Source organism: Rhea pennata, chromosome 15, assembly GCF_028389875.1.
Source record: "Rhea pennata isolate bPtePen1 chromosome 15, bPtePen1.pri, whole genome shotgun sequence".
NCBI classification, from domain to species: Eukaryota; Metazoa; Chordata; class Aves; order Rheiformes; family Rheidae; genus Rhea; species Rhea pennata.
The window spans coordinates 15750518-16032802 of record NC_084677.1 but is presented as its reverse complement, the minus strand read 5'-3'; the positions used below and the strand labels follow the sequence as shown (position 1 = coordinate 16032802).

The 282285-nt window shown below is 44.4% G+C and overlaps 10 protein-coding genes and 1 pseudogene across 21 annotated transcripts; 6 read left to right on the top strand and 5 right to left on the bottom strand.

The window, feature by feature from the left end:
- The first annotated feature begins 33109 nt into the window (after positions 1 to 33109).
- Positions 33110 to 35015, top strand: ATP5MF (ATP synthase membrane subunit f). Its single transcript, XM_062587816.1, has 4 exons — positions 33110 to 33210; positions 33300 to 33407; positions 34330 to 34446; positions 34839 to 35015. The coding sequence occupies exons 1-4, from the start codon at positions 33195 to 33197 to the stop codon at positions 34865 to 34867; spliced, it is 270 nt and encodes an 89-aa protein (XP_062443800.1). The 5' UTR covers positions 33110 to 33194; the 3' UTR covers positions 34868 to 35015.
- Positions 35016 to 36206: 1191 nt separating this feature from the next.
- Positions 36207 to 43420, bottom strand: CPSF4 (cleavage and polyadenylation specific factor 4). Of its 4 annotated transcripts, none has more exons than XM_062587808.1 (8): positions 43233 to 43420; positions 42357 to 42407; positions 41693 to 41845; positions 40798 to 40893; positions 40552 to 40645; positions 40009 to 40081; positions 39041 to 39133; positions 36207 to 37389 (listed from the first exon to the last, which is right to left on the bottom strand). In XM_062587808.1, exons 1-8 carry the CDS (start codon positions 43333 to 43335, stop codon positions 37321 to 37323), a joined length of 732 nt encoding a protein of 243 aa, XP_062443792.1. In that variant the 5' UTR covers positions 43336 to 43420; the 3' UTR covers positions 36207 to 37320. The 4 variants fall into 4 exon arrangements, with proteins under 4 accessions (XP_062443792.1, XP_062443793.1, XP_062443794.1 ...); XM_062587809.1 differs by having other exon boundaries at positions 42896 to 43314; XM_062587810.1 differs by having other exon boundaries at positions 42972 to 43314.
- A 418-nt stretch (positions 43421 to 43838) lies between these two features.
- On the top strand, positions 43839 to 47275 carry PTCD1 (pentatricopeptide repeat domain 1). The gene is made up of 6 exons (XM_062587807.1): positions 43839 to 44019; positions 44513 to 44653; positions 44868 to 45086; positions 45739 to 45840; positions 46313 to 47074; positions 47179 to 47275. Exons 1-6 carry the CDS (start codon positions 43927 to 43929, stop codon positions 47188 to 47190), a joined length of 1329 nt encoding a protein of 442 aa, XP_062443791.1. The 5' UTR covers positions 43839 to 43926; the 3' UTR covers positions 47191 to 47275.
- A 1829-nt stretch (positions 47276 to 49104) lies between these two features.
- Positions 49105 to 51520, bottom strand: BUD31 (BUD31 homolog). Of its 4 annotated transcripts, none has more exons than XM_062587812.1 (5): positions 51416 to 51520; positions 50805 to 50991; positions 50065 to 50187; positions 49693 to 49859; positions 49105 to 49355 (listed from the first exon to the last, which is right to left on the bottom strand). In XM_062587812.1, the coding sequence occupies exons 2-5, from the start codon at positions 50896 to 50898 to the stop codon at positions 49305 to 49307; spliced, it is 435 nt and encodes a 144-aa protein (XP_062443796.1). In that variant the 5' UTR covers positions 50899 to 50991; positions 51416 to 51520; the 3' UTR covers positions 49105 to 49304. The 4 variants fall into 4 exon arrangements, with proteins under 4 accessions (XP_062443796.1, XP_062443798.1, XP_062443797.1 ...); XM_062587814.1 differs by having other exon boundaries at positions 50805 to 50917; positions 51416 to 51432; XM_062587813.1 differs by lacking the exon at positions 51416 to 51520 and adding an exon at positions 51306 to 51409.
- A 231-nt stretch (positions 51521 to 51751) lies between these two features.
- PDAP1 (PDGFA associated protein 1) lies at positions 51752 to 62831 on the top strand. The gene is made up of 6 exons (XM_062588052.1): positions 51752 to 51824; positions 56016 to 56107; positions 58045 to 58152; positions 58545 to 58666; positions 59573 to 59724; positions 60470 to 62831. Exons 1-6 carry the CDS (start codon positions 51812 to 51814, stop codon positions 60526 to 60528), a joined length of 546 nt encoding a protein of 181 aa, XP_062444036.1. The 5' UTR covers positions 51752 to 51811; the 3' UTR covers positions 60529 to 62831.
- Positions 62832 to 62922: 91 nt separating this feature from the next.
- On the bottom strand, positions 62923 to 67843 carry ARPC1B (actin related protein 2/3 complex subunit 1B). The gene is made up of 10 exons (XM_062588051.1): positions 67708 to 67843; positions 66153 to 66226; positions 65863 to 65967; positions 65437 to 65659; positions 64919 to 65026; positions 64619 to 64825; positions 64362 to 64437; positions 64088 to 64284; positions 63788 to 63878; positions 62923 to 63256 (listed from the first exon to the last, which is right to left on the bottom strand). Exons 2-10 carry the CDS (start codon positions 66214 to 66216, stop codon positions 63218 to 63220), a joined length of 1110 nt encoding a protein of 369 aa, XP_062444035.1. The 5' UTR covers positions 66217 to 66226; positions 67708 to 67843; the 3' UTR covers positions 62923 to 63217.
- A 4113-nt stretch (positions 67844 to 71956) lies between these two features.
- ARPC1A (actin related protein 2/3 complex subunit 1A) lies at positions 71957 to 88209 on the bottom strand. 3 transcript variants are annotated; one of them, XM_062588416.1, is made up of 11 exons: positions 88081 to 88209; positions 86579 to 86723; positions 84858 to 84963; positions 84157 to 84261; positions 80897 to 81119; positions 79006 to 79113; positions 75457 to 75669; positions 74336 to 74411; positions 73941 to 74134; positions 73225 to 73315; positions 71957 to 72360 (listed from the first exon to the last, which is right to left on the bottom strand). In XM_062588416.1, exons 3-11 carry the CDS (start codon positions 84919 to 84921, stop codon positions 72322 to 72324), a joined length of 1113 nt encoding a protein of 370 aa, XP_062444400.1. In that variant the 5' UTR covers positions 84922 to 84963; positions 86579 to 86723; positions 88081 to 88209; the 3' UTR covers positions 71957 to 72321. The 3 variants fall into 3 exon arrangements, with proteins under 3 accessions (XP_062444400.1, XP_062444399.1, XP_062444401.1); XM_062588415.1 differs by lacking the exon at positions 86579 to 86723; XM_062588417.1 differs by lacking the exons at positions 86579 to 86723; positions 88081 to 88209 and having other exon boundaries at positions 84157 to 84283; positions 84858 to 84961.
- Positions 88210 to 92974: 4765 nt separating this feature from the next.
- Positions 92975 to 125493, bottom strand: LOC134147473 (putative uncharacterized protein MYH16; annotated as a pseudogene).
- A 3421-nt stretch (positions 125494 to 128914) lies between these two features.
- Positions 128915 to 145407, top strand: KPNA7 (karyopherin subunit alpha 7). The gene is made up of 13 exons (XM_062587932.1): positions 128915 to 128998; positions 129661 to 129790; positions 134639 to 134799; positions 136829 to 136937; positions 137574 to 137711; positions 138280 to 138365; positions 139963 to 140231; positions 140756 to 140838; positions 142061 to 142324; positions 142702 to 142935; positions 143281 to 143463; positions 144193 to 144342; positions 145240 to 145407. The coding sequence occupies exons 4-13, from the start codon at positions 136872 to 136874 to the stop codon at positions 145321 to 145323; spliced, it is 1557 nt and encodes a 518-aa protein (XP_062443916.1). The 5' UTR covers positions 128915 to 128998; positions 129661 to 129790; positions 134639 to 134799; positions 136829 to 136871; the 3' UTR covers positions 145324 to 145407.
- Positions 145408 to 149195: 3788 nt separating this feature from the next.
- Positions 149196 to 194594, top strand: SMURF1 (SMAD specific E3 ubiquitin protein ligase 1). 4 transcript variants are annotated; one of them, XM_062588088.1, is made up of 18 exons: positions 149196 to 149333; positions 175287 to 175325; positions 176044 to 176152; positions 176699 to 176832; positions 176954 to 177019; positions 177915 to 177990; positions 178358 to 178596; positions 179395 to 179479; positions 181593 to 181739; positions 183014 to 183218; positions 184026 to 184129; positions 185689 to 185803; positions 186555 to 186733; positions 187639 to 187776; positions 188204 to 188324; positions 189077 to 189278; positions 190086 to 190161; positions 190921 to 194594. In XM_062588088.1, exons 1-18 carry the CDS (start codon positions 149279 to 149281, stop codon positions 191018 to 191020), a joined length of 2190 nt encoding a protein of 729 aa, XP_062444072.1. In that variant the 5' UTR covers positions 149196 to 149278; the 3' UTR covers positions 191021 to 194594. The 4 variants fall into 4 exon arrangements, with proteins under 4 accessions (XP_062444072.1, XP_062444071.1, XP_062444070.1 ...); XM_062588087.1 differs by having other exon boundaries at positions 190077 to 190161; XM_062588086.1 differs by having other exon boundaries at positions 178343 to 178596.
- Positions 194595 to 198745: 4151 nt separating this feature from the next.
- RNF216 (ring finger protein 216) lies at positions 198746 to 282069 on the top strand. Its single transcript, XM_062588423.1, has 17 exons — positions 198746 to 198820; positions 215545 to 215673; positions 216894 to 217024; positions 218502 to 219350; positions 221074 to 221150; positions 224712 to 224814; positions 225755 to 225919; positions 226911 to 227025; positions 227304 to 227443; positions 228188 to 228238; positions 229314 to 229451; positions 230585 to 230733; positions 231226 to 231304; positions 265961 to 266058; positions 268572 to 268794; positions 277117 to 277186; positions 277832 to 282069. Exons 2-17 carry the CDS (start codon positions 215607 to 215609, stop codon positions 278149 to 278151), a joined length of 2775 nt encoding a protein of 924 aa, XP_062444407.1. The 5' UTR covers positions 198746 to 198820; positions 215545 to 215606; the 3' UTR covers positions 278152 to 282069.
- Positions 282070 to 282285: the final 216 nt, after the last annotated feature.

The following is a 282285-nucleotide window of genomic DNA, read 5'->3' as shown; positions in this document are numbered from 1 at the left end:
GGGAAGTGGGGAGGAGGGAAGAGAGTGGAAGAAGAGAAAGAGAGAGGCTGGAGAGCTGTTATCCCCTGTCCTTTTTCACTCTTTGACATGCAAATTACATTTCCCTTTCAAGGAGCAATGAAAAACCTCTACATCTTGGCAGCAACCAGAGCTAAGTCAGATCCATGGAGTAACTGCCCCCTGCAGCCAGCCTGAGATTGTACCCTACAGCGTATCACACACATTCACAGCCAAGTCCCCAGCAACCCCCATTTTAAACTCAATCAGCACAGAGATTTCTTTGCAACCACAGGATATGCAATAGGTTGCTGGGAGAGAGGGATGCCAAGGGAGAAAGGTTAAACAGACATTGCACTTTGAGGGAAAACAAGGATCCAATTCAGCACTGCAGTTCCTAAAACAGTCTCATTAGATCCTGACTGAAGTGTGTGCAAGCAGTTTTGGCAAGGAGAAACAAAAGACCTGAGAGAAGTGAAAGAAAGGATAAATGAACAAAAGACAGGAAGGCTGCACAGGTTTTCAATCCCTTAAGTTCACTCTTTTAATTTTGTCTCTACTTTAATGTCCAAGCACTTTTTATCATGAGGTACCTCTGGGAAAGGTAGGAAATGGGAGTGGGAGATTTACTACTACCGGTTTTCTCAATAGATCCCATTAAATAAAAAGAATGGAAGCAAGAAGAAATTCCCAAAGCGAGAAAAAATCCATCAGTAATTGATGGGCCCCCAGGGGGCTGCAGCGGAGATGTTGAGCTGAATTCAATTACAGTCCCGGTCAGAATCAGGCAGGAAGATGTGGCTTCTTTCACTGTGTCAATTAAAGAAGTGACTGGGAACGATAGACTTCTCTGCAGAGTCTCTGACCCATGAGTCAAAATGTGCTTTTATCCGGTACTGCCTGATGGCTCTGTGGCTCCCACTGGGAACATATGGGCTCATGGATGGTAGAGATGCCAGAAGGCATTTTACAGACTGAGTTCTCTATAAAAACCAAGCCTTGTGCCCTCTATAGAAATTGCTGTGCTCCACAGGAAGGTGGCATCATTAACAATAATTAATTTACAGCCACAGTCCTTTTCCTTTGTGTTACCTGAGCACAGCTGAGTGCACTGCATAACTGCATTACTGATTACAGTGCAGCACAGTGCCTGCGGATTACTGCACACTGTGGGATTTGCGTACATAATTTCTTAGATCTCCGTTCAGCATTTCCCACAAGGAACTAAGAAATAGCTGGCCACATTCCCCTACAGCTATGTGGAAAGAGAAAGGGTGGAGAAGAAATTTTCATATGGTATTTGAGGACTAAAAACATAGCATCAAATCACACACATGTACCCCTTCCTGGCTGATGGAAGCAGGTACAGCTCCATTCCCATCAGCTGGGTGCTGTTCTGCTTGTATTGGGTTTCACCTGCAAGGTCCAAGAGCGAGAAGCATGTGACAGGGAATATCACATCCTTCAGCCTTCTCTGTCCTCCACCTGAGGCTAGGTGTGGGTATCCCCAGATTTCAGCCTTCCATTATTTCCTTGCAAGACCATTATGCAGCTTAAGAGCTCCTAGACATGCAAAGCTGTCCTGGCTAATCCACTTACCGTCTCTCTTCCTGCCCCTATAGTTCACCTACAGCATTAGGAAAACAGATATTGATAGAATACAATAAAATAGCAAGGTGTGTGTAGCTCAAAAAATGCGAAACCAAAGCACACGGATGTGCCCACAAACGGGCAGAGAGCATCTGGTAAGCGATGTTTTAAATGCAAGAGTGCATGTGTGTCAAGGGAGAGAAACAGGAGAAACCAGGGAATGGGGAGAAAAGCAGCAAGGAAATTCCAAGCTCAGCACGGCAAGACTCTGAGAGCAGGGCCAGGAGAAGAGACAGGGGTCAGGGATGTCTGTACTGAGCACTGACAACACACGGTAGAGGTGTGAGCATGGCCACGTCCCCTGCTTCCAATTCCTGCTATGTTCAGTGAGTCCCTTCTTTGTAGGGAACCAGAACACATCAAAGGAACCTCCACTCTGTCGCTTCTTTCTCCTCTTACCTGGAATGACCTGCAAGTCCTCCCATTTTCAGCAAACAGCTGTGATCAAAAGCAGTAACAATACTATGTTCCTACTGGCACCATTTTACAGTTTAAAAGTATCTCTTTCTTCAGATTCCCCTTCAAGGATTGAAATAATCCTTTCTTCTACTAGCTCCTACTACTTTACTCCTTTGAAAACATTTCTGTTATTGAACAGGCTCCATCGCTGCACATGGGATTTATCTCATCCCATTCTGGATCCATAATAACTGGCCAGGTCATACAATGCTAGAGGCTGTTTCGAAGCTTTCCAGTCATCCTTAAACAGTCCCTCTAACAAAAACATGGAAACTGATGCCAGAAAGGTCTGATTCCTTTTGCCTGCATGGCCCACAGCACAGGACTTGCAGCAGTAAGAATGATACAGGACAATCCTGAGCTCTCTATGGACTAGCTGAAACTAGGAGCACCATAAAGTTAGCAAGATCAGAAGCCCTAAACACACATATGTGTATATATGGCTCTTGAGTGCTCCTTTCTGGTTGGTGCTCAGTTGGCATTGCCAGCACCTGGGGGAGGGGAGCTAATAAATGCTCAAGAGCTGTGAATAAGTGATGGAATTATTGATCACTAGTTAATGGATAATTGCTGATTGGTGGAAGAAGCTGAGCAGGGTGGTACTTTGTTGGAAGAACTCTGAGGCCTTGGAAGGAAGAAAGAAGCTAAGAACAAAGGATCTGTGCAGTGTCAGGCAGAGCTTGGAACGCCAGGAATTTCTACTTCTCATGCTCTTGGCTTATTTACAGAGATTCCCAAAACTCCTGTAACGAATGGATGAGTTGGATGAGCAATGCTTCTTTCCTGGCCCCAGCGCATGGACCCAGCAACCGAGGGAGAGGTCTGTTACAGTCAACAAAACCCAACAGGGTGTAGGGAAAAAGAGCTTTTCTGCTACGGCTCCAAACATTACCTCCAGTCCTACCTTTACAGCGACCTAAGCCAGACCCTCAGCTTGGAGATAGCTGAGGCTGTGGGGAACACGACTCGAGCTCTGTGAATTCCTCTGACTCGCGTTGCCACTGAAATGGAAAGGGCAGGCTGTAGCCATAACACAGAGCTCTGGAAAAGCGGGGAGGGAAAGCGTCATGCCCCTCTCTGCCTGGAAGCATTTCAGTTCATGTCTGAACCACTTCTTCTTCCAGTAGAGCATCCCTATGTTTTAAGACATTTCTAGTGTCTTTCCCCCTCTTTTCCTGCCTTACTCAGCTTCCTTGGCACTCTGGGGGTATCAAGGCAGCCTGGAAGCAAAAGGTAAGAAGAGTCCCATTTGAGACACTAAGAAATGCTCTCCTGCCCTGGTTAATAGGCCTGTTCCCGAAGAGCTGCTCCTGACCCGAGCACACACCAGGTGTTTGAGGGAATTGCCTACAGGAATGAAAGGAGGGGAGAGAAAGAGAGAGGCGTGTGCTCTACCCACTGGTCCTGACTAAACCCTGGGACTCTGTTTGCTTGGGCTCTCTATTAAAGTGAAATGAGCTTTTCAGCTCAGAGTCTAGGGGAACAGAGAGGGCTGGGATAAGTGAGGCCATTACCTTCTACCTGAGCCATTTCAGTCCTTTGCTCTTACAGAAATACCTTGTTCTTGGGCTCCTTCTTTTGCAAGTTTCTCCCTCTAGGAGCAATTCAATAAGGCCACAAAAACGTCTGCCAAAACCCAGATGTCCCAAGAGATTATGGAGAGTAGTGAACTTCTGATGAGCCCAGACTGAAGCTGAGCAGGGCCCTAGGACCAGCAGAGAGAGGAAGGCAACCTCACCAGCTCCATCACTTGACCCTTCCCTCTGCCTCCCCCCCAAGGCGTGCGGCAGGACCGACCGGCAAGGCGGAGGACGGCTGCCCATGACAATGGAGAGTTTCGGAGCAACGGGGCAGAGAGCACAAACTTTTGCAAAGACGTTCTGCCAGCCTGGGAACCAGAACGGCAGCAACAGAAGCAGCGATTTCCCCTGGCAGGAAGGAGTGAAGGAGGGAGGATTGCTTGGCAGAGAGGTGTAAACGGAAATTTTATTTTACAAGGGCCCAGTCAGTCCCGCCTGTACCAAGTGACAGACCTGACAGGAGCATTTAACGACAAAACACAAACAGTATCTGCAGGTACAAAACAACTGCAGGGACTCAGCAATCCTGCCCCACCAGGTATTCGGATGCTGAGAGACAGCTCCCAGGTAACACGTGGGGCTTTTTATTTGAAAACTGCTCCTTTTATTATCATCTTTCCTCCCACTGCAAAAGGCAAAGAGAAAAGAGACAGGGAGAAGGAGAGTTGTTTGACAAGCTGAAAACTTTTATGGGGAAAAAATGAATAAGTGAAAAAAAATGAATAAGTGGGGAAAAAAAAGAATTAGAAGTACAAGTCACTTTGTAAGGAAGGAAAAACACAGTCAAAGGGCTCAGAGCTGAGTCAGTGTGTTGCAGGGTTCGTGAGGGAGACTGTGTCTTTTGGAAATCAGTAATCCAAAGGGCGCTCTGTGTGTGCATAAAGTTATTGACTGACTGCATTATATCCACTTATCCCCCATTAAGCAGCAGGCTTCAGTTTGATCCCAAACAGCAAGGAATTAGAGTAACTCTACCCTGCATTGGTAGAAAGGTTTCCATCTCTGAGGAATCCAAAGTGCTTCAGCAGCCCTCTGGGGAATGCGGGACTGACATGTACACGCTCCTGCAGCGGAGGCTGGCAGTGGGACAGTGCTGCGTACAGTGGTGATGGGGGGGCAGAGGACTGGAGGGAAACCCGTGTATTTATGTAAAAAGCTACACGATCTGTATTATGCAAGCAGAGCAGAAAAGATTTGGCTTCCAAGGACAGAGAATACACTTTGGTTATCTCAGAACAAGTCGCAATTTCCCTTCTGCTAAGCTTCCCCTAGTTCAAACAAATCATCTTTCCTCTGCTTTATTCTCCTGGATGTTTCCCCACGTACGAAAATCAGATAGTCTTTCTAGTCTGGAAGGGACAAGGAGCTATAGGTCCTGGTACAGTTACAGAAATTTTTCAGCAGTAGAACTGATTAGAAAGTTTTTGTTCCTTTCTGCCCTCACTTCAGTTTTCCACCCCCTCAGCAATACTGAGGCATCTGCTTCTGGATCTGTGGGGAAATCAGACCACAGAAATGATTTTTTTTTTTTTTAATCACTTTTTGTGTTTTTAAGACACATTCACTTGCATCAGTTCAGCAGTATAGGTTCATTGCAGCCCCGTTCTCGGAGCAACACAAAGTTTAGCGGAGCGGTGGGAAGAAGCACCGAGGCGTGAGAAGAAAAGGAAAGGGGGCCTCAGGATGCCCTCTCTGCCTCGCTGCTACCCCGAGGTGCTCTGCTACGGAGCCCACCCTTGACGCATTACCCTGGTGACCTCCGCAGTCTCTGCCAAGCCAGCCCCATCCAGATGTCCCTGCAGCTGGCACAGGGAGACACTTACACTCTCTTGTTTTAAAGATGCTTTGCTTTGTGTCCCTGGCTTCACTGCCATGCCCCAGCTGACTTGCAGTACTGTAAAGCCGCTTTGTAACAGCTACCACTGAAACTGCTGTTTCTCACGGAGCTAAAAAATAACTGGGCAGCTCTACAGGAAGAGCAGGCTGCAGCTTCCCCTGCACCAAGGGAAACGGAGGCAACTGAACGTACAGGATTTTCAAGGCACCCCAAACCTCTAGGGCAGAACTGAGAAAACAATTTGAAGGAGCAGATAAAATCAAATCATTTAACTCCTGCTGTGATAGGAGCCCTATAGGTCTCACATTATGCACACTCTGTGCCTTAATTGCCTCCTCCCATAACAACCCAGGGATGCTTTGCTTCTGCTGCAACATACAACAGTGATCCTTGACTGCACTGCATCTGTCCTGCACCGCTCTCCAATTCCTCCAGATGGGAGTTGGGGACGATTATGTTTCTTGCCTTGAAAAGAGATGGTGTCCCAGCACCAACTAGTGAAGCAGGGAACCGTCAAATTTCCCTGGATGCCCTTATGCACCTTCCACACAGCAGATCTAAGAAGCACCTTGTTTATGGGCTTGACCCGGAGTTTGACAAAATAAGCTGTGACAGGGGTGATCTTATTTAGAGGAGGAACTCCTAATGCCTCTCATTCAAATGTCATGTTGGAGACAAAGTAAAAAATGAAATAGAAATGACCCTTGAGTTTCTACTTTCGATAATGGAAATTTCAGCTGATGACCTGGCCAGGATGGGCAGCATTTGGCCAGTTTCCTCAAGGTCACCCTGAAGTTCACATCACAGTCCAACTTTCCATCTTTGAATCTCCTTCCCTTCCCAGCTTAGCACTCCTGAAGCATTTCAAGTCTGGAGCCCCCATTTTGGGGCACCCCAGAACTCCAACCCAGACCCAGCTCAGTTCATTATGAGAGATATGTGAGGTGATGAAGTCCCGGAGTTACCACTCGAAGTTGCAGAAACACTCTGCTAAAGGCCCTGAACACAGGTCAAGGAACAGCCAACTAACCACCTTTATTCCTCCAGCAGCCAGTTCCCCCATTTACACCAAGTACTATGGCAGAGACCTGCAAATGAGCCTTGTCTTTTTCCTGTGTTTTTTCCCTAGCATCTCAAGGGATGGCTGGCCACTCATTCTAGAAACTCTCATTTGGACACCACTGCTAGCCATCAACTCCTGCCCTGCAGGGCAGCAGCCAGAAACCAGCGCATGTGCATTGTTGTGTGCTGAGCTGTGTCAGGAGATGGAACGTGTGCAAGGCATCTTGAGCTCCAGGCGGCTAGGATGAGTCAGAGCCAGTCGCCTTTTTCCCTGCGGTGCAATTGTACCAGGCCCTGACAGCATCAGCTGGCTTTTATCACCATTCCACATCAGAGCTGTCAGTCCTGAAGACAATGGAAGGTGTGCGGAGGGGGAGGAATTGAGCATCTCTGAGCTCTGTTGGCTTTCCAGAATGATGCCAAGGTGGCGAGCAAAGAGTTTTTGATTAGCAGCCTGCTGCCGCAAGAGGATTAGCGAGGACGTCAGTGACTGGTGGCAGCACTGAAATTAAAACGTGATACTTCTTGAGCTTCCTCCACTACTGCTTTGCAGGGAAAAGCTTGATTGATGGTGACGAGAGCACTGGAGGGCACATGGCCACTGGAAGTTTCACCCATGCTCGTGCCCCCACGCATGGAGAGCACCTGTCTTTAGATGTACTCGTGCCAGTGGGGTCTGTGAAGGGCTGGCACCACTCATGATTCGCATCACCTCCTCAGTGCAAACTCATTGTTCCCTGCATGTAATGTGGGGTGAGAGAGCCTCTTCTCAAACTCACATTTTGCTTTGACAGTGACAAAGAGAAGGAAAACAGACTTGATAAATAAGGCCCAGAGGCATTTAGAGAACAAACAGAAACACTTAAGTGAGTGAAAACATCAACTTTTGGCAGCTGAGCTCTCTGCTAAGGAGAGGGCAGGTGTTTGTGCTCCCTGCAGGCATATCCTGGGTCGCCTGTCCACCAGGCTCGCTGAGAAGATCATCCACACAGATTCTCCAACCTCCACCTCTGTGTGTTGTCCCATGCTTCTCCCTCATGCTTAGGGGTAGCTTCCTGTGAACACCCCCTGAGAGCGATTCAATCGCTTCCTTCACATCCCTCCCCGACTAGATGCTTATGGAAATGTTGACGGCAGCTAGGCACCTGATGGGCAATGCCCAGGGTCTGTTTGGCAATCTGCTCTACCTTGTCTCATTGCTTCTCAGCAGACTTGCACCTGCCTGTTGTTTCTATATTGCACTTAAGCAGTGCCATCCCTCCAGGGCAGAGATCACCATTCTGTTTGTAAAGCACATAACACAGGCACTCCGATGCGTCCTAGATCCTATGTTTATCCCTCTATCACAAGAGCTAGGGAGTGTTGTTATGTTGATTATTTTCCAGAGAGAGAAGTTAGATTCAGAGCAGAGTAAGTGACTAGACAAAGGTCTCAGGAAATCTGTGGATACTGTTAGAACAGGATCCATTTCTCTGGAATCTCAAGCCTAAGTCCATCCCTCCCCTCAGAAAGGAATTAAAACAAGTGTGTTTCCTTAAAGTGCATGGTGCTGAAGTATTATGCGAAATAAATTGGTTTGGTCTGTGCAGGGCTAGGCACAATGGATTTCTAAATTTAAGCCTTCTAAATGGAAATGCTAAGACAGATGTGCGAGAAGATACCTACAGGCTGGAAAGCTTAATCAGAAATGAAAGTTGCTGAATGGGCTGCACAGAGTGATTTTTAGCAAGAATTGCATGGTGTTGCTCCAAAACAGCAATAAAATGGTTATTTCCTTAACGATCCCTTGCAAGCTGCACTGGCAATGTTCCTGAGGGATCCACGCACTATGTCACTGTCAGCATGTTCCTGTGGGCAGCTGCAGCAACAGAAGTGGTCTGCTGTCCTAGGGCCCTACATAGTTTCAGCCCATAACTTTCCAGCCAGCCCCTACAGGTAAATGGTCTGTGATGACTGAGTGGCATTTCACCTCAACAGTGCTTCTCTAGAAGTGACACATGGAGGAAAGAATATATTCAGCATCCGGCCAAAAGCTACAAAATTAGCAGAAAGGGAAGAAGTTTAAAAATTAATCAGAGCTCAAAGTGCTGTCAAGTTTCTTCTCTTCCCTCTCTGTATGGACACACAGCTATCACCAAAGATTAAAGCTGATCAGCAGATCAGGTCAGGGCAGAGAAGGTGTAGTAATAAAGTACTTTTCCAGAAACCAGCGCAGGCTAAGAAAAATCCTAAAGTCCAGCATCCAGGGAAAGGAACAGATAGAATATATTTATCATCTGCTGTGCTGGGATCAGGCTAGCTGAATGCAAACTCCCAGTAGAGGACAGTCAGAATGCAGACTTTGACTACCTTTGACGAAGCTGTGTAAAGCCAAATCTGACCAGTTTTCAGAGCATGGTGTTAGACTCCCCTAGAAGGCCCCCCAACCCTTTCTAATTCATTCCCGTTTCCATGCTATGAAGTTTGGTTGTCATCGTCTTTTTCTGTCTGAATCGTTCCACAGCAGTTAGCTGCCATGGTGATAGAAGTTACAGAAATTAGTAAGAAGAAAAGTCATAATTAACAATTGACTGACAGTCCCATCTGACCTGAGACAGTAGCTGAAAGCTGCCTCCCACTTCAATCTGCTTGCCACAAAACAGCCAGGAACATACAGATTTGCTAGCCAAGGTGGTTTGGCTATTTGGCTAAATTCTTCTAGTGGCTGTCCTCAGTTGATGTCATGCTCAGAACATCAGTGAGGATGTGTCACCATTGCCCTCTTCTGGATCCATAACCAAGTCTGCTCCAAAGTTTGGGAGATGTCACTGTCTAGTGATGGCAACACACAGTGACTCCAGTGGGACTGTTTCATACATCACCACTGGTACCTCATGCAGGTGCTCTGCAGTTTTAATTTAAAGGGCTTCAAGTTCTTTCCTTTTCTCTTCCCAGCATGGTGACCACACTTCAGTACAAATTTACAACAGATGGTGGATTCAAATAGATGGCAAATGCAAAAAGGCTTTACCACTAAATGCAAGGCTAATTCAAGATCTCTGCGAATGTGTTCCACTGCTAGCTAAAAGTCTGGTAGCTCAAAACCTGCTGCGAACAGGGTGGGTTCAGGTTCAAATGAAAGGAGCTGTGTGGTTAAGCTGGGGAATTCCTTGCCACAGGACATTGCAGAGGCTGAAAACATATATGCAGAGGAGACTGCAAAAGTTTGTGGAAAAGAAATCCACTGAGGGTTACCAAATACATAGACCTTTTAAGCATTTATGTAAGTCGTATTTCCAAATGAAATAAATATTTATGAAAGAAGATTCTTATAATCCTTCCTAGGCACCCTCTTTTGGGCTATGTATAAGACAGGATACTAAACCAGATGGCCCATTGCTGATCTAGTACAAGCACGCTTCTGTTTTTATCAATATAGAAAGTACACAGATCTAATCAAGGGTGAGGTCCTCAGCTTCTGATTCAAGATTTTATTCAGCTTGTGTCAGGCAGAGACTTAATAATTGCTTAGTGTGGTGAGGTCTGGCCCACCACAAAGCTCTCGAGATCCAATGCTTCTGTAATGCACAAAATTATGCAAAAACCACACTGTTTTAATGGAGGAGAGAATTAGCTAGACTCAGGGAAGTACATTACTTATGGACCGAACGAGGCAAATTTTCACATTCAGATGGAAAGTAGTTCTCCACTTTGCCTATCTTTTGAAGTACAAGCAATGTGGTAACATGGAGCACCAAACCTAATTGACACCAGAAATTCAGGGCTGTTGTGAGCATCAAAGGGCTGAAAGTGAGGAGGCAGAATCAGGGTACAGAGCCTCAGGAAACTGGTGAGGAGTCTCAGCAGCTTGACCCAGCTCCATAACTGACTTTGAGTCAAGAGAAGGTTGATGGTAGCTGTTAATCCATTCTAGCACAACCTATTCTTCCTGTCAGCTTTGCCTGTTGTTCCTGACTGTTTGAATAAAATACCTCCCAAACAGGAGGAAAATGGGAGTGTTATATCCCCCCTGGCATGGAGAAAAGGAAAGATAAGGGGAATGGTGAGCCCCTGACAGAGGGGAAAAAGCAGAGAGAACGAAGAGTGAGAGAGAGAGGGGACGCATGGAGTCCCTAGCACAAAGAAGGAAAAGGGGGATGCTGTATGAATGGGGACCCATTCATATGGTAAAAGGACCCATGCAAATGATACAAAAGGAGAGGGTAGTACACAGACCTCTTATTTCAAGGGATGGATCAGAAGATTGTAGGGTGCTCCTTACATAGATGTGGTAGGCAGGGGCTATCCAGAAAAGTAAAAGGCTGTCTGTCAGGCTTACACTGCATTATCAGACCTACTCTCAGCCCAGGCATCCTTTGTCAGCACTAGTCCAATGCACTCAGCCCCAGCATGAAGTTTTAAGTGTGCACAGTGGGCCAGAAAGGGTCAAACCCACAGCTAGGGTATGTCAACATCATCTCCTGTGGTCTCTACCAAATGAAGACCCCAATGTTGTTCTGCAGAGCTCTAGAGAGGAATCTGTGAGATGAAGCTCTTCTGTGTCTTGTTCTAGGGTGATGAGATACAGTATAATTTAAACATAACATACATAAATTACCTTCTTTAATGTCTACATGACAGAGTGACAGCGAATCAAGATTCTGGGGCTTTGTTTAGGTCTTGGCAAATGCAAATTTACACTGGGTGGAAGACATGCTCTGTTCCAGTTCCCTGCTCTCCAGCAAGCGTAACAGTCATTGCCTGCCCTAGCAAAATAGCATTCTCCATTCATATTTGGAGAGCTCCTGGATAGCAGAAACTGTGCAAGTACAGAGCATTAGCATCTTTTCAGCATGCTGCAAGAACATCCCAGCAACATTTAACCTCTCTTCAAATCTGGTGGCAGGTCCCAGCTATTGGCGGGTCTTGCATGTATGTGACTGTGAGTCACTGAGTATTACTGATCTTCACATTAATCTATTGTTGTAAATGACTTGGAGCTGCCTACAGACAATCCTTCAGAATATGGAACAATGGAGAACCTGCACATCTGAAGAAAACCTCCTCTGCATGGCAACTTATTGCCATCGTAACCAGCATAAACAAGAGCAATTAAGACAATTTCAGAGCATCACCTCCTCCCTCTAGGGTCTTAATGAGAGCACGCTCAGAAGGGGGCTGGAGCAGAAGCAGGCAAGGGCTGGGAGTTAACTTGTGTGGGAAAAGAAGGGTAGGAGAGTTGAAGATTCAGAGGATTGCCTCCCCTCCACCCCGTAGCATAATGCAAAGGGCAAGTGGGGGGGGGGAGAGATTCAAGCAACTCTGTGGTAGATAAAAAAGGCTTAGACAAGCAGAGTATTTCTGCTGCCTCACCCTCACACCAGGTGTCAGGACCCTGCGTAGCAAGGCAGAGGATTTTGCTGACACACTTAGGTAGCTAGATGTAGCTAGAATGCATTACTGTCACAGGCACCACTTCAGGAACGTAACAGGAATTTGAGCTATAGCTCCTGGTGAAAAAAACATGATCAGACCGGATTGATGGCTATTTAGTAGCAAGGGGTTATGGAAGAAGCTCTTCTAAAGCCGATGATTATTTATTCCAGAAAATAAGGACAAGTCTCTGCATGGTGCTTTTGAGTAGTGTATGGGCTCTTTGTCCATGCTCCCTAAAGTTTTGCTATATGCTAGTGATCTACAAGCATTCAGATAACTGGAGTTCCTCTAATCAGCTACTGAAAAGCTGCTTGTGGGTGGTTGCACAGGGAGGAAAGCGCGGAGGTTGGGAAGCTTTCCTAAGGGGAAATTGCCAGGAGATGTGAGTGTATGTATTGGAGGGACTGACCTGTATAAACTCGCCAGGGAAGGAGAGGAGATAGCTCGTATCAGCTTGGTGATCACAGCTCTTCTTTTGGCAACGCGGTCCCCTGCAGTGGAGAGGAAATGGATGGAGCTATAGAGGAGAGCTTTTCTAAGGTTTCCATATGATCTAATACTGCAAGAACAATATGACTTTCAATAGACTCTTCTCAGAATTAAGGCAGAAGTCCGAAACTTGAAACAAATAGCCTTGATGGAAGCATAACAGGAGCTCAGTTAGGTTTCACCCAGTAGAGCAAATGATATATCATGGACTTACATCTTTTGAGGCCAGACAGGATCATTGAATCATCCATCTGGTCTGACAGCCTGTAAATTAAAATGTTGGAGGATTTCATCCAGCTAGTCCTGCAACAAGCTCAGTAACTTGTGTTTGACTAATATATGTGGAATGACAGCCACACGTCTTGGGTGGATCGCAAAACTCACCACAAAGCCAAAATGGTTTCTTCCATTCTCTGCAGAGACAATCTTTTCCTTTTAACTTAAAATTCACTATCTCAGACCTCATTGTCCGCTTTAAAAAAAAAAGAGAGAGAGAGAGAGAGAAAAGAGGCACATTAGCTTGCAGAGAGAAGAGAGGAGCTAAATCTGAGATCTCTTATCTGAATCTTCTTGAATGCTGAATAATTGGAATTGCTGTCTGAACCATAAATGCTGTTTTGCTCATATGTTGCTAACCTCTTGTAGTCTATTCCTTTCTGCTTTTCTAGCACAGCAGAATTCTGGATCTCAGGAGATACCTGAAATCTTATGATCTTCAATGCAGAGAGATCCTGCAGAAACTTATCAGTCACCAGGAGATTAGTGCTTTGCAAAATGAGAAACACCCTTTCTGGGGTTAGGAGCTGTTTAGAAGCAAAACTTGCAGCAGCCAAACCATGTGGACCAACTTCCCCTTAGCTAAACCTTTTGGCAACCACAGTTCAAACCCTCTCAGCCAAAGGACTTTCTATCACCATATAGGTCTTTAGGAGGGATGTGTGAAATAGTTACATTGTTGTTCATAGCAAGTCAGGAGGTTGGAGCTATCTGCTGTGATCCTCCATGTCTTGTGCTGGTTTTGTGTGTATCAGAGTAGATCAGTGTGCATAGCTGAGGTTCACCTGCAAAAGCATAGTGAGTGCACCAAGGGGAATAACAATTAGCAGTTGCTGATGTTCAAGACACGACAGCTTCCTGCAAGGATATCTTGTTTAAGTACTGCCTGGAGGGAACTAGTGAGTACTCAGCAATTTTGAATACCAGGTTACATATTTAAGAATCTCATTTTAAATGCCTTCTAAAATAGAGCAAACGGGCCAGAGAATAGAGAAAATGAGATGTGAACAGCTGAATCTCCTCTCTGCCTCACTAACAAAGATGGAGCAAGTCGTCATGACTCAAGGACTCCTTTGTAAAATGAGGCCAAAAGAAGAGCATGTACAGAACTTTCTGAAGTGTCTTGGTCTCTACCCACTGATGCGTGTGTCTGGATGCACTGGGTTGCACAAGAATTTTCAGTACAGAAGAAAGGCCTGTAAAGAGACATCAGTGTTAGTTAACCAGTGCTTTATAATGTTCTGATATCTGGAAGGGCAGAGCAGTATTGTTATTGTTAGGATGATGGTCACTGTCTTGGTCATTAAGAGGCAAGAAAAAGTAAGTGGTTATAATTATCATTTTGGACATCATTCCAATGGCATGATTCTCAATATGGGGTCGAGATTATAATGCAATAGCAAAGTGAATGTCATCCTACAATTCTTTTATTCCCTGCAGCACAAGTGTGAGCCGTAAGATCCCTGCTACCTCCTTCCCTGACATCCAGCTGTGCATTTCCCACCATGGCAAGCTCCCTCTTTCTGAGGTCCACTGCGACACTAACAAAGGCAGCCAAGCTGTATTGTTAACATCCAAATAAAGGAAGGGGATGTAGAATTCCTACCCCCCCACACTCAGCATCTCTGGAGGTGAAAACAGTCACTTTGCATCATTCCAGAGAGGAAGAGAAAAAATTACCAGACACAAATTTGTCACCACCACCATCTCCTGCTCTGAGCTGAAGTACCGCCTGTTCTTTTGCTCACTGCTCCATTCAAGGAAAAGTGCCTGCCTCTGGAATCTGCTAACCTTTTCCTGCACTGAAAATCAAATGAACACATTTGGTTTGGGGAAGGCTTGTGCAGGGTTTCATAAAAAGTCGTTGTTGACGTGACAGAGCTTGTTATTGACTTGGAGCCAAATCTTGAGGTCTCTGCCTGAAGTATCAGAAGGATTTGACCCCAGGACTGTTATTAGCCTTGACATCATCAGCTCCTGACATGAGATAGTTTTCCAGTGAACTTGCTTGAGAATGTTTAGAAATGTCAAGTGGCTGAGCCACGAGGACACAAGAACGAGAAGGTGTCAAATTCGCCCAATTAAATGGGAGAATTTCAGTCCTCCCCTTTGCTCTCATTGGTGATAGCAGTGGTGCTGACAACGTATGTCAGGCTTACACTGCATTATCAGACCTACTCTCAGCCCAGGCATCCTTTGTCAGCACAGTCCAAGTGTGAGATCCCTGCTAAGTGACAGTAGTGGGCTCCCTACTTAGCCTCAGAGACCTGTGAGAGCATGTTTTCAGCACTATTTGCAGTGTGGTGGATGAAGCTTGTACCAAATCTGTTTAAGCAAGAGATGAACCCTGCATCAGTTGGAGAAGAGCCTGCAAGTTCTGGTTGCGGTGTGATAAAACTTTGCCAAAACATCTGGTGTCACAACACACTAACTGACAGCTTCCCTTTTGAGGGTGCAGAAAGAGAAGGCAGAGGAGACTAAAGAAGACAAATAGCTATATGAATCAACATACTGCTCCAATGTGCAGCAATCCCCTCACATTTATTCTTACTTGACTGAGGTAAGACTTCTGTGTTTGAACTCTAGCTGACAGAAGACTGTGCGTTCAAGTTAAAACCTTCTGACCAAACTGTTCACATTTTGACCAGTTACTGCATTGTCTCTAGTGCCCAGTATTTGGGGAACACCTCAGCTCACCAGAGTTCAAGCCAATCTCCCCAACAACGTTTTCTGTTCTCCATTGCCTCCACTGTTTTCAAGCTGCCATCTTCCCTTGGGCACATCCACAATCTGAGTTCAGCAGTAGATCTTCTCACTCCTAATCTCATGGACTCAAATTGCCATTCTAGTTGTTGACATCAGTCATGGTCTAACAAGATCATGCCTCCAAAACACTTACACCATGTAGATGCTATTATCTAGTGACACTCAAGTCATTTCACACAGCTAAAATCAGTTTTACTAACAGCAATGATAAGGGGTAAGAATAGTTTTGTATTGATCATATATCCACTTATCTGTCTCACCATCTCGCCATAATATCCACAATACTTGAGAGTAGAGCTTGTTGATACGCTGGAAGAACTCATTCAAGATGCTTTAAGGTCCTTAAATTAATAATGGAGGATTCACCTTCCTTTTTATCAGGGAAAATAAAAGCTTGAAATTCAAGGGGAGGGCTAAAATCTACTGAGCTGATTGGCTGGAAGGTGCCTTCTCCCCCGCACGTCCCAGTTGGTAACATTTCCAAATATTTTTGAGCAAGCCGAAAACAACCGTGTTGGAGGGGAAGAGAGGGCCTGCTAATACCCTATCGGTTTCACATTCTTAGGAGAGTTCCCAGCCCACCAATCTGCTGTCCTATATCAGGCAACGAGCCTTCAGCTGGAAACTTTACCCTGCTCTACCTATTGTCCAATGTTTTCCTTCCTGCCAGATGATTGGAATCGCACCAGTTGTTAATTTTACACCTGCTGTTTGTGAATATCCCTGAGCGACCTTTCCAACAACAGCTAGCAGAGGGTATTTCTTGGTGGAGAGATGCACACACAGGCACGCAGCAGCAGATAGAAAGGGAACAGGAAGGGGCCTCCCGATGAACGATGAGGGATTAAAATAGCTCTTGCAGGGGCCATTGTGGGATACCGGGCAGCAGGAATGATGAAGCGGATGTTTAAAACAGATTGAAGCGTTGATCTCAGCACAGAGGGCAAAACAGTGTTATTAGATCCTTTCCTCTTTCCAGCTCCCTCCTTCTGCCCAGCTCGCTAAGCGATGTCACCTCTGGAGCTTTGAGGCTTAAAGAAACAGATGTACAAAAGAATACATCTCACTGAGATGCTGAACCAAGGTCTGGGAAGTCAGAAAACTTTTTCACTTGGAAATTAGAAAGAAATACCTGCCCCAAAGCCCCGTTCATCTCTTCCTTATCTTGCTGTAACTGGTCTTAAAGACACCTCTGGAAGGCATTAGTCACCGAGAAGAGGGATGTGTCAGTACAGCACAGATAGGAAAAGCCATTGGCTTCACAGTCCTGAATTCTAGTTGGTACTCAGGTATCACTGTGACTAGCTTTAATACTCAGATTAAATTAAATAGATCTAGCCCACATTAGAACTGCTGCATTAAATGCACTCTGGTTATTAAAAATGACTTATGGGACCAGAGATGGATCAGCAGAGAAACTGGCCATGGACCATAGCCATGTCATCTCAAGACTTCCTACAGCAAACAGACTCAGGCCTGGCCAGTATTTGGTGTAGGAAGTGGAGTTAGCATATGCAGGAGCAAGAGATGGCACATTTCCTTTTGAGGGAATATTGAATAAATGTCTCAATACAGTGGTAGATTTCTGTCGAGTGGTAACAAATGTTTGGGGACAGGCAAGCCTGACCCTCATGGAGAAGAAATCACTGATGTATCAACATGATTCAGTGCATACGCTGCTCAGTCACAAGCTTCCATTCTTTCTGGTTCAGCAGTGATCAGTGTGCCAAACAGCCCCTCTCCCAGGGATCTCAGCTCACCTTTTTTTTTTCTTCAGAGAATGATTGGCTCAAGAACAGACTATTCAGAGACAGCAAATCTTGCTGTTCACACAGCTCCTCTGCCCTCTAACCTGGCTGAGCACAGCTCAAACTGAAAAAGCCTTCTCGGGCATGAACCCCAGGTGCAAAGCAAGCTGCAAGAACGTAGTGCAGCAGCCCTCAACTCATGTCACCTGTCACAGTAACAGGATCCGGGGGTCTTGCATTGTTTTACATGCAAACTTGCAAGTGAAGCTTTAACTGCATCTTGGTTAATTATCAGCCCCATTATATCTTCAGCAAAAGTGGAACTTTGGAAGTTGGCCACTTGTCAACCTGAAGAACAACATCTTGATAATTTTAATTCCCGCTCTGGTTCTAACCCCAGAAATCACTGCTCATTATCTTCTCCTAACCAAGTGTGGAAGACAGAACTATGCTCAGAAATCCTATCCATAAGCACCAGGTAGGTGATCTCAACAGAGGCTTGTAACATGTAGCTCCTCAGAAGAAAGGAGCTCTAATCACTGTGCCATAGAGTTCTTGCAATTTCTTCTCTTCCCACTTTCATGCTAGCAAGCCATCACTTGCTGCCAGCCAGAAGCTCACTGAAGTGCACAGGCAGCTGCAAACAGTACAATGCAGCACAGGCAGTATTGGAAGGAGTCTCTGAGTTGAGTTCCTCCAAACCTGAGTTGCAAACCAGTGGAACAGTAGTTATCTGAGAAAAACAGTATCTCAGCTAAGTGAAAGCCATCTTTGAAGATGAGGGATGACAGATGAACTTCTCTATGCAGCCCCACAGACATGCGAACAGCCATCTGCATCTCTGCATTTGGTTCTGTTCTTGGCCAAGTCAGTTTAGAAAAGCTTTTGTTTTTCTTGGTCTGTTTTTGTTTACAGCCGCTTGACCGAGGCAGAGAGTTCACCAACAGCTGAACATAACTCAGGGTCTCTCAAGTGTAAGTGCTCCAGTGAAACATCTGGTTAAAAGGCAAGGTCAAACAGGCCTGAAATGGATAAGGGGCACAGACTCTTTCCACAGAACTGCAGCCAGCTGGAAAAAGAAGCTTTTCTGGGTATGTTTCAGCATTAGGCTGGGAAAAGAGGGGGAAAAAAAAGGAGAGAGAGAGAGAGAAAGAAATAGATACTGCAAAAAAGCCTGAGATCAGCAAGTTGGTTCTTTTGTTGGTTAAAAGTCAAGACCACCCTAGTTGCCATACGAACTGCTGAGTCTTATTTAGCAGGAATTCTATTTGTTCCAGATAGACAGAAGGTCTCTTCAAGTCCCTCATTTATATGTATTTGCTAGTGTGTATGAATTTCTCTCTTTCCCATCATCCTGCTATTGCCTCGGATATGTATCTCAAGCAGAAGACCTTCCCACTCTCTGTCTCTATTATTTTCTTTTCATGATTGCATTAGAGCTGGAAGGATAAAGAAAGACCTGAACTCACACACAGCAAACCTTGATCTCCTTTTTCTTTTGACCAGAAATTCCTTAGGACTGGACCATTGTCTGTACAGCACGTAGTACACTAGAGCCCAAATCAATGTCTGGTTACAGTACTGACAAAAATAGTAACAACATTCTTCATGAATTGGTGGAGAGCTGCTGAGAACGAAATAAATCATTCTGGAAGCCTAAAGAAGGGATCCTTCCATAAAGCCCAGGAAATGTTAATAGAAATCTAAAATTTAGTACGTCCTTGTTTTTTAAAAAGCCTCATTCCTCTGCGCAAGGATTAGGAAAACCCCATGTGAACCTAATAACTAATCAAATACATGGAACGCTTACCAAGAGACAGAGATCTTATCAAGAAGACACAGCAGGAACTGTTTGGTGAGCAAGGATTAATGGACCAAGAAAAATTAGTGGAAAAGTTTAAATTCACATTATAATGTTTCTACTACACAAGCTGTTCAGCCCTAATAATACTGATTCCTAGTACATGACTTTTCAGAGAAAAACAGGTGAAGAACAATTACCCGAGCACTGTCTGAGCATGGGACCGAGCACTGCCTCTGAGCTCTGACACTTCCTTCTTCAGTGACCTTGACTAAATCTTTTAGCCTTTTTGTGCTTGAGCATCCTTCTCTAAAAGGATAAGGACTACAGCAGACACTCACCTACTTCATGGGATAATGAATGATTCAGATAGCTCTCATCGACTTCTTCAAATCCTATACACAATATCCGATGTGTCATGCAGCAGCTCGCCTCAGCCAGAAAGCTACTGTCTCTTAATGGGATGGAGTTGCAAGGGTGATGGACAGGGCAAAGGCTGTGGAAGGACCTGGCCTCTGAAACCTTTTCCTCTGGTAGGGACTCATTTGCAGCAGGATCCATTTACTTGTGACAAGAGGCAAAAGGGGGGGGGGGTTATACTGAATGTAAGACTTGTGTAGGGTCATGCTGGAATCCAGACATCAGGGCAGAAGCATTGTTTGAGGCACAGCACATCAGCTGCTGCCTTCAGGCACCAGAAATAAAGGACTCCAAATCCAAACTTGGAAGCCACCCAAAATACCAAAAGATTGTTGTGCTTCTCACGTGCATAATCTAATGTCTAATTTGCATGCACTACTTGTGTATCTTAATCCCAGTTTTCCAGAGTATGCTGTCTCATTCCTGATCCTATCAGCAGATGGACTACATCTGCACAAATGAAAGCCACAGTTTCCCCCCTACTCAGATTTTTTCCCACCAAACTGTTAGATGCAGCTGTTACCCAAGTCTCTGCCTTATGCGTGCTTTGGTCTGGATGCACAGATTTTCTTTCACAAGCTTGTTCCCACTTCAGTTGCCCTTCAGGCTGCCTGGACATGAGCAAGCTCTAATTTGGAATCACTGTGCTCCAGCAAATACAGTAAGTGCTGCTGAGCACATAATACTGGCTCACTTTTGTCGCTCTTTGAGCATAGATACTGAACAAAACCCCACACATCTGGATTGAGACTTTACTCAGACATTATATTCGAGAGTGTAAATGGAGGCTCTTGTTCACTTAAACGCAGACTTCACGTTCAAGTACATCTTTGCAATCCTATTCAAAGCCAGCCATGCGAATTTGCAACTTTCAGCGCCCCTCATCCTACAGGTAGGATTCAATGAAAAGATTTGCTCTGACTTTCTCATACTTTAAATAGAATTGGAGGGTAAAATGGAACTTGATCCCATGCTTTTTCCAGAAAGTCCTGGGAACAACCCCATACACGTATTCCATCCCCCAAATAACAAATAACTACAGAGACTCACACACTCATTGCTGATTTAGCTTCCCCTCAAACTGAGCCAGTGGTATTAGGAAAATGTGTATTTGAAAGCCCTCAGGCTTAGATTTCCTAGGGCAAACTGAATAAAGACAGGTAAATGCAATTTAGAGCACTACATGTGCACATTTTGGAACCCCTTGTAGAAACTGGGCTTGAAAAGCAACAGAGCAAAATTTTGATTCATCCTCGCCTCTTTCCTTTTCTTTTGTCTTTTCTCTCTGACAGGGGGAGTCCCTCTAGCAAATCTCATCCTGTACCTTTCAACTCCAATACAAAAATACCCTTTCAGCTGTCCAAACTTATACATCCATGCATTGAGAGTGGGCTTTTCTCATAACATAAAGGGTCAAACAGCTTCCCTTTCCCTCTACTTACTTTCTGATATATTCTGATACTCATGTCATTCTCAACCTTTCCTGGGCAAGAGGACTTCTTTCCCTGTTAAAGCTGTACCAAAGCAACTAGCCAAGTTTGGCAAGGCTCTCCTCCCTGCTGCCAGGAGGGAGTGAACTGCATGAACAAACTGTCTGGGATTTGGGCATTTCTTTTTCCTCTTCCTTTAAAGCATAAAATGTTTTGGTTACACTAGTAAAGCTGATCATTTTCTTTTGTATTCCTTAACTTTATTTCTGTTACTTCTGACCTGCTTGAAATATCCTCTCCCATGCAACATTTACTGCACCAGCCTCCGAAGCCAAACCTGCTGCCTCCCCATACCTAAGCAACACATAACGTACGTTCTTGGGCAGTCAGATCCAGTATCATCTGGGGAGCAGCACTGAACTTGTCCATGCCCCATTCTCTGCTCCCTCTGGACCCAGGACGCGGCATCTGCCAGCACTGCATCCCTGCTGGGACAAGTCCCTGACCTGCTCCCTGTGGGTCTCATTTAGCAGGCACCACCAACTACTGCTGAGAACGGGGAGGTGCCTGCAGATACACCTCCGTCACCTACCCATATCAATGGTTTAAGGGTGCTGACTGAAAGCATCCTTTGTGGCTGGGCAGTTGTCCAAGTAAATTAGTTGAATGCAAGCTCAGTTGCATTTCCACGGGTAGGATCACACTCCTGGATCACAGTGTAGCCAACCCTTATATTGCACTGGGAAAAATCCATAGCCAGGGAAATATGCCTCACAAGCTTGTACCCTCTCTGGTTATTCACAGCAGGGATAAGCAAGGCTTCATCTATAATCACCTAAAAACATCACATGATTCATGCTCTCACAGTACAACAGCTGAGCACACTGCAGGATACACAGCAACATACATTGGTGATGCACCATTACACACTACCCCACTGCAGGCCCTGTTGAAATGGTGTCATCAAATTATTTCAGCTGATCAAAGTAGGAAAAAAATAGAATTTTAAAGCCCCAGATATCAAATTAATAAGAATAAAAGCATGTAGGTGAGAATTAAGAAGGCATTAACATTCTGATGGCATCTGCTGCCTAAATTAAACTACATGAAAAAAAAAAAAAAAAAAAAAAAAAAAACGAGTTCAGCTGATGCTCTGGATCAGGACAAATAGTTCTCAAATGGAAATTACAGTTTTGAAAATTATGCACCAAAAAAGGAACCAAATTAGGACATTTCTGATTTGCAAAGTTCCTTCTCCAGGTGGGGATCTCAGGCTTGGCTGGAGGGCGGGCAACATGATTTGGCAAGATGCTACTGTTGCTCAGTTCCTACATCGCCCAGCAGGACCAAACTGGCCCACTGCCCAACTGGGGCAGTGCCTTGTCATGCCTTCCATCCCTGTGGGGCTCCATTCCCTTCTGGAGTGGGACCACGAGGATTTGGTGTGCAAAGTGTGTGTTTCATTCCTGAAGACACCAATATGGAAAAGGAGGAGGAATCAGGCCTCGATTTTCAAAGAAGCTCAATGCTAAATTATGTGGATAACTTCATTCGTAATCTACACGAGCAGTTACTGTGACAACTAATAGTGAACGTCATAAGTAGCCAGCTGAGCATGTAACGACCTGAGCTATATGCATCATCATGTCTCTTTGGCACACCAAATTAGGTGTGCATACACATTTTGCATGCCCCAACGGACTCCTCCTTCAGCAAAGAACCTTAATTTCACAGCACAAGCCTGATCTCAGCAACCCAGCACAGTACAGACAGTTTATGCAATGCAAAAAGCTGGCACGAGCTCCGAGGCCCGGGTCAGAATGGATCCTCAGACAGCTAATTAATTTTTACTGCTCCTTTGTGAACTGTAAATTACCCTTCATTTCCTAGATTTCTGTCCCATTTTTTCCCTGCCTTTCTCTAGCAAAGCAGTAAAAAGAGAAAAGTGCCAATAATGGGCTCTCGTTGTGATAAAAGCAGCCGCGATTCACTCACACTTTGAACAATGCTCTGCTTATGACCAGAATACAAAAGGCAAATGGGTTTCAAGAAACTGTCCTGAGATAATGACTTTTCCTGGAGATGGAAGGATCTAAGGAATACTTAAAAAAAAAAAAAAGGAAAAAGAAAGAGGGGAATGTGGCAGGAAGGTGTCTGTTTCTGCAGAACAAACACCACCAACTTACTCTCTTGCATAGGCTTAAAAACAAGATAAATAATCTTCACTTAGAGACCAAGTTCATCAGTATTGTCTGCACAAGAACAAAGGGAAACTACTTAAAATGCTGAACCACTAAAGGCCTCCCCTTCTCCCTCAAACAGGAAAGAAGAGCTTCTCTCCCAGAAAGAGTGACCTTCAGACCACACACACACGCTGCAGTCTTTAGAGACCAGGCCCTGAGCAAATGGTGCCGGAACAAGGATGGGCAGTTCTTTTCACTACTGCTGTGACCCTGTTCAAAGACCAAAGCTGCTGACTTCCCTGTTGAATTCAGATAGCAACACTCTGTCAAGAGAAGATCTAACAGTACATACAAATCCTCCAAGACATGGTTCCAGTGTATTTTCTTTGCTGAAGTCACTGTTATCCAAAGCTGTTACCTTCAGTCACGTATCTATCAATCAGAGGCAGAAGTAGCTGTAAGGTAAAAAAATCAAAATACATACGAGATGAACTTTGCTCAGGCTCTGTTAAAATTCAGCACAGCTTCAGTGTGCTGAGAATCACTTCACTCTAGTGTCAGGACACCAGTATTTGCACTAAATCTGCTGAAAACATAAAGGGTTGCCTGGAGTTTTCATGTGGTTCCATCTACCAAATGCGCTTTGAAAGGCCATGGCCATTACAACATGAAGAAGATCTCTGGGTCCAAGATGTTGGGATGCAGCAAGAATGAGAACATAGCATTGCTGGGGTACATTTATGGGGCCTTCAGTATATTAGATACTTCTATTGCAAAACACCACATTCCTCAGCTCTGACAGAGCCTCTTTTATCTCAGCTGCAGATTCCTAAGTCAAAATCGCTGCCAGATGACTGTGCACAGTGAGTTAATGGCCACAAAAACAGAGTGTCTCTTGCCTCAAATCATTTACCCATAGCATCAATGACGTTACCATGCTCAGCCCATATTTACTACAGCTACAAACTGATTCAGAGAAACCTGGAGTACAGGATTAATCATTACTCTTGGGATGTTGAAAATGGATACCAGAACGGACTTCCAAATTAGGTATCTAAAAGTCCTGCATCTCCCAGGAGAGCCCAATTACATCTCCGTACTCGTTCTAATGGAATCTATAGTATGTGAGCACAGCTTTGCCTCCTACAAGCCCTCCCTGCATAATTAGACCCAGCTCAGATTGCTACTTTCTGTAACGGCTGGAGAACCACTTTCTTCAGACTACTGAGATGCGAAGAGGAAATGTTTATTGCAAAATGCAAGTCAACCACAGCCGGGTCTGGACCATGGTGGAGGGATACAGAAATTTCTTTTTTTTTTTCTTTCTTTCTTTTTTTTTTTTTTTTTTTTTGCCTCAGAAATAGAACTCACTAAAAATAGCAGTTCCTCAGGAACAAGACTGCCTGAAAATAGCTGTTTCTCAGGAGCAGGGCTGGCTGTTTCTGAAAGAAGTAGCTATTAATGTATAATTGTCCCTGAGGCTGGTTTCTGAGAAAATGCTGTATATACAGAGGGGTGTAATGAGATACGGTCACAGGCAGGAAAACATAGGCACTCCTCTCTTGTCAGAGGTCCTGTAAACTCCCAACAGTTCACTTAAGTGCAGTTGGTTCACTGATCTGAGGCACAATCAGATTCACAACACCATTGAGCGGCATTTTCTCCTGTGCTGTTTCAAGCAGTGCTGTGATTCTCTTATCTGACCAGTAAAAAACAAAGCTGGGGAATGCTGCTGCCATCAGCTCTAAATAAGCCTACACTGGTTCTTCTCCCAGGACTAGGAAAGCCTTACCAAGCTAAAGCAGGATTTGAAACTTCAGCACTCTTCTTCCACAGCAGATCCAGGAACTCTGTTGATCTGGAGATTGTGCAATCTACCTCCACTTTCCTGCTCTACTCAGTGCTTAAAGTTTTCTCATGTAGATGATACAATGCAATGAAGTTGAAGAATGGCCCTATATTTTTACCACTATGGTGTTGCCTTACAATGAGGAAACAGTAATTGCTTGCGAGATTGGTTAACTGAGTGGTCAGCCCCTAGAATTTCTCACTCACTCCTTTCTTCTTGTCACAGCTTCAACAGTCTTTTCTTGTGTCTTCTTTCTTCCTTCCCAGCACAGCCACCCAATACCTTTACAGAGGCCATTCTCCTCTTCTTCTCTAGAGGAAAAACTCCAGTTGACCAAAAGTAAATGAGATTAGAAAAAGTCTCCTCTGGAAGAGGAGAATCTTGCAAAGCAGCAGCTTTAAAGAAACAATAGGTCAGATGAAGTGCAGTGAACTATGACTCTTATTGCAGCCATCATTTCAATCCCACATCACCAGGGCCAGAAGCCATAGCATCCTCTGTTGAGAGAATCATTCGATCCCAAAGGTTGAGTAGGACTGGGCTGTGTCATTACTGGATGGAGATCTACAGATTGCCGCTTCCAGGCTGTGATATTAGTGTTTCTTCGTGTAGTACCTTTCCTCTCTAGCCACTGGTGATCTGATGCTTTAGCATGCCGGTAACAGTAGAAGCAGCCTTCTGGAAGAAAAACAGGACTGCAGTTCTGGCCATTGAGTAGCCCATGGCAGTTTTTAGCTCAAAAAATTACTCTCTTCGTCCTGATCAAATTCCAAACCAAGAAATGGCACTCTGCTTGTAGTTATTGCAGACTGCAATAATTTCACTATGGAAGTGTCTTTACTTCTGTGGGTAGGTTTACATCACAGTGTGCAGCAAAAACAGACATTCCCAGACTTGATTTTAGTCTAGTTTCCTTAGGAGGGAGTAGCAGGCACACTGACTTCACATACTTGCGGCTGTGGGAAACGTGTAAAACACAAATTCTGTGTTGCTGAAACTTTGGTGCCTGACATAAGCAGGCAAAACAAGAGCAGGTATACGTACATCTGCCACGCATCCACGACTTCTGACCTCACAGTTAACTGATCTTGCCCTTCCTTATTGCTAATATTGCTAATAATGTTAAAAATATATAATAAAAATAATACATAATGCTAAACTACATACATTAAGGGGAAGACATACAATATGTTTCTGTATACGTACAGTCCTTGCCTGTTTATTTTGTTAGAATTTTCAAATACCTCTTGGGACCCTCACACCAAATTGCCAACAAAAGACAGACTGCTCGACACCATTTCTGTTTGCTACCAGCAGGGTGTGGACCTTTTGCAGCTCAGATCGGTTTGATTAAAAAAGCATTTCATTGCAGCCATCATACAGTGCTCATTAAAAAGTACTCTACATCTGAATAGCATTTATCATCCAGCACTCTCACCATGTTTTACAAAATGTAATTAATTAAACTTTACAGCTCCCCTTGGAGAGAGATACAGAAAATGGAGTTGCCTTAATCCATCACTGAAATGCAGCAAACATGGGTTAGAGGAAAGCAGCTGTTCAACAGCATGCAGCAGCTCTAGGACAAGAAGAGAAGCTCTCCAGGCAAAATCACCCAGGGGATGTAGTACACACTTTGTGTTTGCCTGAATTGTATAGTTACTTTCACTACGGGTTAAATCACTATTCTTGCAGAAAACTGTGAATTTTCTTTTCCCCCCAATTTATATCTGAGACATCTGGCAGTACAGCATGACTTGTCTCCACAAGAAGTTTGCCACCTATTGAATCCCCGGCACTGCTAAAGGCCAGGGGCAGCCACAGACCTGACCAGAACCGACTGAGGCAGAAGATATAAAACCATACAGCCACAAACTGCATCACACAGTACTGGAATGCTGTGCAAGCTAATGCTTAAAGGGGAGGGAGGGTAAAGTCCCCTTAATCCCTCGCCTACTTCCCTCTCCCCTCCCCTTTGGTAAATCCACACCTGTTAAAGGTCACCCTGAAACGAATACATTTGAGTATTTCCTGCTCCAGCTCAGCTCCTCTGTCCCAATAGCACGCAGTCCTGACCAGTTCACGCTGCAGAGCAGGAGAGGGAAAGGAGGTGCCCACGTGACCTGCTTGAATGTCAAAGTCGCATGGCTGAAATCCCACCGGACTCTTAGCTGATCTTTAGAGAGGAATCTCTTTCTCACCCTGGCTTTAAGCTCCTTTCTTGCCAAGCGTATACGATAACATGGCCACTGGGCAAACCTGATTAAACAGATCTGTTATGCTACTTTCATTACCTTGCAAAAAGCTAGAATTTGATCTAGTGCAAGTTGTGGGGGGAGGGAGGGCGATGCATCCCTGACTCATGAGTGAAGTACCACAGTGAAAACCCAGAGATATGTGTGGGGAGGGAATGATGCAAAGAAACGTGTGTATCCACGCTGTGCCAAAGAAAAGCACTAAGAAAAGGGAGAACAGATGGAGGAGGAGGTATCTTACCAACTCACTCACCAACTAATTGAACACAACTGTGAATCCTGTAATGGAGATTGCATGTATTGATTGGAGAAAGATGCATGGTATAACTCTCTGGGTGTGCAAGTGCTAAACTGGAAGGCCTGGGCTATATATGTAGAGACAATTTGCTGCTGGGAGCTGTGGCTCTCCCACTGCAACCCTATAAATCTCCTGATTTCTTGGCGTCTTTTAAGAAGATATTTACATCATCCACCAGTGAAAGAATATGAATGAGCTCTAAATGAAACGCTAATGCTTCTTCTCTCCTAAAGACTTATTTCAATCTGATGTCTTCCCACTATTGCAGGTTAAGTGGCTACAGCCATCAGGAAGAAAGAATAACTCCGGGATAAAAGCACTTCCTGAAGCACAATTGAGAGATGCACTGAGTTAAACCTGAAATCATCTCTGCTCTGAGATCTGCAGAAAGCAACAGCAATGGACATCTCCATGGAGCAGCAGAAGTGGTAACATACCAGGCTCACCAGTGCAATAGACCTTCTACCAAGATGCACGCTAGCAGAGTGAGAATAGCCACCGACTACTTCACCTGGGAAGGCCAGTTAGGTAACATCCACGCAAGGCCATGCAAATGCTGAGTATTTTCATCAGACGTAAAGGTGAGAAGGGAGGAAAAAGAGGAAAGCTACAAGGATTGTGCTGGAGGAACAGACAGTGGATTCAAAGTTAGTAACAAACATGGTGATTTTTGAAGTCTCTGCTGTGCTATTTGATTGGTCTCTAAATCCTCCCCACAGGGGATTTAGGCCCAGCTGTACACCCCTCCTGCTGAAGCACTCACACTTAGCTGAACAGGCATGTTTTTAGGATGGGAGACATTGCACAAACCTCCATGATCATGAATACAGATCTGCTTGAACACACGGAAGGTATGTTCAGCCCTGCCCCTCTGGACTGATCCCACCACGGTTTTCCCCGTGGCTGCCTGTCTTTCCTCTTTTTAGCACGAAGAAATTAGTTTTTACTAGCTCCTAGTCTTATTTGCCTGTTTGTTAATGGGGAGCAGGCAGTCCCAGTTACAGCTGTTGCTGCAGCAGATTTATCTTAGTAAAAATTCCTGCTTGGGTTTTGCAAGTGTTTTAATTAATGTAAATTATTTTACTACATTTTACTACTGATAGCATATAATTATCTCCCCACAGGTATATATTTAGCTAACCAGAAGGCTGATCCTAGAGCTACAAAATAAGATACTTTTGCAACTGGCACTAGACACAAGCAGAGATCAGCATGATGGGACCAAAAGTGAGGGGGGGGAGTTCCCCCTCCGCAGTCCTAAACATCAGTGCCCAAATTTCCTCATTTGAAATGATTATCACAACATTAGTTTACACATCTTATCACAGAAGCATGAAGATGCATGAATAATTAAATGCTGTGAAGGAGAAATGAACCATGTAGATGCTAAACAATTAATTACTGGTAAACAATCTCCTTTGTAAAGTTTTTTTTGAGGTTGACTAAGGAAAACGACTCTGTAATAACACAGAGCAAGCAATCCGATTACAGTCATAGGTTAATTCTCTCAACTGATTTTGCTGGGTCAATCCCTATGTATTATTATCTACGTGAGGGCAATCACCATTTTCCTGAGGAAGTTTGACCATGGAAGAGATTCCAAACTCCACACCCCTTTCTGATCATATTCAGCTCAGGACCCCTGGTTTCCACTGCAAATGTATTTTTAGATGAGTAAGTTTGAGACCTGCTGCACTGCTCTCACCACCTCAAACTGTTCACACAATCAAAAATAACAGATAGGATCAAGCTATCTGGGACTGCCCACCCTTTTCTCCAAATTACTGGATGATAAAACATGCATCTCTACATTTTGCTTCTGGAAGTGCTTGTACGCCAGGGTCGCTCTTTCTCCTTAATGGCTGCAGCCTCTTAACCTGTGATAGGGGGAAAACATCGGACTGAAATAAGTGTTTAGGAGCCCTAAAGCACCCTATGCCAAACCACATGTTTCAGATTTTATCTGTCCACCTGTGTAGGATCCTTTATTAAAGGTTAGATCCCTTATTAAAAAATGAGTGGTTCGTCATCATTTTCAGTGGGCACAGGATCAGATAGGCAAATTCTCATCTCTTGACCTTCTTTAAGGCCACTCCGCTACTTTACACACCCATGAATACTGTGTCTGCTCTTTACTGTAGTGTCACTGAGCACCAGTCCCAGGCAAGATCACGAGTATTCAAGATGTGGCACATAAAACAAAAAAAATGGTCCCAGCCTCTAACATCTTACAATCTGAGGGAGGTTGTATGTGACTCTCTGCTTCTCCTTTTAAGTAACTTTAATGAAAAGTGTTACTTAACTCTTCAGCTGAGTCTGAGTCTTTACACTAAAAGCTACAGTATTTTGTGCTATGGCTGCTACTGGAATAAGAAAACTTCTTTCATGTTTATTGACGTCTTTTGCAAAATACTCTGGTTTGCTGAATGACGTACTCCCTATTATTTCCATGCCATTACTTATAAACTTCATAACATTTTCTAGAGGGGTCCTCAGCAAGATGAAGCCCTCAGGGCAACACTCCATTAGGCTTTCATTTTTATAGATTGGGTTAAACCTTCTTCAAACTGGTAATATAACTGTTTTCCTTTATTTAGGGTAGCTGAAGGAGACATTAAGTCTGTATTTCCACCCAAAATGCAACATTGCTCAGATATCTGAAAGCTCTGAGGGGATGGTCTCGGTAGGTACAAAGTGGAAAGAAGATTGTGCATGGATGGACAATACAGTTCAGGTGAAGGAGGAGAGAGAAAGGGAGCATATTCTAACAGGCAGGGAACGGAAGCTTCAAACATCCTGAACAAGCATTGATATAAAACCTGGACTGAATACAAGAAATAGAGGGATCTGGGGTCACACTGTTGCCTGGAACAGGTTGGGAGTTGTGAGCAAGGAAACTGTCTCTCAGCTGCATGATTTCTTCTGTGTTCAGGAAAAGAGGGCTGTGTGCATTCTTTTAAGTAAACAGAAATATATCAGAAATACCTTTCTTCATCACTCCTCCTCCAATCTGGATCAACCAACAAGACCTTGATTTTTGGCCAACAACAGGGGTCAAAGGGAGGAAATATGTGCTAGAGAACCTCCCACACATCTGTACCAGTTAACTCGTCCTGTTTGGTTCAGGATTAAGATGGCATAAGGACCGCAGTACTATTCCCCCCTTACTCTGTACTAGTGTAGGCAGTCTGTGCCAAGGTTTAAGTCGCTGCTGGCTGCAACTGCACTGGAGATGTATCCTTTTTACGGACTTCCACTCCTACCCTAACAACTCAGACTTCCTCAAACCCTGCTATAAGCAGTTTGTGCAACTCTAGGTGCTCTTCCACTCTGCAGGAAACTCTTTAAAATGAGGACCTGCCTTTGCCTTTTTCCCTGTAGGTAAATTAATCTGCCTTTCGTGAACAAGCCTCTTTTAAACAATAGGTTGCCTTGCAACCTACGAAGCATGCTTTTATGCAAGTTTGAAGCATGCTTTTATCCAAGTACAGTAAAAAGGCCACAGAATAGTTCATCAGGGTACACTTCTGCAATAAAAAGACAGTTACTGGTAAAGTGCAATAATAAAATAGAGAATAATTTAATAAAGGGAGTTTTAACTCATTTTAGAGAGAACAGAGTCAGAACCATTTCTTTAAGTGAGCAGGCATGCTGTATCTTCCTAATCCTAGTTTCTGCTAATAAGTAAGAGGTAGTAATTTGTTCCTTCTGCTTTTACCTTTATACAAAGGGAGAGCACCATTCAATATAAATATATTGATTTCAGGAAAACGGAAGCTGAAGATACAAGCCAGACCTCTAGATCAGCCTCTGAGTATGATGAATTACAGAGCAGCACAGTCTCTTGAGATGAAGAGGTCCCACACCTCAGGTCACTTAATACCAGGTAACACAAACCCTTCATGGCAAGAATCCTGCAATGGCAGGAGGAAAGCATGTAGAACAGGATTCTGTGATCTAAGAGAAGTAGAAACTACAGAGATGTAGTTCAGTGTTTATGTAGGAGCCCTGTGGGCCCTCTTCAGTGTTCTTAATTTAGTCTTCATCATCTCTGATCTGTTCTAACAGTCCTCTGTGGGATGGAGATTTAATATAGAGGAAATCTGGGGTCCTGGCTGACCTGTCAGAAGCAGTAGTGGATGGCTGCTCCCGGTTTGCTACTGCATCATTTTGCTTTTCAGATTCAGCACAATGAACGGCAACACAACCTGACACTGTTTTATGAACCTGAATTATACGATATAAAACCTCTAGAGGTCAGGCTAATTTAGAGCATCTTTCCAGCAGCAGCATTTTGCTAAGTGTGAGTGACATCTGCTGGAATCTTCTCCCCTTTAAACCATTCTCCATCCCATCACAGCTAGTTCTGCAGGTGTTTATCTGCCCAGGGTGGCTCTCTTGGGTGCCTATCTGCATTAAAGCCCCCAGAAAGAAAAGTGGGCAATATGAAATAAATTCGGGTGCCTCTTCCCTATTGCAAGAGGCAAGAGTAGTCCTCATCCACACATCCTCATGTATTACCTCTTTTCCACTGCTCTGGTTAGGCAATTGTACTTCCAGGAGATATGGAGGCCCAGCCTCTCCTTCTGATGTTGACATCCTTTGAGAACAACTACGGTAAAACATGGCATGTTCCCATGTGGAAAAATCCTGCCTGGCCACTGAAAAGGGACCACACAAAACATTACTCCTCTATCACTTGTCTCCACGAAAAAACGTGGTCAGTGTTCCTCCTCTAGTCTTCAAGCCATCTAAGAAGGCTGTAGGAAAGGGCAGTTTGTCCTCTCCTTGGGGGACGGTGCTCCTGGCTCGGGGATGGGGTCCCTCTCACGGGGGCAGGCCGCCCCGCGCGCCCTCGGCCTCGCTTGCGCTGTAACTGCCGTAAACATCGCTTATTGCTGCTGGTTTCCTCCCCTAAGGAGAGATCTGAAAGTCCCTAACTTCTTATGTTACAATATAGCTTAATCTATTAAATATCTGTTACAGTATATAACATTACTAATAAACGTTTATGCACAAGTCACAGTTTTTCAGGCTAAGCATGCAAGAAAAGGTTCATTTTGGGGACGTCAACAACCCCTAAACCAATACTGAAGGGAAGATGCAGATGCACGAACGTTTTCTCTCGTGACCTGCCACAGCTTCCACCGCTCCACGCAGAAGGGCTGGTAGTCGCGCTCAGGGCTGGAGGCCGCTCAGGGCTGCAGAGGGGCCGTGTCTCGGTGCCCTGCAGGTTTCCGCTCCTCGCTGAGGCCCGCGAAGGGACCTCCTCGAGCAGCACAGGAAGGGGAAACCCTGCGGGCACCAGGCCCTGAGCCCCGACGGCACCCGGACCGACCCTCTCCACACAGGCGGCCACAGCTGGGGGGCTGGCAGGGCCACCAGGCCGCAACCCAGAGGCTGGGGCAACCGAAGCAGTGCGTGCAGCCCCTGCAGGGCCCGGATGCCCGCCACGGGGAGGCGGGAAGGGGGCAGGGAGGACGGCCAGGCCTTTCCCCTCCCCAGCGGGCTCAGCCTGCGGGTGGGGTGCGGAGAAGGGAGGCCGACCCGCCCAGCATGGCGCCACGCCTGCGCCACCCCCGGCATCCGGGTGCCCACCTGACCTTCCTCCCGTGAGTCTCGGCGGCGCGCTCCTTCCCGGCCTCCCCCGCGGCGGCGGCCAGCAGCAGGAGCGGCAAGATGGCGCAGCCGCCGGGTGAGTGCGGCGGGCCCGCAAGGTGACCGCCGCGCCGCGCCGCGCCGCGCCTGCTGACCGCGCTCTGTCTCTCTCTCTCTGTGCCGCAGTTCCCCTGAAGGACACCAGGCTGATGGACGTGAAGCTGGGCCAGCTGACCTCCTGGCTGGCGATGAGGGACTTCACCCCCGGCGGCATCGCGGGGGCCCTGCGCAGAGGTGAGGGGCCCCGAGGGGCCGCGGCCCCTCAGCAGCGCGGGCTGGGCCCGCCCTCGCCTCGGGGGACGGTGCTCCTGGCTCGGGGATGGGGTCCCCTCGCACGGGGGCAGGCCGCCCCGCGCGCCCTCGGCCTCGCGTGTGCTGTAACTGCCGTAAGCATCGCTCATTGCTGCTGGTTTCCCCCGGCAGGCAGGAGCCTGCCTACAAGGAGGGCTTAAAGGCAGTTTTTGCCTCCCCCAAACAGCGCCTCCCTTCTGTAAATTTGTTTGTCCCATGGGCTTTATCCATCAGAGGTTTGTTTTCAATATCCCCTCTTGTGCAAAGAGGAAATAATTATCTTAAAAGTACTACTGGGATGACCTGCTTATTCCTGACCAACTTCTGCTGCACTTATCTGCTGAAAATCTTGAACCTTCCCAAGATAACAAGTAAATATAAAAATGTAATCAATCCCTGAAGATGATGAAAAAGAAAATATGACTTTTAGAGATTACTTAGCAAAAGTTTTGACCAAAGTCCTTTGCTGTAGGTACAGATACAGCATTCAAGTAGACTTAAACACAAAACATCAAATGAAAATGCATGTATAATGCATATATTCTAGTATTAAGAAATTAGGTAATGCCAAATCAACTTGAACTCAGTGAAGTTACAGAAATACTGGGAATTGAAAGATAAATAGCTTTTGTTTGTTCTTAAGCTTATGGCTGATACTAACTTCAGAATTCACCTTGCTTAACTAACTCATGGGTTGCCTTCTGTTAAACTTGTTTCTTAAATTAATGAAATATTTGAAGGCCTCAAAGGCAACTTCCTGATGTTCTATGAAATGAAGATGCAGTAAGTAGCCATGTGCGCTTCTTTCTGACACAAAAATGTGCAAATCACCTGGCTGCTATGAAATAACTTTTCTCCTACACAGGTTATGACAGGTATTACAATAAATACATCAATGTGAAGAAAGGGGGCCTTGGTGGTATCACTATGGTGCTTGCTGGTTATGTTCTCGTCAGCTACATTTGGAGCTATGACCACTTGAGTAAGTAAATGCAGTATGGCTGACTGTATGGCTTGAATTTATATCAATGCATAGAAGATTGCTTGGGGCAGTAAAAACAATGAATCTGCTACTGTTTTTAGGAACAAGATGGAAGACTATGCTAATCATTGCCACTTGGCTCTGCCAAGAGACTCTGCCTATGGGCAGATTAACATTTTTTTTTAAGCTGTAGAGAACTTATATATTTTTAGTAAGTTAACAGATGGGCAATATTTTCTCGGTGGTGAAAAAGCATAAACTTTGCTATTCTAACCTGGCAGGACTTGGGAACTATGTGCTCAGATTTCTTGCAAAGTACTTTCTTTCCTGTAACTTAAACATTTCTTTTGTGACTTCAGCAAAATTAACTTGCTTTACTTTGAATGATACAGAGCATGACCGTCACAGGAAGTATCACTGAAGCACAAATTTCAGAAAGTGAAGGTGCAGATCTTGAACAGATTCAGCTGCTGGAACAAGCATCCTGATGAAGTCATCAGAACTGTTCATATTAAAACTATACTACTGTTATGACCAACAATAAAGTGTATGCACTTTGCATTCTCTGAGCTGAGACTCTGGTAGCTTTACTTGGTAATATGTGGGTGAGTTTCTCTTCCCTGAATTTCCCACCTCAAGGATAAGTTCAGAGATGGTTGAAAAAGCTTTCACTACTTACCTGGTGTTATTAACTGGGAAAATTACTAAAATCCTTTCATCTGACTCTTTGATAAGAAGCAGCCCACTGCTATCTTTACTTTTAATGCCCTAAATGTTGCAGGCTGGACAACTGGCTGAGAAGATACAATATTTTGATCTGAATGAAGAATATTTGGGCGTTAAGGGACTCAGTGGTATGGCCATGTTTCTGATTCTCAGTCAGGCTGCCACCTGGGTACTGTGTCTGGGCAATTTTCCATCACAAAGCACTGCTTGAAGAGAGATCCCTGTTTGCCTTTGAGGAGGTACACTCCCTGCGATTGGAACTAAGATGTTTAACATTAGTAGCCCATTTCTGTCAAAACTACAGCTGTTTCTATTACTGAGAAAAGCCCAAAAATTGTGTGTAGGGATGTAAGTGTAAGACTAAAAGGTCTTTAGTACCGCAAGGGTACATGAAATGAAAGTGTTGCTTACTGACTTAAACATGATGGTGATGTTAAGTTTGATAGTTGTTACATGCACAGATGCCATTTAAAGGAGCATCTGTGGATTTGACCCCTTTGCCTTCCTAATGCACTTCACTAAGCAACTGCATCCTAGTGTTACAGCACTATCTGCTGATGCTTGCAACTGTGCCTGGGTTTTGCAGGTACAAGTTGCAGTATGGTTTTCTTAATATTGAAGAGAATGAAAGGCAGTTAAGAGATGCACAGAATCTGTCAATAGCTTTAGCTGTAACAGGAAAGCTGTTCAGTTTCAGAAAACATCCCATTTAGGTAATGAAGATCTTAAATTTCCCTGAACTATATGGGGAAGGTGGCCAGACACTAAAGTGTGTTCTAGTTTCCAGGTGCCTAGTTATATCCAGGCAATACATTTAATACTTTGGCCACTGTTTAACGCAATGTTGTGCTCCTAAAGGTTATGAGAAGTGTCTGATGTCCTCTTTTACTACAGTCAGAATTGAAACTTCTATTTTAACTGACTCTGAATATCCACAGTGAAATAAGTACAGTCACTCAAACCAACATAGGTTCTTCTCTTAATCTAGCCAAGTGTTACCTTGTTCTTAGAAAGGAGGAAAAAAAAAAAGCATATGTCACAACCAACTTTTTGCAACAGTACATTTCAATAAAAACAAAGTATAATGCAACCAGCAAATTAGAGATGGGTTAGAATCAATAAGGCTCACATTGTAGGTGCAATTTTTTTTAATTCACATTTTATCATTGGCCCTTTTGAAATAGTCTTCTCAAAAAATTAATGGATTTTGGCTTGCAGGAGTATGCTCTCAGAAGGACACTCTACCACTTTTAAAAGCAGCATTCCATAAGAATATCAGCTCCACTTCTTGGTGTTCTCTAGGCTATAGGAATACCTCGTCAGTGCGAGCTGAATGACTGAGGGGAGACTGAGACAAGTATCTTTTATTCCTGTGCTTCAAACCATGTTCATTTCCTTACTTGCTTCTTCCAAATCGAAAACAAGCACAAATACAGCTTTCCTACAGTCATCGCTCCTCGTACCTTTGACTAACCATGGAGATGCCAATTTATTCTCCCCTCTCCATCCTGATCGGTTCTCAGGCAGAAGATTAATTCCTAACCTTCAGGATAGTAAGACGCAGAGAAACTAAGCAAGTGGATGGGAGGCTTACGTCCTGGTTTATGTGACGTGTTGAGTTAGCTACCAGGACAAGCTCACCGACTACAACAGACTGGACCTAGGAACATGAGCTTGCTTTTTAAGAGCTATAAGACAGCCAGATTGCTGCTTCCTCACTGAAGGGAAGGCATTTCAAATATTAGTTCTCCCAGTCAGTCTTCCTGCTTCCACAGGGAGGGCTGAAAGGCTGCAGGTTCCCCGAAGAGCAGTGGTAGACGGAAAACATTTTAAAGAAACCTGGAGTAAGATGCGTTTATGTAGAATGCTGCAATGATGAGGGGTTTGCATATCTATCTGCTTTTCAATCTACCTTTCAGCAGGGCTCAATGAAAGTAGGCGGAGGCCAAAATCTATTTTAAAAAGGTTAAAACATAAAAAAAGTTGTGGACAATTACAAAAATGTTGCTTAGCAGCAGCCAGCCTCTGACCAGTTCTTTCAGTAATGGCATTAAAAAAAAACAACCTGATCAATAGTTCAAGAAATAGTGCTAGGCAGAAACCTTTTCTCAGTGTTAATAGCTCCCTTGCACTCTCCTCTCTGCTCTTTCATTGTCCACTGAGAAAGGCCAGATGTCCTTTGGTGCATCTGTTGGCATAATGACCTTTTTCACCACACTAGAAGAGAGAAAGACAGAAAGAGAGGTTATTACACAGTTGACAGCTTTTTCCTGTAGCCGCCTTTAATAATGTAACCAGCAACTGTTCTAATTAGGAAGCTTTTCCATTTATGGAAGATGCAGTGTTCAGCAGGAGAAGTGAAACATGCTGTCACAAGGGACATAACTTAAGCTATTTTCACTAGTTAGAACAAAAGCAGCTTCCGTGCTGGCATCAGCATGATGCCATGTTACTATAACGTACTACCAAGGACAGAGTGCTCAGTACATTACTACAAATAGAAAAGGGCTGCAACACACAATTTGAGACCCCAAGGAGAATTTCTATGTTCAAGTCTTGGAAGACTACCTCATCTGAAACAGACTGCGACAGAGATGTATACAGGGCACTTTCCTGATCAGCTATCCTGGATTAGGCATAGGAAAGTCTGAACAAGAGATTCATGACTTTACAACTTAGGGCTATTCAAACACAGCAAGAAATGCTGACATCTGATTTTCTGCTTTCTCCAGATATGTAATTTACTTGCTTCCTTAAATCCTAGCTGTATAGTGCTCATTTACCAGTCTGGAAGCAGAATAAGGAAGCTTTGGGTAAAAATGTGACTTTCGAAAGCTCCAGTTGGGTGGGGGGGAGAAGGTGAGATCCAAATAAACTGTGCTGTCTTATTTGCTGTAACATATGGCTATCTCCAGTTACAGGAGTTTCTGCCCTGAGGAGGCCACTATCATCAAATGACTTCACTGGAGTGGGTTTACATTGCTAACATTTAGTAAAACTTCATTTTGGAAGTGAATAAGCAGTTAAAGGTTTTCCATGAAATGGATACTTAACATTCCATCACAATCACAGTAACTTTTAAACCACAGATTAACCAGTGAAACCCAAACAAGCACCTCAGCTACAAAGTTGGTGCATACCGTGATGCAGCTGTCCAAGCTGATGGGGAAGGAAGATTCTTTGTCCTTCTCTGTAGTGGCTATGACTGTTTTTTTTTTTTTTTTTTTTTTGAAAAATAAACAAGAGATGGAAACTCAACTGCATCAAGGTTCTGTCTATGCGCCTCACTAAGCAACCAAAGTGAACAGCACACTCCTTGGTTTGACAACTGACAGCCTTTGTATATTTGATTTCCATTACTTGCCTGGACCTTCTACACACTAATAGAGGAGAAGAAAATTCTTCCACAATCATGAAGCGTAACTAAATGAACTCATGAGCACAAAACTCATTTTAACTCTTACTTTGAAACGCAGTTTGACCATCTCCTTTAACTGACACTGTGGCAGGGCTTCTTGTTATTAGCAGACGAGCACAACCTGTGACAGCAGCCGTAAGTGGGCCACAGCAAGCCCATGGGCTGACAAACCAACAACCTAGAGGTATCAAACCTCAATACTAATTCCCACAGCTGTACCCACTCACAAAAATGTAGTGTTTAATGAGCAAAGCGTATATTTCACAAACGTTTTCACTATGAAAAAGAAACTTTGCAGGACCAATGCCACACATCGCAACTTTACTTGTTCCTGTACTTGTGACAAGTAACCAGCAGCAAAACTGCAGCACGGTGTAGTCCAGGCGATGTACACTCTGTCCTTCTTAAATGAAACCCTCTCTGCTTCCCTATCCCATCCCTGTGAATTACCTTGTAACAGGTGACCTGCTCCAGCGGCCGGGGCCCTCTGTTCCCGGTGTTGTTATTTTGAGATTGCATGACTCCAATGACTTGAGGTGTCCTCTGTTGGTTAGGAAAAAAGTTTTGACTTGTTAAGTGCATCATGGAGGAAGACCTTTGCAGTGGTTATTTTGTTAAGAAGGGGAAAGAACACCCCACATATCAAATGATCAATTTTCCTCCAAATTTACGCGTGGGAGATCTGCCAGCTGGAGCACCAGAGAGAAGAAATCAAACATTGAGGCATACAAAGCCCAGTAGTCCTGCTTTTCGCTGAAAAGCAGATTTAGAGAGTTGGTTTAGGCTGCTAAAATATCACTGCCATCAGAGAGATGTCATGCAGATTACAAAAACTGGCAGATAGCTGCACAACCACATATAATGTGCTTCTGCGTACGTGGGAGTGTTCTGTGACTAGATCTTTATGTAAGCCGGAGTAACCATAGGACTTTTGCACCTCGCTATATTGTCACACGGGGTGCTTGCTGCTTAATTCTTGCATAGTACCCCCCATCCAGGCAGCCAAGGAAACAACTGCCACTGCTGGCCTCTGAGTTGGAGGAAGGTAGCAATGATTGAGGAAGTTAAACAAGGTGCTGCAAAGGGAGAAACCAAACAAAGCAAAACACCATGGTCCCAGGATGAAGGCAGCAGCAATATGTTGTGAACAGGTGGTGGACATTACAGGGCTGGGAGAAGGGCAGAGAAGGGACAAAGCTTTGAAGTTTATTAGTATTTTCCTCAAAGTTCTTTACAAGGAAAGAATATCTTGTCCAGATACAAAATAAGTAAAGTTTTCCCTCATTTAATGGGTGTTCCAGCAAGTCAGATCCAAGAGCCCAGGTGTCCTGTTTTGAGCATTAGGCAATACACCTTGTAAAGCACTGTGGGCAGTGCTTTGAGTGTGGGTCTATAGGAGAGGGAAGGGAATTGTGTACCTTTTGTTGTGTTTGTGTTGGCTGAGGCAGTGGTGGTTGCTCTGTAGTTCCCATAGGCAGTTCAAACCGAGGGCTGGTTTAGACAGACAGACAAGAAAATTGATTCTTGAATCATATGCCAATATTTCACCATCAGCTCAGTCAAGTAACTCCGGAAAACAAAGCAAACATTCAGCTAATTAAATTTCACTCAAAAGAAACAGACCTCCCTTCCCACTTCTCTTTGCATTCTGCTGCTCAGCATTACATAAACTAAAATGATAGTCCAGTAGGTTGCATCTCCCTCTAGCTGTGAAGTCTTCTGGATTATAAACCCACGTAACCCCCCTGCACAGATGGTATCTGATCACCACCCCGGAGGCTGTTTGGTAACTCTCTGAGGAGCGCCTGCCCCATGTCCTCAAACTGGAAATATACTGTGCAACAAAGTAAACATCTGCCAGCTTTCCAAGAGCACTGGGCAGCACCAGACCACCCTGATTTGCTATATAGAAGATTATAGAGGAAACAAAGATTACAGGACAAGCCTGGAAACATACTCACTGCATGAATTTACAGGTAGGCCCCTCTGGACAGAATCCTACTAGGTAATTCACACAAATGACTCTTCGAGTATGTCGGTGCCTGCAGAGGGGACCTGCAACACAAAGCTCAATAGTTCACTCTTCACATATATTTACCCCAGCACTCACTAGCAGCAGGCACACAGGCAGATCATGCAATGGAAGAATAGCATCACCCTACCCTTGCTTTATAGGCACATAAGCAGCAACTGTGTGACATACATACCATGTTTACAGAAGCCTCTGTCATACCAGGGACAGTCTTTGATCTTAGACTCCGGGTCAATGTGCAAGAATGGACACTCTTTGTTACTGCATTCCCCTGTACCAAAGGCAAACACACTTTTCAGCAAATGGTGCAGGCACAAGATCAGATCATTCTCAAAACATTACCTGGATCATGTAGCTTCCACAAAGCTGCTACCAACATTTATAAGTTCAAGCACAGAAACCTTATTGCCTGCCTTGACCTAGATGATAAACACCAAGCACTCGCCCCAGGTGGGTAAAACTCTACCAGACTGGACTATTTATGTGTGCTTTTAAAACAATGCAGAAACTGAATTTGAAAGAGCAGTCATGGTAACAAAAACCAAACATTTAGTGCACCAAAAGTGTGGAGAAACTACAAATTGCACACTAACCTCAATCCAAGGAAACCTACAAGACTGTAAGTTTCTGACAGCAAGTTGCCTCATTATGTCCAGATCTCCAGAGCTGGAAAGCAAGTGCATAAAAGTTTTGCACCCCCATACCCTCTGCTGCTCACCAACTTCCCAAAATAAAAGTCATGCAAGGACCACCTGCTTAGCTTACTCATCTCATACCCAAAACAGAACATTAGGTACAAAACCCAGACTTGAACTTCCCCCCTCTTCCCCCAAGGGACAAGCTCTCTCTCAAAAAGATACCTACAACACATCTACAACAAAGAATTTAGGGGGATAAAATAAGGTGAAGAGCTAAAGAGATCTGATAAACTACAATCTAACGGTATCAGCAGACACAGAAGAGTTGTTCTGAAGATGGATGAGACAGGGTGAGAAGGACGTATCAGGATCCTCTTCACCAGATTCCCACACTTGCAAGGAACGTCAAGTAGGAGCTACAATGCCCCTTACCAAATTTGGAGTAGAAGTAACACTCAGGCATCTTGGTCATGTCATACTCATGCAGAAACTCGCACTGGTCTCCCTTTTTGCACAGTCCACGTAGCCAGTGTTTGCAAACAACTGTCTTTTCCCCGCTGATGTGTCGGAAGGGGCACATGCCTCCTGCAGAATGATGGGGTAAGGAGAAGGCAAAAAGAGCATTTAAAATCTGCAGCACAAGCAGCTATGTACAGGGCAGAAGCAACACTTGATTCACCTCTGCAAGAGCAGTTTTCAGAATACTTCACTTTTTCTTAAGAGTTTATCCTTTAGTGGCAACGGTAGGACAGGGAGTTCTGGATAACAACGTCTTCTTTTACTCTCTAATGAGAGGAGCAATGCAGTCTCCTGCTCTTAATCCTGGTAGCCACAACCCAGTTACTAACACAGGCATGTCCATGTCCAGAGCAAGGTCTGTTTGTGGTCAGTTCAAGCCTACCTTTGCAGACAGCCTTGCTTATTCACCCCACACTTCTAAAACACAACATTTCACAATTGTTGCAGCTAATTCAGTCTCAGTTATCCTCCCTGTGTTTACAATATAGTATGAGCGTTCTATACAGTGATCCGCTAGCAAATCTCGTGCTTTTCTCCCCACCTGTAAGAGTGTAACTGTATTGGGAATATTACTTGCCTTTTCCACAGGCCGCTTTTAAAAAAAATTCACAGACAGCAGCACCTGATTCTGTAGAAAGAACAGCCAAAGAAACATAATTAATTTTTGTGACAAGTTGGGGCAATTTTTTAAACATTTCCTTTCCCACAAAGACAACTCTGTTCTCAGCATCAAAGGAGTAGTATTTTGGTTTGGGGAATTTACTTTACAGTGCAAGCTCCTTTTTCAAGTATGGCCCTCACAAATATATGTAATCTTTTCAGCAAAATACACACCAAAGGAATTTGCAGAAGCTTGGTAGTGCCTATTTGGCCTTTCAGAGATTCAGTTTTTGTTGACCTGGCTTTCTTTAGCTGTTAACAACTCAATTACATTAGTGAAACCTGCATTTACAGCCAGGGGAACTGAGGTTTTGAATTCTTTTGACCAGAAAGATCTGAGACAACAATTATGATATTATCCCTTGCTGATTCAGACCTACAGGGATCACAATACTTAAGGGCATTGAAACACTAATTTAATAGTCCAAGATGAGTTCTCCCTGGTCCTTAAAATACCTCATCCATGGAAGGGGAATAAAGAAACTGAAGTGCTGTGGAGGGAAGTCAAATTTATTCAGGGTGATGCCTCAACCTTCATTTTCTAGCCCGGTCTGGCGCTAACTACGGCTCCCACCAAGGAAGGAGAAGAGACGTCTGGGTCGAGACCAAAGCCGCAGAGGGAAGAGCAGAACTGGGCTTGATTTAGTCAAGGCCGAGAAAGGGTCTCAGGCCCCCGGGAGCCACCGCCCCCGCCCGGGGCTTCAGGCGAAGCCGGGCCCACCCCCGGGGCAGCCCCCGCCGGCGGCGCAGGGCGGGAAGGGCTCGGCCCGCAGGCCCCGGCGCCCGCACGCACTGTCCATGCCGGGGAAGGGCAGCGGCTGCGCGCCCAGCTGCTGCTCCACAGCCAGCTCCAGGTCGAACTTGATGTGGTCCACGCTTGCGATGAGCTCCTGCATGATGGCGGCGGCGGAGGGGCGGCGGCGGCGGGAAGGGGTCGGGGGGTCCCGGCGTGGCCCGCGGCGGCGGCGTGTGGCGAGCGGCGCCCGCGGAACGCCGGGAGTCACCTCTGACCCCGCCTCCCGTCAGGCCGCGCGCGCGCGCGCGCGCGCCTCCGCCAATGGCGCCGCGCCGCCACGCCCCTTCCGCCCGCCGAGCCCCGTTCCGCGCGGTCGCCTAGCAACGGCGGCGGGAGGCTCCGCCCCCCGGCCGCCATGAGGCTGCTGCAGCTGGTGGCCCGCGGGCTGCTTCGGGCCTCCCGCGCCCGGCCGCGGGCGGCGCCCGGCCCGCTGCAGCCCCCGGGCCCGCGCCGGCCGCCGCCCTGGGGTCTGAGGCCGCTCGGCTCCTCCCCGGCGGCCTGGGCGCCCCTCGGCGGGGACCCGGCGCCGCTCGGGCCCGGCGGCGGCGGCTCCGCTGACGCCGTCCACGACGCGGACGATGATGCGGACGTGGATTTTGGGACGCTCACCAGTAGATTTTCTTCCAGAAAGTATTTTCACAAAACCACGCCGCGCCTTCAGAATTTAAGGCTTCAAGAGGAGGGGAAGGAGATGGAAGAAATAGGAGAGAAACTCCGGCGCGGGCCCAAGAACACACCGTACTGGTACTTCTTAAAATGCAAGGCCCTCATTAAAGAGGACAAGGTTTGTTGCCAGTTCTTTGGTTGCTTTTCGGTAGCATGTGATGCTGGGGAGGCAGCACAGTTTTGTAGACTCGCTAGGCCAGGAGTTAAAAGATGCACTTGGATTCTGTTTGTAAAATGTGGATTATGGCACTGGGCTTTCCTGTGCCTTTTCCCCCTCTGAAAATAAGAATCAGAGTTAACTGATCAATTCTGAGAGCATGCAGTTAGTTTCTCTACAGTTTCATCTGCTGCTCCTCTCGTTCTGCATTCAGCCGTGCCTTGGGGCAGTCCTGGCTTTGATATTTCTGTGCCATGACTTCTCGCTCCAAACCCCTGCGGCACTGTCCTGAGTGCTCACTCGCTTTCTTTACAGAACAGAAGTAAAATAAGGAATACGAGGAATCCTGTACTCTGTAGGACTTCTATCACAGTCTGTCTACTGTCAAATATATTAACACCTGTTATAACTGATTCTGTTGCGCCTTCATTATGGATTTCTCTCTTTCCTGCAGCTGGCAGAGGCTCTGGAGCTGTTCGAGGTGCAGATGCTGAAGGAAGAGCGTGTCCAGCCAGAAGAAAGCAACTACACAATTCTAATGGGTGGCTGTGGCAGGGTTGGCTACGTGAAAAAGGCATTCAGACTCTACAATGATGTAGGTTTACATTCTGTTCACATTAAAACCTTCATGAGGTTTTTAGCTAAAAGTGGTTTTAAGCATTTGGTTGTGAGTCTCTGTATCCAAAATGCCCTTGAGTCAAATTTTACTTTTTGTTAGCCTGAAAAATCTTAAAACAAAACCATGAACTTCTAGAACTCCTTTTCTAAAAAGCCAGTTCCATTTCTTTTTTTTTTTCCTCTCCCTTTAGATGAAAAAACGGGGCTTAATCCCCACTGATGCCACTTATACGGCCCTGTTCAATGCCTGCGCTGAATCACCCTGGAAAGACTCAGGCCTGCAGAGTGCTCTCAAGTTACGGCAGCAACTAAAGAGCAAAAATCAAGAGCTGAACCTGATAACTTATCACGCTCTGCTGAAAGTCTGTGCCCTGTGTTCAGATCTCAGGATGTGCTTTGATGTACTGAAGGTAAGTATGTGACTTTTCGTGTATTAAGTGTAGTCTACTCTATTTAAAACTCCTTGAAGTTTCCATATTGTGTAGATTTCTTTATTTCATTTTAAGCACAGATCATCTTAGATGCAGTAGTCTTTCTTTTGTGGTTTTGGTTTTATACAACAGAATAGTGTTGGTACATATCAAACATAAAGTTTAAGTAGATAAAAAAATTAAAAGAGGCAGCTGTAGGCTTAAACAGAGCTTGTCTTTAAGTCTGTTCTGCTCTCCCAACGATTTATTGATAAGAGTTTTTGAGAGGCTCATGTCTGTTGTGTCCGTCTCCTTCCCTTCTTTGGGGAATGCATGTATTGATACCTAGCTACGTTTATGGCTCTTAAAGCACTTCTTCTCAGAAAGGCCAGTCTGGGAGCAGCCGGAAGAATCGTTATTCCTACTCCTAAACTTCATACTGTTCTCCTAAGGGAGAAGCTAGGATCTATGTATGTACTGTCAGGACTTCCTTTTCTCCTGCAGCTGTCATTCTGCTCACAGTACTTGGAAGCTGCGCTGTGCTTTGTTGCTGCTCTATTCCCAGCAGGCAGTGGCAGTACTTTGTGCTTCACAGCCAGCTGTGGCAAGCTGTATGGCTAAGTGGGAATTTTAATGCTCTCTCCTCTTTTAGGAAATTGTGCACAAGGGCCACATTGTCACAACAGAGACCTTCAGCTTCCTTCTCATGGGCTGCATAAAGGACAGTGAAAACGGCTTCCGCTATGCCTTACAGGTCTGTCTTCCCACTGAGTACATGAAGAGAAAACATGACATTGCTTCTGTATTGTAACTTGTCCCTTGAACCTGCAGAAGGCAGCAGGATGCTCAGAGCTGATGAAAACAGGAGGAGCTCAGCTCCTCCCAAGACTTGTGTTCCATAAACTAGACTTCCCCTGAGGATATCTCATAATGCAAACACTTGTAAACTGTCCTGGCTGATCTCATAGGACTGAACTAGCTCTAAGTGGCTATTCAAAGTCTAATGCCATCTCATCTTGTCGAGCTGTAAACTTTGAATAGCCATTTAGAGCTAATACAGTCCTATGAGCATCCTGTTGCCTTCTGCAGGTTCAAGTGAACCTTTCTGCAGGTGGATATGATTAACAGTAGGCACTGTATATATGCTAAGATATGCTTACACCCAGCTAGAAATGCTCCTGTTATTTAATACAATGTCTGTCGTACGGTCATCTCCCTCTCTTCAGGTTTGGCAACAAATGACTCGGTTTGGAATAAAGGCCGATAGCCACATTTACAACTTGATGCTCCGTGCTGCAAGAGACTGTGGAATAGGTGATCCAGTTTTGGCTTCTCAAGTACTGCTACGACCCACTGAAGAGAATTCATCTCAGCTAAGGCTTGCATCCGGCAGGCAGAAACAAAGAGTGAGAAATCAGAGGAAGAAGGGATCAGAGAGTGCAGCCACTGTCCAGCTAGATGTGGAAGCCATGGAAAAGCAACTGTTTCAGGAGAACTCTGTGCAGCCTGAACAACTGGTCAAGCAACAAAACAAAGACGTGAATTGGCCTGAAACAGAACCAGTACTGGCTGGTCTTGCCAATGCTAATATAGTTCACAGTGGGACTGGAGCATTGATGAGGTCAGACCAGAATCAAATAGAGCAACAAGCAAGCCGAAGCCACAACCTGCATTTCTGCAACCTGCCCAACTTACTGGATTCCAAGATGCCTGATGCAGCTGTGGTTTCCCTGGGGACAGTAGCCACGCCATCTGATAGACTGGCTTTGATGGGGGGTGTGGAGGGCTTCTTGAGCAAGATGAAAGAGGACAATGCAGAGCCCACCATTAAAACTTTTACATTACTGGCTGAGCTGACAGAACCGCAAAGCCCATCAGAATCCTCTCTGTTGGCAATCCTTGATAAGCATAAAGTGAAGGTAGATGTGACCTTCTTTAACACTTTAATAAGAAAGAAAAGTAAACAAGGAGATCTTGAAGGAGCAAAGGTAAGGAAAAAATCCCAAACTGGCCCTACTGCCACCTCCTTGTCAGGGGCCTGCAGTGTTACCTGCATTTTACTATGAGACCTGTTTCTCTATCTACTCCTCAGGTTACTTTCTGAGTATTTATGGGTTCTGTTTAGCACTTCCAGCTCTGTCTGGAAAGTTGCAGCGAGACTTTTTGGAAAGTGATCTCAGCGCTTGCCTCTTGCAGGGCCTGCTGCCAGTCCTAGCAAAGAGGGGAATATCACCTAACCTCCAGACGTTTTGTAACTTGGCAATTGCTTGCCACCAAGAGAAGGATGGACTGCAGTTACTCTCAGATTTGAAGGTAAAAAAAAAAAAAAAACTGCTTAGGTTCAAACTGCAGGAAGGCAAAGCAAACGAAGCGTTAAGCTTGTATAAAGACCTGCTGAGTTTTCTGTGGTCAGCTGTTTATGGTCTCAGTACCAAGAAGATGCAACTCTAGAGTAACTGACTGAAAGCTCAGCTAGTCTGTCTCAGGCCTGCACTGGAACAGTTGAGGGGCTGTGGGAAGGGGAGTACTGACACTGTAGAAGCTGTTACACAGATCCTAAGAGTGGGAGCTGTGCTCCTTGTGCAAGAGGTGTCTGCATGCCTTTTTCACTCTGGGAGTCATGCACTAGTCAGCAGACAAAAGCTTAACTGGAGTGTTTTTGTGGTTTTCAGAGGTCTGGAGTGACTCCCAACAAATATATCTACAGCACCCTTATTGCTGCTGCTGTGAGAAAGCTGAACTACAGATACCTGACAGAGATCCTGCGAGACATGAGGAACAACCAAGTACCCCCCAATGAAGTCATCATAAGCCAGCTGGAATTCGCAGCACAGTACCCTCCTAATTTTGACAAGGTAGGTAGCCACGACTGGTCACAATATGAAGTGTTTATCAAAACTGAATGGTGTAGGTGATAGGCACAAAGCAAGTACTGCTAGCTAGCAAGGGATGGCATACCAAGGGCCACCAGCAAGGCAGGAGATCTTAAGACTACAAAGGAGGTTTTTCTCCTTGGGTTTTGTGTGATCTGGCTAACAGTTACTTGACAGCTGTTCTTTTAGTAGAAGTCTATAGCTATTGCACATTTAAATAAGCTCTCTTCTAATAAAAACTTGTTGTGTTTCTATTTGCAGTATAAGTCAAAGAACACATACCTGGAAAAAATTGATGGTTTCCGTGGCTACTACTATCGATGGTTAAAAGTAATGGCTGGAGAGGAGACTCCCCACCCCTGGGCAAAATACAGAACAGCTAAAAGTTCAGAAAATGAAAATAAGGAAGAGGGTGTGCAGGTGCAGAACGAGCAAGGACCGAAGCTGCAGTGAGCAGGATGCTCTGTGTGACAGCTCAAGTCTTGCATATTCCACATGCTGGAAGAACTTGGACTTTGTCCTCACAGAGCCTTACAGCCCTGTACAAAGCAGCTTTGTACCTCCATGCATCTGAGTTCTTGTCGTAACTAGTAAATAAAATATTTCTCCTTTGCAGTATGGAGAAGCAAGTACATTTTCAGTGAATTTCCTCTAACGATAGAGGAATTTTAACAAGCCTTGTGCTAAACAAGCAAACTCAGTGTTTCCTGGGATTTCAACAATGGCTTAACTCACTGCTAGTTTTTATCTCTTCCTCCTGTTTTACGTGCAGCCGGGCACTTAAAAAGTGAGCTGAGTCTACACAGACTGCTGGCATTCTTACAGTGATCCATGCTAATTACAGGTTGAAAACCTTTGCAAAGAGTTCCAGTGAAATTTAGCTTTCTTCTACTACACAGCACTGGGGAGGAGGCTGTGTCAGACTGGAGTTTTGAGAACTCTTCCATCTCCTTTCCATTCACCCTTTTAACTTCAGTTATTTGGGAGGTCTGGTGGGTGGAAGGAATAAGAGTTGTGTTGGGGGTGGGGTCTTTAAAACACTTTGCAAGAAGCAGGCACTAAACCAAAAAACAAAAAAAAAAAGTCAGCCTTGGTGATAATACAAGAGGAAAACAGGGGCATAGAAATGTTTTGTCAGCACCATGTTCTCAGGAAGCTAGAGTTTATTTTAAAATCAAAGGGCTACACAGAAAACTAATCCAAAACAACAGCCATTGTATTTATGCATGTGATCCAGGTGAATATGAAAGAGCCAATCACACACAGTAGTTCTAACTGCACGAACAGTTCATAGTATAGGACGATACCTCTCAAAGCTGAAAAAGAAGTCCTTTGTCTAAATACTTCACCCAGAACAGCCTCTGCATCCACAGTGAGTACATTCAATGATTCTCCCCTAGAAGAGAAACACGACAAAGATGTTTAAGCCAGCTGTGGTGAGCGCACAGGCCATCAGCCTTGAGCCTCGAAGCAGAGAGGTTGCTGTCTTCTGAATGCACAGGGGCAGGAAAGGTTCATTTTGTGTTGTTTTCCATACACACTTTAAATGATTGCACACCAAACCTGATAATTGCTCTAAAAGCAACTAGATATTAACTGTATTAGCAAAACATGGACTGTATTAGAACTGGAAGTTTTCAGAAAGCATTGCCTCTCTTGCTGTCTCTGACCAGGATATATTAGAATTGCAGACGTACAGGAAAAAAAAAAATAAAAAAAACCCTAAAACTCACCACTTCCAACTTGCTTTTTGGGACTCTACAGATGCAGTTGGTTCCAAAGTTGGTATCTCGTGTCTGGATACACCGCAGACAGCAAAGATTCTCATAACCCTGTTTCTTCCACTTTGCAATCAGGTTTTTGTCAGCGTATCCTTCCTTGATGCAGTATTCGTAGAGCTCTGCAGAAGAGCAGGCAGCATCACAAAGAGCATCCTCGATATGAGGATGTACTGGATGTACCAACTCAGCAGTTAAAGCTAGTCAGACGTCAGCCTTCTCTCCATCTTTCCTCCCCAGACACACCACAGTGTGAGTACGTCTGCAGGCAGACTCCTACTCTACTGTAGTTTCCCCTACCCAGGATAAAATACTTCTGTTTCTCACCTCTGCTGATAGCTTTTCTTTTATAGAAGAGATCAAAAATGTAACGTGTTTTCTGGTGATGAATTCTGAAGATAGGCCAAAGGGATTCCACTTTCCTCTTCCCTTCGTGAGGCTCAGTCTCCGCTAGGAGGGAACACAAACATCAGAGCTCAGCTAACTCTCCCAGACTGCCTAGCTGCAAATTGATTTCTTCAGTTACTTTACAACAAGCTGTTCCAAGAAAATCCGTAACTTTAAAGTATGTCAGAGATACCATGGAAGGAACCTGACCCGACACAGATCCTTTATGACAGGGAGACAGAAATAGGAAGACAGCGGTGATGACATGCCCTACGCAGAGATGGAATGTGACTTCACGGCTACCCATGCTCATCAGACCAGAGCGACAACTCGGACTAGAACTACCAGTCCCTCTGCAAGCTTCAGCTAGGGGCTCAGAGCAGAGTGCCCTAAAACAGCTGTATCTCAGCTTGGAACACTGCTCTGTCTGTTACTTACACAGCCAGAGAAGAGCGATCAGTTCTGACCCAAATCCCACCTTCCAATACGCCCTCTACATCAGAAGCGAGAATCTGCTGTCACTAGACAACTCAAACACTCTACATCTGCAGCACTGCTGCTACACAGAGGTATGAAAAGGCCCATTTACATTTGTTGGCTGCAGCTATGCTTCCTGAAGCAGTTAGGAATTACCTGGTTTCACAGACTTATCCCTGAAAACATCCAGCCTTGCCACTTACCTTCTCTCATCTTCTGATCCAGCTCATCCAGCGTGGGCTCAATCAGTTCCCAGCCATCTGGGGGAGGCTTCCTGCTTCTCTTCACTTTGGGCATTGCCTCAAAAACAAGGAGGCTGAAAGATGAGGTAACAAGAGATGGGGTTTACCAAAACTCAAACGTGTGGATGCCTCAAAGTCCTGAGTGCCGCTGGAAGAGAAGAAGGAAGAAGACTTGTTAGAGGTATTTCACCTAGAACTTACGTGTCCCCTTTCCATTTTCCACTTCGGTGATAAAAACGATTTTTAGTGAGCTCATGAAAGAGGCAAAATCACCCTTCTGCGGCCCCCGGGATACCAGCACATCCTGGGGCAAGTTCTGCAGCAGACCCACAACATTAAATAAGTTTTTTTTCCCAAATTCATCGAGTAAACTAACAGCGGGTCTCCCCTGCCCCGCCCCCGCCCCGGGCTACATCGCCCCGGAACAGCGATTTCTTCCACCAAGTCGCTTCAGCTGCTAACTCAGGACAGACGCTCGCCCCGGCCGTTCTCCGCCCGCCCCCCGGTCCTCGGCCGAGCGGCCCGGGGCGGGGATGGCGCGACCGGGCCCCGCACGGCCCCGCGCTCCTCACCCGCGGCGGACGCGCTCCACTTCCGCCTCGCTGTCGCGCCTTGTGACGTCACCCCGCGGGGCCTTTCCCGCCGCGGCCACGCCGCTGAGGTGGCGGCCGCGATGCCTGAAGAAAACCCTCCCCGTGCGCACTGCCCAGCTTCGGTTGAGGCAGGGCAGGGAAGGGCAGGGCAGGGAGCGCCGCCAGCCGCAGCCCCGTTCGCTGCGGCCGCGGCCGGCCTTGGCGGCGCTGAGGACAGCCCCGCCGCGGGGGCCTCACGGGCGGTGCTGACTGGGCGGTGCGGAGGGCCGCGCGCCGCGCGCGGGGGTGGGGCGGCTTCCGCTTCCGGGTCGCCACTCGGGGCCGCGGGGGGGGGGGGGCCTCGCTGCAGCTGCCGGAGCCGCCATCGCCGCCGCGATGCCGAAAGGAGGTGAGGGCCGGGCCGGGCCGGGAGGCGGCGGTGATGGCGGCGAGGAGAGAGCCAAGGCGCGTGCGGGTCCTGCGCGGCCCCCGCAGGCGGGTCGGGCCGCGGGGGGAGGCCTCTGCCCCGGCTGTGGAAGGGGGAGGGGCCTCCCCCCCTCACCGGCCGGCGCGGTGTGTGGTGTGTGCGGGGGGGGGGGTCTCGTTCCGCCCGCCGGCCGTGGGGGGCTCGGGAGGAGGCCGCACATCCCGCACACGCCGTTGGGTGTAGAGAGGCTCGAGGTGAGAGCTCGCCTCCCCGCACCCGCCCTGGGGGGCTCAGGGAGGGGTCTTGTGCGTCCCCCTTCCCGCCGCAGTGAAGGGCTGATAGATTCCGCACACTTTTGGAGCTGGGGGTCCCTTTCGGAGCCCCCCCATGAAGTGCGCAGGGAGAACAGCAGCCCCTGGGGATGGCCGGGCCATATGCGGGAACCATGAGGTCCCCGTGTGCTCTTCTCTGGCTGGAAACGGCAGCCGGTTCCCCCGGGGCAGGGCTTGGGCCCGCACGGGTACCCAGGGCGGGGAGTTCGCGGCTGTGCTGGGAGAGGCTGAGGGTCCCAGGGCTTTGCCGGCAGCGCGTTCCGGCTCCAGGCTTTCCTGCCCTGGCACGCTAATGGTGGAGGTCTTTGGGGTGGGATACAGGGAACGGAAGCTGCATGGAGAGAGTCTGGCTGTTAAAGGCAAGGTGGAGGCTGCAAAGGTGCTTTTGGGTTCAGGGGGTCTAAATGCAGCTGGGTTTTTCATGGCTCCAGCAGCTACGCATCTGACTATTATGGAGCGGGTACCAACTTGCTTGCGTGATTAAGGAGAAGTAATGAGAGAATGACAGACCGCCAGGTCTGAGCTGGATCCACCCAGAACCTTCTCCAGATGCACCATCTGCATAATTGGCTCTTGTGTGAGCGTTTATGAAATCCTAATCATATACATTAATGCAAACCAATCCTCGTTATTCATGTTTGTAGTTTTCTGCAGTTTGTTTCATTAGCGTTTCCTAAGCTTTAATATCATAAAATCTATTTCCCTGTTATATTCTTTTTATGCAGTTTATTCTATACCTATTCACTAATGTTAGTAAAAGGATCTGAAGCTTCCCCCCCCACCTTTGGTGAAGGCAAATAACTACGATGGGTTATAGCTCTGGTTAACATGTTTGAGTGCCTTATAACTCAGGTTTTTCTGCTCTATATTTCACTGTATGATTTAAAATGTTTCTTTCAAACCTTTACCCCCTCCCCAAGTGAATAGGAGTTTTTATACTGTTAGCAGGGAAGATTTTTGCTCTCATTGCCCAATATAAAATGGGGATTTTAACTTGCCAATAATACATTTTGTTATGTTGTTATTTCTGATATGATCTTTTTTTTCTGAATAGACTCAAAAAGAATAAGTGATTTTTTCAATATGTTTCCATTCTCTTTGATTTGAACTCCTTAACTATGTTGCTTGAAACTGAAAACAAATGTATTTGAAAACATGTCTACCTTAGGCACCAGGTGTTTTACCACAGCTGAAATCTACAGAAGTTTATATTTTAACAGCTCTGCAAAGGAGTATAAGAATCATTATCCTTATTTTACGGATGAGGAAACTGAGGCGCAGAGCTGAAGGGATTTTTGCCTGACATAATGCAGGTCAGTAGTAGATGAGGACCGATGCTCACATTGTCTGGTGTGTAGTGTCAGCTCCCTCTCAAGAGCGAAGGCCCCTTTCCTGCACCTGCTGAGCTCTCTGCAGGACGGCACACCGTAGCTGGATCCATTCTGAATGCCGAGCTGGTGGCGCTGCCAGTTCAGTCATGGTGGTCTTGCTTCTTATTTGTGGGCAGGCCTGAATATAACGAGGATAGGTCCAATACAGATTCACTCTTTGTTTTGCTGCTTTTCAAGCACTTTTCCCTGTAGCTGTTTTTCTCCAGTGCATAGGTATTTGCTGTAATAAGCCAGACTCAGCAAAAACCTTAAAACGCATCTCCTAGGCAAGAGAATTGCCTGGCATTGGCTAATCTTGTAGCACAGCACTGCTTTAATTTGTTTAGGTTTCCTTGGTGCTACATGCTGTGTCAAAGATATTATTGCTGTTCCTTTTGGAGTGATGTCGTTTGCCAGGCAGTGAGGTGATGTCTCTTGCCCTGGAGTCCTTCCCTCGCAGATCTACTTTGGGTATGTTGGTGTTGCCCTGCAAAATGGTTGGGAACAGATAAAACAGAAAAAGCAACGCAAATGTTGGGATGCAACGAAGGTCTAGAGTGTGTTTGTGCTTTGAGTGGCAATGAGCTTCCAAACTGAATTTAGAGAGAAGAATCTGGTCTCTGCACTTCCGCGTTTTGTAAGAAGAAAGCATCTCAGGGGTCTCCGTAAGGCCCGTGCACTGGAGGGACTCGGCAGACCCTGGAAAGGTGCCTCTGTGCAGGGACCTACCACGGTAATTTGCTGCTCTTTTCCGTGCTGACCTGATAGTGTTTGTGTGTTGGGAGCTAGCTCCTTCGATAGCAGCTCAGGGATCTCTGTCCGCAGGCTGGGCTGGCATTCTTTCTTTTTGAGTTTTTCATTCTCTCTGCTAACATCCCAAAATGTCTTAAGACTGTGCCTTAGAACTGCTTTCCCTAGGGACTTGGGAAAAGACAGAGAATATGAAAAGTGTGGAAAGAGATCCTTTAGAGCTACTGGGTCTTTTGGAGAGTCCCCAGGATCCTGCTGTACCTCTCTGTTCTTTTCCCCTCTGTAGTAGAGTTTTTGAATTTGTTCCAAGGCTCAGCGTTAACCAAGCTAGAATAAATCAGATTTGCCTCTGCTGATCCAGGAGAACTGATTAGAAAACATTGAATTTCTAAAGCTTGCAGTCCACAAAGGGTGTCTGCACTGATACTCCCCATCTCTCCAAGTCCAACAAATGCAGCCAGGTACAACTGTGACTTGGTGGTGCAGTCATGGCATCTCTCTCCTAGGCAGCCTGCTAAGTCCTGAGGAAGGAGGGAGAATCTCCTCAGTCCTGTTGTCCTGCACTGCCCCCTCTGCCGTAAGGTTGCTGTTGTCCTCGGCAGGTGAAATGAGGAGGGTGAGAGAGCACAAGGGTTTCCTGCTGCTCGCCGCAGACTTCTGAAGCCTCCTGCAGCAGCAGAGAGCTCCCTTGCCTGAGCTGTTTGTTTTTTGCCAGCCTCATGCACAAGTTGTCTAGCTCAAGGTTCGGGACTGGCTCTTTATGTAGCTTGCTTTGCCAGCAATTCTTTGAGCTATAAGAAGGTAAATGGAGCAATCAGTTGGAGGAAGTGATAATGGCTCCAGCAATTTCATATTAATAACAGAATTTTAATCTTGGATCAGATCTTAGCCAGACAATCCAACCAGCCAGTTTGACCTCTTCCTGGTTTCTAGAGCTTGCTTTTATTTTTCCTTATAAAGTAGTAAAATGTGGAGGCTCCCTTTAATAGTTCTCCAGCTCATTATAATTCCCAATGCATTTGTCTAACTAGCTTCCTATTTTCCTTTGGCACAGCCTTAGTTTAGGGGAGGGCTTAAGGAAGACAGCTTCTCGGAGATGGTTGGAACCACTGCTGCCACAGGAACATGTTGTGATTCCTACTGTGTAGGAAATGCAGGGAGCAGCTGTGGGATTGAGAATTGCCTGCCAGCCCGGGAAGTGAATCAGAGACGCCACAAACGTAGGCTTGGATGGACAAGGGAGGGTAGCCTCACTGAGAGCTGAGTGTGCACTTGGAAACTTGTTGCCTGGTAAACGGTGTGACAGCTCTGCTGTGGTTCAGGGATAGAGGTGCCCCCTCTGGGGAGTGCATTTGTGGCTCTCTCCCGCTAGGACAAACCTGCATTTGCTAATGTGGTTTGGAAAACTCCATACAGCTGATAGGTTGGACTCTTTTTGACATCTCCAAAACAGCCCAAGTGGAAAAAAAGGAATCGATTCTCTGAATATATTTCTATGGATTTGTAATGCTAGTTCTCTGTGTAACTTATCTAAAATTCTTGGAACATTTTGCTGAGGCTGGTAAGTTGATGTTTCTTTTTTTTTGGTTTTATCAGAAGAGATATTTTGACTTGTCCTGTGTGCACCCAAAGTCCAGAGAGAGTACTAGGGAAGAAGTTGTTTTTATTTTTATTTCTTTGGAACTTTATCACTAAACTATATATTAATTTTTTTTGTACAGGTAGAAAAGGAGGCCACAAAGGCCGAGCGAGACAGTACACAAGCCCTGAAGAGATCGACGCGCAGCTCCAAGCAGAAAAACAAAAGGCAAGGGTAAGTGTTTGCCTCAGTTATGTGTTTAATGTTATAAGCTGACTTGTACAGCTTGCTTAATTTGCAGTTCTACAGAAATGGCAGCTTAATCAGCTGTTAAGAGATCATTCTGTCAATGATCACAATATGAATTCTGAATGCCTGTGTCCAGGAAAACTGCAAGGTGTGATCCAGTCCAGTTCCTCGCGTAGAAGTGGGGCCAAGTAGACCATCCTATTAGCAATTGGGAGTTTAAGGGGTAATGAAGATGATTCCACAGTAACTCTAGACAGCTTTTCCCCCACCACAGTTCATCGTTCTAATTGCTAGTGTAAGCTGATTTTGTATCCCTGCTGCACAGTTTGGCTGTGGAGAAAAAGGGGTCGCATCTTAACGTCTGTTTGTGTACTGAAGTCCTTATTATATTTGCCCTCTTTCTGTTCTAGACTTGACGGACAAAACTCCTTTGACTTCTTCTCTATGCCTGATTTTCTTGTTTATGTATGATTTGTAGGGAGAGAGAACAGAGTCTTCTGGCATGAGTCCTTTCTGGGTGTGTTTCTGTGCCCTGACCGCCTTGTGCCCCTGCCATCCACAGCTACCTTTCTGGTATTATCAAAGGAATGGCTGCTTTTTGCAGTTCTTGCTGTCTTATATTCCCAGATTATCACAACTCTGATTACATGTTCACTGCTATTTATCTGTGACTTTCTGAAAGTGCTGCCTAAGTCTGAAAACACTGTTCCAGCTGAAACCTCACACCACTGACTTCGGTAGGATAATTATACCCCATATAGGAAATATGATGAATACGTCCCAGAATAGGATTACTCTTTCATGCAGTTACAAGCTGTGTTATTGGCTCCTTGTTAATGTTTTGACCAGTCGTAACCCAAGATGATTGTGCGGTTTGCTGCTAGGCCAGATATTCCAACTCTACGTCAGACTTCTCTTTCCAAAGTGTAACTTCTTGGTTTGTGTTCCACCTTGTTGGTTTCATGCCATCTTTCCAATTTCTGAAACCACTTATGGTTCTGATCCCATTTTCCAGTTCCTGTTGCTAGTGTGGTGTCATTCACAAATTTTATGAGTGCTCTCTGCTTCCAAGCTGTTAATGAAAATACCAACTAGAAATGGACTAGAACAAGTCTCTGCAGGACCCTGCTTGAAATGCCTGCCTTGCTTTACCTCAACCCAGAGGACTGCTCTTTGAGAAGGATTTCTTTTTCTTTTCTTTTTTCATCAGCCATACCACGTAGTGATGACTGTGTCTAACCTTATTTCATTAAGCAAAGCATAAAAAAAGCTTAATGAAATTATTCCTCTTACTGCCCCCAGCTCATCCACTTTGCCAGTTGCTCTGATGAGGGATATTTGGTAATGGCAAAACAATCTGTTCACACCCATGTTGATTCTTCTAATCTTATCTTCTAATGATTTACAAATTATTTTATAGGCTCTGGCTGCTAAAAGCTGTGCTAAAAAGGCTGTAATTTCTTGGATAAAGTATTCTGGGTGATAGTTGGCAATTTGCTTTTCTCTAGGTTTTTTTTTATCTAGATCTAGGACTGGATCCAGCTCTTTTATATAACATCTGTGTAGTTTCCACCAACATCCCTGAGATGCTGTGTGCTGGAAACCTGGGCCAAAGTATCTCCTGGAGATCTTTCATTTGTGGAAAGCAAGGTGCCAGTTTTGTCTTTCACAATAATTTTTCTGGCCTGTTGCATAAAGAGAACAGCAGAGGTGTTTAGAGATGGTCTGCAGGGACGAGTGATGTATATTTGGTGGGCTGAGAAGAGCTCTTGTTCTTTAATGGCCAGGCGCCTTTCGTGCTGTAAGGGACATCAGGAGCACTGATGTGCTGAAGTGTATCTCTTCTGTCCAGATTAAAAGTCACTGAAAAAGTTGTGATTTTTATTGACACACATTTTGCCTAATTCCCTGTGATTTTGTAGGAAGAAGAGGAGCAAGAGGAAGGGGGAGAAGGAGCAACAGGGGACCCCAAAAAAGAGAAGAAATCTTTAGATTCAGATGAGAGTGATGAAGATGATGAGGATTATCAGGTACCACAACATTTAGGCAACTTTGTGCATTCACATAAACTTGAGATGGGAGAGAGATACAAACTCTTGACAGAGAATTCTCTCTTGAGAGCTTCTCATAGTAAAGTTTTTACGGAAGAATTATTTTTAGAAGCCAGAAAAAGCTTACTTGATTGCATGTTATTCTTGGAGTATTTTTCTGGTAACTTAGGCATTTCTGTAAGTGAAATGCAAAGACAAGGACATTTCTGAAAATACCTTATAATATAAACCTTGATTCATAAATGATTTTGCTGTCTGGTAATGAAGGCATCTTGAATTCCACTTTTGGGGTGCAAGGCAATGTGTTTGAGCTGTCAACAGTTTTGGGTGTTACAGAGCTTATTAACCTTCCTCTTGTTCTTGAACCTTAGCAAAAGCGCAAAGGAGTGGAAGGGTTGATAGACATAGAGAATCCCAATCGTGTAATTCAGACAACCAAAAAAGTAACTCAGCTGGACCTGGATGGACCTAAAGAACTCTCACGGCGAGAGCGGTGAGTCTTTCCTGCTGCCGCAGGGGGAGCTGGCATGTTCCTGGAACTTCATTGTCACTGATTGCAGCAGATTAGCTGGGGACGTGTTTCCCTGCTGTGTACAGGCTGGTGTTTCAGAGAAGCCCTTTTATGTGCAGTCCCCTCTAAAGCTGACACGATGCAGCAGAACAATTGTCAGACTCAGTTTGGTTCAAAATATCCTTCTCTACAAACCTAGTAAAAGCTGTCTGTCCTCTGAGATTAGCTGTGGTCATCCTGGAGTTAGGCAGCTTGGCTGGAGTTGGGAGACTAATATTTTTTGCTGAGAAACAGTTATAGACCATTCATTTTCTGAAGTTTTATGCCCCAAAAACCAGAATATTACTAAAAAAGACTACCCAAAGATCACATTGGGGTCCACTTTAATCTTGATGCAGAAGGTACCCTAGTGATAGGTAGCAGTTTTGCAGATTCCTGGGGTCCTAACGAAGTTCCTGTCTGAGCAGATGAATAACACAAGAAGCAAATTCTAACCTTCTAGTTTCATTTATCAATGGAGAGTTTGAGAGTGAAAGATTTAAGCTTGCTTATTTGGTATGGATTGTCTCAGCAGAAGTACAGCTGTGAGGGTAAGGGTGGGAAAAGCATGTCCCAGTGCTGCGTAATCTGGAGCTAAATTGTTTGACCTCATTGCTTATCAATGTTCTTATTTACCAGAACAGAGACAAAACTAATCTCTCTCATCATCCCCATCCAAACCCTGCAATTGATGTAACCTGTGCTTAAAAATTGGTGACAGGGATCCCAGTCTTTTTAGGCAGCCCATCTCTGTACTCAACTTCCTTCCCGTTCAGAACATCTTCCTTAGTCTGTCTGCCTCTGCTTGCTTATTTGGATACCATGATGACTGGTGTTTCACTCAAACAGAGAAGAAATAGAGAAACAGAAGGCAAAAGAGAGATACATGAAAATGCACCTAGCTGGTAAAACAGAACAAGCGAAGGCAGATCTTGCCCGACTAGCCATTATTCGGAAGCAAAGGGAAGAAGCTGCCAGAAAGAAAGAAGAGGAAAGAAAAGGTAGGAAAACAATTGATCACATCATCTTACCTCTATTTTGCAATGGCTGTACTGCCATGAGGCATGATTTCTGATACTGCACGTAGTAATCTCTCACCTCCTGAGACTCTGGGGTGTTGCTGCATGTCATTACAGCTCCTCTCTTCAAAACTAGGTTCAGCTGTTTCTTTTTTACAAAAGGTATTGCTTCATAAAGCTCTAGGACATTTGAACAGGGAGAAGCCAAAGAAAGAAAGGAATTGCTCTTGATACTCATACTTTCGTCAGCCTCTCAGACAGTGCTTGCTCTAGTTTGGGGGTTTAGTCAGTTCCTTGTGCTTGCTGGGTGTGATTAATCCACTTTACATGCTGGGGATCCAAACTGCACAGGGAATTTTCCTGCCCTTCTCCACTTGCTGGACTTCCCCTTACTTCAGCCTCGATGGGTGTGAATCAGAATGAGTGAGTGTTCTTGCTGGCTTCCATAGACAAATTTGTGCAGCAGCGTTAGGATAATTTATGGCAGCCTGAAAAGAGGCCAAGGAGAGAAGGGATCGAGGTGGGGTAACTATTCCTTTCAGCCCTGGAGGAGATCTATCAGGGATTGGCAGGGGGTGGGGTTGGATGGTGTCAGATTTTTTTCCTGTTACCTCGCTGTATGTGGCTAACAGGATTTCGGTCTCTGGGACTGTCAAGTTAAGTCCCTGATGCAGCAGTCCCTGATGTGCACTGGGAAATGATGACACCTCTTTCTTTTCCTCCCCAGCAAAAGATGAAGCGGCTATGGCAGGTAAAAGACTGCAGTCTCTATCCCTTAACAAGTAAGCACAGGACATGCAAGAGGAGGAAACACCAGGGAACTGTGCCTGGTGCCTGCCAGGAACTCTGTTGTGTTGCATACCATAGACGCCACATAGGATGTACTGCGGCATCGAAGTCACCTTCACCTCCAAGAGACACTGACGATGTGTTTGTCTTCATCCTGGCACAGATTTCCATTTTGGGGTTAGGGGCAGCTGCTATCTTTGGTGCAGAACTGTGCTGAACAGCAATTCTCTGTAACAGTTTGGAAACCTGAATGTTTTTGCTGTTTTTAGGATTAAGAACTCATAGACAGGGGGCAGGGCGGGAGGGAGCCGTGTGGGAGGGGAGATGCTTCGAATATTAGATTGCAAGAAACTAGATTGTGGGGTCATTGTGGGGTGGGGCTTGGGGTGGGGAACTTTGACTTGCTAGTGAAAGCCCAAAGGGTAATATATCTGAGGAAACCTTTTGGGCGAGTGGCCCGTAAAGTTGAGCTGCAGAATGTTGCAGTATAATCTGGGAGCCTGAGTTCATGGACACCTGGAGTGCTGTTCCTTCCCGCTTTCATCCCTCCTTTCTTGCTGCCGATCTTCCCTTTTCCCTCCTCTTCCTTTTTTTCTGCTCCTGATTAGGGATAGTGCCAGTTTTTAACCACATCATCCTTTGTTTAAAGGAAGAAAAAGAACCATTAATTGTACCAGACCCAGATGGAAGAAAAAAAAAAAACAAAACTCGATAAAGTTAAAAAAACAAAACTTGTATATTTGGCTGATTAAAACGTAAATTATCATAACTGCTTTGTCCTTGTCGCCTGTGTTAAATGAACGTGAGCGTAAAGGCTGCTGCTGAGACGTAAGATGCAGCCTGAGTCTCCTGTTGTGGTGACTTCCGTCTGCTGCTTTGCTGGTTCTCTGTGCTGCTTGTGGTGTTGAATTTGTCTAGGGCTCTGGAGCTCCGTCAGCAGACGCAGCCTGAAGGCAGGAAGCTTTTCCGGCTCGTCTCCGATGGATGTCTTTCACAATTTGGTTACCACAGTGGCAGAGACGTTTATCTTCAGGCTGCTTTCTAACCTCTTCGCTGTGTCCGAAGGCCTCGCACTGAACTGTCGCCTGGCAGCCACCCTGCTCCAGAGGGAAGGGCTGCCGGAGCTGGAGGTGCTCTAAGGCGGTAAGCGGTGCAGGGAGCCCTGCTGCTCGCCGGTGCTGGGGGCACCAGCACTTCCTGGGCTCGCTGTCAGTTGTTTAAGGCTGTAGAACTGAGCGGGGTGAAGGGAGCTCTCTAGGAGTCGCTGGTGGATGTTTTGATCACAGAGGTGCTTTGTGGAGATGCAGAGTGACAAACACTGTGATTTGTTCTGTGTGAATGTGCCATTCACGCCTGGCTTCAAGGACTTAGTCATGAGGGTGTGGTGGGGAGGAACATCACTGTGGGATGATGGCTCCAGCCCCACTGGGACCCTGTTGTCCTGGTGCAGATGCTGTTGTCCTGGTGCAGATGCGCTGGGTCACCTCTGCGTGTGTTGAAGAGCCCCCAGGCTGTTCCCCCAGCTTGGGCTGTAGTTGCACTAAAGCAATGATTTGGGGCAGGATATATTTTCAGGGAGCTCTGTGACGTGAGTGATACCAGCAGAGATGCCCTTGTTGTTGGGATTAAGAGGGAAAAACTGATATGATGGGGACAGAGGATTGGTTATAAATATTTGGAGAGAGCCTTGTAGCAAAGAGGAGGCAGATGGAGCAAGGTGGGGGGAGGTAATGGGGTGATGCCTGGGACTGAGCAGGGCAGGAGCCACAAATGGAGGGAGAGCTGGGAGCATGGGATCGATCGCATGTAGAAATGAGCAAAAAAATCTATTCCCTCTCAAACTGGTCTGTCACTCATGTCTGGAGCAGAACCTAAATGTCACCATCCTGCTGCTGCCAGTGAGAACTCCTCTCCCAAGGCCAGTGGTGGAAGTGACTTGTCTAGATAAGGGCTGGTCTGCTTCGAGGGACGGCAGCAGGACCAGCTTTTAACCTGAGCTTCCGCATGGAGAGCTGATCCCAAGAGGGAGGTACCAGGTTGCACAGGGCAGATTCTTTTTTCTTTTTGATGGTAAACGTAGGACTCCCCTTGCAAGAATGCTTGGTTTAACACAGGGCAGCACTTTTGCTGGCTAGGCAGCGCCAGAGGTGTTACCTGCCCATCCGCTCCCAGCCCCATCCTGGTTCTTCCGTCTTTGCCAAGGCTCTCTTACCAACTGCTTCATCGCTACTTTATATCCTGTATGTAATGTGTGAGCGTGCCTGTTTACCACATGCGATTAAACTTGCTGCGAAACAGAAGTATTTATCCTCTTTCTTAGCTTCTTGAAAGGCTGTGATATGCTCACACATTTACTTGTTTGTTTTTGAATAACTTAACATCAGATTTACATGGGGGAAAAAATCCCAATTTTATTTTTAATCTCTTTAAGCAATGTATGACCAGCATCAGGTGGGAAGGTAACAAAAATAGTTAAAAAAAATTTTTTTTCTTTGCAGCCGAGTTGCCTCCGTTGCCAGGTGCTGCCCGCTGGACGCCCCGCGCTGACTGCCAGCAGGGGAGGCGCGCTGGCGGGTATCAAAGCTGGCTTCGCGTAGCGCAAGGTCTCGCGGGGAGAAAGCAAGCAGGATCTGCCGAGGAGAGGGAGGCTGGCAGCGCTGCGACGCCCTTGCCCGAGCTGCCGCCTTCACTTGATCTTGAGATCCTTCAGTGCGGACTCCAGGCTCTAAAGGAAAAGGAGCAGTTGGTCTTAATCAGCTTGTTGCCCTCCGGGGCAAGCGGAGCAAACGAGGTGGTGGTTGTGGGAGAGTTAAACCGGGGCACGGAGGTAGCTGTGGTTGGCGCTGGCACCCGGAGCCACCTTGTCCCTCGGAAAGGAGATCCCAACCTCCGCTCGCTTGGGCTCATTTTTCAAGCCGCGCGGGCAAGGCTGAAGCCAGGAGAGGGTGCTCGATTCCTGCGTGAGCGTTTGCCCTCGGCCTGGCTGGCTTCGGACCCCGTGCCAACAGCTCCCCAGCACCCGCCACCGGGTTACCCGAGATCCCAGCCAGGACAGACGGGCTCTGAGCTGGGCAGGGCTGCGGGGGAAGGACAGCTGTGGTGGGGAGCGCTCCCCTCCCCGAGCAAGCTGCACGCAGCAGCCATGTAATTGCAATTAAGAGCAATTAGTGCTGGGCACCCCAGCCCTGCGGCGGGCACGGCTCTCCGGATGCGCGCCGGCCGGGACGCGCACGAGGCAGCGGCGCCCAGCCCTTACCTTGACGTCCCAGATGCTCATGCCGCCGTCCATCCCCGTGGTGCAGAACTGCGAGCACTTGGCCTTCCCGCCCGCGAGCACGGAGATCTGGCTGTGGGGCGCAAGGAGGCGGAGGGGAGTCAGCACCCGCGGGTGGCAGCGGGGCCGGATCTGCCCCCGGAGCCGACACCACCCACCTGTCCGGGGGTGCCCGAGAACACCGAGGGCTGTCCCAGGGGACGCAGCGGGGCTGAAGCCCCCCCCGGGTGCCGCAGCCCCAGCTGGTCCCAGGCGGGGACCTGCCGGGTGCCCGACGCGCACCTGATGCTGTTCTTGTGCAGCGTGTCGAGCGCGGCGTTGGCGGTGTCCGAGCTGGCTTTCTTGTCCATGTTCTGGAAGCGCTCGCGGGCGGTGAGGCCGCGCTGGGAGCTCTGCTTGGGGACGTCCAGCTTCCCCCCGAAGGTCAGCGCGCCCTGGCTCTCCTCGTAGGTGAAGAGCATCGGGTAGCAGTCGTGGCCCTGCGGGAAGGCGCAGCCCGGCTCAGCGCCCGCTGCCGAGCCGCGGCTCGCCCCCCGCGGCCCCAGCCCGGACTCACCGCAGCCACCAGGCTGTTTTCGGTGATGAAGGTGACGGCCAGGAGGGGAAGGGTCTCGGTGCACAGGGAGGCGACGCTGCAAGGGACGGCGAGCCATGAGCCGTCATCTCGCTGCGCCGAGACCGACTCAGCTTGTGACGCAGGTGGAAGCAGCAAGCGCAGTTCCCCGGCTCTGGCCCTCGAGCGCTTCCCACCCCGGGCGGCCGGGAAAGCCGAGGCCGCCCCCCCCGGCGCCCCAGCCCCCCGGCCCTGCTTACGCCATCCTCCTGTTGGCGTCGGCGAGGCAGACGGTGCTGTCGTGGCTCACCCAGGCCACGCGGGCGCCGCTGGCCGAGAAGCAGATGCTGTGCACCCAGCCGCAGCTGCTGCTCGACTCGAACATCAGCTCCCCGAAGGGCATCTTGGAGCCCCACGGCGTGGGGCTGGGCCGCTCCTCCACCTCCTTGATGTAAGCCGAGAAGATCCTGGCGGGAGGGAGAGCCCAGCCATGCGCCCAGCCCCCTCGGCCGCCCCTTCCCCGGGCCCCCGCTCGCCCCCCCCCCTCCCCGGCCCCTCACCGGCACTTGAAGTCGCAGGAGCCGGCGGCCAGCAGGACGTTGTTGGGGTGCCAGTCGAGGCTGAGCACCGTCGAGCGGATGGGCTTCTTGATGTGCTTGCAGACCCACCTGCGGCACGGCGTCAGCAGGCCCCGGGGTTGGGGGGGGGGGACGAGCCGGGCAGCCCCGGGGACGACGTGCCGCATCCCCAGCGGCCCAGGGACGGGCCACTGCCCTCCGTCTCCCCAACTCCTCCTGTTTCACCTCTATCTCCCACATCTCCTCCTCCATCTCATCTCCCCTCCATCTCCCCCACTTTCTCTTCTGCCTCCTCCTCCATCTCCCCCTCCTCCTCATCCACCTTGTTTCCCTCTCCTCCATCTCCCCAACTCTTCCCTCATGTCTCACCTCCACCTCCTTCCCCATTTCCCGTCTCTCCATCTCCCCCAACTTGTCTCACCTCCATTTCCTCTCCATCTCCTCCTCCCTCTCCCCCCGGCCTCCCCCTCCGCGGCCGGCGGGGCCGCGCCGCCCCTCACCAGTCGTTCTCCTGCTCAAAGTAGCAGATGGAGATGAGGCGGGAGCCGCTGCCCACGGCGAACTTGTTCTCCTTGGGGGACCACTTGACGCAGCGGGCGGCCCGGTTGATGCGCAGGATGACCAGCGTGGGCTTCCAGACGTTGCCCTTCAGGGTCCAGACGTAGGCGTTGCGGTCGGTCCCGCACGTCACCAGCCGGTTGCTCTCGGGGGCCCAGTCGATGCCTGCGGAGGACGAGCGGGGCGTCGAGGCCGGCGCTCGCCCCTCGCGCCCCCGCGGTTCGTCGCCCGGTGCCTCGAGCCGGGGAACGGGGGCCACGAAGGCGGAAAGCGCCTGCTCCGGCACCCCCAGCCCTGTCGCCGGCCGCGGCGCGGGGCCGCCCCCGACCCCGCCGGCCCGGCCCGGCCCGCGCGTCGCCGGGGCTCACCGGTCACCTGCCCGTTGTGCTCCTTCAGCTCGTGGGCTTTGCTCCACTTGGCGCCCTCCTTGCGGTAGATGTGCACCTCGTGGTTGTTGGGGCAGAGGGCGATCTCTGCGGGAGGGGGGAGCACCCGGCGCTTGGCACCTCGCAGAGAGAGCGCCCCTCTTCCTCCTCCTCCTCCTCCTCGGCAGCCGGGAAACGCCAGCCCCCCCCCCCCCCCCGAGCCCCTCCGCGGCGGCACCGGCACCGGCTCCGGCTCCGGCACGGCCTGGGGGGGCCGCGGCGGCCGTACTCACGGGTCCGGTCCTTGTTCCAGGCGTGGCAGCTGATGGGCTCCAGCAGGAAGCTGTGGTAGGCCATGGCGCCGGCGCTGCGGGGAGGGCGCCGGTGGGCGAGGGCGGCCCGGCGGGCGAGGGCGGCTGAGCCCGTCCGCCAGCCGAGCTCGGCACCGCCGCCGCCGCGGCCCGCCACCCACCGCCCTCGCCCCGGCCGGCCGGAGCGCCGCGCGGGTCCGGGCGTTATTCGGCCGCTTGGGGAGTTGGGGGACGAACGGGACGTCGCCCGTTTTCTTTGGCAGCTCCAAACATCGCAGGAAAAGGGGTGTGTGTGTGGGGGGAAAACTCTCAAAATCTCTCCCCCCCCCCCCCCCGGCCCCAAGCCTGCCCGTCCGTCCGTCCATCCGTCCCGCTGGCTGCCCCGGTCTGGGCGGGAACGGGCGGCTACGCGGCCCGGGCTGCCCGGCTCCGAGGACGGGTTCCCGGCGCGCCCCGAGCGGCGCCGCGGGCGAAGCCGGCTGCGAGGAGGAACTCGGAGTTAGCGCTGCTCAGGGTCGGAGCAGGGAGCGCGCCGAGGCGGCAGCCGGGGGAGGAGGAGGAGGAGGAGGGATGGGAGGCGAGGGGGAGCGCTGCGTCTGTCCCATACTGAAACGCTCTGGAAGGAAACAGCAATTTTTTTTCTTTTTCTTTTTTTTTTTTTTTTTTTTGGCCGATTTTGATGCTTAAAGGCCTGGAAAGCTGCCCGGGTTCTTTCCTCAGCCGGGGGCACGCTCAGCCCGGGCCCTGGCCGCGAAGGGCTCGGGCACGGCGCAGGCAGCCCGGGGAGCGGACACCATCCTCCCACGGCTGCGGAAAATATCGCTCGGAAAGACGCACGGGGGAGCTCCGTTGGCAAAACCACCCCTCCCCGTGACCGTTTACACGGCATCTCCACGGCGTCTGGTTTCAGAACGTCACTAATTCCCCGCTCGTGCCCAGAGGGAGGATCCGGGGCCGTGCGCGGCGGGGAAGGAGCAGGGAAGCTGTGCCCGGAGCAAAGGCGGAGCAGCCCCCCCCTTTCCGCAAGGAAAGGCGCGCCGACGGGGCCGCTCGTGGCCCACGGTGGCGGGGGGGAGAAAAGGGCATTTTAGAGCCTGGGTGCAGCCGCAGCCCGGTTATCTGCCCCCGGGGCCGCCTCCAGGCCCCGAGCAATTCGGAAACGTCCTTGGAGGCGATAAAACCCCGGCAGCAGCCGAGCGCATTGCGACTCCTCCTAACCTCGAGGAGGAAGTCGCTCGGCGGGGGGAGCCCGCGCTGCCGCTTCGGCGGGAGCTGGGCGGCGCGCCGGCTTGGCGCGACCCGCCGGCGAGGCAGGGACCCGGCGGGCCCCGCAGCTCCGGCCGCCGGCAGGCCCCATCCCGGAGCCTCCCCGGATCGAACAAAGTTTAGTTTTTCTTTTTTTCTTTCTTTTTTTTTTTTTTTTTTTTTTTTCCTAGCGTGAGTTTTCCGCCGGGGAGGTGACCCGTCCCGGGACCCTCGCGGCACCGCAGCAGCGCCGAGCGCGGGAGCCGCAATCCCCCCCGCCCCGGGCACTCACCTGGCAGCGTGGGGCTGCTTCGTGGACTCTGGGCAGTCGACACGAACGGCAGCCCGGCCGGCGGCGAATGAACGGCAGAAGCGGCTGGCTGGCTCGCGGAGGCAGCCCGACTTCCCTTTTCCTCTCCGAGAAATGCAACCACTTCCTTACGTGGGCGTTGGGGGAGCGCGGAGCGGCGCCGGCGGCCGCCCTGCCCCTGCGTGCGCGCCAGCCTCGCCGCCGGCCCCGCGACCCGCCGCGCCAGCAAAGCGGGGGCAAACGAGCCTGGCACACGAGTCCTCGGCGGGACCCCCCTCCTGTCGCCACCCGGCACCAGGATCCAGCCCCGCTGAGCCACGGCTGTTCCCGGTTCCTGCATCCAGCCGAGCCCAGCCGGACCCCTGCGGGGCCCCGGGCCGGCTCCCCTGCTCCGGCTGCACCCCAAGCCACAGGAGGCATTCCGCTGGCTTTTTTTTTTTCCTTCCCCTCCTGATTTTTATCCCTTTCCTCGCCAGTAGCTCCCAGGAACTCAGTGCCTTATCTTTACGCTCTGGGAACGAGAGAAGAGGATGGGGGATGTCCCAACACGCTCATCGCCCTGCTGGAAGTCCCGCGCAGCGGGATGCCCTCGCCCTTCACCTCGCTCCCATCGCCGAGCTCAGCATCGGGCTCTTGCACAAGGAGGACAGGCCTTGGTGTGGCTTCCCAGCTGCAGGATTTGGGTACAGCCCCATATTTCTTAAGCTCCAGGATTAATTGCCAGGTTATGGGGTTAGCCGCAGCGGAGGGCTCCGAGGTGCGGTACTGAGCGGGTAACGCAGCTCTTTGCTCCTGAAGTCCGTGAGCCAGCTTTTCTCTTCATGTGTTGCCACAACTCTATGCAGCACCCATGGGACTGGCTTGCCCGGGTTAGGGCTGCCCTGGCACCCCAGGGCTGGAGATGTCCCCAGGGAGTTGTAGGTCTTTGCAGCTCTGGCCAGGAATGAATCTCCACAGCAGGTACAAGTCCATCTCAGGAGCAGTGAAAAGCCTTAATCTCCGGCACCAGCTTGTCCGGAACAGCATCTGGCCTCTCTCTGAGCATCACTGCTACACGAATGCAGCAAAAGCGATGCAACTCCCACAACAGCTCAGACGCAGCTAGGACTGGAGCTTTCCCTTCTACCTACGCAGTTTCTTTCCTCCTCCCGCAGCTGCTGGCTGCTCTGCTTCTGCTCTCGACCAGGATGGTTCAGGCTTTCCCTGTATCCCACCACCGTCTGCTGTCACATCACTGCAAAGCTCTGCACAGAGGCCAGCAATTCATGTCTGTGCAGGACAAGAGGACACAGCCCTGAAGACCATTCATCTGCCTGTCCTTTCACATCAGATCTTGGCACTGCTTCCAGGCAGGGATGCAAACGAACGATAAGTCAGTTTAATTTCTGCAGCGGGTGAAGTATATCACCCCCCAGCACCATGTGCAAAGTGGTTTCTTATCTGCTATTGCATTTCCTCATTGCTTCTGGTCTTGAGGCTGCTCCTGCTGCGGCTCTTCTCTGAGCACGTGCTCACGAGCACAGTGAGCAGCCACCGCAGGACATGCACCGTTTGAGAGCAGCTAGGGTTTCTCCAAAGCAGGATAACACCCGACAGCCCACAGAACAAAACAGTGCTGCTGAGGATCGGGAGGAAGCATCCACTCTGCTCGACCTCTTGCTAAATCTGACTTAAGTTTTAGCTAAACTATTTCACTTCTTTTGCCTAAGTTTCCTTAAGTGCAGAGATCCTCCTGTGTCCATTGCAGAATGTCTTATAAAGCTCAAAGCCTTTCAGAAAGGCAGTAGAGGAACTAACCCACTGCACGTATACTGGAGACACGAGAACATTTTTTTGCTGGGGTACTTTTCGGAGCTGGGGAGAGGAGACCAAAAAAAAGAAAAAAAAGAAAAAAGAAAAAAAAAAGGAGTAGCAGCAGTTCTGTGGCTTTTTTTCATGCTTTTTTTTTCTTAGGTAAGCTCCCGTGAACAGTCTCTGGTGTCCCTGCTTGTGCACGGCCCCAGTTCTTGCCCCTAACAGTCTGTTAACTGGCACGTAACATCAAGCATATGCAACCAGCAGCTATCCTGTAATTAAGACTGCAACCATGAGCTTTATTATGAACATTACTTTCAAGGGCACCATTAACCATATCACACACAACAACCATGTTAGCAAGCTTTGTGCTGCAGCTAGCTAAAATCTGCTGGTGAATTCTCACCCACGCTGGGCAGAAAGAACACCCTCTGACAGTGTTAAAGATGGGGGAGGAGATTAAGGAAATAGTACAGGCAAAACAAAGCACCTACCTTCAAAATGGCTTACAGAAACTGGAGGAAGGATGGCAGCAGAAAGACCTTCTAGATCAGATAAGCAGCCTACAAATCCGGAAACCTGCCATCTCTGACTGTCAGGTGGTGCACAAGCAGCCGAGCTCTTCCCCATCCTCTTCACGTTGGGCACTTAAGTTGAATCATGCCTTGAGTGATGTTTGTTTATATTCCTCTTGCTCAGTTGGTTTCCAGTGTAAATATCCTCAATCTGTTTCTGATCTCAAACTTCTAGCATAAATATTTCTCTCTGAGAGAGTAAACTGGGATAGTGTTATCAAATGTCAGTTCATTGGCTTTTTGGAGCAAAAAGGCTCGTTTTACCTTCCCTAGATCTTTAATGCAGAAAAAGGCACAAACTTAAAGACTCGATTTCTTCACTCTCTAATTGGCTGAATTTTTCCATGCTTCTGTATTACTTGGGGCATAACTTTAGAACACAGCTCTTTTAATAAATTCTTTGAAATAAAGCAACACACTTTCAAAGCAACTTTAGAAAAAAAAAATCATTACTTTCTGTGAGACAAGCATCTCATAGTATGCCTGCACAAAGATAAATCCAAGCTCCTCTGTCCAGCCCCCGGGCTGGCTGACAGAGTCACTTTGATCCAGAAGACATTTAGCATGGCACTGTATCCTAGCTAATAAACCCATCCTCATCACAAAAGTTATCATACACAGCAGATCACTAGACTAGAAGATGAGTAAGAGGTTAAACGGTCATTTTTTTACGTTTAGAAGGGAGGGGAAATTGCAAAACCACGTTTGACTGCCAGAGGAAGAAAGGTGGGAGGCAAAAATAAAGCCAGAAGGAACTGAAAAACAGCCAATTCTCTGCATGCAACAAACATTTCACCTGAAAATGATCTTTCTCTGCGATGGGCACAGTTCACCTACAGAAATACAACAGAAGCTGTCCATTCTGTGGGCTTGTCTTCCACCCTCCCTTTTCAATCATCCGGAACTGAGACACAAGCAATGTATGAAGAAACATTCTGGTTCTAGAGGAAGTTATAAAGTTATTTTTGTTTTTTCTTTTTTTTTTTTTTAAGAAACTTCTACATTTTCAGAAATGAAATGCAAAAGTCTCAAACTCTGTGAAGCAATAGCCTGAGCCAGATAATCCTCTCCAGAGCACAGCCTGGATCAAACCTCAAAGCAGCAATACAGTTATCTTAATGGGACCATCTGAATAGTAAGTCATGTGTAAGTGCCTCAGTGAGTTACCACAGCTCAGAACTAAACTTCAAAAGATACAGCCACCTGGAGACAAAGGATCTGTACAGCAGCTATTGCGTGCTATTCATACCAGTAGAAGTAGCCAATTTCTTCCTGGTCATTATAAACAGTTTTATATGCAGAGCACTCAGCTCTAATACAATCTGCAGGCCTGCGTGATCACATGCACTTAACAGGCAATTTATTTTTAATTTATCCTCCTAAGATTTGGCTCAGCAGATTTTTGCCTCGCGTTTTGCATGCACTCTTCCATTCTTTATCCTACGCACTGCACAGTGAGAAGTCTTTGTACAAATCATAAAAGCTAGCTACAAATAATTCCGGTTATATGCCTTCAGAGAACTATGATCCACTAAACTGAATGAAAAAGATACTTGGTTTAATTTGCTATTATTACTAGATTACTGGATTCAATGCCAGAGAGACAGAATTAGGAGGTAGTAGGACAAAAGTCATGCGTTGTCCAAAATTACCACATTCTTCAAGGCAGTAATTTCCCTAAAAGAAGTCTAGCTGGTTCATCTTCATTTGTGAACTTTTAAGAAACTTTCAGTTAAGATGAACTCTTCCCCTTTTGAGGCCAGAAAATCATGTCAGGGTATTTCACCCTCTTTACTTGCTTTTCTTCCCATAATACCCTTTCTTTTTTTCAATCAGTTAATAAGAATCAAAACACAAAAGAATCTGTTTTTCCTTTTTTATTATTATTATTATTATTATTATTATTATTTCTAGCAGACAATTTACATAAAATTCCCCTTTTAAGTTAGTGATTCATAACTTCCTGCAATAAACTACTTAAGGAGCAGCTTTGGTAAAGAATGGAATGAAACAACCAACCAAAAAAAAAAAAAAAAAAAAGAACAATCACAGCTGATTTCGAAACCAACACAATTCACCAAATTTAGATTCAAAAGAAAATCTGTCAAGCTGTATTTTCTCAGTGTTTCCAAATACTCTGCCTTCCTCCTCCCTTTTCGAGTCTGTGCAGATGTGGGAGCTGCATTCTGTCAAGCAGTTTGTCCTGCTAGATCACGAAAATCCAACTTCACATGATTCGTAGACCTTGAATAGAGGACTCTAAGGTCTTGAAAGAGAGAAAATCTTAGTCACAAACTGCTACAGTATCCTATGTTGGACAATTCTGTGTAAAGGTGGACATTAAAAGAGGTGCAAAACAAAGAGGGTAGTTGAGATTAGACTTGTATCCAAGGGCTAGAAACCATTATGATTATTCATTCCAAACTCCTGCATATACAGGCCAATGAGTTCCCTCTCCTTCCCTCAGAAACTGCACTAAATCAGTTTATAATCTCAGTTCCTTAGCATCTGTCCCTACCTAGCTTTCAGGCATTACTGGAATACAGACAAATTTTTTCCTAAAAGCTTGTGTAGAACTGTAACCAAAAGCTTGGGCAGGTGAGCAGAGACCTCTGTTGGCCAGTCCCAACAAAGCAAGTACTTGAGTGCTTGCTTGAATCTCATCTAGGATTTTCAATATAGTGCTTACTGTACTTCCTAATTGGTTTAGGTAAGTTCTTACTATTTCAATAAATTAATTGAGTGCATGACCCTGCTTTTCAGAAAGAAAGTGAGTGCAAACAGGTAGGAGCAGAAGAGATCTTCTTGCGCCAATGATCATTCTAACCTGACTGTGGCTACGGTAAAGGTCAGAAAAGAAAAGAATTATCAGGATTCCTACAGGAACATAAGTGATCCAATTAAAAAAAATAAGTCTGGATTATGACCATCTACTAAGCAAAGTATATCTGTATTTATGCTAAATCTTAGTTCTGTCTTCCTTATGGAGTTTGTTAGTGGCCCTGAATATCCCAGTCCATATTTCCTAGTGCTAATACAACTTGCATTAGGGCTGAGCCCCAGCAACAGATGCAAGAGATTAAAAACACTACCACATACAGTTTGTGCAAACATGGTAGTAAAAACATACCTTGAAATCCCAGATGGTCATTGCTCCATCAATGCCAGTGGTGCAGAATTTACGACAATCTCGTTTGTCTATCTCATAAATAGACACTTGGCTGAAAATAGAGTGATAGCTTTAAGACAGATGCCCATTCCAGAGAGCCAGAAAGAAGGGAAATTTGGATAGAATTCAACTCCCACTCTCCCAAAGACAGACATGAATATAGCATATCTATACTAGATTTTTGGTACAGTGCTTCAGAAAAGTAAACAAAGCAAAGGATGCCGAAAGCTCTTTTAGTGTATGATGGCTGTAGTCTAAGTATTTCCCTGGATAAAAGCAAATTGCTGCAGAAATGCTAGCATCTTCTGGGCTCATGCACTTCTTTTAAATTCATTATTTTATTCAATTAACCTGAATCATTCCTTTCGACACACACACACACACACACACACACACACACACACACACACGGAAACATTCTTGTTTCAGTCTGCTGACTGGATTTTGTCATGTTATCAACCTTTGGCGAACTACATATTTGATAAGATAGGCTGTATACAAGTTACTGAACTCAATAAGCACAAGCAAGCAGAGATTGCCTGCACGCAGTGTTAATGATTAATTTTACCAGCTTCCATGCAAGGCCCAGAAATTGATAGTTGATATGGCAAATTCAAGTTCCCAAAGCAGCTTGAAAGAAAACTCCTTCCCCTCATTTTGACTTCTGAGACACTCACGTTATACTGTTTTGGTGCAGTGTCTCCAAAGTAGTGTTACGGTCTTCTGTAGTGGCTCTTTTATCCATGTTTCGGAAGCGTTCCATGGCAGAAATATTGCGCTGGATGCTCTGTTTTGGAATGTCTAGTTTGGAAATGAAGGTCAGCAAGCCACGGTCATCACAGTTAAAGAGCATCGGGCAGCAGTCGTGACCCTGCAACCAGACATCAGGAAAGCATGTCAAGAAATATAAGCATCTAATTATAAGGAGAGTTTCTTTCTAATACCTTTAATTGCAGAAATGCAAAGGCTGACACTATTGAAGAAGTTTCTACTACCAACTTCACAATGTATGCCACTTCTCCCTCTCCAAAATACTGTGACACTCTACAAGGAGAAAATAATAGACACTTACAGCTGCCACCATGCTGTTCTCAGAGACAAATGACACACTCAGAAGTGGGAGGAACTCTGTTTTCAGCTGTGAAACCCTGAACACAAGAACATTTGTTAAAGGATTTAATTGAAACCTCTCATCTTTGGCTCCAATAGAACATAAAAGATACTGTTTCCAGACATGGATTATTGGAAAATAAGTCAGTGTAGCTTAGTTGTTGTCCTGAAGTGACACCAGAACGTCAGAAGATTGTAATTTGTAATAAAGGATTTTTTAACCTAATCACTGTCCTGAAAGTTCTATATGAAACATGAAGTTTTTCAAGTGAAATGCTGAAATCATCTAGCATTCTACGTATAAACAATAGCAACACTTTATAAAGAATACTGAAATAGAAAGTGCTGATGAAACTATTAATTTCATTTATAACATAAAACACCTGAAGTTTTAGCACTTAATGTCATCTCTTTAGGAGGAAAAAACCTGCATGTTAAATAAGTTAACTTTTGTGATTTTACAATAAATAAGAATTAACTGAAAGGCTAAAAATTTACTAGATTTCTAAATCACTTTATACTTAACAATATTCCTAGGCAGCTAGTTATACAACTTTTGCCATCAGAGTCATAATTCAAAATTAAGTACAGCAATGCCTGGATGAACAGCAAGAGATTTCTGCTATTAAAATGTACATGGAATCTCTTCCTTCTTGGTTAGAAAGTCATGGAGACTGAAAAGTTACTAGGATAAAGAAGAGCAGTTGGATGCATGGCTAATAAAATATGTTGTTGAATTTGAGGAGGTAAGTTAAAGCCTTGCAACAACGGTGCCTTAAGGCCAAAGGACAGAACTGAAATTTCATAAAATGAGCAACTTATTTTCCAGATCCCTGGTAGGGACAGAGTATTGGTAGTTACGGAGTGGACATGTTTCGCCTAGACTCTTGGATCTATTTATGAGGAAATACTGGTTCCCCAGCCACCAGAGCACACCACATTTTTTACTTTCAAAGCAAATGACTGTACCTTCACAGAACAATCCTTGTAAGAAATTTGTATTATATTCTAAGTTTCTCAAACTAAGCTAAAAACTAACAAAAAGAGTTGTTTGCTAATAACTAACAAAAAGAGCATACTCACATCATATTTTTTGATGCATCAGCAACTGACACTGTACTATCATGACTGACCCAAGCTAGGCGGTTACCGCTGGCAGAAAAACTGACACTATGCACCCATCCGCCGCTTCCAGCACCACCAAATTCTGACATCAGCTGTCCAAAAGGCATCTTGGAGCCCCATGGTGTACTGGCTGGTTTTTCATCGACTTCCTTAATGTAAGCAGAAAAAACCCTGCAAATGAAAGATTTCTGCATGAACATAGACAGAAAAAACTCCTGGGAGTTGCGTATTTCACACCGGAAGCAACTAGATACATCCCAATTCTACCAAAATTCTACCACTACAGTATTTTTTAAACAACAAGCCATTACTGGCTAGGAAACTTTAGTATACAGAGAGAAAGCTATAGTACAAAGGGTGCAATGAATATAGGTTTCTCATAAGTGTTATATTCTGATTCTCTCTCCTTTTTTTCCAGAAGGTGGCATAAAAATATGTATTGTACTTGCATTTTCCACTGTGCTAAGATCTCCCTTTCATCCTTCTGCAGTGCTAATGACCCTCAGAGCTAATTCTTCAGTTAGAGAAAAATCAAGAGTTACAATATATAATTAGCAGCTAATACAAACACCTACAAAATTACCCATGTTTTAAGAACATTCACCTTTTAGTAGGATTTCAGAGAAAGAGAACTGATATTTAAATGCCAAAGAGGCTCTGTGCCACCTTATTCTGGCTCATTACTGAAAGAATGCCTCAAAAACCTGAAATACCACAATGTTTTTACAGCTTTTTTTCCCAGCACTACAATTTTTGAGGTATGTTTAAATAGAAAGCCTCCCCCTTTCACCAAATTCTTTCTGCATGATTCAGACATGCCACAATATGGTGTTCTTGACTGTTACCATGGAAGTTACTGGGACATCACAAGCATAGGATAAGAGTCCATTGAACAGGAGTAGCAAGTGAGTTACACCATACTACTACCAGAGAAACATTTCAATATAAAAGAAAAGCAGTGATCTGACATTCATGATTACAGTAAAACACAAAGAATTATTTTATACTGAGTTAAAGCAAATGTTACTCTCCTTCCTCCTTACATGTGCAGCATGCTCTTCAAAAAGATACTTATATTCAGTTTATTCAAATAAAGGTGATCACTTGGAAGAAGAAAGGTTCTACTGCAGCTATACTAGGTACAGATTTTCAAAGAGTAAGTATGAATTTATAGTTAGCCATATCAGTTTAATTATAATTTAATGATAATCCTTCAACAAACTTAATTTTAAAGGACCATCTGAAAAGATGGTTCTCAATCTGTGGAAATAGGATGAGACATTTAAAGCAACAGCCTTTGACACTAGGCAGAAGAAAACAGTTTCTAAGTAGTGAGAGACCTAGAAGATAACTGTTGGTGTATATACATATTAAAAAAAAAAGAAAAAAAAGAAAAAAGAAAAGTATTTTCACTTACTAAAATCTCCTTCTATTTTAAAACCAAAACCATCTTGGTTTGAAGGTCCCAGCCTTCAAAGAACATTGGAGAATGACTTTTATCCCCACAGCAACATGTCCCAGCAAAAATATAAAATTCTCATCTACGTGGTGCTGTTAAGATATATACATACATATATATATATTTTATTCTAAAGACAAATGGAAGAGGAGCTCATCTAGGCCAGCCACCAAAAAAACTCTGCTGAATACCTATCAACCTGGAATCTCTTCCGCCCTCCATTCTTTTTCCAAAATGTCTCCCACTTAGCTGCTTATTAGCTGCCAGTGGCTTTGGCCAATCCATTTCATAATTTTCTTCAGAACCATCTAGAACAGATGCATACTTCAGGCCCAGCTACCTTTATTATCTTTAATACACAACTGAACATTTCCTAGAATGGAATTCTAAAGCTCTTCGTTCATCTTTAGCAAAGAGAAGATTCTTCGTGGGTTTGGGGAAGCAATCTAATCATAAAAACAGTACCCATCTCCATTAATTTTCCTTTCTTCCTTTAATGTTTCTGTGCGATTTCTGTGATAAAAGAGGCAAGATTATTAAATGATTCATCCTAAAGTACAGTTTTAAACAAGAGCAGGAAGTTTTCCAACTGTTTTACCAAAATCCATTTTTGAATATACATCATTTTAAGAGAAATGAGATGCAGGTCAGAATGAGTTTTCTGATGGGAAACACAAGACAAAGCAAGTCTTCTAGAAAACACATGGAGGAAATTGATTCAACTGCATCTGGATTTTCTTAAAACAAAAATCTAAAAAAAAACATTAAAAGAAAATGATTCACACCTGACTTCTCAATGAAAAGAGGAAAGGAGAGATAATCAGGGATCCAATGCACATAACAAGCACTGGAAAAAACTCTAAGACAGAAGAGCTGAAAATTTGAAGTAACAGATCCATATATCAGCTGACCTAGGTTGACATGCGAAAAGATGTTGGTTCTGGAAGATGAATGAGAATTTTTTATAGCACATTTTAGGAATACGAAGTGAATATGTATAGTTTATCTGATTAGAAATGTAGATAAGGCACAGAATGGAGACAATCCTCCTCTTCTTGTTCTGTTTCAGTTTTAAACCTCTTCTTAGATATAAAGGTATCAAAGGATCGAGACATTAGTTGTATAGCTTTCATTCTGAAATAAGGAATATAATAGTTGGTCCCATCTTTCCCTCCCACTTCTTCTTAGTCATTTTTAGTACACTCTTTGAAGCTTAAAATTACCCTATTATATAAAGGAAAATTCTGCTTTAAAAAAAAAAGCATCTTTCCTTATTATTCAAGGTGCCAGTGATTCAGTAAAATATGAATAAAGGTCAACCATGCTGCAGACAGTTCCTCATGCAAACCTCATTGCAGGGAACCCAAGTGCTCAACACAGAGCAACTTGTAGGACCTATCCTTTACACTGTAATTTCATAAACAGCTTGTCAGAATACTCTGTCCATCTCAAATGCCAGTCTGCTTATGCCAGTCTTTTTCTTAACGTTCTTTTAAAAATAGTACTATTTTGTTATGCTGAGCTTCAGGTGGATCAATTCCCTGACCTTGCTTATCAAATAGCTGCAGGAATGTTAAGGCTAGCACAGGCGAAGGAGAGAAAACAAGTGGCTCAGAAGGAAGAAGGTGAGATACATTCTGGAAGTGCTGAGTTACTCTGACTTTGGAACTGGCATTATGATATTGCTTTTTAAATTCAAACTAACTAGCAATGGTGCTTTTCTACAAAATAGCACTTGTTAGTTTAATTTGGCCTAAGTAGATCTGAGCACTTAGTATATTAGTAGTATTCCAGTGCATTGCTAGTAAAGCAACCTACGATTTTACTAAATTCATATGGATTCCTCAGCAGAGAAATGTTAGTAGTTCAAGTCTGCACGCAGTGGCACCAAAAGCAAAGTCTCTTAAGCTGAGTATTTTAGTAACAGCATTAGTATGTGATGAGCTGTCTTCCATTCTGATGGCACATGTATGATTAACACACTTGTGTTACTGACTAATTTGAACTAGCAACCCAAATTCATTTACAGATGCTTTATTTTCTCTTACCTGCACTTGAAGTCACAGGATCCAGCAGCCAGCAAAACATTGTTCGGGTGCCAGTCCAGGCTAAGGACAGTGGAACGAATGGGCTTTTTAATGTGCTTGCTCACCCACCTGAATAAAAAAGAAGTAAAATGAATAGAAAAATATTTCACTAGAGTCCCTCAAAGCATGAAATATGTCCTAGGGAAAAAAAAAGAAAGAAAGAAGAAAATGAAGGAAAAAATACCCTAGTCAATGACTGAACATGTCAGTTTTGCAAGAAAACTTGCATTATGCTCAACTCTTTCATATACTTAACTGTCTAAAGTAATTTGAAAGAGTGCAGATTCCCATCTATAGTTTAAAATTTTAAACAGTATAAACAAACTCTTGTTGAATATATATCTACATATTTTCATTTGAATCCTATGAATTCATTTGAATCCCTTTTCTAGCCAATTTTTATAATATATCAGACTGAACTCATTAACATGAATTTGGTGTAGTAATTGTCTGGTTCCTTATATCCTATGAACAGGAGCTCATCATCAATTGTGATATGGAACTAAGAAGCACTGTTTTCTTAGACCACTAAGTATATTTCCTCTCCAACTCCCTCCACTGAATTTTACAGTGGTCTCTGTTACTTACTGACTCTTCTAGTCTTTACATTGATTATACAGTAATTATAAACCCCCCAAAGAAACACGTAAACCACTAATAATATGACCAGTTTACTTATCCTGATTATTTAAAGCACAGCGAAGAGTGTTCCTGATGTTGAATACATCAACATAAGCTAACTGAGCCTAAACGTGTCTCACTAGATTTAGTTTGTTAAAATAGTTTACAAAAGAGTAATGAAATCTGTTATTCACTAGATGGCCTTTGAGCTGATGGAACTTTTTCTTTGGATTTACTTCTACCATGAACAAGCAGTTTAAGGGACACGTAAAAGGATCACGTTAAAATTGTCTGTCTTCAACATATGGGAGTTCAATTCTTCTGCAGACAAGTGAAGTGGAGAAAATGTTAACAACCAAATATTTTAGAAAGCAACAAGTTCAAGACAATCTTTAGAATAAATTTTACAGATGGTCTTCTTGTTTACTATCTCCAGATGGAAGACTACATACAGAATGGTAGGCAGAGAAACCCGTGTTTTTATGCATGTTTATGCAATCCAAAATAATTGCTACTTAACATATTGATTTAATTAACAGATGACAGTAAAAGCATCTCCAATGATGACTTCACTAAAATCAAAAGTACTAAGTTTAGATTCCAATGAGAAAAAATGTTAATAAGAAATATTTCTAATAGTCCTATCTGAAATCTATAAACTCTAATAAGAATGTATGGACAGAATATGGAGCAGGTAGGTAACAAGCTTCAACATCTGCTAAATGGACCATCCTGGAGATAACTGACAGACTTGAATTCTTTAATGACAAGAAATGGTCCAAAATAATGGAGATGGAAGACTGGAGTCACAGTTTCTTCATTCAACTAGGGGGAAGGAAATATTTGGTTTTTTTCAACTATACACTTGTGGCAGAGAAATTTCTGGTCTAGAGAATTTCTTGGCACTTTTAGAAAAGCAAAATGTGTTTATGGCAGCCAATTAGAACACATTCATGCTGACATGTATATAACCTGAAAACAGACCAAGTCCAAGGCTCTTTGCGGGGGGGGGGGGAAGGGGCAGCACACGAGTACAGAATTAAAACAATGAATCTTTTCCAAAGGATGTAGGAAGTCCATGATAGAACTGATGCAACCTAGCCCTCTCAATATTCTGAAGACTTCAAGAATTAGTAAAATAGTAAACTAGGTACCACCACTAAACTCCAGGCTTTAGCTTTCCCAAGCAAATCTTAAAGATATAAATGGAAATCAAATTCAAACAGCTCACCAATCATTTTCAGATTCAAAGTAGCACACAGATATAAGTCTGGCTCCACTTCCTACAGCGAATTTATTCTCCAAGGGAGACCATTTCACAAAGGTGGCTGCACGATTAATCCTCAGAATCACGAGGGTTGGCTTCCACACGCCATCTTTCTGACTCCAGACGTAGGCATTACGGTCCGCACCACAAGTTACAATGCGATCACTTTTGGGAGCCCAGTCAATACCTGCAATTTAAACCTCACATTAATAATCTTTTCCCTTTATGTTGTTTGCCCTACAGCAAGCTAAAATTAGAGACAATCTTCACAGTTTTCTACCACAGAGATAGTTAATGTTACAATAGTATTCCCTTGGGTCACTTATTCTACAGACACTATTTTAAGTTATTACAGATATTAGTTTCTCTCTCTTGCTTTCATCAAAATTGCAGATCCCAAATCCAAACAGGATTTGTCTACTAAGGAAGACAGCTCTGAAAGCTGACCAACAGGTGGAGCTCTGCAGACTGGCTAAGATTCCTCTGTCAGCACTCTCCTTTCAATTACTGACTTCTGGAAGAGGTCCCTGTTTCAATAGCAAAAACGTAGCAATTCTCAAAGCATGCACAAATCTCTAACATATTTGCTGCCAGATCACAGTCATGGTCTAAAAGTTTAGATAATAGTGGTTTTTCTGGTTAGAATTTATCGGTCTTTATGTACTGATAGAACCTTTCCATGTATTCAATGACTATTGAAGCCGTGCCACAAAAAATAAAAAAGTTTACCAAGCAAAAATAACAAATGTAAAGGATCACTGTAAGACAGTCTCTGATAAACCTGCCATCACTTCTTTCATTTCCTATGCAATGAAAATATTTTCAACTGGAAAGGTTCATGGGAGCGTTACTTTTCATCTTTTCTTTAGCATCCCCCTTTGCAGTGTGCAATCCTTAATTCTCCTGCCATGAAATTATATTTCAACTGTTTGTTGTAACTGTATTCCCTGAAGCACATAAATGGAAAAAAGAACAAAATATACAGAAAGAATTTGTACCAATTTGTACCATACAGTTCATATGCACTCTATTTCAAAATAGGCTTACGCTTCAAAATTCCAATTTTCAGGAATCTGGTAGTCTGAAAACAATTACATGAGTCAATCTAGCACTGCTTTTGAAAGCGGGAATCCTGCCTCTTTTAACCTCTTTCCCATCACCTCCCTTGCACCAGCAGCAGTGCTGCTCTGACTTCATCGTGAGCCAGCTCAGCTTTTCAACTTAGCAGAAAACTAACCCAGCAAAAAGAGTGAATAACATTCTACAGTTAGTGAATTGAAGCAGCTTGCTGCAAGTCTCAGAATCAAGACACAGGAAGGCAAAACAAAGGACTTTGTCCTTTGTGATCGGAAGCTAGAGGGGCAGCAGCAAAACCACTTCTGTTGGAGGCAGTGAATGGTTTGATCAGTCTGTCTCAGTAGTCTAACCACAGCCTAAGTCTTCTTTTGAAGATGAACACAGCATTTAGTATTCCAAAGGTATATGCTATGCAAGGAAGCAGAGATGGGTCTTTTCCAAAGTCATGAATATTTGGCTTTTCTCTATTGCCAATAGGTACAAGAAAAATGCAGAGACAAGCCTTTGGGGAATGGCACGTCATTTGTAAATTCAATCCCAGTGACTCTTCACAAAAGAGCATAAACAGCTGTGCTCTCTGACAGTAAGAACCAGATAAATTACCTAAAGTTCCTGCATACTCCCATCGGGCAGATGCTTCTGCCCATTACTGAGTTGAGAACAGAAAAAAAGGATATTGCTGGTTTGGAAAAGTGCTTATATTAATTACTTTCATTTCTTTAGAGAATAAAGCCCTTATAAAAATATCACCAAGGAAAAAATAGCAAATTGAAAGACTACCACAGGATAATTCCATTTTAAATATAACACCTTGTGACTCATCCTGATAGCTCTTACATTTTCATTCTGGATCTACAGATATTCTGGGTCTGCAGTAATATATACTCAGATGTTTCAAGTCCAAGATTGACCATTTCAAGACTCATCTAAGTGGAATTTTACCCTAGAACTACACTTTCCTCGAAAAACAGATTTCCAGCCACCTGCATTGGAAAAAGTGTTAAAATGTGAAGTATAACCCACATTGTCTCCTCCTGAACCTGAACGAGACTGGAAGGGTAGATGTATCAGAACCGAACAGCAGTATTTTTTTAGATAGGGTATTAATGTCAAAGCTTAAAGATTACTATTTAAACGTGGAAGAGGTTTCTACACTCACATTTCTAAAAAGTCTACTAAAAGTCCCATCATTGCACCATCAAGCTGCTAAACATCACTGCCTCTAACATCTCCTCACTGACTTCTATGATGTATAACTTCAGCAGCAGCACAGGTTTCTGAAAATACAAACTGGAAGAACAGCGTAAAACTGTAGGTTGTTAGCAATGAAGGATATTATATTGGATGCGAATTAAAAAGTTCAGTTTGAAAAGGAAGTTAACTTTCTGTAGGATTTCTGTTTTGCCAAAAAAAATAAAACACAGGTATAGAAGCTATTCACCTCTTCAGTAGAATTTTAGTAAAGATTTTTTGCTTACTTCCTTTTCACCTAGCAAAGTCAGTTCTTAAGGCTTTTCTCATGCATCTGTGTTTGAAAGGTAACCCCCATTCTTTCTGCTCACTGAGAATGCTACACAAATATTCTTCTGCATCAGCACAGAGGAAGGGAAGGACTGCTTCTCTCAGCAGCTATGGCAACTTTAAATACTTATTAACCTATAGCCAAAGTACTATAGCAAAGAGATGCATTGATAAAGTTGGTGAAATGAAGTACTTACACAGTTGTTAAAAAAAAGTTACTTATTGCCATCAAAAACCAGAAAGCAACACAATAGTTATATACTTGATGAGGATTAATAACAGCATTTGAATTAGAGCAGCACGTTTCACCAGGAGAGCTTGTGATACAGCTGGATTACTCGATAAGACAGAAAATTGATTCTCATTATGTTAATATGGATGAAAAATAAATAAAAGATAACCAAAGAAAGGCCCAAATATATCTTTTTCTTTCTAATGTTTGCTGCACACAGTTCAGGAAAATGCTGTAAAACTCTCCATAAAGTGAGTATGCCAGCCTATGAAAAGATCTATTTACTTGACACTTGCAGATTTCCTGTTTGGATACTCGGGCTCAGGGAAGAAGGGGGCTGCCAAAGGTAAAGAATGTCCTTAGTCATGTCTGGCACAATATATTCTTCTCTTACCTGTAATATGTCCGTTATGTTCCTTTAGCTCATGGGCTTTTACCCACTGGTTCCCACTCTTCTTATAGATGTGGACTTCATGATTATTAGGGCTAATGGCAATCTCTGGAGGGAGACAACAAACAATCTAATAGCAAAGAAGGCTTTTTAATACCAAATGCTTTATTGGGAAAGACTTTTCAAAATATTCTATACTCTAGCCTCAAATTTCCAAGTATTACATGTGTTTTGTAAATCAGAGGACAACACCCCAGGATAACGTCAAATAATTACTGTCATAACATGGCTATGATACAGTCACACAGAAAGACAATATATTTCGAATATAATAATCCAAGCTTTATCAGAGAATTAGGGTATTAAAAAAAAGGGTGGACTTTGTGGTGGGGGAAAGGAGGAAGGCAAAAAGAGTAAGAACTTGGTCATACTTCCATGTAGATTCAGACCAACAGAAAAAACCTTCTGAAACACTAGTAAGACTACATTCATTCATTCAATCCACTACCACAGTTTCAGTAATGGATTTAGAAAACTGCAGATTTAGAAGATTTTGGATTATAAACATAGCATTTAGCATGCAGCACGATACACTTGACCATACCTCTTTAAACATGATCCAGAACATTACAAGATCATGGACTGATAGCAAATAGAATACAACAAAGGGGAAAAAAATAAATTAAAACTAATCCATTACTTACGAGTACGATCTCTGTTCCATGCATGGCAGGTGATTGGCTCTAGTAAAAACTGATGTAGAGACATTCCGAATTAAGAGTTATTCCTATGTTTTAAAAATTGAAAAAGCTGGAAGATGTAAAAGTGAAAACAAACATTTTAAAATCAGATTAAGTATTAAAAAAAAAAGTCTTCAACATTTGCCAAAGTTGTTTCAGTCCATTATTACAACTTATACACAGAAGATGACAGCTTTCTCAGTAACTACGTAAGAGCGCTAAAAAGCTGCCTTCGCCATATGCCCTGCTAACTTTAGTAGGCAGATGAATTGTAACTGTTCTGCTTACTATAGCTAATTGTAATTATATATAAAAATAAACTAAACTAAAAGTCATACCCTATCGCTTCTTAGTATATCCTCAGAGGTGACAGTCAGGTTCTCTTCAAGTCTAACAAAGCTATTAATTTTACTGTGAAAACAGAATACTTTTAAAAATCCATTTAGGTACAAATCTCAGTGAAATGACTCAAATCTCTGACACGTATTAAGGCTCACAGGCAGCACTACAATAAAATCTTTCTTTCTTAATATGACAGAAGATTAAATTGACATGTCCAGAACATTAATACACAACCATAATCTGCAGACATATTGTTTGATAAAATCATTTACATATATCCTAGGGAAAATTACTAACATTATTAATTAATTACTAATTTCTTCACATTAATACTGGCACTTAACTGCTTTATAGCTGTTTTCTTCCCCAAGAGATTCAAATACTAAGAGAACAAGCTAAATTAGTCTAGTTTGTAAATATTTTAATTTATTAAAAAAAGAAAAGGAAAGTTGGATACCCATTTTTTTCTTAACTTATAACAGCATTTAAAAATACAGCCCTGAAATCTGCAACTGGAGATGCACCGGCCAGCAATTACAAACCGGTTTAAAATCTCGTATCATATTCTACGTCCCATACAAATCAAGAGCAGCATAAATGGATGGAAGATAACACTATAACAGCTCGAGGTCACCTGTAATAATTAAAATGTGCATAGTTCAAAACATACAACTTAGATCTGCCAATTCCTTTTTCCTTCCATATATTCCACTAAATTTCACAGCAATTTATTCTTGGCTGATGGATCAAAATCTTTTTACCTCTACATATACATTTACAAAGAAAAAATCTCTGTGATGTCATTCCAAGACATCCACACCCATTCTAGCCCGAAATTACAACATACCCAAGTATGGCCATGTTAGCAGAGGGTGGAGACTTCAGGGCAAGGTAGGAATTTGAGGCAAACAGGAAATGAATGGCAATCCAATAGAAACTCAGGAGTGAATGAAAGATGAGTAAGTTCTAACTGAGTTTAGCAATTACTATCACACCACTAGTACAACAAACATACTGGAAATGCAGAATCCTAAAGTAGAGATGATACAGCACCTCAACCAATGCAAATAGGTGCAAAGACTTTTTTTATTTTTTTGTGAAGAAATCAAGCACTGCTGTATTAAAGAAATGTGACTTACAATTGCATTTGAAGTATACTTCAATTGTAACTTCCAGCTATATGAGCTTTAAGTCCAGTTCATAATTTTAACTGACATGAATTTCATGATTCTTCTAATAATCATATTCTGCAGAGCAAACTAAGCTATTAAATATATGCAGTGCTAAGCAAAATAATTAATTATTTTTAATTAATGTGAGAATGTTGACATAATCTGAGTTACCTTTGACCTTGGACAGCCATGATTTGAGATTCCATGTGTTAATGTAAGCAAAACATGTCTGCAAATTGCTTTTTCCACGATCTTGCCTTCGTACTTGCCAACATGCAGTAGCAGCACATTTCCATATACAGGAAAAGTTGAAGAGCTGTTCTACCAACAAGGAATGCTCAGCCTTTTCTACTCTTTCCGAAATAAAAATGTAAAAACATCCAATCCCCCTCCCTCCCCAAGGAACGTAGCTATTTCAAAACACTTTCTAATACAGCCCTGGAATTTTCTCCACAGATGGCACTATGTATAAATAATACAGTCCTATCCTAATAATATCTAGGTCAGGGTTTTTTACTTACTAACCTACTGGAGGTTCCAAAAAGTTGTTATCTTGGAAAGAGGTATGATCCACCCTTGCTCAGTGATAAAGAGTTTCTCAAGCACAATAACCTGTATTGAACAACAGCTTCCCGTTTTGGTAACAAACTCATAAAAAAAAGAATATCAATGATGACCTCAAAAAGCACTACTATTTCTTCTGTCTAATCTTGCAGCATTATTTTCTTTAGGAACATAAATCTTAATGAAATCTTCCAGCTATATTTATTTCTTATCAATGCGCAGACAAAATCAAACTCGCACTTCACTAAAGAAAACACAACTGGCTCAAAATCTTGATACAATCAATATACAGTAAAATCCTCAATACCCTCCTGCAGCCAGTCTCAGAATCTCACATAGGAGAAAGGTATACTTAGGTTAACTTTGTTAGCAAGGTACTTAGTGTAGCTATTCTTTATCTTTTTTTTCCCCAAATGCAGAGTGACTGTCCTTGATTTCAGTGCAAAAATATGGAAATCTTATAGACTTGTACAGCACAATCTTCTTGGGCATGCAGGCTGAAAGATCATAGTTGGGAAGGACAGGACTCAGCTGCTGTCATTCCTCAATAGGGTAAAACATATGCGATATGCGGCTACCGCTGGTCAAGCAGCCAGCAGGGATTCGGGTTTGGGATCTGCGATAACACGTGTGTGAGAGAGGTAACTTCTCAATCTTTGCCTCTTTCCAGCTGCCTTCCCATCATTGTCGAACACCCGGGCGAGAAGCGCCTGCAGCCGAGGGCTGCCTCGCACCGCTGTCACCCCCTCCCCAGCCACGCCGCGCTGCTCTCCCGCGGGGGGACCCGCTCGCAGGCAAGCCCCCGGCCCGCCTCAGCGCCGGCCGGCCCGCACGACGTAGGTGCGCGCTCCCCGCGGCCCCACGCGCGGCGCGGGCCGGGCCGGGCCGCGCCGCCCCCTCAGGGCGCCGCACGGGGCCGCCGCCGCCGCCCCGGCGCCACAACCGACCCCCCCCGCCCCGCGCGACGCCGCGCGCGCGCCCCTCCCCCCTCCCCGCGCAGGCCCGCGCTGAGGTAAATCCATCCCCCCCCCCCCGCCGCCATCCCCGCGGTACCGGCAGGGCCCCGTGGCCCTCCGCGGGTGGCAGGCCGCCCCCGGCGCGGGGCTCACCTGAGGCGGCGGGAGCGGAGCGGGACTCGCGGACTCTGGTCAGTCAACGCGACTCCGCTCCGGGCGACGGGAGAGGGAGCGGCCGGCGGCGGCGGCGGAGGCCGAGGGGAGGGGGGGAGGGAAAAGGGGGGGGGCCGGCACTGACAAGGGAGCCAGGAAACGCGCTCTGCGCCTGCGCGCCGCCCGCCGGCCGCCCCGCGGACTGCGCCTGCGCCGCTGCCGCGCTGCGGGGGCGGGGCGGGGAGGGGAGAAGCGGGGCGCGCTGCGCGGCCGCTCTGCGCCTGCGCGGGGCGGGGCGGGGCGGGGGCGCGCCTCGCGCGCGCCGCGCCCGCACCACACACAAAGGAGGCCGTTGGGCGGGGAGGGGCAGCGCGCATGCGCGGCGGGGAACGCGCGGGCAGGTTTCCGTTACGGGGGGTTTTAGGGTCTGGAGAACGCGCTAAATTCTCTCTGGACAGGGTCGGTTTGTCTTTCCTGGTGCATTTTAGCCTTGTGGGGTAAAGGAGGCCACGTCTACCCCCGCTGGAGGGAGCGGGAGCCCCGGCGTCTCCTGGTCCGGGGCGCTCGGGGGTGTGTGGAGATGCCGTGGCCGCTGCGGTTTGCGTGGGCAGTGCGGCCTAGTGCGTGGGTCTGTCACGGTGTGGGCAGAGCCCTGTAACTGGGGGGAGGAGACAGTGGGAAAAAGGAAAGATAATCTTGGCTTCTTCGGGTTAGGTTGAGGTTATAGCAAAGTAAAGAGCTACTCCTTCCCTGCATTTCTCCCTCTTGGAGACAAAAGGATTGGGAGGTGGGAAAAAAAAAACGCCAAGCTATTCAGCACAGAGGTTAACAGTCTTTTCCTGCCTCATTCAGGAGCTGTAGGACCTTCCCTCCTATGTGGCTGGAATATAGAAAGAAACACAGTTGCATTTCTTTACTCTTAATTCCCTGGAGGAGTTGCAGGCCGCTTTGGATCAGATGATTTGGCTTCTGTAAAACTTGACTTGTAAACTTAATTGCCTGTGAAAAATAAGGAGAGATGCGTGAATGAGATATACTGAGGGGCAATAAAGTAGTAAGCTTAATTTCTAGTCCCAGGAAAAATAAACAGTTTATAAGCATCTAAAAGGAAATGAGAAGGTGAATGCTAGCTGGTGTGGCTTTGTCAAGAATGAATTGAGCCAATGCAATTTCCTTTCCTGGCAATGTAACAGGACTTGCAGATAAGGGAGAAGCAATACATGGTATATACCTTGATTTTCCTCCACCCCTCCGTCAACAAACCCCCATCAGGTTTGTTACACTGACTTGTAGGATAGTCTTAATAATAAACTGAGAAACCAGTCTAGATGATATCATTCAAAGGGAGTTGCAAAACTGGTTGAGAAAAATATACTTGGTATCGGTGCTTCTGCAGGGTGCTACTCTGCGTCCATTACTCACCAGTGATGAAATGGAGAGTATAATTGCTGCATTTGAACATGAGATCAAGTCTCAGGGCAGCATAAGCACCTGGTCATAGAACTAGAATTCAGAATAGTAGTTCTATGAAAAAAAGTAGGATGCAATTCAATAACAGGTGCACAGTTGTACCAACAGAATTACAAGACGGGAACAACTGGGCAGCTAACTGTCCTGCAAGAAAGGATGGAGGAGCTGTAGTAGTTCATAACCTGAATAGGTATCAATAATGTCTTGCTGCTGCAGAAAAGACAAATGCCATACCAGGGCAATGCACATTAAGAAAATTGTGAGTAAGGCATACACAGAAATTCTTCAGCTCTATTGAGTTATATAAAATCTTTACTAGAAGAGTGTGTCCACTCTTGGTCTACACACAAGAAAATAAGGGATGATTTGGAGACCAAGATGAAAAATACGATCAGAATCGTTAAACCTGTGAGTTTTACTGAGGCTATTGAGAGAACACTGGGGAAGAAGTAAGTCTCCAAATACATAAAAGGCTGCTGCTATGAGGAAAGGAACAATTTGTTCTCTTTTGTCCACTGGGGGCAGAGCAAGAAGTCATAAGCTAAAATAACAGCAAGGGAGATCTAGGTTACAATGTAAGAATTTTTGAACAATTTGAACTAGCTAAGCACTTTGGAGCTTGATGAGGTGTGGGCTCATATCAGAGGTTTTTGAGAATAGATTTGAAAAACAGTTGTCTGGAATGGCATGAACGCAATCTTAAGATCTTACTTTTGGGTGGGACGCTAGATTAGATGGTCTCGTGAACTGGTGTTCGCTGTGGTTCTGTAACTGAGATCTGTAACCATTGTGGCCCTTACTGGCTTAACAAAAAAACTAGATCAGCTGCACGGATTAAAGATATACAGCTAGGCCAAGTAAAATTACATAACAGGAATTAAGTTATGTTTAAGTATGGTTTTATGTTTACAAAATGATTTTCACCACATCAAGTGAAAGTCTCTAAATGGGGAGCTCTGCAGGAGCTCAGGGCTTTTAAACATTAAATGTTACAGTCTTGTCTGCAGTAAAGGTTTTGGAGAGCTTTCTACCTTTGGTCTTGCTGTATTGGTGATGCAATTGTGCTGTGCTAATCCAGAAAGGATGTCAATGTTTTTGTTATTAAGGCCTCATAAACTAGGCTGAACTGAGCTCAGTAAAAGTAGTTTAGATACAATCCGACAGTAAGATATTTATGGAAAAAGAAGTTGGACTGGGACATCTTTAGCAGTTATTGCCATTTTTTTTAAATAGCAAATCCGTGTAGTTGGGTAACAGCTCGTCAAAATGAGGTCTTTTGAATTCAAAGCAGGCTATTGTAGGTAAAAACAGGTAGTTGCAAATGCAAATATTTGCCTTGAGAGGTGTTCTAGATGTGCATTGTTAGCTCCGGTATTTGAAATTACAGCACTCCCAACTACAGAGAGAGAATCATTAGGTCTCGTGTTTAAAAGGGTAGACAACAAACATCTGTCTTTCCTACTTGCGTTCCCTGACGACTTCCCTAGAATAGCTATCTAGACTGTAATAGTTCATCAAAATCTGTTTTCATCAATGATCTTGAATTATAAAGAGCATTGCCGTAAGATCAGGTAAAGTCACTATTGGTTTAAGTTAATTGTGAATTTGGGGTTCCTAAGCAGGGCAAGTCAATTTATGTTATTGCCCTGCTTTTTAGCTGCTTAATACAGTCTTGTTTGGCAACTTCTGTTTTAACTTTGGGAATGTGTGAAATAGTCGTAATACAGAATGAGAAAAGAAGATGAATGCTTTCATGTTTGCATTTTGACCAAAATTTTACTGTACAGTCTCTTTTGCATTCTGGCTTTCTAGGTAGCAGAGAGCTTGATACTGACTGCTTTTACCCTCTGCCAGGTAAGATTTGCAGTGAAATGGTAAGAGCCTGCTTCCTCAGGCCAGCAGGCCCCTAGGCTCTGACTCTAAATGACCACCTTTACAGCAAAGTATAAACAATGTGACATTTGGCAGCACCTGTCCTGCTGGTAGGCTGCTTTTCAAAGGTTGCGTGCCTAAATGCATTTGTTGTCCAAGCAGGGCTTGGCGAACAGTGCCACAGTGATAGTGGGATTTGGAAGACAGCAGTTTTAACACTAGCTCCCACAGAAAATGATCTCCACTAGAAAAGTGAAGAAAATAGCAGCAGTATTTATCACCATTTTAGACTCTGACAGCAAAATTGTGCCTTGATACTGTTAACACTGGCTGGCTCAAGGCATTGAACAGGGAAGAAGGAATGGGAAGAAGACTCTTTTTTTGTGGTAGCATTACAGGTGAGCAACTCTGACACAGTAAAAGGGGTAGCATCTCAAAGCGGCAACTTCAAGTTTTTCTATACAATAAGCTCTATTAAGAATAAGCATTAGGACTATCAATGAAAAGAATTATTTCTGTCCCTGAAAGGAAAAATGCAAAACCCATGTTAGCACAGAACCTTTTCAAGTAATACTGGATGTGCCTTCTATCATTGCAAGTATACTCAAGTATGTTTGCAAGCTTTCAGGTATGACACAGGTAGTTCTCTCTGCAGATAGTTGCAATTTTTTTGTCTTTCTTTCAGTCTCTTTCCCATGTAGGTGTCTTCCTGATATCCTAGACTTCTTTCCATCACTACTTCAGCAATTGTTTAATAGGCAGCTCTTGGTAAGATATGCAGTACTCTGGGGAGAAAAAAGAGGACACTGAAGCTGTATTGTAGTAGCATCTTTCTTACCTTTGAGAATCTTGCTAGAAAGAAGACAGAATTACTCGAATGCCCAGGCAAATACCCATCAAAACATCCCAAAGGTCTCTTTTGAAAGAATCACTTTTATAAGCATTGATGTGCAGCCCCTTCTTTTTTCCACAAGTGGAAGAAAGAGAGAGAATTGGAACTGGGTACTTCTTGCTTTGTATAGTTTGTATTCCTGTATTCTCTGCCAGAATACTGGAATGCATGGAAGTGTCCTGGAGTACGTTGTCAAGGTTCCCTGAGGTGGTCTTTGCCTGAGAGAAATCCTGGCAGTGCAATTTTGGCGCCCTTAAGAAAAGACCGATTCCTTAATCGGCATACCTCCTGGAAGAGGGAGGAAGCATCCTATCCTGTTCTTTTCTCTTTTCTGTTCTATCAGTACTGAAAAAAAATGACTGCAGCCATTCAGAACTAATCTCCATGCATAAGCACACTTAGGGAATATCTGTTACATTTTGTAGTGAACTACATGAGTTACCTAGTACTGAGAACACACTTGTGATTCCTCATCTGTGCCCTACACCATTCTCTGCTCTGAAAAGTGCAAGGCAGGTGGGTTCAAGCCTGTGAGCTCCAGCTTCCAGACAGAGGTGCCTATTCCTCAGCAGATGACGTGAAAGGAGGGGAGCTTAGACACTTCGATGACCTCTGCAGAGGTGAAACTTGTACATGCTGAGACACTGGTGAGCAGTTTGTTTAAAACTCATTAACCCTCTCCTCTGCATCATCCAGTTCATGCATCATCTTCCTGTACTTGGCCAGGCTTCAGGTAGCCTACTCTTTCTGTACCAGAAAAGATTAGATTTTAAAAGAGAACTCTTTGCACTTAAAAAGTTCCAAAATGTGTCTGGCCTGTGCTCCTTCAACATAATGACAGGAAGGTAAAGTCATGACCGTGGAGAAGAGTAGATAACTTTTTATGTGCATGTATGTGAATACACAATTTTAAGAGACTGGGGACAGGAATTAGCTGCAAAGAAGGGAGAGGGGAATAATCTTCTTTAGAGAATGATGTTTGTTTTTAGGTGACTATCTCAGTATGTGCATGGATGTCTTCAATTGTTTAAACACATGCTCTGGCCATGTCTAGGGATGCTACAAGTATGAACTGAATGCATACTTCCTGCAGTATGTGTTCTGGAGATACAAAGTGCCTAAGTGCCTGGTATATGCAAGGTGAGACTGTGTGATTAAATGGTGAGCCAGAGCAGCAGATACATATAGCCTCTTTTCTTTGCCTATTGCAAATTTTCAGTTTGTTCTGCAGCTTCTCTGCCAGTTGCTTCATGCACTGGTGGTTGGCTTTATGGTCATCTTTTGTCTGGAAGACCAGCTTTTAGGCATCGCTCATTCTTGAGCGGAATTTTCAGTCTCCATGTGGTGTTTCTATTTAGAGTCTAGCCTTGTTTCCAGTTCTTTAATCTGAAAAGGACCATTAGGACAAATGATTACAGAAGCCTTTTTAAGTGTAGATTTGGAAATACGAAGATCAGAAGAAGAATAGGGAGGTGGTATCTATCCCAGCAATTTAAATATACTCTAGAGCTTTGTTGTAGTGAGTTCAAAAATAAACAGCAGGTCGTGCCACTGAAGGCAGTACACCTTGCAGGTTGTCCTTTGTGGCTGTAGACGAGTTGCAAATAGCTGTGGCTTGCTACTGCTGTGCACTGGCACCACAAAGATTCTGATCGGTTGATTCTGTGCATGGTGCAAAGAAGTGCTGAACTTCTCTTGCACTCCGGTGGGCTGAGTGTGTCCAACATGTATCTTCTCTGCCCAGATTGGTTTTCCTTAAATTAGTGCATGCCCTCTGGGACATGCTAATTGTTAAATGAAAATGTTATTTTCAGATATTTGTGCTGAATGGAAGCTCAAGGGCAGGAAAGTTTCATAGCTGCTCTTTTGAAATGATCTTTTTAATATACTTGGATGCATATTTGTTACCCCGGTGTTGAGTTTCATGATGGTGCATTTTCCTCCCTTCCAGACTAACTACTCAACCTCTTCCATCTTTACTTGCAGGTCTCTTATTGTGATTTCATAGTTCTTGCTGCTTTCCAGGTGCATGCTGTGATCCAGCTCCTGACACAGTTCTGCCATGTGAGAAGCCTAGGAGGAGGGTAAGAAACAGACTGTCAGCACAGCTATTTATGCAGAGCGTTGGAAGCTAGGAGATGTAGACCTGATATCTGCATGTTCTGCATGGCTTCTGAAAAATTTTTCTGGATCTTTAATTTCTGTTTATCACAGGCTGCCTTTCTAAAGATAGCATCCACTATGCATTGAAATCAATGGAAATAATCCTTGTTGAATTAACAGACTTTAGGTTAGAACATAAACAACACCACTGAGTGGTGGTGTGCTTGCTTTATACTACTGGACTGGTCTAAGGTGTTACCCACATTTACTATTAAGTCAATAGTTTTGGTTTTAATGACACCTACTTAGACACTTCAGAATTTGTCATTTCTACCTTTTGATAGAAATAAGGTAGATTAGAGTGTGTTGTAAATGGAAGGTGAAGATAAAATCTAAATTTGTAGTAACTGAAAGCACAAAGGAGGCAGAAGGCTCAGCCTCGCTATGGGAAGAAATGCTGTGCATTAAATCCACAACTAGCTATGTATGATATTTCTGAAGTGCCAGTTGTCAGCGTAGTGCCAATGGAGCAATCTGCTCAGTGCTGGCAACTTTTCTCCCCTCTGTGCCAATTATGAATGTCATTGACTAGCTAGAGAGGGAAGCCAGCCTACTCTTTGTTGGAGGCCTGTTAGGTGTGATGAGTGGAGTTGTGTAATAAGTGAAAGAAGGGATAAAAAGAGAAGAAATGGAGGAATTCCTCAGGGTGCCATCTGTGATATAGATTACTAGGAAGGCAGAGAGGAAGTGGATTTCTTCTTTTACAGATTAATTTTGCCAGACTGGTGCAATCAGAGAGCTAACATGCATTCTGCTTTTTAGATTCATAAAAAGCAAGTGCTAACTTATATTAACAGTGCACTTTCAAATCAGCACTGGAGAGAAATAATGGAATATATACCTAAGGTTTCCAGCTACCAACATAAAGGGCATAAGGGTGGAGAAATGATTTGCGTCAGCCACAGATTTCTTTGCTCTCTGATCAGCTGCTTGGTACTCGCTGATGATTTCCTCATGCTCATTAGTAATGTGTTGAAGGTTAGACTGCAGCTTTCATTTAATAACCACCAGGCTGTGATTCTAGAGGGCAAAAAGAAGTCTTAGAGACCCGGCATGTCCTATCTGCTCAGCTCTGGGGCTTCCATTTAGTCAACAAAAAGATGATTTGTTCATCATAGTTTTCTACAGAGGTTACTTTCCTTTATAAAGCAGTATGCTGTTAAACCAGGTGGGATTCCTCCCCTCTGTATCTTCATTGGCATACACTGGGATCTGTATATTCATGTGTTCCATTTCATGTGCTTTTCATTTCTTTTCATGTGTTGCTAAAATGCTAATGTGTTTTTGAGGCAGAAATAGATCCCCCTTGTTTTTGAGGTCCTTGATTCTGAGCCTGTTTCACTGGTTTTCTGTGTATGTGGATTTGAATTTATATATCAATATTTACTCAAAATTATGCTGCAGTAGCAGCAAATGGCTTCAGACTTGATGAAACTGTATCTGATTGCAATCTCAAACTAACAGTCCCTGTTCTAGAGTTTACAATATGTATGTCTTTTTATCTCCTGGAAAACATGAGCCCACAGCTCATTTAGTGCTTACTGATATGAATCGTTGGAGGACTTCTGTTGCTGTCGTTAGAGGACTTTTGTTGTTGCTGTAAAAATAAAAAAATAAAGTTTACTCTAAAGAACGACTACAATGGCTTAATAAAAAACCCTACTTTCTAGAAATCTAAGCTGCTCTTCAAGAAAACAGTGTCAAGTATATGTGCCATTGTGTTACAGAATGCTCTGCAGGTTCTGTGCTATATAGGTTTTGTAAAACAAATGAGCTTAAAAGACAAAGCCTGATATGGAGATAGCAGTTCACGTTCCAAAAACTGTATCCTTTCATCATCAATCAATTGGGAGTAAATGTACTGGTTGCATTTTTTACCTATCTGAATAAAACCTGCGTTTATAACTCAATTCTCATAACTGATGTCCCACAATCACAACTGAGAAATGCTTCCCATATTATCAGTCCTTTCCAGAAGTCTGTATTTTATACTTTCTTCATTGCAAACCTCAGCACATGTAGTCCTTTATGGAAAAGAACTGCGGAATGTAATGGTGAATGTTAAACTGGCTTATTAAGTATACCCACAAAATGAAATGACAGGTATGTTATTTCATATGGCAGTCTGCAATGGAAGGATGCTTAAAATTTCACTAAAATGGATCTCATTCTCCACTACATTCTATGGAAGAAATCCCAGCACCATGGAAACAACTAGAATTTTACACTGTCTCTTTTAAAGTGTTTTTTTCAGACATGCTCAGCACTGTCTTAACTCTTCCCCCGCTGAACTTGCTGAAAGTTTTGTCATAGGCTTCTCTAGGACCAGAGCTGGGCCACCATCAATATGATATTTCTAAAGACTGAGCTCTTTTTGTTCTATAGAGTTGTCCTGAGGATCACTGCTGTGTTTATCTGTTATTTACCAAATCCTGCACTTCTTGCCCAGAGATTGATGTTAAGAATTGATGTTAAACCGCATGCACTCTTGACAAAGCAGAGCTATTTGTGCAACAGCTGCCTTGTCTGTACCTCGTCTTTGAGTTCATTATTCCCCTCTGTGACTTCTACCAGCTCTTGCTCCAGTAGTTTGCAAAAGCGCTCTCCAGGCCAGTGTGCCCTGCTTCCAGTTCTGTCTACAGCAGGCTGAGGCTGTGTTCGTCCAGGTTGTTGTGCTCCCACAGCTCCTCGTGCTGGTGAGCATCCTCATCCGTTTGTATTTGAAGGTCCTGAAAGAAAGATCAACATAAATAATGAATTGAGAGGACGCTGAAAGATACAGGATGTCTCTGCAAAGCTTTCTCTAAAGAGATGTCAGATTTAAAAGACAAACAAACCAAACAAACACAGTACTTGATGCTAGGATCGTGTATACCTGTTTTACATCAGTGAAAGATGAAAAGGTGACTAAGAGCATTATACTTAAATTAAACTGGTGCAACCAAGGTTTGAGTGTGTAACTATTTAGAGAGAAGCACAGATAGTCCCTCTCCCTCATCACTCTTTTAGTTACTAAAATTAGATTGTTGTTGGCAGTTATATCATTGTATTCCAACAAAGGGACTAAGCTTTTATTTGCTTCTATAATTCTGTTTTTGATTTGAAGAGGTGAAAGAAGCTGGTTAGTTTTAGTTCTCAGTTAGTTTCTAGTCCATTTCATCACTGCACCCTTCAATCAGCAAGTATAGCAGGGCAATTTCTCTTAAAAGCAAACTTCTGTTGTTTTAATTGCAAATGCATAGTTCTTTGGATATCTAGTTTGGCAAAAGCTAATAGGAATGCTTGTCTCTAAGGTTTGTTGAAACTACTGCAAATTTAAATTGGTATAAGTGGGAGAACTAGGGCTTTTGAACAAATTCAGAGTTTGTATTCAAGGGGTCTTTCCAAACAAGAGCACACAATCTAGTACTTTGTTGCTTAAGCTGTACAATAGAACTGGTATGTTTATGTTTTTTAATTTAGGGACCTGTTTCTACTCTTTCCTGGTTACCTTGGTCTGCTATTGCACTTTTCTCAGTGTCTTAACAAGCTCACTGCTGTTCCTGTTGGCATGATCCATCTGGATTTCCATTTCATTCAAGTCAGTTTCCATCCTCTTGAGCCTGAGTTTTTCAGCACGCCCCTTCACTTCAGTCTCCAGACTCACCTGCAGGGACTCAATTGCACACTGGTAATTCTTTCTGCAGAGCCCAGTGAAGCATATGTTACAGCATTCTGTTATGCTGAGTCTGATCCAGCCTTTGTATCAGATTGCTGCCTACCAAATAATAAAAATACAATAACTTTGAAACCTGTTTAAAAATGGGGTATCAAGACTTTGCACTGTGCTGTTCTTGAACACCTTTATTTAGAATGTAGACCTGAGAGAGCTCTTAGGAAGTAGTCTTAAAAATCCTACTACCTGAAGTCTTGATCATCTCTTGTTAAACCAGTCCCACTAAATGTGTGACAAGACTGCACTTAACTTCCAATAATGGAGACTCCATGAGCTCCATACAATCTATTCCAAGGAATAGTTCTCCTTACAGTTAGAAAATTTTGCTATTATCTAACTTAAATCTCCTAGCTTTGGTCTTAGCCTATGATTTCATGTCCTATCATCACTATATCTGGTTGCTTCAAATTTCTTTCCTTTCTCATGGATTCTCCCTGTCAATATCAGTTTTAACCTGACCAGTTCTGAATCAGTTTACTTTCTTCAACCTGCAACAGAATGTACGACAAGTAGGGGAGTAAATGCCCTCTGTGGGGTTAGAGGTAAGGAATCCACCTGCTGGAATGTGGGCAACAGGCCTGCATGCAGCTGTCACCTGTGTAGCATTGGCACCTCCAGGGAAGACTCTGCTTCTTCCAGTGCTACCTACGGTTCATCCTTCTCAAACTCCGGTTTCTTCTTAATCTTCTGCAGCTCACATTCACTCTTCTCTCCCTCCCCGAGCTAGACAATTAGATCCTTAATTTCCTCTAGGAAAGAAAAAAGACATTTCATATGATGGGTTTATTCCAGGACCGTGAACTTAACAAAGTTCACCAGACAGATTCTTTGAATAGAAATGGCATGAAACGGTTCCAGTCACTATGCATCAACTGCCCTTTGCATTCGTTGCTAAATATTACCTTGGATTTTTGAATGAGCCCTACTAGCTGCGTGTGTTCATGGAGGTGGAAGAATGAAGCCTGTTAACCCAAGAAAAATACTTTCCAGATCTTATCCAGTCTTCCTTCTGCCCCCTTCCAAATGGCTGCTTTTTCAAAATGAAAACAGGATGCCGCATTGTCTTTGTATAGTAGAGTGAGGCTCTTTGCCAGCTGATGTAGGCCAGAGCAGAGTGTTGGGGGAGATAGCCCAGAAAAACTGGGTCTGTGCCAGGGGTTTTCTGTGGGTTGCAAAGGCAGAATATTGTAGCATCTTCTCAATATTTACAGTGTTATCTTCCAGCCAGTATAGGATCGATTTCTGCATTTTATAGAACGAAGCAGAAGAGTCAAAAAAATCAAGGCTGCTAGTCCCCCCTTATAGCCAGTGGGGGCAAGGTGATAGTAAAAGGGAGACTGAGCAGGAATTTAGTTGACTTGCTCTCAGCTGGCTTCTGGAGATGCCTGAATCTCCCTGAGGATAAAGGGAACCTCACCTTCATAGAGGAAAGCTGTACATTGTAAATTGTCCCATAAAGTGAGTTGCTCAGGATTAGAGAGAGGGCTGGTAGCCAGAGTTAGGATTAGAACCTGTGTCTTATTTAACATTGTCTAATGCTGTAACTGGTCTTTATTCCCTTTTGCAGAACTCTAGTGATGATATGTGGCCCACCCTGGAGTGACAGCCTTCTAGTAAAACAGTGACTATAGCCAAGCTGCTGTTGCGGTCTTGCTTTGAGGGTTCAGAAAGATCCTTGATTCTGAGTGTTCTCCTAGAGTCAGTTCCCTGAAAGCAGTGCACTAATGTTAGTTACAGTCTTGAGTAATCAACTGGGTTGTGCATGTGTGTGGGTACAGATTCTGTCCTAAGAGCAGAATTTAGCCTGTGACTTTTTAAACCTGTCAAGTGTATTTTCACCGAGAATGAAAGTACTGCTGAGAATAAGAAAAGTAGAGTTAGTGGTGGGAAACACAACAAGAGGTTGTTCAGTAGGGATCAAGAGGTTTATGATTTACAGAGGTTTTTCACGTCAAACCAGTACTTACCCTAAAGGGTCTTGTGTTCTTTCTCAACAGATTCCAGGTGCTCCAAGCTTCTTCATTGGCAGTCTTAGGCTTGAAATTTTTTAGTCATGTACCTGAGGCATTCCTTCTGGGAACTATCCACTTCCACCTGCAGCTCTCCCCACTTCTGTTGCCATTCTGCCAACATCTTATCAAAGGCTCTCAGCTTCTTGTCCAGGGCAGCACAAGCAGCATTGGCCTGGAAAGATAAAGCCAAGCATTCACTGGATGCAAGTTTTCTTTACACTTCAGTACTCTGCATGTCCTGCCAACTAGTCACAGTTAAATTGGCAGCCACTCTAATGACTGGCAGAGTTTCTCTTGGTCACTCTGAATGGATGATTAAAATGTTTACAAGGCTTTCCTTCCTCACCATTAGGATTTAATAAGATCACCCAGTTCCCATCAGTGTGATAGTGTCCCTTCCTCCTGCAGTTATAATGATGCTGCTGGGGAGCACATGTTTTTTACTTCAGATATTCGTTGTGCAGATGTGCAGTAAGTAATTGCCTGGGTTGATTAGTACTACTTTCTATTTCAAAGACTACTCAGTTACAAACGAGATGTGATTTGAGATTATTTTAGACTGTTTTTAACTGTTTGTCATGAAGGGAAAGAATAAAGATACATTCCTCTTTCCTAGGAGCTTTTAATCACAAATATTCTGTGTATCCTTATGAACCACACATGCGTTCAGGTACCATGGTAACAAGTACGCCATAGGAACCATAGAATAAAGAATAGCTTCATTAAGAAAAGTGATAGCGAAACAGACTTTCAGACCAGTAATGTAATACTGTATGTGGGATTGTCGGCTCTTGAGACCTGTTCTAAAGCCCACTGCAGTTATTGGCAGATACCCAAGGACTTCAGTGGATTTGGAGCAGCCTTTGTGCCTATTTTAAGTAGCATTTTGATTTAAATGTCCCACAGTTGCACTACTGTTCATGCTTTTACACCAATACTAGCAAAAGTAGAAATGCTAATTTAATGAAGAAGCGTCTCTTGCTTGTGTTTTAACTACATGTTGTTTAGAACTGCTTTAAGTGTGATAATTAATAGCTAGTGGCCAATCTACTGGTGCTGCAACACTGAAAGTTCAAAGCAGGATATCATTATCCTTAAAAAGAAGATGAATACGTTGCTTTGCAATAAAGAAGGGCTTTTGCTTCAGCTTTAGTCTTGTTTCTGGAAGTCAGCTAATGAGTTTACGAGAAGTGTGCTGTGCACTCCTAGGAATTAGCTGTGTCTCTCACCTGTGTTTTTTCTTGGTGTAATGAATCTCAGCCTTGCTTCTAATGGTCATACAGATGACTACAGTGTTTGGCAGAGAGATCTTAAAATATTAAGAAACAGAGGACCAATCCAAAGCCAGCCTGAGTTAATAGGAAGATTCCCAGGGCTTCCACAAGGAGTTGTAGATGATTTTGTTCAGGCTTGCTGGTTGATGTTGTTCAGGCTTGTGCTGGAAACACTCTTTAATGACTGAATGTCTTACCTTCTCCAGGTCAAGAGTAAGGTCTTCTACTTCAACCTGAAGCCTCTGCTTAGTTTTCTCCATGCTGGCTACCCAGCCTTGGGCTGATTCAGCTGTGTTCTCTGCTTATTGGAGCCTTGCCAGCCAACTTTCTTCTGAGGGAAGGAGGACAGAAATGTCCTGGGAAGTGAGGCATTCATGGAATAAGGGGCAGTGGGAGCCAGCAGCACTCACCTCCTTGGACACCATCACTGTGTCCACCAGTGATCCTGGAAACAATTTCAGAAAAGGGACTATAAAACCATGATTAGGATGTAAATGGCTCTTCCCCTCCATTGGTGGATAAGGCATATTGCAGCTAAGCCCTTTGTTGTTGGATTGTTACATGGTGCTAGATTCTCTTCCACCTTGCATTTGGGTATCTCAAGGACTAGGATAGTGTCTAACAGCAAAGTTGCCTCTCTTCTGAGTATCCCTGTGGCTCAGTGCAAAGTCATGCAGAGATATTGCAGACTTATTCCATTTGTCTCGGTTTGTTCCAGATGCACAATAAAATCATCCAGATGTCTTAACTTGTTGCTAATGTGTGAAAAGATTCTTAAGTTAGCTATATTAGAGAGACTGCTACCAAGATTGGCTCAACTTCTAATATGTAATACCAGATTCTAAGGGCTTTAACCTGATTTAGTGCTTGCTGTATTCCTGGGAAATTCTAGTAGCTTTTATAGGGCTGCTAGAGGAGTAAAACTTTCCTTAGGGTAAAGAAGATCTATCCATATCCAAGCTTTTATCAGAAAGGGTCGGTGGTGTTTGTCTGTTGTCAGTGTGTAAGTGTTAGGTTTCAATATTCCCTGTCTATTATTGCAAGTATCATTTTCTTCTTCTTGGCTGGAGCATTTGTACTTCCCCTGTGTCTTACAAATTGAGTCTTAATGGATCGCATCTATAAGCGGTTACTCGGCAGCCAAACTAAATAATAAGGTTGCTGCAAGTCCCATCACTGCATCCTTGGAAGTTGAATGCTCAGTTGGTTTCTTCCAGTGCTTCAGTTCTTTGAATGTTATCAGTCTTATTTAGTCCCCCACACTGTGACTTCAATACTGAGTTTAAAGACCAGGTGCTGCAGTTCAGTTTTGCTCTCCTGCTCTTCTTCCAGCTGCTCTTTCATGAGGTCCGGGTCATGCTTTGTGATGGCCAGGCTCACTACAACAGCACTATGGGGCTAGAGATAGCACAGCCATTACTGCGCGCTCATCCTGTTGGAAGTATGAATACACTGACCTCGTCCCCAAGAGCTGGAGTGCTCCACTTGAACAACTCAGTTCAGAACCAGCTAGAAATATCCCAGGCTTCAAAATATCTTCCTGCTCAGGAGCCATGTTTCTGCTCTCAGTACCTGGCTGTTACTGTAGTGCAGTGAATTGAATTGAACTTGCATAACTGAAAACAGAATTTGGCTTGTCATCATCACTGTTTTCTCTGAAATAGCATTTCAAAAGAGTTATGAACATAAACTTGTTTGGTGATTGTTCTGAACAGAGAATTCTTGCCAGAGTTCAGATACACAGATACAGCACTAAAATTATTCTTTAGAGATACAGAAAATATTTCCAAGACAGACATGTCAGACAGAAACCTAAAATACTGGTAATGTTGGAGCCAAGTTTACTTAATCAATGTAAAGAAATGTGAATAAACTGTAGTATGATCCACTGAATAAACTTTGGACTGAGACTCAGGTGTGTATTCTGTTCTTATCTCTGCTGCTGACTCATGGGACACTATCTTATTTTCATATCCATACAAGGCTAATAGCCCCCTTCCCTCAACCCCCCACCCCACCCCTGAGATCAGCTGGTAAAAAGCCCAGAAAAGAATTTGGATGACTACAGTTTTCCTTCATCAGAGCTAACACAATAAAAGATTTGTTACTCTAAAGTGAGCAGTGTGTAAAACAGCCAGTACTGGCCTGATAGCAGGAACCTCTGTAGGTGGTCAGTTGTCCCCAGTACCTTTGACTCTTCATCCAGCTTCCTCTTAAAATCATTTATGTTAGAGGTGAGAGAAGTCTTTATGCAGACAGTATGGTTAAGCCTGCTCTGAGCTTCCCTTTGCTCCTGACTCAGCTTGCTATTTTCAGCTGTGGGAGAAGTGCAGGAGAGGAACTAATTCAATCTTACTGGAGAGAAGGAGAAGCGAAGGCTAGAAGGTTTGGGCAGATTTACTAAGAAGACAGGGCAGGGCTGCCAGAGCTAGATGAAATGCAGGGGAAGAGGAAGATCAGAGGGATATGGCATTGCACAAAGCTGTCAACAGATGGAAAGGAATTTACCTTGGAGCTGAGTCCTGATGGCCTTAATTTCTGCTTGGCTGTTCTCCATCTCAGCCAGCCTGGTATTGACTTCAGATATGCCAGCCTGCAAACATGAGCATCTGAGTCCAGCTGTAAGGGGGAAGTCAGTCATATGATGCTGAGTAAGGCTTGAAAGGCCAAAGCATCCTCCCTCCCTTGCAAACTCAGTTTACTCCCGTTGCATGTAACTATAATGGGATGACTGTAATAGGCCAGGGGAGTGCAAATTGTCATGCTCTTATGTGAATGGGATGCCTTCTCCATCAGCTGGGGCTGCAATGTTCAGCAGCAGCCTGCCAACAACTGCTTTCTCATATCAGCATGGAGGACTGAATTCTGCTTTGCCCTGATGGCTGCATACAGAGCTGCATTGGTGGTTTTTTTGAGGAACTCTCTGGTGGCTTCTCACCTATTTTGGGGGAAACTCCCTGCTTGTGCTAAAGTGATTAATCTCTGCTTTTGTGACCTGTTTGTCCTTCCCCACTTTGGCCTTTAGTCCCTGGAGATTCTCCATGTGCTTTGCCATCTATGCTCTAGTGTCCGTGTGCTTCTTGTGCAGGGTAAAGGCCTTACCTTGCAGGGCTGCCTCTAGCTTACAGTGTGGCTTTAGTAGCTCAGCTTCTCATTTGCGATTCTATTTGGTCTGAGAAGGGGCCAAATATTTGTTGTCATCTGTGATCTGGCAGCCCTAGAGTCTCAGTAAGGCCCTCGGAAGGATGTTTTATATCAAAAGCTGGAAGCCTTTTATTTAGCTTTAAAAGTCTTTTTATTTGGGACAAACACCATCTTTGGTATTCATCCATTAGAAGGTCAGTACCTGGTATCTTCAAGAAAGATGAACCTTCTGTAGGCCTCCTTGCTAAAGCTCAGAGTTATTGGATTGCAGGCCATATATTTCCCTCATAAAATAATAGAGAATACCTCTAATGTTCCTCCCTCCTCTTTTCACTGTGTGCTTCTGAATTGGCAATTGTCTAGTGAATATTTTACTTCTGTCTTTCACTGCAAGATGGAAGGAAGCACAAAGATCACAGTGGATTTCATGAAGTCTTAGTGCTTTTTCTATGTCTGCTGTGTGAGGAGAAGGTTGGATTAGGTCTGCAGAAACCAGAGAAGATGCTGGAAAAGAATCTGCAAAGTCCCAGTGACATTTCTTCTCTGAGCAAAGAAACAAAGAGGGAAAAAGAGGGAAAGCAATCCTTACTCCATGTCAACCTGCTTATGAATAGACTCAGAAGGATAACAAATTAGGAAACAATTGTAGCAAGAATGAGGCATAATCTGAAGCAAGAGAGGAAACAGGAATTCCTGAATGCTATGTACAGTATTAACCAGCATGACTGCTTTTTATGTCACTGGACAAATTCCTCTACCTCAGTTTTCCCATCTTTTCCCATCTTTGCAAGGGATCCAACAGCATTGACCTATCTCCAGACATGTTTGAGAATTAATTTACTAGCATTTCTAAAGTGAATTGAAATATTGCATATTATTGATACTGTCAATTTGTATTAGTCATTAGAATGCACACAGAGCATTCCATTAAGATATAATCTTTCTGAGACTAAATTGTCTTCAGGCTTTTCCATTGTTACTGGATCTGATTATACATTAAACAGTCACATCCTGGCAATTTGCTTAAGGTTTATGAGAGTAGATCCATCCATCACCGTCACACATCCAGAGCTGTAAAAAGCAGATGAAGCGATTTGATAACGTAAGCACAGGATAGAGAAATGCCTGTTTCCTCCCAGGTGTTATACTCCTGGCCTTTGGAGGACTACCCTACCAGTAACTGGCCTTTTCAGAAGTTTCCGTAAAAGGAATAGCTTGTGCCATTTACAACAGTGGGTTCATGTCGGCTAAAACTAGAGTTAGAGATTGTTGCCTGTCTCATTACGCCTTCATGAGGAATTTTGTTTTTTAATTAATAGCTTACTGGCTTTTAGGAGATGCTTTCAGAGGTGCAGTCACCCCTCTGAGTTATTTACCTCTTGGAAAGATACTGTTACTTTTGGTCACAGTATGCTCAGCTTCCAGCTCTTTTTCCAGCTCTTCCATATGGCCCTGCAGGGCACACACAAGCACAGCGCTGTATATGAGATATGAGAGAAATTTGTACAAACTCAAAGACAAATCCTGCTTTTTCACTTCCTTCTTTGTAGGTCTGTCAGATCCACTAGATTTTTTCTCTGGGAGAGATCTACAACTGGGAGTACTAAGCCAATAAACCAGGAAAGACCTGACCAGGTTTCCCAGTAGACAAATGGTGTTATCTGCAGCATGGCTAGCTTCACTATTCATGTTGGAATTTGATCTTCAGGAATATAGCCAGGCTGATTTTGTTGCTTGAGGGAAATAGAAGCTTACTCATAGAGATGACTGCAATCTGGGTTTGTGGGTCATTTTTTCTGTTGAAATACTGAGATTTTAATTAAATATTTGGGCACTGAAATATTTGAATTGAGAATGGCACCACTATGCTTCTTGTGAGCTGTAGTAACATTTTTGATTTTATTCACCACCTTCCCTCCCTTGGCAAAAGGAAGAGTGCCTTGCAGGAACCTTTGGCAGTAATATGAATTAAAAGATCTATCACCCTTCTTTTCTGGCTGCCTCCAAGCAAAACTGGAGGGCCCTGCAGCAGATCACCTTTCTCCTGGCCACAACAGTATGACAGGACATGAGCAGGTGAATAAAGACAATTTCGAAGACTTCAAAGAAAGTGGAGTTTAGAGTGAGTAGTTCATACAAAAGACAGAAGCTGGGGCTCAGAGCTGCCTGAGCCATTGATTCATTAAAAGCTAAAAAGACAAATGTTTCCAAACCAAGAAGCTTATAGAGTAGTCAGGAGCTGCTGGGGAAAAAAATCAACATCTACCTGGGAAAATAGAGAATCTGTCTCATCTGAACCTGTTTTTTAGGGGTTTAAAGGATAATAGGCTCCAGACTCCATTTTAACAGGACAGCCTTAGAAGGTCCATATTGCTCCTTGAGGCTAACTCAGTCTTCTCAAAAAGAAAAGGCTGCAGAAGCAGGCTACTGTGGGGTGAGAAAAGATACGATGTTACAGCACGTGAGCTAAGCTTCATAATCATTTCTACCTGGTAGTGAACAGTTAACCTTTGTTGAAAGTGAGGTGAACAGCCTCACGTTTATAGCCAGCTCAGAGCTTATCTACAGGCAACTATCACAAAGCAGCAGTGAATCCAGAGTCTGGCTCACCCTGCTATAACTCGCTGAAGTGGCTATCCCAAACAAAAAAAAGAGGTTTGTGTTAGTCACCAGGCTATGAGGGTGGATGTTTGGATGATTTCCCCTGTGCATATCATTACATCTGTGATGGGAGGCACAGCAGACAGGATATGAAGGAAGCTCATTAGAGGTAGAGTAATCAAAGCTCACCTTCTGTTTTCTCTGTAATATGGAGTTCAGAGATTGTTTTATCTTCTGTTTTGGAATTGATAGAATTGATTTTCATGTCTCTCCTGAAAGGTAAGTTGCAAGAAACTCTTTGTGGACCTTGCGGGAAGACTTTTACATGCTAGACAATACTTCTATAAGAATTTTCCAGACTAGAACTTTAAAAAAACAGAGTCAATATTGTCGAGGTGCAGAAATGAGCTCTAGGAAGGCAGTGTCCAGGTCTCTGTCTCCTTAGTGGAACAGGCAGGACACTTAAGTCCATTTTTCTTTTGTCGAAACTGCTCCCTACCCTGTTAATCACTTGTTTGCAAGTAAAGGCACAAGCACCACAGGAAGTCAGGAGACTTCTCTTTGCATCTTTAAGAGGGCTACCACCAACACTTAGTTTTTATTGTGTCCACACTTAAGTTTCCCAGCAGCCTTGCTCTGAAGCATGAATGCCTTGTGCTCCCCATGGCATGTTGTGCTAGGATTTGCATCAGTAAAACTTGCAGGTATTTATTAATGGTTATATGCATTGCCTTAACCACTTAGCTCTTTAACTAGCAAAATTAGTGGTTTGGATAATATGTAGTTGTAAGTTTGTATTCTCAAAGTTAATTTCTAAGGGGAGATTTGTCAGAAGCGCTGGCAGACCCATCACTAGAGTAGTCAATAGTGACACTAAAATAAATTTCTAATTTGTGATAATATTTTGCATTTCTAAAACAGTTTTTATCTGAGGATCATAAGGCCTTACATAAATATGAATCATTTAAGCCTCACAACTTCCCAGTGATTATACACATTTGATATGTGGGTGAGTGTGGAAGATGAATTACAAATATCAGACAATGAGTCAGAGAAAGACTTAGAAGCAGAATCCTGGATTTCTAATTCTGTTTCTTGCCTGAAGGACTGAACTGCATCTGCTTGTCATTAGGCTGATAGTGAAGATATCAGGGTATGACTGGATTTTCCTAGTGACTTTATGATAAGTGTAGCTAATGCTGTCAGAGCTATGATGTAGCACAACTGCCCTCAGTAGGATCCTGCACCCTGTGAAATTCTGTTCTGTTTGACATGTCTTTATAATCTCTTCCAAGTCCAGTTTGACTGATTCTATGTCATTGTTTTCAGTTGCCATTTTGATGTCACCCTCTGCTTTACAATGAGCCTCTTCTACCTTGCCATGGATCTTCTTTTCCTGTTCCTGATTGTTTTCCAGCTAGCTGGAAAAGGTGGAATCAGTGTGAAAAAGACCTTTGTAGCTCACATATAGGAGGTGTATGCCAGAAGAGTCTGAGATGTCAAAAATGCAGCCTTCACAGCGTGGATCTACAAAGCACTGCACTTCACCTCATGTACCTGAGTGGTAAATTTGTTCTTGGTCAGGTGATTTCTGAGCTTGCAGATCATCTAGTGTTTTCTAGGAAGGGATATACCAAGATTAATATGCAAAGTTGGATGAGAAACTAGCTACACTGCCTTGACAGTGAACAGAAAATCCGAAAGTAGATTTATCTAAAGTGTTTCCTGAAAGCAGTGTGAGATTTGCTTATGAGCCGTACTTCTTACAGAAGAATATCACTTACCCTCAGCCATTTGCATAACTGTTTTGGGCAGTGACACAAGTTGGCAATGCTTCACTGTTGCTGTGAGTTAATACCTAGAAAAATACAGATCCCTTCCGGTTTGTGCAGCAACTGTAGTCTCTTAGTATCTAAGCAAACATACGATATTTTTACTTTTTCTAGAGTGGGAGAATGAGAATGGGGGAGAAAAAGAGAAATGAAGCAATTATTTCTATCTGATGAAGTTTCTTGAAAGTTCTTCCTTTCGGATTTTGGTGATCCAGTCATCCTGAGCAGAGACATCTGAAGTCAGAGTTCAAACTCTGTGGTCTAATGCCTACAGATGGGAAAGGGAACATCAGGCAGATTTCATGGATCTCGCAAGCTGTTAGCAGCATCAGGATGAAATGTCACTGGAAACTTTTATTTCTTTAGAAAGAATCTGAGCTTTAGTTAATAACTTCTGAAACATATGAGGCATCTGTGAATTTAACATCCTGTGGATGTTAACACTGACTTTAGAAGAAGCAGCAGACAGCCACATGGCTGCTGTGGTACAGATTTAAAACTTCTCTAATCGCATTAAATTAAAAACAAATTTAGATGCAGAAGAGGGAGAATTACTTCCTAAAGCTAAATGGAAAAGAGTTATGTGGCAGTGGATGGGGACACTTTATAAGTAGAGGCCTGCTAGCGTTGCCATGTAAAAGTAGGTGTAATTAATAAAGGAAATGCAGATGTGTCTGTGTGGAGGGATCCCTAGAAAATACTGTGAAATTACTATTACTAATGGGTAAAAGGATGAAGTGTAAAATTAAATCCATCCCAGATTATGTGAGATACTGAAAGACAATATCAAACACTGCAGAGACCAACTGAGTGAATCAGAGCCTCCCAAAGCACGCTTAGGCTGTAAAAGCTGTAATAGTTGTCAAGGCTCCTTTCCCTAGAGAAAAAAGAAGAAAAAAACCTCTTTGTCGTGGTTTGTACTGGCTTCTCCTTCTCAGTTTTAGCCAACATGGTCTCCAGCCCTTCCAGGTCATGTTTCAAATCTTTGAGCTCATCCTCCAGCATCCGCCTTTTGGCACTCAGGCTGGCAGCTGTCCCATCCTCCTTTTCTGAGCAGGCCTTCATATCCAAGATCTGGCTCTCTAGATCTTTCTTCAGTTCAATCATTAGTGTCAGGAGATCCTTAGCATCCAGCAAGTTTTCATGTTCCTAACAAAGGGATGGAAATTCAGTGTTCATCCTGTGGTAGATGGCTGTAACTCCTGCCTATTGTGGCCTCTTAAAATTTCCATATACAAGAAATGCAAGATTTTGCCTGTTCTACAGAGATATTGAAGATTTCTTTAATTCTCCTGAAGTTATAGTTGATCTCCATGACTCAAGTGATAGCTTCTTAAAGTTAGCCATAAAGAAAAGCTTGTTTATGTCACACAGATCCCTAAATAAGAGTTCACATTTTAAAAAGTTGACATCTTGATTTGCTGTAGACTGTGCTGAGCATCAGTGGTTGAGCCACTTGTGACACCAGCTCCTTTGCTTTAGCTATGAGGCTCATAAGCTATGAGGCTTCCCTGTCTCCTCTGCGTTTTAGGGGCTTTGCTTTATTTGAAGTCTGGCTGTCTGTGAATCTCATGCATCATCCCCATATGCTCTTTATTTGTTCCATATTCTGTAAATGAGGCTCTTATGAATCGTTTGAGAAAGCTAATGCCCTGCCTAAAGGGAAGACTAAGTGTTTAAACATCCCCTATTGATAACTTAGCTTGCAGTTGGATGGTGAGGTCATTTTTCTCCTGGCTGAGAGAGGCTGTCTTCAGCTCTTTGACATGTTCTGTGATCTCTTGAGTTTCTGACATGGTGCTTTGCAGCTCCTCTTTCTTCAGTTTCATCTCCTCCCCTTATCAGGCCAAATTCAACAGATGATTCACCTGAAAGGTAAGGAATTCAAACAACGATGTTCCCAAAATGAGTCTTTTTCTATGATGATGTCCCCCCAAAGTCCTGAGGTGATCTCTTGATTATCAGGTTTCTGCTAGACTGACATCTTCATGTGTATGAGTTTGGCCAGGATCCTAACATGGAAAAACACCTTCAAAGACAGGAAATTGTTAGAGACAAGTGGTCACTGGGACTATGAAACTTTGGATTTTATGTGAATTAGCAGTCAGAAATGGGGATATTTACTTCTTTGGTGGTTACACGTTGGTTTATCCCTTTGTGACCTTGTCTGTCTCTCTACATACATTTGGAAAGCAAGGTTTGTGGATGTTATGGAAAGATTAATATTTAGGAAATGAGTTCTATTCGCCTTTAGTAATGATTTACCCAGCGCTCTTTATCATTTTCTATGCCCAAGGTGTTCAGCTACAAAATGGAATTAACAATGGGGTTGTCATAAGGTTTAACTAACTGGCATATAGTAAAGCAGAATTGGAAAGCTTTTCCATGCTGAAACCCAAATAAACCTTGTGCCCTCCTGTGGCAGGAAACACATTAAGTAGATTCAGTAATAATGCAAAAATAGTAATAGTAATTTTGTTGTTGTTAGCCTTATAAAGTGTGGTAGGGGCTATATCTGGCCCACTTTAACCTCCATTCATAAGTTGAAATTTAAGGATAGAATAGGCTGGAGGAGTGGTGAGTATTGTGTAATTATTACAAAAGTCAGGAAATTCAGATTTTAGATTTCTGCAAAGAGCAAAATACTCCCTTCTTTTGTGTGACTGTTACAATAGATACTTTCATTATGTGAAAAAATGCATGTGCAAAATTAATAATATATGCTACTGATGTTAGACAGCTGCGACAGTCTCTATTTTCCTCTGCAGTCTTAAATTGGATAAATGATCAGTTAGTAGGATTTTTGCCTGACTAAGGGATAGTAAAGAGCAAGTGAGATTTATCACATAGCTTAAGGTGGCACATCGTTTGCATTACATTAACTGTACTGTCTGATTAAAAGTCAAGTACTGGGAGCATCTGTAAGAGAGAACGTTATATGCATGAGGAAGTGGGTTGCTGTAGAAACTCTTAACTCCGCAGCTCTATCTACACCAAAGGCATACTGAGTCATAACTACTATCAATTTTATTTAGCTCGATTTGGTGGGAGTAAACAGTACTGCGTACATCCAATTTTGTACTCATTCTCCCCCAGGTCAGTAAAGCCAAGTAGAAGCTCTGATGCCTTCTTATTGTCCCCAGACCCCTGAGGGATTATGCTGGTGGTATCTAAGGTATTTATTCAGGATGTGGTATCTAAAATGAGAAAGATGGGTCTAATGATATAAGAGCTTCAGTTAGCAGCAGTGCAGAAAGGCTAATCGCTGCTTAACATCTTTTCTGGTTCGGTTACCTAGCCCCATGGACATGGCACTGGAATACTGGTGGTAAGGAAGCTTGTGGACATTTCTACCCATCTTGGCAGAATGAACATTCTTGGAAGGGCCTGCAGAAGTGTTAGATGTGGACATTCATATCCATTCCCCCCCTGATTTGTCACAGGCAGGATCACTGCAGAGGATGTATATGCTCTGTATATCCACTCTGAAAGTGGAAGACATGTATGAAAGGAGAATTCACCTCTGCTTGAATCCAGGGTACTGAAAAACTGCTAGGAAAACCCTTCCTGCAGGTGCTGATGTCTCCCAGCACTCCGTTACGGGCCAACTAGGGTAAGATAAGGTGAACATCCCTGAAAACAGCTAAAGAGCACAAGTCATTCCTGTAACCCAGGCTACCCTTGCTTGCACAATGCAGGGAATGGCTGGATTAGTGATAGACCAAGGCTTTGCACTCTGAAAACAGGCATGAGTACAGTGGAGGCTGGAGAGAAAATACCTTTCCTTTTCCTATTGCAGGCAAGAAAAACTGACTTTTGTTGTCTCTGCAACTGAGAGTAGCTAAAGTCACTGTTACATTCATGAGGATAACTGTTGCTTGTAATAGTTGTGAAATTCCAACAATATGAGTAACCATGTACTCACAGCAGTCTGTTTACTGTTGACTGCTTTTCATTTTTTGCCCTTATAGTTTATTATATATCACAGGTGAAAACTTATGTGGCTCTTTCCCTTTGCAACTCACTATTCTTATGGTTGTTCTGCAAGAAAAGGTTGCAGCAGATAGTAAATAATGGTGCTAAGTTGTCTAGTCGAAGGTCCTGCATTTCCTAATTCTTTGTGTTTCTATCAAGGAATGAAAGGTTTATTAGACATTCTGTCTGTAGTCCTAGCTTTTGGGTACATCTCTCAGACTAGCATTCCCTTGAAAGGCTGCAGCGTGGTCTGTGAAGTAATGCCCCAGGTTCTTTCATTTCTGAATAAAGATTTGCTGTTCAGCCAGCCACAGTTTGTGCTGAAGGCTGCGTGCGCTGTGTGAAAGCTATGAGGCTTCGCCTGAGCGTTGTTCTGCAATGCTACAGACACACCAGACTGCTTGAATTCATTTGGAACAATGCAGTGGATGAAGTGCAGAGATACGCTGTGCAAACTGGTCACCATCTTCAGCTGCTCTTGGAACAAGATAAGGTGAAACGGAAAAACCCAAAAAACAAAAAACCCCAACAAGAGCAAGGAGAAAGAAAGCCTTCTATATTGTAAATTCATCTGCATTTCACAATTAAAAACAAAACGAAAACCCAAAACACAGAGGGTTAGGAAGTGAGCCTGGTGCTACTTGGCCCAGGTGAACAAGCTTTCAAGCATGGAAGCAACCGTGGGCAAGATCTGAGCCCTGGATATTCATCTGTAAAAGGCAATTGAAAAAATTTCAGGTAAATAAGGTTTTGTGATTCCAGCTTATTGTGTTATATAACTATCTCTTAAGGCGTTACTGTCATACAAAGAATTACCATTGAAAAGGCTGGCTCTCCACTGTTAAGACAAGAGAAATAACTCCATGAACTGGTAACAGCAGTTGGCTAGTATATGTTGAGTGGACCAGCTCCTAAAGGCAGAAGCACGTTACAGAGGACAGCTAGCACACACTAACTTCATCTAAATTTGTGCAAAGTCCTGTAATCAAAAAGTCCTGTCAGCAATCAAGTGGGTATAATGGCAGCACAGTGCATAACAGAAGCCAACAAGGATGTCTGAATAGACTGGATTTAACTCAACCATAGCTGTATCAGCTGGAGTTCGGCTTTTTGTCCCGTAAGAACAGCAAGACAGGGCTCTCCCCATGATGTATTTCCCACTCTCATTTGCGATTTTCAAGCCAAAAAGTTAACAGGCTTCTTTAGATGTTTATGTCCTGCTTCTAGCACTTTTGTGACAGCTCATATAATACAGTGTCACCAGCCTCAGAAAGTTGTACCATATCCTCTGAGTGCTGGGCTGCATCTCTCTAGACCAGGATGTAGTTCCCTGCTCTGCCACGTCCTACCTCTGTGACCCTAGGCAAGTCTCTCTGAGGGGTTTCAGCTGCCTAAACATAGTGACATTTACAGATGCCTTCATATATCACCAGCCACTGCTCCAGAGGGACACAGAACTCCCCTAAGTCCTGTATCATATCTTTTTGCCCTTTGTGGATGCATGGACATTTAAAATTACTCTATTGACACTAGATGCCAAAGTTTCTGTAGCTGAATGCCACCCTTCTCTCTTTCAGTTCTGCATTGATAAAATCAGGGTAATAGCGTTACACAACCTTGGACAGGGCTGAAGATAAATTAGGGAGATTGAGAGCTGCTGCTGGAATACAAAAGCATTGATGGCAGTTTAAATATAGAGGAATGGATGACTGCTTACCCTGTAGAAGCTGGAGACGGTCATGAAAGAAGATGCTCTTTTCTGCTTCTTGCTGCCATCAGCTAAAATCAATATTATTGCATAGAATACATGAGATATGCTCTTGAAGAGGAGTCATACTGAAGCAGTATACTGTAGCTCACAATACAAATCCTTCTTAACTAACTTAAGTTAATGGTTCAGTGCTCTCTGGATAAACTAACCCAGTAAAAACACACACTATTTAACCTGCATTCTGCCCCTGTTTAGAGGTTGTTCTTTTATTATTTACTAGTCTAAATAAGTCCTCAAAGCAGAAATGCACCTAGTTTTTGGAAAAGAAGAGAAGAGAAGCTGTATTCATAACAGTATGTTGGCATATACGTTTGTCTGAAACCTGGCTCAGTCTCCTCTCTGTGTCACTGGTGGCACTGTGCCACTTTAGCATAGGATAAGGTGAAGTGGCACATGCAGGAAGTAGAAATAAGATCTGACCCAGTCTGTTTTATAGCTTGAAATCTGAAAAACTGTTTCCTAGGCTGTTTTCCATTCACCTTTTAACTGCAGAGCCCTGGGCTGGGCTCATGACAGTCCTAATAGGCAGCAAGTTTTTCTGGTTGATAGAAATCTGACATTTGTCTGGGCAGCAGAAGGCCGCTGACTGCCAGGAGGGGATTATATAGCTTGTCATTAAGCCGGCACTGCACTCATGCTTCCATCTGTGCAAGCATGTTTCTGCAGCAGTGCTTGGTAGTGCCTTTGCAGAGCAAAGTGAACAGTGTGTGTAATGTCTACCTCTCTTACTGCTGGAGGGGCACAGTTTTCAAGGGTAGAGCTAGATCGTCTTTCAGTATGGAAGGGAAATATGCAAAGGGAGACAGTGTGTTACCTGGGTGAGGAGAGTGTTACAATGACAGATTTAATCCTTTCCACAAAAGAATGATGCGGGAGCACTGGGGGACTAGAACTGATGGCGTTTGCTTGATGACATATTGCACTGACAATATTGATTGTACCATATAATGTTCACCCTACCTGCAGCCGCCTCCTCTTTAAAGAAGACACAGAGCAGGGGCATGCTGGCTTTCTGGAACAAGACCATCCCATTTTATTGAGGGGATCCTTGTCCTTCTCCAGCCACCCTGTGATACTGTACCCCTCCTGGAAGGAGGCAGAGGAGAAAACACATGACCGCTCTACATACTGTAAGAGAATAGCTGAGTAGCATGGCACAGGAGAGCAGATTTCTCGTTGTTAAACAGTGATCCCTGGGCAGAGAGAAGGAGAAATCCTCTGTGGGTATAAGAAAAGGATGCAAGTTAACGCTGACATGTGAACAGCATTAATGTACTCACTGAAGTCTTGGGTCTCATGGGAGGCCCTTACCATGGAAAGCATATGTGCACTGAATAAAGGATTGGCAAAGGAAAGATGGCAAAGGAAAAGATGTTGCAGAGAGATTATATATATATACCTTTTAGGCTCTTGCTTTGATATAACTGACAGAGGGGACAATGTCGGCTATAGACTGGTATAACCAAGCACAATCAGAATATAGTTTGGCACAGTCAAATGTCACTTTCAGGAACCTGCTTGGTATCAAAGAAAGGAAATAGTTGCTAAGTATAAAAAAGATAGAGCAAAGGACTTATGATTCATGTTCCAATCGTGTTCTTTCAGTATGTCTGTGCAGTGGAATATATGAGTAACTGGCGGAGTTTGATAATATACTTAAATACTCTTTCTGCTGCTAAGCATTAGCATGGCTGCTTGACAACACAGCAGAGAGGCAAGTCACATACACCAGGAGAGACTAAGCAGGCTGCAGTGAACTGCAGGGCTCTGGCTCTTCAGCAACATGTAAGCAACAGAAGTTAAACTGAATTTAATCCTTTGGTTGATGTCTCTTTTGGGTAGCTTTCCTATGGCGTTGTCTTCCTAGAAACAAGCCCTGGCTTGCGTTTTTGGGGGGTTTGTTCCTTTTCAGAATATCTATAAGAATTATATTTTTAATCAAGACTAGTAGCAACATGTTGAAGAGTCATGAAGCTACCTGGCTAGTCTTTGAACATTAAAATGCCCAACTGTTGTGTCACTGGTCAGATGTTTGCACAATCAGTGCTTTCAATTAATTGTTACTGGAAAGGCTTTCTGTGCAGCAGGGCCAGACTTTGGCTGCAGTACTTCCTTAAGACAACAGAGCCACATTAATTTGAATCAGCAAAATGCTTTTCATTTCAAAATGGTGTATGTTAAAGCACTTGGAAGTTTGACATGGTCCATGTGTACAGAGAGCTTGGCCTCTACATCTTGGCCTCATGTCTGACTTTGGTAAGTGCACATTCAAGCTTACTCAGGGGTATGGACGTCATGTTGGTTGAGACGGCAGTGGTCTGTATTTACTGTGCTGGTGTAATGCAGCAGCTTGAAGTGAATTTCTGTCCCTTTGCTTTTGCCACTTTTGGGCTTGAGAAAGTGGAGTGATTTGCCCAGATGGTTGTCACAGAGGGCAGACTTGAATGTAGCATCAATGGCCTTGGGGAACACACACTGCTCTTCCAAGATAGAGAAAATGCCCATGGGCTAAGAGAAGGGGAAAAAATGTCCTAAGGTGGAAGGAGAGCACAAGAATACATTATTGTCTTGGCAAAGAGCTGAGACATTGTCTCCAATTTTCCTAAGCTACCCTTACCACCAGTACTGGAATTACCTGGTCACCCCTCTGCATGGAGCTGAGTATTGCAGTGTCTTTTATTCCAAACTTTTTTTTCTCTAGGATGAGGGAAGTTACCTTTTCCAGGAGCTCAATGCAACCTGTAGATCTAGGCCAAAGTCAAAGAGCTACCATTCAGTGCCATCTCTGGTGCCATGAACTACCATTCAGTACCATGCAGGTCTAATATCGAGTCCTGACACTACAGTGTTGAAAGAGGAAAAGGCCATAAAGAAATATTTTTACAGGAAAGAGGTGCCCACTGCAGACAGGTTTTTCTGTGTACCGCAAAAGTTCTCAAAGTCAGCTATGTCCAGCACACCAGTAAAGAACTGCCTTTGCATTTTGGTGTCCAAAGTCTTGTTTATTCTCACCAGCAGCCTCTTGTAAATCTTATCATAAATGGCTTTACCCAGGACACCAGTGGAGTTGTTACACTGGTCCATATTCTGGACTTAGTGCACAAGCTCATTGCCTACTTTCACCTGGGACCTGGTAATGCCCTTGGAGGTCTCTGGACTTAAGACCCAAGAAGTGAGCAATTTTGTCAACCACTGTTGCAGGGAAGAAAATCACCATGTTAGTCTGAATGGAAGCAAGAACATAGTTTATGCTCCCTTCCCCTTGCTGCATACTCAGGAACATGGTTACAGGCTCCACTTTCTGGAGTGAACAAGCTCTCCAACCCTGCTGGGAACCCACTGGGAAGGACAGAAAGGAAGTAGGTCTCCGCTCTGTCCCTTCACACTCATACCGTCCAGCAGAGCTTACTGGAGCACAGGTGATAATACACACTTCAAATAAGGTGTTGCAGTGATTGCTCTAGGTCTAGGTCCCCATATGCTCCAGGAGGTAAATGTGCCTGTCTGCTCCACCGTAGCTCCAAAAATACCTGCAAAGCAGGGCCGTTCAGGAAAGGAGGCTCAAGTTCTTAGCTGCAACTCAACCATGTGGCTAGGCCTACTGTCCTGTGACAGCTGTGAATGCCAGCTCTGACTCTTGATAGCACATCTGTTGATTTAAAAAAATCAGCATGTTGTTTAAGGTCATTTTAGATCCCCTGCAAACATGGTCTGGCTTTAGCAGCTTTTCCAGTATTAGCAAACTGGCTGAGTTCTCAACATGCTGCCTTTGTGCTGGTTTACTTTCATCAAGTATGAGATCTCAACCTACCCCTCCATGGTGTCTATGTCTGCCTGCTCCCTTCTTGACTTCTGCTTAACCTGCATGTGTCAAATGCATGATACCCAAAGTCAGCTTGTAAATGATGATATCTTCTGGACTGAAGATGATGGATGAAGACATCGAAGGCCTCCTGGCAGAGGGGACACAGACTCACACAAGAGAATTCCTAATCTACACTATAAACTGGAAGCTAGCCCATAATGCTAAACATTTACAATAATTTTCCAACCCACTGAAACCTGACCAGTCAGGCCTCTTCAGACTAACGTGAGACAGAGCAGCTTAAAGTTGCTGCAAACCAGCACTCTACTGTTCTTTCATGTACTCATTTATGCTAGCTAAGAACCTTATGCATTGACAGCAATTGTTCGAAATGTCTCTGTGATATCATGAAGAAAGTACAACATATCATCTGTGATTATCAACTCATTCCACTATTCACCCTCCTTTCTAAAATCTGTAGGATATGAACAGCAAAGATCCCTTAATAGCAATTGTCCCGTCTCAGATACAAAGGAAGTCTGGCACTGCTGGCAACATCACGCTTTGCTCTACCTGTTTGCCCAGGGAAGGGAGAGCATATGACTCAGAGCTTGCTGGAGAATTTTGCAAACACTGAGTTACTCATGAGCCATGAGTTGGGACCCACTGTCTTAGTGGCTATGAAAATCATAAGTGCTTTGTACAAAAGGCTTGTTTGCAATGTACAGATCCTGGAAGCTGTAAAATACCATCAGCTGCTAGAAAGGGCGCTGTAAGTTCAGCAGCTGAAAGCCGTTTGATCTCTGTAGCTCAAGTCCTGCTCATAATAATAGTTTCAGAAGCCAGCAGATACTCCCAGTAAGCTCTTTTACAGTAACAGATACTCTTCAAAATGATATTAAAAAGGAAAATGTGTGTCAAAAACAGACAAAAGGTCAAATCTTGCTCTTACACAAGCTGCTGCTTGAGATTACATACATATGTGAGATGAGCAGGTTTAAACCTGTGGTCTCTGCCACAGCTTTCAGATTTGTCAGTTTTCAGGCTTCAAACAGCCACTATAGCCAGCTTATTTGAAGTCCTGTAAACCCCAGGCCATTGAATGTTAACCAGAAACTCCTACATCAAGCTGATTTTCTCTGGAGCAGGTCTTGTACATTCAAGTTCCAACTCAGAGTGAAACAAATCCCTAGGTTATCCCTAACCTTGCAGTTAGTCATTTATCCTTGGAGTGAAGAAGTGATTTTTTTTTCCAGGGGGAACTTAGGCTAGGGACAGCATCTTGTTTGCCATATTTTCAATTTCACTGATACTTTTCCAAACTTAGATCAGTGAGAAGCAGCTGTTCCCCATCATCCATGTTGTCTACTCTGACAACACCTTGACACACACACTGTTAGTGATTAGGATTGGGCCAAAGAACCAATGTTTCTGCAACAAGAGACAGAGCAAAGAGGTGGTTACGGTAACTGCCATCAGTACAATCAAGAAGTAATATGAGCTTTGTGAGTGGAGACTGCGAATTCTTTTAGGTTTCAATTCCTGACCATCTGATTTGTATGGATCACTTAAGAAAAAAGTCTTTTGCAGGATGAGTTTCTCAGGCTACCAAGGAGATTTTGACATAGCAGCCCTGTCAAAGTAAGTGGGATTGAACACCCAAACCTTTCCAACAGTATTGAAAAACTTGTCCTGAATGTCTTCCCTGTGCTGAGGAGATGTAAGCAGTTGACATGTAGTGATTCAACACTTCAGTTTGAAAATGATTATTTTTACCTTAGTGGCAGCCCTACCAGATCAGGTGAGACCTCACCATGCGTTGATCAAGATAAAGGAAGACAGCTTTCTTTTCTTACTCTAGGCTGCCTAGGGAAAAATCCCTTGCTATCCTTCTTGGATAATTAGTAACTCCCCACATACTCTGCAGAGAACCTACTTCAATGCCTAGTCGAGTATGCTTCTATCCAGTAGATTTCTTACTCTAGAAGTAGAGGGAGGGATGATTTAAAGGGATTGAGTTACAATCATAAAGCCATACCAATAAGTTCAGTTTTCTTTTTGGAGCGAATCTGGTAGAAGATAGGATAACCTCTCTCAGCTGCTTGCTGGGAAATTACATGTGACTTCTCTAGGAGATTTGAAACACACAGGAAAACACATGCCACCAAATGCACGTGGCAGTCACAGGTAAAAAACTCATGGTCCTGTTGATGTCAGTGGGACTTTTGCTTTTGGTACCAGTGAAACCTGCATTTTACTAGTGTTTTTTGGATGTCCTGTGAGTGCAGCAAGAACTGTAATTCTCCTTCAGTGGTGGTCTTAGAGCATGCTTTTAAGCTTCACAACATTCCCAGTGGGACAAGTTTTAGTACAACTGTTTTGCCAGCCAGCGAAATGAAGGCAAAAGAGACCTTCACTTGTCCAGCTGTATCAATGATGAGTTCAGGAGCAGATCTCCAGACTAACTCATCCTACTTATGACCATGCTGTCAATTGCTAGTGCCTGGTGTGTAAGATTGACCTGTGAAACATCTGCTTATATTGTCCTCCCCCCACCCCAAAGAGCTCTAGAAAAAACTTTTTGCATACTTTAATCTCTCTGGCCATGCCTTCTGTCAGGCACTAACAATAATTTGACTTTTGGGCTTCACAAAGACCATCCTCCTCCAGACCTCACTGTACCAATTCATTCAGCTGTACCAGATCACCAGACTTATCTAACAGTCTAGCTGGCCATTTTGCACCTTGCCTCCCAGCTGAAGTCTTCTGTCCACATAGATCTGATGGTGAAAGGGATCAAGTGAGTTCTTCAGACAAAACTGAGTTGGCTCAAACCACCTTTACTTTCCATTTTAGTTAGCCAGGAGTCTTCAGGGAGCACTGACACAATCCCTTCTGCCAGCAGAGCTCCAGGGTGAGTGCAGAAGTGCCTTGAACCAATGCTGCTGCCTGCAGAGTGAAGATCTGCCCATGGCCTTACTCTTCAGGTGAGGAAGGAAAAAGCTGTAACTTACCAGTAAACAACTTGAAACTTCCTTGACCTTCTTGTCCATAGAGGCAAATTCAATGTATGGTCTCTGGGTATGATGAGTTAAAAGCAGGAGGAATGCAGACAATCCCACATTAAAGAATAACCAGTCCATATGTTTCCTCTCCTTTTTCTGCATGATAAAGGGCTTTACTCAGGAAACATGATGGGGTCTTTTTACCTTGAGAGTTGGGATGTGTGGTTCTCAATTTAGTCCTGAATGCACGTGTGCAAACAAAGAACAGTGCACCTTCCCTGGAAAGCTATTTTTAGGGTCTTGATTGCAAGACAGTTATACTGTTGTTCTGATGAGCATGAGTAATGCAGTATAATTGTAGAATGAGAAGCGTACAGCTTCTGAGGGATGCATTGTGCCTTTATGTGTTCACACAGAGACTCATAGGCAGCAAAAGAAAGAAGAAATAAATTTTTCATCACCTAAAGCATGCAACTTCACCACAGAAGTAGGACCAAATTCTGCTGTCATTTACAGCTATGCAGATCTCCGAAGTTAACAATGAATTTCAGATTGGCATGTCTGACCTAATCAGAACAGGATCCATTCAACACAAGAGGAAGTCCAAGGCAAAATGAATATAAAGTATTCTGTGGTTACTTACAGCTCTCATTGTCAGCCCCAGCCAGCTTGCTTGTGCTACCAAAGTGAATTTGGATACATTTGCCCTAGATGAGAAAGGAAAAGACAGTCTGTTAATCAAGAGTGCAATATCTGTAGGAAAACAAAAAGTGGCTAAGAGGTTCTGAGCATTCATCAGGGGCAGACAGCAGTGCCTGTAGGGGCAAATTTGCAAGTCAGTGAGAGGAAATTTAATCTTTTCAAAGATCAGATCTATAAAAAACCTCTTTCTTCTTGGATTCTGTATTAGAACTTAAAGAAATCCTCCTTTCTTTGCAGCATATGGCAGAAATATGTAGTGCACAGAAATAGAGGAATGAGACCTCAGCGGAAAACCCTAATGTTTTCTATTTTCACTGTCAGTTTCAAATTTCAGAAATTAAAAAATAATCTGCAGAAAAATGAAAGCATTTTGAATATTTGCAGAAGTAAACAATTGAAAAGGCTTTGATTTGAGGTTGATCAAAACTTTATTTTTTTTTTCTCTTGATGCATAAAAATGTGATTTCACAACAAATTCCACAGAAAAACTTATTTCTAGTGGATGGGAATCAATAGTGCTTCATGTGAAATATCAGGAAATAGAAACTGTCTGTAATTCTTGAGTGAGCATTTGAAAATATATTTTTTAAATTTATTCTGAAAGGGAACGCCTTTGTATGACCTAGCAGTGACCTACCAGTGTGATCCAGAGAAGGTCTCATACTTACAGAGCGGGAAGAATTATTGTTCCTCATACTTTTAGCATTACCAAATGCTTCCAGAACAGGATTAGTTGAGATGATTTGATATTCCAGGGATGCTGCAGAAGAAAGAAAAAGAAGATAAAAATTATCAAGATGTTGAACAGAAGACTTTAGGCTGTGAGCACAACTACTCCTCACCTATCCAAAACAACCCAGTAAATACATTTTCTGTCCACCAGCTCCCAGAAGAAGTTGAATTACAGCCCACAGGCTGTGCTCCTCTGTTCATCCTGAATCCCTTATCTTCCTATCCACAGCCTGTTTGCCAGTGCTGCTGATATTGGCAAAGTACTGAATGGCCTTTTTTGTGTTCTCAGTCTTGCCAGGACCAGGTTCTCCACTAGACAAAGTGAATGTGGAAGACAAACATAGTGTTGATGTAAAAACAAAACAAAAAAAAAAAAAATGGGCAGATTGTACAGCAATAAAGAGGAAGACTCAGGAGAGAAGTAATGCCATTTCTGTGCTTCAAGTCAGACAGGCAGGAATGTTTGGAAGGGGGTCTGACATGCCCTAGCCCTGCCACTGGAGACCTTTCCCACCCCAAAACCTAATTCTGCTGCCCCTCCTGCCACCCATCCATAGGTTTGTGGAGATGGAAAAAAAAAGAAAAAATCAAGACTCACAAGATTACTTACATAATCAGCATAGACTGGTTCTCACAGTCTCTGCAGAAAAACAAAATTAAGAAGGCTCTTCTGAACCCCTTGGCTAAGAGGAGCCAACCCTTCTGTCCAGCCTGAAGTCAGCTCCTTCCAAATGCCCCCTCCATCTTCCCTGCCTTCTCAGTCCGTGTGGAAAAGCTCACTGCTATGAATCTAGATCAGTGGCAAGATCATCTTCAAGACATGCCTGCTCCTTTTCAGATTCAGCCCTGCTGAAGAATCTCCTCTGAGGTCCAGCCTTGTGGATTTGGGGCATGGCTTGTGGATTTTGAGTCTGGTTAATCTCCCCAATTCCAAGAAGCAACACCAAATATAAAGAATAATGAGGCTTCAGTGCTTAGTACTTCACTCTGAAGAGGATTTTTGAGAGGTATCAGGATTCAGAGATCCACAGGAGAATGGCTTCAGCCAGGGCAACATTGGGATCCAAAGGGACAAAGCTGGGAAAGAAGAGTGAGGTTTGTTTCTTGCAGGAAGAAGAAGATTATTCCAAGGATAGAGGGCAGCATAAGACAGGCAAGGGATACGAGTGTAAGGACAGCCTGCAGGGGAGAAGCTGTGGAGGAGGAAACAGGCATAGAGGTACAAGCTGGGACATGACAATCCAGGGCCCCACTGGTGAGGAAGCGGCAAGGAGAAATAGGAAGCCACTGAAAGAATCCAACAAGGCTAGAATAACAGGATTTTTGCTGCAAGGCCAAATGTAGCTGCTATTTATGTCTCTGAATTCTGAGTTATTTTACTGACTCCCATAGCAGGGGGTGAAGCAGGAGAAGAGAGGAGAGTTTGCTCTTACGAGTCACTCGTGAGTATGCCACGATAGGTGTTGTCAGAGATGGAGAATGGGTGAGGGGGCAGGCTCACTGCTTCTTGCCTCACTTCTTGCCTTTGTACATCTGAGCTCCCTTGGTCCCGTAGATTGGCAGCCCTTTGTAGGGGCTGATTGTCGGGCAGAACAAACCAGAGTAGGTCTGGCAGGAGACCCCAGGTTTTCCAAGGGAAACCACTCTGCTCTCAGCCTTGGAAGCTGCAATGCCTCTGCATGCTGAAGCAGCTGTTAGCACAAAGGGTTTCTTTCCTGTTTGCCGCTAAAGAACATGCTCCTTTGTTACCGGGAGAAAAGAGACCAGGTCTCCTTCCCTGATTATTGATGCTTATGTCTCTTATTATTTGGACAACATGCCCATCACAATGTTTTACCCAGATAAAACACTTTTCACTATGTTTTATTTTTGCAGGTGGCAGGAAATAAACTGCAGGGAAATCCCACCTGGCTGAGGATCCCTCAGGCTGCTCTACAGCACTGTTCTCTCAAGGATCTCCATGCTTTCTGCAAACACGATAACATGATTATTCCTCCCACTGATACTAATTTCAGTTTCCAGACCACCTGCGAGCCCCTAGAGCTCTGTGTGAGGGTAAATTCACAGCAGCCACAGATCGATATCACTCTCTGTTTTACGAAAGAAGAAGAAGAAATGCAGAGAGTTCATTTGAAGACAAGGCAGAGCGAAACAGAGAACTCAGATGTCCAAATGCTTTGCCATTTGCTTTAAACAAGCGAGAGGCAAAGAAAAGGGGCTTGGACATGAGCTGACATTGAAATATTTAAGCCATACTCGTGCTCCCAGCAATTTACAGCAGTGGTTCAATAGGAGCCTGCAACAGAAGGATCAAGCACTGTCAAGTCAGAGACAGACGGTAAGTCAACATCCTAAACCTAGGTGGTAGTTACTAGTAGTGGCCAGCAAGTGAGAGATGAACTGGGGAGAAACAGCAAGGGAGAGCATTCCCCTTTTCCCTTCAGGCATCCGCCTTGTCCAGGGCTGAGCTATCAAGGGCCTGCATATGACTGAGGAAGGGAGCTTCTCTCCTACATTTTTTTTTTCCCTGAAAAGTCTAAGACTCTAATCTGGTGAGGATAGTTCTTATATGGGAGGTGGTAGTGAGATTTCTGGGGTGCTGAGGATGTCGGTGGTTTTCTGTGGTTCCCAGAAAAGTCCACAGAGCTTCTCCCTCGCTCCCTGGCGTCACAGCAGCCTTCACAGAGGTGCCTTTTGTGCAGCACAGGCACAAAACCCTCTTAGCTTGGAAGGCTACAGCAATGCACAAAATAGCATAAATACAGGCACAGCTGCAAAAGGAATTCAGAAGAACCCGAGAGGGAGGACCTGGTTCATCAGCTCCATTCCTCAGCCATCAAGAACCACCAGAATCATCCAAGAGTCCATGGCATACCCACTTCACATGCCGTTGAGTGTTTTGCATCCTGCACGCAACTTGAGATTATTAGGAGGCCAAAAACTGTGGCAAAGCCATTCCACAGAAGGGAGCAGGGGAGTTCAAGGACATGACTCATGTCCAAAGGCTCTGCATTTTCTGGGGCCTGTTCCATGTTGGGAGCAGACTATATCCCACATTCCAGGCAGTCTTCCTTTCCCTGCCCACACATCAGAACTAGCTTTAGTGTTGTCAAGGTAACAGTCAAACTGCTGATGGTGAATAGTGTTCGGCAATGTCCAGCAAACCAAGATGTGCCTCCTGGGGGCCTAGGATACCTGCTCAACTCGTTGTGCTGTACGGAGGCAAAGCTGATGCCGTCAGTACTGTTATTGTAGCTACTTAGAGTAAAGGGAACACAGGTTGTGCTGCAGCTTTGTTTCACTGTGCAGACACACTGCCCAGGCTAAGGGCTTCCCTCTGTTCCACCTCTGCAGCCTCAGTGAGACAACCCCGAGCAGTGCTTCATGCCAGCATTGTGAGTCAAGCTGTCTGCACAGATACTGGAGGAGTCAGTCTGCGGTAAGTGGGAGAAGCCCCTGGAGTGAGCAGATGACTCTGACAGCATGGTCTGTTTTTAGAGGGTGCTGCTTGGGCTGAAGTCAGAACAGCTTCGCTATTGGAGAGGATGCTCGTGTTGGCCCCTCTGGTGATTTCGGTTTCCCCACCATCCACCTGAAGACCTTGGTGGTCTAAAAACATACACCTGCAAGGACTCCAAGGCAGCAGTGCTGCACTTTTGTACAGTGGTTTCAGGGCTAAACAAGGTCCTGGTGTAACATTATCAATTGTAATCTACTACTCCAGGATGACTTTCACCCATAAAGCAGGAAGGAGGAAGTTTCCTCCATGCATCTCCACTCATGATCAGGCAAAGACAAAGAACTATAATAGCTCAGCAATCATTTCCTCTTTCAATTTATTCTGTTAAAACCGTGGCCTTACTGGCTATAGGTGCTTGGATTTGTAATGTGGGATGTGATGCTACTGCACCTTCCCACAGAAGACTCAGGACTTCACTGTGTCTGTCACCTCCCTGAAATACATGGACTAGCATGGTCTCTAAAATGGATCAATAAAATGTTAAACCAAATACCCACAGATGATAAGTGCATGGGACTAAAAGTAGTTCATGCTTGCATCGAATATAATTTTTTGGGTGCGAGCCTCAAACTCTTCTGCAAATTTAAATTCTTTATATCTCCCCTCCCTTTACAGCTGGCCAAACTGAGGCACAGCACAATTACAACTTAAATCTTGAGAGCTGTCCAGCTGTTGTGGTCAGTACTCTTTGGCAGACAGATGTCACAGTGAACCTTTGGTCAAACCAGCCACGCTGGTGACCTAAAGTGGCTTTTGATGGAGCTAAAGTTTCATTTTAAAATAATTTCTATGTGCCGTATTTATGATGAAAACTTCTGGCTGTTTGCTTTGAGCAGACAAGATGAAGGCTGTTGTCCAGTTACAGCCTTATGTGTTCAGTTGCTCAGCTAATGTGAACTGCTCCTAATGACAACTACTCCTGTATCAGCTTTAAGTATTTTTCTGTAATATTTGTCTCTAAAGGAGCATCTGGAATGTGGTTATTCTGCAAGCATTGCTGTTGTGGGTATTTTGGGTGAATATGTTTGGGATGGAGTTTCCAACTAGGAAGATTCAGAGAAACAGCCCCTTCGAGGTGAAAATTAGAGCATTCATGTTACACCCACATTAAATTTGTAACTAACTATTCATCCTGAAAACCTTATTCTAAGAACTCAGTGTGTCTTGTCAGGAGCAGAATAATACCACAAAAACCATGGCCAGCTTGAATTTTGAATATTAAGGATTGTGATTAACTTCTCAGGAATGCATCCAGAATAAGTCATATTTGCTTGCCTTTTTCAGGTAATTATTTCAATCCATGAACACATAAGTGAAGATCATAAACAGTTCTCAGACAGACATCTTACAGAAGGACATGAAATGCATCATATAAATAATCGATTCTGACCTGTTCACCCAAGTATAATGTGCATAAAAATCCATTTTGCCCACTCAGGAGATACAGGGGCTGCAAAGGGAGCAATCAGATCCCTCTATGGAGTGATCCAGGTCAAAATGGCAAACCTTAAATAGACAGAAGCTTACTCAGCCCAGCGACAGATCAGCAACACGTAGAACTCAAACAAACTGCTTCTTGAGTACCTGGGATGCCTCTCACAATTTTAATAAAATGTCATTGCAGCTTCCGTAGCACAGGCTATGGTGTATCCTGTATGATCCCTGACCACACTGTTCTCCAGTGTTGTCCAGCACATTACTGCACTGTGTAAATCCCACTGTGACAGTCTGTGCTGGACTGCGGCTAGTTCATCCAGCCGCATCCCATTAGAGAGATTATATTTGGTAAAGATGTTTTTGAAGGTCTGCTTAGAAAATGAAGGAGATGTATTCTGCCAGGATATTTCTGGATAGCGCTGTGCTTCGCAGTTAGCTCTGGAGAATGCTGTTAAAAAGCTGTATCCTGAAAGGCCTGAGCTGGGGGTGTTTGCCTTCAGTGCAGGCTCTGTTTCTTGCTGTGACACAGGTTTCTTCATCATCTTAAAGTGAGAGTAAAAGTCCAGGCTTCCTGGCTGAAGGGTGGAAAATGGTTTTCAGATTGCAAAATGGTTTTCAGATGAGAGGCAAATTCATGTGCATAATAAAGATTCTGGTCTCCTTCTCCCAGGGCTGCCAGGATTGCCAGGCTGAACGCAGGGTCCATAGTGGCACTCCCTGTTGTAAAGAAGAAGGTTATAAACGTACAGAGGACAGGCAGAGGAACGGCTAGTAGAAAAGGAAGGGCTTTTGACTGCTCGCTTTACAGCCTCAGCCTTTGCGCTGCTGTGATGAGCCTTGAAATACCAAGGAACTCCCTTTCGGACATTGTCTTTCAGGGTTGCATTTAAGTAACAGCAGCAAACGGATCTCTGGTCATTAGAGGGGAAATGGTATCTGGATCACAAAGCCCTGCTAAAGGATCATAGGGTTATATAAAGATCGGCCCGGGAGACGGTAAGATGTTGTTCATTTATTAGTCATTTTTAAAAAATGCTGATTCTCTGATGAAAGCTGTATCCTCATTCTCAGCTGTTGTCTGTTGCCTGCTGGTGGAGTATTGCCTCCTTGGAGAGGATCCTGTGAGGGCTGGAGGGGTATTGGCTGTACAGAGACACATCCAGTTGCTAACCAAACAAGGACAGATTGCTCCTCATGAGGCACAGAGGGTCTGATGGGGGAAGACGCCAAGTACTTTTAAATCCCACTAGGTGTTCAGTGAATCATTGGTTCTGCAGAAGATGGTCTGTGCGGTTGCCTGATCAAAAACTCTACGGGGATGTGCACACATGAAAAAGCCAAGTCCTTCTTTCTGTTGTGGTCTAACTTCTCAGTGCTCAGCTTTCCAAATGTAGCACTTTTTTAATGTGACAAATTATGTGAACAAAACAAACAACCAAAGTCTTTTTTTATTCTTTCTTTTCTTTTTCTCCCCCTCCCGCCCCCACTTTAGTAAAGGAAAAAGGGGGAAGAAAATCCCCTGAGAGCTCCAGCAAGTGCCATCAAGTTAACCCCACACAGACTGCTGAGAAGATCGGGAGTTTTTAATCCACAGCACAGGTTTGGGGCACTTGAGCTTGTGGAGCAACATGTAGCACTAATGAGTTACTCTGCCCTAGGTGGACCAGCTGTACAGAGGACTAAGCCAACTCTTCCACTAGGATTTACCTGTGTCTGCCAATTGCAGAGGAGTATTAACACTCAGAAAACAGGTCTCACCATGGATCTGGCAGAGATGGTGCACTAATGGTTAGTAAACCTTCTGTCTGTTCCCTCCTGTCTGTCTTACATTAGTTCTCCAAATGTATCTGACACAAAACCCTCAGACACAAGCATAAACCCAAAGCAGATCTGTCAGCTAGTCCCTTCCCTAGCCCCAGCCTTTGGCCACAGGACTTTATATCTAGTTCTAGCCAATGGCCACCAATGACCAAATTCTTGTGCTTAACCAGAGGCTGTCAGGAGCCGCAACCTCATCTTGGACAAGGACTATCTCCCAGCCCCAAGTAGTGGGACGGTGCAAGCTACAACAAGAGCACTTGGACTCTACTAGGATGGAATTACAAAAGGCAACAAAGTCCAACCCTAGCCTAGGACTGTCACCTGAGTAAGTCCCTTCTAGCAAAGGCTTGGAGCTTCTTTTGCCATATCTTTAACTGGCCCACTATCTATAGCCCTAGACTGGGACATCAGTAAAATCGCAACCATAGCCCTGATCAGGACTTATGAGTCAATCGCAGCCTCACAGAGTTGAGATTTAGTAGCACCTAGAGCTATTTGATGACCTGAGTTTTGAAGACAGTAGATCCAGATCATGAACTTGATTCACTTCAGCTGATTTTGGATCATAGCTCATGCCATTTGGCAACATGTGCTAGCTTAGATTACAAGGGCTGTACATGGGCAGTCAACAGCTTCACTGGTAAGACTGCAGGTCCTTCCCCATATACATTTGGAAGATGTACACTCCAGTTATGCCACGGATCACCCCTGTTCAATTAACTCTGCCTGTAACATTCAGGAGCAGAAAAGACAAGACAGTGGGGGCAGGAGGAAGCTCTGAGATTCTTCTTCCCCTTATTTCCCGTTTTCCCAGGGAGTTGTGAACCTCTGTTTGAGAAAATGGAGTTAAGGAGGAAGAACACACACAGACTACCTGCCTGCTTAAGGGGAATTTGAGTATATATTTTTATGCATCTAATCATAGACTCATAGAATGGGTAAGGTTGGAAGGGAGCTCTGGAGATCATCTAGTCCAACCCTCAAATAAGTGGCCTGTAGGGGATCGAACCTACACCTCTAATACAAGTCACCCCAGTTAAAACAAATCTGCGTGGAGGATAACACGAGCTGCAGTCCGTGTGAGCATGCTTCCAGCAAGAGGAGAGACCAGCTCCGGTCAGCTTGTCCAGGGAAGCTGAGTGCACCGTTCACACAAGTGATACCTTCCAAACCTAGAGAGATGTCAGTGTGGTGAAGTGGTGGAAGAGATACAGTACAGTGAGATATAATTACTGGGGGGGTCCTGAAAGCTCATTACCGATCAGTGTGTATGTGTGTGTTACTGTGTCCAGTTCTGGGCTGCCCAGTACATGAGAGACATGGAGCTACTGGAGAGAGTCCAGCGTAGGGCTACGAGGATGATTGGAAGTCTGGAGCATCTGCCCTATGAGGAATGGCTGTGAGAGCTGGGCCAGTTTAGCCTGGAAAAGAGAAGACTGAGGGGGATTTTATCAATGTGTATAAGTATCTGAAGGGAGGGTGTCAAGGAGATGGGGCCAAACTCTTTTCAGTGGTGTCCAGCGACAGGACAAGAGGCAACGGGCACAAACTGACCCACAGGAAGTTCCACCTGAACATGAGGAAAAACTTCTTCCCTGTGAGAGTGACGGAGCACTGGACCAGGTTGCCCGGAGACGTTGTGGAGTCTCCTTCTCTGGAGATGTTCAAAGCCCACCCTGATGCAACCCTGTCTAATAACCTCTAGATGACCCTGCTTGAGCAGGGGTGGTGGACTAGATGATCTCCAGGGATTCCTTCCAATCTTAACCGTTCTGTGATTTCTGTGATTCGGTGATTTTATGTGATGTGGAACAGTTGAAACAGAAACTAATCACCCCTGGGCTTAGGAAAAATCATCTTAACTCCAAGGATCAGGTAAAATATGCATATTGAATGTCTTCTTAGCATCTCCTAAGTACAACTTTCAAGCAAAGGCCCCTAAATACACGTTTTAAACAAAGACACTAATTTCTGTTGAAGTACTGTCCTCAGCTATGGTAATCAGAGATATCTGAGGAAGGTGAGTTGCCGGGACCCAGCACGCCTGGCAGTCCTCAGTAATATGTCTCTGGGGCAGTTTCCTCTTCCCTATGCCCAGTCCTTGCTGGGGTGGCCGCAGGCACTGTCCCAGCTTGCAAACAGGTCAGAATTGTGCTGTAACTGTCCATCACCCTTGCCAGGGTGATGCTGATTGCTGGCAAATCAGTGCAGACTCCACGCCTGTAGAGAACGCTTTAGCATTTCTCCTGCTGGGCACCGCCGGGGACAGTGGTGCAGGATTGGTACACAGGGGTTTTTCAGTAACTGCAAGGACATGCCATCCTGCTGCTGTGTCTCACCCCCAAATTCACCTTAGCTTTGTCTGTGTCACTTCCTCCAGTTACAGATTCAGGGACTAAAACAATATTCATTACTGGGCCCCACTAGAAAAAAAATCTTTCAAGATTTTTGGATGTAGGTGATTATAATTTCTGCAGCTGAATAAATCAGTGTCCCATAACTGACAGAGGATAATGGATTTAATAAATAGCTATGATTAAGTCTGGTGTTATTTTTAAATAATTTCAAAAACTGCTACTCTAATCCCTTCGTGGCTGGCAGAAAGGATGCTGCTTAGAAGTTAAAATTAGTTCCTTAATGTTCAGCGTGGTGTGGAGTTACAGGGCTCCAGGGCTGTGCTAGTTCTCGGAGGCATCCACTTACACAGGCTGGCTAATGGGCATTAACAGCTGCATTTGGCAAGTGTTAAAGGACTCCCACAACTCACACTCCAGCGCTGCTGCTGTTCTCATTTCTGGGGCTCAATTAGCTTGTCAGGAGCTCCCATTGACTCCAGTATGCCCAACTGATGGGATAATCAGTTGGTGTTACACTTCACAGTTTTATCCACTTTACAACCAAGAGGCTCCAAAATGGCTTTCACAAGCTGTCTCTCTTCCAGCACAGCAATTCCCTTGTCTTTAATACCCAGGGAATTCACAGCTCTGCCATGCCTCTTTATCAATAAATATAGATCTCTTTTGTATAATATCAGTGTGACTTTCTAACACCTACATTTCCAAGTGAATGATACCATTCTCAGCAGGAAAAAGACGCTTAAGAACATTTTGTCTTGAACAAAACCACACAGAGGGACGAGTCTTCTGGTCCATATGACTTCATACAAGTATTAGATGTGAACTGTGTATTTTCTCAACCATACGAAAAATCCTGGAGAACTTGAGCTAGGGTTGCAGGAGTGGAGATGTCCCATAGTGCAGTGGGTAACCATGGAGAGTTGGTGTTGATCAAACCCATTTTAACCTGCCAATACCCAGACATTTGGAAGAAAATTAAGCCACCGTCAAAGACAAGATTCCATTTTCCTGGTGTCATCACAGAGCCCTGCTGTATTCCTGTAATAAAAACTGACTGCAGGGGAAAGACACTGGACTGAGGTGCAGTTTGCCCTGACCTGCTGTATGTGCAGGCAACGCAAGGTGCGATCCTGCTCTCCCACCACCCTCAGTGACACCTTCCCTCCTCGTGTATCAGCCCTGGAATTGCAAGGCCACAGGATGAGCTGTTTTGGCTGAAATGGTGGAAAATCATGTGTGCGGGTGTGCATGCAAAAGGGGAATGAACTATTGGAGGGAGAGGAAAGCAGGATCACTTTTGGAGCAGCTACACTACACAGGGGTAACAGCAAGCTTGAGCCTTGGAAAATCCAGCTGCAGTGCCTAGCTTTGCCACTGGCTCAGCAATAAGACAGGGATAACAATAAATCCCTTCTCCCACCTTCTGCACGTCCTGATTAGATAGACGGTAGCAGACCGGGGCTGTCCCTTGTTATGGGCTTGTTTGGCGTCTAACACAATGGAGCGCTGATCTCGACTCAGATCTGTGGCTGCTACTGTAACAACAGGATTGAAATGAATCTAATGGCTGGCGGTGGGGAGGTGACCAGCTGCATGACGTCTGAATCCCTGCGAGGAATCAGTACAAGCTGCAAAGTTAGCAATGCCTCCCTCTGAGATTGTGTACCAGGGAGGAAGCTGAATTTCCAGGCTCTGTCTTTGCCACATTTAGGAATTGCCCTGGGCAGGCATGAAGTGGCGTGGGAATATCTTGAGAGCCATGTGGATTTACCAGGCCCGGTCAAGAAGCAGTCAGGGTGTATTCACACGGTGGCCCACATCCACCAATTGTCCCCTGGTGGGAACGCAGCTCTGCAGTGTGCAGAGCGGAGCCGGTTCAGGCAGCCCGTGAGGATGTTTTTGCATCAGGCACCCTCGTGCTTCAGTCCCAGGGTTAACAGATGTGAGGAAATGAGTCTGTTTGCACTTACCAGTGTATTGACAATCCCAACAGTGGTTCATGGGAAGGGGAGTGAGATCAGGCATCTTTCACTTTGATTTACACCAGCCTGAAGCACAACTGCAGCTACCTGCTTCGAGCATCTGTTTGCTTGCTCTGCGACGCAGACCACTGGCGCATCTCTTGGCTCAGGTCCCTGCCAGCATCGCCCGTACCAGGGAAACCATGGCACTCAGTGACTTCCTCCGCATTGGTGCATTTTCATCTCCCCCCACACACGCACAGCTGGGCACAGGGCTTTTAAAGGCTCTGCTGTGAAGTGTTCATGTAGCACCAGTGCAGCAGGGCTGGATTCAGTCTTGGTTGACGTTCCTTGGTATTGCTGTAACTAGTAAGTAAAATTGATTACGTGATGTTAACTTAATGGACTACATTAGAGTTGAGTGAAAAAATATGCTGTTTGAGAGCAGACATTCGTAGAGTTGGCAAGAGTCCCTACCTTTGCTTTCTCTCTGCCAGGTGAGGTTTCCTGTTACAAAAGGACTACTCCAAGCAGCCGTTGGAGTTGTACAACCTCATGCGATGGAGTCAGAGCTGTGCCTACATCACCTAACTCCACTGCAGAGAAACTACACATTGACATCTTTCCTGGCCAATACCTTTCACTGCACGCAGTGACGGTAAACCTGTTAAAGAGATGTGAAAAAACAGAGGAGGGAAAAACAACGCTTTTATCTCAAGGCTTAAGACTGATGTTTTCAAATCTGCCACCAGTCACAGTCTAACTAATCCACAGTGTCGTGGTGGGAGTGCTTGACAAGGGTTACAGGGTGAGAAGAAGCAACAGCAAAGAAAACCTCTAAACTAGAACTGCAGCTTTTCATACCTGTCAAAATGTGGATTTTCAGCCTGAGCACACAAGGCTGGGCTCGGAGGACGCTGTCATGTAGATTTAGGGTTTTATCTCCTTTCCTCTCCATTAGCTGTGATACCCTCTTCTTATGCTGAAAACTGAAACGTTTTTTTCCTCCAGCAGTTGTCCCCTTTCCCATTCGGCAAATATCCATCTGCCTGTGTCCTCAACACAGGTTGAGATCAGATTGCTCATCTTGTGCCTGCACGTGGGCCGAGCACTCGGCAGTGCCGCTTCTCATGCCATCAGGAATTGAAGCAATGTATGGGAAGGGTCGTTAATGAGTTTGCATGTGTTTTTTTCTCTCCGTGTTCTTGCTCTCCGTGGGCTGGTGGTGACAGTCCTGAACAGGATTGGTCTGATTGCAGCTGGCAGGAGGAGGGGAAATGGAAAGGGCAGAAAGAGAAAGAGCAGCTCAGGATAACAATAAACTTCTTGCAGCCTTGTTACAGCGTTCATATCCTGCAGCACCTGGAGCGAGAAATCTCTCGCTGCACAGCCTGCTTGGCACTGCCCGGCACAAGAGCGAGGCAAAAGCCTCGCTTATCTCGTGGGGTGATTTTAAGCCAATTTAATTAAACTGTTTGGAAAGGTTGCAGGGACCATCTACTTCAGCTTGAACCAGTCCTGTTTTGATTTAGCTTTGGCTGATTAGGAATTAACTGAAACAAAATTAGAGGGTTCACAATAACTTTTGCACCGGATTAAGTTGAATTAAAAAGCAATGGAAATGTAAATTTGTTTCAAGCAGCCAAGATGCAACCAGTGGTACTTGAAATTTAAAAATACAGAGTTTAGGAATAGCACAACTAGCTTTTAATGTCCACAAACAACAGATATATCTGAAGATCTTCTCTCAGCCTCCCTTCTCCTGACTCACCTTCCACACAAAGCTTTGTACAACTGGTTTCAATTACTTTGAAAAGGAGAATTGGCATGACCCTCCTGATCTTTGAATCTATGATTTAATAACCTGGATACTATATAATATATTTTTCACAAGTATTTCCATGCTGGAAATAGCAGCATGGTGAAATATATGTTCTCTGTAAATCATATAATTTGTTTTAAAATACCTCTCATGATACACAGCAGGATAGAAAGGCCCAAATTGTGCTGCCAGGTAAGTTAGGTGCACAGGATGCAAACCTTGGGGTTCAGTCCTGCCTGCTGACCCTGATGCTCTCATCTGACTCCTAGGAACAACCTCACCTTCCCACAGCAAGCCCCAGACATCCCCTCCAAATTACTGTGCTTCCTGTCTCCCTCACATAAAAAAAATGTTAAGCAATACATATTAGGTTTTAATTAAATATTTTAATAGCTGTTTTCTCTGCCCATTTAGCAAATACTGCTTCTCCTTGGGGGGAGGGGGGGAGGAGGTAGCTGCAAAGAGGGCCAAAGGAGATCCCCATAGGAGGCAAAGTGCAAATGCAGAAGGGAAGTGTAGGGTGGGTGAGAGCAGGACTCTCAGGAGGGAGAGCACGGCTGCTCCTTGTTAAGGAGCACCCAGGTGTTGCTATGAAAAATGAATGGTTGGTAATTGAGGGAGAGGCTGGCTGGGGAGCAGCCAATTGGGGGGGAGCCTGTGGGAGCGGGGGCACCATGGTGGGGAGATAAAAGAGTGAGATGAGGGCTGGTAGGCATGGAGAGGGGGTTGAGGTGAGTGGCTTTTTTCTTGGTGTGAATAGGACAGCTGCAGGGGGAGGGAAAGAAGTTCCTGAGGTTTGCAAGCTTTGTAGATCAAGGTGGATGTTTCTGGTGTGGTTGTAACTCAACACTTCTTTATCCTGAAGCAGGTGGAGGCTTTCAGTTGGCAGCTTGATCAAACCTGTCAAGATGCCAGTTGTGAATGAGCAATGTGAGCGGATGAGGAAGTTCAAAAACAGAGGCAAGGATGCAGCTGTAAGTGTGGGCTTCTCAAGAGTCTGAACATGGCCTTTGTACAAAGGCAGAATTGACTGAGGGCTCTCCCTTTCTTGGTGGGAGCTGACAGTAAAGCTTTTGAATGGTAGCTGGGAGAGAGAGGACAGAACCCTTCTGCCAAAAGGGACACTTGGACTTAATTTTCTAGCTATGGTATACTGCAAGGTGGAGCTTGCATAGTCTGTCTGGGCTGTGGGGAAAATAGTAGTGCAGGTGGGTGGGAGATGAGTGGCAAGTAGCCAACTCTAAACTGAGCCTGTGAATATGCTGGGCAGCAGGAAGGGAAGGTCCTGATGCAAAAACTCTGGGATCTGTGAAGTTCTGTACTTGCTTAGAGAGCAAGCTAAGGGTTTGCCTTTCAAGTTCAGCAATTTGACTTTTAAATTAAAAGAACTGCTGGTTGCAAGTTCATCTAGCACCCAGTATCCTTGGGAGGCAGTTAAGTGAGAGCCCTCTTCTGTTCTGTCTCCTGCATAGCCCTCCAGGCCATAGAAATACCTCAGGGCACATGCTGACTCTGTGTCCCTTATGAAGGGAACTTGGGCAGGATGTTAGGGAGCTAAGCATGGAGCAGATGAGCTAGTAAATCTAGGTGGTGCCTCTCCCCTCTCCTAGGCACAGAGGAGGCGGAGAGTGGAGGTGAACATAGAGCTTCGAAAGGCCAAGAAGGATGAACAAATCCTGAAACGCAGAAGTATTTCCACCACTTCCATGGAGGAGACTCTTTCTCCAGGGCAAGAGAAGAAGAATGCAGTAAGTGCTGGGGGCTCTGCACCTGGATAGACTCTGCTACAGTGCACAGCTTGTATGCTTTCTCACCTAATGTTTCCCCAATATTTGGGGCCACTTACCAAGTCTTGCTCAAATGACTTGGGTTAAATAGCTGGTGCCATTCCTGATCAATGTGTCTGGTGTTGGAGACTGCATTTCAGACTGTCTAGCCCTCTTTCTGGGTTAGTTTGCATGAAAACCATCTCATATGGCTTCCCTGGATGACAGGTAGAACTGGACTTCCAGCCACTTGGGAGCTGGCAAACTTCCAGTCTGGCTCCATGTGCAGGGAGGGGCAACTAGCAAGCTAGTAGGCCCACTACAGTGTGGTGGTGACTTTCTTTCTATGCTTGATCATAAGGAATAGTTGCCTCTAAGGCTTTTGTGGGTTCTCTCCCTCTGCCTTATCTCAAAACTGTTGTCTAAAGAATAGTCATTGCTTAGATAAAGTGGTGACTGACTAGGGTCTAGACACCTGATTGACTGCAAAGATTAAACTGGAGGGAGTCTTGGCTTGCCTTCTGACTCTGAATCATTCTCCATGACACAGATTATTCAGCTGTCCTTGGAGGAAATAGTTGAAGCTGTGAATGGGAGCAATACTGAGCTACAGCTGCAGGCTACACAGGCAACCAGGTATGCTGCCAAACTGCTCTGTTACGCACTTGGAGAGATGCAGCTGATACAGGGCTGACTGCTGGGCCTTGCAGGCAGAAGGCATTCTCCTCTGTTTAAAGAGTTATTTGAAGATTTGGCAAACTACTGGAGAGAGTCCTGTCCAGTAACCTCAACTGCCCTGAGGAACCTTAGCAGAAGCCTGAACCCCTGCAGCCTGCCCTGTATGGTCTTGCTCAGGTCTGCTGGCTTCAGCTGTGGTCCTGGGCAATGCCCATGGGAAGCTGGAACTGATGAACGGAGGCTGAATGTGACCAAGGAGTTAGCTGTAGCCCCAGGATTTATGACCTGAACTGCTGTGCCCTGTGCAGACAGGGTTGAGACTGTGAGCTTCAGCTGATAGGTGGGATAGTTGGGGAGAAAAGAAATACTAGAAGCTTAATCAGAACAAGGGCTAGATAGCCTAGCCCTATAAAGGGATGCAAGTGGGCAAGGATGCCCTCATCTGGGTGGGAGCAGGAGGAATTGAAAGCTAGTGCCCTCAGCCCAGGCTGCAGCAGAGACCTCCCTCCCCAAAGGGCCCAGGAGAGGCTGCTCTGGCTGCTGCTGTTTCCTGAGCAAATCCAGTGCTTCCTTGGGTGTCTCTTGCTGCCACATTGGTGTGCTGTGGAATCAGTGCTGTTTCTAATGGCTGTGAAGACATCTGCCCTTGGCATCTGGAGCCATAGCCTTTTGCCCTGGAGAACAGATCAGAAGTACCTGCTGTAGAAGGTGTTAACTGAGGGCTGGCCAATGTGCTCCCACCCTAAAGCGAGCAAGTCATGACTAGCTTGCTAATCTGCAATACAGAACAGAGCTAACTTTCTGCTTGTTCAAGGCTTGCATGTGCCTGGGGTGCCCTGATGGCATGCTAAATTTACACCATCAAGATTTTTAGTGGCAGTGCTAAAGCAGCTCTTAGCCACTGATTTACACCTCCACACTACCCTCTGCCAGCATGAGCGTTTGTGGCTGTGGAGCAAACCAGACTGGGAAGCAGGTCTGGCTGAAAGCACTTCTTATGGCTTTGACTAGATCAATGCACTGATCCTGTTTACCTGGCAGCCACACATGCTGCTGTGCCTGTGTGAGGCAGGAACTAGCAAAAAGTAGCAGCAGGGAGATGCTGATTCTGGATTTTAAGTTGTAGCGGGTAAAGCAGCCTGTGAAACTTCATTTTTAAATGGGACCTCTGGTCTGGCCAAGGCTGGCCGATGCTCCTGAACTGAGAAATGGCAGAAGCAAGCTTGCAGGCTGTAGCAGAGAGCGAGTTGCATGTAACTTGCTTATTCATTGTTTTATGAAAATAACTCTTGCAAGAGAAGGAGTATAGAATAGTGTTTGGTTCCAAGAAGACATATCAAGTATGGCACTCTAACAGACAACCTGCTGTTTCCTCAGCATCTTAGATTTTTCTTCTGTAGAAATCTCTATAGTAACTCCTCTGCCAGAGGATTTGCTGATATATGACGCTGAACTAACATCTTGTAGCTGCTGCTTCCCTTGTGGGCTAGGACCTTATGCCTAGCTGCAGGATTATGGCCCATTCTGTGCCACTAATGGGCTGTGTCTGTTGCAGGAGAATGCTGTCCAGACAGAGGGACCCACCTCTCAATCAGATCATTGAATCTGGGATTATCCCCCGCCTGGTTGAATTCCTAACCCGTGCTGACAATGCTCCTCTGCAGTTTGAAGCAGCCTGGGCACTGACTAACATAGCATCTGGCACCTCAGACCATACCAGAGCAGTGGTGGAAGGAGGTGCTATCCCAGCCTTTGTCTCCCTCCTGTCCTCCCCGCACATGCATATCAGTGAGCAGTCTGTGTGGGCTCTGGGCAATATAGCAGGTAGGTGGAGGTCCTTGGGCTTTTGGGCATGGAAAGGGTTGTTAGTCCCATCAGCAATGGGCTGGGCAAACATTGACACTTAAGAGGACAGAACCACCAGCCTTGTTACTGAGCTGCTGTCACTTTTGAAACCCTTCAGTCCATTCATGTGGCCTGGCACCCTTTAGACCCTGTGCTGGCTCTGCAAAAGGGTCTTGGCCAAAGTCAAATGCAAGATACCATCCTCCTGGGATGATCTGAGCTGCTGTCATTAGCTGTTCAGTGATCCTTCTGGGTACTCAGAGCCCTTTGCAGTGGAAGCAGGATGGGTTGTGCCTGATTCTAACACTGGTACAAGTTGGCCAAGAAATTTCTACAGTCTAACTGTTAAACTTTTCTCACTTGATAATACTTTAAACAGTGTGGCTGGTACGTGAGCCTCAGTCCTCCAATACTTGCCTGTGACCGCAGGTATGGTTTCTCCTTAATGTTGACTGTTTTGTGACTTAAGTAGATGTAATAATGACCCTCTTTCATCTATACAGGTGATGGTCCTCTGTACAGAGATGCCCTTATCAATTGCAATGTGATTCCTCCTTTGCTGGCTCTGGTGTCACCTGTAACTCCAGTAAATAGCCTCTATTTTCTTGACTTAACACTTATTAATCACTTGGGTAATGGATGAATGGTAGTGACCTATCAGCTGACTGTTAGAAGTAGCAAGCTGTTTGTATAATGGAATGAGACCCTGTCCTAAACTGCTTTTGAGGACTCTGCCTCTCTGAAGTAAATATAAAGCATGGGGATACCAGGTAGACAAGCTAGTCATCAAATCAATGTGGTGACTTCTAGCCTTAGCTTTCCCATCCAGGTTACTTCTAGTTTACAATGGTCAAACAAAACTAATGCAATAGCCCTTCCACATGGAAGTCTGAACTTGTTCTTCAAGCTTCCTACTGCTGCTCTTTGGGTAGCTTATGAACAGCTTGCTTTGTGCCCTATCTCTGATCTTTTGAGGTGGTGTCATCTTGCACTGCTTTCTGTCTCTGGGGAAGGTAGATGTCACTGGAGAAATGTAAGATGGATGGAGATAAGCTCTGAGGGACTCTAACAGTGGTGCTGATACTTACAGGGGTCCCATCCATGGGTGTGGTGGAAGCTCTTTGCTTTCTGTAGGCATAACATTGCCTTGAAATGCCCTGGATAAGTAAACACCCTCTAGCCCTTCTGTGAGTTTTCCCTGGAAGACGTTAAAACTCTTCTTGCTCTGTTCCTAGCCTGACTCTCCCTTGTCTGTTAGGGAGCCCTGTGAAACATGACAAAAAACATCAACTTGTGCGCACAGCCTGGTAGCTGCAATGCTTTGAACCTAGCTGCCCCTGTTCTCCTGGAGGAGATTCTCTCTTGCTAGGATAAACTGAATGATGCTCTTAAATCCCTGAGGCACTCTGTTCTAGAGCTATCTAATAATGCTAATACTAAAATACTGCTCCTTGGATGAGATCAAGGACCTGTTTTGTAATTTGTCCCAAGGACCCAGAAAATAAGCTCTTCGGCATCTTTGTTCATAGTTTGTCATACCACCAGACCTGAAGCTTTTGAAATTTGGTGTTGGGGGCAGGTAGGGAATTGCCTTAGTCACTTACCTATTTCATCTCTCTCCAAATAAGCCACCTGTCTCAGACCTTTATTATAGAAGTCTTCTTCTGGCTACTTGAGCATAAGTATACTGGCTGCTTGATAATGTCTGAGTTGTAGGGACCAGAAGCAAGGTGCTACCTCTCCAGCACTCATTAGGGCAATGAGTTTGTGGGCTGTGGAAGATCTTATGAGACACCCTTGTATTTCAGGTTGGGTTCCTGAGAAACATCACATGGGCACTGTCAAATCTCTGTAGGAACAAGAATCCATACCCTCCTCTGGATGCAGTAAAAAAGATGCTGCCTGTCCTCATCTGCCTCATGCAACATGAAGACAAGGACATAATTTCTGACTCCTGCTGGGCTGTGTCCTATCTGACCGATGGGTCCAATGATCGCATCCAAATTGTGGTTGATACAGGGATTCTCCCGAGGCTGGTGGAACTTATGGCCAACCCGGAGCTGATTGTTATGGTAGGAGGTGCAGTCAACAATAACTGGGTCCTTAATGTAGGAAATGCCAACTTCCTAGAGCAGAGAGTATAGCTGAAGAAGGCAAAGACATGTCTCCTCACTGTCTGAGGCTAGTATGGCCTGCAGTTGTCTTGAACTGCAATATTAGGTCAGTTACTGGTCAAGTTAATGTTCTGTTCCAGCTTGCTGTGGCTGGCAACTGGGTAGAGAATGTAAAGCTGCTTAGAGCAGAATGGGAGGACAGTAGGTCAGTAAATGCAGCAGTAATCATCTACTATGCTTTCCGTATTTGAAGGCACAAGCACTTGGGAATCTTGTTAGGCTTTCTGGCAGGTATCCCTTGAGCTAAGGATTCTCATCTGCTCTAATCTGTCTAGACTCCAGCCCTCCGTGCCATTGGGAATGTAGTCACAGGGACTGATGAACAGACCCAGGCAGCTATTGATGCTGGTGTCTTGGCTGTCTTGCCCTGTCTCTTGCGGCATGCAAAACCAACTATACAGAAGGAAGCAGCGTGGACTCTCAGTAACATTGCAGCAGGGCCATGCCGGCAAATCCAGCAACTCATTACCTGTGGATTATTGCCACCTCTGGTGGAGCTGCTAGATAAGGTAAGGGGTGGGGGTGTAGCACTGTACATAGAGCTATTGCAGTGTTAAGAATCAATCCATGATGCCTCATTTGTGAAGCACTCTGAGGTGGCTTTGGGGAACATGGTGTCATCTTCAAGATTGTCAAAAGGCTTGGAACAGCCTGAACACTTAGCTCACTTAGTATGGAAGCATGGCTCTGAGCTGCTCCTGGCAATTGTTAAGTGTCCACCCAGTGCTCAGAGTACTTGGAAAAGTGGGGCCTGTCCAAATGAAATACAAAAGGAAATGGCTGGTCCTCATCTGACATCTCATACTCCTCTTGGAGCTCCCAAGCTTTAGCATTCCTCTCTGTGGCTCTTTCAGGGAGACTTCAAAGCTCAGAAAGAGGCTGTGTGGGCTGTGGCTAACCTCACAACAGGAGGCACTGTGGAGCAGGTAGTGGAACTTGTCCAGTCTGGGGTGCTCAAACCTTTGCTTGACCTACTCTCAGCCAAAGACAGCAAAACTATCCTGGTCATCCTGGATACCATTGCAAATCTCTTCCTGGTAAGATCTTGCTTCCAGCTACTACATCTTACATTTCATCCCCAGAGGAGCAAAGTGTGAGTGTTCAGCTCACCATGTGACTAGCACAGCTTCTCCTAGAATACACTACTGATCTTGCAGAAGTAACAGTTTGACTTTAACCTGTTTTTGCTCCCTTTTGGGAGTTTAATATTTCCAAGCTCTTAGGACAGCCTAGTATGTTCTTATTAACCTACTATGACTTTAGTCTATCTCTAGAAAGCAAAACATGACATGTGGTAATCCCCAGGCTGTAGAGAAGTGAAGGTCCTGTAGAAATCCAAATGCAGGGAAGTCAAGTGGTCTCAGGGATCTCTAACTGCCAGGGAGCTCAGCATTTCTGTAATAAGGCTGCTCACCTGAGAGCTTGTTTCCTCTAGTGCTATGGCACCAGTGGAATGGCTTTTGCAAATGAAATACTTTGTGGCAGGTCACCTGCTGCTGCTTCTCAATGTGTGGATGTAATTGAGAAGCCTTTAGCTTGTTTGGGTAGCAGTCAAGTGACAATGCAGTAGTTGCAGCAAAGACAGTATTTCATCTGCATAGTAGCTGGAGGTTCTTAGAACCTCTGCTATAACCCAAAACAGGTAAGGACAACAAAAGCAGGGACTATAGTCACCGACCTGTGTTAGGTCAGGGCTTACAGTAAAGATTATCTTGGATAAGTTACAAACTTGCTTATATTTGCCCCTTGATTGCCTAATGTCATAGGCAGCTGAGAAGCTGGGAGAGACAGAAAGGCTGTGTCTGCTAGTTGAAGAACTTGACGGTCTGGAGAAAATTGAAGCCTTGCAAACCCATGAAAACAACATGGTCTACCGAGCTGCACTGAGTATCATAGAGAAATACTTTGCTGGTGAGGTATGTGACTCTTACCCTGCTTCTCATCTGCAAATATGAATTATTGCACACTGGAATGTAGCAGAGACCTTACTGAAATAGATCCATTGTAATAGGCTTCCATAGCAGTAGAGTAGGTTCTTGCAGCTCATTCCAGGTGCTTCTAAAGGTCTATTAAAACCCCTCATTTGAGTTGTCAGCTGACAAGTTGCACAACAGAAATGGAAGCACTGATAGCATCTTGCTGCTGAAAATCAAACTGGCATCAGCTGGAGTTGCAACTGCTGATATGAATACTGAATACAGAAACTTCCTGCTGGAGCTGAGGTAGCTTGTCACTGTGAATGGAAGCCTCCTACTCCGCTCATAACTCTGCCCAGGTTGCTTTTGGATTATTTGACCCTTCCCATGTTAATGAACTCTTGGAAAAGAATATAGGGCATCAGCTGCCTTTTGGAAGCAAGCCTTGTAACTGTCATGTAGGTGCCATGCTTGGACCTGGCCTCACAAATGGGGAAACACCAAGGAATTTTAGTGGCTCAGTCAGATCTCAGAGCTGAACTCAGGCCTGAACTGCAGCAGCAGGGAGCAAATATCCATGTTGGCTCTTTGGCTAGAACCAGGGTCCATGGGATGCCCATGCTAGAGAGCATGGAGAAAGCATGCTCTGGCATCTGAGCCTGTGGACTTGCTTACTTCCCTCTGAGCTGCAGGGACAATATGCTCTATAAAGAGCAGGAGGGACTTGGTCTTGCCCCCAAGGGCCATGTTACAGTGAAAAGCTGATCTGTGCTGCTGCTCTAACAAGCTAGTTCTTTTAAACAAGAATAAAATGGTCTGCAGCTTTATAAGCCTAGGCTTCCCCCCTGCCCAGCAGCTGCTTAACCTTTAACTGATGGTCACCTAACCTTTTCCTAGGAGAATCCAGATTTGCAGCCTGGGACTGACCAAGATGGACAACTATATGATTTCTCAGTGGAGAAGCAAGACTTCAACTTCTGAAGATGAAGCACTACAGAGCACTGACCTGCTAGGTGGAGGTGGCTGGTAGGAGCTTGGATCTCCAGACCAAGAGACCGTAGATGTTAAGTTGCTTTTTACTTCTGAAACTTATCAATAAATAACACTTTGGGGTTTGTACCTCCTGTGTTTTTTTTTTTCCTCAGATAAGCTGGTGTTCTAAATAATAGCATAGACTTTTCTTGTAGTGTCTGAAGCCCTCCAGAAGTATATTAGGTATATCTGAGTTAAGAGCATAGGCAGAAACTTTCTGTTAACTGTCTGATTCTGATGAAGCTGCTAAAGAGCAGGATGTTAACACTGAATTCAAATCTCTTGATGCTTGTGCTGAAACTTCTAGTCTTAGATATTTAGGCTTAGAGTGCCTGAAGTACAGCTTTGAAAAAACTATTCAAGAGCTGCTTCAGCCTTCTGCTGGAGGCAAAAACCTCTCTCCTGAGAGGAAATCCTTCTAGTATGAGGAAGAAATAAGCTGGGAAAACCTGGGTCACTGTCACCCATCTATGTAGTGCTTCCTGCTTGTAGGAAGCTGCAGAGCTTCAGGCAGTGGGGCTTGTTCTCAAAGTGCTTTGCTTCATGTTGAATGGTAGTGTTGTGTGCCTGTGTTTGGGGGCAATATAATGCTTGGGGGAGGATTTGGAGTGGCAGCTTTTCTCTCCTTGCTGTAGTGGGTTTTAGTCCTTAGTTGCTTCAGCTTCCACCTGCAACTGATCCTGGGTGGTTCAGGGCTCTACCTCCTGGGATGTAGCCAGGAGGTGATGTGACAGAACCTAATGTGATGGGGAGAACTTGGTTGCTGGGAGACAAACTATTCCTCTGGCCTGAGCTTGTTCTCAGCAGGAGTTAAGCTGTTTTTCTAGTCCCCTAGGAAAGGGAGTTACACAGTGAAGTCTAGTTGTGCTCCCTGCCCTGCAAAGGGGTATGCAGTCCTGATCATATGTGCCAAGGCTGGTATCACCTATTTAATATTGGAAATGCAGGAGTTGTTGAATTGCAAAGTGATTTCTTGATTTTCTATTTTCTTGGATCCAAAACCATATACTTAAAACTGATAAAGCAATGCCTGAACATGCAACTGAAACAACTGCCTATGGAAAATCCTCTGCTTGTGCCAATGGGTTAACACAGGACTCCAACTCAGCAGTGTGCACCCTCTTGTAGCATGTTGCTGACAAGGCTGATGCTGCATCTGGAAACACTCATATTTCACCAGGTAAAAAGAATCTGAGGCAGGTGCTTCCTCAGTGTAAATGGAGATGTAGACCAGAGCTGGGCTCTGCATGGCTGCTGACTTTGGACCATGGTGCTGCATGGGGCTTTTCCCTGTGTTTCAGGTGGGCTGGGCTGGGCCTGGTGTCTGGGTGGAGAAAGGGAAGGTGTGAAGCAGGCAGCTAGGAGGACTTTCTCCTAAGGGTGCTTGGGCAGCAGGGCTGCCATTGGCTGATGCTCTGCTGGCTTGAGACAAGATATATTTTTTTTCTGGCTTACCTATGCATGCTAAGAGAGGTCAGCCAGTGAAAGTCAGTGGTAGATACTGTTATGCAGCGCCCTGAGAGCAACACTCCTTGTTTTGACCATACAGTGCTTAAGCTGCAATCAAGTGGTGCCCCTAAAGCCCAGGGTATAATGGGGGGGGGGGGGGGAAATGTGACCCCTTCCTTAAGAGTGCAGGTACTTGCATGTGTCCTGCGTAGCTCCCGGCCTTGCAGGGGGCCGCAATACGAGCAAGGTGGCCGAGGTGTCTGGGGAGGCAGCGTGGCTCTGCCGTTGTACGGATGCAGCTGGAGACCTGGGAATGGTGCCTGTCTAAACACGGCTGCCTGCTCAGTTGTATGCACCTGCTTGTTGCTGTGTATGTGTGGTAGGCCGCTGCCTTGGTGGGTGCGAGCTACCTGCAGGCATCTGCTTGCCTGTCTCAATGGGTGCTGCTCTCCCTCCTGCCTCGGGCACAGGTAGCAGTTGAGGTGGCAGTTTTCACTCTGGCCTTCTGCTCTGAAGGGCTGGAGTAGCTGACTTCTCCTGCTGCCCTCTGTCTCCCTGGTGTAACCCTGCTCCCCTTGCTGGAGCCCTGCTGGCTTGGAGGTGCCGGTGTTGGGAATGGTGTTGGGTCTCCCTCAGCCTGGGCTGATTCTCTGCATGGAGACACACTCTGCTATCTGTACTCTGCATTTTTGTCCTGGTATTTACAGAGCAGGGTTCCTTCTTCCTTTTTGCCTTGGAGGAATTGCAGTGAGAGCGATTCCCAGCTGACCTGTCACTGAGCTCTGTTAAGACACTGCAGACTTTGAGCAAACAGACTGCAAGAGCTACAGCTCAGTCCCTCGGAGTGACAGGCTGGAGCTGAAAACAAACAGCAGGGAAAGTCTGCCACAGGGAGCTGAGATGCTTGGGACCAGCCCAGTGGCAGGCTGGAAATCAAGCGGGTGCTGGGGTTAATCATAAATATCTTTGCTGTGCTTCACCTGAGCCTGCTCGAAAAGCACCAGCCCCGCGTGGGGGACTTGCTGGGTCCTGAGCCTTGATCTCACTTAGCAAATGCTTATGCAGTGCTGGATGCCCAGTAAGAGCAAGGTTACTGGTGGGGGGGGGGGTGTAAAGGGCCTCTGATGCCTCCTGTTAAATAGCTCTGGGAACTGGTGGGCAGAGCAAAGAAATAAAAGCTGTGGTTTAAAGTTGAAGATCATCCCCACTCAGCACAAAAGCAGTACCTTTGAAATCCAAATTAATGTGCTGGTGGGTTGGAATAATGAACTTAACCACCAACTCTCCACTCCCTTTCTGCTTCCGCAACCTCCCCTCACCTGCCCTCGCTTCTCTTTTTCTGCTGAAAAGCAGAGGAGAGGAGCTGCCTCCCCAGCCTGTGTGCAGAGCCAGCCCTGCCGCTTTCATCTGGCAGCACCGAGTGATGATCTCCACGCGAATGCGGGCAGGAGCGGAGCCCAGCGTGCATCGTCCTCGTTCCCGCTTCCAGTTCAATAAATCAGCCAGATCGGGGAACTAGGTCATCTCTTTGCCTGCAGGAAAAATAGCTAACATTTGCTATACAGTAGTATTTACTACTACTGTCTGGCTATGCTCACACACATTGAGCCCAGCATCTGCTCCAGATGGGAGCACACGGCTAAGCAAACAGGACAGCCTGGTCCTAGCTGGATCGGTGTGAAACGAGGCTGGCCCGGAGGCTGGATGCGAGGAGTTTGCGGGATCCTCTGTTTGTGGGAGGGTTTAGGGATCCTTTCAGGATTTCTTAATGCTGATTTAATTTTTGGCTGGCAGCAGAGCTGAGCAGGCTTGCTCTGTGTATGGGTGTCCTGGCATTGCAAATAGAAGTTGGTTTATCACACTAGGTTGTTTTTCTTTCTTTTTTTTCTCATTTTTATTTATTTTTATTTTTTGATTTGTCAATTTTTAAATCAATAGGCTGGACCTGGGTGCTGCCTTCAGCCCTGGCCCGGTGCCACCCCCGCTGCGTCCCTCGGTGGTGCCCATGCACCCTGCCGTGCAGCCCCTGCTCGGCTCACTCACCCGCAGTTTCTTCCCGTTCAGCCCCCGCGCCGCCCCCGCGCCGCCCTCTAGTGCCGCCCCGCGGCCGCCCCGCCGCGAGGGGGCGCTGCCGCGCTCACGGCGCCCCGCCGACCTCACCCTCATGGCGACCCCACCCGCATGGCGACCCCACCCGCATGGCGGCGGCGCGCGGCCGCGGCGCGCTGCGTGCTGACGTCGCCGCCCCCTCCCGCGGGCGGCGGGGCGGGGGCGGCGCCAGCGCGCTCTGCGCGGCCGGGCCGGGCCGGGCGGCGGGGCTGAGGCGGGCGGCGGGTCCGGCCGGCGGCGGCGGCGGAGCGCGGCGCGGGGAGGCCGGCGGCGACAGCAGCAGCAGGCCCGCATGGGGGTGCCCGGAGCCGGCGGCTGAGACCCGGCGCCCCGAGCCCGCGCCGCGATGTCGAACCCCGGCACCCGCCGGAACGGCTCCAGCATCAAGATCCGCCTCACAGGTAACGGCGCGCCGCCCCCCCGCCGCCGCCGCCGCCTCGCCCGGCCCGGCGCGGCCCGGCCCGGCCCCCCCCTCCGGGCCGCGGCCTGGCGGCGGCGCCGGGCGCCTCGAGGGGGCGAGGCCGGGCGGGCGGGCGCCGCTCCCGCCGCTAACTTTCCGCGGGCCGCCCCCGCGCGCGCGCATAATGCGCACAGACGCGCGCGTAGGTGCGCGCGTAGAGCCGCCGCCGCCGCGCCGCGCGGTGCCTCCCCCCCCCCCCCCCCGGGGGGGCGTCAGGTGCGGAGCCCGCTGCGCCTCCCGCCCGGCGCGGGCTGCGCGGGGCTGCGCGGGGCTGCGCGGGGCTGCGCGCCGCCGCTCCCCTCTGCTCCGACGAGCTCTCTGCGCAGAAAACGGGCGTGTAACCGCAGCCAGGGCCGCGCTTGCCCCTGCCTTTTCCCTTTTTTCCTATTCCTTTTTTTTTTTTTTTTTAATCCTCTCTTTTCCCCCCATTTTTTCCCCCGTTCGGCCAATCACTCGTTCAACTTCCGAAGCTCCTTCCCCGAGCAGGAGGCGACGGGGGCGCAGAGGAAGGCGAGGAATCTCGCGGCCCTGCGCGAGGGCGCGCGTGCCCGTAACCTGTGTTGCGCCCGCCGAGGTCCGGGTTAGATCTCCTGGAAGCTGCCCCAGTTGCCCCTGAGATTGATTCCTTAATTGGGGGCAAAAAAAGCAAAAGGCACAGTTTCTGCCCTGCCGTGTGAATTACTGATCAATGCGGCCCAGTCTGGGCTTCCGAAGGCAACAGGTGCGAACTGGAAGGTCTCCGCGCGAACCGCGGAGCGGGAGACTGAAGTTTGGAGGGAAAATGTAACTCTGATGCTGTTTTGGGATGCAGAAAGGTTAAAAAGGTATTTAGGGTAGATGTTCGATCCAAAATTACACTTTTGTGCTGCTGTATGGTAAATGTTGGAGCAGTCGTTAATAAACTTATTTTTATGCAACTCAGTAAATAAAAACGTTGCAAGCTAAGTAACTTGTATCATGCTTATAACCCTCCTCCTGGACACACGGGTATTCTTTAAATAACAGATAACAGCTATTGGATTCAATTTTAAAGAATGAGTACTGCATCAAAATGCTTTTTTACTTTATATTTGGAATGTTGTTCTCTCTTATTTGAGAATGTTTTGGATGTTTTCTGGAATAGAGTGAAGGCTTAGTTTGTTGAATAACTGGGTGGATATTTTTGCTTATATCTTCCCCCCCAACCACCAAAAAAAATAGTATTTTGAAGAAAGCTCCAGCTTGCTCAATCATATCTTCTGTTTTTTTAAGCATGCAGCCTGGGTGGTGTGCCAAAAAATTGCTGTATTTAATCAAAAAGTAAATTGCTTTGGGAGAGGTTTAGCTTTGGAATCATTAGGAAATGTGTTCTTGGCTTCTCTGGAAACCAGCTTCTCAACTTACCTGTTTCAAATAGCTGTAGCTCATGTGGCTTTTGTTTTGTGATCTGTTTTGGTATTGGGAGTTTTGAGCTGAATTAAATCAAGACACAGCACATCTTCTGCTATGGTTTACTACCTACATTGTGTTTCCTGCGATTATATTATATCTCTGTTTTCCACTACTGAAAATAATTGTGTAAATGCCACTTGATTTGAAGATGCCTGTGATGGTTACTTTGTAAATGAGATGTGAACAGTGATAGCATCTTTCTTGCTTTTTTAAAGATGTACTCGTTTCTTGTGTGTTAGGAAGGTGTTTGTATTATCACCGTGCTAGGTTTTATTTTATTTACGTGAGTGCGTATAAAAGTTCTGGCTCCTCTGATGTTTATCAGAAGTGATCTTCTAGCTTATGCGGAATGGTGTCAGTCCTATCCTGATACAAATCATAATGAAGGAAAATGGCAAATAATGTGTCCTGTTTCAAAATGAGGAAACTCAGCAATAGCAAGTAAGTTTGATGATAGATTAAAATGACTTTATCTTCTATGGCTCTTGAACATGGTAATCGCTCTTCGTATCTGAGTTTCCCCAAAAGCCTGTGCAAAGTTCCCTGTATTTCCATTGGCACTTTCACCACTGCTAGAGATGTAGGAGCCAAAGATATTTATGGCCTTGTCTCTTGGAGCAATTCTAGACAATGTGAAGTAAAACTTATTGTTAAATCTGTGGTCTCTTTGTATCTGTACTATCACCAGGGTAGTGTGACAGTGACTGGTTGTCCAAAAAAAAAAGGAAATAATGAAAAGATATTTTAAGTTCTGCAATGCTTGATAAGTCCACTGAGGATGTTCTGGGTTGGGAAGGAACACAATCCAAAGACCAAGGGACCTTTGTAGAGTTCCCCTGCACCCCTTTTTGCTTTTTCTTTTCCTTTTAACTGATGTGCTTTTGTCTAAAACCTTTTGTTTGCTGCTGCAGCCACTGTCCCCTGGGGAAGTTCCAAAGGGTTTATCCGCTCCAAGGCTTACATCCTTCTTGTTCACGCTGTTATATCACCCAGAAGTACGTGTGAAAACTGCAGTCTCATTGTGCTAGATACCAGAGATGCTCCTATTCCAGGTAGCTTGCAGATTAGGTGGCAGATAGAGTTGGAAAGATAGTGAAAACGTGGGCAAAACAGGTAACTTTTTTTTTATTAAACAAAAAAGCTGCAAAGTTATATTCTGACTTTATTGGTGCTGTTTTTTTTTTTTTTCCTGCAATGTCTTAGCTGAGATAAAAGTTGACCAGCTTCTAAATTCTGGTAAATTTAGAAGAGATCTAGAAGGAAAAGGCAATAGTTTTAACTTTATGGATCACTTCATAGATGGAGCAGGAGGGGAGAGGATTTCACATATAAGGGTCAGAATGCATGAAAATGCATGAATGGCTATTTTGAGGGCTGATCGCAAAACCTTTCTTTTTTTAACAGAAAAGCAGCAGTTGGTATAAATGGGTATAGTAGGAGACTACAAATCACCATCTATAAGCATCTAACTTAGCTGCAACTCAGAGTACTAAAGAGTGTAAAAATGTGTTCCTCATTAGCAGACCAGGTCTGAGAAGTTGCTGGGCTGCTGTTTGTCATTGCTTCAGTTGCATCAGTGCGGCTTTCAGTGGGGCTTCTTTGTAAACTAGGTCACTGAAAAAAATGCATTTTTTTTAAGAGTTCTCAAAAGTAAGCATCTTGCTTTGTGTGGGGGTTTTTGTTTGTTTGTTTGTTTTGTCTTTTAACCCATAGCAATGAAATCCAGTTTGCAGCCCAGCTCTTCTAGAGTCAGGACTTAGGTGCTTAGCTGCCTAAAGCTGATTCTGTGGATGCTTCCTCCGTGTTTGGGACAGCCGAGGTGGAGAGGTTCGAGGGCAGACCTCGACAGGATCACGCCAGCAGTCGGAGGCAGTGGTGGCAAGGGCACAATTTTTACAGAAAAGGTGTCACAGTAGAGGTTGTGGTAGGAGGGCGTAAGTGGGAGACCTCGCGGTAGCGATGGGAAGGAAAATTCGGTGTTAGTGGCGTAGTGGAGGAACGAGCAAACAGATATGGAAGTTGGCAGTTTATATAAAATAAGTGAGGGAGTTGGAGGGGATTTGTTGGTGACGGCTTTGATTGCTGCAGGAAAGGTTATGGCACTTGGTAGTGGCGTGGAAAGGGAAAGAAGAAATGAGGGCGCAGGTAAGTGTCCTAAACACCGCTCTCGCTTTATTATAGTTAGCATAGCTTAGGGAAGTCCCATCTGCAAAGCTTGAGTGGTTAGTATCTTTTAAATGAGTGGCTCTCAGTCATTTTTCGGATATTCATTTGTAATTTAAGGCAACATTGAAGACGACAGTGACTTCAAGTACGGAGTAAAATATTACATTGCTTCAAAAGCAATACACTTAGGGTTGTTAAAAGGGCAAACTTTAAAAATGTGTCACATGTTAGTGCATTTTGCTTTCCTTTCATGACTAATGTAGTATTGATCAATTCAGGAAAGTTAACTGACTGATCGATAGCAACGCTGATATTGGTGACCTAGGCAGTTTTATGTCCTGTTTTGAGAAACAGTGAGCATCTGCGTAGGGATCTCTACAGCCGAAGTAAAAATACTTCATAGACTATCTGTAGTTTTATGTTCTTACATTGGAAAGATTACTTGTTGCAGACCAGCATAGTTCTGATGCTGGTGTTAACGCTGGAGAAGGCTGAGATGGCTGGTCAGGCAGCCTGTGTTAGCGTGAGGAATTTAAAATTGGACTGGTTTGGTATAGTAGTGGGAAACAGCAGCTTAGCAGCTTCAAATTTTACATGGTAAGTTGGGAGTATGTTGAAATCTATGTCTAGTTATTGCTGGAAGAATTTTCTTTTTTTCTCATCTTCTGGGAGCGAGCTGCTTGGCACTTTTGTGGTCTGCACGCTGGCCTGGACCTTCACTTGAAGCTTCACCGCAGGTTTCCTGTGCGGGGTTGAGCTCTCCATGCCTCTCTTGCCTACTGGTGTTATTAAGCTCTTGTATTTTTGTGAAGGTAAATTCATGGTGTTATTAAGCTCTTGTATTTTTGTGAAGGTAAATTCATGGCTCTTCAGAGGCCCTTTGGTAGGGATGGCAAGAGGCTTGGGGCATATAACTAGGAAGACTTAAAAAATAAAATAAGTCTTGCTTTCATGGGAGAAGGCTAGCGTGCAACCTTTCCAGCAGGCCAGCTGGCATCTTTTTGCTGCCAGAGTGGGAATCCAAAGAGCAGCCTTTTCCTCTGGGCAGGCTGGTGGGTAGCGAGTCTCCTTTCTTGCTTCTCCCAGTAAGGCAAAACCGTGCCAGCACCATTGTCCTGGTGGAAGTAAATTCACTCCCCAAAAGAGTTTGCTTGAATGTTCCCCTCAGGCAGGGAAAGTAGAAACAATAACTACTTTATTCTTAACTTGAAACTTTCTTTTCTCAGCCTGAACATCTTGGTGTAAAGAAATGTAATTTGGGATGTGACTGTGCAATTATTTAGTGATTACTACTTTTCTAATTCCATATTACCCTCCAATTTCAGAACTGCTTTTTCATCTACTTCTCTACGCATTTTTATCGTGTTTATAATATTTTATAGTATGTTACTTTCTTTTTGTGCTGGGAAGTTAAACATCAATTCAGTGGTAATGTAACTGATTTCTATTTCCTACTGCAGAAGTCAGTTTTAGGTTGTGATGTTTTGTATCTGGGCAGTCGATCTCTTCCTGACACTAGCTAAGAAACTGCTAAAACTGCCATTGCAGATAAATAAAACGAGACCAGCAAATGTGTTTTCTGTAGCCTGCTGAAGGTAGGTTTGATGTGTCGCAGAGTGAGGAGGTACCATCCTCTCCATATGTAACATGAGTGTTTATGGTATGGTGTTTTGGTGGTTGTTTTGGATTGCTGCTCGACTTTAAGCAAGTCCAGTTGACATGCTCCGAGTTGAATTAATCTGGTTAGATTACTTGCTACTATTTATGGCTGTAGAGTTAAATACTTGCTCGACTGCCTCGGTCTGAGCAGTGATGATTGAGGTAGCATGATAGGGCAGATCTGGTTTGGAAAGGATAAGGCTAAACCGACATAGCACGCTTGCAAGTTTAGGCATATATGCATCAGAGCACTTTGTTTAAAACTTGAGGGAGGAGAGTGTGAAAAAACTAGCTAGGAGACATTGCTCTGCTCCCCCCCCACACACAGACACAGTAGGAATGAGCCTTTATTTGATACGTTTTTCTGCAGCAGTTCCTCTGGAAATGGTCAAAATGTTGCTGTGAAAAGGACCAAGTTCTGGAATGTCACTGAAAGCTTTCATCTGTATTAGTGCTTTGATAATGCACATTTAGGAACTGACAACTTCATGATGATGGTTTATTTTCCCAGAGTGGGGAAAGCTTGTGCTACTGCCGTGTTACTGAAAATTGTTTGTTCCTTTTATATCAGGGGTTCTGAATTGGGATGTTTTGTTGGAGTGTTTTCCCCATCTGCTTTTTTTGCCATTGAGATCTTAAATTTGCAATTATTTGTTGACAGCCACCACGTTATTTTTCCTACTGTGGATCTGTTTGGGCTTTAGGGTGTGTGGCTATGTCAAGGTCTTGAGTTTAGTCCTTGATGCTCTTGCTAACACACGGATGCCTCCTCCTCCTCCTCCTCTGGTAACAGAGAGGACAGAACTGTAGTGGACTGACTTCAAGTGTTTTTACCTTGATGTCATCCAGTTGTTTTTAGCGTGCATATTGGAAAGCCTGAAGTTAGACGTGCAGTTGGTCGATACTGAACGCTTGTGCTCGTGCTGGTACTGAGGAAGCTGCATTGCTGGTAGAGTAAGGTGGTTCCGCTGCTTACAAATGAGCTCCTGCAGATACTACTGCAATAATGTAAGATATTATTTCTTTGCTAGTCTGACCTCCGTTGCCAGAAAATTGTCACCCATCTCAAAAAAAAAAAAAAAAAAAGCAGAAGAAAACCTGTGCTCATACTTTAGCTGCTTCAGAGTACATTCAACCTCTCAATGTAAATCTGTCTTAACAATTTAAGCTAAGACTCTGGACTTTGAAAAGCTGAGGTGTGAGCATGTGCTGCCTTCTGTTAGGGGGAGTTGGCTTCAGGCAGAGAGGCAGAAAAGATAAAGAGTAGTAATTTCTTGAACCAAACAGCAAGCTTTGCTAGAGCTTTTTTCAATATATATCAATTTATAAAAGATTTATCTAAGCGTTAACATAATAGAAGAAACTTGCAGATATGTTTGCTAAAGAGCCAGCAGTTCAGTAACCAGTTAAGATGCTACAATGTTTCTAAACTTTTTTCACATCTATTTGAATGGAAATTCAGTAATTTCTGAGAGGAGATCAATGCGAATATTTTTCTCCGTTTTCCCTATCTGTCATGCTTATGGAAGTCTTAAAATGCAAAACAAGGGAGTTGAGGGCAAAACATAGTGGACATTTTCATTTCAAATAGTCTCTTTATGAAGTGGCAGCTACCTTGAGAATATTTGGGGGTATAGGAGCTGGGTGATAAATTTGACAGTGCTCTGGCTGAATTGGCAGAATACGCTTGCATGCTGTTTTCCAAAGAATCTCTCCACAGGGCTGTAATAGCTTGATGCCTTCCTCTTCAGCAAGTCATTTTTGTCAAGTTAAAGGCCAAAATTCAAACTGGCTTGTTGTCAAGGACACTAAGCACAGCAGGCAAAAATCCCCAAGGCTACCCAATTCACAGTGTAGATGATAAAGCTGGCCAAGCATGGTTTACTCTTTTCCCCTCCCCCCTCTCCAAAAAACCCTCTTGCCTTTTTTTTTTTTTTTTTTTTTTTTTGAGGAATATCGACGCTATTATGCAGACTAACAGAATGCAACGGCAAGCAATTAAATGGAAGGTTTGTTCCTCTGTTTGTGGGCAAAACAATCCGTTATTGTTTCGGAGTAACGGGAAAATAATGCACAATCGCGGCCGGGACTGCGCGGCGGTGCGCGCTGCTCCGTCGCTCCCAGCTGCGGCCGCCGCCGCGAGGGATCCCCGCCGGAGCGCCCGGGAGCTCGAGCCCTCCGCCTCGGCCCGTGCGCCGCTCCGAAGCGTTGCGCCCGCAGGCCTGCGCCTGGCCGTTACGACCGTAAGAAGCAATGAAAAATCCTGCGGAACTGGGCGTAATAGCTTTCTATTTTATACCTTAGTTCCCGATTCTCATTTAAGAATATACTGTAAAGCGCAAGGCTAAGCCGCAGTATTAACGTCAAGATTTAACGACAGCTAAAATGCTCAAGGAATATTGTGTGTCCTTGAATTTCCTTGCCAATGTTCAACTTTAGCCATCGGGGTTTTTTTTTTTGAATGGTAAATGTTTCTTCCCCAATTGACTACCAAGAAGCCCAGCTGAAGAAAATGCAATTTGTTTCTCTTTCTTTCATCAGAAACCCAGTGTTATCAAATCTTTCTCTAGCAGTAATTTTTGCCTTTACTTATGACTAGTAGTAGGTAAAGAAAAATTTTGAATAGGATGCAATCTTTCTTTATTTCCCTCAAATTGATGAGGTCTGTCTCTCTACATTTTATTATTTGGAGTAAAATTGCATTTTTTTGTGTAAGGAATTAGGAGGAATAACATTTTCTTTGACCTTTTCATATTCCTGCATTTCAGTGTCACCTAAAAATCTGTTTATTTCCTCTAATTGTTAGACTAAAATGCAAATGTCCTAATCAATCTAAAGATTTCTTCTCTTGTTAACTCCTCAAAATAGCAAATTAAATCTACATGTGTCAATAGCATAGATTTATTTTCCTTAAACTTCCAGGGCATTATATTAAAAGCTCTACGTTACGTTTTTCTTCTTAAAATAAAAGTAAAAACTCATTGAAGATGAATAGCCTTTTGTTTATTTTGAACTCCACGCAACTGTTAACATCGGCCTGAACTCCATTTTTCTCATGGTCCTGTTTTTCCTTTCTGAAGCCCTGAAATGTGGTCTGTCCTACACCCCCCATGTAAACTGGACATTACAGCAGAAAATTCAGCCCCTGTGATTAATATTGTTATATCTGGACGGTGTATAACCCCCAAAAGCTTATTGGAAAAGAAACATCTTTTGAAATGCATACACTTCACTTTAGCAAGTGAAGCTAAAGGAAGTGAATAGTAAAAGGGGAAAAAAAAAAAGTCCAGATTGCATATGAAAACCAAATGAAGGCAGGGATTGTGCTGTTGCTTTACATCAGTTATCTGACAACAGAAGTGCAGAGTTTAGAAAAGCAAAGAATCTCAGGTTGATTCAGATCTGCAGTGATCGCTATACTTCCAGTGGAAGTTTTATTCTTTATTATTGCAGCTGACTTTTTCTTAATTATTTTAACCTGTGTAGACATTTTTGTAAGCATGTCTTTTTAAATTTTAAAAGCAGGGGTGTAATATTCTACAAGTGCAAGTCTGATCAATGGATACCTCATTGCTGAGCAAGGCTTCCTGGATATTTTTAGTGTTAATGGAGACAGAATCCATTAGATTTGATAAACCGTAGTTGCGTAGGTGAATGTAAGCTAATGATATGATGTTGGCCTTGCAAAGAATAATTTGGTGAATTTTTTGAGTTCTCAAAATTATATTTATTTCAGCATTATTAGATTGTATTAGAAAATGCAAGCAATATCTTTTGTATATCTTTCTTAAAAATGGCTGCAGACAGCTGTCAAACTGAGTATTACGAGAGGCATGTTGACCTTTTGCACATCTGTAAATATTCTGTTAAAGCAATGAATCAGAAAAAAAGGGGAAAAAATGGTGTCTTAAAAAACAACAAAACAAAACAAAAAAACCCAGAAACGCTGGGGCTCTGTCATTTACAGAGAATTCTGTGCATCTTGTTTTTCCTCTCCCAGCTATTTCTTCTGTGAACTGCTTTTAAGCCATGATCTGCTGATGCATTTAACCCACTGTTGAGATTATTTTCAGTCAGAGAGTGACAGTGCTCCTGTTGGGGAATCATCCCTGTTGTGATCCTGTTGTGCTCCCTTTCGTAGATGAGTGCTCAAAAACACGTGTGATGTGGTTAAGTAAAATTACAGAGTTAGTAGTGAAACTCGGGTTGAAATCTCTGCCCCTGCACGTTTTCTCAGGGACCGCATAATTCACTGTAATGTTAAATTTGCTAATGCAAAAGCTCAGGTTATAGGAATAAATGTCCAGCTGTTTGCCAGACTGAATTCTATGTATTGTACGTACAGTATATTATAGTTCAGATAAACAATTATTGTACAATTAACATGTCATAATACGAGCAACTACTTTTTTATTCCTCCTTTCCAAGATACCAATCCTGTGATTCTTTGATTCTAAGAACGTTCTGTTAATAGACTTTTTTTCAAGATGCATTTATTAGACGCATCTGTTAGAGCGCAGTAAAGCAGCTCAGGTGCGAGAGTCACTTGGCCAGACAGACATAAGCGTGCAACCTTTAAAATCTATTTAGAGTAATGTAATCAGTTCCAATAATCATGCTGTCACCAGCCTTTATTTTTTTAGTAGTGCTTTTACCTGGTCTCTTATAGGATGTAGGCAAATGAAAGAAGCATGTAGATAGGTGCCTTTTTGTGTTGTTTTCTTTAGTGTAAAATTGAATACCTTCTTGGAATTGGAAAGGTCTGTATCTGGTAACAGGGTAAATAATACTTTTATATAACCCTGACAGCTTGGCTTGGATTTGCAGTTGCAAGTGATATTTTTTTTTCAATCACAAAAGTAATTTGAATTGTCTACAAATAATGTTTGAATAAACATCAATAGAAATTAGCAAACCACCCATCAAATGGAATTTATAGAAACTTGCTTGGGAAAATGTGTACTAAGTGGTCTGCAATTCAAGGCATTTCCTTCGCGGGATGCTTATCAAGTCTGCATGTGCTACTTTCAAATTGAACTATAGCAAATACAAGAGCTATTTTTGATTGAAGAAGGAAATAAAGTCCAATTGGAAAGAAGCACCACTTTATCTTTTCTACTGTGGCCTTAGGACACAAATCCTACAAGTGCGTGGAGAGAATGCAGCCTTGCAAGACGGGAAGGAATCACATTCATCTGTGATGTCGGGATGATGCTGGGAATGTAAACGTGATTGAAATAGTTACAGGACTGATGAGTAAATACACTAGAAGCCTTTGGATAAATTGACTTTGCTTTGATAATCTGTATACCAAGTAAGACTAACATGTCCTGCTTGCTTCCGTGATATCTCTATACTGAGGCAGCTGTATCGGTCGGGGCAGCTGCCGGCTGTTAGGGCAGTCATGCTTCCAGATGCCGACATTGAGCACTTCTTTTAATGATGGTTGCAATCAAAGGACTGTGTAGTGCAAACGTGCAGAAGGACCCCGTTGTGGCTGCGAGCCTCCTCTGAGGGCAGTGGAATTAAGATGTTAAAAGCCTGGGAAAAGAGATTCAGCAAGTATTTTGCTGGGATTTCTTTTAGATCGGAAGGCTGATGTTAATCAGTTTCTTAGGCTTTCGGTGGTTTCGCAAATCAACAGTGAAGCTTGGCACACTGAGCCCATCTACAGATTCTGGACGACAGCGCTGCCTTAGTTCACTGTCACGCTGATTAATAAACTTAGGGGACGAGCTAAAGCTTGTTTCTAAGAGAACCATGCTTAAAAAATGACACCTTTCATTCTTTTCTAAGTTTCTAATTTTGGGGTCTTCGTCTGCTTTCAGTCAAATTTGACAAGGGCAGAGATGTTAAGTGTATTGACTCTCCAGGTTTCACAAAGGTCAGTATTAATTAGTCCCATCTCCTTCATGCCACCCCTGCCACGGGAAGGCGTTGGAAATCAGTGCCCAATCCCTCCCGAAAGGCAGCCGGCTCCGGCCCAGGTGGAGGGAATTGGTAAGGGACAAGTAGCCTGGAAGAAGAGGAGAGAAGCCCTGCCATTGCGAGAGGAGAGACATTGTGTGATAAATGCTGCACAAATCAATGGGCAAATCAAGCTTCATTAATTAAATTTCTAAATGACCAATCGGAGTGAAAGGGTTTTTTCTTTTCCATGCACGTACTTAACAACGTTCTCCGAGGCAAGCATCCAGACGTCTTTATCAAGCACCTGTAATAATGATTTATATGCTTTTGTTTTGACTTAGGGTTTTTTGTTTTGCTTTTGAACCTAAATGAAATTGCGTGCTAATTCCGTACACAAAGATTCATCTGCATCCTGCGAGCATGTCGCTTACAGCATCAGACAATGCATCAACCTCCTACTGGCATTTTTTAATTAAAAGAGCAGCGCTATCGCTTCAAATTAATGCCACATAGCTTATTTGAGTAAGGAGTGAAATGTTTCGAGATGCTTCCCCTATGAAAATTGTTTATTAAATTTTGCCCTCTTTTGGTTCTGTCCACTAGTTTGTCATTATGCTGGGACAGTATCAGATTCCTGGGTGTGTGAGTTGTTAATGGCATGAATATAAGTAAAAGGCTTGGATTTAATATCTTGACTGTTTGATAAATAAGAGTTACTTTTTTTAAAAAAAAAAAATAGATTCCCACAAAGCATTATCCTATCTTCACAAATGCATTCTCTGGGTTGAAAATGTAGTGAAGAAATAGATCTTTATGGGAGCTTCTATGTGACAAACTGAAGCGATGTTTTTGGTAATCCTGTTTAGTGAAATTGTTAGGATTCTGTTATACTCAATTACTGTGAGAGCAAGTAATATATCTAGTGAAAGCTATTCCTCGGGAGAATTTTCCTCATACAGCGTATCGTTTTATCTAAAATATTAGCACTGTTAACCATCCATGTGAAATGTAATGAATCTGTTTAGTCAATTTAAGATGGAAAACAAACTTCGTAGACTCTGACTGAACAGAGTGTTCCCATGTGTTGATTTTTTTTAAATAGTTTTTAATTTTAGACTTTGGATGTGTTTATATAGTGCTTTGGTATAAAAAGCATTTCCTTTAGGAGAACCTTCTCTGTATTTTGTTGGTGCAGGATCCAGCAACTTAGAGTTGTCACTTGCATTGAGTAATATGTCTAAATATGAAAGACATATATTAAGGTAATATAGCAGGAGGCTTGACATCGTTTCGTTCGAGCTCTGTTTTATTTATATAACACCTTCCTTTGAAGTATCTCAGAGTAGTAGTGGGATTATAATTTATTGATGTAACGGACACTGACATTTTGTGCAAGGAAATTGCAAACACTGTTGCAGACAAAATGATGAAAGTATAAATGTTGAGAAAATTGTAAATAACATCCCGGTCAGTCAAATATTTTCATCAGGATCCCAACCTTTGTGACTGCAGATTCACTTGGGGTTAGAAAGGGTTTTTTCCATTATTGTACAGCTTGCGAACTGTACTTAGGAAATTGCTGGTTTGTTCCCTTAAGTCACTGTTAAGCCTCTGGTGGGAAACTGACTTTGCAAAGCAAGCATTTATTTTATAATTTGAAAACATCTTTGCTAGAATGTTACATGTATGCTGCACATTGTTTTCATTCTAATCTCTATTTTGCTCTCTTTAGCTAGCCTGTAATTAAAACATTTCTAGCATCTTTTGGCTGGAGGTTTAGTCAAGGATGTTCATCGTCCTGCTTTTAAGAGGGTGATTTTGGGCATTTGCAGCCGTTCCTATGTAAATGTCCTTTAGTGGTTGGTAGAGCAGCAGTAAGGGCTGTTTCTGCTTATGGTCCAAAAGCTTCGTGATGTCGTCTTGTTGTTATGTCCTGCCATGCTTAATCTGAAAACACATGTAAAATATTTAACATAGCTAGATGATACAAGATAAGGGTTGGAGCCGTTGTCTATCTGTGATATTAGTTATGCTTGAGCTCACTGAAGTCACAAGTTAGTTGTTAGCAGAATAATATGGATAAATGTTTTATGAATACAAAAGGAACAGTCTGTGTCAATATGGTAACGTTCATAGGCAATAGACTTCCCTCCCCACCTCGCTGCTGAACTGAAGGATATTTGCCATTGCCGATCAGGAAGAACCATAGGTTTGCTCTCACCAGCCAGTTTGTTTTGTCGTTCATCCCTGGTGACTGTCGGTAGTGCTAGGCTGAATAAACAGAGACTATTGATCAAATTTGAAGTCATTAACTTGGCAGTTTAAATAGATGCTGTCCTATATAATTAGAACAAGGGAGTAACACATAGGCTGATACGGCTTTATTCTGAATAAAAGCCTTCTTTTCATGAAATCCTGTTTGGTGCTATTCAGCTCTCACAGTTTTGTGCCTCCAGTAGGTCACACGAGAATTAGACATTTTGCTTAAAATACCTAAAGGGAGGAAGCCAGCTTTGCTTGTGTACGTGAGCGATGACATTGATCTAACGCGGATCTGCTGAACTTTGAAACTAGTGGTGCTTGGAAGAAGGGCTTGCAAGTGGGTTGTGTGAGGTTACTGGTTAACCACATCCAGCCAGATCATTTTTTGGGGAGGCGAAGGAGAGCATTCAGGGAAGAATGACATTCGGTATTACCTTCCCGGCAGCGGGAGCCCCCGGCGTGCTGGCACGGGGCCCGGCTCGTACGGCCCGACCTCGACGAGCGTGCAGCCCGTGTCACTGCGCACCTTCTCCTGTCCTGCCCTTCACCACTTAGGGACAAATAATATCATGTTCGGTGCTTCCCGTGTTTTTTCATCTCTAAACAAGAAGAACTTAGGTGGAGAGCTCTGAACAAATGATAAAAATGCGTAAGGAAAGAGAAGAGCAATTCGTAACGTTTTGGGCACGTGTTGAAAGGGATTATAACAGACTGATTAATCAGGAAAGAACTGAAGATTTCAGAGTTAAAATTTTTCAAGAGTTAAAGACAGTATTCCAAAACAGCTAATGTATTTTATTCGAAATCAGAAGTGATGCCAAGAAGCTGATTTGAGTAAACAAAAATTTTATTTCCTCTTCCTGGATTTAAACTTTGCACCTTTATTTTAGCTTTCATGCTTGAGTTAGTCATTTCTCTATTTCTGTAGCTAAGTGCTTAGATTACCCCTCTGAACCACTTTTGAAGTTTTAAATTGGACATTTAGAGGTGTCTTGTCTTTCAGATTTTTTGCATGTGCCTCCTTGATTGAGACCAAACGGACTGAACGTAAAACGTTAGTGGATGAGATAGATGAGCGGATGCGTTTGCCTGATATCAGCATGCAGGTTTGGTGGTAGCGGCGAGCAGCTCCTGCCCTCGTGGCTCCAGCCAAGACGCCGTCCTCACTGGGGCTGCCAAAAGGATGATCCTCCCCAGGACCCAAAGTGATCTGGCTGCATCCATGCAATAACCAAACTGCATTCAGCCACAGTGGAAGGGATGTGGAGAAAAGAAGGGACGATGTATTAAAGCCAGCTTCATTCTTGATGTATACGTCGTGTCAGTTGTGTGTAGTGAATGAAACCTCCTTTTCAGTATACATTTCCTACAGCAAGCATGCAAGTAGTGTTTTGAACAATTCTGTCCCCCCTTCGAGTAATAACTTTACTTGCCTGAGTATTTTAAAAGAAGTACGACCTTCCTATTTCTATAATCTCTACTGTCTGTTCAGTATCGAGAGGAGCTGAAAACCAGCAAAAGCACTGAGGTTAAAACTGCTCACTAAATGTTAGAAGAACAGGTAACATGGAAACCCTCAAAAAGAGAAGTCAGTAAGATGTTTTAATTCCTTCTAGCTTGGGCAAATCTCACGGTTTTCCCTGCAAGACACTAAGAGCAGTTATTTCTTGATACTAAGGTCTGAGCTAGCGTCGAAACTTCCACTTACAGGCCACAAGGCTTTGCCACGTCCATGCTGCACCGTCTTGATCATGATGATCCAAGTGCTCGTAACCTGCAGGTTGATGATGACAGGCCACGGAGCGAAGGGAGGAAAGTGGTACTCCTGAAAGAGCTCCAGCAGGTTCTGCTTTTGGCTGTCCCTGTGCTGAGTAGCCGAGAACAAAACAAACTCATTGCTCTAGGCTTTTCTGCACTGATAACTCTTCACTGAACATTGACTTTAAGATCCTAATTTTAAATCTGAGCTGACTCTTGGTCTGTTCAGAAAGAACTGCTCAGCCTCATCTGTTTGTTATCACGCTTACCATGAAAAGTTAGGAACAACAGATTTGCAAATAAGGAAGGCAAAGGCTGCAGGAGCATGAAAATGTTTCTTGGCAGTGAGGCCCGTAGCTTTGAAAAGCTTTATATGACAAGACTCGAGACTCTTTATGTTTCTATCCAAACATGCCAAAAAGCACTCGACATACCAGTTAAAATGTGAACAAGGAAAACAACTATATGCCCTAGAAATTAGGGGAAGTTTGTAGGGCATTTATTACTTGAGGTGTGTAATTTTAAAGTATTGATATGGTACTGATGCCTTGCTTGATTAAAAAAGAATGCTTTTCATGTACTTGCAAGCAAAATTTGGGGGTGTTAACTGTGACTCTTAAAGTCATGCAGCATCTGTTGGAATTTGTTGCAGTAACAGTTATTGAAGTTATATTAATGCTAGAAGAGTACTTGATAAGTGTTATTCTCTGCAGTAGATTTCCAGAAACTGCTTGTCTAATTATTAAAGAAATACCAAATGAGTCTTGGTTTTAGAAAAGCAGTTTAAGGCCAGCCGGTGCACTGTTTTATCTGAGTTTTTTTTTTTTTTTTTAATATGCCTAGTATTTTAGAGGCTAAATTCTTTTTTGTATGGAATTTCTCTATTGGAATGACTCTGTGTTTTAGAGTGCATGGAGAAATGCAGGTTCTTGAATGTTGTGGCCGTAAGGGTTTATTTTATTTGCATTTCCAAAAACTAGTATGGCAAAATTTGTTGTTTCTTATTTCTTAATACCCTTTACAAGTTTCCCCCCCCCCCCCATTTTGGTGGCATTTAATTTCACCATCGGCAGCATCCTAGAACCTAAGCAATTTTCTTGCCAACTTGCTTTTCTTGGTTCGTAGTACAGCTTTAGTCCAGCATTGAGTTGAACAGTCCTACTTTGACCAGAGTCAAACCTGTGTATGTAGTTTATGGCAGTTTTCCGTGTGAATTGTTCAACTAAAATTCTTCTACTGATACATTTAAACCCTCATGGGATTAACTAACAGTTTACATAGTTTACAACTTACACATGACTTAACGCCATTCATTTTTGAAATAACAATGTTCTTGCTTTTGAGCTCTTGCAATCTACTCTAACATTTGATGAAAAACAGGCATTAATTTTGCCCTCCTTATTAAAACAGACCAACTGGAAATTTTCATGCTCATAAATTTAACTTTGTAACTTATTTAGTTGCAGTAAGGTATCAAAAAAGCTAATATTGATTCTATCTGGAAAAAACAAGTCTCAATTTTTAAACTGAGATTAAGAATGTATTAAATTGCATCCTCTTCTCCTCCTTCAGAATAGTGTTTCGCATTCATATTGAGGTTTTCTTTGAGTACTGACACTACCTGTATGTGAAGAACTAAAAATCAGCCGCTCATTGGAGATGCAGAACATACGTTTTGGAATGCATGCCTTTTGAGCAAATGTTTTTTAGAACTTTTAGTATTTGACAGCGTTTTAGTATTTCTGTCGACGTGCGGCTTTGCTGCGCGCGGTCATTCTCTGTCCAGGTTTCCAACACTGAGGTTCCTGCTCTCGCAGACTTCACGTGTTGTGTAGCGGAAGGGTTCCCCCCTCCTCCTGCTTTCTGTAAAACTGGAGAATGTTTTGCAGGAGAATGTTTTGCAGGAGGCCAATGCTTGCAGAAAGAGGGCCGGAGATGAGACTGGATTAGAAAGCGCGGTCGTCCGGTGTGCTCACCGTCTAACAGCTGACCCCCTGGTTCTGCTCCTGTCCTTACTTCAGAGATGTTCTGCTCCCTGGGCAAGGTCTCAGGGCTGAGTCTGTTTTAACTGGGCTGGCTGGTCCATACAGGAAGCGTCTGCAAACGTGTTGCTCCTTGGTTTTGGTGTTTTGCATTTTCTGCTTAGTCCTCGTTAAGAAAGCAGCAGAGGGCGGCTGCGCAGGTTTTCCCGGCGGACTTCAGAAACGAGCGTCCTCCTGTAAGGACTCTCCAAGTTCATCATCTGGGTGGTGGTTTGTGGAAAAACAGCTGCTGTTGATACATAAATGTACTCTTGTAACTCCAGTTATATAAACTGATTATAAAAAAAAAAATGCTCGTCGTAGTGGAATGGGTCACCCTTTTGTGAAACAGAGCGCAGAAAGTACCTGGAAAGGAGAAGAAGTGAAATGTTTGTGTTATGGAGAGAGTAAGGTTTTCTGTAAAACCTTTTATGTAGTGAGTTCTTAACCAATGGTCGGCTGCATGCAAAATTCCTTGTAAGGTTTCTTTTTGATAAGGAAAATAGGGTATTTAACACTTTATACCTATAACTTATGAAAACAGAGGTCAGAGATGTATTAAATTAAAAGCACTTAAATTAAAAGCTGACTTAGCAGAAGACTGTTCTGCACAGAGGCTCTCATTACTCCTTCAAGTGGAGCGTGAAGCATTTTAAGCCTAACTTCTGCCTAAGCAGTAGTGAAAATAAGCATAGTTTTGTGTCCACATCTTGAGGATTGGGGATTTTTTTTTTTTTTTTTTTTTTTTTTGCATTTGATTAGTAATTCACTGTTTTTTCCAGAGAAACAAATCTGCATGGCTGAAGGCTTTACGGTATTTCTAGAAAGCACCTTTTGTTTCCAGGAAGCCCGGGGGCGTGGTAGAAAGGCATGGGAAGAGCTGAGCTTTTGAGTTTGATTCCCAGCTGTACCTGTGTGCAATGTGAGGTTGAGTGCATATAGTCCTATCATACACTAATGTTTGTATAGATTTGAAAAAAGGTGCTTTGAAAACTCCAAGTGTTGAAAGTGCAAAATATTTTTGGCAATCTTGGTAAAATTCAGTTTGGAATCTGAGTTATGAGTGTATGTGGGTGGAGGAACATGTTTTTCATGCTTTAGGAATTTTTTTCCAGATGCTTTTTCAGTGCTTGGGTAAGTTTAACAGCTAAGTATTAAGGCTTCATCATGGATTTATTCCTCAATTTTAATGTAATTTAAAGAAAATTGTGCTACATAGTTTCGTGGCATGTTTTTAACTTTACAGGGATGATCTCACACTGTGCCTGTTGGGATCTGTTTCAAAATGTGAGCACAAGTATATGCAAACTGTTCAGAGAAGTCTATCTTGATAAACACTGTTTGCCTGAAAATATGAATTATTGGATGCAAGTGTGTATAGTCTTATGGTTGAAGATACAAAATATGAAAGGGAAGAAATCCAGAATTGCGCTGATCCCAGTAACTACAACTTGCACAATAACATGTGGAGTAAATGTGAAATGCTGTTTTGTATTTGCGGTAGGAATTTTGTCACTGAAATTTATTTTGGTTAGCTGTTAGGTATGGGATTGAATTTGCACTGAGAACAGAATATTATCCTTTGTGGCTTAAACAAATCTTGAGCTCTTTCCATTTCTTATTAGATAGCATATACAGAAGCTGACCAGGATAGCTGAAGGTTGAGTGTATACTGTGTTTTCAGAGAGCTGGGAGATGATTTGGGGATGCGTTCACCAAAGCAAAAACTTGAAGGACTTTAGTAACGCTCTTTCTACAAAATTATTTATTCCTTTTGGTTGTAGTTCTGGCAAATGTGTTGGTAGGGATGGAAAATTGAATTTTAAAAAACATACAGTGGATATATATCAACAGAATGTAAAGTAATATATTTTCTCTGGTAAAATTGTGCAATAGATGAAGCTTTTTTGCGAATGGCTGTCTTTGAGAGTAGGTCTTCCAGCTGCCGCAGATAGTGTTAACTCACTTAACTCTTTAATTCCTGTTCTCGAAGAAAGTGGCTGTCCTTCAATAGTGCTGGGAGATGGTCTGCAAGAAAAAGGTTCATGAAAGTGAGGCAGGGCATATAAAGATATTTCCTTGGTGGCAGTGGAGGCTTCAACAGTTCGTCTCGCTCATGCTCCAGTGTCTGTTGTTATGTTTATTGCAACTAAGATGACAATATAGGGCCAGGAAGAACCGTAAGGTGAAGCAATGAAGCTGTTAATGAAGGGTTTTCCCTTAAGAAAAATGTTCCTGAAACTACAGTTTGAGTAAGAGGTAGGAATTTAATATAGCCGGCATTTGTCCCGTTGTATATGGCGCAAATAAACTACAGAGGTAGCTTCTGCTTTCAGGGCTGAGGCTGCAAAGCTCGGAGTTGGTTTTATAGCCAACTAGGAAACAGGAGCTTGTGTAGACGGTATGAGAAGGTTCTTGGCCTGAGTTAGAGGAATGCATAGCAAAGTTGTAAGAAAACTGGTGTAAGAGGTAGGATTGAATGAAACATTTAATCTGGAAGGTTGCCTTCGTATCAGGCATTTGTTATGGGTGAGTGCAGGAAGAAGATTGAGAAAAGTTAGCATGAAGGGTAATTGGATGTGCTTATTTCCCCTTGCTTATTTTCCCTTGTCTTTCTCTGACTCCATGCATCAGCATTAATTCAACTTCCTATTGATCTCCCTATTTTTTTTCCACCTCTACAAAGTTCTTCAGTCATGTTCATAACTCTTAGCATTTCTCCAAGTTTTATATCTCAGTCAATTCATTCTAAAATTTGCTTTTCTTGTCTTCTGTGGCATGTAGTCCCAGTTAACTGGCAATTTAATGAGTCCTTTTCCTCCAGTAGTCCAGTACAGCGTTTTTTGATATTTAACTTTAACACAGGCTGAATTGTGTTAAATGTTAAATACCCTTGCTTGTATAAATAAACTGAGAAGACTTATTGTTTTCAGTACGCAAGAAGGTTTTTCAATTTGAGTAATTTGTAGATATCCTGGAGATGAAAATGTTCTCTTTTGTCAACTTGATGTTAGTCCGCACTATGAGAACTCTCTCATAGGCATGGTGTTTTTATGTTTAGGTAGCACTGCATTTTTATGCTTGACTAAGTAGATACTTTAATGACATGTTAATGGACTAATAAAAATGACGACTTCTGGGTGTGTGGTTTTTGAAGATCTCTTCAAAGTTGTTTAGTGTTTGCAACCGGCTATATGAAGCCAAATTCCAACCCACGAAGAAAGGATGCCTTGAAAAGAGGCTTTGATTTTTTTTTTTTTCTTCACTGCAGCCTACACAAAAGGGCCACTAAAATGCTTCATGTATCAAATCTAGCAATTCTTTGAGAATTTAGCTTTTATTTTTCTTTTTTATGAAGTATTGCTTTAATCTTGTAGTCCGGTTCTAACCTGAGTTCAGGCAGAGTCTGCAAATGTCAGGGTGTGAAGTAAGCTGCCCCTGAAGGATGGCGGGGTTGGGGGGGTTGTTGGCTCACATGTTGGGGTGCAAATCTTGCTGACACTACAATACTAAGATTATTAACAAAGGACAATGTGTACATGTCTATGTATACGCGTTTCTAAAATTAGTTGCATACAACTAAATTGGTTTGTTTGGTAAACTTAATACAAGATTTTAGTTATGTCTGTCTTTTCTGTGAATGCTGAGCACTGCGGTGGTTCGGATTTGTTGCTGAAAAGTTAAAGCCATCGGCGGATTTATGCATTTCAAAGTCTGAAGCAGACAGTCAGAGAAAGACCCAAACTATTCTTAAAACAAACAGAAAAAAGGACTAGAATAGAAACCTTGGCTTTTGTGGTGACAATTTAAACTTCAATTTATGAATAAAATGGTATATTTTAGTACAGAGATGTGGGCAGCTGTAGAGAGACTGCGTTTTTACACACTTAGTGCTTTTAGCCAGCTTTCTTTTTCCATTAAACTCTCTATTGTACCCTATCAAACATACATGATTGTCAGCCTTAAGAAAACAAAACACTTAAAACCTTCATGGGTCGCCCAGTAGTAGAAATAAAAACAGAGGTTTATCTGCAGTAAAGTCTCCGGTAAGGTTATGTGCACAGAATAGGAACGATACACCGAATCGCTCTCCAAGGCTGTTCAGAACGGCTGGCTCGTGGTATTCAGACTGTCTTCCGCAGAAAATACTCTGGACTATTTGGATGAGAAGTGATTTCCCAGAACAGATTCAGCAAAGTTTTTCCTTGAGGGCCGCAGGACTTTGGGGTTTAAGAGCAGTATATAGTAGATAACTGATGCTTGCGTATTTGGTTTTTGGAGAGTATTTTACACTTGAAGCACACTATTTTGCTATACAGCCCCCTGAAAACTGGTCAGATTTTTGATCATCCTTGATCTCAGAATGGTCAGATTTTTGCTTTGAAAAACAGCTGATGTGTTTAGCTGGCTGTTGTCATATATTCAGAGGCAGAACAAGCCCATTTCTTACAAAGGTTGCTAAGTTCACAGATGGAAAGCTAGGCAGCCTTCGAAGCACCGTCGGAGATGTTTCCATGACTGGGATGCGTCAAATTTGACCTGTTTTGCAGCCTTTTTACTTTTGACTGCTGTGCCTGAACTTCAGTTTCATTATGCCAATTATGTTTTTTTATCAAGATCTTTACTCTCCTCCAAAGGAAACTTTCACAGTTGTCACTTACTTTTTGCTTTTATCTTAAAACAAACAAGATGTTTTAAAATGTGAGATGCTTTTAATGCTTATGATAAATTTGTGGTACCTATCTTTAAGATTAAAGATAGCCTACACAGATGTAAATATTAAGTCCTTTCTACGTCATCAGCCCGCTAGCTTGTGTTTACCTTCTAACAGAAAGGTAAAACAAATATATCCTGGAATCTAGTGGCATATTTGTGCAAGCACAAATGATTAACTTCGAACAGTAGAAAGAAAGGCCAAGGATGGCTGAGAAGTGTATTTGCTAGCATCTTTCTGTATGACCTTCCCCTCTTTCCAAAGGGAGATGTGGATATACTGCTGTTTTCTTTTCTTCAAATTGAGTGCTAAATTGAATGCTGTTAGCTCAGATCTTGTCCACATGTAGAAGTCCTTAATTTGAGCAAAAAGATACTTAGTTGGCTTGGAGCATATGGCAAAAGTAGGAATGAATGCAGTTCCAGTTTGTCTGCTGTCACGTTGGTACAGGCTAGTATCCCAGTCTTACCAAGTATTTTCGTTGCCTGCCTGTATTTCCTACTATATCCCAAAACACAACCAACTAGTTTTTACAGAGTACAGTTTGGAAAACAGTTGCAGTGACTTAGCTCTGTGCTGCGAGGGGGGAAAACGTTACAGGCGAATGTGTGCGGGGCTGGTGGAGAAACAGCAGTTTGAGGACCATTGTGCAGATTGGCAGCTGTCCTTCGAGCGTGGACAATTCAAGAGGAGGAACTTGCCTGCGAAGGCTTCGATTTGCAACCTGGCCCTGTTTCCCTGGGGGGTTTGAAACAGTTCCTCGTCTGGGCTGCCTTCGTCTGCCTCCTTTCAGGAAAATTTTGGTCTTGCTGCAGAGATAGCTTGCTCGCTGCTGAAGCAGCAGGTTTCTGATGCAATTTGCAGTCCGGGTTGTTGAGACGTTGGTGTCACTCGGTGCTTTCCGTAATTTGCCTGCCCAAAGCTTGCTCAGGCAGCAGCCATGGAGCCATGGCAGATGATTCATTTCTGCTTTGGGAGCCAGGTGGACAACTGGGGTCTGGCACAGGATCCACTTGACTAACTCAACTTATATCTGCATTGAAGATGTCCCCGGGGTGAATACTGACATTGTCTAAGGCTTTGTCCTTTACCGTCTGCCAAATACACTTTCACACTAGTGCTTTACCCAGCTGGCTAATTTGGCCTTTGAAATTATCTCAATAATGTCAGGTACTTAAAACAAAACAAAACAAAACAAAAAAATACACTCCCATCCCTTTATAAATATTATAATCTAGATGTAAAGGCATTGTTTCACCATTGTTTGGGATGGAATGCTTCTGCCATTTTTTTTAAACAATTCTTTAGTGCTGCACAGCAATTTACAGCGGCGTATAAACAAGTATTTGGTCAAGCTGGAACATGTCTTGGTCATTTATATTCTGCCTTCTGAGAGACAGTCGACAGAATTAGCAGCTTTTGCAGCTTTGCAACAAATGCAGTGAGATTTCTCCTGCTGACAAGCCATAAACCTCACCAAAAAAAAAAAACCACAGACCAAGACAGCTTTATGCAGGGTGCTAGCATCTCCGTTGCCAGGCTCACAGATGAGCATACGTCCCGTCCCCCTGCGCTCTGGGGGCAGCCACCTCCGGGGCAGGGCAGACATTAATAACTTTTTAAGCCCTTGTAACTAAATCTAGCCCAGTTCAGGGTTTTCAGGCCTGCAGTGGCAGCAGTCGTTTTGCACTGGCAATCTTGCTAAGTTCTGTTGGAGGCAATGCATTTAAGAAGAAAATCTGGCGTAAGCCCAGCTTTGCAGAGCAGGGAGGGGCTGTCTGCTCAGTCATTGGCAGAGTTTCCTGTCCAAGTCTCCCATTGCTGACCTTTGTCACCTGTTTCTCTTCTGGAATTTAAAAATCCATGTTTTTTAAGAGATCGAGCGCTTAAACCTGCCGAAGAAAAAATATTTTTAATATGCAATTGGTGGAGCAAAGGCAATGGTCCGTCTCAAGCAGCCTGATTCTAAAATTTGCTCCAGAAAGGTTTCTTTTGGCTATTGGCTGTTGTGTCAATATTTTTCTTGCTAGAAAGAATAATGATTTTTGCAACGTAAAATTGAGAGTTTCCTGGGCTGCAATTGGAAAATTGGCAGCTGTACTCCTTTACAATAAACCCGAGAGCCATTGGCAAAGGGAAAGAGTTAAATGAAGAATATAATTTTTCAGTAATAGCTTTAGAAACTTAGTCTGCTGCTGAGCTCTAGAAAGCGCACCTGAAATGTAGAATAAATATAATAGTAATAAAGTCATACTGTTTGCAGATAATTAGCATTCGAGTGGAATACTTTTCCAACTCAATGTATTCTTAGAATTGGAGATGGGAAGTGGCTTGAGTTATTTTAATTTCTTAAAAAAAAAAAAAAAAAAAAAAACTCCTCTGCTTACAGGAACCTTAAAATTTATTTTGACTAGTATTTTCCAGCACTTCAGAATTTCATTCTAATTTTAACTGTATTTGTTCTGTGTTTTCTTAGTATTTTCTTTCCTTTAAAGTACTCGCAATAGTAAGTGAAAATTAAACTTTGCTCTGTCATGCCTCCCTGTAAGAGTGGGTGTTAAAACAGTGCAAGAGACGCTTTCTCTGATTATGCAGTTTTGCCAACAAAAGAAATGAATACTATTTAATCCATTCTAAAAATAGTTTCCTGTTGCAACTCCTTTAATTATTACCAAAACAAAGAATTTAAAATTATATTTCCCCAAACATCTGGGTTAAACAACAGCCTGCTTTACTCTGCTTGCTTGCCTTAGGAGGTTAGCTAGTTTTCATTCTGCTAGCTATTTTAGAAGAAGGGAGTATTGCTACAGAGTTGAGAGGTGGAATTCTAATAGATGTGTAAAAACAGAGGTGTTTTTTCCCTGTTTTTGCTACCACTTCTTCACTTGCCCTAATCCAGAGTTAGTGCCCGTGTGTAAATACTCCTAGAGAGGCTGAGCGAAAGTGGAATTTGCTGGGTGCGCGACGCGTGAAATGACCATTTGAGTATTTTATTTGAGCATTCGTTCTGATGCTTAGAATCAGAGCTTGGTGGATAACAAGACTACCTTGAAAATGGGTATTTCTTTTATAGTTATATTTCTGTCTTGGATGCCAGTTTTAGATAACTTAGAGCTCTAATATTTTCATTTTTGGCTCTGTAGTTATTTTTCCTGGTCTCTTATAAGAGTTTAATGCATGCTGAACAACTTGAATTACTGAGATTGTTCTGAGCAGCTCTTACTGAAAAGCAAAATCAGGCTTCCAGCTTGTAATAGACTTAATAGAAATGGAGATTGATGTGAGTTTCCTGATCTAATTTTTACTTAAACTACTGTGCTGTTTAGAGTACTGGAGAGAAAGGAAATGATGTCTCATTTGTTGCCCTTCCAAAAGAAAATAAAAATACTGATGAGAGTATATGTTTTTTTGCTTATACTTGTTTTCTCCAGGATGAAGACTTTTCATTCTTATGGCAAAAAGTTTTGTATTTGAAAACTGCTCATGGCTGGTTCAGTGCACACCTCTAACGTTTTGTTTTATGACTTATCACCTATCTTTTGTTTGCGAAGATTGAACCGAGTGGCAGGCGACACTATATTAAATTGGGCTTACAGTAGAGGTCATGTTCCAGCAGCATTCTTGGTTCAGAATATTTAGTCTGCAGTCTAAAATGGTTCTTAAACAACAACAAAATTCTGATTTAGCGTGTGTGTAAGCATGCCATATGGAAACTTGGGAGGGTTAATGAAAAGGGACGTTCATTGAGTCTTATGTCCATTGTAACAATAGAACAAAAGCAGCAGAGGAATTTCATTCTTTATGTAAATGCATATTCCAGTCACAGATTAAAAAAAAAAAAAAACAATGCTCACATTTAATATTTGTTTCTTTTTCTGAATTAATATCAGATATTATTTTGACTATTGTGATTGCTGTGAAGGTTATTTTTTTAATGCTCTAAGATTTGTTTATCTGATATTTTGTTTTGCAGTATTATGTGCCAAGAATCTTGCAAAGAAAGATTTCTTCAGTAAGTATCTCCTAATTGTTGTAACTTTCTGCTCTTGACCTATTCAGATTTATTTGTTATTTGTGTATTATGGTCGTTGCTCATTTACGCGTTTCATCTGTTCAGTGATTCCACGTTTCAATAACATTGCATCACATATGAATTCACGTCACTGAATTGTGTTTGGGTAGCAGAGACGTTAGGGTTGGAAAGACCGAGGGACTCCTAAATCCTGATTGTGATTGTGGCTGCTGGGGCTGCAAGGGGGTTGCTGCTTGCAGTTCTTTGTGTAGGTGATGGGTAGCATCTGTCTCTCGCGGACGCCTGTGTTTGTAAAGCATGCCAAGGGCACGAGTGAAGTGTCCCGGTGCTGCCGTCTCAATGCTATGTCAAGGACTGATTAGAAATGCCTAGTTGCCACTATGTGCAATCACTTTAATGTGCGTAATTTACCAATTTTTAAGCTTTGCTTTTGAAAAACTTTTACTGTTGACTACTATTGACAAATCTGCACGACAGAAGTATGTTACTCTTTATTTAGGAGCTCATTTGTGTATTTTGGTTTTACTAAAAGAGTTTTAGGATAATAGCAATTTTCCTTTCTTTGAAGGAATTTCCCTTATTCCCCATTCCCCGTTCCCCCCTGCCAAAAGCAAACAGCCTTCCCCACAAGCTTATGATAGGATTAACCTGGAAGAAATGGGAAAAAAAGTATCATGTTTTCCTCTCCCTTTCACAGGACTTCCAGATCCATTTGCAAAAATAGTTGTTGATGGGTCAGGTCAGTGCCATTCAACTGACACTGTGAAGAACACATTGGACCCCAAATGGAACCAGCATTATGATCTGTGAGTGGTTCGTTAGATCATAAATAAAATATTCCAGAGATTTAGCTAGCAAATGAAATGCCGAGATTGACAAAATGACATTTCCTGAAAAGGCTTGGTTTTTGCTGTAAGAAAAAAATACTTGCATGTGGACAGGTGCTTCTCTTGTCTTTAGGTGTTTGAATTTAGAAGCAACTCTTTGTACGTTAGATACAACTACTTAGAGTAACCTTTATTGGAGCAGTGCAGTCAAGCTGTTAGAAAATATTGTCCTTGTTGTATTGATTTTCTTCAAAATATTAGGAACAAATTTCAAAAAGTTCTAAGTCATGTACTACATAACTTTTAATGAGGCTGTCTGTACTTAGTGCTGCAGCAACATCTATTTAACGTGCTGTATGTAGCACTGTAACTCATTAATAACATCAATTCAGCCTTAAGTACTAATGTACTGACCTAACCAATGTACTAAAATGCGTCAGAATTTTTACCAAGTAAAGCCTAAATAATGTGGAGTAAGAGCTAATTTTTTTCTTAAAATTACTCTTCTAATATGTGTTCTTCTAGATATGTTGGGAAGACCGATTCCATAACCATCAGTGTATGGAACCATAAAAAAATCCACAAGAAACAGGGAGCTGGCTTCCTGGGGTGTGTCCGACTCCTCTCCAATGCCATCAGCAGGCTAAAAGATACTGGATGTAAGAGCGATTCCTACCTGACAAAGTCAGCAAGGATTTGTAGTGCTTTGTATTCGAGTGATGGAGATTATTTTTCCCTCCCTTCTAATGTATTCTTGATGTTTCCAATTTTCATTTGCAGACCAGCGTTTGGATCTATGCAAACTAAATCCCACAGATACTGATGCTGTACGAGGCCAAATAGTGGGTAAGAACTTTCTTGGTTAAACATTCATCATCTTATGTATATACATTGTACGAAGAAATACTGTATTAAAAATGAAAGTTTCTGTAGCCAGTTCTTGCTTCTATGCCTTCTTCTGCCTTTAAAGGAATGTCCTCTTCATGTAATGGGACTAAATTACATTGCCTGAAATTTTTTGTTGTATTCCTGCATAGGAGTTTGTTTTCTCTCAGCTGATAGTTGGAAACAATATTAGAAAGAAAGAAAGAATGAATTTGGCAAAGTTTTTAATGTAACTCTGGAAGGGTGAATATTATTTGTGTAAAGCTAATGCTATTTAGGCCAAGGTAGGGGAAAAAAATGTTGACTGGGAAAGCAGACCTGGAGGCATTTTGCAAACTGCTGTTTTATTCTTGAACTTTTTTTTTGTCTTTTTCCCCCCGTTCTTGAACTTTGACTTGTGTAACCTATCTGCAAACTCCAGCAAGGTTTTGTCACTTTAGGCAATGCTTGTATTATGCCTAATTTATCTAATTAAAAAAAAAATCTTTTCAATAGAGATCTATTTGCATGTTTTTGGTAAAACTCAAATTCCCGCCACATTGGTGACATCTAGTGGTGAGTAATTTTAGGCTTACTTTTCTGCGTCTGCCTGAAAGAGATGTAGATTCCTGGCATGTTTGGTAATTCCCAAATTCTGCTGAAGTTCTGAAGTGATGATGCTTGCAATTTCTATTCTCCCAAGTTTTAAATGAAAAATGTTCTACGACTGTGAAAAGTTGTGATAAATGATGTACTGTCACGCATAGCGTATAATGTTCCTTAATATTTTATCTTATATGATCATTAGTGGGCTTCTGTTTGCTTTTATAGCATAATCATTCTCTCCATATTAACTTTGATTTATTTTTTCTTTCAGTCAGTTTACAGACACGGGACAGAATAGGCACAGGAGGTTCTGTAGTAGACTGCCGAGGGCTTTTGGAGAATGAAGGGTAAGGATTGGGGTTTTTTGCATTTAATTAGAAACAAAGGTTTAGATGTGGAAACAATATAATGAACACAATAGTAATATTTAACATCAATATTTAACATCAATTTGACTAGTATGTCTCGTCTGGAAATATGTAACAGGTATGAAAAAAGTGTATGTATAAGTTGAACTAGGTGGGACTTGATATTTTTTGATACCAGTGCTTCTAGCACTGGTATAGCTGAGAAATTTGGCATGCAAAAGTGTTAAGAAAGTGACATATCTTACGTTAAATGCTGCAGTACTCAAAGTAATTGAGAGAGAGAAAACTAGTTACTTCTGCATTCACTTCTCTGTGATGGAAACTCTTGAAGTTTCCCCGTTTTCAGAACGGTTTATGAAGACTCTGGACCAGGAAGGCCACTGAGCTGTTTTATGGAGGAGCCAGCACCATACACAGACACTACGGGGGCCGCGGGCGGAGGGAACTGTCGCTTTGTGGAATCCCCCAGTCAAGATCAGAGGCTGCAGGCGCAGCGCCTTCGCACGCCCGAAGTCAGAGGCCATGTACAGACACCGCAGAACAGACCGCATGGCCACCAGTCGCCTGACCTACCGGAAGGCTATGGTAAGAGTTTTCCAGCACTGCAAAATTTGTTCCTGTTTTTCCAAAGGCTTCAAAGAAAATTTATCTCTTTTTTAATACATAGATGTGATTTACTTGTTAAAACATGCAGTATTGAGGTACATCTAATGGTCTGCTGTTTGGAAAAGGAGCTAAGCTGTGCAGATGTAAGTTTGAGACTGGCTAATTAACAGTTGGCTACTCCAGGATGTGCTGAGAAGTTGATGGTAAATTAAACATGAGTTTGTGCTATGATGCTGTTACAGAAAATTCACTGCTAATCTTGGCTGTGTATCCAGGGAGAGAGTGAATGTAAAGAGCTCTTTAAACTAGAACAGTAATGCTATTTTTTCCTTCCCCCTTGGCATGTCATGTAGGTTTGAGCCCACATTTGAGGAAAGATCAAGAAAATAAAAAAGCAACAAAGAAACCAGTAGGAAAGGAGAAGATTAAGGAGGATAAGATTAAGAGAAAATTACATCTTGGAAAAGAGCATGCCACATCTAGGAGTAAAGAAATCAAGTTCTGGGTTTGGGGTTGTTTCAAAATCTGAAAAGAGAAATATAAATTAAAACATGTTGGTATATAGATCTGTGAGTTTCAAAAAGAATTTTGAAATACATAGTCAAGTTTATGAAGGACGTAAGTGTTTAATGACAAAGAACCCATACTTGCAAGAGATCAGATGGGCTAGCTCAAGTATTTTCTTCAGCTCTGACAAAAATAATACGTTAATTGGTTTAAATAAACTGTCCTTTTTTCAGATTTGTAATTTAGATTATCTTTCTTCCCTTTTTGTAGAACAAAGGACAACGGTACAGGGACAGGTTTATTTTTTGCACACACAGACTGGAGTTAGCACATGGCATGACCCCAGGATACCAAGGTATGTATTTATAGTTACAGAGTCAGTTGTCTTTTTTGATGTATTGCAATAAGCTGAATTTTTAAAAAGAAAAAATCAATGAAATTGCTCGTCTGAGTAAAGGAAGAGATACCAGCAATGGAGTAATTTGGGATCTCTTTAGTTAGCATTTCACCAAAAATTAAGGGTTACTCTTGTTTGAAAAAAAAAAATACACTAATTGTGTATCATATTCAACAAAACAAAAAATACATAGCCTTTCAGGAGTTCCCATTGGACAAATTCCTCATAAGATGTTGATGTGACTTTGCTTTTGATAAAGTTAAGCTTTCTGAATCTGACCTAAAATGTTTGTGTGTGAGAACAGTTTGGACTGCAAATTGGAGGAAAAGGTGGCTGTTTCCTTAAAGCCATTGTTTCTTGAGTATTGAACTGGTAACTTCTGCTTTAGAAGTGCCCGCTTCTGCTGAAGCAGAAATTATTTGTCATCCTAAAACTTGGAGTAGCATTGGGAGGTTTTTTAATGCTTTAGACCAATGATTTGCAGTTAGAAAAATTTGATTCCTCCATGTGATTTATGTAGTAAAGCCTCTTTAAAACTTAACCTGCAGTTAATCCGGTTCTTTGTGACTAAGGTCTGGCTGCTTTCCTTGAGGAGGCCTGAATCTGTGCTGTTGCACTGAACCTGCTTGCCAGATTCAAGAGAGAAAACCGAAATTTGTAACTCTTCAGCTTGTGCTCTGGCTGCGTATATTTGATTGGTGAGATACAAGACACTAAAAAAAGGATAATGAAGTAGTGTAGGATAGACCATTGATGTAGCTGCAGTATATGCAAGGATATGAAAGATAAGGCTTGTAGAGAGGGTGAATAGCTGTGTTAGGTTAGGTGATGCAGCTGGAAGAAGAAATGATGATGCTCGTTCTCTGAGTCACTTGTCAGTCTTGTGTGCCCAGAGCCTTGTCTCTTCTTCCAGTGATGCCAGTTGTCCTAATGGAAAGTATTGGTTCTTCTCTCTACAAATCTTAAAGTTTAGAGCCAAGCTTTCAGGATTAGCAACATTAAGTGGGCACAGCAGTGTCTCATGAGACACAGGTAGCGCTGTCTTGTTTTAGTTAAAGGTGATTTTTCTTTACTGTTAGCTTGCAGGAGGATAATCAGTGTGGAAACTTAACTTTGGCATTTAGCACAGATGTAGGTTAAAACTTGATGTAATCAGATGTCTAAAGTACTTTCAGATGCACAGCTGATTGAAACAAATGGTTATAATCATAATCTTCTTTTAAGCGGCCTAACAAAGGCTTCTCTGTCTCCCTGCATACCCCCTGCTAGCTTATACTGACTCTGACGCTAATGAAGCCTTTGGTGTACAAAAAGTGTTTTCTACCTTTTCTAAAGTGTCTCAGTTTACTGCTTTATATTGATGTTAAGTGGTTTAGGTAAGAAAATCTATAGAGTGGTGTCTTCAGTTCTGGATAACAGATGAATCCCTGCCAGCTGTCTAGAGAAAATTTCACTTGAGAACACCTTTTCTGTCTAAACAATAACCTTCAAGGATGCCCTCCTTTTCTTGCCAATCTTGATGTCTTTCCTATATTTAGCACCTGAGACCGTAAACATTTGACATTCTCTAGGTGTAAATACATCCTCTGTATTGAATTCAAATAGTACCTGAAAGTAAGTGTCTACTTTTAACAACACTTGTAAAGAATGATTCCTAAAATTATCTAGCATGAAAGAGTTGAATGTGTCAGACCTTACTCTCAGTGATTTATCAGTCAAAAAGTTAGGATTCTAATCTTACTAATCAGAGGTAGATTTTTGTTCTGTTTTATACGATCTTACTGTTTGGTCATCTTTGCTTCTTATGTTTTAGGTGCATAGACAGTGGTTAATGTAGAGGCCTTGGTTTCTTAATTGTTCAGTTTTCTTCATGTAGATCACATTAGTGCTAAATGGAATTTTTCTGTGAAATTTTGCTGTGAAGAAATGTCATTTCCTCTATTTCCTCCTAGCCTTTTGTAGTCTAGAATCACAGAGCACCAAATTCATTCTTCCCCCCCCATCCCCTGAGTAAGTTGGTTTTATCCTAACTTCAAGAGTACTTTAACCTTTTATTTGCTTTTCTCCTTAGAGACCTTAACAGTGTGAATTGTGATGAACTAGGACCTTTGCCTCCAGGCTGGGAAGTTAGAAGTACAGTTTCAGGAAGAATATATTTTGTAGATCATAATAACAGAACCACACAATTCACAGATCCAAGACTACATCACATCATGAAGTAAGAACCTTGCATGATAAATAACTCATCACAAATGTAGATTCTTAAACTATTCGCTTTTTGTCTAATTTTAAGTGCAGTCTGGTAGCTGTGAGGGACTGAAAAAAAAAAGAATCCTAAGGATTTGGGGGAACAAATACAAGTGGATGGATTCCTGTGTGGATGTAGTCAGGCCCTGAGCCTCAGTTCTCAGTGCTGGTTGCAGCTGACCTGGCTGACTTAAGGCACTCTCTTCAAAAATGTTTTCACTGTGCTTTGCAGTGCCCTGGGTTAGGGAAGGGCTTGCTTACATCAGCACAGCACTGGTCGTAAGCTGATTCCGCAAAATTTCTGAGATGTGCTGGATCTAATATGCTGTTCTGGAATGCAGATCCGGGCGTATGGGCTGGAGAGTCTACCAGATGGTTCAGTGCATGCCTCTTGGCTTAGCGGTTTAGCTGTGTACTAGCTCTGCTAGACCTGAACTGGCTTTATGCTCCTTTGCACTCCAGACAAGAGGAACATAAAGCCAGCTGGAGTCTGGTCTCCTGGTGCTGTGCACAGCCAGCTCAGGTTCAGTGGGATTTAAGAAGCTCAAGCTCTGCATCGTGCAGAGGCCTGAGCCTGGAAGCAGCCTGGCAGCACTCGTTGTGCCTGAGCTCAGAGTCTTGGCTGGATCCAAGCAGTCTCTGCTTGACACCAGCTGGGGAATCTCTGGATCTAACAAATAATTGATCCACAATCCAAATACAGCACTGACAGAAAATGATAAATGAATGTAGAGAGCTACAGCTGTGTGGGACAAGTATACCTTTCTCTCTTAATAGCTGTAGATACAATACTTTGTCATGAATCCTCTGCCTTATTTTGCATGGAGCTGAAATAAAATTCATAGTGATTGTTAGATGATTATGTTTATAAAGCTGTTGTTCCATTAGAGAACTGTTTTCATGTTATACTCCTGAAAGTTGCCTCCGCATTGGAGAAACACTGAGAAGTTTTCAATTACTGCTCAATCAGCATTCAGTGATCATGCTCTGCAATAACCAAGCGTGCCTTCTGTGTATTGCCAAATAAAAGCTAAGCTGGAAATTGCTGAGATTCTTGGCTTTTGTAAATACCTATATTCTTTCTATCTCTGAATTAAAGATGATGATGGTACTCACTTAATTCTGTATTTCACTTCAAGTACTCCAGAAGGAATTTATACAGTTCTTTCCATCACTGTTTTATACCTGTCTTATTTTGCTTCTAGAATAAATGTTTTAATTCATTTAAGTCATTTTCCTTCAAAGCCATCAATGCCAGCTAAAAGAGCCCAGCCAGCAGCCTCTGCCAGCTCCGAATGAGGGGTCACTAGAAGATGGTGAGGAGTTGCCTGCACAGAGATATGAAAGAGACTTGGTACAAAAATTGAAAGTTCTGAGACATGAGCTCTCTCTTCAGCAACCACAAGCTGGTCACTGCCGCATTGAAGTATCCAGAGAGGAGATATTTGAGGTATTTGGTTGGTATATGACTAGTCATAGCAACTTTCATCCCTTGTGAGTTAAGTAAAACTGACCTTTGATTATAGAAAGTCTGCTTTGTGAGAGAGGTAGTGAATCTGATAGCATCAGATGAGTTGGCAGAGCTGTGGTAAAATACACACGTGAAACTAAAGGATCGTTTTTTGACTTGGATGTTTCTATGAAGAAATACTGAAATACAGCATAGAATGAGTTTTTACTTTCAAACGCATGGGTCAGGCAGGTCAAAAACTTAAAAGGGCTTTTCAAACATAGTTTAGAGAATAGTTGGGAGTAAGGAAAAAGTTAATTTCCCCAGATTCAGATACTGGTTATAGAAAACTATGGGACTAAAACCAATTTTTTGCCAGTATGAGTCTTTATTTTCTAAAGCTCCCATGCCTTAAACAAGGACAGCTGGATTGCATAAACTTCTCATCGTTTTGTTGATAAGCTTGAATGTCCTTTTTCATTTAGAAATGGCAGCATATGGGAACTTAGATAGAAGGGCATCTCGTTGCTTGATATTACCACTTCTGCATTTAGGCATTTAAAAGCTCTTGTAACTGGGAATTCTGCCATTCTTGGAATGGATTACTTTAGCATAGCAAAATGCAATAAAAATACCACCTAGTCTTGCCGAGGTGTCATTGGAACTTGCTTTAGGTTAGTACTTTAACAATATAATGAATATTCTTGTAATTGAGTAACAATATGTATTGTTTATGCTAGTGCTTCGTAGTAGACTTAATAATGGGAAGGAAATAAGTGTCTAATCTGTAATAATACATATATTTAGGAATCTTACCGTCAGATAATGAAGATGAGACCAAAAGATTTGAAAAAGAGGCTTATGGTAAAATTTCGAGGAGAGGAGGGCCTGGATTATGGAGGAGTAGCAAGGTGAGATCTTGCTTTGTTTGTCCAGCACTGTTTTACTGTAAAATTGCCTTAAAGTGACCTGTGGCTTATGTCATTTGTGATCTGGTTTATAGAGAGTGGTTTTGGGTTCGGTCTTTGTTTCCAAGTAGATTGAAAGTAGAAGGATGTGACCTAAAAGATCGTTCACAGCCTTCCTGGTGTCAAAAGCTCATGCCAAGTATTTTGGTATACCTGGAATTTGGGAATGTTATTGGAATCAACATTGCTCTGTATTCAGCACCATTCTGTGCTCGGTAAGCTCAGAAGACTTGTTTAGGGTATGCTGCTGATCTTACTGCAAAAAATGCTGATCCCAGCAACAGGATCCTGTTCTGTAGCTGAAAGTGTGAGCAGCTCAAACTGAGGTCTTCCAAGAATCATCTAGACTCTGAAGTAAAAACTAAATCCCCATGGAAGTTTTGTTAAATTCACCTGTCTGATTTTTAGCGAAAGGATTGCAAGATGATAAAGATTCCTCCTTGTTTTCTGAGCCACGTTCAGTAGATCTCTGATCTGTTGGAGCAGCACTGGAGACAAACTAACCCTAAATAAAGTTTAAAGTTTTGAAAATTTGTCTCCCTCTTAAAAATGATGATGATGATGATCCACTAGGAGTTGCATCAGACCTGAAGGAAGTGCTGGAGTTGACTGTAACATCAGTCATTACCAAAACACTCCTCTTTGCAGTGGCTTAGGTGCATCCTGTAAATTCACTGGGTGATTTCTCAAATCCACAAAAGCTGCATTACCAGACTAGATGTCTTTCCGTAACCCATCACTGGACAAAGGAAAGACGTTGAAACATTTTGAGCTGACTTACCAAGGGCAGCCTGGAGTGTCTCTCCACTTTTAACATCCTTACTCTCCTGATGGCTTTCCTAATTGCCCATCTATTGCAAAGGGCTGTTTAAAATCAGTACAGTGCCATTTGAAAGCATTAAAGTTCATAGTTCTCAGAATATTTTGCATCTTGCATTGGACATCATTTACAAACTTCAGTAATAAAGGGGTATTTCTAATAGTAAAATAGGAGGTCAAAAATAGCTTCAGTTCCATTCCTGTCTATGGATATTATTGAGGTGAGAGGACATACCTGACTGCTAATGGGTTTGGTCTCTCAGCCCCGTTGGTCTCCTTAGACATAGAGATTCTCTGGTTATCAAGCATTTGCAGAAAAACATCTTTTTTAAAGATCTCCAGTGTTTGAGCTAATTTTAAACAGTAGGGATTTTTTGTTTGTTTTAGTAATCCTTTGTAGTATAAAGGTTGCAGAAGAACAGATCTCTTGGACTCTAAATCTGAACTGTGTACGAAAGTCAAAGTTTTTTGGAAAGAGTCTTGTTCGCACAATTTTTTTTTCATTAGGCATGTCTCTGACAGTGTTTAGGGAACAGGTGGGGCATATTGAGGCAATACAAGATCATTTGATTTGTAACAGAAAATTTATAATAATTGCTGACTATTTTGATGGTTCGCAATAATTCTGTTGTCTGAAACATCAGTGAAAGTTATATTCTTCTAAAATACTGCTTTTTTGGCAGAGAATGGTTGTATTTACTGTGCCATGAAATGTTGAATCCCTATTATGGACTCTTCCAGTATTCTACAGATAATATTTACATGTTGCAAATCAATCCAGACTCTTCTATCAATCCTGTAAGTATTAAGTTCTGAGCAATGCACCTACTTCAACAGAGGTCCCATGCAGTCTTTTTTGCTGCAGCTGTTCTGCCGTGACAGGAGAGTAAACAGACATTGAAGGGGAATAAGAATGTGTTAATGATCCTTCTATTGATATAATATGGAGCAGAGGATTTGGAGTTTCTTGTACTGATGCAGACCCTAAGAAGAAGCAGCAATTCTGTAGTAGTACAGCTGAATTTTTTCAGAGATGATTAATTTGCTCTGTAAGATGGGGGGGGGGGGAGATAATTTGGGGGAATCTTGACCATAGCATTTAAACCGACCATTGAAAACTAAGTCTTACAGGCAACGCTAAAGGCATGCAATCGAAAGAAGCCCATAGCCTGCTTCTTCTAGAGTAAATTACAGAAAATATTTTGAGTGATTAAACAAAGTATAAACTACTTATTTGTTTGGAATTGACCTATCTTCTTGGATTGTCTGGATTTCACAGGGCTTTTCTTTTCCTGAGTTTGACCCCTTGGAAGGTCTAGAGGACTTGCATCCAATTTATTAGCCAGATAATGAACAGATACTTGTTTGAGATGTTTAATCATTAAATGCTTCTGTTCTTGATTGTGCTACGAGGAGAAATTGTCTCCTCCAGCCCAGAGGGTTGCAGATATGTGCACATACAGCACACTCCTGATGGTGCAGATACAGCCACAAGATGTCAGTGTCGGAGTGCCTCTTCACTGCGTGAGTCTCTCTCCTCTCCCTGCAGGACCATTTGTCTTATTTCCATTTTGTTGGTCGGATAATGGGTTTGGCTGTGTTCCATGGACACTATATCAACGGGGGTTTCACAGTTCCCTTTTACAAACAACTTCTGGGGAAACCCATTCAGCTCTCTGATCTGGAATCTGTTGACCCAGAATTACACAAAAGTTTAGTCTGGATTTTGTAAGTACTGTATTTATCGATTGCCTACCTGTAGAGAAGATAGGATAGAGTATGTTGGCAATAGTGAGATAGGTGTTCTTAAAAAAACAAACAAAAAAAAAAGTTTGCAAAAATCTTGCAATGGGGGAGATCTGTACAAAATCACTGAAACTATTATTTCTATGTTAAAAAAAAAAAAAAATCCAAGGTACTCGAGGAAAAGCTCTCATAGAAATAGAGCTCTTTGTTAGCCCTCTTTGCTCTAAAGTAGATGCTAAATCATTAAATCTTACATAGGTGTGATAGAATATCCTGCTCTCAAAATCTAAGCTCAGGACAAAGTTCTGAGGAAGTATGGCTTTGTTCAAAGGAAAAATGGTGTGTGTCAGGTACCAACTTTGATTAATTCTATTCATTTCCATTTTAATCTGGACTTCTGTAAATCTATACTACTTTGAACAAAATCTGACATTCAGTATATATTTGGAAGTTTTCATTATTGGTTTGCATTATCATCAATGATTTTTTTTTCCTAAATGCAGTTTTAATTTTTGTATTTAATGTTACTGATGCTCCTGAAATTTACTAAGTGATGAATTTACACTGATACCTGGCAGCGAATCTGTTGGTTGCTATATGTGTTATTTAATTATTTTTTTATTGTCAGTGCATACTTCTAGGATTAGAGAAAAAAGAAAGTGAAGATGGCATATGTTTGGGCTCTTCAAAATACATTAAGCTATATGGAAATGGTTGTTGTAGCATCATTCCTTTAGTGGTTGTGACAATTGCAGATGGATAATTACTAAGTTTATCCCAAAGACTAACTCTCTTTAAGCATTCATATAACAAACTGTCTGGATGACCTTTGATATTAATCAAAATACCAAAAATACTAGGTTTATCTCCTGTCTTTTCATTGCCAGAGAGAATGATATCACCCCGGTTTTGGACCATACTTTTTGTGTGGAACACAACGCTTTTGGGCGGATTTTACAGCATGAACTAAAACCAAATGGCAGGAATATTCCAGTGACAGAAGATAACAAGAAAGAATATGTCAGGTACTGCAGAGTGGAAAAAAATATTCTGCAAATGTAGGGGAAAGAAGGTAGTGAACAGATTAATCTCACTATATTAAAAAAATTAATGAAATCAATATTTCAGAAGGTAATACCTAACTCATGAATTACATGACTGTTCTCATACAACAGACTTCTCTAAGACCTGGGAAGATTATTTTAAGTTGGGAATTTTTCTTCGTTTATCTGTTGATGGTGCAAGAATTAACTGTTGGTATTAAAAAAAAAAAAAAAAAAAAAAAGGAACTAGTAAGCACTTCTAATAAATTAAAATGTATATCTTAACTCTTCTGTAAAATAAGTGTTTTCCAGTTCTGACAAAAAAAAAAAAAAAAAAAAAAAAAAAACAGGTCCATCTATCTCATTACCCTTACCTACTTTCAGTTTGGGTTTTTTATTTTTTTTCCAGATTGTATGTAAACTGGCGATTTATGAGAGGAATCGAGGCACAGTTCCTGGCTTTGCAGAAGGGTTTTAACGAACTTATTCCTCAACATCTCCTCAAACCGTTTGACCAGAAGGAACTTGAGGTATATACTTCATTCATTTAGAGTATTATTTTGTACTTCGCATGACTGACAATCAAGAGTTGATCAAAATAAGTCAACAACCCACATTATTACAATTTACATCCCAAAGCAGTTAGATGCTTAGAGTCACAGCCAGCAGTAACTTCCTTTTAAGTATTTTACCACCAGCTTTCATCTGGAAAAGTTTGAATTCATATGTCCAGTTTGTGTCAGTGCCTCTAACAAATGACAGTAAACAGATGCAGGCTGCTCTGTAGTTGTTGTCTGTTATGGCACAACAAATCAAAAGTGTTTTGAGATAAACTAAGGAGGATTTGGTGGTAGTTGGTGTGAGCACCTCTGGAGCAAGCCTGCGTGGGGGAAATGCTGCATAGCTCTCGGAGGGTACTCTGTCTTCCAAGTCCAAGCTGTACCCTTACAAATGTACAGTGTGCGTAGATTTGTGTATATACAAAGCTGTACTTTTCAGGTAAGATAGATTTTAAAAAGCAGGTCTTATTAGGGACTTTTGACTCTAGTTTCTTGTGAAATTTTACATTCGGTAAGCATACTCCTCTGCCCCAGTTTCGTTTCAGTTTAACTGGAGAGAGTTACTTCCTGAGCTAAACTATTTTGCAGCATTTTTGTGTACCAAAACGGAGGTTCAGGTGTGTAAAGAATGTTACACTTTGTTAAACAGTTTGATGTATACTTTTATAGCAGCAAACCTGAAATGACTTTGAATGTTAAAATGTTTTCTAATCCTTTAACAGCTAATCATAGGCGGCCTGGATAAGATAGACCTGAATGACTGGAAGTCAAACACACGTCTAAAGCACTGCATGGCAGATAGCAATATTGTAAAGTGGTTCTGGCAAGCGGTGGAAACGTTTGATGAGGAAAGAAGGGCCAGGCTGTTGCAGTTTGTGACGGGGTCAACACGTGTCCCACTTCAAGGTTTCAAGGCTTTACAAGGTGACTGATGAGGAGGCAGAGATAATCCACAGTGAAAGAAAGCAATAAAAATCGTGTGGTTTTTACTAGGCCCTAGTAGAATATCTGCATGTTACTGGATAACCTGGTTGCTTAGAATTTTTGATCCTAAGAGCAGCTTTACATTTGTCAGCAGCTCTCCTGATGAGGAACTCTTTAGCTTATATGCAAATCTACCATCACATAGCACTTTGATTGGTGTCATTATTAGCATGTCGGTTTCTTATGATGGTGCGGACTGACGTTAAAATTCCATGCAAGCACACACATGATTATAATGCTGATCAAACAACTTTATTGCATATGAAAATTGTACTCGCTTCATTATTTGATGACAGATGTTTAGACTCTATAACAAATTCCCCAAAACTGCGATTCTGCTATCGGAAAAGGTGACGGTGTCCGAGATTGTTGTGACTCTCCTGATAATGGTCTGTCTGTTGGCTCACAGTCAACTCTATCTTGCAGATGAGAATATGTAGTTCTATTTTACAGGAGAGGCTGCTTTGTACTGAACTCTCTTCATTTTTGAAGGGGCAGCTCTGTTAATATAGAACTTAGCTGTTTTCTGAACGACTAGTCTGGAAGTTCTTTGTCATCAACAGCCTCCCACTTCTGTCATCCCTTCTTCAGCTCCAAAGCTGATATACAGATTTAACTTGTGGCATACCTGTGTTTGCAACTGGAACTGTAATTTTCTCTTGCATTTTTATAAGTAGCAAACTTTGTGCATGAAGGATGTTTTGCTGAAGTGCATTAACTAGAATGTCTGTCTGTAAGGTTCTACAGGCGCTGCAGGACCCAGACTGTTTACCATCCATTTAATAGATGCAAATACAGACAACCTTCCGAAAGCCCACACTTGGTAAGATGAAAACATTCTGCATGTCAATGCTTGCTTTCCCTTTGCCTTGATTTAAAGTACACTCAGCTCTGTTGGTCCTGGCTATGGATTAACTGGGTTATGGTGAATCCAGGTGGGCTCTGCTAGCTTGGAGATATCTGTGCTCTGCAGCTAGCAGTGTAATTGACTTCTTATAGCTTGATTTATGTCTTTTCTGTTATCTGTGGGTTTGGTCTATTTCCAGGTTGATTATTCTGGATAGTGAGAAGTTTGCAGGATGTTTCAGCAAAAGCGTTGACCGATAAATGACTTCTAGCAATATGTATCACTTTTCTTTGAGTACATAAAAACATCATCATACTGTTGCATCCAGGATTATGAAAAATAGCTTTCAGATTTAAAGTTTAGAAAGAGCATGCTATTGGTAGAGTATAAGCACACAACTGAGCTCTCAGGGACAGGAAACCATTTCAGTAGAGGCACGAATTTTCTGTAGGCAGAGAAGGCAGTAGATCTGTCTGATGTCTTGCTTTATTTGCAAGTCTCCTGCAACTGCCTCTGTCTCCTCCCCCTGTACCTCCCAAATGCATCCTTAGTAAGTTGTGTGTCCCAGCTGCAGAAATGTAGCTCTTTTATCGTGTCTCCTTTGACTGCGAAAGTGGCTGATGCTTTCTTTGCCAGTGATTTTACAAATTTAATCTGTATGTAGCTGAAGTAAATATTTTTTTCCAGAATTGTTTTAGACTCATCTGGTGCAATATGCTGTTGTTTTGCCTCTAGCTTTAACCGGATTGACATTCCGCCTTATGAGTCATACGAGAAGCTTTACGAGAAGCTGTTGACAGCTGTGGAAGAGACATGTGGGTTTGCTGTGGAGTGAAAAAGCAACCAAAGGAAACAGATGCTAGCTCATGGACCACCAAATCAAAAGCTAGAAGAAGCTTGCTGTGAACTTCCTGCTAAGCTGTCTGAAGCATTGGAACTCTAGACAACTTAGAGATGGGATTGTTTCCCTTCTGTTGTTGGTGGATGAGGGTGGGGGTAGGGGCTTTTGTTGGTGGTTTCCAACTGTCTTTTCTCCCCTTTGTTACAATAACCCCTTCCCCCTTCTTCCATCCCCCATAAAATGAAATGCAGCCAAGTTCAGCATTTGGCTTTGGTTACACAGGATATTCTGCTAGATTTGTAACACATATTGTGATAGGGTCAGTGACCTGTGGGTTTTTTATAGGAGAATCAAAGTGCTGTTGAGAATGAGCTTGATTTGTGGAGGACCTGGAACTGGTGTAGGCGTACCTGGTTGGTTTGTCTTAAATCAAGCTTGAGCCCTCGTAGAGCCCAGCGAGTGCTGAGTGTCTGACTGGCACTAGAATTTGCATTGCACATTTTGAACACCTGTTTAAAAAGTAAATTTCTAGCAGAAAATAACTTCATATGAACATCTAACTGAAAGGCAAAGAAAATGATGTTCTGCCTTAGCAGGAAGCTCCCAGTGAAAACTGTGGCTCACCTTGAGAAAAGTGAAGGAATCTGGGACAGCTTAAATGGTATTGTATGATTTCTTCTTGGTTGTCCTGGTTGAACTCTCATTGTTTTGCACATGAAAACAATAATTCCTCCTGCAGATTTACTTTCCATGGTTTTGTTCAGATTTAAGTACCTTGCAGAGAAGCCTTTTAAGGAGGAGACAAAGGACAAAATTAATTCAATCCCAAAGCTGTGATTTCAGTGCCGCTGTTTTATCTGAAATGTGTTTGTGTGATTTGAAATTTGAAGACTCGCATGGAAATTGCTAAAAGCTAAGTTCACAGAACAGAATTCTGTTCTGAAGTTTTTGGCCTTGGGAAAGGTTTATTTGGAGGATAATGTAAAAGGGTAACTATATAGTGAATACATTTAAAATGTTATGTAAAGTTACTGGAAGGATTTATGACTTCAGTTCTGTAGGGATGAAGATTTCTCCAGAGAGCCATATAAGGCTATTTTTTTCAAATATCTGAAACTAATATTAAAAGGTTTGTTCTCTAACACATCGCTAAAATGACTTCCCAGGGGAAACAAAAGCAAATGAAATACCTGAATCACTAACATTTTTTCCAGTTTGCACACCATGATGAGACAGTATTTTATTAAATAACATGACTTCAGAAAGATCCAGTTATCTATCAAACATGTCTAAGCTTAAGTAAAGCAGACTTGCTTGTATAGGATGTTTTTCTTTGGCAAGCCTGGTTTTTAGAGACAGTCATTACTGAAACATTTAACAGATGTTATGTTTATGGAATAGTGCATTGAAATTCAGCTGTGGGTAAGAGATTGTTCTTAGAAGATGTCTACTGGAATATTTCTATTTTGTCTTTTTTTAATTGAATTTGATAATAGCTTTAAACTGTGATAGGACAGAAAGTTAGATACTTGTCAAAATCCTGGCATCTTTCTCTTTTTGTTTTTCCATTGACCATGATTCTTGTGATTTGATGCTGGGGGTGGGGATTGCATTGGAGATGTAAAATTGTACCATATTGTGAGATTTGCACAGGGTGGCTAAAGATGCTCATACTGCAAGACTATGTAGGAGAGACAGATTCACGTTCTGTAGGAATCTTCTGACACTTGGGGACCAGTTTCTGCAGTACTGGTTATTGGGACGGAAAGGAAACTGTGCGACTCTGCTGCAGTAAAGAGAGAAAACACGACTGTCTGCAGATGACCATTTGTGCTGACCTCTTGGGCTGAGGAGCAGAGTTCGCGTGGCCCTGGCTTTACAAAGCAGCTGCGAAGTCATACCTGTTCATAAAGTGCACCTAATCCTTTCAGTACGTTTGAATGTGCAATAAACCAGTCAGATAGGAAAAATCCAAAATGGATTATTGCTCGAAAGATTTTCATGCAGTCTCGTGGAATTTTTTTTGCTAAAGGAGTTTAGAAAACAAACATTAAAACATACCACTAACAAAAATCCTATCACGCAAGCTCGACATGCAGTGCAACTGGCTCTGTAAAAACCAAGCGAGGTGAAGGTAAAGAAAGGCCCTTGATTCTGAGATCTATAGGTCAAGTAGCTTTATGTCAATGATACAGTTGACATAGATAGTTCCTAATGTCTTTGCTAGGTCAGTGTTTATTGAATGCACAAAATAAGAATAGGCAAGGATTGTTGTTTTGAAAAGTCCGTATGTTTTTTGCTGTATTTAAAAGCCCTTTTCAAGGTACCTCCTCCATGCTGACAGTAATGAGAATAGGGCACTGTCTTTTTAATTACTTTAGTTCTCTTTTAAACAGCTTCACCACTTCTCCCGTCGTGTTGTCTTTGTAATCTTGTGCCACTTCAGTGATGATGAAGACATTTTTTGTATTGTTCCGTACATGCATTTGAGGCAGGCCTTAAAGCTGGTTGAATGGATGGAGAAAATAAAGTGAGATAGTATGGGTTTTAAGTGATAATTTGTTCTTCTTACGGCTGATTTCAAGGCCAGAGAAGGATAAAATGCAAACAAGCGTTTGCAAGACTTGAGTCACTGATACTCCAAGGTTTCGGGGACTGCTCTGGTAACCTCAGCTGTCTGAATTTGCGAGTGTGTTTGTTCCCATTTGATCTGCCAGCATTTGAACTGGTCAATATTTCTCAAGCTTGCCCAAAGAATAACATGGAAGAGTCTGGTTCTCGTTTTGTCGTTACACGTTCCGCCTTGTACACGGATACTTCTTGGATCAGACCTGAAGGAAATGCAAGGTACCACGCGTCTCTTGTTCTAAAGGCAAACCTAGAAACTGCTCCGGTGGCACAGACCTCCAGTACTTGCCCTGGTACTGCTCATCAGCCTATACTACATGCTCAGGGATGTAGGAGACCACCACTCTGCGTGTGTTTTAAATCGGGACGAAAGGAGACTGTTTTGAGTGTTAGCGTTAACTTGGGCATTACGTTAGAGAAGACCCTGTTTCAAAAAGGCTGCTTGAAGCTCCAGATGGTGAACTCAAAGTTTGCTCAGCAGTGTGTGTACTTAGATCAAGTCAAGGTGGTTATGAAATCCAGCAGGTTGTGTGTGTTAGAGATCTGGCCACTGTGCCCTCCGTAGCCGGTGCCCAGGTTCAGGGCCGTGTGGCACAGCAAGTTCCCAGAAACACAGTATGGATCTGTTTTTAATTTGTTGATTTTTGTTCCTCAACCACTTTATAATGTATTTTTTTAATTTATTATTTTGTAATGTCATGTTTAAGTATTGCTGCTATCCTTGTTATTCTTTCCACTGTTTTTATTGCAGATTTATTTTGTGAAAGTTGTACACTAATGTTTCATTTTATGTCTAAATCAAAGTATTTAAAGAAATACTAGTTCTATTTAATGTGGTTATGGAACCAGCTGGAATAAACAGTGATTGTATAGTAGGCTGGACCCAGGAGGTCATGTTCATTTTTGTTACATATGCAATAAACTCACAACTTTAAACTCTTGTTACCCACCATTTCATTTGTTAAACTGAAAGTCTTTGTGGAAGCCATGGGAAAATTGCAATGCTCATAGAGTGTGATTGTGCTGTGCTTGGCTGAGAGGCATGGGGAGGGGGTGCAGATGATAAAGTCCTAGTGTTAGAGGGCAAAAAAAAAATCATTGGTCTCCTTAAAAATTCTGTAGCATTATAAAATACCGAGTACAGTTTAAAGAAAAAAAGTTTGGCAGAGCCAGCGTTCAGCGTAATGAAGCCCTGCCAGTGTTAGCAGCGCCCGATCTCTGATGGTTGTTGGGCAGGAGCATCTTCGCCCCGAATCGTCTCGCCTTGGTCCGGGTCCGGGCGCGCCGGCGGTGGGGAGCGCCGGGGCAGAGCTCGGCGGGCAGGCTCTGGAAAAGCTCGGGAAAGCACCTGGCTGAGAGAACTGCAGCTTATAGAGGTTGCCCTGACAAAACCGCTCCTTTCTGGATAGCAGGCTTTCACTGCATTCGTTCTCTAGCAGAGTAATTACCACTTTAATCTGTTCCCTTTCTATCTTGTTTTCCCCCTTTTTTTCCCCCAAAATCTCAGTTTTTTGGGAAATCCTGATAATCCCCCATTAATGACTGTCAGAGAAAGATTCTTGCTGGTGAAGCTGCTTTCCTGTATTTCTCTCATTAGTGATGCTTTGCAAGTGGAGACAGGGGCGCCGAGTCCCTCTGCTTCGTGCCGGCCGCCGAGCCCGGCATCGGGGCGCGCGCGCTGCAGCGTCGTCTGCCGGAAGCCGCCCTTGCTTTACTCCGGGTATGCGGTGTACGGAAAGGGAATCGTTCAGTGGTGCTGCTGCTTCTCCGGGTAACTTCGCCACGCGGTCAAGCGCGCTAACGCGCAACGAGGGAACGACTGCAGAGCGAAAGCTTCGGCCGTCCGCTCGTTGCAGCCTGCAGGGATTTAACAACTTTCCCTCGGCGGCTGGGGGCAAGAAACGCTGTCGGTGCTTCGCTGTCCTGACGAACACTTGTGCCGCTTTGCATTTTTTTTTAATAAATATCTGGAGAGTTATTTGCTGGTTTGTGCTATCCTTTACTGGAAGAGGAGAGGGTTCCTGTAACGTGCTGCGGCGGGTTCGGCGTGTCGTGGAGGGGTTGCTGGCGCAGGGCGCTAGCGCGGCGCCCGCGGCGGCGGCGCGGAGGTTGGGCGCCGACGGGCAGCGTAGCCAGCGGGACGGATGCTTCCTTGCACCCGCAGCCTGGCTCCCAGCGGCGGCCGCAGGGCGAGCGCGGCTTTGCAGCCGCTGCGCACGAGGAGCGGGAGAAGAGGAGGAAGGCGGAGGCGTCCTGCCCGGCGAGCGCGCCCGGCCCTAGCTGGGAGGACACAGGGTGCTGGACCCCACCTACCCGACCGTGCAAGGGCGAGCGAGCCTCGCAGCGAGCCGCCCGCGGAGGGTGATCCGGGGGCTTTGCTCGCGGCAATGTTCGTGCCCGTTAGCGCAGACTCGGTTCTCTGGCGCCCCGATTTCCTCCGGGGAATTGCTTTTTGGCTAACAAATCCGCCAATAAATTAGTTTTCCTTAGCGCTCCTAGGCGGAAACCGAGCCGCGAGCGAGATGTTTTCCCAAGGGCTCAGAGCCGCCTCTCCCCGCGGAAGCGGCTTGCCCCGGGCTGCCGTGGCCGGGTCGGGTCTCCAGCGCGGATCAGCCCCGCGGCCGCCCGCTCGCTCGCGCCGGCGAGCCCGGCCGGCCGAGGGGGCAGGAGCGAGCAGTGTGCCCCTCGGCTCCGTCGGGTTTCGGAGCTCAGCGGCTTCTTTCCTTTTGTATATACGCTGGTTTTAAGAACCGAAGCTGCCGAGGATGAAGCGATCCTTAAAACGCTTGGCTGGGGGTGGCAGCCGTCGCCCCCTCCCTGTCTATTGGCCCGGCAAGTCTAGAACTGCTCTAGATTGTAGGAACGAGCTGTTCTAGGTCAAGCCCAGAGTTGTTCCGGGTAAGGGGATTCAGAGCTGTTCTAGATAGGGACAGCTAGAGCCGCTCTAGGTCTGCGGGCCTAGAACCGTTCTAGATCATGGCACCTACAAGACCTTCTAGGTCGGGGGGGTTCTGGAATTGTTCTGGCTCTGGGGAATGCTGTACATTTCTAGAACAGAAAGGATCCGGGAACTGGCTGGAAGGGTTCCAGATGCAGGAGTTCCCGAGGAAAATTTCTAGATCCGGGTTTTCCTAGAGAAGTTCTCGGTCTGGGGACACTAGTGTAACTAGGAATTCCTAGCCAGGCTCTCGAGCGAAGCCACCCTAGGAGGGGTCTAGGTCTGGAAGTCCCCTCCGCCGCGCCCCCGCTGCCGGCAGAGCCCGTCGCCTGGCGGAGCGCGGCCTCCTGCGGCACGGAGGAATACGGGTCGTGACTAACGATTCCCATCTAACGAGTAAGCTCCGCAAGTGTTCTCGTCCGAGGTCCCCGCAAAACCGACGCCGGGCTTCGCGCAAGGCTCCGCGCTCCGTCACCCGGCTCCGCGCTTCGGCACGCTCGAGCAAATGAATTGCCGGTGGTTGGCAGCACTGACGGGGAACCTTTTCCGGCTCGGAAGCGAGGTGCGTTGCAAAACCAGTAAGCAGCGACTGGTGCCAGAGCAGAGACGAAGCGGATAAGGACGCCCCACAAGAGTTGATGCTTTCGCGCTTTTGGCTCCGGGAAACCTGTTTTTCCCCAGTCTTGTGCCTGGACGCGGCCGTCTGGACGCGGCCGGTGCGAGCACGAAGCGTTGCAGCGAGGCTCTGCGCCTCGCGACTCACGTACCAGCTTAGGTTAGTTTTATCAGAGCCCCGTCGGTGGCAGCTTTTAATTCACGGGAGCTGCACAGCGACTGCCCAGCGCACAACGTTTGGTTTTGTTTATACGCGAACAGAATTAATTGCTCATGTATAGCAGGGTTGTTGGCCTCGGTTTATTTTTGCTGTGGGCCCCGGGGGGGGGTCGTTCTTTCCGTCTCCCGAACTGAATCAGCTGATTCACATCGGTGTGAACGTGGGAGGCGTCCGGCTGCTCCGGCGGCGAGAGCGGCACCAGGCGCTGCGGGCACAGCGGCTGCCGAACCGCCCGGCTGCCGTTTCACGCGGCGCGGAAACGCCGCTCGCGCGCCTCGCCTGCGCCGCTGACGCCCGGCTCCCAAAGAGCTTTCGGAGCCGAAGCTCTCCGAGCGTTTGCAAAAGGCTCCGTTTAATTAAAGACGTGCAGAACGAGCTCCGGAGAGGCGGCGCGTCCCGGGCGGGCGGGCGGGCGGCGCGCCGCTCCCCGGGGCCCGAGGCCGCACGGGTCCTACGGCAGGAGCTGCTGCCCGCAGCGCCGCGGCTCCCTCCTGCCCCCCACCTAGGCGCCCCCCCCGGGCACCTGCCCCCCTCAGAGGCACCTCCATAGGGTGCCTGACCCCACTCGGCACAGTACCCCCATAGGGCACCTACCCCCCCCAGGGCACCTACCCCCCCCATAGGGCACCTGCCCTCCAGCACAGTACCCCCATAGGGAACCTGCCCCCCCCATAGGGCACCTGCCCCCCCCATAGGGCTCCTGCCCTCCTCCCCTTAGCACAGTACCCCCATAGGGCACCTGCCCCCCCCATAGGGCACCTGCCCCCCCATAGGGCTCCTGCCCTCCTCCCCTTGGCACAGTACCCCCATAGGGCACCTGACCCCCCCCAGGGCACCTGTCCCCCCCCATAAGGCACCTGCCCCCCCCCAGGGCACCTGCCCCCTAGCACAGTATCCATATAGGGGACCTGCCCCTCCCCATAGGGCACCTGCACCCCCCCCATAGGGCACCTGCACCCCCCATAGGGCACCTGCCCCCCTCTTGGCACAGTACCCCTATATGGCACCTGCCCCCCACCTCCCGGCAGAGCACACGGCTGCCCCCTGCCCCAGCAAAGCACGTGCCGCCTCATCGCCCCGCCCCTTCCCCCGAGGCCCCGCCCCTTCCCTCGAGGCCCCGCCTCTTTCCCCGAAAACATTTAAAGGCAGGAAGGGGGAGGAGCAAGGCCCTCTGGAGGACCGCCGCTCCGCCTCTATGGTAGGTTTGCCGCGACGGGACCGCTCCATCCGCCCTTCTTTCTCTCCCCGTTCTCCTCCCCCTGCGCTCTCCCGGGCTCCTCTCGATGGTGCGGGGCGGCGCGGTCACGTGGGGCGCGCAGGCCGGAAGGAGCCGGGCAGCGGCGGCTAAATGAAGCGGGGGGTCGGACGGGAGCGGGCGGCGCGGCGCGGCCCGGTGAGTACCGGCCGCGGGGCCCGGGGCCGCCGCTGCCCCGCGCGGGGCGGCCCCGCCCCGCCCCGCTCCGCTCCGCGCCGCGCCGGCCTGCGGGGGGAGGAGGAAGCGCGGCGGCGGGGGAGGGGCCTGCTCGCGGCCGCCCGGGCTCGGCTGCCTCCGCTCCTGACCTTGGGGTGGGGGCTGCCGCGCCGGCCCCGGCCCCCTCTCCGCGCCCCGCCGTCCTCCGCTGGGTCCTTCCCCCCCTCCCCCCCCCCGCCACGGTGGGGTACCCGGTCCCGACTCCTCCCGCCGCCCGGTGAGATACCGAGGACCCTTCTATCCCCCCCATCCCCGTGGGGTACCGGGTCCCCTCGCCCCAGTGCATTACCGGGGTCCTTTCTGTGCCTCCCCCCCCGGTGCCCCCGCTGGGGTGCCGAGGGCCGTTCTGTACACCCCCTCCCCGTGGGCTCCTGGGTCCGTAGTCCCCCTCCCCACCCCAGTAAGTTACCAGGGTCCCTTCTGTGCCCCCCTCCCGCCGTGTCCCCTCTTCTCCCTGGGATGCCGAGGACCCTCCTGTATGTCCCCTCCCAATTCCCTGTCCTGTCCCGGTGGGGTATGGGATCCCTCCCCCCCCTGCCCCCCATTAAGTTACCAGGGTCCTGGTGCCTGCCTGCTCTCCCTGCTGGGATATCGAGGACCCTTCTGTACCCCCCCTTCTTCCCAGTGGGGTCCTGGGGTCCCTTCTGTCACACCCATCTTCCCCCAGCTTCTCCGCTGCTCCCTCGAGGTACCCTGAGGAGGGTGAGGGGGCCGTGAGCAGGCAGGAGGCCGGGGGTAGGTGTGAAGCCCCCCCCTCACTCCCTGAGGCTCCTCGGCTCCCCTCCTGGCTGGGCCCCTGTGCCTGGGCTTGTGGGCTCCGCTCCCCGCGCGTGGGCACGCTCTGAATGTGCCTGGTTGGTTGGCAGCTGTCTAAGCACGCTAGTGCTCGTGGCTTTGCCCCCACTGAGAAAAGGACCGAGGTAGAATTTTCCTCTACTGCGTTCATGTGCTTTCTTGACCAGCATGCTTCAAATATGCTACCCAGCGTATTTATATTTAAAAGGGAAAAATGAGTAGGCTTTAGAGTTGATCAGGAAATGTGAGTATAAGCTTGTTCTTTTCTTCTGACCTTGTGCCTTGTTACGGAAACACTTGGTGCCATTTGGACATCTCGACATTTCAGGCATCTGCTGTGGGGAGCTACTGCAAAAAAGAAACCCAAAACACAGCTGTCCTCAGAGTTGAGGGATCTGTCTGTGTAAGAGATACTCCTCCTTCACTCTCTTCCTCTGTTTCTCTATTGATTCGAATGCTAGCTCGGCATGGTGAGAGAGAGCAAACGCTAGAAGTGCTAATATACGCAGTGTTTATATAATAAAAATTTTTGATCTGTTTCTGCTGTTAGAATTATGCTTGTTCCAGCAAATGACTGGAGGAAGGTTTGCATATTTTCACAAAGCATGCAGCGCTGAAGTAGTCTGAGATTTAAGAGTTCTAGCTAACTTTTAGCATGTGTGTGAAGAAAGCAGTGTGAGCTAATCAAGGCAGCAGTTCTTATTGGTTTGAAACTGATAAAAAAAACTCAGATCAGCTGAAAACAATAATCATAATCTCACAGATCTGCTTGCTTTGCAACTCTAAAACTCTTAGAACCCCTGTGTGGTAGTTGGTCAGGTAACTACTGTTTATACTTAAAAATCTGACTTGATATTCTTTCCATCTTGCATGAAGACACAAACATTGCCTTCAAATGTCTTCTAATATTTTAAACTTATTGAAAAAAAAGCTTTTTTTTGTATGACAGCTGTATTTTGCTTAATAGTTCAAATTTCTCTTCAGCTTTCTTGATGCTTATAAAGCAGAGTTCAGTTTCTTAAATTAAATATTGTGCTTCTTTGTGGTATCTAATTCTTTTTTTATAAAACCTACTGTTGCCACTGTATACTTTCATTTTCCTTACTGAGGCATAAGGCTGAGTGCTGTGGGAGTTTAACTCAATTTTGTATACCCTTTCCGCAGGGGCTCTTCTTACATCTCTCTTTAAACCTACAGACTCTCAAAAAAGACAGTGAATTTTTCTTACTTTATTTCAGCCAGCAAGCCAAAAAGCAATGACTAACTGCCTTGGTAGCTAAAGGAACAGGTAGTCTCAATGCTAAAACCTGTGAGTAGGCAATTGTTTCCTTGCATTTCTCTGTTTGTTCTTGTGGTATTTTTTTTCCTGTTGTATGATTTCTGCCATCTGGATAGATGCATCCTTGGAGCTGCTGCAGAAGGTTTCCAGCAGCTGCCCTGGAAGGGAAAGCAGGCGTCCCCAGTCAGGTGAATAGACTAGACTCCACGTGCCTGCTTAGAAAGTGTCCTCTTCCTGCCTGTGCTGCCTGAGAGAGAACGGAGTAAGAGGTTTCTTTTTTTGCCAGCGACCTGTTTGGTAGGTGAAAAGGGGACGTGTCTGTGTCCCATTGCTCTGTAGACACAAATCTGAAGCCTTCTGGTATGCCGTGGTACAGGTACCGTGGCATAGGAGTGTGCAGCACTAACTGTGCAGTGGGACCCTATTTCTTTAGGACTAATAGAATCGAAGGGTCAGCTTTAGTTATGGAACTACATGATTTACAGCTTTAACCTGAGCTTTTCATCTCTAGCACCAATGCTGTGCAAAAATTACCTTGGGCCTTCTGATATGCTAAGTATCTTAACAGATCTCATGAGCAGGGCGTCTGCATAGTGAGACTAGATGTTAGTAAGCAATCATCTTGAAAGGAGTTTGTGACAGGAATACCGAAACTTGAGAGAAGTTCAGACCCACTTCCTGCAGATCTGCAGTGACGTTCAGCCTGTGCTGTTGTGCTGTGTTTTGGTAACAGGCCTTCCTCTCTTTTCCTTCTTAGAGTGTTTTCCTGTTGGCTTGGCTGCAAGCATCTTTCTTGGGCAACAGTGTAAGCCAGAGTGCAAATAGCTGTTCCTGGAACAGTGGTTGGGGCGGGCTTTACCTTGGTATATAAGGTATATCCTGGTATGTAAGATAAGGTATATCCTGGTTTGCAGTTAGCTGTGTTAGCTTTTTATTTGAGAAGCTTCCTCAGAACTCTGAATTCCTTGGTAGGCCAATGCTTTGTCTGCCTGGGAATGCAGTGGGCGTTGCTGCCCTCGACGTGTAACTAGCACTGCCTCTGACCGCTGTGGTTGTTAGCGGTGTGGCTTGTGCTTTGAAATTGGACACAAATTGCTAAAAAGTCCTGTGGCAAAAATAGGTGGAGCGTACAACTCCGATCGGTTAGGCGTAGCCAAGGAGAGACAGGAAGTGTATCTCGGGGGCCAGGAGCTGATTAGCAAGTGTGAGTAGCGCAAACCCAGGGGAGTGAGAAGCGAAGCCCTTCGGGTGTTTTTAGTGCCTGCTGGAAGAAGCTCGGAATGGCTGTGTCTCTCTTTTAAGTCATTGTGAGTGGTTTGCTGTGTAACAGTGCAGAGCAGCTCAGCGTGGCAATGGGTGTCAGTGCTTGCTGCAGGCCGCATTCTTTTCAGGACGCTCAAAAGCACTGCTAATTCTTCAAGTCAGAAGCTTGTTTTTGCACATGGATTTGGTCTGGAGATATTTTAAGTCTCTGTTTAAATTATTGAATTCAAACTTGGGCCTCTGTCCTTAACAGGCCTTTACTTAAAGGAGAGGCTCCCATAGTTTCAGAAGTCTGTAGATTCACTAAAATAATAGCCTTGTGTATTATACTTCTCAATAGATGGGTGGGCTTTTCAAGCTGCTACATGTAACTTCAATTACCCTTGACTGATCTATCCCTGGTGGTGCAGAGGCCTTTTTTGTCTTTATTTTTTCTTTAATACTGCTCTGTGAGAGGCTTAAAGGAGAGGCTCCCATAGTTTCAGAAGTCTGTAGATTCACTAAAATAATAGCCTTGTGTATTATACTTCTCAATAGATGGGTGGGCTTTTCAAGCTGCTACATATAACTTCAATTACCCTTGACTGATCTATCCCTGGTGGTGCAGAGGCCTTTTTTGTCTTTATTTTTTCTTTAATACTGCTCTGTGAGAGGCATGAAACACATCACTTATTTTGGATGCTAGTTATCTTGTATTTGTAGCTCAGGATATAAGTTTGTCTGTAGTGACATGGTAGTTCCTGTGTTTGAAGTGGAGCCGATCAGCATGATTTGAAGAGTACTGTTTTTGTTTTAAGCAGGTTACTGAGATGGAGTCCTTAGCTCTGGGAAATCGGAGAGGGGAAGGTAGGGTGAGGTGGAAGAAGAGAAAAGGACACTTAGAGGCTCAAATAAGCTATGCTTGCCAGAGTACTGAGATGTGAGATAGTAGAGAATGTTTTATTGAGCTGAGATAATCTTGTTCTCAGCTGTTGCTGCCCTCATGATGCTTTTATAGAATTTCAAGTTTATTTTGGAATATCTCAAGAGTGATGTTTTTCTTCTGGGTCAATGCTTACAAGCTTGCAGTGGTTTTAAATTCATAATGACCCTCAGAAAGCTTAATACTTAAGGGCTACAAAATCATATTCCTGTTGAATGGCACCTTTCTTCTAATTACCTTTGCTGTTGCAGTCCATTCCTTGCATCTGCACAGGGAACTGTCAATGCCTGAATAAGCAGAGAAAGTATTGGGCTTGGGGAAAAGACTTTAGCAAGGTGGGGAGTGAAACCGCTACACTGAGTCACGGTGCTGTCTCTTACGATTGCTGACTGAGGTAGCTTAGGCTGACAGCTGGCATACTGGGTCAGTCCTCTGCCGAGAGCAGAGCTTAGAGGTGGCAGCGAGTATAGGAAAGGGTGGTTAATGAAGGGTGGCAGAGCTGATACGGCAACAGCCCAGCCTGGTCGCTCACTTGGAGTCCTCAAATCACGCTGCTTGGCCAGGGGAAATCTAAATTTCCTCACTGGCTTCGTGGGAGCCAGAGTCCTTCGTTGCTGTCGATGATGCTTGGCAGCTCTCCAAGGTAACTCTTAAAGCCTGTCGTCACTTTTAATGAGGAACAGAAATGGTGATCTGAGGTAAAGCTGGGAGTGTATGTAGATATCTGGGTGACCTGGAAGGTTTTTGGTTGGCTTCTGAGGGAGGATGAGTGCTATATTGTGCACACTCATAGAGTCAGTCTGCTTACCTCTGTAAGGAGGCCAAGCTATGGTTTGTATTATTTAAACATTTGGACAAGATCTGTAGAGGCATCATGTGATATAACTGTGTAGTATAAGGTGATTAGAATCTGTTCTAGCTAGGAATTTTTGTTTGGGGAATAAGAAGATGGAAAATGGCCTCAAGTAATGTATTTTGTATTTAAAGCCTTTTCATGCAAGGATCCTGTAGTGCTTTGTCAATACTGACACCTTCTCACCAAGCTGTCGACACTTATTGCTGTTTCTCAATTGGAGAAACCAAGATGCAGTATTTTGCTTCTTGCAGTCTTTGCGAAATCACAGTTAAGAACTGATTTACACTTCTGCTTCCAAATACTGCCTCAAGGAACTGATGCATTTTCCTATTTGATAGAGGAGGAAGGGAAACTGTTCCCCTATGCTTCTTGCAGATTGCTTTTGCTTGAAGGTGCTTGAGGACTGTTAGTGAAAGCAGCACTTACCACATAGCAGCAAGCACAAAATGTGGTTGTTGGCCAAGTGTGCTGCAGTGAGATTGCTATGTGAAGTGGGGAGTGATGTTGACAGCTGCCTGCAGCAGGGTGGTGATGCTGCCTAAAAGACTTTCCTTCTTTCCCTGCTCTTGCTCTAGTGTACTCTAACACAATATGAGGAAGATGACAGCAGCAGTGTACTGGGAAGGCAGGAAAAGATTTTTTTTTTTTTCCTTTGCAGGGAAACCAGCAATATAGGGCATTATATACTTCCCCTGCTAGTAGGATTTCCAGCTACAGGTGAACCAGACTGGCAAGATCTGTTGGCATTGATTTGGCTAGTGGAAATAGTTCATGTCTCCTGTGCTGTTTAACTGGAATCCTATTGTAGTGGAGCAGACTTCACTGTGTATAAATAAGGAGGTGCCCTTGGATCAGCAATAACTAGCACAGACAGGCTTGCAAAGGCTAGAACACACCTGTAGCTTGAATACTGCATTTGAAAAGTGCTTGTCAGCTTAATGCTTTTCTTTATTTGTTTAGCAGTTTGTGGTTGCTTTTACTGACCCTCCATCCCAGATGGTTAAATAATCTGTTTGATGTTGTACTGTTGCAACACCCAACAGAAGAATTCTCATCCTGCTTTGAGAAGACTTAAGCCATGTTAGACACTTGACTAAGATATGCCTGAAGGATAGGCCCACAGATTTGCAGCCTGAAAAAATGTTGTGTTCTTAAGCAAATGGTCTGATTGCAACCTGTGTACACTCTTAGCTATGATCTGTAGTGGTCCTTGCAGCCTTGCATAGGCAAATGTTTCCCTTGAGGTGAAATTGTTCTGTTTAATGTGTCCACGGGTCTGTGGACCTGGAGTGTTAATGTGCAGTGCTTCCTTCCCTGCTTTATGACTGGCCAATAATTCGTTCTGTTCTTGTGAACATTATTCTTTTCCAAACCTCTCTGTTAATCCTGAATGTAGAGCATCTCTAAATCTGTCTGAGTTTTGATGTAATGGTATGATTATTTCAAATACAAACCCTTTGCTTTTTTGGTATTTTAACAAGTTCTACTTAAATGCTGCAACAGCCACTGCCACATGGCATGGATGAATTCAGCCTGGAGGACTGTCGTGAGCCTGAAAGGTTGCTCTCTGTTTTGCTTCCAAGAGCCTTGCTGCTGGACTGAAATTCAGTTGGCCATAAGGCCAAAGCATGCCTACACATGCAATGAAGCTTTTTTTCTTTTAAAATATATATATACAAACAGTCTCTAAATGGCTTAAAATCTTGTAACTGGTCATCTGTGGCGCTCGAGTGGTAAGCGCATAGTTACCATTCTTCAGATTGGATGCAGGTAGTACTTGTGCGGTGGTTGTTAGCTAAAATAGGCAGCTTTTACATACTTTCTAGCAAGCATCAGTACAGTGTTGAGCAGAGACTTAGCTACTGCACATGTGTTCTGAGGTTTCTGTCTGTATTTCGCTTTAGTACTTAAGGCAGTTCAACTTATTTCATTGCAAAGTGAACTTGGTCTGTTGCTTTAGCATGGCTCTGACCTGGCTCTTGGCCTATCCAGGCCTCTCAGCTGAGTGTGTGAGAGCGTCTTGCCAAGCCGGTGCCTGATCTTGGACTAGGAGCTTGGATAGTTTGAGTGCTAATTATGCCTAGGCTGTGGTTATACAGTGTAAGCTGTAAGATTTTTTTCCCCCTGCGTGCAGTTTATTTTAGCATCTTATTTTTATTCTCCTAGTTATGCCACAGTTGATGTGGGAAAAGAGATGATATCTGATTCAAATCCTACAAGACGATTTCCAGGGCTTTTGTTTTTAAAGCTGGACCAATTCCTGGCAGAGCTCAGTATGAGAAGAGCTGATGAGCCATGCTGTGGGAACATGGACTATCTTGAGCAGGTATTGCAGGGAACCTCTTAATGTGAAGCCACGGCTTTGGGTTATCACTGGTGACCTTTGAAATTATGATGGGCACAGATTGGTTCAAATGTGGCTCAAAAAGGTACAGCTGTAACAAATAGGATATGTAACCTGTGAACCTTCTCATCTGGAAGCTCCTAATTCTGGGATATTTGACATCTATACACTGCAGAAGAAAGATTAGTAGCAAGCTTAACTTTTTGCTTGTAAAAGTACTGTGCAAATTGACACAAACCTTCCTTCCTTTTTCCTAAAATGGGCTACTGCAGTAAGTGATTCTCCCCCCTGCCTTCCTTTTTGCCGCCTCAAAGTCAAGTCCTCCTGGTTACTGCTGTCAGCAGCTCTTTGAAATGTGGTGAGGTATTTGCAGACTTCAGCCATCTTTGAAAGCAAAACTTCTTGTGATGTGTTTAGGTCACTTCAAAAAAAAAAAAAACAAAAACACAACAACAAAACAAAAAACAACAAAAAACAACCATCTTCCAGGTTTGTTCCTAGTACTTATGGCTTTTCTGGATCATAGCTTTACAAGTACTGCAAGTACAAGTACAAAGCTTAGATCTTTGTTTCCAGAGTTGGTTTGCTGAGTAGCAACTTAACATCTAGGATACTAAAATAAGCTGTCAGACTCTGAATTTGAAGTCATCTGGCTGTTACTGCAACTAAAACTGCCTCTTTGTGCCTTCTAGCCCTCTTGACTTTGGTCTAGTTAGTCACTTGCTACTATTTTTAATAGTAGTTTGGCAGTTGTGCTGCCTATCTCTCCTTGTTCTTGGTGTCCTTTGCAAACACAGCTGACAGCAAACCAGGCTACTAGTTGCTCATCCATTTGAGTGTCAGTACTGTAGCATGTTAGGGTTACTCTAACCAGCAACCTTAAATTCTTTTCTTTTGATTCTTCTCCAGTGAAAAACTGCACTAAGACGATAACCTAGGGTTCCTGAAGACATGCATCAAACTTGTTATTTAACAAAATGCAGCCTTTCAAGTAGTTTTTTCCTTGTTCTCTTAAACCTTTTTAAAGTGACACTCAGTATTCCCTAAAAGGAAGAGGATAAAACAAAAAAAACCTAAGTTTGAAGAGGAAATACTGTGTCCCTTGCTCCTGGAGGATGATATGAAGTATAAGTAATAAAGAGGAGCAGTCTCAACTCTCTTCTCGAGCAAGTAGGTCATCTATTTTGCTCTTTCCTGAGGGGTCTAGAGGTTGATAGGGAAGAGAAGCCTATTGGAATTAACAGTAGGTAAGGCACTGCCGAGTAGGTGTAGTGCCTGATGGTCCGTGGAGAGTTGCCTTTTCAGACACCAGTGGGCTTAATGGTGTTCTTCAAACATCATTTGGGCTAGAAAACCAGACGTGAAACTTGCTCTGGAAGTGGCAAAGCTGCAAATCACATGATTTCACATGTTCTTCAGTTTGTCTCCACCCTTATACCACAAAATCAGAACAGTTACTTAAAATGATGTCATGGGAGATAGCCAGGAGCTGTTTCTGGGGCCTGAAGAGTTTGGTTTTGTGTGTATGTATTGTCATAGTCAAGTGCTGAGATTCCAGTATCTGAACCGTTCCTCTATCAGGAAATGCCAAGCTGGCACCTATTTTTCTAATGCTTGAGGGGAGGGAGGCTTTGGATTTTGAGGGATACCACTGCATGGTCTTGTACAAGCTAGAAGTCCGAGGCAGATAGAAAAGCACCCTTTACAGCCTTTACAGAGGCTCCTGCTCTGTCTTGAATTTTCATTTTGCTCTGAAAATAAGTAACTCAAAGCAATGGCATTAGCCCTCTTTCCAGCCATACTTAAACTTAACTCTTCCTTTCTCAGGACTGAGTTTGATATGGTGGGTGGCAAATGACTAAAGCTCCCACCCCTTTTGACCTGAGCATGCTTTTTTTGCGTACAAAAGAACTAGCAGTCTCAAGCTAGTCAGGGGGATGGGACAGTAGTAACCTGTGTTACCTAGCAAAAGAACTGAGGGTGGGTATAGAAAGACTCTGAGACTCCTAGCTGTTGAACTTGCTGACAGTAATCAGGAAGTTGCTTGAAAAGCATCAGAAATTTTCAATTTCAGGCTGGATTAGTACTAGTTCTAGAAGCTGGATCTGCCTGCTTCTACAGTCACAGCTTGGAAAATAAATGTACCTGTTCTTAAACAATCTTACCTTTTAGAGAACAGCTCACAAATTGCAGAAATTGTTTAATACTAGGAAATCTAATACCACTCCAAGTGGCTAGCTGAGTTAAAACTGGACAGATTTATTTTTTTCTTGTACTTAAAATATTAATAGATATAAGAGTGGAGGTAGAACACTTCCAAGAATTATGATTAAGTGATACTCTCACCATAATGGAATGAAGAACTTCAAGTTGGCTGGAAGTGTTTTGAAAATACAGACAGTCAAGATATTTCCTGGAAATTGTAAGCTGATCTGCAAAATAGAAAAGCTTAATCAGTGATTTGGATTCAAGTCATCCATAAAAATTGGCTCTCAGCTGCTCCTGCCTAACCAACTTTCATTGGGTAAGCAATGACATTACATATAAATATAAAAATATATATACTATATATTTTTATATATATATAAATATATGTAGCTCTGGTCCTGTTAGTTTTGTATCTCATGTTAATCTGTCAAAATGCCTTACACTGGGTTCTTGGTAGCACTAATTACCGAGGAGCAATTAAAAATATAGCCTTGTTCAGAAGATCTCTGTAGTGCAGAGATCCTTGTTCTAGCCACAAGCAGGCTTTTAGTGAAATGGAATGAGCACAGCTCCGTACTGATGAGCTTATATTTGGCTTTTTGGCAATGCAGTCGTAACCAAGCACTCTGTGGTTACCAAAAGACCTTCCTTCCATCAACAGCATGCTTTGGAGGAAGGGGCATTGCTCACTTGCACACATTTCACAGTGCAGCTGTGATTCTTGGGTAAGAGAGGATGAGAAATAGAGGACTGTTGCCTGATCACAAAAGTTGTGATTACTGCCAGAGAAACTTGAAGATCCCCCTCCTGTCCATCTTTGTTGTCCAACCTGGAGCAATACTTCTGAAGCCAGTGACGGTGCTGGGGTAGCTGCAGAAGTAGCCAAAGATGTTCTAAAATTATCTGAAAAATGCATGCTTTGGTTCTTGTTTGTGTACAGGGAGGTAAACCTTCAATTTTGATTTACTGTGTGTGTTATTGGGGTGAGTTAGTGTTTTATGATTTGTTGCCTCTCTTCTGGTGTAATGAAATCAATTCTCTAGCATGCTTTATACTGTAGAACCATTGTGCTGCTCTTCTGCTGGGGCCAAAATTATTCACCTCTGCATTTATTCCTTGCTTTTCGTCAGTTCATCAGGGAATCCTGCTCACCCCTTCTCCGAGGGCGAACATGACTGTCTTTAAAATTCTTTGTTAACCTAAGCTAATCGCTAATGCGTTGTGCAATGCTTAGGAAACGGCTTAAAAGTTAAAAGCCAATTCTGTTATTAAATGATCTTCTGGTGTGTTGTGTAATGTTGTTCCTCTTCAGAAAATGCAACAGGCCTGAAAATTGGTGTCTGAGCTGCATAGGTGCAGTGATCTTCAGTTTACACCCTTTCCGTGCTCCTAAGAAGAGCTTTTGTGAGACTTTTGGAGCCAATAGTACCGTTCCCCTAGCAGTGAGCCGAACGGCTGCTGGAAGCCGGGTGGTCTTGCCTGCAAGCCTCTGCCCGCACGCTCGTGTATCTTGGAGGATGGGGCAAGGCTTTTGGGCCGGGGCCAATGTTTTCTTTTTGGCGTGGCTTCCTCCTTTTGCTTAAGCTGTAAGTGGGCTCCTGTACAAACCTGTTCGGTGGAAGCTGTTGCAGGTACACATCTCAGCCTCTGGCTTTGTTCTTTTGAAAGGTGTGATGTGGTGGTGGTAACTGCCTTGCAAATAGGACTTGTTTGTGCAACAGCGTTTCTTGTCGGGGTTATGATCAGGGGATTTCTAACTTTCAGTTGGGATGATGCTGCTTAATGTGATCAACTGCTGTTAAACGCTCTCTGCTTTTGCTAGTGGCTGTTATATGGAGCAGTGCCTAGCAAGTTGTGAACCCTCTGAAAAGTCTCTGAAATGCTTGACAAGCTGGTTTATTTTGCTGTTTTTAAGAGCTGAGTTTTTACTTTTTCACATTGCTAGTTGTCACAAACCATGCATTATTTAAGTAGCTTCTCTTTAATTTAACAGCTTGAAACGAGCCCAAAATTTACCTTGCTCCCAGGCTACCACAAGACAAGTTAACTGCCTGCAGGCAGAAAGTGAGGATTGAAGCTCTTTCCTCAGTGTAGGTGAGCAGTGGTGATGGTGGTGCTGTATGGAGGGGAAGAGACTAAAACATGTCATGATTTGATGTCACTGACATAGCTTAAGTTGCTGCTCTTCCCCCCCCCCCCCCCCATTTTGGTTGTGATTTTTAGTCTGCTGCCTTCCTTGCAGTGCTTTCTGTTTAGTCCTGTTGCCTTGAGCTTCTTTGAGAAAAGAGCCCTTTGGTGTCTAGTCCAATCTTGGGTACTTGGGAGTTCAAGATTTCAAATGTTATATGCAGGGAAAAAAAATAAATTCCCTGGGAGGGAAATCTCTCCCAACCTGTCCCTTTAATTTCTAGTACCATCCAAAGATACTCATTCTGACACAAATGTAAGGTAGAAGGAGGGCATTTGAGTTCTGCTCCAATTACTGTGGTGAAGAAACTCCTGCGGATACCAGGAGTTTGAATATATGCACAGTACAGACACTTGCTATTTTTAGGTTGGACTAAAAATATGTAATATGATGGTTAGGGATTTTTTTTTTGCAGGTTTCAGGAATCTTTGTTTTTAAGCAATCTGTGCAACAGAGATCCTGCTTGAACTATTAGCAATAGATTCTTCAACTCATAGCAGTTATTAGGGCAGTGACTTTGTAGGATATACTACTTTTTCTGTGAGAACCTTGCTTAGAAAGTACCTGGGACTTGCACTGTCAGTCTGAGATCTAGTAAGTTCAGAGAAGTTGCACAAGTCTCTGATGGTCCATGATCTTTTTTTAACCCCCCAGTAACTATTCTGTTAATGAGTTTTTCTCCTCAAGTTTCTGTAAGAAAGACCTGCCACAAAGTATCTTGCTGCCTGTGCAGTGAAATGATTTGGATGTGCAAATCATGAATATATGAAGTTATCTGGAAGATGATGAGAGAACTTAGTAGAATTTTGTCTTCAGCTGTGTTCTTTATGGTGCTGTCAGCAACTACCTTCAGAGTCATGCTAAGAATTTTGTATTATCCTGTTACCCTACAGATACTCAAGTCCCAAATCCCATTCAGAGTGTTGTTGGTGGGAGTTCTTAAGAAAAGAATTGCTTGCCAAGCATGTGTCTGCATGCTGTCAGATCTGCTCTTCTTAAAAGAAGGGAAGGGGAAGCGTTATAGTTTTTGTTTGTATCTTATACTTGACTATATTGCAAAGAAGGTGGTAGTAGCATTGGAGCTTAGTTATAGGTAGCCCTATTTTTCAACTATAAATAGGCTCTAGCATCACTGAGGTAGTGTAAAGGGTGTGGGATAACTTCTTTCCATCTGCTTTGCTTGCTTCTTATGCTGTTTATGTAGGGCAAGACCCTAGGGTAGCTTTGATCTTGTTACCATGCGATCTCTGTGGCCCAAATATTATAAACATGAATAAACTTAATTTATGCTACTAGATGGAACTGGCCCATGCTTTACGGATATTTGTTTAAATGTGAACTCCCTATTGAGTATTGACAAAATGAATTACTAGCTCTCTGTGAAAGCTTGGCTTTTACCTTCTCGTAGTAGTGCTTTATAGGCTGCTTCATTCTTTTTAATGCAATGTGTTTTTGAAAGTAGTAGTACATTACCCATTCCTTCCAGGTTTTGCTTTTACATTACTTTGCCTGTATATTACAGTTAGTGCTATTTATTACGTTCCTGCCTTTAAACCACTGTGAATCTTTTGGTGAGGTACACATCTTTTCCTTCTACAAGGTGGTAGACTATCTACTTAAATTTCACTTCAGATTATTTCCTATACCTTTTTTGACGTTCAAGGTTGAATTGTGCGAGTTCCTTTCTAGATGAACCAAGATTTGCTAATGGAGAATACTATCTCTATGGTAGTCTTACAGCTTATCAATTGCTTTTGGATTTGAACGGCAGTGGTTTAGCTGGCACTGGGCAAAGCACCAAGTGAGCTGTTTGATATCAATTTGGGAAAAGATTTTTGGTGGCTCTGCTAAGAATTTCTAGTGCTGAACCCGTTCCTTCCTGCCCCTGCTGAATTCTGCTTACACTTTGCGTGCCCCCATAGGAGGCAGAGTCCATACCACCTTGTTTTGCTCAGAGTAAATTCAGGTGGGCACCTGTCTAGCTCCCGCTGTCTATGCTGTTTGGTGCAAGGACAAATTTGTGGCCTTTGCATACATACTTGTTCCTCCCCAACCAATCTCAAGAGTGATCCTTCACCATTTGACAGCTTGAGCATTGGAATTTGCCTGCCAAACCATTCCTTCATCAACTGAGAGCTTGCATGAAAGCAGCTGAGATGAGGCAGTTGCTAGCTATGCAGAACCTGCTGCTTGTTGCAAAGAATGCTTTGTGGGACCAACTTGCCTTCAAGCAGAAATGGTTGGCATGGATACACTTGATTGGATCTTGAGAGGCTTGGGTGCTATTCCTGGCTTTGCTTCTAGCCAGCTCAGTGACCTTGGCCACTGTTCCTTTCTGTGCTTCCATTTCTCCATCTTCTAAATGGCAAGAACAATATTGATACTGTTTTCTAAAGTGCTTGGAGGAATGCGGATGAAAAAAAAAATGCTCTACAGGACTAGGTGATAGCTATGCACAAGTACCAGGAAAAATGGACCTATATTGTTTTATATGGATGTGACCTATGAAAAGGGCAATGTTTTCTCCAAGTATGCTTGTAATTATCCAGCTGCTGAGCTGCTGCTCTGGTGCCTCTCTGCAGTGTGAGAACAGTGCTTTTGTACCATTCTGGCAAAAGACATTTTTTTCCTTGATTGTAAGAAGATGCAGAAGCTGAAGAACCTAGTGGAAATGATGTAAAACTCCTGAAGTGTGGCTGTTGAGTAGCATACTTACTAAAAAGCAACAACATCCCATGATACTCTAAGGACTGCTTACTGGAAACTGGGTCTTCTCGTGAGGTTTTGGGACTTTGAATGTAGGAGTAGTGGCACATTTGTTAAAATGGTGGTTAAGGAGACCTCTCAATGTCTCCAGTCCAGCCTCCCTCTTAAAGCAGGACTAATGCCCATGCTGGGACCAGATGAGCTGCAGCTTTTTCTAATCAAGCTTTGAAAACCACTAGGATGGAGGTTCTGCAGTGTAAAGGGAGCATACTTCAGGTACTGAACCATGCTGCTGGCACCCTTTATATGTGTCCAGCGAGTGCCCTGCAGATGTGAAAATGCTGCTGCCTTGCTCGTTCATCCTGGTGCATGCAGTGAGAGGCTCTGGGACCAGGTCTGGGCACTACTCTGCGGGGGGATATGTTTTCCTACCTAGAGACTGGCTAGGTGGTTGTTACTGTGCGGAGTGTGCTTATGTGAAGTATGGTTTTAGTTTTGGCTTTTTCTAAATAAATGTTTTGTATATATTAGATTACATATTTATATATTGTATTAAAATATTTTTAAGGTGGTAGTGATTACTAACTCCTGGTGTTGTGTATGTATCTACTATGCTTTTAAATAGATTTTTTTTTTGTCTTGCTCTCCTAGCTGCAAATCCTGTTCCCTGCAGAGGAGGTTAGGTAGAATTATTGAGGAGGAATTTGCGCTGCTGTTATGGACTAGCTAACAAGATTTTATGGCGGACTTGCCACTTTCTTCTGACTTCTGCATCAGTAAATATTTCATAATGCAGATATCGTGCTCTAGTAATGAGACAAATACTTCTCTATAAAAAGGTGTCCTTCAGTGTTCCAGTGATCAAACTGTGCTCGGAGTTCATATATATATTCAACTTTTCTGTGCTGGTGGGCACCAAGAGCTATAGGCTGACGGAGCATAAAATGGAAACCTATTGTGTGGATTGAAATGATTCCTCTGATCTCCTAATCCTGTTCTGGAGCCTCCAGCCAGCACATTGTGTCTGTCCAAGAACAGGTGGTAGCAGAAAATTTTGGTTCCAAATGCTCTGTCCTGCGAAGGAACTTGATCCCTGTTGTGCTGTCTTTTAAATTTGGGAGATGTGGCATATCTTGGAATTCAGACCAAAACCTCATTGAAGAGGGAATGTCTCATAAATCAGGGAAGACTCATGGTTAAAGTAGCAGATGTTGGCAAGAAAGTGTGTTCTGTAGATGTGACTTGTAACTCTGTTTAAAGCAGTAACAGAAACATGCACTTATGCATTGACATGTCAGGGGATGCGGCTTCTTTCTGAAGCATTAATAGCATGAACGTTGCTGGAAGTGAGCTGCAAAGCCTCTCTGACCCCTCTGAAGCTGTCTCAGTTTGGCAGGCCCACAAGGGAATTCAGAGTTTGATATAATAGTCTCTCCATTGAGTAGCTTGTTATTTTACAATTCAACTTCTCATTAGTCAGGCTTGCAGGTCTCACTGACTGTTCACCTTGATGCTAATGTTAGCATTTCTTGCATATTAATGTGACATGGCTTGCTTCCTGATGTTGCATGCAACAGGGGATGGTTGTTAATGACAGTCTGAGATGCAAACTTGTACGGTGTCGCCCTGTGACAGCTCAGGCACCTGGCTTGTGCTTTTCTCACCAGTAGATGGTGGCAGAAACACCACTATGCAAGTTGATGCATCGGGCTTTTGACCTCTTGGGAACCAGGAGAGGGTTCTGGTATACAGAACGTAGAGGGTTTGAATCCCAACTGGATGAAGTGCATCTCCACCCTTCCTGCGACTGTGTAGCTATAAGCGTCTTCATGTTTTCTCCATAAGAACCTTCTAGGCCTGTTTGCACTCTTCAGTCATGCTGTCCTAACTATCAGAATAGAAAATTGAAATATGTCTTTCTAGGCACTGACAACTTATTTAGGAAGAATATTGTCTTGGAGAGGCTGTGCTGGCAAAGCCATGAGAATTCCAATGATGCTCTAGTGACTGAGTCTTGGAAAGGCCCAATTAGGATGTCATTAAATCTGTGTTGCTATCTTCATTATTTTTTATTTTGTCTTCTAGTTCCTCTTGCTACCCTGATTGCCATGCCTGGACATTGATGCTTCTGGGTGCAGCAGTTTAAAATGGCTGAGAGAGGTGGGAATGAAGAAGTAATTCACTTGAACAGTTTCCGTAGCCACAGAGGGAAAGGTGAGTACTGATCTGTGCGTATTTCCAAAAGTCTGTTAACAAGCAGTAGAATTGAAAGATATTAAACTAGGAAGTGGTGTTAATGGGAAAGTGTTAGCAGTCTGTTTTACTGTGTCGTGTAATACTCTGTTATGCCTTATTTTCTGTAGGTAGTTCTGAAGTCTGTCATTTTATACTGACACTTGAAATACCTTGTTCTGCCCTCTTGTTTCTTGGTTGCTTTAAGGCACACAGGTAAACTCTTGGAAATACCAAAGCCTTGTAGAGATATTCCAGCTGATTTGAGGGCCGCATTATGTTTCAGCATCGTAAGGGCCTCAGAGGAAAGAGGCAGGCTTTGTGCTCGTATCCTAATAAGACTGTTAAGCATTGGCACTTGTTCCTCCATGAGTGGAATTCAGAACGATGCTTTCTCTGTATGCATGAGGGATGGTAAATGAATACTCCAAAGCTGTGAATACTTAAACCTATTGAGTGATACAGTTGTGTGTTGGTTTACCATACAGTTATTAAAGTGTGAACCAAAACACTGCCTCAAATTAAAGGCAAAGCATGGGTATATGCTGTCTACTCAGCCCAGGAGCACTGTTTGACTGGAGCTTCTCTTCTGAGTTCCAGAAACTCTGTTCATTAGCGTCTATATTTCTCTCTTGACAAGCCATGAGAAAGTTTGTCATCTTAATAACAGGGTATCTGTTGCAGCCACAGCAAGGGACTCTATTGCTGTCTTGCATAAGGTACTCATGCAAGGTCACATGCTTTCAGAAGAGGCCAGATTGCACTGGAGACATTACCTCTCCTCTTGACCACACTGCAAATGTTAATAAAATGTGTAAACGTTAAGATACTGGAAGTTCATTATTTCTCTGCAAAAATTAGTAGATGCTCTGTACCTGGCTTACTGGAAATAGCTTTTGCAGTAGCTTGATTCCTTCTCAAGTCTGGGATAGCAGAATCTCTGGGCAGTATTAATTAGTGAATGTTTTCAAGCATATGGTGTTGCTTGAGCTATAGTTTGTGCAGGTCTTTCCCTCAGCGGGCTGAGGAACATGGGAGTGGCTGTAATGCAAGTTGTAGAGGAGCCAGTGACCTTTGAGCACTTCACTGTTGCTCAAATGCAAATGTAAAGATAGCTTTTGTCAAATGCCTCAGTGCTTTTTGCCTTGTAACTTCAACTGTGTACCTTTAGCAAACAGTTAACTTCACCTGCCTTACTACAGACTGGATAAACCATAGAGACGAAGGTCTTATTACGATATCAGATTCCTCAGATGAAGAATTACCTTTGTTGCTGGAAACATCAGCCCAGCAGCGGCGTGAAGATGATGATGATGTAGTCATCTTGGCGGAGGTGAACCTTCATTTTTGTACATTTTGCTGCTTTATCTGTTGCTTTTATAGCTAGTTTTTGTGCAACTATTCTCGAGAGTCCTGTCCAGTTACAGTAGTTTACTTGGGATGTCTGAAATGAATGTTAAAATGTTAAAAGGGGAAATCTAGATTGGTAAATTACATTCCATTTTAAATTTATGCTTAAGGAAGGCTCTAGCTTCCATAAAATTATCTTACCCTAGGAAGGTGGAGCGTAGTCTGCTTGGGCTGCTGCTGTAGTTAATGAGACTCTTGCTTGGCTGATAGTAGCAAACATCTTGTCTGCTATTTCCAATAAGCTTTTGTCCTCAATGCTGATCCAGAGCAGTCTTGTGTGGGTGTCTAACCACTCATTCTTTGGGTGTGTAATGGAGTAGGTTGAAAAGCAATTGTCTTCTCTTGCATACTGCTTTCATGTGGGCATTTGCAATAAAGCAGTTGTTACATTGCTAGTTCATATTCTGATTTATTGCATATGGCCTGTAGCCATGTCCTAAGCATGTCTAACCTCTCATAGTAGAAAGTTTGATTCTTTAAATTTCACTTTTCCCCAGAATTAGAGCTTCAGAGGTAGCACTGGCACTTTCCAAACTGTTCAGTAACTGATGTGGTAAAGACCTATAAAGTCAAAGTGACTGCAAGAAGCTGAAAGATTTTAAACAATACATTTTTGATGTTCTAAAATGTGTGTCTTCAAACAAGCCTTGTTTAATCCCATATTCTTTGTTTTGCTGTTCTACTTGGATTTTTGGGATGTTGCAAAGATTTGAATTGTAGTTTTACAAAGCCAGTGTACTTGACAAACCTATGCTTTTTCCTACCAGCACAGTCACACAGGATGGTGAGGTGTTTCAGCTTATGCTGATGATTTCTGCTATCTAATTTCACATTCAAGCTATATGAGGAATATATTTGAATTCTCCATTAATGTAGCAAGAGGCATTGAGAAAATGAATTGTTAAACTGGCCTTTTTTTTTAATTATAAAAGGTAACAGACTTGTCAAAACCTATTCATTTAGAGAAGTCTTAGCCTGCCAGAAGTAGGAAGAAGGCTAAGGATTACCATTTTGAGCTTTAGTTCCTGCTACTTGTTTAAACGAGTTGAGATGCAAATACAATATCAGCTAGTTCCTACTGCCAAGAATATTTCACTGGGAGTGAAGTTGAAGTGGAAGTTGGGGTAAGTTCAGGAAACTATTCCAGTCTGAAAGTTCTGTGCATCCTCAGTTTGCTAAATATTCTCTGCTGTTAGCGCTTGGATGGGCCAAGGATGGGGTAAAACTGATCAGGATTCAATTACATAAAGATGTGTAGATTGCAGCTTTTTGCGCAGTGTTGAATGGACTTTTCATTTACCACCTATCAGAAATTTGATCAGATGCAAAAGATCAGGAGTAAGGACCCTGATGTGCAGAAAAGAATGCCCTCTGCCTACTCTTGTCTGTCTTCTTTTCAGACCCCAAAGCATCAGCAGCTGCTGCGTCCTAATGTCATCAGACCTGCTGCTCAGTGGCAGGGTGTGAACACTGTAGGAGAAGGAGGATCTAAAGGTGCTGTAGGGCCCTTGAGGAGCATATATCTGCAAGATGAGATCTCAACTCTACTGTGCCAGAGAGACCAGTATAATCATATAGTGGAGAGCAGTGCTGGACCGAGCAGGGATGAGAATATGAACCTTGCCTTGCAGCAGCCTGGACCCTCTGAGCCTAATGGCTCCAGATTTGAAATTAAGAGCAACCAGGAGCCTGGACCAAATTTGTTTCCAGCAATAAAGACAAGCCCACAGCTTGTTAACAAGAGTGTCATTAATCTGGAGAAAGCAGACCTTCCACCACGAGCAGAGGAAAAGGTGGAAGAAGACCTTGAGCCAGAGGTCTTACAGAATTTCAGAGGAACAGCTGCTGCAACCTCTGCGGGTGGACAGGTGATCCAAGGAAATAGCCAATTGGATCACCCGTATGTCCAGCTTTCGGAAAGCGAGCCACGTGCTGTGTTAAATGGCTGTGCTCCTCAGCAAGGCCAGCCTGAAGCAGACCCAGGATCTCTGAGGGCTTATGGAGAGGAGGCTCCTGGGCCAGCCTTCCCCAGACCTGAACCACAGCAAGATGGGATTCCGGGTCCTGCTTCACCTCAGCCAGCTCATCCACCAGAAGAAACAAGAAGTCAGCAGGCAGCAATGGACAATGAACAGCCAGGTCCAGCGTTCCCTGGACAGGGCTTGCATGAACTTGGCTCTGGTAATGTGCCAGAACAAGGAGCTGCTGGACAGGACCAAGACCTCACTGCACTGCTCATCAGAGAGACTGTAAGTATTCCCACATGCTTGCCTTCAATGTGCACATTGTTTTCAGACTTTTTTTTTTAAGGTATGTAGCGTTTCATGTGCTCAAAGCACAGCTTTATTGACTTCAGCCACAAATCCTCTGTGTTCAGCCAAGTATTGGAGGAACAAGCAATGAACTGTCTTGGAGAAGCTTGGTTTGAAGGACTAACCTGTTCTGTGGCAGAAGCAAGGAGGGGATGTGAACCATGAGGGCACTGTTTAGTTTAGGGCTGGCTGTGGATCTAGGGAATTTAGCAGAACTGATTGCAGGGTTTCAAGGGCACAGTGAGGAAAAATGAGTCTTCTAATGGTTTGTTTGCAGCTCTGCTCTCAGAAGCTACTTTCCTCCCAGTTATACTTTTTTTTTTTTTGTCTGTCTGATCGCTAACTCAAGTTTGTGCAGCTGGTTTAGAAATGGATTTAGAACTAAATGAGTAAAACTGAGACACTAAATGCAGGTAGAACGGGAAAATAGAGAAAGTTTAGGGACACGTTGTTGGGGGCTATGACCACTTCCAGCTGGCTCTCCCAGCCAGAGCAGTCTGGACCATGGTCATGTAAAGGCCACTATAGTTCAGGGCTAATTTTCCTTGCAGTGTGGATTTCAAAGCAGTAGCTCTAAGGGGACATGGGATAGGCAGAGTAAAGATTGTTTAAATCCCCCATACGCATGTGCTCTCACACATCCACCAGGTTAGATGATTTCCAGCTGTGCATGTGCTAGTTTGCACAGAGGGGCTGTAGCCACAACTACTGAATGACAAAGGCAGGCAATCCTTACCTTTGGTACAGTCACAAACATGAGTAATGTGATGTGTGTACTGTGGTAATGCCTTGTCTGCTGTTCTCCCCTCTCCTCCAGAGCCCCGTCTTCCTCTTGATTGTTAGACAGGAAAGGTCTTTCCTTGTTTAGGGAAAATTATTCCTTAAGGCATCAAGTGTGAAGATCTGTATCTTAATTCTCCCCTGAAGTCATTCCTATCCCATTCTATTTGTGAAAATTGAGGCTGAGAAAGTACTTTTGTTCTTAAAGTAGTAGCCTAAAAAATTCTTCTCTTCTTGAGTAAAAGTTGATCTGTGACTGGCTCTGGTAAGATGGACAAATAGTCTTGTGTTACCAGAATTGATTGACAACCTGATTGGTTCAGTCTTGCAAAGCAATATATCACCTGGCACAATCAACTGCAATATCTGTGTAGAAGCCCAAGGAGCAGAGGGCACCCCTTTGCTGCTCTTACCATGTGGCCAGTGCTGGGAGGGCTTTACAGAATGTCAAAGATTTGATTCCCCCGCCCCACCCCACTCTCATCACCAGTGTGTCTGGTTGCTTTGTGTGACTGGTTGCTTTGAATGGGTATATGTGGTTTTTTTTTCCCTGCTTTGAAATGTTGTCTTTCAGCAGACAATCTGAAACTCCTTAGTCCTCTGAAGGTAAATATTAGCTCTGCTTGTGTATTAGATCACATCTGTATGTCTGCTGCTTCTGTCTATCCTGAATTGCTTATCAAGCCAGCATCACTATCAGCATTCCTGTGAGAAAGAGCTGTTAATAGTCCTTCTGTGGAGGGAAGGAGAGCCAGTGGATTGCAGTATCCATGGTGGCTGCGTATACCTGGTCCCTTGGAACCTGTTCTGGCCCCTGTTGTTAGGTTGTGCTGCACAGCTCCTCTAATACCTACATAACCTTTAGCTTTTCCTGCTGTAGGAAGCAAGATTCCCTGATGTGAAGAAGGAGTATATTGAAGAGCTAATCAGCCTCAAGAACTGCTATGACTTAAATGTGTAAGTATAGAGCTCAGGGCCAGAGCGTTCGTACAGCAGTCTGGCTGTAATCACTTCCACTGCTCCTCTTGCTAGTGCTGCTGTTTCACAGCATACGAAGGGTGGTAGCGCCAAAGAGCATAGATTTTTTTTTTTTTTTTCTGTCCAATGAAGCTCTTTCTAAAGCAACACTTAGTTCTTTGACTTTGTAATTCTGCCATCACACTTAAGTTTCTCTGCTCTTGTTGAGGTAATTTGCAAATGCTCTGTTTCTGGTCATTTGATTATTCAAGGATGTCACACCTTTCCCCTAACTATTGCTAGGTTCCGCAGGATAAGATACTGACATGACTTGTTTTATAAAACATAGTTCAGAGGTGGGTTGGTGAGTTCTCAATTGGGGAAAAATGGATTCCTGCCTCTCTTTCATTTGGCTTTTGCTTTCCAGGCAAAGCTGACACCATACTGGACTCCATTTGATGCATGATGCTGTTCTTATCCCCTTTGCTCAATCAAGTAGCAGTGGTACTGTTGACTTTTCTTTCAAGTCACTTTTTGCAGTTAGAGCAAATGTATTTCAAGAGATTCTAGATGCATGATTCTAGATAGCTGCTGATGGACTGATTTTGATAAAGTTAAGCAGAAATGTGAGCTGGGGAAGGAAGTAAGCAGTAGAAAAAGCTTAAGAACTGTCACTTTCCCAAGTGTGCTACCAGCTCAAGAAGCCCCCAGTGTTAGCAACCAAAAAAAAAAAAAAAAAAAAAAAGCCATTAACCTTACTATTAAGTTCTGTCATCTGTCTACCCTTTTGGATAAAGCTTGCATGTTTGCAGAGTGAAAGCTTGTGTACTGTGGCACCAGCAAATGCTTGGGAGGGAGTTATCTGAAGTTCCTCTCTCTATAGCTATTGCTGCTATCTGAAACATGCTGAAACTAGTTTTATGATATGAGAATGAAGAATAGGTGTTGGTTAGTATTCACTCCAACTTGTATGAATCTGAATCCCTTTGCGGATAACTAGGGCACTAGTTAAGCAATACTGAAGTATGTGAGGCTTACAGTTATTTCTTGGACCATAAATAAGTTAACTGGCAGAGAACTAAGGATGAGCCCATCCATTGGGCCTTGATTTCCAATTTGCTACCTTTGTCTGTTACGAAGTTGTTATGAAGCCTTCAGAGCAGGACTTGTGAAGAAATTAAAATCTTACGGAAAGTGAGATTTCACATGAAAGTCTATTCCCTGCAATGGTGGCCTGTTTAATATGAGAAACTTCTGGATGCCTGCACTGTGTGCTTGATACGCTGAAGACTGGTTGCTTATATTGGGACTGTAGAAAACTGCTAGGGCTGTAGGGTGATTGGGCCATTACATCTTCACACAGATGGTGTAGAAAAACTCATTAGTGTATGCTGCAGGGATCCAGGAAAGCCTGATAGAATTAAATCCCTGTATCAGCTTCTGTAAGTCTTAATATGTTCCTTCCTTTCTTGCTCCTGAAATCCTCCTTTCTATTGTGCACCACAGAACCAGTGGGATGAAAAGGCACTTACAGGCTTCCCTCTAGGCCGTCTACAGTGTCTGCTCAGTGGTGCATTGCACATTTACTGGGCGATAGAGGCTTCTTCCCCATATTTTCATTTCCTTAACCAAACTATCTTTTGAGTTGTCACTGCATCTTTTGTATTGGAATAAATAGGTCAAAACACTGGTAAGCCTAGCTGGCAGGATCTCTCTGATGTCTGTGGTATGTCAAGCTGAATCAGGCTTGAAATATAATAAATAAGGGTGGTTGGGTTTGGACAGGGATGAGGCTTTTAACTGGCTCTGTGTCCTGTGGTGCAGATATTAATGAACAGTGCCGCAAGCGTGCGTGCACTGCACACTGGGATGCGCTTAACTAATTGTCGGACGTATTGAAGGTTAACGTCTCTGAAAATCCTCACTACTGAAATGGCAACTTGCAGAGTAGTTCAAATGTATTCCGACTGTGCCGCAGCTGAAACCCTTACATTTGAGGTCCTTGAAGTTCTGGTTTTGCTGGACTAGAACAGTTACCCTTTACAAAAGGGGAGGGGGGGAGGCTGGATGCTATTAAATGCCAAGATATTTTGTTGTTTTTCAGAAATGGTTGTCTTTAAAACCTTCCACTGGTGTGAAAGATAAGATGTGAGAACTCCTCTTAGCAGGGTATCATCTATTCAGCTTTTGTGTGCAGAAGCGTTCACATTCAGTCAAAAGCTTCTGGCTCAATATGTCAATACTTGATTAAACAAAAAGAAATGCCTCTGCTTTGAATGTAAAAGCAGGGCTGAAGTAATTGTGCTGTGATAGTGGGTTAATGCTTCAAGGCAGTTCAGATTTCTTAATTAAGGACTGATTTCTGACATCAGGAATGTAAATTAGCAGCAATTATGTCTTTGCTCCTTCTAGCACCTTTTTATTCAGAAAGTTTTACAAATGGTAACTGCTCCTCATAGCTTCTTTCAGAAGGGTATTTTCCTCAGCTGGGGAAACTGAGGAACAGCTTATGTGACTTGATCCAACTAGCACAGCTGGTTGGTGACAGAGTTGAGAATAAGCTGTGAAAGTCTGATTCAAATAGGCTACAACAAACTTTCCCCTTCAAAAGGGCTTCTGAAGTATCTGTAGAGCTCTGGCAATGCCTGTATCCTTAAACTACTTGCTAGAGTCTCCTCTATGCTGAAAAGCTCTAAGCTAAACTTAACTGACAAAGTTTGTGTGTGTGTGTCTGGACTTTTCTGTGATTGGACCTCAGCTGTGCTGGATTTAGAGGGTAGTAAGCATGTAATTTTCAGCTTAATTGTTTTTTAAGTACTGTTCCAGCTAGAGCAGTTTCTAGTGGGTTGGATAATGCCTGATTTCAAGCCTTATTACAATAAACCTGTGTTGAGAATGCATACTGTATATGAACCCAGTTTAAACATGTTTTTATCTCAACTTTAATATGAAAGTAGATGAAGACTGGAACTTAATTAAAATTTGAATCTGTAATCCATCCAGGATGACATTAGCCTTTCACAGGTTTTGTGGGAGGTGTTAAGCTTATTCTTCCAAGGGTACACTTACATTAGCTGCAATAGATGTCAGCTGTGTTTGAGTTAATGCTGCTACTCTGACTGTTCTTTTGTATGGTCTTCATAATGTTAATTCCAGAGTAGCAGAAAGTTGGTACATGTTGACTCTTAATCATGCCAGATTTGGCTTGCACTCAAAGGAGGTGGTACTTTCCATGGATTACTCATTGATGGATGAGTAGGGAAGTGAACCAGTTTCCCCATTGACATAGGATAGTAGTAGCTCGCCCATACAAACTTCTGTTATATAAATGTCACTGTTGAAATACAAATCTATTTGCTTCTCCTTTTACAGTCATACAGCAGATCATTCTTTACCGAATTTTGAGTTGTTTAGCTTCAGTTTGCTCTAGCCTGTGACCTCTTAGTTCTCACAGGACAGGCTCTAACTTGCCTGCCCAGCCTCTCAGTTGTAGAATACTAAACTTAGTGAGGAATGAACTGGAGCTCTCAACCCCTCATGTAACTATATTTATCTTTTCAGACTTTGTAACTTTCTCCTGGAAAATCCAGATTACCCAAAGAAAGAAGGCAGAGTGGTGTTAAATCCCAGCAGCAGCCTGCTTGCCAGCCAAGATGAGACAAAGGCAAGTGAGAAAGCCTCATCTATAGTGTGCTTCCCACTAAGTGTGTTCAACCTGAGCTGATCTTGGGATGTTTTGTTCTATTAGTGTGTATTTGTGGAGTGCCTAACTGAATGGGACTGTTGCAGGAGGCCTCTGGGTGCATTTAAACTGATGTTAAATAACTAATAAGTGTTATGTGTTGCTTACAAGCAACAAGTAAGTTGCTCTAAGTATGACTTCAAGACTCTGTTTTGCTACTGTAGAGCTAGCTTTACCTTATTTGGTTTTCTTCCTTCAGCCAGTCCCTGTTTCCTGTCTGCTTGTTAGCTGTCTCTCATCTGGAGTGTTCATTTTGATCACTGTTGTCCTTCTGTTGCATGAAGTAGACTTGGACATCAAGTCTCTTGTGTGGGATTTAGGCGTTGCTTTTTGCCTCTTTGAGAATCTCCCCATAGTGTTTTCCCCCTTCCCCCCCGCCCCACCAATATCTCTGACAAAAACTTTTTTCCCAGAGATGCTTTCTTTGAGTAAATTGAAATGGCTGTATGTGACTTGAGATGCAGACACTAAATACTTCTTTCTGCTCTGGAAAGTATCCCTCAAACTTGAGCTGGTGAAGCTCTTCACCCTTTACAGTAACACAAGACAGTGAGAAGAGGATGTATTTGTGTAGCCACACTCAAATGGCTTTAAGCTGCTTGGTGTAGATTCTGCTAGGAGCAGAGCTGCAGAGTGGTATAGCTTGAGGCAGGTTACCTGCACAAATCTGTGTACTGTGAGCTTCACATGCCGTGCTGTGCTCTAAGCTTATGCTTGGGTATGTGTTCAGAACAAGTGCCATGTAACTTGTTTTGTGAGGTCTGGTAGAAGTTCTGACTGGTGAAAGATGGGTTGTTTGGGGTGCTTTCTGTCTGTAGAAGCCTTTTTATATCCTCTATTGTCTCTTGCATTTTCTTCTCAGGTGCCTAAAGTGGACTACTTTGACTTTTCTAAACTTGCCCCACTTGATCAGCGGTGCTTTATTCAAGCAGCTGACCTCCTTATGGCAGACTTCAAAATGCTGAGCAGCCAGGACATTAAGTGGGCACTACACGAACTCAAAGGACACTATGCAATCACGCGAAAGGTTCTTCAATTCAAATCTATCTTTTTACTAGTTATCTCTGCTTGTCTATGGAGAAGAGCAATGTCATGTCTCTTGCTGTACTGCACCATCTGCTTTTGTGTGTGGCTGTATTTTTAAAATCTGCCTTTCCTTTCAAAAAGTATTTGATGTCCATTTAGTGAAGAGACTTGTAAAATTTACCAGCCATAAAAAGTTGTTTTGTTTTGCTGTCCTAGGAGAGTTAGGAGGCACTAGCTAATTGATGGTGAGTTGTGCATTAAACTGAGGAATGCTCCTGTACTTTGCTGAAGGGGAGCATAATTGCTAGTAATGCCTAGACTAGCCAAGTCTTAAGGCTACGCATAATTGAAGAAGAACCAAGAATCTCACTGGCGTGCTCCTCATTCTTATGATTTTCAAAATAAATCATATATTCCTTGTAAATTGTCACTGTAATGGAGCCGCAAAGAAACTTGTTCTCAAGTACCAACAAGCTAAATGTGAATGCTGTCTTAAATTGTTGACCTGGAGCTACTCTTCTGATATGCTTCTCTTGCTTAAGCATCTTTCCAAGACTTAACTTTAAAAAGCAAAAATAAAGGGCAAGGTGGTGTTCTTTTTTTCTATTTGAGTGATTGATTGAGTAGCTGAATTGAGCAAAAGCAGGTGCTTCTAGCTCTAAACTTTCAGAAAAGAAGCTTCAAAAAAATTGAGCTTTGTTTTATCAAAATGGACGCTGGCTGTATTAGAGATAAGCTGAGCTGTTGCAAAGCATCATTCAACTCTGCCTGCACAACAGATGGCTCTTTTATGAATTTATAACAATCATTTCATAAACAAAGCAACAGGATGGATAAAGAGAGGTAGACCTGCCTGTATAGGGTGTTTAGCTTTCCTATTTCTAAATTGATCTCATGCACAAGTTTTCATGTGGTGCTTTAATTTAACATGTTTACCTCTGCTTTCTCCCAGAGAGCAGGAAGGATTTATGTGCCTGTATGTTGTTTTCTAGGCCTTTTCTGATGCCATCAAGAAATGGCAGGAGCTGTCACCAGAAACCAGTGGGAAAAGAAAAAGGAGGAAAGAAATGAATCAATTTTCATATATAGATTTCAAATTTGAGCAAGGTAAATACCAACTGGTATGTGTGGTGCTCCCTGCATGCATACTGTAAGCAGAGCTGGCTTGCAGCAGAAAGTGCTGCTGTTGGAAAGGACCGTGGTTCCATCTACCTCTGACATTGTCTAGCATCTGTTTTGAAGATGCTCTTCACTAGTGCATCTGCTTGCTACAGTGCTGTTTGAGATGCTGAAGTTATCTAGCTGGTAGTATGTAGAGGAGGAAGGGTTTAAGCTTTGCTCTTGCTGCCCTGTCTGATTTCATTGTGCCTTTAACTCTACTTTAGGTGATGTGAAAATTGAGAAGCGGATGTTCTTCCTGGAGAACAAGAGACGGCACTGGAGATCCTATGACCGCCTCTCACTTCTCCCACCAGTGCTACTGGAACAGGAATTCTATGAGCAGAAAGTTAAAGAGATGGCAGAGGTGAGTGGGAGGAGCTGCTTTGATCTCAAGGCAAATGATTTCAGCTACTGCAGAGGTCTTGGCTTGAAGCATGGAAATTTCTCTTTTGGAAGTCAAATGCTGAACAAAATGTTGAATAACTGATGGCTTTTGACTCTTAACTATTAACACTTTGGAAAATGAGTTACTTGAGGGGGAAAGCCAAGCAAGGAATTCTGTATTTACTTAATATTTACCTGTCACTTTTGTGGCTGAAAAGCTTCTATGTATCTGCTAATACTGATCTGTAGTCTATGATAAAACACCTTTCTGGGCTTTTTTTTCCCCGTACATTAATGAATTCTTTCCTGTAATAAGTAGTAGTTGCCTCTTCTGCTTTTAGGATTGTAATTACTGCTCAGAGTTGGTGGTTAATAACCACTAGGCTCAAAGCAGACCAGCCACTCATGGCAGACCAGCTGATGTTCCTTGAGGCTTTCTCTGGAGAGACCTATTGAGTGGGAGCTTGCCTGCCCATGGAAACCTGAACTAATGGCCCTCCATAATCCAGAACTTGGTTCTTTGTTTTGCTGCCTTTACTTCTGCAGTCTATTTTAGCTGAATTGTAAATAGCTTAATGGATTGGAAGGCCAGACTGAATGATATTGTAGGCAGATGGTGTGCCTTTTATGGTGGCTTGTAAATCTTGAGATAATGTGAAATGTTTAGAGGATGGAATTTGGTTTATCCATTCTACAAATACAGATGCATATATTTCTCTTACAGCATGCGGACTTTCTTCTTGCTCTGCAGATGAACGAGGAACAGTATCAGAAGGTCAGTATTGACAGTGTGGTTCCCAGAGTTCAGTTTATGTATAGAGACTATTTTGCACTTACTACTTTGCTGACTTCTGGCATAGAGTTTGTTTTCTGAAGGGCTGCATTTGCACTATGCTACTTTTTGCTGAGCTGGCAGAACCTACATAGTATGTGTTGGCTGGCTTTTCTAAAAGGTAGACGAGAGCTGAGTCCAGCAAGGCAGTATTGATGTATGCAATGATCTGTCAGCTGTTGCTTGTATCTTTACTGGCCAGAACAAAAACTGTGATAGAATTGTAGCAGTTTTGCTCTTACTAGCCACATTATGGCTGTTTAAAACAGGTTTGCTGTTCTTGGAGCGCTGCCAGTGGAAAGGCCTTTCTCCTTTGCAGAAAGGACTATTTAAAAAAAAAAAAGACTGAAAAGTAAGCCTTTCCCTTTAAATGAAGAGAAGGATATGAGTTCAGCAGCTGAGGGTTACCCTTCCCTTTCTCAATGCCTATTTTTCTTCTGACTTTGGAGATGTCAGTGTTGTGAAGAAGCAGGCATACTTGCTCTTAATGACAAGCTTCTGTCTCTGCAGTGAAGAAGTCAAGGCAGGCTCTCGAGACAAATTGGTAAATCTTCCTTTAGAAGGCAACAGATCTAATCTTGTTTTTTCCCTACGTGAATTGTGCATATTCTCTGCTGCTTCCTTGCAAGCACAGTTTCCCTAACCCAAGATAGTTCTCTGCCTGTGAGCTGAGAATTAGCCAAACACGATGTGTTCTTCAGGGGGCTGGGGGGAAGAGGGAGAGGAGAGGGGAATCTATCATGGAGAACATGTACATGTTAAGTTACTTAAAACTGAGTTTCTGGGTTTGCTTTCTCATGGTGAGCTTCAACCACAAAGAAGATATCTAATAGAATAATGTATATCTGTAGCTCACTTGTTTTTCTTATAATTAATGCTCACTTTTTAAATGAATTAGTTGTATGTACCCACATCATTGCATTCTTATTTTCAGCAGAGCGTGTTGGTATCTTGCTTTAGCTATTGATTTTTTTTTTTTTTTTTTTTTGATGCTGTTAATACCCGTTTATGGCTGCAGGATGGTCAGATGATAGAGTGCCGCTGCTGTTATGGGGAGTTTGCATTTGAAGAGCTAACGCAGTGTGCAGATGGTCACTTGTTCTGCAAGGAGTGCCTAATTAAATATGCTCAGGAGGCAGTCTTTGGCTCTGGGAAGGTAAGGGTTTCCCACCTGAAAACAGGGAAATGAGTAGATAGCTGTTGGAAGATTATATTGCTATTTGCAGAGCGTTGTTGCTGAAACCAGATGTAACTGCACTTCCTAGGAAGTATTTGAATGGAATAGAGTCCCAAAATCCAAATCTGACAAGTCTGTCTCACCATCAAATGATTAGCTAAGAGCTTCACAATGAGGTCTTTGAATAGGATTTTTGTCTTGCTGACCTCTAACTTGCTCCATTCTTACCAACTTTTAATGGATTATTAGGAAAATGTTTTACAATGTTCATAGTAACAACTTGCACTTGTTTGGTTTTGATTTACTAATTAATAAACCAATTCTGTGCTTTCTGTGAATGGTATCTGTACAGAGAAAAGTGCTTATCTCTGATTGGGCCAGTCTCTTCCTAGCTAAAGGCTTGTTCTTCATAAATTCCTTGTGATCTCAACTTAATTTGGGGATCAGTTCCTCTGCAAGACTACTAACCTTCTCAGTCTCTGATAAAAATGCTGATGCTGATGATCACTAGGACATGATTACTGGAGCTGGTCCAGATGGTAAGGAGCAGTAGTTAGCAGTTATTCTGATACTTAGCTGTAAGGAGCAGTAGTTAGCAGTTATTCTGATACTTAGCTGAGCTATAAACGAGTTATTAACCTGCTGTGAGGTATGTGTGCTCCTTGGCCTTGAGCTATGATGATCAAACTTCAGGGTAATTTGGGGGGGATACTCTAGGATCTGTATTTCATGTAATCCTATAAACTGACAGCTGCACTTAATAAGAGTGTATCACCAAGAACAGAATATGCTGTTTGTGATCATGGTGCAGCTCTCAGAACGTGCAGTGGTAACAGGCTGCTTTGTGGTCACAGAGGCTTTGGAGCAAGTAAACTGTAATCCCAGCTATCAGCTTCATGCCCAGTGCTTGTCTGAGGCCTGATTTAGCTGATTAACTAGCGTTGTTCGTATCATAGCAAGCCCCTACTCTGTTCTCTGGCAGTCATCTGCTGATTTAAGCTCTCTTCTCTATAAGCAAAGCTCTGACTGTATTTGGAAAAGATCAGGGTACTGAGTAGTCTTGTTTGTCACTAGAAGTACACTGAAACTGAGTGCTCTCCTTCCAATTGTAGTCAGAGCTCAGCTGCATGGAAGGGAGTTGCACGTGTTCGTTCCCCACCAGCGAGCTGGAGAAGGTGCTTCCAGAGAACATCCTTCGTAAATACTACGAGCGGAAAGCGGAGGAGGAGGTGGCTGCTGCCTGTGCAGATGAGCTTGTCAGGTAAGTCTCTAATGCAGGGTACACAAGTCAGAATGGATGAACTGGAGGAAATCCTGTACTTTGTAGAAAACTGTCCTCCAGAACCCTAAATGTGTGCTGACTATGGGGCAGGTAGCTGTCAGAGCCCCCTTTTAATTTAGGGCTTCTACTTTCCTCTGACTGTTCTTGTTTAACACAGTCTGCCTTCCTTCGACTAGGAACAGATTAAAATTCAGGAAGGCTGACTTCCCTCATCACTTGCCATCCTTGTGCTGATCCTCTAGATTACATGGTCAAAAGCAGTGCTGAGCGTATCATATTTTGATTGCAAACATGGAAGTGATCGAAAAAATATGAGCAAAAAGACCATAGTCGGCAAATCCTTGTGACAGGCGTTTGGCTGGCAGCCTTATTAACAGCCACATAGCTATCTGACTAAATTCACTTTCTGCAAAGATTTGTTTGGCCTTGTGTTTGCTTGGCTTATTAATAGCGTATTTTTCTGGGCTGCAGGTGTCCATTCTGTAATTTTCCAGCTCTACTGGACAATGATGTGAAGCGGTTCAGCTGTCCAAATCCTCGCTGCAGAAAGGTAATTAGGTCACACTTGCCATCACACTTCTCTGGAGAGTTGGGCTGGAGAGCTAGGACAACTAGCTTCCTAGCAGCAGGTGAATGAACATCTGATGTGGCTGCATGGGACTGCAAAGTGCTTGCTGGATACTGTTGATGTTTGGTAAAGTTGTGTGCTGGACTGATTTATTTCAGGGCACTAATACGGACGTGGTGACCCACTTTCATGTGGCAGACTTGGAAGGCATTGGCCAAAAATAAGTCTATAAGTGCCTTATGTTGCTGTTTTGCATGCACAGAAGTGCTTTAGGTGAACAGGGAGCAGGGTGTTTAAAAGGCACAGAAACAAATTGTAATCTGTTATCTAATAAATTCTGGAGAACAAGCTGAAAAAACCCTCATCTGCTATCCTTAGCAGAATTTGGCATGTTGCATTTTTCTCTTGCCATTGTTTGAATACAGATTCAGCTGGTAGTAAATAAAATTTGTTTGGAGAGCTTGCTTAAATATGCCCCTCTGAAGGCTAGAAAATCTTTGTGCTTTTCAAGTTTGCTAATAGCCATAACAGAAGAATCGTCAGGTTCAATGGCTGGGCAGAATGGGGAACTTGCTGCTGCTACTTCTACGTGTTTATTTTTCTGCAGAACAGATGGTACAGAAATGTTTTGCAGTCTCCTGAACGTGTATTTAAAACCTGCTTACATCTGGTGCTAGTGAGTTGAGGCTGACATACTATCAGTGCTTAGCACTAGTACTATGGGGCATCTTGCATAACTTTAGCCACAGCAATGAATTCTCATGCAATGTTCAGAGCTGCCTATCCCTCAGCAGAGATTTCTGTTAATCACAATTTTTTTGAATGCACAGACTGTATGCTTGTAGTTGCCAAAGCTTTGGGTTCTCATTTCGAAGTTATACCACTCTTTGCCTGTATTGAAAAAGTAATAGACTTTGTATAAGAAGTCAAAATTTGTTGTCTGGAGAAATTGAGGTTGCTAGTAGTGAACTTAATATTCTATTATGAGAATTGAATATGCTAGGGGAGAAAGCCATTTTGAAAGATGCACAATTCCCTTTCTGATCTTTAATCTTTAGATACTTTTCACTAACATTAGCGTTTGGGAAAGAACCTTTTCAATTCTGGAGCATCCAGATTTCATGAGCAAGGATGATGGATTGCCGTTAGGTGGCACTGTTGATTCGGGTTTAAATTGTTCTTTTATTCCTTTCTCCATTTTTGCAAAAAAACAAGCTGTTCTCAAAGTGTCAGCACCATAAGAATTTAGACTTAAACAACATGAATGTTTCAATGTGTAAAATTCTTGAAGTGCTTTTTTTTAAAAAAAAAAAGTAAATGTGGCAAGAGGGTCAGTGCTGCAAGTGTTCTCTTCCCTCTGATCTGCTGTTTCATTTCCTTCCTAGGGCGCTGTTTGTTCCCGCTCCCCGGGGATGCAGCATTCCAGTGGGCTGGATTTCTGGTTTCCTGGACAGCTTGTGTTGATTCATTAGCTAAAAATCTGCTGAGTATCTGCTGAGTAGCTTAGTCTAAGAAATCTGAAAGACTTCAGGATTTGAAGTCCGAGATGACAAACTGAGCTAGCAGGACGTTAGTGTCTCATCTCAGCCACTGCAGTGGTCTTTCATATCCATGCTGCTTTGTTTCTTTCCAGAATGAAGAATCACAGTTAACGTTCTTGCTTGCAGGAAGTTGCCTGAAGGGTGGAAAGGACTAATCCAGCCCTTTCCTCTATGGGAACTCCACGGAAGTTGGAAAGGATGCATTGGTTTTCCTAGGAGTGCCTCTGGCAGACTTTGCGGTAGTGATGAGTGATCCTGGAAGGAATTCCTCTCTAGTTGGAAGGACTGTACTTGCACAGCTGAACCAAAAGCGAGGGGAAGTATGAGAAGGGATGGGTCAAAACATGCTTCTCGACCTGCAGTCTAAAAGGGTGGGGAGAGGAGGACCAGATGCTGGTCCTGCTGTATTTCAGTGCTCCATTACCTGGATCCTGTCTTGCTTCTGTAGTTCATGTTGATGTTCTCTGGCTTTCTGTTAAAATTTGCAGAGGTTGATTCACATTTGGATCAGATATGGATGTACTGTAAAATATGTGATGGAAACCAGCTGGAAGCCTTTATTTTGGCTGTGTGTATGGATTGGGCCCAGTAACAGGGGAGCTCTAGGCACACCCAGCTTACTGCTTATGCACTGCGCTTCACAGGGACTGAAACCTGGCTAGCTGTAACCTCTGAACTGGTTGCCAGTTGCCGCCTTTGGTGGCTGAATGGCTTCATGGAGAGCATGTAGATGAGCCTGCACCATCTGTCAGTGCCATTGTGGCTGTGTTGCGTGAAGTTTGGCTCTTAGGTGGCTAGGCCTTGCATCTTAATGTTGCTAACTCTTGCTGGGTGGAGGAGAAGCTTAATTAGCCAAAGAGAGAGGTTGTCCAAGCCACCCTGTGAATGCAGTTTCCTGCATATTTGCAGTCTGAGCATGTGATGGGGGAGAAGCAGCTTTTGCTCAGCTGGCTGACATGGGACCGAGTTTTTGCTCCGTTTTGCTCTCTGGCGAGTCTCGTAGAGTATATCCAGCGGCTGTGTGCACAGCATGAAGATTCCTGACAGCCAGCTTGACCGGCCTTCATCTTGTTGTCCATGGATGGATCTCCTTGTGGAAGTGGAGTTTGAATTTCTCATCCCTAATGATGCATGATTTTCTTCAGTGTATTTGCACATCACAAAAGGTTACCCAAACTAAAGCTGCCAATTCCGGTAAAGCTATGAAAAATGCATTGCATATTGATTTCTTAAGTACTAGGAAGTGACTGTGCGCCTCCATGTGTGTGTGGGGGGGGTTGTTTCCCACCAGAAAAGGAAGTCCTCCTCACTCTCTCTCCCTCCTTCCATCATCCCATGTCGTGCATGAAGACTCGGCTTTTGTTCCGAGGCTGCTCGCTGCCATCCCAGCTGCTGCGGCGGGGCGGGGAGGGAGCTGCTGCCCTCTTTGCAGTCTCGGCACAAAGCGCTGCAGGGCTTCCAGCCAGCCATGAGCTAAGGAGGGGAAAGCTGTCGTTGCCATGGAAATAGGGCACAAAGCTGAGCTGTGCTGTCTCTCTAGGTGCCAGGGAGCTAAAACCCTACACGTTTTGTAGCCAGACTACAACCTGCAGCCGCTTTGCGGGGACTTGCCTTTCCAAGGCTTTGGCTCCTTTGCATAACTTGCAGGAGTGAATTGCTGCCTGCCTCGGCGCTGGCTGGGTGTAAAAAGTGGCTGCTGCTGGCTGCCCAGCACTGAGCTGTGCAGCCCTCTGACCAGGCAGCTGCCGCTCCTGGTGGTGATTACATTGGGCATCCTGTTAAGGAGGCCGGGCTCCGGGAGTGAGTTTGCCTGCTGGGTGTCTGAACTGCTGTCCTGGAAAAATGCGCACTGATGTGCCTGTGTGAGATGGATAAACTCCCTGGCCAAAGCAATCCTTGTGTGTACTTCTAATTTGCAGGATTAAGATGTGCTGTTTTAAGCTTCTTTTTAAGCTGCTGGAGTTTCTTAGGATTGATTTCAAGGTGCTGGCTGTGAACAGATGCACCCAGCTGCCTTTAACCTTAATTTTTCTTTTGGAAGATGAACAGGTTTAAACTTGTATCGAGCTCTGCCTCATAAGCTGTGTCTGAATGTGGCTTTTCCTTAGCAAGGTGCTAACGCTGCATCCACAACGTATGTTAATAAATGTTAGTCATGTTGTATAGCTCACAGCAACTTCAATACGAGTGGCATTTCTTGCTGAAATAACAAATTGTTGCATGATCAACTGGATTTAAAGTTATAAAAGCAGTTAACAGGGCATTCTGCAAGGCCTGTGTGATTGCTGTTCCTGGTGTAATGGAGTGAGCAGCTGTTCCTGGTTCAGAGGTAGATAATGAGGCAGCCCAAGCCACCTATGATCCAGTTAAAGTGTTTGATAGGGTGCAAGGGAGATGTTTGTGTGATCAAATATGCGGCAGCAGTAGCGGATGTGTTTAGGATGACATAAGCCTTCCAAGCATGCCATCCAATGCATGCCCCGGTGCCATGCTGGAGGCTGGCCTGTTGCTGCCCAAAGCCTCCCAAACACCAAGCGCTTTGTAGCGTTAGGCTAAAACTGTATCAAGACTTGTCACTGGCAGGGTGCATGTGCAACTGGGGTGGGGGGAGGGAAAGGGGGAGAGTCATCCTGGTCGGAGAAATTGAGCTTGAGCAGAATGTCCCCGAGCAGGCTGTGCACATGGAGAATTACTTAATTCTCCTTGTTTTGCAACATGTTTTCCCAGCTGCTGAAGTCTCTCAGTCAGCTTCCTGACAGAAGTGCAAACATTTGGAAGGTCCCTCTCATTCTCTGTTCAGCAGTTCTTATCTCTGTTCTTTGTATGCTTTTTCCTTGGAGATATTTATTTGGATTCGATTGTCACTTACAGCTTATCCCTCTGCTTTAGTGGAGAGGAGAGATTTAGATGACAGATGCTTATGGCAAGCCCCTGTAATTTCTATTTCATGACACTAACCTCAGCACCCAACTCCCACGTTTAAATAGGCATCCTGTGTCTATGCGAATGTGGTTTAGCAGAATTTGTTGGGATGAGGAGGAAATGGAAATGTGGTGTGGAAGATCTTGCTGCTTGTCTTACTGGTGGAGCTTGGGAATGGAGTACTTGTATGCTTGCCTCCAGCCTTGTCTGGAGGCCTGTCTGCTTGTCTCATCCAACAGAACAGTTTTGAAGCTGTTAATGTTCACTGCCATCTTCCTCCTCAGCACTGCATGGGTGAAATCTTCTGCTCCGGAGTTTTGAGCTTTCTTTCCCAGCTCAGTGCCTTTGCTGCACCCTTCTTAAATGAGTGGTGCGCATGGGAACACACTCCACTACAGTGCTGCCAAAACCACAACAAATGGCAAGTTTCCGTGTGTCAGCTCGGCTCTGAGGCACTCCGCTGCTGGGCAGGCGATTCATTTTTCTTCCATAAAAGGACATTGAAACTTGTCTGTAGCAGCGGTGCTCTCTGGGCTGCAGTCAGTGAGCAAGGCAAGCGGAGATGCTATCGGCGGCAGCGCTGGCAGTACTGCAGCAGGAGCTCCGGTGGTTTCAGTGTCTGTTTGCAAAGGGATGGGCGGGAGGGAAGGACCAAGGGCGAAGGTGGGGTTGAGGTGATTGTAGGCTGCAGATAACACCCCCATTCGACTTTCCTGCCAAGTGCTAAAGAAAGAGATAACAGGAGGGTGCTCCCAATACAGCAAAGCCTTAAAAGTACAATCCCATGTAGGAAGAGTGTGCGTGTGCTAAACCATGTGATGTGTCCTATTGAGGTGTGTAGGGTCAAAGTTGTATGGGGAGGGCTGAGAGTCAGGAGATCTTCCCATGAGGAGTGCTGAGAGTCAGGAGATCTCATTCCAGGCTTTCTGCTAGGCAGCTGCTTACCTTTCCTGAGGGCATGAGGAAAGGCCCCGTTCCAAGGAGACTCCTTGAGTCCCAGCTGTACTGTGCACATCTGCTGGTTCTGCTGATGGCTTGCTCCCTCTCTGAAGGAGCACCCAGGAAAATCAGTGAGCAGGAGTGATTGTCACCTTCAGAGCAATTCCTCTAGGATGCTTCTAAGCGTATTCTTGGTCTGGGCCAGGAGCAGCTACAAGTATTGACTGGTGCCAGCAGTAGCTTGCTCCTTAGTGCCACTTACCTGGGAGGAGGTACAGTGGCCATGTCTCCCTGCCTTGACTAGATACCTGCCCTCTTTCCTCCCTGCATGTAGGAATGGGCTGTAGGTGCTGCAAGAATGTCTCATGGGGAAAGCAGGCTGCTGCAGGAGCAGACTGAATTCACTGCTGTGGTGGGATGCAGAGAGCACCAGGGAGCTCAGGTGCTGCTGCTTTTACAAGGTCAAGTCTGTTTATGCAGTGGTATGTGGAAATGCTTTGCTTGATAAATGAGTCTGACAGAGAAAGAGAGAGCAAAGCCCAGCTTGGAAGCGGACCTGAGGAAAGAGGTCAGTTTAAATGGGGTATCTGTCTCCTTGGAGGAGAAAAAAGTTGCTGAAAGCAAGAACTCAAGCAAGTCTCTTTAAAAATAGACCGTGCAAGTCAGTGCAATTCAAGCAACAAAGCTTACTCCTGTGCTTGGTTTCTGCCTTTATATAGCAATATCCATTCAGTGAAAAAGCAGTTCTTCCACTGTTTACTGACCAGTGAATACCTCTTTGTCAGGTCCATAAGAGGTAGTGCTATCTTCCCTTCATAGCTTTGCTCTCTGCTAACGAGAGCTCCGGAGGTAATAAGCTAAGCCTGACTCCATGTGAGATGGAAGCATCGGCCTCTGTTTTGTGACCCAGCAGTCCTGTCTCTCCCTCCCTGGGTTCAGCTTGACACCACTTAGGTGGAAGAGATCTCCAGAGCTGCTGTAATCATGTGGTGATCAGCACAGATGAGTAATAACGGTGTCTTTGGGGATCAGCTGGTGGACTCTGAGGAGCTGGATAAGAGCACTCTGGGTGGGTGGTGCTGGGTGTGAAATGTCCTCGGCTGCTTTGAGTGCAGAGCAGTTGCTGGAGTCAGCCCCTAACCAACTGGAGCTGCTGCTGCTGGAAAAAAGCCTGAAGGGTGTAGTGCTGAGAGCAGAGGCAGGCCTAAGGGCCCACTGCAGCCTGAGACTGGCTGTCAACTTTGCCTTTCTTTTCTAAGATCTCCTGAAAGAGAAAGGGAGGGATGTTATTCCAGTTTCTTCCATTTAAAGCAGGGAACAAATAGAATAACGGATGCGATTACCCTAACATCAAGGAGGAAACACTAAACCTCTATGCAGAGTAGAGTTCTGTGTTGTTTCAGTTGTTTTTTTGTTTTTTGTTGGCTGTATGTATGTGTTTTTCTTTAGCAGTGAAATAACTTAGGTTGTCCATCACTTGCATCAGTCCTCACAAGAGGTAGCAATGCTAGTGAGCTGCCCTGGAACTATTGTGGGAGCTGAATACAGGTGCTTTCCACAGTGGCAGTTGCAAAACCATGGGTGAGCTTAAGACTTAAACTCTGCCCAGTGCTACTTGTGTTTGAAGAGCATCAAAGCAGGGTTAAGGTTTTGCTGCTGCGGTGGGGAGTGGAGGTTGAAAAGGATGGAAAAAGACTGTTCCCAAGCCATTTTAAAAACATTGTTTTGACCTTATTCAAGAAGCTGCATCTTCCTTTTCTTTCCTCCCCCTCACGTTCCTGTCATAGTAATCACTGATCTCTAACCTCAGCTTCATCTGCCACAGCTAACCACTTAAATGCACTTAAAACCAGACTTTCTGCACACACCTTGGCTTGTACCATAGTACTTCCAGGGCAAAGTTACCTTTGGAGGGGCAGGAGTAAGCTGTGAAGGTTTTGAATAGTATTGTCAGGGTAGTTGAGTGTCTCCTCCTTCAGGCTAGACCACAGAGATGGCATAACCTCATATGTAGTTACAGGAGGTATTTTGCTGCTTTTTGTTTTCACATAAACAGATTTGAGCATATGACACAGTCATCAGACTTCCTGGGCTAATACAAGGCTGTTGCAGATGATGTCCATTTTGGAGCCTGTCAGTTGAGTTTGTTTCCTAATTTGGTCACAGTGTGCTTAGTGCTGGCCTGCTTTCCTTTTTTTAGACACTCATCCTTTTGTATCACTGTAGTGGAGGGGAACCTCCAGTTCTTCTTACTTCCTCTGTGCGGAGGAAGTGATACTTGAATGGTGTCTTTGAAAAAGCAGTGCAGTTCTGAACTTGATCTTTTTTCTATTTTTTCTTTTTTGCTTTTACTTCATTCTTTGCCACTCTAATGAGCTCATCTCAATGAGCCTGCTGCTTTTCTATCCATTCTGGGTATTCATTTGAGCTCTTAGTGCTGGAAGGACTCAGTGGAATAAGTCTCTTAGTGCAGCTTCCTCTGTCACTTGAAGTTAAAGAATAAAATTGATAAGCAAGGGATAAGAGATGTGATAAGTCTAGCCTCAGCTAATGGGCAGTGTGTTTTGCATCATACATCATCATTAACAAGAGTTCTGGCACCATTTAGGAAGCTGAAAATGCCAAGCACTCGGAGAAAGTGTGACTGGTCGGCTCTGTGAAATGACCTGTAAAAATGAGCTACGGTCTTGCAAATCTTCAAGAAAATTGGGGAACCACAGCCTCCTTGAAGAGGGCTGCTCTTTAGTATTAGACCAGAATTAGCCCCAGACAAGCTGCCTTTGGCTCCTGGAATGCAGGAGGCGGTCATCAACTGTCAATGTGTCTTTTCAATCAAAGAAACATCTGATAAATACCAAACCTGAAGCCTCCTTTTCTTTCTATGCTGTACTAACCATGAAAAGAGGGAAAAAATGCTTCCAGATGGTCCAGTTGAGGGAACAGCTCTGATGACTTCGTTCATAGCTGTTGGGAGGCTTCTCTGCCTTATAGCGATGGTTAAGCTGTTGTTGGGGGAGCTGATGGTCATTGAAGGACTAGGGGATGCTGGATAACCTGTTCAAATCTGGGACTCTTCTAGGTCCAGAGTATATGTCATAAACAGTTCCAGTAGAGCCTCAGGTCGAAGTGAACCATAAACAGATTGGTTCCTGGCCTTAAAGGTTTAATTGTAGATGAGCAGGTAGGGATTGATCCCAGCAGAGCTTGCTCTGGAGAAATGAAACTTCAGTGGGAGTCATATGCTGGGTGCCTGGTTATTGTTGACCTGATACATGAAAAATGGAAAAATGTGAACATGTGAGGCAGCAAATTTAGAGGGGGAGAGAGAAGGTGAAAACAGAAGGCTTTCTCTGATTTTGTAATCACCTCTATGTGTCATTCTGTATTTGCATATTATCTTCTAATTAGTCTTGACTGACTTGCCCACCATTTCCACCTGAAAGGAGTGATATGTTTTGAAGTATGTGGTTTATAATCTCAGTAGGCCAGTGTTTCTTTTCCTCTTCTTCCCTCTTCTTCTAGTGCCCCCTAAAATGCATTCTCTTATTGCTTTTAACCTTCAAGACTCTCCTTCTGTTCTCACTCTGTTACTACTCTTGCATTATTAATGGGGCTGTAGCAATCCAGCCAGAACACTGACATTACTAATTACTACTTGTAGCAGAGGAATGAGGAGCAAGATAGAAACTGGGTCAGGAAATGCTGTCATCAGAACTGCAGAGCAGAACTCCTTGTACAAGCAGGTTTGTGTTGAAAACGGACTCCTTCACCCCAAGGCGTACCTGCGTGTGTTCAGCCTGTGGGCCCTCTGTGCTTATTTGCTGCATACAAATGAAGCAAGTTATCTTGCACACGCAAAATGGTTAATGGACCTTTAATCTTCAAGAGCTGAGGAATGGAGCGAGCTGTTGTGCTCTGCCTGGTAGCACTTCAAGCATCACAAAATTCATGTGCTCGTCAGTGTTGGTACTGCAGTGTGAAGCCCTGTTTCTTATTAGTGTCAAAGGCTGAGGAAGCATTAGTGACTGGGTTTATTTTTGCATTTGGTGAGAGCCTGTCACACTCTATGCATTCAGATTGTCCTTTGTGGTGCTAAGGGCATCCTGTAGCAGCCAACAGCTTTCCATGCTCCATATAAAAGAATATGGCTACTATGAAATAAAAATTAGACCACTGTTTTGAGGATGCAGCAATTAACCTGCGAATTCTGGGCTGCTGTAAGCATAAGGAATTGCCTGTCTATCCTGCTTCAGGTTAATGGAGCTGTGCCTTTTCACTCAATTGGGCAGAGCATCCACTTAGGAATGTGGCATCCCTTGGAGGGCTTGCTGTGAACAGTTGTGCTGTCATGTTAGCTTGCTCCTTGAATGAGGAGCAAGTGTGAAAAGGGGAAGTGTCATTTACTACAGAATATACTGACTCTTATGGTAAGTGACACTTTAAAGAAAGTAATCTCTTTAAACACTTCATTGTTCTCTGAAGTAGTTAAAATGGCTAAAATGGACAGGCCAGCAATAAACCCCAAATACCAAATTAAGGAGTATATACTGGCAAAAGACTGAGCTCTCTCCTAGAATGCTGCTTAATTTTTGAAGTTTATACTGTCCTGGCAGAGTTGTTAGTAAGTTCTCTACATTAGTGAATTAGGAACAAGATGGGGGGCACTTCTAAAATTTGCTTGCTAGAGAGCATGTCTCAGTGAGACAGCTCAGGTGGCAAGCTCTTTAATCCCTTGGAGACAAGGAAAGGGACTGTGTATTCTGTTTTTCTAGCACTGCCGGTCACACAGTATGGCAGCCTCGTATTTACTTTTGGATATGGTGTCAGTGGGCCAGAGAGACTGAACCTTAGAGCCGCTTTGAGGGGAGCGGAAATAGGTACACCTTAAGGTCCTGTATACACTGGACACAAGGGTGTACCCTTTGCACAGTAGAAATACTGATGCAGCTTCTGTGCACGTTCTCCTACTTGGGAAGTCATGCCGTTAAGCCTCTTGCAAAGCCCAACGCAAAGGAGCCCGGTGTGAATGTGTGTGTATGCAGCAACTGGGTTGCATTGCTTTTGGGAGAATACAGGGAATCGGCAAAGCATTTTGTGCTCGAGCTGTGCTAGACTATCTAATGTCTAGATAAACTGGTAGCATGCTTCGTCCGCTCTCAGCGGAGTATGCCACGCGAGCCGCGTGACTCCCTTAGAAGTCAGATGGTAACTCTCACACGAGCAAGCTAGATCTTCAGGCTGGCCAGACTTGACAATATCCCCTTTCAAAGATTATCCTTTAAACTGTCCTAGTCTCACGGTGCCTTTGGTGCCTGCCTGAGTCTTTTGTAGTGATGGACGGTATTTAAAAGAGACTGGCTACTCTAATCTCTGTGGACTGAAAAATCTATCCCAATGTAGCTGGCCAACTTTATTTCTCTAATCAATCATAACTTGTAGAATTATTTTAAATCCTGGCTCATGTTTTCTCTGGCATAGGTGGGACTATCTGTTACCCAGAAGGGAGCCCAAAGCAGAGCTTTGCTAGTGAGTATTTGAGGGAGAGCAGGCACTCCCATTAAATGGAAGCTGATGATAGGCAATAATTTCTACCACACTTTTTAATAAAGTCAGCATGGAGCTGGAGAGGTCTAAAGTTTATAACCCCATACTCTTTTTTTTAAAGAAGAGTAAGAGTAAGAGATTTGCTGTTAAAATATAACGTCTTCAGTAAAGCAAATGCTTCCTCTGTCCCAAATTTCATGTGCACTTATTTAATTAAAAGGCAACAAGGTTAATGAAGCTTTGAATGCATAAGGCCTTATTCGCTGAGTTTAATTTTATTTTAATTGCTCCAGAGATTGAAATTCCCAGCTGTGGCTGTCCCCTAACATGTGATTAAGGAACTGAAAAAGGATGATTTGAATTGTTACTCGATTCCAACTTCCTCTTCTATTTTTTCATCTTTCTTTGAAAGAGGATTAGACAAAAATGCATTCTTAAGTCAAATGTTTTTAGCTTTGTATTTCTGATGGAACTGGCAAAGCTGTGAGCTGCTGAGCAGACACCTGGGACATTGGGAGCAAGGTGGAAAATGGGAAGTTTTTTGCAGATTGTCACTCTTCCCTACTGTCCTGTGGAAAATCAAGAGCAAGTAAGGTTGTTCCTCCTCCCAGCCCAATACCTGCCACCACATTCAGTGTCAGTGGCGTTAAGCTGACTGAATAATGCCATGGCCCAAATCAACCCAGTCTTCATTAAGTATACAGTGTTTTTGTTTTTCTTTTTTTAAAGGCTGGGGTGTCTTTGGATTTTTGTTTGCAGGGGCTTGTGAACAGTGGTTTTAGTGCCTGTGACTTCTGTGAGAGTCCAGGTCCTTTTGTGGTTGTCTTCTGTTAACTGTTGTGCCTGCCCTGCAGAGCTCTAAAGCTGAAAATTTAAACTGCAGAAGAGTCACGTAGCAGCAAAGTGTTGCAGTGATGGAAACAGCAGGATCATGTTCCTGACTTTGTTATAATAAAAACTTACGGCCCATGCTGAATGCCCCCGTATGTGACTGTCTTTTATCTCTGACAGATGCTATTGAATATGCCAAGGCTACTATACATTTTTATGTATCCTTACAGACTTGTTAGCCTTGACTAGAGGGAAATATAAAGCAAGCTTCTAGCAGGAACAGAAGACGTCATGGTTAATGCCCATCTCCACTACTGGAGCAATGCAGGTAACAAGCGTTTCAGAATTTTGCCATGGCTTTGACTCCTTTTGGAGATCCAAGCTGTCAAAAATCCTTGGGAACAGCAAGTAGCAGCATCCCCTTTCTGTAAGCAGCAAGCATGAGATGCTGATAAGTAAGCAGTCTCTTCATGAAGAGGTATTCCCAGTACTAAACCAGTGACTGCTGGTAAGCTGTTGTGTACAAGGTGCTGATTGTGATACATATTGGAAAAACTTTAAAAAAAAAAAAAAAAAAAAAAAAAAAAAAAGCTGTGCTTGGCTTTCAGAAAGGCATCTGGTCTCTTCCTACTGTTGCAGAAAGAGAAGATCCTCAGGTGCTGCCCAACTAGCACCGTGGAGATGATGGAGGTGAACCAGAGCGAGGATGGCAAGCACCCTGCGGATGCATTTGGGAAGATTGCAGAGCGCTTGAGGCGCCCTTGACAGTGTCGTGTGAGCAATCATGTGCCTGTTGAATCATTCCCTAAGCAGATGAATCTATAAAACAGCTGGGGTGAAAATATTTGCTTCCTTTCAGATGATCGATTTAGTCTTTTTCCTTATTTCTCTTCCCGATCAGCCTGACTGTTCATCCCCTCTTTGGTTGGAGCGGTGTGCATCCTTACTGCCCACCCTGGCCCAATCTTATGCTTTTGCTACTTCTGATTGCAGCAAAACACCTTCTTGGCTACTGCATCAGACCTCCCATCTGCCTCGATGGTTTAAGCCACCTCTGCCCGGCTGAATCGCTAGCGGCCGGGCCCTCGCGCCGGGGGCCGGGGCCGGGCTGTGTGTGGCGGTTCCTCTCGGTGCGGGGAGCAGAGGTGACCGCTAAGTGGGTTCGTTGCCGCTACCAGTGTAAACGCAGCAGATGTTTCCGCGAGCCAGGGGAGCATTAATGGCATGCGTTGGCCTGGGCCGCTGTAAAGCGCTGCGGCGCGCTTTCGCGGTGAGGTCAGCGCTGCTGAAAGCTGATGGGAGTTTAATGTTGAGGCTGCCTTGCAAAACGGAGGGGTCAACCGAGAAAGCGGCGGCTAATGGAAACGCAAGTATGCCTGTCATAAATCAGTGCCAAAATCCCGAATGGGCAGAGCTGCTGCTGTATCCTCCAGCTAGCAACGTAGCTGCAACTACCCATTAGCTAGTCAGTGGCTGCCTTCCTCGCCGTGGGTTTTGTCATGTTAGTGTTTGACTTTGAGGGACAAATAGTGGCTGAAAAAGCACAGCTTAAGGAAAGCTTTACCTCCATCTGAGCGAGCATTGCTTCCCCTGAGTGTTTGTGGGGTCCCTTAATTACTGCTGCCTGTCCGTTTGGGGAATGAGATGATGGCTGAAATCTTAGTTTAAACAAGTCCTGCTTCTGGTAAAATAAAATCAATTGTATTTCTGCCATGAGGTTGCTAGGAGCTCTGAAGACATCCAGGAAAGCTTTGTGAGGCAGGAGATAAAGCACACTTGGCACTGTTTAGAGATCATATGGTTTTTAGAAACAAACAATCTTCTTTGAGGGGAGGAAAAAATAAAAAAAAAAGGTAATTTTTTTTTCTTAATGAAAAGTCGGTCAGCCGTCCAAACCACCCAACATACTGCCTGTAAAGCTGGACCCTTTAACTTACCATTTGTGAACAAGATAAGATGGTCATATTTGTTCAGTGACTTATGCTCTGTGAAGCTAATCTGAAGGAATGCTTTATTGCTCTATTTATTTTTTCAAAAGAGGCTGATTTGACCTCCTTTTTGTGTGTGTGTGTGTGTTGGGAATGTGCATGCCTTTAAGCTACATTTCAAAGCCCAGTCCAAACTGAGGTCCATCTTCAGGGCTGCTGCTTAAAACCCAGTATCCATGGGCTATTAGTGGCCGAGATCCTTTTCAGGAAAATAGAAGTTCTTTTCCCCCAAGGCTTTTTCTGCTTTGAAAAGTCTTGCTGGACAGCCTCATGCAACCCAGCAAAGCCAGTCAGCAACAAGGGATGAGGAGATGGTGGGGTTTTTCTTTCTGGATCCCCCTTAAAGGGCAGAGGTTAAAACAGGTGCTGTTGGACGTTGTGTCTCTTATCTGCAAGGAGGCAGTAGGCAAATCGCTCGGGTGACGAGGCCTCGCCTTGACTCATCATGTGTGAAATGGGGATGCTCTCTCCTGTTCAAAAGAGGATGTCAGATCTGCTAAAAAGGCAACCTGGTAGAAATAGATGATACTCCAAAGGGGTATAAGAGGAGTATCAGTGGTGTTCTTGGGTTACAGTCACCCTAAAGTTTATGTATGTAATTATCCATGTAAGTAAAAACCTGAAAGTGCCTTGTTATGATATCTCCCCAAAGAAGGGAAAGATTGCAGCTCTTGAGGCTGCCTACTAAAAGAGGGATGGAGCTTTCAGGTAGCTGGAGCCCATGCCAGGTCTCTTGTTCAGTAGTAGCCTGCTACTATGTTTAGTTTCTTTTAGTCTCCCAGAGTGAATGCATTAAAGCTTTCTAGATATGGAGATAGGCATGACACAAGCTAGCACTGAACAGCAGCTTGCCAACCTCTCAGCTTTATAGTTGTTTTTAGTCTGGTTCTTTGCTGTGTTTGGGGCTGAGCTGTGCTGGTGGGATAGAGGACAATTAGATGAGGCTATCTGAATGAATTTGGTTTTATAGGCATTTGTTCTGCACATTGAACTTGGGGTATTTTAGAAAAGCTTCTAGAGTAGTATTTTGTTATCTTGTGGCTTTAAGTCCTTGTTTTGTATTTCAGGAGTGTAGAGGAAGGAACTGGCACTTTACAGGAGTCATTAGGTAACTTTTCCAGTTTTATACTAAAAGCAACCATTCAAATGCTTTCAGAGGCAGCTTTGTTTTACTGTAAAAGATCCCATTCTTGAATAACTCTTGACCTACCCATGTAATCAAATGAAGCATGCTTTTTTTTCTTCCCTCCTGGAACTTTATGCTAGTTGCAGCTGTTGGATAAGCTATAGATTTCTAGATTTGTGTCAGAAAACCATGACTTCAGACCACAGTGATAAAAGATTAATGAGTTTTACTCAGCATCTCCATCTGCCAGACTAAACCATGTGCTGCATAGGACTTAACACAGCTGTTTGAGCTGGTCCTTTAAAAGCAAAGTAGTCCAGGGTAATGGAAACCTTTTACCTAGTCAAAGCTGATCTTGAATATGAAGAAAATTGTTCTTTAGATGGGCTTTCAAAAAGCAGCACCTCATCTATAATATGTTTACTTTTCCTGGTACGAGCACTGTGATGAACTCAAAGCATGCAAATGAGGAAAAATAGTGATCATATGGAGAAATGCAGGTGATCCCCTAAGGACTAAGCAGAAGCCCCAGGTACTTGTGAAACATGGATCAGGTTCCTTGTCTGAAACTTGACCTCTTACTTATTGCTATGTCATTTGCAGTTGCCTTCTTTAACTTGCATGCAGGATATAATCAGTTAGTTCCAGTGTGGAGGACATGTACCAGAAGAAAATAACTGGGAAGCAATTGCTATGCATTGCTGTGTGTGTAAAAGGATGTGCACTTTCTCAGATTGCCTTTGGCTCAAATCTCTGTCCCTGCAAGGGGCAAACATAAAGTCCAGCTGAAAATAGAGCTGTGGTGAGGAATGAGATGACCAGATCAGGCAAAAGCTGAAATGCATTAGTTGTAGCTGTTAGTTTTCCTATTCCCTTCTGAGAGCTTTGAAATTTAAATAAGTGAAGTATCTGCTGAATAAGAAACATGTTATCCTTTGCCTGCATTCTCCTATATGTAAGACGTTGCTATGGCTAGACACCAATTTGATGTTATTTTGACCTCAAGTGTTATTATTCAGCTTCTTTTCCTTACAGAAACGAATATCTGTCATCTTTAGGACCCAGAAGGTCTCAGCCAAAAATGCTAGATGCATGTGCTGTATGTGCCTGCAGATATCTGCACCCCTACTGTTTCTGTACACCACTTTTCTAAACTTCTCACAGGCAGTGAGACTGGAGAAACAGCCTCTACACAGGAGCACAGAGGCATTGGGGAGTTGAAGTAATGGGGTAAGGCTGGCGAGACGACTTGGATATGCAAACACTAAAGGGTATTTACTCAACACATTGAGTGGACTGCACTTGTGTGTGATGAATTGCACAACTGCATAGCTGTACCAGAACAGACTGAGGTCTTCTAACTTGTCTTCCACGTGGGCTCATCACAAACACTTGTCAGGAATTTCTGATGATCTATTTGCATGTCTTATTCCTTGTTGCTTTGTCTAGACCCCCTGTCTGTTTTGAGCTTGGAGTATTAGTGGGCCTTCTTACTGCTTTCTGCAAGCTTGATTATAGATGCTGTCCTTAGTTTGGACTGGATGCTTCCTCTGATGTACCTCACATCACCATGGAGAAGTGAAAAACCTCAACACAATTACCAGGAAGGCTTCTGAGGTCCTTGAATTTGCATGCTGGGGCATGTAGAGTCAGGAAGAGGAGACCTTGCTTTCTTTATATTATGACATTAGTGATACCAACTTTTGTGCTGGTTGTTAGACAGGATTGAAGACCAGATGCTAGCAAAAACTTAAAAGTTGAAGGTATTCTCTGAGGTCTAGAAATCCTGTTTTATACCAAGAAATTAAAGCTCTTTTAAGAGAATGTTGTGAGATCACTTGTGAGTCCATAAATATACATCTTCAGAAATGTTTGCAACATCTTTAATGTCACAGGAGAAGGTAAGATGGCAGTAAGTCTAAAAGCTAAAGCTGAATGAGAACCTGGGTTTTGAGTCGATCTCTGAAATAATTGGTAGAAGGTCTGGAGTTTTTCAATCAAGTTGGATATCTTGGTTCAAAAGGAATTAGGTAGCTTTTAGATTTAATCATAACTTGAATCCTTGATGTAGGGAACAGATGCTTTCATATGACCTCCTAATTTAATGGTCACTTTCAACTTCATTCTGGGTTGAAATCTACTGCTTTTTAACATCATTACATTCTGTAGCCCCATAATTTCAAGCTGTGTTTCAGCTAGATTGTCCAGCCTAAGCCAGACTAGGTGTGAACAGATATGGCTGGATGGCTGCCAGGGAGCATAAGAACTGCAAGAAGTGGTAGCCTGGTAATGCTCTCACCCAGCACTGTGTAGTGTGTTAATTAGCACTACCACAGGGGAGGCGACCTTGGGACTTGTCTGGTTCAAAAGCTGCAGGAGAAGCTTACAGAGGAAAAATGTAGAGAACCATTAGACAAAGTACCCCAGTGGTGCGGAAAGTCCCTCGTTTATGTATAGCTGTAGGCAGGAGGAGTATGCCTGCCCTGTCCTTGCAACGTTTCCTGTGTGTCCTCTGGTTCCTGTACTGGAAACATAACACAAGGCTAGATGGACTTTTACTGCAAGAGATGCAACACGAAGTCAAGCTTATCTTGGACAAAATTAGCAATGTGATTAGCAATGTGATTAGCATCTAGGAACAAGAGATCTATTTGGAAAGGAGTGTAGGTAGTCACTATATCTAAAACTCCACTTGTGGCCTCTACTCTGTAAAACAGCCTTTCTTTAAGCATGATGTTCTGCGCTGTTAAACTGCTGTTGTTCCAGGCCTCAGGTAACAGTTTCTGTGCATACATACTGAGAGAAATGTTATGGTATAAACTAGGGTTTGTTGACTTCTCTTGCTACTGTTCTGTTGCAGGTGAGTGTGGGCGAACAGGAAGGTCCTGCTCTGCAGTCTTTTCTATGCGTTTCTGTTTGAGACCCTCTGCTCTGTTTTGGATACAAATGTTTATACATATACTTAGAAAAGACTCATCTGGAAGAAAATTCTTTGTAACACTCCACTTCCTGCTTCATATTTAAGAGTCTTTATTTCTTCTTAGTTATTTTCCAGGTGACTTAATGTAGGTCACCAAGGCAGCCACCTGGTAAAATGCAGTGAGATGTTACTGTCATCTTTTGTAGCACTCTGGTTCATTTGGAGCAAGTGAGGGCAGAGGATCTCCCCTTGGAAATGCTCAGGTAACACTTTAGCATTCCCCCTATCACTCCTCAACCTCTGTAATGGGGGTAGGAGAAGAGAAACACAAAGGCAAAGTAAAGGAGGTGAAACTTAATGCAGAAAGATGGAAACAGAAGAGCTGTGCAACAAGGTGGCATCTACTATTAAATGCCTGGGTTCGCGGTATTCATTAGGAGATGACAGCTTTAATCGAGGAGTGAAGGCTTGTCCCTTTGGTTGTGGGACTGTGCAGGTTTCTGGGGATCGGGAAGCAACGTGACGGGATTGTGGAGTATGGCTTTTTCTCTTTCAAAATCTCTATGCATAAAGAGATGTAAACTAAAGGTTTTAATGGTAGCATGTCAATACTGCCAAGATGTATAGAGTTGGAGACTGCTGTGGAGCAAGACCTAATGGGGAGAGTGGTAGATGCTGCAGGTCAGCTGAAGTCAGGCAGAGAAGTGAGAGCTGGAAGAAGTAGGACAGTCTTTCTGGCTGTAGCTTTGCACCCTAGGAGATGTTTGTAGTGTCTTCACATGTCATAGCCAAAGAAATACTTCAGCGCATTAAAGATTACTGTAGCCTTGTCAGGTTTATAGATATTGCCACCTCTTTCCCAGAAGGGGGAAGAAGAGGCAGGTATTCCTTGTAATTTCTTAGTGTCTTGTGGAGTGTTTTGTTCTGAATCAGCTGCAGAGCTAGGGCACCAGAGGGAGCAAGTGAGCCTGAAATAGTTGCTTTCAACAAAAACCAGCAGCAAATAATCGCAGCCTTTGCAAGAGGTAAATTAAAACCATCTCTTGCCTGGGAAACATGCACAGCTCAGCATCTTCCCTCCATAAATATTTCCTCGCTATGGAATCTCTGTAACCCTTTCGGTGCTCAGCAGCAGTGTTCCTTCTTGCCTGCAGCCAGCCCCCTCCTTTCCTTGGCCTTAATGTACTGGTCAGGGATTTCGACCCTTTGAGAATTGAGCTCTGTAGCTGTGGAGCCTTCTGGCCAGGAGGAGGCTTGGACAAAACCAATCCAGGCTTTCCGTCTGGTGCTGGGCAGCCTGATGTCTCTACGGAGTGGCTGTTAGTATGTGAGCACTAGCATTGGGTGATCTCCTTAGCGCACCCCTCATGCATTTCTAATGCTAGAGTAATACTTCAGCTTTGGAGAGATTTAATTTTGCGCTATTGTTGCCTTTAAAAATGGGATTGTCTGGTCTCCGTATGCAGGTCGGAAATGTAAAGCAGCTGCAAATCTTTTTTTTGTTGTTGTTTTTTTGCATTATGAGAGCTCAGTCCCAGCTAGATTGTTCTTTCCCCTCCCTCTGTCTTAGCACTAAATCCTTTTCTACAAAGAGATGCTATGAAGTGGACTTGGGTTTTCACTCTGAAGTTGGATAGCGAGCTGCCATAAGAGGGCTCCAGAGCCCCATTCTTGAATGTGGTCTTTTGTGCTGTGATCTTCCCCTTTTTATCAGTATACCCAAGCAGTAGTAGCAAAACCCTCTTACACGTGCTCTAAATATTTTTTGTACTGCTCAGGCTTGTTGTGAACCTGGTCTCTTTATTTTGACCGGAACAGTTGCATGTAGTACAGAAATCCCCCATACTGATAAAGCTTACTACTTTGCCTGAATACAAAAATTTGATTTTGTAAAGCTTCCTTTTTATAAACATTACCATTGTAAATATACCCCCATAGCAGGAGCTGTGTCTGTGGGAGACGAGGCTCGAGACAAGACCAAGAGGGGTTGGTTATCTGTATGCAAGATGCTCTGTGCTGTCTGGTAGCAACACAATGAGGCTCCGTGATGGAGTTTAGGGCAGAGTCGGGAGTTAAGCGTTGCCATGACGATATAAATTGCAAAGGATGACTGTTCAGATGAAGGCATCGTGTTTTTTTTTTTTTTTTTTTTTTTTTTTAAAGGATGTAATTCTGGAAATCTTCCCCTGGTGGTGGTGGGGGGGGGGGGGGCTGAGGGAATGGCAAGAATATCCTGGAGGAGCCAGGCATCTTATGAGTAAGCATCCAGCAAGTTTTTCATGCAAATTTTTGGACATGTGGTAGTGAGTTTCAGTAATAGCTAACTGCTGACTCTTAACATCCCAGATATTGCAAGAATATGCACTGATAGTATGTTTACCAGTGAAGATACAACTGCCAGTCTGATACTTCAAGCACAGTGCAGATGGCCTGCTATTTATATTACTGCTGTGCCTAGAGCAGATTCCTCTGTATTGGCGCTGTCTGGAGGAAAGTAAATGTCCGCTGGAGTCTGGAAATGATAAGGACATTTTTACGGGAAGAATAGTGAAGTTCAAATGACCTTGTCCAGTTCTAGTGGCTTTTTGGTAATCCCTGTGTTGATCTTGTTTAGACAGAACATTTCTGATCTTAATGTGTGAATTCTAAGGGATCAGCCTTATTTTGAGACATGGTTAGCGTAGTATGCATTTCTGCTCTGATTGGACACCCAGCTGTAAGCTTGTCCCTCTTTGAAATGGGCTCCCAAAAGACAGTAAAGCAAGCTGCTTTGACTCTCATTCTCCTAGAACTGTTTGGTAGGAGAGACTAAATTTATCCAGCTGCCTGTAATTCAAGATGTGTGATGATTGCGCTGGTGAGGCTGCCTGTTGTGTCTTGTTCAGCGCAAATAGAAATTCCAAGGAAGGAGAGGATAATTAGAAGCAATTCAGAGACTCTTGTGATGATACAAAAATAGGACTTTTTACAGATTTTTTTTTTTTTTAGTAACCTCGTGTTAAAAGCTCTTTTTTTTTTTTTTTCCCCTGCATCAGAAAACAGCCAAATGAGGTACTATACCTGTTTTCTTCCTTTTTCTGCAAGTATGATGTGTGGTTAGGACCTTGCTTCATGAAACACTTCTTGGCCATGGAAGCTGTTGTGATGGCTAGTGCAAAACCTTGTTTTTGCCTTGTTTATGAGGGGGCGTTAGCCACTGGTTCAGCAGTGGGACCCACAACTGGTCAGGAAGCACATGTGCCTAGCAGGGAGTAAATACCTGTTTTGAGGAGAATATACTTCAAAAAGTATCCAAAGCAGCCTTGCAGCCTGAAGCTGTCCAGTGTCTCTCTGAGCTGTGCTTAACTTTGATATGTTATCCTGTCTTGGAGAGGCTTGCGTTTTCCTATCCGATGGTCCTGCAGTGAAGTCTCCCATAAGATGAAGCGTGCACTTGTCATGCTTGCTCTGACGGCCGCTTTCGCAAGCGTGGGGTTCCAGATTGGCGGACAAAAACAGGAAGGGAAGTTTCTGTGGATTTTCTAATATAGTGTATCCTCTTTGCACTTTGGTTTTGAGATGCTGATGCTGGTAAGGGTTGCATACACCATACAGTCATGCATGTGGGAGCCAAATTAAGGAAATTTAAGAGACATTGAGTATGAAGTTGTGTTGCTTTCACTTTCTTTAAAATGCTTTTTCTATGTTGTTGCCTCAATACTGGCAACTTCCTCCCCAAAACTACAAAAGATGTCTTGGGATTTTAACTGATCTCACAAGCATTGCACTGATTTCCTTTCAAATGTTGTTGAAGCTCATGTTCTTTTTTCCTTTCTGGAGTCATAATCAGTTTTGTGGTTGTGACCCAAATACCGCTGCATTTTTCAATATGATTCTGGAAGTAACTAGCACAAAACAATGAAATTGTCCCGTCAGCTTTTGTTGTTGTGGGTGTATGTGAAATGCAAGATGTACAGCACCGGTGACAACCAGTAAGCAATTTTTAAGTACAAGGCCGTTTGGCCTTGATCTTTGTGTAAGTGGGTTTAAGTATTGCTGTTTAATGGCGTAAAGGTAAGAGAATGCTTTCGTCTTTACTTTTTTTTTTTTTTTTAAGTTGCTATTCTTGAATAAAATGTCTTCTGGCGGCTCTTTTTGGAATGGGCATGTCTACATTTAAGCTCAGGAATTCAGAATAAGCTCAGATGGGAGAGATGCGGGGGTTTGTTAAGAAAACATAAACATGTCCCAACCGAAAGGGCAAATGCATTCCTGATTAAAATGAAATTCTCAGCTTGTTAAACATCATTTTCCAGTAGCTACATAATTAAGGTTGTTTAGAAGAAAGCGTATTCCGACCAGTGCATTGTGCAGCTGAAGTGCCCTCACAGAGCTTTCCAGGGCCGTGGCACAAGCGTAGGATGTGGGTCTCTAAAGACTACCTAATTTTTGGCTGCTGGTTTGCTGCTGTCCTTTTTTCTCTTTTTTTTCCCCCTCTATCTTACTTAAAATGAGATCTGTACCTTTATGCAGTCTGACGTCTTTGCCAGACACTATGGATGCCCACGTGCATCCCTGGTGGAAGTTGGAGAAGAGCCTTTAATTCCTCCTGGGGCACTGGCAGTGGCCGGCCCGTGGCGTTTCCGGAGTTTTAAGGAAGTCGCTGAAGTTCCTCATTGTTGGCTCTCCTCTGTAGAAATGTGACAGATGGGGCTTTTCCTTTTATGGCCAATAATGCTGGTTTCCCTTTGCAATAAAATCCTGGGTCAGAAGTGGAACTGAGAACTCGGTCAGGGGGAAGGGGCTGGTCTTCCCAGTTCTGAATGGGTGGGGATGTCATTTGCGACATAGTAAATTCTCTGCTAAAATAAATGGAGTTGCAACATCTACCCTGAGGCTTAAGACAGCTATCCGGAATCCTGACCATCCTTAACTTTATTGGGAAGAAGTTTATCCAGCCTAAACCCTGCTAAGGATGACTTTCTGATGGCCTGATGGAAGCTAGATAAGCAGAGACAATACCTGCTTTTTGACGATTACCTTTTAGTGCTTTGTATAAAGTGAAACATCTTGGCCTTTTATGGATGTCTTGGAGTAGTTTTCTTCCTGGATCCTAATGAGCCATTCTATACAGCAGTTAATGTGGTCTTAGTGCTTGACACTTGGCACTGATTTTACTCATTAGCTAAGAACAGGTAATGCCCATCTGGATGGTAATTGCAGATGATGATAGTAAGCCAAAAGCCAGCTTTGTCAGCCAAAAATGTCTTTTACAAATCATCTGTGGCTTCAAGTGTTTAGATAAATCTGAACCTTAGAAGTATTTTTCTTAAAGGTCTCCTATTTCTTGCTACAAAATGTTTCATATCCTGTTCCATGACTTCAATGCAAATGGTTTATTTGGCAAGTCATTGCTTGATTAATAAGTAGTACAGCTGTTGCTTCTTACCTGTGAAACCTACTGGCTACTACTTTAGTTTCAGGTCCTATTCAGTGGTTTAACCCTAAAATTAGGAGAAAAAAAGAACTGGTTAGGAGAGTCTGTGATGTTCCCCCAGCTGTTTATAAGCTTAGTTAGCTTTCAGTGGCTACTGAGCTAAACAAAATGGTTAATTTACAGGCTCCCTCTGCCCTTTCCTCTGGCAGGCAGCTGAAGGACTATTCTTATCCTAGTCAAACTGGTTATTTTGCTACTTACACCTTTGAACTAATGACTTGGACACTTTAGGAGTGAATGTGTGCTCATGACTCTCAGTGAGTTATAGATCTCATGTTTAATTCTAACCACCACTCGTTAGATAACAGCTTTTACCTGTAGGTGAATGATTTGGGCTTCTCTTCTAGAGGAAGGTGTTTTGAAGATAGTTTCCTTCATTTTTGACTGTAGGAAGAACAGCCAATTTCTTTCAGATTGAAAGCCTTTTCCTGTGGCCACTGACTGGTCAGGAGGAGCTGGAATGCTCCCCCTCATGTTGGGGAAGCAGTTTGGAAATGGTTTTCAGTAGCAATTGCACATTCTTCAGCTGTGATTTAACAGTGGTGTGTTTGTGGTCACTCTTCTCCTCCAGCTTTACACTAGAGGTCCTGTTCCAATAGTAAGAAAGGTCTCCAGAAAGCTTGCTGGCACAGGGGAATAAATACAGAGTCTATAAACAGTTCTGGGGTTGGGGAAATGGTCAAAGCCAGACTTGTTTTTAAAAATACCCTTTGTTCATTGTGCTGCCAAAGCTACTGATTTCATCTCTTGGTATCCTAGACATTTTTCTGTCTGTGGCTGGGTATCAGTTGAGGGTGTACTACTTCTTCCTCTAGAAGGAGCTACATGTATGTTGTAACTTAATCCAACCTTTTGCTTGGTGCTTTGCAGATTATCCTATCTGGGTTATTATGCATGTTCAGCTGTACTGAAGCACTCTGTGCTTTGGTGTGTTTTTCTTTTTTCTTTTTTTTCCTTTTGAATTTGAAGAATCTCAACAGTTTTCACTGGGTCCTGTGCCAGGACTCAAAAACCCGCATCACTCGCTAAGGAGAAACGAGATGCACGCAGCAGGCTTCGGAGCCGAGCAGCGCGTCCCGCACGGAGGTGCGCACCCAAGCCTGCCCGCCGCCCGAGCTCCTGGAGGGGCTTCCTGCCCGCCGGAGCGCGGCTCGACGGCCCGGCCACCCGTGGGCGTACGAACAGGAAAACACTGCGGCAGCTTGGGCTGGTTCCCGGGAGGAACGATAGCTGTGAAACGCCGAGAGCAGGGCGACCGACGGCGTATGCTGGCAGGCTCCCCCGGGAGCCCCTCGCGCAGCGGGTGGGAGACTTGGGGCGGGAGAGCGTTTTCCAAAGAAGAATGGATGAAACTTAACGTTATTTAGGGCAATGACAGCTGTCGGGTTGATTTGTAGCGAGCCTCCTTTTGTGCGGGTGCGGAGCGAGGGGAAGGGCCTGCGTTCAGTAGATGTGAGCATCCAGCAGACCCCTGTCTCTGCAACGGGAAAAGCATTTCTGCTCCGTCTGTGCGGCCTGGGATGATGGGAGCCTGGTTCCTCCCTGCTGAATGAGCTGGGATTCTCTTCCATGAAATTGGATTGACAGCAGTGATACAATGCAAAATATTTGGGTTCGTTTTGTTTTGCGGTTGGGTCATGGCAAAAATTACTGTTGCTACTTAGCAATTGCTGTTATTTCTCAAGCAGATCCCTGGAGACCTGTTTTCTGTAACAGACCAAAAAAAAAAAAAAAAAAAAAAACACCTAAACCAAAATACCTTACAACATCCCTTGTTCATAGGCCAGTCATGCCATGCAAGTAACTGAACAGTGCATTTTATTAAACTTGTTTGGTGCCATGCTGAAGCATGGGGAGAATAGGGGAAATGATCTCTGTGATCAGTGCTTGTAACAAAAAGGGAACTGCTTTGCTAGGGATTTTGCAATACACTGAAAAACAAAAAGCATTGCAGCTTTTTCTTCCTGTCTCACTTCTGTTCAGATGAACCTTCTTAAGGATGCTGAAACTATGAAGCTACACAAATGTTCCTGTGTTTTGAGATGCTTGTTTTATCTTTTTTTTTTCTTCCTCCCTGTCTCTTGCATGGTCTCACATGCTTGTGCAGAAGCAAGCCTATCTTGCTGGATTACCATCTCTTGTTTATCAAAAATTAAACTACAGATTAAACAACTCTTCAAATTAAGTTACAGATGTGTCCTGGATTAGCTTTTATTTGGTGGACTATTGCACTACCACTGCTTTTAACCTGCACATCTGCCCGTGGCTGACTGACTTTGGTCAAGATTAGACTGGCCTGGGTGTAAGCAGGCACTTTGCGAGATGGCCTCAGGTTGCCGTGTCCCTTCTTCGCAGCGCCGCTCGCAAGCGCTGGGGGCTTGCGGGCACACGCTGAGCACCGCGGGAAGCGGGGCCCTTCTCGTCCTCTTTCTGTGACCCCTCTGGGACTCTCCTGGCCAGAAGAGACCCGGGGACCTGGCAGCATCTTCCCTAGGGAGCTAAATAATCACAGATGTCGCAGGGATCCCTCTAGCTGTGGAGCTATTATTATTATTTCCCCGTGGCAATTCTGTATCATTTCAAACCTCTGGCGATTTTAAGACTGGCTTATTGGTGCCTGCAAAACACTGGTGTGTGTTCACTCGGTGCTGGTTGGGTCAGAACTGCGGGGTGCAATCGCATGCACCTGGTGAGGGTGGGCAGTGGCGTCTTTGCACTTTGAGGTGTGCTTTGGGTAAGAGATGGTTTTGACTGCACTCTGCGTATGCCCTGATTCTGGATATTGCCCTCTTCGCCCTGTCTTTTTCCTCTTAGAGCAGCTGGTTTTCGTTGCCCATCTGCTCCCTCCGGCCCTGGGGATGCACGCCGCTTCTGGCGACGCGGTGGGGTCAGCGACTGCCGTTAGGGCTCGGACACCCGTCCTGAAGCTGCTCTTTGGAGGCTACTTTCGCTATTCCTGCACCAAACAAGAACCCAGCTGGTGTTAGTCAGGGCTGCATGGGTGTGTTAGGTACAAGAGGAAATGGAAATGACATCGTGGGGCTCCGAAAGTGGAATCAGTGAGCTGCCTGCACGTCTGCTTCCCGCTTTGCTCTGCTTTATTTTGATGTGTACTCATTCTTTCGATATCTTTCTTTAAACAAGCGTTTGCAGAGTTTACGCTGTGCTGCAGAAGGAAAACCAGCGTGTTTGCATTGGAAATCAGGGTATAAACTTTTTCACTGTGCTGTGGTTCTTGGTGATTTTTTTTTTTTTTTTTTTTTGTAATAATATTGTGCTCTTTCTGCCCAGGATATTTCAGCAGGCTGCTAGCAGAGACCATTGGCTTTACTACTAGCTTATTTTAGCAGAGCAAATGAGTTGCAGATGACTCACTGTCACACTGGTGAATTTGGGAGATGGAGGTTAGCAGTTCAGAGGGCCGTTTTCAGTCTTATCTGCTGTAAATACTCTAGCTGCAAGCCTGTTATGCCTCCTGAGCTGTGCAGCTCAATTTGAGGGCCCTCGAAGCTGGGGTGAAAGCTGTTGTCTTTACTGGCTGCACAGATTTTTTTTCCTTTTTTCCAAAGAGGAACAAGTAAGGGTTGGGGGGGGGGGCACTGTACCATGTAGGCATTTAAAATAGATATCTAAATCATCTGAACTTCTGAGATTTCAAGGAAGTCAGGTATTACTTTGCTTTCAGTTTTCTGTGGCATTGCTAGTTTGGTGAGATGCTCTTTTATTATGGCTAGCCTAAAACTTGGAGTGCTTAAATGAGGGAAAACCCCACAAGTAAGGTTCGATTTCTGTGGCAGCACAAGCTGTGCTTGCAGCTTTTGAGTATTTGTGTATTTGTACCCAGACTCAAGGTACAGCTCCTCTGCTCAGACAGCTTGCCTGTCCTCATCGCTCACTGGTGTTTGACCTGGGCTGTTAACGGTACTCTCTGCCTGTAGTGTAAGCTGGAAAGGCTTTAAATTGAAAATAAGATAAGGCTGCTAAATTACCGTCAAAACTGCCATATTGCAGAGATCCATTAAAAGTGCTCGTAGGTGTGTTACATAAATCTGGGTCTCCGCGTGCCTGTTGATGGAGGAGAGGACATCTGTAAGTGAGTTCCTTGTGCGATTCTTTCATAATACAAAAATCTGGGAAACGGGAAGAGAGGAGAAATGCAGCCTTTCGAGAGACTGTCTCCAGTTCCTGCCACGTAACGCGGTGGTATAGATTTGTCTGCAGGGAGGAATCATTTAGCATCTGATGGTGTAAGAGGGAAGTTTCAAAATTAACTCCAGTAATTGCTCCTCTGCACTGCCTTACAATGCACTGTGAGCAGTTATGGTTGCAAATAAGATACGTTGCTTTTGTTGCACCTTAACCTTCCTGATATCCTTGGGTGCCACCTCTTGAGTGACCTTCCAGAGTTATCTTTTAAAAGTCAGAATATTTGTGATGGAAGCTAAATCTGTTCTTATCTGAAGGTGTAGCAAATCTCATGCATCTTCCACAGTTACTGCCATGGTCAGCTGGCCCTGGTAGTCTTCATGATTTAGAGTTCAGGCTATTTGAAGGAGCCTCCCTCTTTGTGAGGGGTTTTGTATAGGACTCGATGGATAACGCCTTAGTCCTCTGCTGAATGGAGTAAGATAATCTGCATTTGGAGGAGATGCAAGATGGTCGGGATTTGAGTGCTTTGAACTGACCAGTTAGTGTTTAATTATTTACTTTGCAGGTAAAATGTAGATCTGTTATCTGTTATCAATCCAGCAAATCTGAAAGCTGTAGTTAACAACTGCATATGTGACTCGAGTAGCGTATACAGCATTTCTCTAGCTTCCTGCCACAGCAAAGAGCAAAATGACTTCAGGTATGCTAATTTAAGCAAAGTCTTCAGCATGAAGTCACAGGCTATATTTAACCTTCCTATATATATAATAACCAAATGGTACGGTTTCCTCTGCCTGCCCTGCAGACTGGCTCAGGGTGGTGGGTGGCAGCCTTTGGAAAGGTCACTAAGCCGATCCACCCTTGCCGTCTCCAAAGGTAACTGCGTGCTGAGCTGGAAAGATGCTAAATGTAACACCAGCCCGCTCAGGCTGGGAGGTTAGCTTTCAAAAAGATGTCTCTTCAGGGGGAGAACTATCCTTGTGAGAAAAACTTGTTGTTCGGTTTAGGGGAAGATATCCTGGTGAAATGTGTGTGATGCAAATGCTCCTGTGCCCATTTGCACAACTGTCCTGCTGCTTGTAAGCCTGGATATCTGCTCCTTGCATCTCTGGGGCTTAGGAGGAAGTAGTTTTGAAACAAATATTTACTTCAAAGCATTCCAAATAGTAAAATTCTGTAAAGTTTTGTACAAGTTCAAATTAAAGCACAGTCCTTTCCAACGAGAGAGCTCTATTTCCCTTCTATTTCAATTACATTAGGGTGAGTGGGGACGAGACCAGCAAGCAGTTTATCATACCGGTGCAGTTCCTGCCTTGACCAGCGATAGGGTGATACTGGTGACAAAAAGGACTTCCTTGCCTGAAGCTGCAGATATTTTTGCTCTAAGTCCCTAACCGCTGCAGTGAGAACAGTACTTAATCTAACCTTTTAAAGTCAAGCGCTGGGGAAGGGTAAAAGTTTGCTTTGGTTTTCTAAATGTGTTGCTGGAACTTGTGAATCGTGCAGAGGTGAGATAGTCGCACGTATCGGTGGCTGCTGAATTCTGGTTCAGGTGGTCCAAACCTCCGTGGGACCCGGCCCGCCTGTGTCTTGTGGACATTTTCCCTATGCGTTTCTGGAAGCAAACGGATATTGCATGTCTCCAGTGTCTTGAGGGGGTTACAATAGGCTCAATTTAACAAAATAGCATGCAAAGGAGGAATCGTTGGCCACACTCATAGTTTTGGGTAACTGGCTTTGATAGATGGCCGTAAAAGCGTTATGAGACCCAGCCTTTTTGATGAGCATCAGATATAAACGTGGATCTTCCTTATCTAGTTTTAACTCTTCCCGCTTTGCGGGTCTCCGCTTCTGTTTCTGTGCTGACATGTTCTTGGAGACTAATGCAGGGCCTGTGTCCTTGCTTTATTCCTTCCCCTCCCGGAATAAGTCGTGGCTGGGCTAGAGAGAGGAGACTTTGGTTTTCCTGGCTTCTGTTGGTAGCTGTCTCCTCCTTTCGGCTCTCGGTCCCAGAGCCGAGGCTCGGAGGCGGCGCGGTGCGGTGCGGCCGGCGGCCGCTGAGCGGCAGCGCTGCCCGAGGAACGGCGGCTCCGGGGAAGGAAGCGAAGGGGCGAGCGGCGATTCCCTTCCACGCAGGGTTTAGTCGGCCGAGGCCTCGCGTTCGTTTTGCGTCCCTGCGTGGGTTTTGTGCGTTTGGGGGTTGCTTCCTGCCGCTGATCTTGTCCGTTCCCCGCGGCGCCGGCAGCCGCGGCGGTTCCTGCGGGAAGGATGTGCCGTCGCGGGGAGCCTGGTGGCCTGGGGAGCTGGGGTCCCGTTTCCCTGCGTTGCTGTGCAAAGGCTTCTCTCACCGAAGCGGATTGCTTTGAGCTGGGCTGCAACCATTTTATCCAAGCTTAAAGTAAGAAATCGCAGGAACAGACCCAGCGGAATTTGCTTGTGAGAGGGAATCTCTGCTCAAGGGTTGCACTCGTTTCTGCATCCGTTTCTAGCTGCGGTGGGGGCAGCGTGGAGCAGCTGTGGGGAAGAGGTCTGTGTTTTCCCACTGCCTCCTCTGGTTTGGAATTGCAGCTCTTTAAACCCGTGCAACAGGGGCTAGACCTGAGGTGCTATTCTAAGAATATTGTGTTCACATCTGCTTTTGGGTAAAACTTGGCCTGCCCGAGGTTAGCCTGTGCTATTGTGTGCCGAAAAGCAGGAAGAAGCAGAGAATGAATCACTTGGGCTCTGTCCTGTCGAGAAGCAAATGGATATGCAGCATGTTTTACCTCCGCTTCATCCTTAGCAAGGAGCACAGCAGAAAGTCCCCATGTGTGTAATCAGCGGGGAAAGCGGGAATGTGCAACTTGTGCTTTGGGGACGTGGGGAGTCGCACAGTGCAGCTGCAAAAGGATTTAATTAACCAGCATATGGAGAGCTAAGGCAAGCACTGGACTCTGCTCAGAGCCCCCACCGAGCCTTGGAGGGCGGTGATGACAGCCTCATGCATTGCCTGTTGTTGTTTAAGTTGGGTGCTTTTCTTTTCCCTTCCTTTTTGCATTTGGCTTAATCAGTAAATGGTTTCATCTAAATTCCTAGCAAAGGACCAGGCACAGGAGAATGGCGTGGGCAGTCAGTTGGTGATCCGTCTCTGTCACCTGATCTTTTTGTCCATGTGGCCCTTGTTTCTGGGCTGAAACTGTAATAAGCCCAGTGCTGAGCAGATAATGGCAGTGTGAACAGCAGCCTGACCGTGGCCAGAAGGACACGGAGACTGGCGAGGAGATGTTGATTCTTTGGGAGTTTTTTTTCTCCTTGATATGTGGGTTGGGCCTTGAAGAGGGTTTTGTTTTGTTTGTTTTTAAGTGGAAGGTGGAGTCAAAAAAAAAAAAAAAAAAAAACCAAAAAAACCAAAACCTTAGACTGCTTTAGAACTGCAGCATCCGTTGCAAGGGTTGGTAGAGATGCCAAGGGATCTGGCAGGCTCCCTCCCATAAAACACTCCTGCCTTCATCAGGTGCTGGGACAACTAGCCAGGACTTCTAAGGATTGTGATGCCCATGCTAAAAGCAGCTGGCAGTGCTCAGCCAGGCCGGCCGTGAGCTCGGAAAGCCGCGTGTCCACATCGCTGACCCTGGGAACAAAGGATCCTCCTGAACCCAAACATGTTTGTGTTAATCATGGCCGCTTCCCGTCGGCCGGCGAGCGGAAACAGAGCCGCTGCCTCTAACAGATGTACGGCGAGGAGATTACAGTGCGTGATTAAACACCCTCTCCATCACGTCCTCCTCTCGGCTGTCCCAGTCCAGCACGTTAATGGGCCGTCCCAGGCTGCCTGCCAAGCTTGGGCAGATGTAACAGGCAGGAGATACTTAATCTCCAGCATCCGTGCCTGTTTGGGAACTGTTTGCTAGAGCCAAGGCTTCTCCAAACGAGCTGCCCCTCTCACTAAAAGCACAGGCTGTGTTAACTGGACCTGCCTGGGAGGAGGGAAATGCAGAAGAAACACGTGGAGTTCATACCATCCAGAAATGAGTATTTCAACTGAAAAGCAGTTAAAAGTAAAACTAAATAAGCTTTCCCATGTTAGCTTCCATGGTGTGACTAAGCCAGGGTTCTCTAGTAGACAACGCAGTGGCCAAAAAGTTGGATAGGATTTTATTTTTCATTGCCTGACTTGCTTTTGACTGTTGCTGTTTGAGTAGAAGCTTTCGGGGGTGGGAAGGAGGTGTTCCCTCTCTGCGTGGGTTTAGATGTTGCCTGGTATTGTGGTAGCAAGCCTTAGTGCCAAGTGCTGCTCTTATAATAGAAATAATCTAGGCTGGTTGCAAAAAATCAGCCATCCCATTGTGTGTTTAGGTAAATTAATATGGTAATGGTAGAGTACGCTGCTTTGTCAAACAAAAAGCTGTTTCTGAAATAAAAAGAGCACTCTGTGGAACTTCTGCAGAGATCAGAATTGCAATCATGTCAGATATGTAAAGCCCTCATCAGCATAGCGGGTTCGATTCAAATAAGAGGAAAAAAATTGAAAAGGTCATTTTTCTTGGGAGACAGCTGTGATCTTATTGCTTCGTTACAGCACTGGAGCAGCTGCATTTGCGTCTGAATCATAGGCCTCCTCTCTGCCTTTGTCTGACGGGGTCCAATTTAACTTCCTGGAACTGTTAAAAATGTACCATTGTCTTGGCTAGATCAAGGAGAAAAGTTGCATTAAGCTCCGGTAATGACATATTTATTGTCAGTTTTTTCCCCGTATCTATTTTGTAGAGGATGCGGCTTAGCCAGAAGTAGCTCACTGGGTGAAATTCATAGTTAAAAAGCCACGGAGACAGCTTCTTGAGGAAGAGGGTTCAGGAGAACGTGGGCAAGCAAACTGCAGCACTTTCTACGGGTTTGCCGCTTGCCATGACAAGCGCTTCTTGGGAAGGATCCCAGGAACGCGAGCAGCAGCCCTGGCGATCGCTGCCTGTAGCAATTCCAGTAAAACGGAACAGGACACCTCTTCCCCGTGGGGTGCCGGCGTGGGGAATCGACGTCGCTCTGCTTGCTCGCTTTCCTCTCAGCTGTAGAGGAATGGGCCCGTCTGGGTGTCAGGGGCACTGCTTGGCAGATACAGACAGCCTTAGCTCAACGGAGAACGTTGTTTTTAAATAACTGCAGCGTTCAGAGCAGGGATGGTGGTGGTATCAAGAGGGAACGGCTCGGTGCGAACGTTTAAGTAGAACCATCTGCTTTGCCAGGACATTGTCTCTAATTCAGCGGCGAAGGAGACTCCTGGAGTTAAGTAATTGGGAATAGTAGGCTCCTGGCTGGAAAGTGTGCCAACCCTTCTGGCAAAAAGCTGTTAAATCTTTTTTGCTGGCATGTGAAAGTGATTCTGTGCATTAGGGCTCCAAAGACTGTTTAACCCTTGAGGTACTTAAGACATGCAACATTTGTGATCTTGGAACAACATTTGATTGAATGTTGAGAATGAAAAGGGAAGGCTGGTCCCCGTCAAGGTGCCTGGACGGCTCCAAGCCTGACAGCTCTCCGCGGTGTGATCGGCAGTCATCCTACCGTGCCAGTAACAGCCGTGAACAAGGCCTAGGAGCAAACGCATACAAAATGGTGCCTGTTTGAACAGCTAGAGAAGACAAACTTGGAAAACAAAGCGTATGACAAGTGACTTGTGAGAATCGATAGCAGCATGGTAGTTATTGCCCCTTAAAACTAGTGGCTGCCTATCTAAAACGCATCTGAAGGGTAAGTTGTTGCAAAACCCTGTGCCAAGCGCTCAGGACCTGTGGTCACAGGCTTAGCTCTTGTCTTACTCTAGCCCTGTGTCTTAGTGTCAAAACACATGAGGTTTGCTGGCCGGGATGAGGGAACCTTTAACTCTTTTGATGAGAGCACAAGCTGTTAAGCAACTTGCAGTGAATGCAAACACAAACAAGTCAGCACATTGCACCCCGTCCTAGCAGGAGGAAGCTTTGGTCTTCATCCTGTTTGTTTGACTAGTGATCAAAAACATGCTGCTGCTTATGTGCATCTTGAAGCACAGAAAATACTGAGACCCGAGGAAAACTCTTGATTAGACAGTAGTTGCTTCTATCATGTGTATCATGTTCATTCTCTTTATTAAAGTGAAATGGAGGTAGTGCCATCAAAAAGGCTACCAAAAAGTCTCTGTGCAGTTGTCATCTTTCAGTGGTGGTGTGATCAGAGCTGGGCAAAGTTGCCTTCTGGGGCTTTCTTTGACGTGGAGGGGGAAAGGATGCTTCATAACCTTACGGATTTTCTTGTCAGAGGGAGAATGTTGGATCTGAAAGAGTCCTGGCAATTCTGAAGATGAAACAGTTGGATTACAAAACATGTACTTTTTCCATATTTGATTTGGATGGTTTTTAATCTTCCTCAAATTAAAGGGAAATCTCTTGTTTGACCCAAAACAAAATTGTTTTCTTTGGACAGCCAACCAAAAAGTCAACTATGTTCCCAGTGTTAGTCCAGGTTCCCTTGCCAGTAGGGTCTCCATAGCTCTTCTGCCCTGTGTGGTTTCACCAGATGCAGATTAGTCGTGTTACTAAAGTGTTTACAAGAACAGGAGAGTTCAGTGACTTGCTCTAAATTTAGTTCAACTATTACTTCTAGTCTGGTTAAACTCATAAATATTTGTTCGTATCCCACCTCCGTTTTATGGCCATTTGTCCACATCCTGCCTTTTAAGCAATTTGCGGGCAAACACATATTTTGTGAGGTTTAACAAAGCAGAATATAGATTTGCTGGTGTGCAAGGTGAAGCAGAATTTCTGATGCAACTGCAGTGCAGTGGCAAACTTCTCGTCACCGGCTGTCACGAAAGCCCCAGCGTTCGTCTACAAACACGGATGAAGCTGATGTCTTTTAGATCTATATTTTGGTTCTTGCAATCTTCTCTTAGACATACTGTGCTAATTTGGTAGCTAGCCATTCGGCAGGCTGTAGCTGAACTGGGGCTTCTAGGTGCAGTTTGCCCAGCGGTAGTTGGCTCTGGTGGCGTTTTGTACCTGGACTCATTCTGCTATCCAGTGGAGCACAAACCTACAGACCTCTCTGGGGCCTCGTGTCTGTAACAGTGCTGCCAGCTTGATTCTAGATGAGAACCTGCAGTTAGCTGGGTGAAGACCAGGGATTTCTTCTAATTCCTAATTACTGCATGGTGCTCTGGGTCTTCTTTCTTTAATACATGTTATTTTCCCCAGGAAACATGTCGAAAGTGTCAGGGGCTGTGGAAGGAGCACATGAACCTCACCTGTGAGCAACTGGCTGAGAAGGATGACATCAAATATAGGACATCTATGTAAGTGAATTCTGCAGCTGGCAAAAATAGGGGGGTGGATAAACTTGTAATGACTCTAGACAAACCAGCGGATGGGTTGAAGTAAGGAACCCCACTGCTGGTGACCCGTGGAGCCCTAAAATTTTACTGGGTGTCCTTACCTTCAATCAGGGAGGTCCTAGGGATGAGAAAACTGAGTGATCAGAAGGCTTCTAGGGTTTCTTTCTGTGAAAAATACTTGGCAGTGGATCTGAGCAGTAACACAAGCACATGGGAGCGTTGTCACCAGCCCAGACTGTTCCTCTGGCTAGCCCAGTGTCTCACAGGCTGGCACCTGATCGTTCTCAGAAGTGAGAAACCTCTGTTACATGTTGCTTCCCTTTGGTCAGGGGAGAAGGGAGGTGTTGCACAGAAGCAGATTGAGTCAGTAACTAGTTTATTACCCTTTGAAAATCTCACAAAGTGATGAGGCATGATTTGCTCAGCTGCTGCTTTCTAGCTTCGTAGAAGGGGATGTGTTATCTCACGTGTGTTTGTCTCTGCCTTGACCAGTCACGGCTCTTTTTGTAGGAATCTCTATAGAGAGGAGTTATATTTTGAAGTACTGATGTGGAAATCCTGAGTGTTTCCATAAAATCTTTTGAACTCTGATCTCTTTGCTGCAGTAAATGGCAAAATCCTTTGGCTTTAGGAAACAAGTGGAGGTTCAGCCATGGAACTGTGTGTCTAGCGCAGTGAAATAGGACCTGCCTACGTTGCCTGGTCCTTTCCTCTCTGACTTAAAGTCTGTCTGGTACAAGCAGAGGTTGGAAAGCTCTACCAGGGAGGCTGGATGATTGCTACTTGCCCATTCTGTAGTCCATAATTTAGAACAAAAAAAATTTCTACACTCTTAATATGGCTTCTTTCTCTACCACTCCTTTCCCTGCAGGAAAGAGGAGTGAGAGGGAGGAGGAGGGAGTATCATATCCCTAATAAGGGGGGGGAGAATCGGTTTAAAAACCTTTAGCAGAATGTTGCTGTAGATGGATGAGTTTTACTGCATGATACAATAAAGACTTCCTTTTGAAGCCCTGTATAGGGAAAGGGAAGCACAGCTGGAGTTCAGGCCAAACTTCCTGCCTTGCTCAAAGTTTCCAAAAGAAAAATGGCAAAAAAAACCCTGCATCAGCAGCATCCTGTTCGGTAGAGGAGGGAAGAGCAGCTGCAACTCAGAAGATTCAGTCTCAAGTTGACTTTTTTCCTCTCCATTCCTAGTGTTTATCCAAATGGCTGGATGCAGGCCATGCCAGCTATAATTGCATGGAAGCTTTCTGTAGTTGCAGGTCAGCTGAAGTTTTATCTCTAGCTGCTCCTTTTTTTTTTTTTTTTTTTTTTTTTTTTTTTTTTCTCCTGCTTTACTATTCACCACTGCTTTGGCTGTGCTGATGGATCAGTTTGTGGAGCTGCACTGGATTGCTGTTGTGATCCTCCTTAAAATACCTCCCTATCTTCTCCCAAGCATATGCTGGAATTGCAGGCCCACAAAAGTAGTTGGATGGAGGTGCTGGCTAACAAAGATGATCGTTCCCCACTGTCAGGTCAGCACAGCCAAAGGACTTTACTTTCCTCAGTAAAAATGCAGTTCCCTTACTCTTCTGTCATCAAGTTTCAGTTCTCCTACATTGTGAATTAAACTGTAACATGATCTCCTGTGGTCAGAAAATTGGCCCTCAGGATGACGGCTTATATTCTTAAGTCTTTTAATTAAATGGCCAAGGCTTTCCTCCATTTCTGTGCCAAAATGATGTTGCTGTGAGCTGAGCCGTTGCACTGGACCACGCGCCACTCCCAGGCAGTCTCCGGGGGCTGTCCCAGCTTCCCATTTGTGCTCTGTTAGGTTCAGAAGATAGGCTGTGCTATAAAGTAATAACCTCTGGACAACTTATGTAGGGAGTCTTAAGAGAAAGGAAAAGCCCAGTCTCTATGGGAAAGATGTGATTATTTTTAAATTATTCAAATTAAACAAAAAGCAAATAATCCAGAGCATTACAGCCAGGCTCGAAAATATATGGTTGTGGCAACTCGGTAACCGAAGCAGCAGTCAAACATAAAATTAGCTAGCAGATGACAGCAAACAGTTTGCTTCTCCTGAACTTTATCTCCTAGACTGTATTTCTCCACAGTCAAGTCAAGAATCCACGTGGCCTTTGGCCCTTTGACTTTTGGTTTAAATTCTTTCCACACCAGAGCCTGGCCCTGCTGTGTTTTGGCTCGCATGGAAACCAGAACTGAGTCTGTAGAATGCAGTCAGTGATTGACTTTCACTTAATTTGTTCTTGAGTTGTCATGGGTTGGCTCCAAGTGGAGTTGAGCCCAGACCTCCTTGGAACAGCGATGGAGTGGGGGGGTAGCGTAGGAGGAAGGGGGAAGTGGGGAAGAGAGGTGCACTGGGAGAAAGGGAGGTTAAAGTACTGTTGGGATAGTATAACAGTAACTTTACTGCAGACTGGCAAATGCTCATTCTAATTTTTGTCCCTCCTCTTGTGTTGCAGAGAAGAAAAAATGACAGCTGCCCGAATTAGGAAATGCCACAAGTGTGGGACTGGCCTAATTAAATCAGAGGGTTGCAACCGCATGTCCTGTCGCTGTGGTGCTCAGATGTGCTACCTCTGCCGAGCTGCCATTAATGGGTATGACCATTTCTGCCAACACCCTCGGTCACCCGGGGCACCCTGCCAGGACTGTGCAAAGTGCTCTCTCTGGACGGATCCCACAGTAAGTAATGAAAGACTTTCATGAATGATTCGCGCCCTGATTTCAATGCCAGCGTATTGCAGAACACGCTTTCCGCCAAAGGAAAGCTGTTCTTTTTAGATAGCATAAGCTTTTCTCTACTAGGACAGCTAAAACGCACTGGAAACCTGTTCCAGCAGAGTCATGTCTGACCGCAACTGGGGAGTAACTGGTGTTCCCTTAGGAACAGCTCCTCTTGGAGGAGGACTCTGGTTGGAAGTGCTCCGAGCACTGCTCTGGGGGTGTGGAGCTCATGAAAAGAGCTAGCGGGGAGCGTGTGCTAGCAGCAGGCATTGGGATTCCTGGGATTCATTCCTAGTTTTGCAGCTGAGTGGCTGTATGGTCTGGCTTTGCATGTAAGAGCAAGGGGAGTCATGTCTTTCTGGTACCCAATACCTCTTGTTTTTCTGATCATCTGACTGAAGGGTGCAGAGTAAGCAGAAACAGCCCCTGAGAAAAATGCCTGGAAGTCAAAGGTCCAAAGCCCCCAGCACAAAGTTAGGTTTGTGTTGGTTCTCACAGCTGGTGTCAGCATTTGCAAAGGAAGAGCTGAAATGCAGAGTGAGTTGTAAGGGAGGCTGTAGTATGTAACTTAATACTTGGAGCTGTAATACAACTTGGAGCAGTGATGAGCGTGGGATAATTTAGTACAATATCTCTGTAGAGGTCTTCAATACCAGAAACTTGGAGGGAGTGGAGGTAGGAGCAAGGGTTGAATTTCACGATTACAAAAAAGTAGTAGAGTGTGAATCTGCCTTCCCAGGGCTTGTCTGAACTTCGTTTGTTCCCAATGCTGCTCTGCCTACAGCAACCACAACTTGCCAAACTGCTACTGGCCCATCCTTCTGCAGGGAACGTGCATGGTCGTTCGCTTACATAAAGGAAAAGATCCACTCTAAATCTCTCCTTTCTACCCAGAGGCTCTTGGGGATTTCCCAGTGGTTTCCTAACTAGTATATGCATTCTGATTCTGTTCTGCCACCTTTTATTCCCAAATGATTCTATCACTGAGAACCGTTAAATTAAACAGACACCTGCTTCTAGATGTTCCTGCAGCCCCACGTTTCAGAGCCCTGGTTGTGGAGTCCCGAGCGTCCCGTTCCGCTCGTCCCGTTGTCCGTCGGGACGTGATTCAGCATTCGGCAGTGCGAGAGTCCTTTGTTCCCGTGAGGCTGCCGATTGGGCTCGGTAATGGCATTTGTGCAGAGCCAGAGAAAACATGAGGCCCTCTCAAAAAGCTCATACTGTATTTTAAAAATAAATAAATAAACAACACAAAGAGTGCACTGTCACCAGGCCCTCTCCAGCTCTCTAATTAACCAGTGCTGTGGCAAAGAAAAATTTCCCACTGTCAGCAACGAGCTGGCACTGCCTGTGCTTTTTTGGATGACAGAGCATTGGTGGGCTGAGGAGTTGAGGCTGGGTGAGTGTCCTGCCCGCAGTGCAAAGAATAACATGAAACTCAAAATGGAGAACAGTTTGGTTTTAAGGATGATATTATGGCTCATTCCTAAGCTGGTTGATCTGTACTCTAGTATGGGTCATGAAAGCAGGAGTTAACATGGTAGATGTAAGCAGTGGGAGCGCATTTGAATCTTGGGGAAGAAAGAGCAAAAGGCTGTTGTATGAGAACTATCTTGTCCTTTGCCAGGGAAGGTGCCGACCCAATTGACTCTTCCTGCTCCTGCTCTGTAGGCCAGCATGTTGGCATCATTTCTATGTGTTTCTTAACATCTGTTTCATTTTTACTCAAATTTCTCTGTTCTGTTGGTGTCAGTAGAAGGCTAGTGCTGTGTGGTATGGGAAGAGTGTGTATGTTGGGGGCTCACACGTTCGCAGCCATGCTCCTCATGCATGTAAGAATGGAGAAGAGAAGGTGGGGTCATCTCTAGGGAATTTGCAGCCCATCACTTAGAAGCTTCCACTCACCTCCCTATGTTAGGCTCTGCTGCAAACACAGAACCAGAGCGTGGGGTTTTTTTAGTGTGACAGGGCATTTTTGCTCTGTCTTCCTGGAGGCTCTTCAGTCTTCATCTGACTTCTGATGAATACATGTATAACCTCAACTAGAACGGTCTAGAGCGGACCCGTGGCACAGTCGCAGTACCATTGTCCATTCTTATTTCACAGGTGTAAACTTTAGCTCTCTGTTTGAGTTGGATAATTCTGTGCCTTTTGTTAAGAATCTGTTTTGAGTCTTACTCTCCATTATTTAAGGCAGAATTCAATTTCCTTTAAAACAGAGAACCTTTGTTCTTTTCCAAATGTGTAACATTTTCTGCGAGTCTAGAATGATTCTTGAGAACATACAAGTAAATCTATTCATTAGCCTGGGTTAAAAACAAATCAAAGGCAGTCCTCCAGGAACTGCAGCATCTGTTAGTCTTTGTCTCAAATGATCTTGAGAGAATAAAACAGACACTTCAAAATTTCCCAAAATAAAAGGTTAGCTAAAAATCTTGTCCCTGTGCTGTAATCAGACTTGAGTTTAATTAGAAAGTATTGGTGCAGTATTTGCATGTTTTGAGGCAAGCTGCGGGCAGGCTGTGGTCAGCAGCTTCCCGGGTAGCAGGCAGCAATCGTTTAATCGCTGCAGTTCTACAGCTAATCGGTGCCCTGCGCTTCTGTAGGAGGTGAATGCGTGCGAGGAGCTCCGCGCCGTGATCTGCTTGGCCCAAACATCCTTGCGCGTGTGTTCTGCAGCCCATGGTAGCTCTGGCTCGGGCGGCTCTCTGAGCTGTTGCTGGTTATACGATCGGCTGATGTAATATTTCCAGCAACATAGCACAAGGACGGAGTGGTGAGAACTGAATCTGCAAACAGCAAATGCTGGGCCTCAAGGCTGAACCTTCCCCGACTTCTAAATGTCTGTAGCGAACATCAGGCCAATCTTTGCATTTCAGCTGTTTTGTACAAATACCGTGATGCAATTCGACTAATGCATTTTGATTGCTTTGGTAAACCAGATTTTGCTGTCACATGTATTTTTAATTTAATACTCCTCCTCTTTGGACTATCAGTAATATTACAGAGCAGCCTTTTCTTTTGGCTTTAGAGTTTAAGACGTTTTTCAGTAACTCTTATGGCGCTGTAAACAGTCCCAGGCACCCATCATTGAAGTTCAAAGCAGAAGGCTAACCGTTATAAGGTGTTTGCAATTACCCCTCTTTCCAGTATTGTAAACAGAAGACGTTGAGCAAAGACTGTGTTCAGATGCATTAAGGAAATGCATAAAGTGCATAACGCTGACTTCAGTAGATGGAGGGAGGGGAAGCTTGCAGCAGGGGGGGAGCTCCCCCAGATTTAGTTTCTTCATGACACGCTCTAAAATGGCTTGATCGTAAGCACATGGTTAAATTCATGGTATTCACAGAAACCCATCGATAGGGAATGTCTACTGCTAAAATAACGCTGCCTCTCTGAAATGCCGGTGTCCTTCATCCCTGAGCTGGCCCCCTGTTGCTGCAGCCCTGCAGATGCCCTGCTCTGCTTGCAGCACAGGCTGCTCTTATCCCCCGTTTCGTTTCCTGTCGCCAGCATTGCGCATGCAGCAGTCTCCGCCTGTTCTCGCTCAGGCTCTCTGCAGCTGATCTGGGAATGATTTGAAACAAAACCCCTTAGTCTATTGGAAGTCTGTTGTGAAAATCATTTCAAGTTTATTAGTAACGGCTGTGGCCACACGTATGTGAAAAAGAAAGCAGTAAAAGCCAGGAAGGGGGGAGGCTGCGGTGGTAAGCGTGCTTGCAAGCGCTTTCTAAAGGTTGGGGTGGGGAGCACAGCCCAGGAATAGCTGCCAGGTCCCTAGTTTCCCTTCTTCCAGGAGGCAGGCAGCCGTTCTCCTGTGACACTTAATATTAAGGAAGATACCAAAAAACGTAATAGATTTGGAAAAAAAAAAAAAAAAGAAAAAAAAAAAGAAAAAGAAAAGCTTTATCGATAGCGTTTTTGTTCTGAGCAGAAGAGGTTTTATTTGAGGGCTTTATCTCTGTGCGGCTTGCGGAGCTTCCTCTTTATCCTCTGCCGCTCTGTTTGCCCTTTCCTGATGGACTGCTTTGTTTTTCCGGCCGCTTTCTTTGTGCGCAGGCAGAGCATTGCGCAGATGCTGGATGCTCTTTCTCTAAGAGCATTGTTGAAATTTGCCTCCCACTTGTTGCAGTGAAAAGGTGCTTTGCTTAGCAACCAAGCCCAGCTCTTTATTTAATCCGTCCACGGACCGCCATGAGCTGAGGCAGAGCCACCCTTTCGGCTGTGATTGGCTCCGTGCTCTCCGCATTCCCCGAATTCAACGGGAGATGGCTGCAAGGAAAACCCTTCTGTATCCCAAAGCGTAACCAGATCCTTCTGCATCCGTTGGATTGCAAAGGAAGACCAGTGAGCTAATGGCCACCTCACTGAGTCGCGTGCGTTTTTTTTGGTCCATGGGATTCAGGGTGGATCTGCAGAAAGCATCTTGTTACCTGTCTGGGGGAAAAGCTCAGTCCTGTATTGCCGTTTAAAAAGCAGAGTCTAATCTTATCCATTTTATGGAGTGCTTGCAGATAAGGAACGCAAATGCATCTCGTCTCCTTTGCCTTTTGTGCCTGGCCACCTCCCCTCTCCTGCGATGCCGTGGAGCACGGGAAGGGCCGCGCTATCGCGCTGCCCCGTGCCTTCCCTTGCGGGAAGGGGGCCAGGTCGCCTCCCTGCATGGAAAGTGGGCGGTCTGGCTGGTGCTGAGAACCCCCTCGAGCTTTTTTGGGTGTGTGGGTCAGCCTGTGAACAGGCTATTAAAATTACAACCTGATTTTCTACTAAGGGACTTGAACCCACTCAGGAAAGTGGACATATAAGGCTTTCTGCACTGCAAAAACATCACTGTTGTACCTGGTGAATCTTTGCAGCACTGAGACTTGTTCTTACTTTTTAATTTTGACCTGTGCCAGTGCAGTATGTAAGAGCAGAGCTTGTGGCATTAGATTTCCCTCATGAGTATGTCCTAAAATTACCTTACGTATTTGTGTACAACAGCTTTTTGTTCCAGCTAGAACATGGATCTTTCCGAAGTCCTACAGGTATTGAACTGCGTGCATTGATGACTTGCCAAATGTAATGCCAGGCTTTGATTATAAGTAGGAAGGTGCACAGTGTAGTGTATTTTTCTTTATGTTAAGACTCCACTTTATCAGAAACTGATGCAAAAACTTCTAGGTCGAAGCTTGGTATGTGGGATTAAGTATAAATACCTCTTAAGGTGTATTTTTTCTTTTGGGAAGCTATCAGCAGTGAAGCAGCAAAGCTGGTAGCTTGTATTCTTGGTTTCTTGTGCCCTTGCTCTGGTCTGCGCTGCGGCTGCCTCCTGGGTCAATTCCTTTTGGAGCAGGACCCTAATCCGTGAGGCCGTCGGGGACATGGGGCCCATCTAGCCCTGGCTGCGAGGAAGGCAGAATAGCGAATCTCCTCGTCCGTAGTACGTGAAGGCGGCTGGCTGGCCGGGCACCCTCTGGGCAGAGCCTCAGGCTGCTGGGCTTGTCATCGTTGCCCTCCAGGTGTGTCGTCGTCGCTCCAGGCTTGCAGTCATCTGGATTTTTTTTGCCTCCAGGGCATGCTGCGAGGCTCGTGCGCGCTCGGAGATCAAGAGCGGATAGGGTGGGACAGGGATCTCTGGCAGCAGTGGGTAAAGCTGATCTGTTGGACGTTGTCCCTGCGAGACGGACGTTGTGTTGGGGCACTAGCGGTTGGGGTTGCTGTTTCGCATTCGCCCCGCGCTCTGGGAGCTGCAGGGTTGGAGTCGGGGCTGCTTTGGGTGCCCCCGGCCCCAGCGGGCAGTTGGCTGGCGTTAGCCTGGAGGCCAGCTGCAGTTTAAACAGCGGGGAGGAGGGCGAGCAGCCCTCGCCGCAGGAGGATCTCATAAAGCAGGCGCTGTTGGGGTGTCCGGTTCCTCAGGCATCCAAGGACTGACTGGTACCAACAGCTGGACTTGCAGAGGCTGCAACAGAAGGGGACGTTCAGCGAGTCAGCCTGGCTCCGAGCTCGCTGGTTCACAGCGTCTGGGCTGATTCTGTGCCGTGGCAGAACGGAAAGCACCCTTTCGGGGAGTTATCCCAGGACTCGGACCAGAGCAGAAGCTGCTAGTAAGAAGGGACCCTTCTGCGTGTTTCTAGATTTTAAGGTGAGAATTATGCCTTTGCAAGAGGGAAGGAGATAGGACGCTGTTCAGTTGAAGATAAAATATTCCTTTTTTTTATTTATCATGTAATTAAAAAAAATGGAGGTGCATTTTTCTGGTTTGTTGGGAGGACTTGAAAGCTTTTGGCCACCCATTGAGAGAGCTGCTTGGAAAGTAAAGGACTGCAGGATGTTTGGTTGCCTGTTGCTGAGCATGCCCAGGTTGTGTTGTTCTCCAGCCAGGGAAACTAGCAATCTGATACTTGGAGGGTAATTAGAAGTTCTGTATAGGCTCAGAAGAGCCATTCTTCAGCCCTTTTTATGGAGGGAGATAGGCTATAATTAACAGTCCATGGAAGCAGCCTGTTTGGGGGGGGGGAAAAGCACCTACTGGAAAGTCTTAATTTTAACCAATGACTCAAAGAATAATCAAAGAGAGGGAAGTATTGAGTTTGGCTTTCTGCAGATTAAGATAACTTTGGTCTCCCAGGGAAACCTTATCTGGTAGGTGAAGGAGGGGGATGTCTTAGCAAGCTTCCCAGGCGTTGCTGCTAGACATGTACAGGACTGTGAGATTGGAGTTAAGAAGCTGACTAGACTTAAGGTAATGTCAGCATGGCTACATGCATGAAGCATGTTTTATAAGCTAGTCCCAGAGCACTCTTCAAAATAGAGGATATTTTCCACATTGAGAGTGTTCAGGAAGAAATTTATGAGTTTTGGCAATCTTGGAAATATGTTGAATTAAAACTAGGCAGAGTCTTGCACATTGTGGAGTATGTAGGACTTGGAATTTCTCTCCTGTTCCACTCTTAGCGTTTGCAAATGGACTGCTGAAGCAAACCAAATGCTCCTTCAGATGCCCAGATAAGCCCAGGCTGCTTGGTGCAAGCGTTCTGTGTCATGAAGCAGCTCCTGTTATTGGCCTTTGTTCCTAACTAACATCAAGTGCAGACGTTGTCCAGGAAGCTCAACTATTCTCATTTGTCTTCAGAAACGCCAGGTAGTGTTTCATCCCAGAGAATGCAAGGCAGAGAATGCAAGGCAAAGAATGAAGCCCTGCAAAGAGCAGAAAGACCACTGTTGCCATCGGTGTACGTGTGCCAGAAGCATCTGCTGCCTGGCACTGAAAGGGAGTTGTGACTTCAGTTATTTGGTGTGATTTTTATTACCTTGATAGCTGTTGTGCTGCAACAAAAACTCATTTTTCGCAGCCACTCTTGGGAGTGGGTAGGTGATGTGGAAGCAAAAATTGGAGCAATTCTCTGGTTTTGTGCCAGTATTAGAATGGCTTTGCTTGAGGTTTGAGAGCTGCCTGGCCCTGTGGGTGGTTGGCGCTGAGGCCTGTTCCTCCAGGCATGCTTTTCTAGCTCAGGACTTGCATAGTCTTCTGAGGCTGTCTTTGTCCATCCTGCTCTCTTGATCTAACAGAAGGTAGTGTAAATGCAAGCTCTGTAGACACCTGCAGCCACCTCAGGATTACCTGCTTTGTTAGGTCCTGCTGTTACTAGCTTGGGTTGAAAAAAAATGAGGAAGATGATGGACTGGAGGATGCTTTCAGTTCCTGGCTTGCTTCTGTATTCTCTTTGAGCAACAGGTTTGAATATTTTTACTAAAAACTTCTAGATGGACATTAAAAGAAACATATTAGGATTTATATCCTCCTCAAAGTTACAGATAAGATCTAAATGGCCTTGTTACAGCACCACTTAGCTACTAGAGCCAGGATTTAAGTTGTGTTAATTCCAGCTGTTGGGCCAAAAACTGTAGAAGTGCTAGCATAGTGTAAATATTTAATAGACTATTGCCATTTAAAAGATTAACAGCTCTCCTGCAACTCTTTGGTTGTGTGGAGCTGGGTTGCTGTTCTCTGGTTTCTATCAACCCAATGAATTTTAGCACTGAACTCCTGGAAAGCTGATCTAAGCCTCGTAGTCATACTTCGTACGGTATACTTGTGCTGCTGTCCCCTATTGCAGCCTTACCCTGTCACTAAACCTAGGTCAACTCCCAAATGAGAACTGTTTGGCTCAATTTATTTTTTGCAGGAGGTAGAGGGAGTGGGCAAGCACATGCCGAAAAGCAAGCAGCAGTGATGAGAGAATGGAAACTTGCTGCAGCAGAAGTTAGCCTGCTGACTTTTTATACTCTTAATTTTAGGAAGATGATGAGAAGATAATCCAAGAGATTCAGAAAGAGGCTGAAGAGGAGCAAAGGAAGAAAAATGGAGGTAAGTCACAATCTTTATCTGTAACTAGAGATCAGACTGAAGATGACAGGAGAGCACGTGGTTGCTGGCTGCTGACAAATTTCTGGTTCTTTGACTTCTTCCCAAGGTGCAGCCGCTTGCAAGCTGCTTCTCGGTAGTGCCGTGCTGCACCATGCTTCACTGGGAGCTTGCTCCAGAGAAGAGTGCGAGCCCCCATCCCCTCCCTGCTGTGGGAACCACTTCAACTTTAGAAGTGCTGTTGCTTGCAGGCCCTTAGCTGGGAACATAGGGAGACACGAGGCTTGTGTCCAAGGCACAAGGGGTATCGTGCACGAGCAGACCTGTGTCTCCTCTCCGCTTGGTGAAGTAGCTGAAGGGCAGAGTAACCTCTGTGCTTTGTGGTGGGGGTACCGGGGCATACAAGGGGCAGCTCTGCACCCTCGCAAGCAGGATTTATTCCCCGTTTGTGCTGCTGAAAGTAGCCAGCCTGGCCTGTGCCTGGTGGTACCTGGAAGGCAGGAGGGAGCATGAGCGGCAAACTGAGATGCCGCCAGGAGTGTGCTGGAGAAGGGCATGGAAGGTGCCACTAGCAAGCTTAAAACTCACTGAGCTTGGCCTACAGTCTTGTTTGTAGGACAACTGGTTCTTTTTTCCCTCCCTCCACAGAGAACAGTTTCAAGCGGATCGGCCCACCTGTGGAAAAGCCCATGGAGAAGATCCAGAGAGTTGAAGTCATCCCCAGACCTGTTCCTCAGAACCTCCATCAGCCCCGAATGCCTCCTTACCCCTTTGTGCACCCTCCCTTCCCGCTGCCTCCTGTCCGTCCCATGTACAATAACATCCCCCTCAACATAGGCCCTATCCCTGCCCCCTACGTGCCCCCCTTGCCTAACATGAGGGTGAACTATGATTTTCCCCAGATCAACGTTCAGCTGGAGCACAACTTGCCTATGCACTTTGGCCCTCAGCCTCGACACCGGTTCTGACCTGGTTCAAATGGCACTCGGAGTAGAGTCACTGCAGGGCAAAGCCACCCCCGTAATCCCAGCCCTCTTCCTGCTTCGGCCACTCTCGTTTTAGCCAGCTGCAAGGGGAACTGCTCTGTCTCACACGTACCTGCACAGCACCCATATCTGTAGCTTCTCTTTGCAATCAGACGTTTTGACCTGTGCTGGAACAGGGCTTGGTGCTGCATTTCCAAGAGTCTCTTCCTGTGCTAGGCATCCAGATGCTTTGGTTTGGCAAAACCCGAGGGAAGGTGGCATTTGTGGAACACAGGGATGCAGCTGTTCCTTGGGGGCAGCACAGCTTTCCAAAAATCCTGCCTTTCTTTCGGCTAGAGCAGCTGCCACATGGTCAAGGCTGAGCCCTGGGGAAAGGGAAGGGAGGCTTGGCGTCTGAGTAAGACCTTCAGTAACAAAATACCTGGACTCGGCTGCCCCAGCCTTCTGCCTGGAAAGCAGCGTGATGCTGGGGTTCAGAGATAATGATATTTCCATGTTTTCCAGTAGTCTTGTCACCTGCTATCATTCCCCAGCAGAAAAGTGTTGAAAACAACTAAAACTAGCATATTGGACATTTATCACCCTGCAAGGGGGAGTCGTGGGGTGCAGAAGGCATCTTGTTGCCAGGTACTGCTCAGATCGTGGTAGGAGGCCCAGAGCCGTGTTCTGTCTCAGGGCTTTAAGAAGTAACAAGACTTGGGCACCTTAATTTTGGAAAACTGAAATTACCCCCTTCAAAGGCTTCAATTTTTTCCCCAAAGGTGGGTGCCTCGCAGCTTCCAAAATGTGGCCTTGGGTTTGTTCTGATCTGGGCATCCCGAATCCCCGTCTGCTTCTGGCAGCAGTTGCCGCACGGTCGGTAGAAGCCCCCGGAGCATCGGTTGCATACTTCCTTACAGAACTGCTTGGGCAGATACCCAGTTAGGTGTGTAAACAGTTGAGTGCTGTGTGCGCTGTTGCATAAATTAGTAACTACCTGTGTAGTTATGCACGCGGGCAGCTGTAAGCCTAGAGCCTCCTGTTCGTTAGGATCGCTGCGAACGAACAGGCGACCGTTGTCTTGGGCTGTAGGAAGCCGGCTGCTTCCGATATGTTTAATAATGTCTGAAAACGTGTATTTTGGTTTAATTGGCTTCAGAAGATTGTGTTAAAAGGCAAACGTAAGTACTGCTGGGCTTAGGAAGTGAGGATTTAGGAAAAGCAAGCCTGCCTTGCGAGAAGTAGAGGGGTGTGATAGCTGCCTGAGCTGACCGGAGGTGCTGAGCCTGGCAGAAGAGCGTCGATGCAGAGCCCGTTCTGCCTGGCTGCTGCTGTACGGTGTCGTGCAGCCCCTGCTTTGGAAGGGCGAGCGGCTGGAGGGGGAAAATCTCCTCCCGGAAATGTTGGACTGGTTTTCACTGGTCCAAGTGTGCAGCATTTCCCTGAATTTTGGTCTGCGCTGTATCCTGCTCTTCCCTGCTGAGAACTGGCTCAGCTCGCTTCCCGTCTGTGGGTTTTTTTTTTTTTTTTTCCTTCTCTCCTGTATATTAATATCCAGGTGTCTATTGGACTGTTTGGATTTTAGGTTAAAAACTCCCTGCCTCTGCCTCTTGACTTCTGTCAAATCCTCCCTAGCCTGCGGCGCCCCATAACCGCTCGGGCGCTGAGCGAGCCGCGGGCTGAGGAGGGGGCCGAGCGGGGCCCTCGGTGGGACGGTCCCCGAGGGAGAGGCGGCCTCGGCCGCGGCAGCGGCGTCGGTGCCGCTGGGATGGCTTCGCAGAAGGGACTTCCCCGCTTTTTGGAGCGGGCGCAGCAATTTCTGCCCTCTCTGACGCTTCCCACGGACGGGAGCGCGCCCCGGGAAGCGATCTGTTCCCGTTCCCCACTACCGGTGTCTCTAGCATTAATAACCGAGTGGATATTCACTTGCTGCTATTATTTTTTTTAATTTATTTCTGGAAGTAGTCCAGGAGCCGTAGTGGCTTCTCGATTGCTGCTCAGCTGGGTTTTAGCCAGGTTTCAATCCTACCTTATACCAAGGCACTCCTGGAGGAGGCAGGAGCGGTGGTGTCGCGCCGGATTTGGCAGAGGGTTGTGCCGACAGACTGGCCCTGCTGGGTGGGCTCTGATTTTACCCAGAGTTGTGGTCAGAGCAAGCGGGCTCTCGCCGTTCGAGAAGGGCGACCCTGTCCTTAAACACTTGGTCTCGCAGGCCGGCATGGACTGAGTTTTCCAGGCCTTCTCCGTGGCTGGGTCGCGCGTGTGGGTTGGTGAGCCGCCGAGGTAGGTTGAACAGCCGGGGGTCAGCTCAGCTGCTCCGCTGGGAGCCCCAGCTGTGGCGCAAACCGGCCCATGGAAGAACCTCTTCCACCCCGTGCACCAGGCACGAGTGCTTTAAACGCAGCTGGAACAGAAGACGTCTCCCGGAAGGAAGTCGGTAACGCCAGGTCTTCCCGAGTCTCGGGCCGGTGTCTGTGGATAACACGCTGCTGTAATCCGGGTCTGAGCTGGCAGCGAGGACAACCAGCTCTGTGCTTCCCTGCTTGGCCCCAGCTGGTCGCTTGACTTCATCTGGTGTCTGGCTTGCACGGTGAAACCGAAGTGGGAGGGTGGTCTCGCGCGGAGGAGCGGGTTCGTTGCGCTGCCCCTTCTCGCAGTTGGCATGTGGTTAAAAACGCTCTTCGAGCACGAGCTCCTGGAGGCCGTGTTGTGCCGGTGCCGCAGGAGTTCGTCTTGCCTTGTGTGCGCTGGGGAGGAAGAGTCTCCTCCCGCTGGCCCAGGCAGCGCCGATGAGGACGGCGGAGCTGAGAGCGCTAGTGCAGATCGTGGTGTAATCCAGCCTTTTCACGTGTGCGTCTTTGGATACACAGCTCTCCGGAGCTGAGCCTTGGCGGAGGGGAAGAGCGCGAAGGTGGAAGGAGGAACAGCAAGTAGAGTCGCAAGGGAAGCGCCGTGCCCAGGTCCGCCTTCGCGGCCGGGCTCGGCGCTGCCGCGCTGCTGGGTCGTCCCTGGCCTCTCCCCACGAAGAGCCTTCGCGGAAGGTGGGTTCAGGTTCAGCACGTCCGTTTGAGCGTGTTCTGCTGCTCTGGAGCAATGGCCAGGGTCTTGGGAAAGTCTTGTGGAGTTGGGAGGAGAGAAACATTCCCCATGTATCCCTGGCAAAAATGATGAGCTTATCTGGCATCTGAGAGGAGAGAAATCCATACTTGGTGCGTTCATGTCCTTTACGCAGCTCCTGTGAGCACAGAGCGCTGCTTAGCTCCACATCCAGCCCGTGGGCTGCCTTTGGGCTCCTGCTCTGTCTGTGTCAGTGCTTCTCTTGCCAAGAAAATACTCAAAAAGAGTCACGTTGTTAAAAGCTTTGACTAAAATTCGCTCCGCGGCCCAAGGAGAGTGTGGCTGCCCCTGCCTGCTAACGCGAGAGGCTCTGAGCAGTTGTGGGCTCTGATACCAGTTGGGTTCACACTGATGTGTACAAGAGCATTACTCTTCCTGCACAACCAACAGGGAAAAAAAAAAGGTGTTTTGGATTCTACATCCAACCCCTGTTCTGCCGTGCAGCCCCTTAAATCCATTGCCCTTTAAAGGGAGACGGGGAGGTTGCTGTGCCTGGGTAGATCTTGTAACAGGTACTTAACGTGGTTAATTGCAGTGTCCCATTTTACTTGCCTTAAAGGTGGAGAGAGAAACTTAGTATTTGCACTTAGCAAAACATTATATTAAAAGAAAAGAAACCCTGTAAAGATGTGCATGTTCTGCAACTTTGTATAACAATAGCCGAAAATAAATAGGTGGTTTATTAAAAGAATATTTTTCTTTACCTTCTGGTAGTAAACTGTTCTAATATTCAGTGTGTAAAAAGTTCCTGTATTATATTGTAATTTGAATTTTTGTAAATAAATTTGTGCACTCTGGCTTTCACCTCTGTGCTTTTGTTACTGTGGAAACGTCGTCCTTGCACCAGAAACGTGCTGTTTCGGTGTTGAGGGTAATTACAGGCAGCAGCAGATAGACAGGAGAGCAAGCAGGGTTGTTTTGCCAGATCTCAGCCTGAGCAGTTAAAAACTGTAAAAGTTGCAAGGCAAAAAACATTTGACCCTCCTGTAAAAGCTTAATATGTTCCAAATGCTTTTGAGG

Coding starts and splice junctions, on each gene's coding strand:
- PDAP1 (XM_062588052.1), top strand. Junction 56,108..58,044: donor CAGAAAAACAAAAGGCAAGG/GTAAGTGTTTGC, acceptor GTGATTTTGTAG/GAAGAAGAGGAGCAAGAGGA. Junction 58,153..58,544: donor AAGATGATGAGGATTATCAG/GTACCACAACAT, acceptor CTTGAACCTTAG/CAAAAGCGCAAAGGAGTGGA.
- ARPC1A (XM_062588416.1), bottom strand. CDS start 84,921: ATGTCTCTACATCAGTTTTTACTAGAGCCAATCACCTGCCATGCATGG. Junction 81,120..84,156: donor ACATAACGGACATATTACAG/GTAAGAGAAGAA, acceptor TTTAAATTGCAG/GTATTGACTGGGCTCCCAAA. Junction 74,412..75,456: donor GATGCATCAAAAAATATGAT/GTGAGTATGCTC, acceptor TCTTGTGTTCAG/GGTTTCACAGCTGAAAACAG.
- BUD31 (XM_062587812.1), bottom strand. CDS start 50,898: ATGCCCAAAGTGAAGAGAAGCAGGAAGCCTCCCCCAGATGGCTGGGAA. Junction 50,188..50,804: donor GGATCAGAAGATGAGAGAAG/GTAAGTGGCAAG, acceptor GTTCCCTCCTAG/CGGAGACTGAGCCTCACGAA. Junction 49,356..49,692: donor CAAAAAGCAAGTTGGAAGTG/GTGAGTTTTAGG, acceptor TTTCTCTTCTAG/GGGAGAATCATTGAATGTAC.
- SMURF1 (XM_062588084.1), top strand. CDS start 149,279: ATGTCGAACCCCGGCACCCGCCGGAACGGCTCCAGCATCAAGATCCGC. Junction 181,740..183,013: donor AGACTACATCACATCATGAA/GTAAGAACCTTG, acceptor TTTCCTTCAAAG/CCATCAATGCCAGCTAAAAG. Junction 189,279..190,076: donor AGGTTTCAAGGCTTTACAAG/GTGACTGATGAG, acceptor TCTGTCTGTAAG/GTTCTACAGGCGCTGCAGGA.
- KPNA7 (XM_062587932.1), top strand. CDS start 136,872: ATGCCAGTTGTGAATGAGCAATGTGAGCGGATGAGGAAGTTCAAAAAC. Junction 138,366..139,962: donor CAGGCTACACAGGCAACCAG/GTATGCTGCCAA, acceptor TGTCTGTTGCAG/GAGAATGCTGTCCAGACAGA. Junction 142,936..143,280: donor TGGTGGAGCTGCTAGATAAG/GTAAGGGGTGGG, acceptor TGGCTCTTTCAG/GGAGACTTCAAAGCTCAGAA.
- RNF216 (XM_062588423.1), top strand. CDS start 215,607: ATGGCTGAGAGAGGTGGGAATGAAGAAGTAATTCACTTGAACAGTTTC. Junction 217,025..218,501: donor ATGTAGTCATCTTGGCGGAG/GTGAACCTTCAT, acceptor TCTTCTTTTCAG/ACCCCAAAGCATCAGCAGCT. Junction 266,059..268,571: donor ATCAAATATAGGACATCTAT/GTAAGTGAATTC, acceptor CTTGTGTTGCAG/AGAAGAAAAAATGACAGCTG.
- ATP5MF (XM_062587816.1), top strand. Junction 33,408..34,329: donor CGCGGGGGCCCTGCGCAGAG/GTGAGGGGCCCC, acceptor TCTCCTACACAG/GTTATGACAGGTATTACAAT. Junction 34,447..34,838: donor TTGGAGCTATGACCACTTGA/GTAAGTAAATGC, acceptor TGAATGATACAG/AGCATGACCGTCACAGGAAG.
- ARPC1B (XM_062588051.1), bottom strand. CDS start 66,216: ATGGCCTACCACAGCTTCCTGCTGGAGCCCATCAGCTGCCACGCCTGG. Junction 65,027..65,436: donor TTTGAGCAGGAGAACGACTG/GTGAGGGGCGGC, acceptor GCCGTGCCGCAG/GTGGGTCTGCAAGCACATCA. Junction 64,438..64,618: donor GACGCCAACAGGAGGATGGC/GTAAGCAGGGCC, acceptor CGTCCCTTGCAG/CGTCGCCTCCCTGTGCACCG.
- CPSF4 (XM_062587808.1), bottom strand. CDS start 43,335: ATGCAGGAGCTCATCGCAAGCGTGGACCACATCAAGTTCGACCTGGAG. Junction 40,894..41,692: donor TTACTTCTACTCCAAATTTG/GTAAGGGGCATT, acceptor CCTTTGGTACAG/GGGAATGCAGTAACAAAGAG. Junction 39,134..40,008: donor CAACACAAACACAACAAAAG/GTACACAATTCC, acceptor CCTAACCAACAG/AGGACACCTCAAGTCATTGG.
- PTCD1 (XM_062587807.1), top strand. CDS start 43,927: ATGGAAGAAATAGGAGAGAAACTCCGGCGCGGGCCCAAGAACACACCG. Junction 44,654..44,867: donor CATTCAGACTCTACAATGAT/GTAGGTTTACAT, acceptor CTCTCCCTTTAG/ATGAAAAAACGGGGCTTAAT. Junction 45,841..46,312: donor GCTTCCGCTATGCCTTACAG/GTCTGTCTTCCC, acceptor CCCTCTCTTCAG/GTTTGGCAACAAATGACTCG.